Source organism: Caloenas nicobarica, chromosome 13, assembly GCF_036013445.1.
Source record: "Caloenas nicobarica isolate bCalNic1 chromosome 13, bCalNic1.hap1, whole genome shotgun sequence".
Lineage (NCBI taxonomy): Eukaryota > Metazoa > Chordata > Aves > Columbiformes > Columbidae > Caloenas > Caloenas nicobarica.
In genome coordinates this window covers 8,761,665-8,977,296 of record NC_088257.1, presented here as the reverse complement: position 1 = coordinate 8,977,296, position 215,632 = coordinate 8,761,665, and the positions used below count along the sequence as shown (strand labels likewise).

The 215,632-nt window shown below is 43.1% G+C and overlaps 6 protein-coding genes across 28 annotated transcripts; 4 read left to right on the top strand and 2 right to left on the bottom strand.

Annotated features, from left to right (window-relative positions):
• Positions 1-2,758: 2,758 nt before the first annotated feature.
• On the bottom strand, positions 2,759-122,491 carry KLHL3 (kelch like family member 3). Of its 16 annotated transcripts, none has more exons than XR_010606926.1 (16): positions 54,451-54,617; positions 41,937-42,053; positions 38,906-39,012; positions 33,476-33,597; positions 27,622-27,784; positions 24,572-24,681; positions 19,911-20,027; positions 18,744-18,893; positions 16,080-16,197; positions 15,164-15,361; positions 14,302-14,403; positions 11,604-11,732; positions 7,999-8,139; positions 7,657-7,800; positions 6,381-7,398; positions 2,759-5,900 (listed from the first exon to the last, which is right to left on the bottom strand). XR_010606926.1 is itself a non-coding variant. In XM_065644001.1 (16 exons), exons 1-16 carry the CDS (start codon positions 63,437-63,439, stop codon positions 7,370-7,372), a joined length of 2,577 nt encoding a protein of 858 aa, XP_065500073.1. In that variant the 5' UTR covers positions 63,440-63,739; the 3' UTR covers positions 2,759-7,369. The 16 variants fall into 16 exon arrangements, 3 of the variants coding, with proteins under 3 accessions (XP_065500073.1, XP_065500071.1, XP_065500072.1); XM_065644001.1 differs by lacking the exon at positions 54,451-54,617 and adding exons at positions 54,622-54,690; positions 62,679-63,739 and having other exon boundaries at positions 2,759-7,398; XM_065643999.1 differs by having other exon boundaries at positions 2,759-7,398.
• On the top strand, positions 77,345-78,469 carry LOC135993862 (neuropeptide Y receptor type 6-like). The gene has a single exon (XM_065644011.1). It carries the CDS (start codon positions 77,345-77,347, stop codon positions 78,467-78,469), a length of 1,125 nt encoding a protein of 374 aa, XP_065500083.1.
• On the top strand, positions 102,488-136,452 carry MYOT (myotilin). 6 transcript variants are annotated; one of them, XM_065644008.1, is made up of 16 exons: positions 102,488-102,558; positions 114,010-114,083; positions 114,708-114,770; positions 115,324-115,465; positions 116,085-116,108; positions 116,848-116,967; positions 117,571-117,829; positions 124,662-125,264; positions 127,368-127,518; positions 129,991-130,092; positions 132,101-132,150; positions 132,716-132,848; positions 133,956-134,163; positions 134,642-134,807; positions 135,314-135,447; positions 135,868-136,452. In XM_065644008.1, exons 3-16 carry the CDS (start codon positions 114,708-114,710, stop codon positions 136,038-136,040), a joined length of 2,328 nt encoding a protein of 775 aa, XP_065500080.1. In that variant the 5' UTR covers positions 102,488-102,558; positions 114,010-114,083; the 3' UTR covers positions 136,041-136,452. The 6 variants fall into 6 exon arrangements, with proteins under 6 accessions (XP_065500080.1, XP_065500074.1, XP_065500076.1 ...); XM_065644002.1 differs by lacking the exons at positions 102,488-102,558; positions 124,662-125,264 and having other exon boundaries at positions 129,967-130,092; XM_065644004.1 differs by lacking the exons at positions 102,488-102,558; positions 124,662-125,264 and having other exon boundaries at positions 114,011-114,083.
• A 1,156-nt stretch (positions 136,453-137,608) lies between these two features.
• On the top strand, positions 137,609-149,655 carry PKD2L2 (polycystin 2 like 2, transient receptor potential cation channel). Its single transcript, XM_065643998.1, has 14 exons — positions 137,609-137,811; positions 137,936-138,037; positions 138,737-138,870; positions 140,113-140,369; positions 141,112-141,336; positions 141,941-142,169; positions 142,703-142,873; positions 144,638-144,819; positions 145,811-145,931; positions 146,640-146,741; positions 147,886-147,965; positions 148,049-148,103; positions 148,915-149,018; positions 149,466-149,655. The coding sequence occupies exons 1-14, from the start codon at positions 137,754-137,756 to the stop codon at positions 149,581-149,583; spliced, it is 1,938 nt and encodes a 645-aa protein (XP_065500070.1). The 5' UTR covers positions 137,609-137,753; the 3' UTR covers positions 149,584-149,655.
• A 3,299-nt stretch (positions 149,656-152,954) lies between these two features.
• On the bottom strand, positions 152,955-201,918 carry FAM13B (family with sequence similarity 13 member B). 3 transcript variants are annotated; one of them, XM_065643994.1, is made up of 25 exons: positions 201,679-201,918; positions 190,831-190,997; positions 189,659-189,849; positions 189,004-189,216; positions 186,327-186,504; positions 185,564-185,708; positions 182,976-183,133; positions 176,797-176,838; positions 175,655-175,810; positions 173,529-173,664; positions 173,270-173,293; positions 169,398-169,465; positions 168,566-168,620; positions 168,019-168,166; positions 165,394-165,459; positions 164,106-164,316; positions 162,150-162,279; positions 161,616-161,697; positions 161,111-161,340; positions 160,669-160,752; positions 159,343-159,438; positions 157,003-157,086; positions 156,733-156,905; positions 156,212-156,313; positions 152,955-155,290 (listed from the first exon to the last, which is right to left on the bottom strand). In XM_065643994.1, exons 3-25 carry the CDS (start codon positions 189,813-189,815, stop codon positions 155,167-155,169), a joined length of 2,862 nt encoding a protein of 953 aa, XP_065500066.1. In that variant the 5' UTR covers positions 189,816-189,849; positions 190,831-190,997; positions 201,679-201,918; the 3' UTR covers positions 152,955-155,166. The 3 variants fall into 3 exon arrangements, with proteins under 3 accessions (XP_065500066.1, XP_065500069.1, XP_065500068.1); XM_065643997.1 differs by lacking the exon at positions 159,343-159,438; XM_065643996.1 differs by lacking the exon at positions 165,394-165,459.
• An 11,906-nt stretch (positions 201,919-213,824) lies between these two features.
• On the top strand, positions 213,825-215,044 carry LOC135993994 (thymosin beta-12-like). Its single transcript, XM_065644242.1, has 2 exons — positions 213,825-213,993; positions 214,989-215,044. The coding sequence occupies exons 1-2, from the start codon at positions 213,825-213,827 to the stop codon at positions 215,024-215,026; spliced, it is 207 nt and encodes a 68-aa protein (XP_065500314.1). The 3' UTR covers positions 215,027-215,044.
• The last annotated feature ends 588 nt before the right edge of the window (positions 215,045-215,632 follow it).

The window sequence follows — 215,632 nt, the reverse complement described above, 5'->3', positions numbered from 1 at the left end:
TTGTGAGTAAAGCATAAAGTAGAACAAAACTCTCTGTCCATGTGTGTCTCTGATCTGTGTGGCTTTTGCTGCTCCTCTGGCAGAATAACAGAGCCCAGGAATTTCTTCGGTGGATTCAGGAGAGCTGAGCTGTGTGGAACAAAATGCAGGGCAGAAAAAGATACCCCTTCCCAGAAAAAAAAATAAAAAGGAAAGAAGCAGCCAGTATATGTACCAGATTGCAATGCAATAAAAATATCTTACGAACAAGAGCGGTTTTTCTGATGTTGCCTGCACAGGTCTGGCAGCTGGTTCTCACCAGCAGAAATGGCTTGTGCTTCAAAGTCCTTAATAAACATCAAATAAAATCTTGGGGTACATCTCTGTCCCAACACAACTCCGAATTCACGAACATGATTTAAATTATATTTCAACATTTGTCCAGTGGGACAAACTCACTGGAGTAACTTTCTGTGAGATAACATTGTAGAAAAAGAATAACATAAAGGAGGACATTGAAAAAATAACATTTAAGCCTCTCATGCTTTATAGAACAGATCCTTTGGAACAAACACATTTTAAGACATTTTAAGACCTGTAATTTACTGAGCAATACGCTTAGCAGAGGCTGTGGAGGTTTGCAGTGAAAGAAAGAAAAGGCAGCTCATAATAATATATTTTGTAAATCGAGGTCAAATCAAATGCATTGAGCTTCAGCAGCTGTGCCAATCAATCTCACTTGATTTGCTGAACAAGAATGTTAACATTAATCGCTTTGGCAAATTTCTTAGAATATTTTGTGTCACTAAGTAGTTAACTGTTTTTTGTGCTTGTTCACAGTGCAGAATAACATTATATGAAGCAACGTCCTAAGTCATTGAGCGACTGCGGGGTACAGTATGAACCCCGGTGTGGATCCTGGCGATGTTTCTGTGATGGTCCTGTGCCTCCTACAGGCCATCTTTTTCAGAAGTATCCAACAGATTTTTTTTTTTTTTTAATTGCAATTATTTGTTGCCATCACACAGCACCCTCAGCACAGCCAAAGAACAAGCCGCCAGCCAGGGGAGAAACAATTCTGCCTTCTGAAGCCACCACATCCATGTCCCATCTCCAGGCCACACAGCTCTTGCTTGCAAAAAGTAGATCCTGTGCAAACTTCCCCCTGCAAACAGGGCAGAGGGATGCAGGGAATCCCTTTGTGGCCACGTTTAATCATTTGGCCCTACAGTTAGATAGGTTCATCTTTTATCAGGTGTTTGCAGTTCCCATAGCTGAGGTTGTTTTCTGCCCTACCTTTGACTGCATCCCGGGATGACTCATGCACCAAACTCCCCAGTACCGCTGTGGCAGAAGAGGCAGATCTCATCCTGGGTTATTTCAAAACACTTGCTACCCAGCAACAAAAAGGGGAGCCGCTTTCCTGAGCCTGGCAAAAGCAACCCAGGCTGGGGCACCAGCCTGAGAAACGTGTGGGTGCAAGAGAGGCTGCAGGAGAACAACAGAAGCCAGCACGACCTGCGAGAGTTCAGGCAATCTGCTCGCTTAGCAGAGAGAGCATTCCGGGGGAAACACAGCAAGTGTCTTTCAGCACGTAAAAGCCTCAACATCACCACGTTTCACAGTATCAGCGATGCTGCCTGGAAACAGCCTCTGTACCGGCAGAGACGAGGTGGGACCTGGATGGGCTGGGCTGGCACCTGCTGCCCGGTGCGCACCGTGGGAATGGAATGGGCCCAGGTCGGTCAGGGACCGGAGCTGCTCCACCCTGTAACCCCCCACGAGTTCTCATATTTCCTATTCCTTTCCTCACTGCAAAAGCATTTGCCCTTCTGAGATGGATGGGAGTGACCGCTCTATGGTCCTTGCCCTGCTAAGGGAGAAATTCAGGGTGCAACACATGACAATAGATTAAAAAGTAGGTTGTGAAAAGAGACAACAACAATAATAGAAAAACATTCAGGCAGCAAAATCAAGGCAGTGAGATTTTTTTTCCTGTACAGCAAAGGATTTTCTTTAGCCGCAGCTTCATAGACTTATAGGTTTATCAGTTTAAACATGAATAAAATCAGCCAACTGTGTGGGAGGTAAGTAATTTTGAAATCAAATAAGGAATATTTGCAAAGTCCCCCAGCTGCATAGAGCAACCCACAATACATCCCTACCTGTTCATCAGACAATTAAAGTTCAGCATCCCACGTGGTAAATTTGACCTCATACATTGTTATTAACAGAGGAGGCACGAGGAACATTTCTGGAAAACCAGAGAGTTCAGTGAGACATATCGTAAGCATAAAACATGATGAGTTGTGCTACTTGTTAAATGTGTCGATCTTCCCAGTGGTGTGGGAAATGTGACTTTACTGCGTTAAGAAATATTGAGCCCATGCGGGTAAACTCTCTTTTTTCATGTTTTCTCTCTTCCCAACTGCATTCACTAAAAGGTTCCACCTTCTGCCATCGATGCCCCTAACCAAGAGCTTTCCCACCTCCAGGGAGAAATGCTCCAATGCTCCTCTCCCGCACCCCAGCAGCCAAACAGCCCTAAACAACATCCCTTGGAAAAGGAGCAGCGCAGACCCCAGGACAGCATCAGTGCGGCATCTCCTCCCGCATCGGCACGTGTTGTGTCCTCCAAAGGACACAAACCCAGGGGTTGTATTTGCTGTAAAGACCAAAAAAAAACCAAAAAAAAAGGCCATGTGGTGTGATGAGATTGTTCCTCGCTGTCAGAAGCTGAGGAAATCAAAACAGACCCAGAAGAATTTCATTAGTCCAGTTTTTATTCAAATTAAAGGATGGGGAACTACAATGTGATTTTTTTTTTAATAATATAAATATGTCAGTGAAGAATGTTTGAGTCATTCATTGCACTGGACAAGACATCTGTCAAGAGAACTACTTCGCAAAGTCCGTGGTTCTTCACATTCATGCAAAAAAACTTTAATTGAAAAAAAAAAGAGCTTGAACAGTCCACCCACTCATGGGATACTTTCAGCTACCAAACCAACAAGGTCTCTTTTACAAAAACAAAGAATTTCACACCCAGGTAAATTATTTCACAATCATCCATTACTCTTAAAGGGTCTTTATACATAAAATATACAAGTTAAAATTCTATATATTCATTTGTCACTGTAGAGGAAAACAATTTATAAACCCATAGACAGAGACAAGGGCAGAGGAAAAAAGTGAATTGATTTCCAGGCTATAATGTCTAACACACTCCCAAACACTGTGGCTTTGAGCAACTAATTAATGCTCATGTGAATGTGACTTGTCAGCACAATATTAAGCCAAGGGGGCAACTGCTTTGATATTACATTTTATTAGTAATGAATCTCAAAGGTTAAAAATGAGCTGCATTTATCTGTTGAGCTATCATGTTTAGCTTGATAAACAGGCATCACACATCTCTGGATTTTAAGGATTTTGGTCTCCAAACACTGCAAACAAGAGAAAAGCATTAAGCTTTCGTGGTGGCGTCGTGCAAATGCTGCCAAGTATATTTATGGTAATTACAGTGCTGTACACATCTGTACCAAAAAAAAGTACTTGGATAAACTGAAAGAACTGAAAATTGGTTTTAATCACCCCCAAATTTATCTATTAAGCACGAATGGAAAAGATGGTCTTGATTCAAACTTGTTGAAACAACAGATTGCTTCAGGCAAACCCAGCCTGCTCTACACACACTCGCCTGTTCTGCAAACCCAGACATGACACAGCCGGGGTTTCGGGTGCGCGTCCCTGGGGACGCTTCATCTGCAAGAGCAAAGTCGCCTTTGGGAAACCCGCAGCCAGAATCCCGCAGGGGGTCGGCACACAGCGACCCCCAAAAAGAGCCGACAACAGAAGGGAGCTGAGGAAAGCCTTCATTTTCACAAAGGACCACTGCGAGGAAAGAGCCCCAGATGCGTTTGTAAAAGCTTTTACAAAACCTCCTGCGATACTTTCAGTGGTTTCGGCAGCCAGGGGGTCGCACACACACAGTTGTGTGCTCGGCGTCCTCCGCCTTCCAGCAGCACCACGCTCCGCAGGAGCCGAGAAGCAAAACCACTGAGAGACGGACAGCTGTCCATCAACTGACCAGGGAGTAAACACATGGCACAAAAAATTAAATCAAGGGTACTGGAATTGTTGTAAAATAACTAATAATCTAAGAGCGTACTGGTGACTGAGGTAATGGATTTTAATTTATCTCAATGTTAAGCCCAGCGCTGTCCTTCTAATATGTTAGAATCAACATAAGAGCCATCCCAGATCTTAGTTACATGTAATTCCTTGTGCAGAACACGTACAGATTCACGCCTACATCACAGCCAGCAAAAACTGCACTAGAGTGTAAGAATCAGATCCAGAATTTAACAGAAGTGTCATTGACGACCATAAAAAGCAATCCAAAAAATTATTTAAAATTGTCTTATAAAAATATTTACAGTAAAACTTGTTAGCGCTAATGCTATGTTTTCAGTCCTAGAAAAAGGCAACCTTTAAAGGATCTGGCTCAGGTGCTCAGAATTAACAATACAAACATGAGACCACAAGACAAAGATGGTCAAATTCGAAAAGCATTTCAAGGGGGGGATACAGCTGGTTCGTCATGTGTTACGGTTGTCCATATTGCATAGCTGGAAAACGAGGTCACTTGACTTGCATAACACTGCAACGTTTGAGAAGGAAAGAAAGAAAACACATCATTTGTCATCGAGAAGAACTGGCTGCAGCCAGGAACACCATCACTCCTCCCAGCAAGCCGCAGGTCTGGGCCAGCAGTGGGCAAAAATCCCATTTACAAAAGCAGAATAACACCAAGAACTGCCTTCCTTATAAGCAACGAAGGTTTATAAAGACATGTATAGCAGGGGAAACATCCAGCTTTCAGGCATAACCACCTTTCACAACATCTGACAAACATGGCAAACTCCAAACTTGCATCTCTCTGGCACTAACTACTAGTTTTTATCTCTAGCCCACATAAATTCTCAGTCTCTGGGCAATATTTGTCTTTGCTCCGGTGATGCTACAAGTGTGAGGAGGTTAGTTGACAACTGTTCCCAACATTGAGCTGTAGCTGGGCTATACAGTAGCTGTTTAGCTTTACATTCCCTGTGCCTATACCAGACTTAAGGAGGGTCACATGTCCTCAAACGCTTTTCCACCTTGTCACCTCAATCTAACAAGAGATGCTAACTCTGACCAAAAATGCCGACTCTGGCTAAAAAGCTTTGCCTGTCCCATTTTATCCTCTATTCCCACAGGCTGTGTGAAAGGGAAACACCTTTTGGCCTTTGCTTTCAGGCCAGTGAGCTGGAGTCAGTCTGAGCCAAGGCATCGTCTCACTTGTATCACTGTAAAGACGCATCTTGAGACGCCAACCTGAAGGCAGCTGCAGTCAGGGGACATGTTAAATAGCTTTTACAGTAAGCAACACCATGTATAATAAAAGAGCAGCATGTCATACTACTATTTTGGCACATTTCACTGCAGGTTGTAGAACCCAAAGCAAAATGTTTAAAGGGTATTAAAGCAAAAACTAATTTTTTTTTTATTATTATTTTCAAGACCTCTGAGTTGACATGCAATGGAAGGGTAGACATCAAAAATACTGTCATTTCTTTGGACAGTTTGCTTTTGCTTGTAAAAAGAACAACATCCAAAGAGGAATGGGTGCTACGTAACTTTCCCCATGAAGGTCAGTCCCGTCTGCGCAAGGTGATGCAGCAACGGTAGGTGCCGATTCCCCCAGAATGAGCATCCACATTACAAGGAACACTTCAACATTAAAATCTACTTATTTACAGAAGCAATCCACTCTACAAAAGCTGCACAAGGCAATGTAGCCTTAGATTCCTCTGAAATATTTAAGTATTTTTCTCTTCTGCTGTAGGAGGTCACATGGAGTCTTTTTCACAGGAGATCTATGGAGAAAGAAACCAGCAGAACAACAGTGATAAAGTGCTGGAGCTCAACAGTAACATGGGCAGATTCGGTCCTACAGACCTACAGAAAGCCTTAGCTGACCTACAGGGGGAAAACAAAACCCAACCAACACAAACAAAAAGAAGACAAAGTCTTTTTCTTCGCTAGTTCCCTTTAGCTGGGGAGTCTTTTGGGAGTCCACCCCTGCATGCAGAAGCATGGCAGAGCTCACAAGGAGACACAAAATGTATTTTAATGTCAAACATCTTCTTAAACAGAAAGCTTGAAGAATTTGGGATGTAAGCGAGACAGCTACCTTACAGCTGGATCTAGATTTGTCTGGTTGGAATAATCTTATGAATTCTTCATACTAACAGAGGAACGCCTTCAGTACACGCAAGATTAAAACAGCAATTACAGTGACAGTGATTAGTTAATCTGCATGCTCTGCAAGCATTAAAACACTGCAGGTATTTTACCTTGGCTCATTAATCACTGCTTGGGTGACAGAGGGTTCTCGCTGTATGTCATGTCTCTACATTAAATGTCACCATAAGGTATTTCTTTTTACACCTAAATGCTCTATTATGAAATGGCATTTAGATGCTGGACAGAGCTAGAACTGGGGCTTTCAGCACAGCTGAAATGCGTGAGTTGGGAATACTTTCTATTTAAGCAACATTTGTTTCACCAGAGCAATAAATCCCACAGGAGCAGCATGTGTTTGGTGGGGTTGCAAAGTTTAGCGTGGTTCAGGTGCTGAGACTTCAGCCCCAAGGCAGGCACTGCCCAGCAGGTCCCATCACGTACAGCAAACAGCATTCATGGCAAGTAGAAGGAAAAAAAAAGAAAAAAAAAAATCACACAGTATTTATTTCCACCATATGACAAGCATTCCAGGGATTCATACAGTAGTTCAATGGTATATACAAACGTACGACTGAGACAGCGTCACACTCAAGCCAGATCACCTGTTCCAGTCTGTTTCTGCTGACTGCTTTTCTCGGTTGCTACTCAGAAGTTTCCACTGCCAGTAGTAAAGTCCACCCTCCAGGCACAGTGAGTAAATAGTTCAACTGATAATGCGCATGGAGCATCAGTAGTGAAGAAACCCAAAGTGTCTGGTTTTACTCACATGCCCAAACATAGCAGTTTTGTTTCACACAAGAAATTCGGTGCCTGCAGTTCAAGCACAGTGTTTATCTCAGGACATTAGCCATTGAGAAGAACAGTTGATTGCACCACAGATAACAAGCAACACCTCGTGTCTAGCATGGAACATGTCCCCAGAGGGATTTTTGCTTTGCTATGTAATCCACTGCAAAGCAGACGAAGTTTGTAACGTATCACTTGTCATGCTGAGATGTGAACAGCAATGAGATGGGTCAAGTCAGAGGTCAGTCATCCTCCCAACACCACCTGGCTGGATCCACTTCACTTCTGCTCCTCACATTGGCTTGATCATGTGTCACAAGGGTTTGTGAATCACAGCCACACCTGTTGTAAGAATGGACAAATAGACACAGTTATCACAGGAGCAGCTCCTGGGCTGCAATGTGGCTGAGAACATCCTGCAAAGCCAAAGTCCAGCAACACGCTAGCAGAGAGAGAAAAGTATCTACTATTTCTATGAAGGTTGCCTCTACTGAAAGCAACATAAAACATACAAAAATGTAAGATTAAAGCTTCAGAAGGCACAGCCTTCAAGTTCATTAATGACTTCAACTGTTGCCAGCTATCCCACTGACTATTTACCTGCATAACTTCTCCCCGTGCTCATGCTGGTTGGTAGTAACGTCCACTTGTCCGTGCTGGGATTGTAGTATTCCACCGAGGCCAAATTGCAGGAGCCATCGTCTCCTCCCACCACGTAGAGGAGACCATTCACCGCACACACACCTCAAAAGCAGAGCACAGATGGTTAGACGTGGGCTAACTCATCCCTCACAACATGTCGCCTGCCACGTTCTGATTAATTCCCAAGCAGATACCTCATCTTCCATTTTTATCACTTTCTTACAATACTGAACATCAGTTGCGTTACAAACCACACAGACAACTGCAACTAATCACCACAAAAATGCCTCTTGTGGTTACCTGCATTTCTTCGACACATATTCATGTCTGCTACTTGCTTCCAGGTGTTTGTTCCTGGATCGTAGACTTCCACACTCTTCCTAACTAAGGGACCATCGTGTCCCCCAGTAGCGTACAGCAGCCCGCTGAGAACACCAACACCTGCCAAAGAGAGCTCAGCATGAGGCAAACATATCAGGGAAAGGGTTGCATATCCCTGGATCTTCTATTGGGTATGGCCTTGACCTCTCCAAGGCATTTCCAAAACATGGGCCAGTGTCTCAAGATACCTGGGACATGGTCAACTCTACAGCCAACTCCCATGGGGCAGACCTGCACAGTAATGCCTGGCAGATGTCCTTGGTCGGGGCTGTGCTCCTTCTCAGGTAGATCTTAGTCTATCCAAGATCAATAGTCTGGCCCCACGACATTCATCTGCCTTTGCTCAATCTCTTTGGACTGACTCATTCCCTCTTCCCTTTACCTCCCTGACCACCGCATCCCACCCCACCTTGTTTCCATCTGCTCAATATTTTCTGCCATGGGACCCTTTGCTATTCTAGCCTTGTTCCCAGTTCCAGGAGCTTTATTTTTTTATTTTCCTTCTGCCTTCATGCCACATGGCTTCATGCTTCGGATGCTCTTCTTCTTCCCAACAACTTACTGGCTCCCTTCTTGGAGGGTTCCTCTCCCCACACTCCTGCCCCAAAACACGGCAGCAGCACTTGGCACAGGCAAGGTGCCTCCAAGGCTGCCTTCCCAGCCACTTTCACAAGCCTCTAGCTGAATCTTTGGGACTGACAAAGGATCTGAAGGGTGCTTCTGCCTAATATTAAGTCAATTAATTAAAGTGTTCACCAATCCGTGAGAGTTAAAACTTCCAGCAACATATCTTCGTTAACAGGTTCAAAGGCCTCTATTAAAATTAACAAGGTGGGATGTTAGTAAAACAGAAGCACAGGTCTGAATTGCTTCATTTCAACCACAGGTATTCACCAGCAAGATGGATTTGTGCTGACGACTGAGGGGAAGGCACAGAGCTGGGAAGGCGCAAGTAGGGAGGAGAGGGGCCCTGTCAGTGCAAAACAAACAGATTTTCAAGTTGACCCCTGCAAATCTCTTCCCTGTTTGCCAGGTGTAGTACATGGAAAGGAGAGCACAGGAGCAGTGCTGTGCTGGCGAGCTGGAGAGCAGCCAGCACCCAGGCTTGGGAACTCTTGTACCATAGGAACATCTCCTGGCAGTGCGTCATATCCCAAAAATGCAATGTGTCACATTCCAAAAATGGGATGTGTCATATTGCTCAGAGTCTTGCCACAGCCAGCAGGAGCACGGCCCACAGCAGCTGCTGTGCTTCACCTGTGGGACAGCTACATGAGGCACAGAGTGAAACCATATGAGCATTATTGCTCCTCCCTCACCAAAAAACAGGCCAGAACCTGAGGCTGACTGACAAATTAAAGCTCCGGCTGGCACATCATTGCTTGGGGGACAGGAACACCACCACAGGTCTACCACCATCACGCCCATCTTCTCCAGATTTTCTGAACTTGCTTCTGCAGGGTTTGGCTTTGACCAGCCATCTCTCACTGCACCAAGAGGTGTTGAAATCCCAACACAACATTGATAATTAATCTCTAACTGCTGTAAATGACCACTTTACTGGGTGAAATTCTCAGTCTGGTTGACATAGTCCAACTTGCACCATCCAGGCAGAGCAGAGCACATCCCAGTGTACGTCCTGGCCCCAGGGCTGGTGCCATCCAGTTGACTGGGGAATGGGAACTCATTTAACTGCGAGGAAAGCCTACGGCGTCTGAGCCCAGCAGCCTGGGTTTACAGCACCTTAGCATTTGACCATATTCAGCTGTTAGCAAAAATTTTACACTTCTAAAAAATAATTTGCTAATTTAAGCAAGTAGGAGAGTAAGAGAGTCAGAAACGCTCCAAGACTTCTCCACTAAAACTGCTTCCCTGTGCAGCGAGACAGACAGACAGGCCGCACACAGATGGGATGTCCCTGCCAGGAGGGGAAAGGGACCCCCCCCGAGCTGGTCCGGCAGAGCCTGGCAGCACCCACATATCTGCACAGCATCACTGCCTGGATCGGGGTCACCCGTGGGACTCGGGGACACCCATCCTCACCCCCACTAGGTGTCAGCATCGGGATGGCAATGCCGGCAGCTGGAGCGTGGTTTCATTTCTGGAGCTGCACGTCTGTACGATAGATCATGCTGCAGCACCACTGGTGATGAGCGGCACAGGGCTGTCCCATCCCTGGTGCCTGCTGGATGGGCATCTGGGTGACGACTAGAACTTGAAGAGCTCAGCTTTCAGGTTGGGAAAGGAAAATTGCAAGGCTATGTGGCAGGCAAGCAAAAGCATTTGTAATACTGGACTCGTCATGTGGAGATGTACTTGCAAAGCAGTGGTCAGAGCAGAGCATTTCAAAGAAAGAAAATTCACTTAAGTCCATCTCACTACAGGCACAAACTGATTTGCTGTGTTTCAAGATGCTGAACATGCTGTCAACACCACAAAATACTCCTGTTCTCCTATAAGGTTGCACTGGGCTAGGTTTAAGCATCAAGCAGATGCTAAAAACCTCCTCAACTAAATTCAAGCCAACAGTAGGTGATCATATTTGCCTCACATTGAGTTACGGGAAAGGTACTAGAGGGAAGAAAGAAAGATGTGGTGTAGAAAGCAGCCTCCCAACTGCCCGGCTCTGAAGGAACTTTGCACCATAGCTTAACCTGCAGGGTTATTCCGACTCCCACACAATGTGCAGCCTCCGGGCTCAGCTGCCTCTCGGTAGCTGCCACTTCAGCTGTTGCAAAACAAGAACTGCACAATTTGACATCGGGGAGGACCCACTGCACACACAGAGCAATAGGATCAATACTGATAACATTTCCTTTCATCTGAGGATGATTTTAAATGCAATGGATAAGAGCTCTTATCCCTTTTGGAGAGGAACAGCCACAGAGAGGACAAGTGCCTAACATGACCTAATGCCACGTTATAAGTTAGAAACCACCAAGACCAGAACACAATTCTTTAACATGTCCCTTCCTCTAATCCTTCAGAACACCAACCCATGCCAGCAAAGGTACACTAGAAACTAGCTTAGCAGAGGCAATCTGAGATGAATTTTATACCTTGATTTGGTCTGCACATACCCAGTGCAGATGTGCTTTGCGCTGCAAAGCACCCACTGGATGCTTGCAGAGAAGATCCAAAGGGAAAATCCACCTGACAAGCCCCAAATGACAGGAGAGGAGGCAGCGCAGCTTGGCTTTCCAGTCTCCGGCTGAGCCTGCAGCTGGCAATTTGAAAAGATAACTCTGCTTATAAGCGAGATGCATCTGTTAGCAAGGCCTCTTGGAGACACTGAACATTATTTCATGAATCCAGAAATTAATTTCAACTTGGCAGATTTTAACAAAGTCAGGAGAGCTGCTGAGACCTTCCAAGCAATTATGGTTTTTCCCCTCATGGGAAGAGAAGGAAAGAAAAAGTTGCACCTGCCAGCCCAGCAATGCCAAAACACGCTCCTCCCTTCCCGTGAGCAGCGAAGAACCCGGCAATCACCTGCTCCTAAGAACTTATCTCGGAGCCAGTACCTGCGCCACTGCGTCGAGTGCTCATGTCAGCTACGTAGGTCCATTCGTTCGTGGCTGGGTTATACTGCTCGACGGTACTAAGGCACTGACGGGACGCTCCATCGTAACCTCCCACGGCATAGAGCTTACCTGGAAGAGACACACATTGGCATCGGCACGAGGGCTATGACAGATTCACATTACCATCACACCCAATGGCCCCAGGTGAGGACAGATCCCAGCTGAGGGAGGCCCTGGGAGACCTGCCTAAACCTGCTGGGATGTCTGGGGAAAATCTTAGTGAAAGGATCTGAAGTAGACTCACAGACAGGTGGGACTGTTTTTAAAGCTGTCAACTAGGACAAGGAAACAACACAGAGTAATTAGAAGCCAAAAGGCCAGAGGGTTTTCCAAATGACTTGTTGCCCCAGGAGAAGAGGTAACATCAAACACGTTCTGCTGATCGAGTGTTTCCTCCAGGTCAGTGCCACGAGGCAAGGTCTGCTGGCAAAGGTCAATACTGTACATTAATTACAGTATCACATGAGCAATAAGTATGCAATAGCCTCTTATGTTAATATAATAGCTGCATGGAAACCTAGAAGTGATTTTGAAGAATCTGGGCCAAATCAAACCCAAGCAATGCTGCCAACACAGCTGAGACCAGCCTGTTAACTCATGCCAAGTGGTCACAACACAGAAGATACCACAAGAGACCCTCACGGCATGGGATACCTGTTCCTATCTCAACTCAATGAAAGCTGGACAACATACACCAAGTGAGACCGGAAAAACGCAGTCAGAAGTCATGGGACTACATCACACACGGAACAGGGCTGATGGTCCACCGTGGCCCGACTGATACTGTCTCCTTGACTCCCTGTTTCATCTATCAGCTTGTTTTGCACTTAGTAAATTCTCTGGGCTGAAGAGGTTTCTTAGTGTTTCTTTACTAGAGCACCTACCACAAAGTTGTTCTGGTTCAAGACTGAGCCTCCTAGACACCACAAGAAACAACCATTAATAAAGTTCAACAAATATGCAGGAAAATTCTAACCCAAATTTTTGTACAAAACCCATGAATTAGACCAATTTTCAATCCATAACAGCAGAGCCTGGCCACAAATGAGCTACGCAATTCTTCAGCACATGAGACTCCCAACAGCAACTACCATTAACATTCTAATGTTTTTCCATCCTCCTGTTTCCATGATGTTTACAAGACTCCAAGAAGAGCTCAGCTCTTTTCTTTCTCAATGTCCTGCCTCTGTCCCCTCTTCTCCCCCAGTTCCCCTATGGCCTCCTTGGGCCCTGATCATCAGGACAGGTCTGCAGGGATCAGGTTTGCAACTGTGCTCCTTCTGCCTCTTCCTGTCTCTATAAACATTTCAAACTCGTTTGTGCTGTTGTTTCAACCCACCTGGTGTTAGTCAATGAACCGAGGCAAGAGTGCCAGGTAGAGCAAGACAAGATAAAGTTCCCTGGCTGGCATCAATTATTAGATATTTTCAGTGCCCGCCCAGATCAATCTTCACATTCAGATGAACACTGTGGATTAACAGCAGGCTGCAGCTTGTTCCCTGCACCAATATGATGAACCCTTCTTCCTAATGGAATGCCCTCATTTTTTTATCATGGACTCTTAACACATGCAAGACTTATTTGTGCTTTCAAATAAAGCAAAGGAAAAGGATTTCACATCTCCAATAGATAATCTGTCCACAGAAATGTACCTCCTGGGTATGTACTTAATATTTGTTGCACATTCAAATGACTGACCCATTTTAGCAAATCCCACTCACTATCAGCAGCCCAGCACTTCACAAGCATGGGCCAATTTTGAAGGAAATGCTTCTTAAATACGCAAATTTAGCACAACCACGGCTATTTATTCTGAATTTATCTCCCTCCTTCTCACACAAACACATTTCATGTACATAAACACATTTCACCAATTTCCCATTCAAACGGGTCAAACCAAGCCACTTCAAAGCACAGTTTATAACTCTGTGCTGTATTCATTGGGAACCGCTACGCCACGCTAAGGACAAGGTCAAATAAAATCTTTCGCTTGCTTCAGAATTGATTTTGCTAAAGGAAGAAAAGGTCCCTCCTTAAACCGCTCTTTCTCCTGTATCCAAACCAAGCTGCTCAGCCCCGGCTCACTCGAGTTTGGTGCTGACATGCAGGTGCCACCATCAGTCCCCACTCATTTACGAACCACAGCAGATCCTGCCGTGCACGCTGGCAAGCCTGATGTCAATAAATGCAGGTTTTAGTATTCCTGCCAAATCACCAGCTTGGAGCTGTGGGACGAACTATGTGCTCCTGTTTCTCTCGCTGAGCAGATTTTCTGTGACGGGTATTCCATCCACGCAGCATCTGCTGATAGCAACAGCATACACTGCACAATTCCATTTGCTTTCTCCAGCCAGAAGCAGCCCAGGAAGAATAAGGATTCAAAGAAACCCGCACACACTGGCATGGGCTGGTCTGATCTGGGTCTGAGGCTCTTGGAAAGCTGCACACAATTTTTTACTAAGATGAAGAAGAGAATGGAAAAAGCTGCAGTGATTACATCATATAAAATAAATCTTTACCAACTAAATGTAGTCTAGAGAATAGTTCCTGCAGTTCCCTCCTATTGCACTTAACCGTTCAGGCTTCTGTTTGACACAAGTAACATTTGCTGGATGGGAACGGCTGCTGATTTTCTTACCCTCCACAACTCCAACTCCAACACTGCTTCTTCTTGTGTTCATGGGAGCCACAAAAAACCACTCATTGGTTTTATAGCTATAGGCCTCAACTGATGCCAGACCTAGTTAAAAAGGGGATACACAGGTTTTCTAATTAAAAAAAAAGAGAAGAAAAAAAGATTGGTGTTGCACTTTCATCTGCCTTCCACCTCCTCCCAAGCCCATAATTCCCCCCATGTTCCTGCAACCCACTTTTCTAGTCCCTTGCCTTTCAGGCTGGCACCGGCATGTCAATGCCACTTCCTCAGTAGCTGGAAAAATTGTTACCCCATCATCCCTGCCCCTCTGATGTGCTGGGGACACCAAGATGAAGCAGAGTCCAGATTCCAAGCCCAGAAGTCCCACATCCTTCCACATATTATGTCTACACAAAAGTTTAAGAATTCCCCAAACCCTGTGGCATTGTACTTATCACCAGCTGAAAAAGTTACTTTAGGGCTTAACCAAGTAGCAAAGCTCTACAGCAGAAGCAGAGGGTGTGAATCTAAACATGCAGTTATGCCAAGATAAATTCCATACACATACCCCATAAGATGCCTTGCTGGCATTTTATTCATGTTGCTATGAAAAATTTAACTTAAAAAGGAAAAATCCCTTTTCAGTCTGTATCACTAAAGGAAAAAAAATACTCTGCAACTACTGATGGGTCACAATGTGCACATGGTTAGTTACAACACACAGTAAACCTAATCTCTGGCTCTTTCTCTACAAAATCATAGAGGAAGGGCGGAGGAACCTCACTAAAGCTTTGCAGTCTTTGCAGGGATCTCTGAAAACACTATTTCGGGCCAGGCACTGCCTGGTTTTTGCTCAGTCACCTACCAGTGCTGCCATCAAAGCCGCCCACTGCGTACAGGAGATCATTGAGCACCGCGGCACCTAAAGTGCTTCGTCGTTCCTGCATGCTGGCTATGGACGTCCACTGGTCCTTCACACCATCGTACACATCGACTGTCCGTACCCGTAAAGATCCATTAAAGCCCCCGACAGCATAAACATTGCCAGCCATGAATACCACACCTGAGAAAAGAGGAGAGAGATTTTACAGAGGTTTTACAAACAGCTTGGGAAGCGAGTATCATCAGGCGTCTGCTGAGGTGTGTAGCAAAGCAGGGAAGAGCAGAACGTGGGCAAGTCTTTTTCTGTAGGTTAGGAGCATTGGAGCCAAGTATGATAAAACATGCATGCACATATGGAAAATGAAATGCACAGAAATACACAGCAACATAAGGCACAGATGGATTTCACACCTGCATGAGTAATTTTCTGAGCCAGAGAAGACACGAAATGGTGATCCACATTCACAACCCTCTCAGATGTCTTCAGAAGAACACTCCCAATCTACAGATCTGCTCTCCATCACCCTTCAGCACCGAGAGGGCCTGGCTCAGCTCTGTTGATTTTCACTAGGAAACCAGCATGGAAATCTGGATCCCTATGGGCTGCCAGGCCAGTGGGATGGGAGAAGGGGAGACACTGATGGAGGAGCAGCCAGAAGAGAAAGGTGACGAAGGGGAGACAGTAGCTATGGAGGGCAGACAGGCAGGAGCAACCCCTCTAGAGAGCAGGGCAACCACCTGAATGAGAAGGGTACAGGTGCATAGGGAAAGAGGAGGAAGAAATGGCAAAAAGAAAGAGCAGGGGCACAGAGGAAGGTTGAAGGGACAACTGAGAACATCCATCCAGCCCTGAAAAACTGCACTGGGAAAACAAAGGTTGCAAGTAAAGTTCTTCTTACCTGCTCTGCATCTCCGGGAGGGAAGCTCAGCAACTTGATCCCACCGCTCCTCCTCAAAATCATAGCACTCCACACTGCGAATGGCTTTGGGTGCTTGCCCGCCCACCACGATCATCACCTGGATAGGGAAGATGAGAGCTAGAAAACCGCAGACACCAGCCCAGGCAGCTGCTCTCTGCAAAGAAACCATCAGCACAGCACGGTCAAGCGCAGCTGCCAAAAACATGCTGCAGGCCTACTAAAAGCCTCTGCAGGGGGCAAAAAAAAAAAAAAGTTGTTAAAAAGTAATCTCCAATTTAATGCATGCTAGATATGGCAGCATCGTCAACCATTCCTCACCATTTGGAGGTGGACAACCTGTTCCATTTCCCCATGAAGCCATTTTGCACCATGACATATGCAAGACTCAATGCAGAAGTATTTTTAAGTGAAGAAGATCCCAGGATAATTTCCAGAGCCAGCCCACTGTTTAGTCATTGTCTTCATAGTGGTGCTAAAAATAATCAATGCCACTTAGCAAATAAAACCTGACAGCTGTATTGCCACCTGCAGGGAAGATGACATTCAGGGAAATCACCCAGGCTATTAAGACCTGGGCTGCTGAAGGAAGTGATTTATCAGCTTCATTAAGGCTTTTGGCTGCAATATGTATTGATGCAAATCCAGTAATTAAACCCTAAATTCCTTACAGATAGGGAAGATCTATATGAAGGTGAGCAAGGGCAGTCTCAGGAGCTCAAGAACCACTCTGCTGGATCAGGCTAAAGGTCCATGCAGCCCCAGACTCCATTCCCAGCAACAGCAAGCAGTAGATGCTGGTGGAAGAGTGAGAAGAGCCATAATGGTGAGCAGTGTGGTCCTTCCCAAACCTGCCCTGGCTGCCACCCAGACAAACTCCTCATAGATTTGCTGACTTGCCCAGGGGTGGTGGTTCCAGAAACCAACAGCTCAGCACTCAAAGGCTGCCCATCACTCCTGAGCCCACCTGCAGCCACAAACAACTCGATCTGCACTTTGTTCCGAACACGTACCTACCCTCCGCAGCTATCAGAGGGAGGATTTCCTCCCCGTATCACAGCAAAGCAGCAGGAACAACCACTACCCAAGACAATCTGATTGTTACAAGGCCAAGGAGCTAGAAGCAAGATAATGGGGCTTCAAGTATAGTCAAAAAGTAGATGGGAGACTGTCTTCAGCCTCTGCAGGGCAGCTGTGAGTAGCTGAGGGGATAACATTGTCACTCGAGGTCACTTGGATAATGAGCTCAACTCAGGTACGGTTGCTTTAAAGGTAGGGAGCTATATAGCAATTTAAAGACTTTGAAGAGTATGAAAACAGTAGACTGTTTGATCTACAATGATGAGAATGTGACATTAGAAAGCAAATTGAGTCTAAATTAGCAGCCTGACTGCTGGTTGTGTAACAGTCTTCCATGGAAAGCTGCAGAGCTTCACACGATTACAGAATTAAGAGATTTCACAGCAGATGGTAATCCCTCCTCAGCGGGGCCTACAGACCCGATGAAAGTTCCTCAGTAACTGGATTGTTGGAAGATCATCACCTTCTCCTCTTTCTTTACAGTTAAAAAGAACGGAAGAGAGACCTGCAGAAGATGTGGGTTTATACTCATAGGTCATGCTATAGAAGATGTCAAGAACCTCTGAACTCAGTGATCCACCGTTCATTTTCATCCTTAACTACTTTAGTCCTTGAGCAAGGGTCACAACAGCCGCCCGTGATATCCCCAAAGCTGTCTTCTACCAAAATTCTCTCAGTGCCAGCAGGCAGAAGGGGCACGACACACCAACACGCTCCGCAGAACCACAGTTTCTTGATGGACAGTCCAGTATCTAAACATCTGAATAGTCCCTCATAGCACAGATCTCATACACCATCCCACAAACCAAGCTCCCTATGATTCGTGCTTAGAAAAACACACTGTGGTTTTCGATGTCCTACAATCTCCTAAATGCTTATTAATAACTGCAGTGACAGGCTGTTGACAGACATTGTACCGAACCACGTTTATCTCCGGGGCACAGGGAAAATAGTTCTGTTGTCATTTTTTTCTTCACTAATAAAGCGGTGGCCAGAGCATCACATGCCTGCAGGATAAATGCAGGGAGTCACAAGGGCTATTTATTCAGTAGCTGCTTTGAGTCTATTGAAATTTGCTTCAGACTTCCTGCTCACGGCTCTGGGTGCTGTTCTTTCGTGGCTTCCGACTATGGAGATGGGAAAAGACACCTACTGCACCCTCCTGGGCAGGGCTCCGAGGCAGCAGGAACCCCCACCAACCCGCCCAGCACTACGGGCAGCTGCCTGCAGCCACTCCACAGGTCAGCGATGCTCAAGCCACAGCTTCAGGAGTAACAGCCATTCACAAAACCACTTGTGGCTGACCAAAAAAATGTTTTGGGAGCAGAGCCTTGCCCCTGGGAGCAGAGATATTGCTTCTCCTAAGGGTTTATTTAAGTTTATCCAACTTAATTATGTATCCTTGGTGGGCACAGGCAATAGCAGAAGAGGGAGTAAAAACACTTCAAAGGACGATTATGGAGTTAGTGAGAAGTAATGAGGCAAGTACGCAAGCTCCTTTTAAGATAGAAAATGCCACCACAGTAATATGGTGTGAGGTGACATGAAGTGACAAACTGAGCTTACCTTTGGCAGGCTGACGGGAGTCCTCGGCTTTGTTCTGGGATTCTTTATCAGTTGCCTTTGATCCAGAGGAAGTAAATGGTATTTCATGGCCTCGATAAGGAAGTCTTTACAGGTGTTGTTATTCTTGATTAAAGCTTCTTCCTCAACTGTCTGAGAACGGGCACACACGTGAAAGATTTAAACTGATGTACTTGGTGTCACAGGTCACAAGCAGCTTTGTAGAAAAAACATGAAACCTGGAATTTCTCTTCCAAAGTACCAATATTAAAAAAAAAAAAAAAAATTCAGGGGGCAAACACAGACTCCCAGCTCTTCCCAAAGAAACACATGCAGTAACATCCAAGCTTTTCACTTTTTTCCAGTATCAATCATGAGTAGCTGTGCTCTCTCTCTTTTACCACCCTCTGCCAGACACTTAACTCAGCAGAGGAGAATTCACCAGCAGTCTGGGTACGAAATAAGTAAATTCTTTTATTTGAGTCAGAATTTTTAAGGACAGTCAATACCTTTTACTCAATCAGAAGATACAGTTGAGAGAAAAAAAAATACGTGGTGGGTGCATCTTGCGAATACCAGTCTTATTTCAATTGTATTGATTTTTTTAGACATACAATAAAAGCATAGCAGTCAAAGGGCCCATATGCCAAGCCCTTCTTCAAAGATTCTCAGCTCATTATCAAGGCCCAGATCCCAGGAATTAACTCTATCAAGAACAATGTCTCAGTCAGACTAAGAGAGCACCTCACCTGCCAGTCACACAGACCCGTCTCTATGTGCAGAACATGTCTTAAGCCAAAATTATCACACATTATCTGTTTTCACCAAGCTAAATTTACCTGTGCATTAGGGAAAAAAAACCGCACAGCTTGTAACGCTGCCACCCGGGTATTTTCTGAGTGAAAAAAGCAAGATATTAACTTCAAAATGCTTCCACCAAGGGGGGGCAGGAGCTCCATTCCAGGCACTGCCTGGCAGAGCACAGGTCACATGAAGGTTTCCGCACGCACACATTGATTTCAGAGTCCATCCAACTTTTCCTTTTATTTCTCTGTTTTCAGACTCCGTGACATGCCAAATTACCCATCTCAGACACAAACAGCCAAGCCATTGATTAAGGAGCTGCCAGCAACTTAAGTGAAAGTATTAATTACTTATTTGCAGACTAACCTGTACAAGATAATCTCTGGGCAAAAGGGGTAGGCGAACATGCTCCATCAGTTTAGCCATGTGCTCTAAGCGAGATTCCTTCTCATAATTTATCCAAGAAATAACCGCTTCAAAGACCTACACAGATAAAGCACAATTAAACGGAGAAGAAAGAACAAGCTTTCACAGTCCAAAATCGGAAGTGTTGTGATTTCATTATATGGAAGGAAGGATGCGCAAAATCTCTATCAAACGGATGAAAAAGTTGTGACTATGCACAGAGCACAAGCACCACGGCAGCAAAGAGGCGAGCTGACCATGCGCATTAATAAGCAACTTCACATCTAGATGTGCTGTATCACTCAAAGCTAAGCGTGTGTCCAGGACAATCATATGCCTCTTGGACATGAGTACGGGAAGGCAGCCAAGAAACTTAATTAGCCTGCTGACATTTGCACTGGACATTATTCATGAAATCAGCCACAACCGCTACTCCTGATAACACAGATCTCCCCTCTCGAAGGAGTCTGGCTACACACACAGTAAGTCACAATGTTTACCATCATATTTAATCACTGCACTAGTTCTTCCTCTTCCCAAAAAAACAAGAAGTATTCAAGACAAGTTCGCCACACGCACAGGAAAACCCCCATCTGCAGCCTCGCACGCGTTTCACCGCTAAAAATACCCAGGTACTTCTGCAGGGAAACAAGGGCATGCTGCACTTCTGGTCTGAACCAAAATCTAGTTTTACTCTCTCCCAGATCCAACCGGTTCAGATAAGCATCCAAACTTTGACTCCGTGACGAACCGGGCAAAAACAGCCCCATACAGCAGGAGCCACGCAGACCTGGTGCGATGAACAGATGCGTCCTGTGTGGGCTCCTGGCATGAATATGCATGTGCTTATGTAACTGGGAGCCTCACTCCTGCCAGAAAAAAAGCCTAAAAATGTCACCGGGAGAGGGCAAAGCTTCCTGAAACACCCAGCCAGGCCAGGAGACGGGCTGGGCCGGTCTCGGATGCTGCACAGCAGGGTCTGGATCCTTGCAGTGGAGTTTCCCCGCAGAGCCAGAATTAAAGTTGGACCCTTAACCTGCATCTACAGGCCAAATTCCCCAAGTGCTCTCGCTATCCGGTTACCCATGGGGGGCTGACAGAGCCCTCTCCCACAGACCCTGGCCGTCCTGTGCTTCCCCCAAAAAGCATCCCTAGCCCTACGCCCCAGCACGTGCCCTTGGTTTCAACTTCCCGCTGGGGTCACCAAATGGTCAGGCCAATTTGCACAGATATTTTTGCCTTTTTTTCCACCCCTCCCACCATTCCCCAAGAAACCATTTTGTTTGGTCCAAGGTCACTGATTTGAAAAAATTAACCAGGGCTGAGGGCACCATCTCTCAGTCTCCAATTGCTGCTGGCAAATGTATTTGCAGGAGGCGCTGGCAGATGTGTCCTCCCACAAAGGAGAGACAGAACGGAAAGGGGTTTCCTCCTCTTATGCTAAACTATATACTTTAAAAAAAAAATTAAAAAAAAGCAGTAAAGCACCAGCCTCATTTCCTCTGCCAACAAATACTCTTGCTGAACTGTTTGGAATTCAGGAGTTGAGATGAGAATTTAAATGCAACAGGGAGCCCTGTAAGAAAACCCCAGCAAACACAGAAGAAAATAACTACTGCAGAACCTTTTAAGTATTTTTAAATGAAAATAAATAAATGAACACTTTCACTTTGGCTACAAGGCGTTTAAAGTAGAAACTAGGTGGTTGTGAGATTTTTAATTGCAAATGAATGTGGAAAAAGCATAAAGCAAATGTTTAGCCAACATACATTCTTTTCATTAACCTCTTCTGCACAAATGCTGAGTTGCAGAACACGTCACAGGACTGGGGCACACTCAGCTACAGACCAAGATGACAGTGAACAAGTCTTAAAGGAAGGTAAAGCAAATATGCACGAGGAATAAACTGCTCCCTCAGTGCCAGAGATCACTCCCAAGCTAGGCATACACTGATGCTACCCTGCTGTGCCTACTCTAAAAATAATACATTAAAAAAAAAAAAAAATCAGATTCTGGCACCTTCCATTGGCTCCGATTCCTAATTTTATGGGGGAGGGAAGGAATCTTAATCCACGACAGCACTCTCTCTATCTAAAGGCCACATTTGTTTGCACTACGGCTGTGCCCTCCCTCGACTGCAGACCCCGCGCAGCTGCTGCCGCTCCCCCGGCAGACCGGGGGTTTTCCAGCCACACGGGACCCGCTGTCGGTGGGACGACCCGGAGCAGTTACCCCCCAGCTCTGTTCAGAGCAGAGACACAGGTCGGGTCAGCGGCTGGCACCCGCCTGGCCAGAGGAGCAGTCCCGAGCTTGGGAAAAGCAGATTTCCCACTCGATGGGGCAGGGTAAAAGCCTGGAATATTCCCTTTCTGCACACTGCGTCAGCAAAGAGCAAGCCCAGGTGTCTCCCAGTCTCTTCAGCCAAAAATCCAGTTGTTACAATATTCACAGGAGTGAGGGCCAAACTGTGCATCAGCTTCTACTGTACATTAGCAGCATGAGACAGCGAGTTGATTACTGGGCTCTGTGTAAAATCCCCAATCCAAAAATCCTAACCCGTTAAAAAAAACCCACAAACTTAATTCTTCACTGTTCTGAGCTGGCAGAACCCTTTTCACAAGAGCTAGAAGCCCCTCCATTTCACACATCATTAGTAAATAAAAATAAATATGGGGTTTTTTTTACAGTTTTTCCTTGCTTGCTTACACTGTTAGAATTAAAGAGCCAATTAGGTCAGGTACAGCAAGCATTGACAGAACTGTCTTCAAAGTACTATAGCAGAAAGAGCAGGCAGGGACCAAAATAACCCCTTGCCCTGGGCAAAAAGGGACTCTGCAACTGCAGAGGCTGGCAAAAGCATGGGGGAGAGGGAGAGAAAGGAACGTTATCTTTGAATAAAGGGGAAAACGTTGTCACCATTTTACAATTAAATTAGATTTCTGTGATAGCAGACTATTTTTTGCAGTCATGATAGCTTATGGATACAAGTATGCCAAAATTTGTGGAGTTAAAGAATATATTTTATTAGGCCAATTGGTATTAGTTAGGGGGTGGCAGGAAGGGTGGCTTAAAAATAGTTACTTATCCATCACATGTGCACATGCATACATATAGATATATACGTATAGACATACAGACACATATTTTTTTTTTTTTCATAATACATATCTCACACCTTAACAGATAGGAAGAATAAAGGACAGACAAGCAGCTTTCCTGACACAAAGCTAATAGAAAACAGCAGCCTAAGAGTCTGTCCTCAATTTTCAGCATTTCTTTTGACTCCAGCACGTGTCATGTTTATGCTCCAATCCCATTCTCTCCCTCTCTCCTGTTATTTGTACCTGTTGTTTTGAACATGCGGCTTATGCTCTCATTTCCTTCCACTGCCTTCCATTCTCAACTTTTACAGTCAGCTATAAGAAATACTGGTTTTGATTGTATAAATCTCAAATGAGGGAGAGAGCACTTTGATTTCGCTGGGCACAAGGCCAATAAAAGCTTTTTAACAATGCTGCACAAGAGTGGAAAAAATTGCAGGCTGCCTGTTTTTTCCCTTTTTAGTCCTGCCTGGTACCTCACCCCACCGAGATGTCCATTCGAGCCCCGCACCTGCAGAAATGCAAACCCAAAGCCTCCGAGTTTGCTGGCTCAGGATCTGGATGAGGCATCGCTGCATTCACATCTCGAGTGGGACAGGTTTTCTGGTAACCTTTATGGTCCATATGGGTCCAAGCAGCTGCCCATCTGCAGCCCAGAGGGGCTGAGCAGGATGGTGCACATCCCTGGACGTGCAGCCTGACCAGCAGCACCAGGTCCAGCCTCATCCCACCAAAACACAGACATTCAACAAGGGTCCTGAAGTTACGAGCCACATAATCCTCAGGCTCTCCTGTAGCCTCCCCACAAGGGCCCATCTCCCCCTAGGGACAATGCGGAGGTGGGCTAAAGGACTCGAGGCACACACCTCTCCCCAGAAACCTGCTGCACGTCATGCAAGAAGCCCACGTGAGAAACAGGAGCTGCATCTGGTGTTCACCAAGTGCCGTAACTAGTGGTGCTCCTCCTTCCCAAGAATACAGACCACACAAGATGAGCTGAACATTTCAACCACGAAACAACATCAACACCTCTTCCATTACAAACACTGATGATGCTAGAAAAATCATTCTTTTTGGTTTGATGCTAGAAAAATGTTTCCTTCCTTCTTTTTGGTTTCAGGCCTCCTTTACTTGTTCTGCCCAGTGTGCAACAGAAGGCAATACTCCTCCCTGGCTTAATGAAATTCACCTTTTTTGAGGTTTTTATAGCAGGTAATACCAGGTTTACACCAAGTGCAGACGGGAGGGTCCTAGTTTTCCAGAGAGGGAAGGCATTTGGTTCTGTCCCCCAGGGCTTTTGGAAGAGATATGGATCTGAGAATCATTACTTCCTACAAATACCAGCCAAGCGAAGGTGACTTTTACGTGGTTTTAGGATTAACATTATTTTTAATTTTCCTTTCCATATGTGCTCTGTTGGAAAATGGCCCCTAGAAAGCATAACATGAGAACAGTTCCCAATCAAGATCTAGAAACATTCCAGCATTCTTACATTCACTGTTGCTATACAATTTACTATACCTTTTCTTCAGAGGAGACTGTGAGCTTGTCACTTGATATTAAACTGCAAACCTGGTCCAGACTAAGGCTAAGAAATTCTTCTCCTAGCATCACTTCAGGAAAGTGCTGCTCTGTTCAACAAATGAAAAGGGGGAACAGAAAATTATAAAGAAATCCATGCTTTAAGTCAACAGGACTACAGCATTCAGAGAACTGCTATTGTTACAGCTCTGAGCACTTGAGGCAAACAACACGCTGCGACTGCATCGCAGAACAGAAAATAGCCTCGGAACACATTAAAGAAATTTGATGCTATTTCAAGTAACACAAGCCTCACGCAACACTTTCATAAATGACACTAAATGGGAACTTAACTTTCTGTAAAGCCACTAAGTACCATCCAGTGGCAAATATGATTAGAAGTGGCAATTGAGAAAAGTGCCAATAACCCGGCCACCTCAAGATTCAGTCCTTGCCTACTTTAACATGCTAGAGAACAGCAGATCTGCTCAACACTTGGATGAGACACTCCAGCAAGGGTCCTTGAGATTTGCAGGTATTCAAAGGAAAGCCCATCTTTAACATAAATTGGCCAAACAGCCAGTTTGGTGCATAACAGCAGCAAATAGTGAGGGATCCCAGGGCATCCAGCTGAATCCATACATGCAAGGAGGCACTTGGAGAGATGGGCAAGCGGGAGATCCTTGTCCCATGCATGCACATGGCAACAGCTCGCCTCCTCTCCTTCCACCTTTTGCTTCTTTCCCCAAAAACGTGTAAATTTAATCTTTCTCCTGCTCCAAAACCTCAGCACCCATCTTCCCCAGCAGCTTTGCCCCCTTCCACTTAAGTCTGCAACTGTACAAATTCCTTTTGCTCCCTTTTTGCCTCCAAATCCCTCCATGCTATAACTTTGGGAGCCGCTTGAACACAAAATACACATCATTGCTTATAATCCCAAACTGGAATAATTATGACTGATTGCAATACAGGTCCAAAAAGGATCATCAAATCTGTCAAGCTTTACGTCTAGCCAAAGGGCATTAGGAAAAATTACTTCCTAAAAAATAATTTCTAGGTCAAAACCATTGTCAGCCAGTTGCAGACAATTTTAGTTTTGCAAGCATTTGTAAGATATACATGCCAATTTAATCTTGCCTGCCATTTGCGGAGTCCCATTTATCTTTGGCTGAAATACGGAAACATGAATCTCACACACTTTATCTGAAGCAGCTTTTTTCAAGCCCTAATCCCTTTAGCTTTGAGAAGCTCCGACTCCTGTATTCAAAGAGCTCCCTCCGCAGCAACATCTGCCTCCAGTTTTCACCCCTGCAAAGTTCTCTGCTGCCAAAAAGCAGCAGCACAGTGACACAAGCTGGCTCAACTTCCAGAGAGGAGCTCCCTGGAGATCACAAAGGGCACTTGGGCTTCCCCAGCCACAGACCCTACTTGGTCTAATGGGAAAACAAAACACCGCAGCTAAGCCAAAAGCTCTGACTAAAAATAGCAGTATCTGGATAAAGTTTAATTCTATTTTATGCTGGAAATCATACAGAAGATCTAATGAACTCTTGTGGTCTTAAATACTTGAGAAGCAGGAAATGCTCCCCACACAGTAAGCTGGATGCACTCTGACTTCTGGATACAACCTCCTATTCATTCTTGACTGGCATCTGGCAGTAGAAAGTTATTTGATCTCTTGTTACTAATTCGAAGCAAGTAAAAATATTTACTGATTTTAATAAAGTAACTTGTTCCTCCATCAAGAAAGTTCCTCCACCTACTAAAGTTATCCATTGGCCAGAACTAAGCATTTTTCAAGTAACTGAGCTCATGCACACACAGACTCTTGAGCTTGGGGACTTCTGCCCTGGTTTAATGCTGTTACACAAACAACATAGTGAAAAGAATTTTAATGGCATTTTTATTAACGGAGTGCCATTAACATTACATGGGCTGTTGTACTAACTGGGACTTATGAAGGCCAATAAAACAACAAAGCAGAATTTCTAATTGCCAAACAACCAAATAAATATACAGTGAATGCACTGCTTGTTGGGTTAAAGATTAAACAGGGCCTGGAAGCAAGGATAATGAGATATTACAAGCAAGCCTTTATACAATTAACCATTCCTTCCAGGGTACCTTTTCCTCCAGGGGATAATATGGCCAGAGCAGCTGAAGAGGTTTTACTTTTATTTGCAGGAAAATAGAGGAGGATTTGGTGGGCACATTTTTATTCCACTAGGCCTACTTATGGTCTAATTAAGGACAAAATTGTAGCAAGGAAAGTGTTGCAGGACAGAGCAGGTGCTCTGGGAGACAGCAGGTGTATTTTTTCCTATACAAATAGACAGAAGAGCAGAGGAACAAACTGAGTAAACTACCAGCTTCTCCAAAGTAGAGATCAAGGGCAACGCTGCCAGAGAAGACTGGAAAGTGCTAGGGAATTAAGAGCATGGAGCCACTTGAAATAGCTTTACATTTATGGCCATAGAGAAGAAATGCTAAAAGACGTTGCCTGCGCCTACTTATTGCAACCAAACACATGCACTCGCAAGGAAACGAGTCTGTCCACCCTTGGGGTAAGTGGCCATTGCTCCACAGATCAAAGGCTCAAACTGCGCCACAATTTTAGCTGTGTTCCCACTCCCACCCACAAGATTTAGTTTTGCCTGGTGACATTTATTTCTAGAACGCACAAATGCCCAGCATTGCCTATTGCTCTCATGGGGCAGCGTACACAGGGACGACACCAGCATCTCAACACTGTGCTCTTGAGTAGGCAGCCAAAGAGCTTACTCGGAACATACTGAAGAACTATTTTGTGGGATGGGATCCAGATAATCAGTTTTTTTACCTCCTTAGGCGTTCCCCTGCGACCAAACCACGTTTCACAATTTGCAGCAACACAGAAAGTTACAAATCTACAACCCAATAAAGTAGTCCCTTCCCTGTTCTAATAGTAGAAGCATGAAGAGACCAACCAGGATGTGCTGATCCCGCTTGACCTAGGAGTTGCTGTCCCTGGAAGCAGGTTTAACTCCACAAACGGACGACCCTTCCCTCACCTGCGTAGGCGTTCGCCTGCTGCAGCAGTTCGGTGCACGCGTGCACGTCGGCAAAAGCTCGGATTCCAAGGCAGTTCGTGGGATGCAGCTGGGACTGAAGAAAGTCACAGCAGTTTTTTCTAACATCCATCAATTGCAATAAACTAGCAGCTGGCAACAAAACCTGCAAAGGCAAGAAAGGGGTATTAGAGTTAGCAACAAAGAAAGTTTGATTCACAGCTTGCACAGACTGGATGCAATTCCCGTTCGGAGAGGGACACATCCCTGCAGGGTACGAGAAGGAAGGTTCAAGTTTTAGCACTATCCTCACACAGAAGACCCCTGTCCATGCTCCGAGATGGAAACAGCTGTCCCCTGTTGGGCTAAAAGCAGAGCTCTTCTCCCCACAAGACCTCAAGGCAGGGAAAGAGAGGACAAAGCACAAGCAACCACAGATGCACCTGAACTTCTGGCTTTGCTGCAGGTAGGTCCTGCACACAGATTTCTCTTTTTCCCTGAAGACCTTTATATTATTTATATGCATTACCATCACATTCAAAGCCCATAGCAGCCCAGCAGTCCTCAAAACCTTGAATTCCTTTCCAACAAAACTGTACTGGCTTGTGAGCAGGGTGCCCAAACTGCTGTGTAAGGGACGGAGTTCACAGAAGCTCAAGCAGGTTTTGGTAAAAGCAAAGCTCTCGGGAAAGATGGGGCCAACTATTCAAATCAACAGCCCTCATTCGCACTCACAGAAAGCGCTGTGGACACTTGTGGTTCATGCCTGCATCTGAAAATGACATACTGCTTTGTACCTAGAAAACTTAGTGCAGAAAAGGAAGACAGAAGTGGATCAGGAATTTGACATCTGCTGGAAAAACCACCTCTGAGGCCAGTGAGTGAGGCAGGAAATCGAAAATAAAGTCGGTCGGGATCTTACAGCTCGTGACATCAGCTACTTCCTCTCTTATGTCGTACAGCAACTGCTGACGTGTCTTATCCCAGCTCTTCCACAGCTCTGGCTGCTTCACACATGTCCTTCCAACTGGGCATCTGTGCTCACCATCTGAGCACAGATTTCCAGAAAATTGTTATTATTTCCAACTCAAAGAAAAAATCCAACCAAACAAACAAAAAACCAAACCCACAACCACCACAAGTGGCTGTTAAACAAAACAAACAGGTCAACAGCATTCACCTCCCTGGATCTTGATGGCATGTAAGAGAAAAAGATGTTCCCTCCCTGTCCCTGCCCCCACAGACCATTCCACACCGGGGCAGGACACTCACAACCTGCCCCAGGTCATTTCTCGGCCCCCGAGCATTCCAGCTCCAGCCCAGCTATACCGTGTCCAAATGCTGCCAAGCAGCCACCCCAACAGGGAACAATAAAAAAAGGAAATCAATTAACCCAGGAGCCTGTTTTGGCCCAAGCCTCTTGATGCCAGGAGATTAGTTTGTGGTTTTGATTAAATTAAGATAGCAATGCTCTCGCATTTTTGAAACCTAGCTGTGAACCACTTTCTATCTAGCTGAACCATCTCCTTATATCAGCAGAAAGGCGAGCACCTGACCTGCGTAAAGTCTGTGGATAAAGAAGTCAGACTCTGCAAACCATCTCTGACCATTTTCCAGCCAGAGTTTCCTTCATGCGCTCCCCTTCCATCTGCAGACGTGCCTGCAAATCCAGGTGGGCTGCTCACCCTGAGCGTCTGGGGTTATTGCCTCTAAAACCAAGGCTACTCGCTGCCACCACTAATACTCACACGCCGCACGGACATCCTAGTCCTGCCCTCACAGCCTCGTGCTGCTTTGACAGGGCAGCACAGAAGGAGCCTGACACCACTGTGGTTATTGGGAAAGGGGCACTATCATATAAAGTTTTGCAGAAGTAGGATATAAATAGCCTGTTAAGACACAAGTGGATTTTTTCTTTCTTATTTCCCAGATGAACGTCTCACCACTCATCTTGTTTTTACCAGGGAAGGTGAAAAGCAAGCAAAGGATATCCGCTAGCACAAAGTCTGTTTCCTTTAGAAATAACAAGAGGAAATGCCCTGCCTAAACATGCAGCAGGACCAAACTACAACTCCATTAATATCCCGGCAAGTTACTCACTTGGGCCTGGATTTGGCTCTTAATATTTGAACTCCAAACGTTGTGCAAGATTTACAGAGAGCTGGCTTCTCTACCAGATCAGCCTTCATACCAAAACCCAATCGTTTTTTCAATCTATGTCAAAATTATCTGCTATTACTACTGAGACTGACTGCTGAATAAATTATGTCCAAAACCTCATCTATGGTTTGTGTATCTATATCTATACATATCTATATAGCTATAACCACCAAATTCACCAGCTGTGCTCTCTCGCTCCACAGACTCTGTACCAATCTCGAGTTTTACAGAAGGTTGCCTGTGCAATTAAATACTTTCATAAACCTTTGTCTCTGAATTAGAAACACCTTTCAGCCGAAAGTGCTCTGTGTTGCTATAAGGTTCATTCAATAGGCAGGGCTTAACACTGCGCTTCAGAGATTGGGGTAAGTTCCCTGCTCTGCCACAGCCTTCCAGGTAACCTTGGCCAAGAGTTAACCTGCCCTGTTCCTCCTCTGCAGAACTGAGAGAGGAGCATTTCCCCAACACAGGGGATGTGTTAAAGCTTTAAGCAGATTTGACAATTCAGTCAAACAAGAGTACTGGCTCTAATCCTCAGCAGCACATCCAGAGCCACAGCTGGGTCCTCACATCTGCCAAAACAGGGACACAGCTCCCAAGCACCTTCCCAGGGGCATCCATGACCAGTGAAACAAGCAGATCTTGCATTTGCAAGGCAGGTTAAATAGCCAGTTTTAACTGAACAGCTCTAAATTGCACAAGTAATGGAGATAAAACTACATCATTGTAATGTGACTTTTCAGTGCAAGGAAGACAATTAGGCTTTATCACTCCCCAGCTGCTACCAGGCAGTGCAGAGGATGAATAACCATGCTTCTACTTAAATACTCCACCTGGGGTGAAATAGCCCAGGCAAAGGTGTGTGTGGCAGGATCAGGAAGCACAAAACCTCTCCAGGAGCAGACATGAGAAGGATAAAGGATATAGAGGTGAGAGAGAGAACAGGGAAGCAGCTACCAACTTCCCCCCTGATCTACCTTCTTCAGCTTCACTGCACAAAGCAGACACCATCCCTTGGTTAAACAGAGAGAGAAAAATGTGGAGACATCCATCAGATACAGCATAGTCCTCTGGTATTACATCCACAAGTTTCTACTCACCTTTCTATTAGGCCAACCCAATTTAAAAGACTTTCCCTAGGCTTAGCAAGGGCCAACCCAACAGCTGTAAGACCCCAGAGAAGTCAGCCCTGCTGCTGACCAGGGCTCTCCAGCACTCCAGGAGGGCAATGCGAGGCACAGAGTTTTTGCTCCAGGGAGGAAAGATAGCCCTCATTTATGAGATCTCCTAAAGCTGAGTCAAAAGATTCTCTGCCTCACTCTGGGCTTGCACCCACCATAGTTGCAGCTTTTGGAGTGAACAGGGGGAAGGGAGATGAACTGACCCACTTATCATCCTTTATCATCACAACTCCATCTGCCACAGATACTCTCCTTCCTTTGTTTTGAAGTCCTCAGTCCCTAGGGAAAGCTGAGGTGCAGAAGAACACTTCTGAAAAGGAAATGCTACAGCTTCTAGCAAAGCTTTTTCTCCTTTCTCAAGCCATTTTTTATTACAATTAAGTCTGCAAAGCTGACAGTTTCAACACCTATTTCCTCCAGACAGCTGATCTGCAGACATCTCTTCACTCTCCTTTCTACAGGAGCCATATCTCAAACTGTGGCAGTATACAAGGACAGCAACACATGTGGTACGTTCCACCTCATTCATAGGAATTTAATTGTGAAATCAGGTTAATCACAACTTTTCCTGGGCACTCATTACAACCCTAATAGTAATGACTTTCTTAATTGGGAAGGTTATTCTCAGGCTGCCTGCAAGTAAATAAGTGCCATCAGTAAGGATGGGTAGGACACACTGAAGAGGGACTGAATTGACTGCCTACAGCCTCAGGTGTCTTCACAGGACCTCCTAGGAGAACGAGAGGCCTCCTCCCAAACCCCCTCTCCATCCAGCTCTGCTCAGGGAAGTTCTGTTGAGCCTCTTCTCCATCCCTGGACTCTGCTCCCATCGCCCTTCTTCAAACCAGCAAGTTTGAAAAGAGTGTTGGAAAGTAAGAGGCAATACAGTTAGTTCAGCTGCAAAATCAAGACCCAACTGAAAAATTCAAGGAATCGATACGTTAAAACAGCCAGCTACTCCTTCCAGATAGGGAACAGTAGGCCCTGTGCTCTGTTTGACACATGAATGTGGTTCCATTGAAGCCAGCCAGGGCTGCACGTGAGCATCTGTCAACTTCCAAGTCACCCACTTCAGTTTTCCTCACTTTTACAGAAACTGCACAGCACAACTTTCTTCCAAACAAATTTTTCAAGCTCCACCTTCAAATGAATGAAATCTTTTTGTCATGCATATGGCTCTTGACAACTAACCTCCATATGGGGTGCAACAGAAGAGGAGCAACAGAAGGCAGAGGGGACAGAAATCCCAAGATGGATTTTCCTGAGACTACAACATGACTGCAATGAAGACAGAAATCCCTCCTTGGCTCATGCCTTCCAAACAAGTGGGAGGTTAAATCCCAAATGCATGTTCAGAGGCAAAACACTGCTCAGCACAGGAGCCTCTCTATCATTCATCATCCCTGAGCCTTCCTATTACAGTGTCTATATTGCCTTGAAATCTCACCCTGAAAATAAGGTTCCAATGCATAAAGCAGAACTGCATTTGTCAGGGCAGTTCTCATTCACATACTTACAATGGAGTGAGAAAAGAGTACTCACTACCACATGGGCAATGACTGGAACTGACTGTATGGGTTTGGCCCCTTGTACACACATCCTTCCTTACTTAAAAAAAACAAACACACACACACACCACTACGTGCAATGAAACGACAATCAGCTACAAAAATACATGCCTAGAAAAACAGAGCCTCATTTCCTGAACACCAGAACAGGCCACTCTCTCCAGCATCACGGACACAGCCTTGTTACCCTGACCAGTGTCCCAGCCACACCGAGGAAGACAAGAGACTCAAACTGCCACTTGCAAACAAAAACGGAGACCAACCAAAAAGCACATCTACACACGAGCTCCCAGCGACCCTTCCAGAAGTCAGTGGCTAAGTGCACAGGCCTTTTCTTACCACAAAGACAAGGAGAGTCAAAGAAAAAGCTTTACCAGCAGCCACAGCCACGTGACACTGCAGAACGCTCTCTTCCTGAGTATCCTGCTTTATCTGTAGGCTGCTTTTCAATTACTCTTTCCACTTCTGGACAAGTGTTTACCTCAAAGAAATTCAAGACTGAGCGCACAAACGCACAAAAAAAAGAATGCCCTCGTTTGAAAAATATATTCTGCTCAAAGCTCTGCCAAACAACTCAAACTACCCAGAAGAATTTAAAAACTAACAGCCAGATTCCTCTGCCACGACCTTAAAACAACGTTTGACTCGCTGCTTGTTTGAGTCTATTTTGACCTTCGACAGACTGACCCACAAGTCAGCACAGCTTCTTGGAAGGTAAATGCCTGCTCTCATTATAAGAGCTCGACACAAAAGCTAAATGCAACATGACTTAAGCGCGGGGAAAGCAGCAAAGTGCCTCAAGACTAAACAGAGGCTGGAAGTAGCTCTTTTCAAGCTCAATCTTTTACTTTCTGCAGCCTGAAGAGATCACTCACCCCTGAAGGACCTGTGCCTTTGATTTCAAGATTTTTACTTGGGTCTCCACAGGAGCCACTGAACCAGACCTACCTGCACATTCTCTTCCGTGACCTCAATCTCGGCAGTGTAGATGTAATCAATCAGCTTCCTCAGGGTCTGCCCGTCAACGTCTTTTATCTCAATCTTCTTGGCTTTACTTTCAGACATGTCTCCTGAAATTCATTTCAAAAGGACAGTTACACTTTGCTTTTCAGGACCCTGTTCCCCACACATCCAGCACATCCTGCCATGGTTCAACTGTATTCAAACACATAGAAGAGCTAAAAAAAATAGCCAGTATGACCCTCAACCATGTCTCAGCACAGGGACAGACTCAAAGAGACTGTGGACAAAGTCTTAGGAGGCCTTTTTAAAAAAAAAAAATTGTATTTTATATATCAGGGGGTTTTTTATATATTAGTTTTTTTAAAAATCATATATCTGAGTACTTGGGTAAGTTACAACAGCCAAGTTAGGGTGCTTTGTGGTATACCCTACAATAAACGCAAGGCAGCATTACTCTCTCTCTTTAGGAAGAACCTGAAACCTGCTGAGGAAACCAAGCACACATGCCAGCGGTTACATCCAAGGCACTGCAAGATTCCCTCCCAAATTACCCCGCTGTAACCTCACCACATGGTTACACCTGATGCAAAGCATCTGTGCAAAAAGATGGATTTCTCTTCTCTCACCTTCCCAACCTTGCACCCTAGGGACAAGGCAGCATTTGGCTCCAAACTGTATCCTTTCTCCAAACACATTAAAAAAAAGTGCACAGAACTAGAGCAATAACTTCCCCTATGGATAGAGACGTGAAACCCGTACCTGTGTAAGAGCCTGTAGATGAACTGGTGCTTTACGTGCACCTTCCCCATCGCTATTATGGCCAATGCTGTGCAGGCGCCATACACACAGACCCCGTGCGTAACATGAGCACGTCACAGCAAGCAAAGCATCACGTGGGGAGGAGGAGAAAGGGCTCCCTGGGGCCCCTTCCAGTGTCCACACACACGGTGACCTCACCCAGGTTTTTATCACCAAGATCTTGGGGAACCACAGAAAAGAACGAACAAACTCCCAAGCAGAAAGGAAACAAAACAAAAACTACAAAGCTAAACAAAAGAGAGGGTGAAGAAATGCCAATTCTTAAACCTGGGCATGAATAATCACTACTCTAAGAAATGTGGTGACGCAGTACTGCTGGGGGATTAAGAGGAAAAACAGTTCCTGCAGCCTATGTGAGAAGCAATTACAGCCTACGCCTCTGTGCAGTGCACAGCAAGACGTGGCCGGGCACGTTAAATGTACAGCACAGAGTCAGATGCTAAAGGGCATCCAAGCTTGAGCAAAATCTGGATCCTGGAAATTGAACTTCATGGACTTCACTTATGCCAATAAGGAGGTAAATAACAGGAGTGGGGTCAAACCAAAAGTATTAGGAAAGCCAACAACATCCCAAGGGAAACGCAGACTGAAATAATATTTGCCTCAAATTCAATTTTTAAAATGAAATAATAAAATGTTACTCAGAGAAGCCCATGAATACAAATGTATAAGTACAAAGGGATAAATGACCTACATTTGGGAGGCCTTCAAAACACGTAAAACTTTTTAATTGACAAATAAACGTTGTCTCCTTCACACACTTCCTCCACACCTCCCCCAAAAAAACAAAAACAAACCCCACAACTCTCCAGAGGCGAGAGGGGGCTTCTGAGAACAGGCCAGACCCCATCAGCCCACATGGGGCTGGAGGTGCCGGTGAGGAGCACCCAGCTAAACCCCACCTGCCCAGGAGGGACAAGCGGAGCAGCCGGAGCCCTGCGGCACCCACGGGGCACAGGGGAGGCTCAGACACACACACCTGGAGATGGACGCAGAAACAGCTCAGAGCAACCGATTCGATAACATCATCCATCTTTGTGGTGTTCACGTGACACAGGCAACAAAAATAAAGGCTGTGTGGGCTTCCACACCCACCAGCAAGCTGCCAGCCTTGCACGCAAACGGCCTCCGCTGTCTCTGCTCTGGTAACAGCCCAGCACACGATGAGAAAGAAGAATCTCACGCTGTACCCCACGGTTAGATGGTATCCAACCCGTCCGGCCATGCTGGCATGGTGGATCATGCACCACTTGCCAGAGGGTGCTGCCCCAGATGCGTCTGTAAGACTTTGGAGCAAGGAAGAACCTGAAGACATCACAAGTGAACCAAGGCAGGGGCTGGTGCAGACCAGGAGCAGGCAATGAGCTGCTCCCTCCTCCAAGCACAGAGCCACGGCAAACGCAGCTCTAAGGCACGGCTGTGGGAAGCAGAATGGTGGGTCAGTTCAGGCATCTCACCCAACCTCCCCTCAGGAAAAAAACCAAACAAGCCACACACACAGAGCGCCACACTTTAAAGCCCACAAAAACCCACCTCCTAAGATGTCTTTCACAGGTCAGACTCCAGCCTTACCAGATACCTCAACTGCAGAACAACTCAAAGCACTAGCACCATCTCTCACACGCAAGAGCAGTGCTGAGAAAGGGGATACACTTTGCACATACCAGCCCTCGTGAAGGCAAGCTCTTCACGCGTCACGCTCAACACCCGACCGTGCTTCCTCCATTCCCATCTCCTCTGTTGCTTTGTCACAAGACAAACTACAGTCAAAACTGCAGCAGCTCACGACACCTTGTTTACCCAGCACGGCAGCTTGCGCTGCCTCCCACGTTCTGCGCTCCAGAGAGGTTCCCCAGCGCACAGCTACAGCTCCTGCTGCTTCCCAAGTCAGAGAGATGCACTGAAGGAGAACACACAAGTGCACTGGATAACAAAACCGCAGCCTCTCGTGCACGGGGTGAGTGCTTTGAAGCACTGCGCGAGACCTGGAGGGAGGTTTGTGCATTGCTGCTTCCTCCTTCAGCACTTCTGAAATTCCCTCGGGTATCTGGCAGGAACAGTCCCAGCAGCGCCACTGGAGTACCTGTTATCCTTTCTGAAACAATTGCCTTTTCTTCTAAACTGATGGCGATTACTGTCACCAATCATCCCCACAGAATGGTGCCGACAAGGACCAGCCACCATCCAAAATGCTCTAGAAAGCCAGTAAGGGACAAGACACTCAGTTAGGAAGTGCTGGGTCTGACCTGTCCTTCAGCAGTGGAAGATACAAATGGAATATGTGCCTGTTCATTTTAGGACTTCCCAAGGCTATTTCAAAGAGAAACGCCTAACCAGACGACACTAGATGCCTTAGGAAAGATCCCAGTGTCATCACAAGGTCAGTCAGGAGTCCAGTGTCAGGCCCAGCCTAGCAGGATGGCACCTGCAGCGCAAGCGTCAGGCGAAGGTGGATGAGCTGTGGGTCCCCGCTGGGTTCCCACTGTTCACAGCTTTACACTGAGTGTTCACTATTGCATGGCTGCCGGCAATGCCAGGGGACCCCTCCAGCTCCCTGCACCCCCAAAAAGCGGCTTCTCCAGCAGGGACTCAGCGTGCACAAGCAGCTCCTGCCCAGTCCTGCAAACACCTGAGCTAAAAAAAACAATACACACACCAAGCCACAACAACCAAATAATATTCAAGCTGTGATTTTAAAGTCTCCCCCTACAGAGAGTGAACCACCACAGAGCTGGAAGATGATCATGCACTCGGTCTTTGCAAGAGGGAGATGCAGATCTTAGTGATTTGGGACTAGCTGGATCGAAAGTGAAGGGAGAACTGGTCTTTGCCTGACCCAGTGCCCCTGGGATCTGTCAGGGGGAGGGGACCAAGGGCTGCCAAGGCTGTCACCCAGCCCAGGTGAGCTGCCAAGCCAGGCACATGACGGCGGTTAGCTGATTACTGTTTAACTCGCAGCGTGAGGGATTACACAGCCTGGAGAATTCCTGCATGGAAACATGAGCAGCCCCGCACCACCGCCTTCCCACTCAGGTGACCTCTAAGGATCAGATGGTTTTTCCAATAACTTTTCTTTTTTAAACTCCTCATCAGGAACGAGCATCACAAGCACTGGCAAGTCCTCCCCAGGGTGTCCTGTGCAAACAGGTGCCTCTGAGCAGGGTTTGCTCCTCTGCCTTGCCACCACGGCCAATACCCACCTCCACAGAGCAGTGCCAGTGCCCCGGAAAACACTAATTCCCTCCACCTTCTCTCACCGCACTGATAAAGCCACCACAGTAAACCTCACATCTTGTCTCACATTCAGATGTCTGTTTAGACCTGAGGTTTTCCCCCCCCGCTCCATTACAGAAGTGAAAAAGCTTCCAAAATAAGCTTTTTCCTGTGAAATGCTGTGTTCTACTTCCAGTAAAGCAAATAAAATGAGGTCTAACCACAAGGCTTTTAAAAGGAAGAAGCAGCCCCTAGACCATAGACAAAGAAACATGAAACAGGGGCAAAACCCCAAAATCTCATTTATGCTGAAGCTGAGGGATGGTAACAGCCATTCCCTAGAGCATACAAACCAGTCAGTTCCTATCCTGGAAAGCAGGACAAGGAAAAGGAAAGGAAGCTAAAGAGCTCCTGACCAGGTTAATTTTACTATTAAATAAGTTGGCTACTCCTCTGCCTTGGGATTTGCAGGGGTTTTTTTGCTGCCCCACCTGGGCACAGTCTCCAAAGGGCACCTGCTGTAAGGATCAGGAGATCAGAACAAGAATTTTGTCCCCTTCTTCCTTCACACCGAGTTTGCATCTGCCATTACCAAAATATACTGGACTGCAGCAATGCACCCTGCAAAAAGCCAGGGCTGCTAAAACACACTGGGATCAAGAAAACAACAGTGTTATTTTGGGCAATAGCAAAAAGCGCCATGGGAGATTAAACATCTGTGACTGCAAATCAGCACCGGCAGGGCTGAGCCTTGAAACTACCACTTCTGTGCCAGCAACTTCTTTGATGTGCACCATGAACATTTAGGGCACTGCACACGTGCTTGATGTTAACGATGTGTTTGCATGACCCAAGATCTTGTTAAGCGGGTAAAAAAAAAAAAAAAACCACAACCCAAAAAGCAATGAGCCCAATCTCATAGTAACCTGCCAGTGACACGTTAGCCACTCACCCCATACTTATACAACCACCCCAGACCCATATATTGTGCCTCAAGGAATTAGTCAAGGATGATCAACACCATCCATCAAGTGCAAAGTCCTGACCTAACCATATGTCTTAGAATCACAGAGTGGTTTGGGTTGGAAGGTACCTTTCAAAGCTCATCCAGTCCAACCCCCCTGCAACGAGCAGGGACATCTTCACCCAGCTCAGGTTGCTCCAGCCTGGCCTGGGATGTCTCCAGGGATGGGGCATCCACCACCTCCCTGGGCAACCTGGGCCACTGTTTTACCACCCATTCTTCTCTCAAGGAAGCCCTCTCCCCTGAGGCCAGGCCCACTGCCTCTGCTGCAGCTCCTGCCAGAGACACAGCCAGAAGATTCTGAGAGTTTGCAATGGCCCCTTCAACCCAAGTACAGTGTCTGGTGTCGAGAACAGTACCTGTAAACATTGCACAGAAATAAGGGCTGCAGGCTGCAAGGACCACACGGTGGGCTTCCATCTCCACACTTTCGGCCACAATCACCACATCACAGAGGAGCCGCTTGCTGGAGCAAACACCAGAAAAAACAAAGATCATTTCAGAACTCCTGGTCGGGCAAAAAAGCTATGTTGCTACAGCCTGAAAAAGTAAGCAGAAGACCCATCGTTGTAGACAAGGCACCTGAGCTTCTGCCAAATCCCAGTGGAAGGTTCCCTAATCTTTCAGCTTCCAGCTCCTATCAGTGTTTGCCTACAAAGCAAAGCCTGAATCCTTCTGATACTGCAGCCCTGCCTGTGGTTCTGCTTTCCCCAGGAAAAAAAAAAAAAACCTGGAAGCCAAACTAGACACAGATGCTGCCCAAGGAATGGATGGGTAAGGGATTCCTGCCACTTCTCAAACAAGTAGGGCTCGGAGAAGGTGCAGAAGAGTTGAAGAGTTTAGGCACTAGCTGGATCCAAGCTCTAGTAGATCTATAAGGCAAGAATGAGCCACACGGGGAACATCAGCAGCACTTTCATTTTTCCACAGGGGAAAAGGCAGAGTGGAAAAATTAAGTTCTCTTTACTTCCATGTTTGGCATGAATGTGACCACCAAAACATCTCCCAGTGCTGATCAGTGCAGAGGCTGCTCCAGCCAAGGAGACATCAGTCCCTGGAGTTTATCCCTGGGCCTGAAGACTTCACTTACCACATGAATTAGTCTGGGATTAAGAGTTGCTGAGATAAAGCCCACTGGTTTCCAAACAGAAACCAAAAAACTTCTGAGCTCCCCCACTGACTCATGGTACAGCTTTGGAAAAGTCATTTCATTAACTAGTGACCTTTCCTACCAGCCCCACGTACATCCTTTGAGGATTCATTAGTTAATGTTTGCAGAGGGCTTCGGAGATGCAGACGGCTAGGAGTGCTCAGCCTCCCAATGAGTTGGTTTAAGATGTTTGAGCATATAAATGCAAAATAAGGGTGTTCTTTTCAAATGTCAAGCCTGGGAAAGGATCAGTGTCTGTAAATCTAGATGTCGCCTTCTCTTCAGAAATGCTTATCACCACGCTGCACTTTGTCTTTAGGAAAATGCATAGCAAATAAACACACACAGAGCTCCTAATGGGCTAGGGATGGCTCCTCTTCTCCTCCATATATTGGAATACATCAACAAAACTCTTTGTGAAATGGAGGGTTGTGGCTGGAAAACAGGGTTCTACAGTAGGTAGGAACTGGCAGTCTGCGCTCTACATTCACCCCAGCTTGGAAGGGGTGATGGCAGTGAGAGGAGCTCTTTAACAAGTCACTTAGCTTATATGTAACGTCCCCTGTTCAATTCCTCTTTGACTATAGTTATCTAAAGTACCACTCATGAAATTATTTACATTTGAAAGCTAAAAATGTCAAGTGAGCAACATGTAGCAAATAGGCTAGAGGCTTCGCAAGATTTTTCTAGACCCTCTGTATGAGGATGCTGGATGCATTTGAATGGAGGCACTACTATTCAAGGTAGCTATTGACACTGCTTGTTGACAGCTTAACTGATGGCAAGCTCAATGCACACACAATAGACTGAGCACTGTATATGCCTGAACAGCAGCAGGAGCTGGACAAAAAGTAGTTCCCAGAGGAAGAAAACATCAAACAGGTGCTTAAGGGCAGCTTTCAGTCTCCTATGTTTTGCCACTTTAGTATTGCACAAGACCTGGCTAACTACAGGCACTAAGAAATATGGTCATTTCCAGCTAATCCCACTATGCTTCAATTAACAAAGGAATAATAGTAGTAAAACAGATTTCTGATTATAGCTGCACAAACCTCTATTTTCACATCCTTTGCTCTCAGTACAAAGAACAAACTAGAAGGATGCCAATTAAAACAAACAAACACACACACACCCCCCAAAAACCACAACACGTACTCTGCTTCATGTAGTTGTTACAAAGGAAGGATATTTCTGTTTTCTGTTCCTATACAACTGAGAATCACTGTCAGACATCTGTGGAAGGAGACATTTCTAATCCTTCTCTGCACTAAAGAATGTATATATTGGGAAGCTAGTTAATCCGTAGAAGAGAGTTGGCTCCTACAGCATCTTTTGAGTGCTTTGAGCATGCAGGGTGTTACGTGCTTTCATCATACCATCTGGATAGTGAGGGAGCACATACGTTCATGTGCATGACACATGCACTTTCCATATGAATTATTTTAAAAATTTGGCTTCTTTATTTGAATGCTTAAGGACTCAAGTGAACTTGAAGATACGCTGGCTGAACTTCTGTCTTGTTCATGGGATAACAACCACCAAGAAACGACTCTGGTTTAACCACTGCCAACACACTGCTGATGTGATAAAAGTGGTTCATGGATATTTTTTCAGCTTCCATTCTCCCTATACCCACGTAGCTGTGCATAGAGACCAAGGTGCTCTCTTTTAACCAATATCAGGATTTTTAAATTTGCAAGTAGAGAGCTGACATTCTTCCTGAGTTGGTGTTGGGTTTTTTTTCCCCATCTCCTACTTTAGAGTGCTAAGCCCAGACTGAGTGACACTCTGAGAATAAGAACAGTACATTAATAATCTTTGGTCTGTAATTACGTGTAGGTGTCTTAATGTCTGTAATGTTCTATTATTGGTTTTCAGACCATTAGCTGAGTTAAGAACATAGTTTACAGCTGAATTTGCTGTAAGTAATGGAAAAAGCTAAATGAATTATCATCTTTAAGTGAAGGCTATTGCTCAGATAGTGTTTTCGAGCCATAGCTGGCTTCCTTCTGCTGGCAAGATAGAGAGGTCTGAGACTGGGAAGAGCAACCCACCACAAAAGGGCTATGTTTTAGCTGTCTCTTCCTATTTGTTTATTAACACCCTATGCACAACCATTAGCTGTGATAAAAATGGCACTTCCTCCCCCCACCCCCTCCAAAGTCTCCCAGAGGCCTTTCTGTTCCAATTGGCACATTTCTGCCAAACCAGAGAGGGTGCCCATTAAGTCAAAAGTGTACCTCCGTAATTCATTCATGACCTTGAATGCCTTTCTCATGTGAGCGGGGTTGACAGTCACTGTGCGCTGGTCCTTTTCATCTTCAGCTGCCTCAGAGGATCGGGAACTCTGCTTAATGCTAAAAACAGGAAGAAGAAAGGAGAAGAAAGTTTGATTCGATGACACTTTAAAAAGAAGTATTCTAAAACTGCAGCACAGGGTATTACGCATGGAGTTACTTGCATGTTTGTTAGTCAGCTCAGGTTCACCATATGAAGCGCATCACAAAATGCAGCTACTTCTGCGTGGATGTTGAAAGCCAACCCAGCCCACATTTCAGTCCGCAGGGAAGAAAAGGAAAAAGTGCCAAACACTCGAGGACACAGCCCAGCCTTACAGGTTTCAGGCCAGGAAAGCAGTATAAGTTGAAATTCAAGCCAGAACATAATTGTTTCACTGAACAGAAATACACTTCAGCACTGGGAACTCCAACAGTGCCACAGATACTTTAACATCCATACAGAGAAAAAGAAGTTTAGTTTTCAGTGTCCCATGTGAAAAACACAAGCACATAATACGTGACTTGTATCTTCTTCTATAAAGGCAAGTAGAAAAGGACTATTAAAACTCTCTGCACAGCTTTCAAAGCATTAGTTTTACAGTGGTGACACCCCATTTCCATTTTAGAAAGATGTCTATTGAGTGCCACTGAAACGTATAGAAAGAAATAAACAGACCTTCCTACCAGACCCACCAGCTATGTAGGTAATGTCAAACCAGATGCACCCAGTTCCGTACTGTGTTTAACCAGGCCAACAGGTGCCTAAGGCACATACACGTCCTCATTATTTTGTTGGGAGCATTGGCTCTTTATACAGAATTGACACCAGGTCAATATCTCCACCTCCTGGATCTGGAAGCGTGTGAAATCACTGTGAGCTAAAGGTCTCCACCTATGAAAAAAGCAGCACTTGGAGCCAGGTCCCTGTTCTGCTCACACCCACAGCTCACCCCTCGAACCTGCCAGCAGGCAAAGGAGACAAATTGAAGAAGGCTGTCCGTGTCGAAAACCACCCCCAAGCAAACGGCAGAGCTCCAGGTAACCCCAACACCCCCATGCACCAGGCTGGAGACCTTCTCAGAGCTTTCCTTCCAAAGGACCATCTCTCTCAGCTTCACGTTTGTCCCTTCCTCCCTGCTACCTTTCTTAGTTGCACTCATATCACAATTAAAAAAAAAGGCTGAAACAGGTTAAACCGGTGGTCTGGGCAGCCCAGCATCCTGACTGTACCGGTGACCAGAAGATGATGTCTGAAGACGGGTACAAACCAGGGAAGTGTGGGGGGATCCCTCCCCAGAACATCTGCCAGCCTCTGCTAAGATGTGCACACGTGCACCTATCTATGCTCACACACCATGACTCTTCCTTCACAAAACACAATTATCCACAATTTACAACCCCTTGAAAGTGTGAAGCCCTTGCTGAACATTACACCCTGCCCATTGCTGCTCCTGACTGGTGGCCATTACCGGCGCTGTGTCTCTTGAGGTCACACGAAGCTCTTTGTCCCCCAGCTGTCCTCAGTGGGCTGCACTGTCCTTCTTCTAGAAACAAGATGCTGAACATCAGCCAAGCTGCCCACAGCTCGAATACACACCTGCATACTGAGCGGCCTCCAGCTTTGCGCCTGAGACAAAGGTTAATGCCAAAAACCAGGCAAGCCCAATTCCGTCACTTTGCTGAGCAAGTGAAATATTTTCAGTTGTAAGTGTAGCTGCGAGGCTGAGCACAGCATCACTCAGCACATGTCCCAAACAAGGGAGACAGCTTCCCCAACTGCGTTACACTCATCATCCAATTAACTTAGTATGGCTGAATTAAAAGGGAAAAAAATAAAATAAAATACCTTTTGTTAAGTGTTCTGTATTCAAGGGTCTGGTATGAGGCAAGCAGCTTTTCTGACCCCAAAGAGAGCTGGACTCATTCTGTGCCACACGTTCATGAGCAGTGGCGGCACTCGACCCTTCCCCAGTTCTGCACACCCCAGCAAGGGAACCTCCTTGCTCAGGGACATGGCCAAATTCAGCTAAGCCTCAATGGTGTATCCATCAAAAGCCCTGGTTGAAATATTTGGCCAAGTGAAGTTTGACCAGAGCTTTCAACACGCCAGGGCAAAGTCTTGCTTTTTAAACAGCTAAACCTGCCTTTGCAGAACGCCAGAGCCGAGGAGTGAAAAATGAGGCTCTGGGCATGCAAGTGACTTCACTGAACTTTCAGTCTCCAAAGATGAAACATGTACAGGAAGCAAAGAAAACAAACAAACAAGAAATAAAAGGAAAAAAATAAAGTGAAACCAAAAGGTGGCGGCAAGGACAGCTGCACCCATCGCCGCTGGGACAGGACAGCTGGACCACCACAGGACGCGGCTTCATTGGCAGAGACAGACCTCGCAGGATGCAAAATCAAGTGATGCGCACGAAAATCATGAGGCTTCTTTAATAAGAAAAAGCACACTGCTGAGATTTATTTATTAGAACTCCAGTGCCAGAGACCAAAGTTCCACCGTTTTCAAACTTTTCCGCCAGCAAAAGACACAGTTCAAAGGACACAGCAAGTTTCATTGAACACCAAACTAAATGTCAGATCAACAAGCCTTCATAAAGCCCCGACTCCACCAACATTTGTCTGTGTATTTTAAAAGCAAAAACCTTGCTTCAGAATTTCTGAAAAAGATCAATTTGTTCTTCCTAAAAACCATTAAAAGTAACTTTTTAAAAAGCATCCTAAAAGACATCCTCAGCTTTATTAGCAGGGGTGGATTTCACATTTTGCCGAGGCTCATCATAAGAAAATACTGCAGATTGGTTAAAAACTTGTTTCAAAAAAATCAAGATATGCTATTTAAAGTTTTTCCAAATGACTCATATAAAAAGCATATTTGAAAAATTAATGGCTAAGAGCCTTTAACTCATCTTGGAGACTGACTCAGCTTGCACAGAACTGTGTTCCAGTAATGCATGGAGGATGATTTTATCTGGGAGAAAGATTTCACACCCTCATGCACACACTCTTGGTGATCACTGACACATTTCCATCATAAAAATGCAAGAATCTAAACGCTTCAAGCAAATGCAACCTGCCACAAAGCAAAAACTACCCCTGAGAAGACCAAAGCAGTGCACTGCATAGTTCTTTACTTAGTTTTTTTCCCCACAACACTAAGAATGATTATACTTATTACACTGTTATTATATTAATGGAGCAAAGCAAAGGAGGAACAGAGTCCTCTGATCCAAGGCACTTGCTGAGACCACCCGGACATGCAGGAGCTCCTGCAACCCATGACCACAGAGACTTTCCCCCAGCACCTTCACATTGGCGTAGCTCGTCCTACCACACCAGCGGGACTCGCAAGCGGCTGCCAGGAGCAATTGGTTCTATTCCTGAGCTAGCCGAGGCCACACACCGAGCAAATGGACAGATGAGTTCATTTCCCTGGGCCAGATGAACATCCTCATTAGGGACAGCAGGATTCTGCTAAAACAGGCAAAGATGCTCTTACTTTCAGAGAGCGCCAACCCCACCACCACCTCCTGCATGGCCTTCCAACGCTGTCTCCAAGTAGAACAAATGATCCTTGAGAGTACCCAGTTAAGCCAGCAAAGCTAATTACAACCCTGTTCACACGTGTTCCTCCTCTCCAAGATGCACTAGCAGGGCTCGGCTCAAGCTACCCATGGGCTCCCAGCACAGCTCCTGCCCAAGCGTGGCCACATACCAACCAGCAAAAAGGTATTTTAAAAAGCCATAACCCGCAGCTCTGCTGCACACATGCATCAACTATAAAGTTGGGTTGCCTTAGTTACCAGCAGTAATTACAGATGTCTTCGTAGATTACTTGAAAGAATAAAAGCCTGCCTTACAGCTAAACTGTCCCCTGGCAAGATTATTGCTGTGCAGAGCTGGTAAACCCTAGGAACAAAAATCTCAGCTCTGCCAAAACCAGTTCTAGCACTGGCTTTACAGGAGCCAGGAGTTCACCCTAAAGGAGGGGCAGGTCTCACATGCTCTCTCCTTTGGAGCAGAGAAGGATGAGCTTCTGCGCGTGTTTCTGGGAGAACAGCCGCCGGGCTCAGCTCCCAGCCCACCTGTGGCCACCACAAAGGTCCCTCTCACATCAGAGAGATGATAGGACTCCAGATATGTCCCGTTCAGCCCAGTTTCATGTGCCTGTGCAGCACTGGAGGTGTCTCTGGGAGCTTCTTTCACCTCCTGCCCACACACCATGGTCTGCTCTCCTGGTTTGTCTCATAAGACCATGGAGCTTCAGCCCCTCCAAGGTTGGCCAAGGGGTCAGTGGGGCTTGGTGACCTGCCCTCCTGAGCACAGGCGATCCAACACCTTCGCTGGCACTTCACATCCTTATATTAAAAGTGACATGCTAACCATAAATTTTCAAAACCTATGGAGTTTTTGGTAGGATACGTTCAAATCATCACTGTAAAAAGTTAATTTTCAGTTTCTGAAGGGTTTGACATAGCTCTGATCTAAAAATTTCACAGATGCCCCACAGCAGTTACTAGTGTTCAAAACTTAAATGCCTCTACTAAGATAAACGGAGACCAAAATATTAATTTAGTCTTGGCAAAATGAAAAAAACATTTTACCTTAACTGGTGTAATTCTCTGTTTAGAATCAATGGCCAAAATCATGGCGCAAATACATCATGCCCAACAATTTTATTCCTTAGTCAGGCAGACACAGTAAGAAGATGTCAGTGTAATGGCATGTTTGTAAAAATCTCAGTTTCTGAATTTGTCTTTAGGTATATAAAAAGAAAGCTAAAAAAAAAAAAGTAACTGAAGAAATCCAAATAATGAGATGGATATTGAGAGGATTTCAGAGAAACATATCATTAAAATGATAGCATAATGGAAAGGATTATTTTTTTAATAGGAATATTATTTTCCTATTTTGTTGATTTTTTCAGTGCCTACATCAACATGGAGACATTAGCTTCAAAAAAACCCACACAACTGGTATACAATAGATCCTCAAAAGGATATTCATATCAAAGGAGACCTCGGGGGAAAAGCAGACTTCATGAACTACTGAAAAGTCTTTGATGACAGTAATGGAAACACCACAAAATAATTAAAATACGACAAAACCATTTGGTTTTTTAAGGCAAATATTGTACTTCTCAAACATATACTGTGAAGAGACCAGCCCCTTCTAAAGCTAAAGTTAAAATTACAGGGCTCTTAATTTTTCAACCAAAAAAATAAAATAGTATTCCAGGTTTTTTTCCCCTCAAACTCAAACACATCTTGCAAATTCAGAACCAGAGTATCATGCCCAATCCCTCAGCATTATGTAATTTCTCCATAAAATGCAAGCACCTATCAGCCCAGTAAAAGTGAATGAAGATTCCAAAATAATTTGTTGCCAGACGTGAATGTTTCTGGCTAAATCCCCCTTGCCTTTGGCTGCTTCTGCCCACGTGCAATGACATGGGCACATGATACCGCTGAACAACTCGGATGTGCAATTTATCAGGATATTTGAGTCCGGGCAGGCTGGGGACCAGAGTCAGAGGTGATGTGCGCACCAATAACGTGTTCCTCACTGACTACAAAAATGGAAAAAGCAATAACATTAAAAACCAGGGGGAATTCTGCTGTCATGAAAGCCACTGAGTGTACAATTTGAAGCCTAATCTGCATGACATAGATCTGAGTTGGAATGTGGGACAGAAGTACAAAAAAAGGGAACAGAACCAGCCCACGGTGCTCGTCCACCACGGTCATTTTTCAACACCTGCTCTCCAGGACTTGCTCAGGGCAGGTGAAGCAGCCTCAGCACAGTCCCACACAGTGTGCCCTTTTGAACCAGAAAGCAGGTGAATATTTCCAGCTTTCCTTGCCAAGAGCCAAACCCCACATCGCTACCGCCCGCGACCAGTTCAGGACCGCTTTCCTCTTCCTGAAAACTAGACATACAAGCAGCAATTTGGGTAATCATTCCTTACTTCCAGAGGCAGAGAACATGCTGATGGAGACAGCCCTTCATGGCCTAAAAACAGATGGTGTGGAAAAAAAGGATGAGGCAAAACAGTCCAGGTAGTTTCCCAGTAACTTTTTTACCACTGTACCCCCAGCAAAAGGCCTCCAGTCAAAATGAGACCATTGCTGGTAACCATAAAAAAAGGTAGTAAGTAATAGTGCCAAGGATGACCCCAGCCTGGGGAATCAAAACAGCTCCACTTCCTCAAACACTAAACTCATTTATGTTAAGAAAAAAAGAAGGAAAACCCGTTCCATGGGCTAGCATCTAGCATGACAATCTAAGATTTCAAGGCACTTGGAATTAATTAATATCTGGATTAATACCCAGAGGTGGCCATTCGCACCATTATGGGATACGGAAGCCCTACAATGTAATTTAGAAAGGTGTGGCAGGCTGAAAGTTCGTTTTGCACAAAAAATTGCAGCCCTTGAGTCACAAAAGGGTAGAAAGCTGCCCTTCAGAGCTTGGGAAGCAACTCTCACAGGGTGCTGTGAGTGTTTTCCCTCAGAGTAAAAATTTTCAGATTTTGGGGGTTGACTCCAGCTTAATTTTCCAATGTATCATATTTAAACAAAACTTGTGTCAAGCCCTGACGATTAGTCCTACAAGCAGGTCAGGCCCCCCTCTCTGTTCTCCCATCCCCTGGAAGGTCACCAGCACAAAAGGAAGCACTCAGCATATCCTGTTTTAAAGGGGAAAAAAAAAAACCCCACAGCTTAATGTTTAGTTTGAGGCAGTACAAGTGAGCTTCTGGTGTGCGAAGGGCACCCAGACAGTGGGGAGGAACAACGAAGTCAGCGCAGAAACACCGAACATCTCCCAGGCATCTGTGATGCTCCTGAGCAGCAATAACCTCTCTCATGCATTCAGGGGACATCAGGTCAACTCTGCAAGCACTTTTGCACACAGGTTTTGAAGCAAAATAGCTGCCTTGCAGGAAATAAAGCATATATGGCCCAGCTACCATGCGAGGGAGATACAGGATCTCCTCTTGCCCACCGTAACAGCCGTGCAGCGCATAGCTTCTACATACAGCTAAATGGACCCCTGAAGGCTTCACAGATGTTCCAGATTTTCATTCATTACTTTAAAAAGCACCAAATACCAGTGGGTATGTCTTCAACTGAATGACACAGTCAGCAGCCGGAGGTTCAAGATCCAAGCAAGGCAGACACACACAAGCCCAGCGTTCTGCAAGGCGCAGCTTGTCGAAGGAGTGACCCTGCCCCACACCTTCCGAGCTCCACAAGCGACTGTAAAAAACACCCACTCGCCCAGCCTCCCTATTCATGCCTACAACACGTCCTACTGAAAAAACACTCCGTTCCTTCGGTTTGGGTATGCGGGGCAAAGCAGCCTCTCACCATGACATTGCAACATCTAGTAATAACACGGCAGGCACCCATCGCTGAAGGTCTATCTGCAAGCAGGGAAGCACGAGGAGGAGGGAAGGGGAGGATCCCCGCAAGCCGCGTCCCGCATGCCTGCGCACAGCCCCGGCGAGCTCCCCGCGGCACGGCACCCCCAGCCCGCATCTCTCCGGGCAGGCACCGCGCACCCCGACGAGCCGCGGCGGACACAAAGGCTCGGCGGCCGTACCCACCTCTCCTCCTCCATTGTGCGGTGCGGCGCGGCGGGGGCCGGGGCGGGCGGCGGGGCCGGCTCAGCGCCCCAGGCCCCGCATGGCTGCGAGCGGCCGCCCCCGCCCCGGGCCGCTTCCTGCGGGAGCGGAGCGCTGCGTCCCCGGCGCGCCCGCCGCAGCGACTGCCGCCGCCGCAGCCCGCGCCGCCTCCCGCCTCCTCCTCCTCGCAGCCTCCTCCCCCGGCGAGCTTGCGATCGTCTCCGGGCAACGGCAGCTGTGGAGGGCGGCCCCACCGCCCGGCCCGGCCCCCCGCCCCGCTCGGGCGGGCCCCGCTCAGCGCCGCTGGCGCAACCCCCGAGTACGGCAGCGAGGGACAAAATAGGTCAGTGCACCGCCCCGAGGAGTCCGAACGGGGGGAGCGGCGGTGGCGAGCGGGAATGCAGCGGGACAGGAGAGAGCTGGCACCCCGCGGGGAGCAGCGCTTGTCTCCCCGACAGCCCTCCGTCCGCCGGCGGCGGGAGGTGGGTCCGGCCATCAGCGCCGCCACCTCCGCAGCCCCGGAGTTGGGCGCTGGGGAGGCGGGGGATGAGCTGAGTGCCCCATGAGTACTTTAATCCTTGCAATCTCTAAGACTAAAGAGAAGTTTTACCGGACTGAAAGCGCGCAGTGCCGACCAGGAGGTCAAGCCTGTGCACAGGGCAGCAGCGGCAGGGGACAGGGGATGCTCAGACCTGCTGAGGAGGCAGAGGGTCCCAGCCCCCCGAGGGCTCCCCAATTCCATCTGCAGACAGCAGCATCTAACCTCCAGTTCCTCACTTCATAAAAATCTTGCTGTCCTTCTGCACAATCTATCAGATAGGCCAAGTACATGCTGCCTAGGCAATATGGGTCTTTCTGAACTGCAGGTGCTATTTAGCCTGAAACACTAGACTAAATATTTGCCATTTTTGTTCAAATCAATAAAAATGCATGGACTTCTACATAAATATTTTCTTATTTTATTAGAAGATTTTCTCAATCTTATTCTGCAATGAGGACCTATATGCTAATTATACCAAAGACAAGAAACATTTGCTTTCTTCATTACTCTTCCATTCACAAAATGTTCTTGTGCAATTAAAAGAGATAAAAGTGTCTGAGATTTCTCTTGCAAAATGCCATTCCATTTCCTTTGTAAATAACATTACGTCACTCTTCTGCATTTCTCCTCAAACCACGTCCTCAGCCTAAGTTTCATACATCGTTTAAAATGTAGCAGCAATGACGACTGAACAGATGCTATTGCACCTTCCACATCAGAGTTTCAACAGCTTGTTGAGAATTTTAACTAGTCATCACCCCCACTCTTCAGACAAGAAAACTTAACACACCTGGAAGTTAAAGGACTTTATCAAAGTTGCATGGGGATGGGGAGTCAAGAGTCCTGCTCTTTAAGCACCATTTGGCAGCCTCCCCATAAACAGAAGAAATACAGATAAAGCCATGAAGTCAAACCTTAGTCAGGATTCAGGCAAAAGGAAATGATTCCTGCATTTTCCTTTGAGAATCCTATTAAACGCCTGGTTTAACACATCCAGATCCTCAAGTACTTCCCCAGTGTCCATTCAGTCTTAACACTCCTGATGCACAACACACAAAACTGCAAGACACAGGAGCTCAAACCAGAGAAAAGGTAACTATTAAAAATACTAGATTTTTATCTAGAAAACAAGGGCTGGAACTTGTTTCCTTTGAGTAAGGCCCTCAGAAACCATAAAAAGTCCACATATGAGAGTAGGTCCTGAAATTGCTGCCAAGTACCTGTGTATTTTTATTAACACATAGTTTGTAAATAACAAAATATTTGGCTTTCAACATTAAAACAACCAACACACAACTATATCTCACTTCAGTCAATCGAGGCACCAGGCACATAGTTTGAACCAAACCAGCAATACACTTCTTACACACCTTGCCCCACAAGCATGTGGGGCTGGACTCTACAAATACCTATGGCAATTCATGGAACGGTAAATCCCAGTGGCAGACAGGAGCAAACCAGTGAATAATCATTGCTGGGATGGAACAAAGGCATGTTCTAGTAATCAGAGTTTATCTTTATAGCAGCCTTGCAAAATAATCAGGACTGAGTAACAACCCCAAGATGAAAATTCCTGGCACGTTTTTAAGTGCAAAGATTTATATCTTGAAAAAGAAGCCAGTTAAAAATAATTCATAACACTTGATGGGTGGAATTTTCCCAGCTTCCTTCAAAAATTCCTAGTCCTGAATAGACCTATAATAAATTCCTCTTACATCTAATTTACCTTCAATCACTGACAACCATATAACTGATGTTCAGAGCAGAAGGCCCCACAGAACCAGTCAGTACCACATCCCTTCGCCACCAAAACCTTTCCAGATTCCTGTGACAGTCTTCAGATCTACAGGGAAAGACCAAACCCCCCAACTCTAACAAGCTGCAGGGAGAGGAGAGAGAAAAGCATTGCCTGTGTCCCTACGACAGCAAGGAATTTCTTCAATTAAAATGCCAGGAAGGGAGGGAATAAAAACAACTCCTGCCACTCTGATCCAAAACTCTCTCCTGGCCCAAACCTCAGGTTTGGTTTAACCCTGAGGTTGTAAGTAAAGCATACTGAGTGCTTCCAAGAATTTAATTGTGAAGAGCACCACTACACCCAGACAGCCCCTGTCAATCTCCACAGCTTCAGAAGCGAGGAAGAGCCCTCTCCCCAAAACCCAGCACAGCATCATACAGCTTACAGTGCAAGCAGCGAGCCAGGAACCCCTCAATCCTCTGGATATACCTGTTTCCAGAGATCCGTATCATAAACGATTTGCTATCTTTAGCAGTTCTCCTTTTTAGTTGTGTTATCCTCTCCACCAAATTATTAATCATCTTTCTTTAAAACTATGGCTTCCACATTGAAGAGCTGTGAAAGGTGTACATAAAGCTCTGCATTCATGGAGGCTTCCAAGGCTGCATCTTCTCAGCATAAGTTATTTTTCATTCTGTTTTTTAAAAGATATATATGTTTCAATCTTATAATCAAACATATTTGTGTGTGTATATCTGAGTGAACAACCTGATCTAACCCTGAAGCTGGTGCTGCTTTGAGGGATGTCGGAACTGGATCACCTCCAGATGTCCCTTCCAAGTAAAATTATTCTGTGAGTCTAATTAAGTAAATAATCATTTTGGTAGATCTGCATTTAGACCATAAATTTTCTGGGAAAAGGTCCACTAAGTAAACTAATATAAGATAACAGTGAAAGTTATCTACTGAAATAGCTGTCTTGGTATCTCAGTGGCTAACTGAAGTCACTGGGAGGTGACACTCGGGTACCACACTGACTTCCAGTGGACCCAGAGCACAAGGCTTCTTGGCAGAAAAGTCCTGCAGGTATCTGCTGCCTAACCACTGCTAATATTTGAAGCATGCCAAATTGCTTTCACATAACAAAACTAAAGCAGCAGCTGAAATTTAGCTATTAAAGCACCTTACAGGGATCCAAGTTACCACAAGGCTCAAAAGGAAGCTCTAGGAGACCTAGGTAGGGACCTCCCCAGAGCTAGAAGGAGTGATGTTTTGACAGCTGAAGCTTAAGAGATACAAGATTTCCACTGAAGCTCTGTTTTCTGAATAATGGGATTTGTAGAGAGGGGGCTGGAGCATCCACCTCAGCGCTCTCACCCCACCAGGATCAGGCTCCCCAAGCAGAGATGCTGTAGAAGCACCAGCATTCCCAGCCCCCGGGACTGTTGCCCTCTGCTGGTAAATGTCCCATTTTCGCATTCTGCCACAGGCCAGCAAAATCAGGGCTTACAAAATAAGTTTTCCTTAACAGATCAAGATTAACATATTCACCTGACCATAAATCACCATTCCTATGAAAACAGTCAGTTTACTCCAATAGTTTCATCATAATGTTACCACCTTTAGAATAACAACCCCCGGCCATCTTCACTCTCAGGCTGGGATTTCTAGGGCATAAGCCATTCTATTGCTCACCCTACAGAGCAGTAACAGATCAGCTGAAAATGTTCTTCCTACTACTCCTCTTACTCTTTCCTGTAGCATAAGCAACTGATGTCACCCGGGGCCAGCTGTGTCAGAAGCACAGATTTCCTGCCCTCTAGTCATACTGAGTGCTTTCCTATGTATTTATCAGAAACTTGCTGGAAGATTTTCAGGTAGATTTTATGGTTTAGAATGGAGTATCCAAAAGCAAAAATGAACATTCAGGAAGAAAGCTACAAAAACAACTGTTGTGGGGACTGGAACAAAGGCAAAGGCCAATATTCAGATGCCTAAATACTATCAAGTCCCTCTGCATCATAAGTCCTTATTTTTGACTCCAATTTCTGCCACCTACTGAAGAGTCCAGTTCTCACTACAGGTTGAACACACAGATTTGAGCAATGGTCCAAAATGTCCATTTTTTCCCCAAAATTTTTACCTGTTAAGATATCATTTTAATGTGATTCTTCTTGTTCATAACATATCCCTTAATGCTTTGACTATTACCTTCTGTAATAAGGGGGAACTATCGATATGCTTCGTAAAGACGTTGTATGGCTTAATTAATATTTGTATACTCTAACTCACAGAATAGCATAAACAAACCTACTCTCATTCAGGATCTGACCACCCCAACCCAGGTCTCTTTACTATTACTCCTTGTCCACTCATCGCCTTGCTCTGTACTTGACATTTTTTAAAAACATTTCATTTTTTGTTCTTTGCGAAAGCCAAGAAACACAGCCCACCACTCCGGTATAGTAACACAACATGCTGCAACATTAACACAAACGGGTAAATCGCACAGCTGCCACACATGAAAATATAGGCAAGATTGTTTCTGCAGGCACACTATTTTTACCTGAACAGAAAAAGCTGTCCAATGCAGCGTGTCTTCCTGGTAGATAACTGATTGTCCTTCATTATCCTGCTTGGTATTTTCTGGGCAAACACCTTTTTTGCTCCATCTCCATAGCATATCCAGAGTGAGAACTGTATGTCAAGGGCTCAGCTTGGGTTTCTCTTCACTTACTGCACTTTTGTGAGGTGCTTTTCGGGGCTCAGCTTTCCCATCCTCTCTCTCTCCATGCAGAAGTGAACCCTGCGAGGGAGAAAGAAAACACTTTGAGAAGGCATTAGAGAGCACGTTGCACGAGCTCATTGCAACACTTTTGGCCACCAGCAATAAAACAAGCCCAGCTTTTCCTTCCCAGCCTTCCTTCCAAAGATGATGTTTCTCAACTACCTCTCAGCTGACTCCCCTGTACATGGAAAGTAAGCTCTCCAATGCCACCAGATACACACAAACATTTCCAAAATGTGTGGTTGCCAATTCATCACCAAGCTCATGCTTCAAGGAGGCTTTAAAAGTAACATTGATACCACAGAGCAGAAGCCCAGATTCTAGTCGCTGCTGGGTGAGTAAAAGAAAACCTCGACAACTTCTAAGCGATACAATTACAGAACAAAAAGCTTTCCTACATTTAAAACGGCAGGAAATAACAGACAGGTGGGCCTAAAGAGGAAAAAGGCACAGCCATTCATACCGGCTTACTGACTGCAAAGGCTCGAAACCCCCTTGTGGTCCTGGGGATCTCTCCTTATCAGGAGGATACATCTTCATGAAAGTAACAGTAGAAAGCTAGCAGTACTTCTCTTGCAGGATGCACTTCGCTACATGTCCAATGCAAGAGGCATTAGCAATTACAACTACAACCACCCTCCAGTCCAGTAGTGATTTCAGGGGAGAAGTCCTGAACTTGCAATCAGAGAGGACTCAAAGGAGCTCTCTCCAGTAAACAGAGCATCAATATTCCAGCAGTGGTGGAAAGAAAACAATCAAACAAGCCCAAATGAAATCACGCAGTGAAGGACTTTGGCCAAATTTGTTAACCAGTAAGCTTAAAAGATAACTAAAGCTTGAAAAGGTACTAGGTAACAACACAGAGAGAAATTGGGAATATAGCATCAGAAATCTTTCACTCCTCTGCAACCCAGCCAGGGAGCAGTCAGAGAGCCCAAAAGCAGAGGGCATCCCTTTGGAGGAGGGAGGGGACCTGGAAGATGAAATAGGAGTAAACAATTTCAAAACTCAGCCAATAGTGCTATGCTTGTGTAAAATAGGGAGGTAAGCACAGCCTGCCCGCAGGGCCATGCCTGGCCCACATTGCCATTCATTCATCAGGGTGCGTGGTTGGGAGAGGGAGGTTTTCCACTGAAACAGTGTTAGCATGCAGTAAAGAAAACAAGATTATTGATCCACAGAGAACAAGTAAAAAGAGCACGAACCTCCAAGCCCAAATACTACTTGTGCATTTTATCCAGCATTGCTTTAATCCAAGCCTGCAGTGACTAGAGCCATGCTTCCTTCCTCCAGGATTTTGTGGAAAGCAAAATTTCTTACAAAATAGAAAAAGCCCATTGTAAAACCACAAAAAGTTACAGAAATGACAGAAGAGACTGAGATATTATTCATCTTTATATTGATTACAGACAGAATATTTTCAGATGTGTAACATTGCATGCCTTTCAATTCAAAACAGTATTCCCAGTGAGAACAAGGCTTCTGTGAAACCAACTGGTTGGCTGTTGCACCATATAAAGTAGCATTTGAGCAACCTCAGTATTTTCAGATACATCAGCTCATTCTGCTTCTATGGAATTTTTCTGCAATGTTCAGTGATTTGTACTATGATGATAGTGAGCAAATATGCATCTTGACACATTTCCAGCCAGAAACTTAATCCCTTTCTAAATTGGCATTGATTCCTTACTGCATTACAAATGAAAACTGGTGAGAGTTTAATGAATGTACTATATCAAAATTATATGTAGCTCTACATACTGTAGTTTCATTTTTATTTGAGGAAGAGTTGTTCTTTCCAAATCTGTATAGTTTTTATTTGCAAAAGCATTCATGAATGAAACTGTATGCATCAGAATAAGAGGGTTAATATCCAGATGTCTCAGACAGATGGCATTATTAGTCTGACTGGGCTTGACATCTAGTTTTCAAAGTTAAGGAGCTTTGGTTACTTGGATGGCTGACAATCTGAGAATAGTCAGTGCTTTAAGCTGGATGCTGTCTATAATAGCAATAGACAATACCACAGCTTTGCCTAACAGACTTCCAGAAAAAAAAAAAGGTTAAACCAAGATCAATCACACTGAGAAAGTACTTTAGAAAAAGCATCTTTTTGTTTAGGTGTCTTACTGGCAAAGGCTGAACCAAGAACACAAAACAACATTTGAATATTTATGCTTTTTTTTTTTTGCTACATTCTAGACCTGAAGTGTTCCATCTTTTTAACTATTCAGTAGATGGGAGAACTACAGGAAATAAAAGAATCCGAAGAACGCCTCTCTTCTCCAAACTACTTTACAGCTTATATATAAAGCTTTACAGCTTTATATATAAGCAGAAACTGAGGCGAGTTCTGGAAGCAGAGAAGGCAAAGACTAAGATTTGTCAAGGAACATCAAGGAAGAAAGCACCCAACTCCATCAGCCTCTGTACAAGTCCTAGGACACAGGAAAACTATAGAAAATTCCTACATAAAGATATATAGCAGAAAGCCTTTCATCTTCTTACAAGAAACACACATCTGACACCTGCCAATAGTGGTACTTACATTACAGTACAAATAAACACTCATTAAAGGCAAATAGAAGTCGATGTAATTTATCTGTGTGTGTATACACACACCCCAGAAATAATAGAGTAGTAATGCTTCAATAGCAGAGCAGAAAAAAAAGCCCATCAACAAAAGCAAACTGAGCTTTTTCAGGCTGGCTCAAAACTCCTGATGATGTGCTTGCATTCTGAAATACATTTTAAACTGAAGCAGGGATGTAACTGTCTTATTCATTTAAGAAATAAAAAAATAAACAGAAAACTCATCTTTAAGGGATGCATACACCAGACCTCAGAATTGGTTATGCAAAAAAATATTAAATAACACATTGTTTTGTAAACCATACCTTTGGCTAAGGTGAAAGACTGAAATTTTGGGGGTTACACTTTCAGTCACCTAGTATTGAGCCAAGATGATATATATAGACACGTAGTTTGAAAAACATATCAGAAATGCCTTCTCCCTATTAAATAGCTTAGAAAGCAGAGGTACATAACAACATACAACGTAAATGTGGTACAAACTGTTGATTACATGATAAACACTAATCCAGAATAGCTACTCCAGGACAAGCAATCCTTTTTAAAAGGCTTGGATAAGGTACCTTCTATTAGAAACCAAATCATCCCACAGACTGCAGGAGCAAAATCCCATTCTCACTAAATGCATCATGTTTGTTTACTACATGCATATTAGAAGCGTGTCCTTCGGTTTTATTTTTGAGAGATTCATTAACAATTTAAACCGAACTTTGGCATTTTAGAAAGAACACGCTTAAGTACGTAGAAAAAAGAACCTGCTCTGTTTTCAGACTTGAATGGGACGTTGGGGTCCTCAGCACCACTCCAGGTCAGACCCTTTTCAGCAGCAATAGCAATGCCATTAATGTGACAATAGTATCAGCTGACAGAGCAGGATAATAAACCAGTGTTCTGACCTTCACTGTCCACTTAGGTCTTTCGATGCTAAACAAAAGCAAAATTTTCTTTACAGAAGGGATCTAAGTTAGTGGGGGCAGGGAAAGAACACCATAAAGCATTTGAGAACTTTAAATTCCATTTTGAACCATCTTAAAATATTCCAGCTTCGCTGTTCGTCAGGTATCTATGCACAAAGTATCCGATTCCAGCGCATCTCATGCCAGCACCCCCACCGTGCACAGCACTGCCCTCCCAGCACATCTGCTCTCCTGGACACACAGCTGGGAGTCCAGGAGCTGGTACTGCAGCTGTGTCACTTGCAACTGCTTCCAGACACAACAGAAACCCCAAATCTTGCTCCATTCAGAGAGTAAAGATTGTTACCCTAAGTATACTACACAAGTATACTTGCAGGGCAAGGCATAGCTTTTATTTCACAAATGTGTCACAGTCAGTGACCCACAGAGATTTACTGTGATCAAAGCTGTTTCACCTGTTACTGCTGTTCTAAATTACCTTTTCATGACCCAATGTTAAAACAAACAAATCAGGTACTTCCATTGAATTGTGCAAGTATCAATTCATTATGCATACAGGTGGTTAGCATGTTTCTTTTTGATGCAGTAGCCATCAGTATTATAAAAGTGTACGTTAGACTGATTTTACTAGCCAAATAAAATTTACAAGTTACACAAGCTGCAAAAATCAAGAACAAATTATACTTTAGAGCAGACATGAATACCCACTGCTATTAAAAAACTGCACACATCACAACACACTGAGCTATACTGTAACACTGTGGTCTCTGAAAAGCTTTGTTTGGGAGAATTTATTTTCATACAGATTACAAAAATAAAAATAACGTCTTTGTTTTAAGAAAACTATTGTACTTTTACTATCATTATTTAATGCTGAAAGTAAACTAATTGCTCTCATTTCCTATTTCTCACAGGTGAAACCATTACAATCCAGCATTAATTCCTGAAGAAAAGGCCGCAACATTGCTGAGATAATTTCACACACATATACTTCAAAACTAAACTACAAACTAAGGAGCAGAAAACTAAAGTAACTTTCTTTTTATTTCCGTGACCATCCTAGAGCAACTGTGCAGTCACAAACTCCTTTATTTACACACCAGCTATATACTTCTTCCTATTCAACTCTACATGCACAAATCCACCAAGTGGTCAGAAAATCATTAAATACATAAGCAAAGCTTTAGCAACAAATCTCCTCTGTTTACTAGGAACTGTACTAGGAACATGTTCATATTCAAAGAGAGTCTTAAGTCCCTGTGTCTTTAATGCTATCCAGCACAGGTTTGCATCTCTTTCTGTATTCCATGGTACATCCAGGCATTATCGCCCCTTATTAAACAAACACACCAACCTCTCAAACGTTACCTGCGTGGTCACAAGGACATTCTTGCTCCCAAGAGATGAGAGGTCACAGTAGAGCAAGTCTGAGCTACTCAAGATGCTCACCACAGAACACGGTTAAACAGAAAACAATCTTTTAAGACAGAAATTAGGTAGCATGCTCCCTAATATAGGGGCAGTTCCTCAGATCTACTTTTTATTCTACAAGACACCAGTCCTACAAGAGGGCTATTACGTACAGATAATCAAACCACACGTTTCAGTACAACAATTCTCAAAATCAAGCTATAGCTCAGCAAAAACGTCAGATTTCACACATCAAGTCACTTTTTTTAAAAGCCTACTTGTTTCTATGGTATCAACACATTCCTTCATGGCACATAACATGAGAAAATACCACAGAGCTACATTTAGTGCACAAATCTTTACCTTTCCAAGTCAAATGACAAGTCACACCACAGAAATGGATTTAACTATTTCTTTCAAAAGCAGGCCATCCCTTGATAAAGTTAAGGCAATTCACCATTACAAGGGACTAAATCACGTACCCAAACTAAGACAAGACCTAGAACTCGGTAGTTAATTTCAGTTACAAAAAGGAAAGCTGTGCTTCAAGTGAAGTTCAAGGATGACTGTCCAACATAGTTCTAAAGTGCAAAGGTAAAGTAAAAAACTCCAAGTCCAGTGAACCAAAATAAAACCAACCACCTGAAGCCAGACACTGACCAGAGCTGGTACTTGCACAGTTTCATGAACTGCTCTGAAGAGACTTACGACTTTCAACAACGTATCAGTGATACTGGTTCACAACAAGCTTTTGAGATAAAATTACAATATAATTGCAAAGAACAAGTTACTTGGAGCCTATTTATAAAACTAAGCCAAAGAGAAGCAGTTTCACGATAAGAGACATAACTTATCACAATCAAGAGGAAACTCAGCTCTAGGTTTAAACCCTGATGATACCAAAAGGTTATTCTGTTTATTCAAGCTCACATAGGTAATTAAGTTCATGCTAGTTCTACTCCTAATAGCAACAAAAAGACTCATTTCAACTAAAATCAGCCTCGGGTTAGATTGACACCAAAGACCGCCAATACCTTGAAATTTCATGCGAAATCCTTCAGCCCTGAAGCACAAAGCCCTAGACCTTTAACTTTCTACTTGAATCAGTGCAATTATACGCCTCATATGTTGCATAACCAGAGCAAAGCAAAAAATCAGCTTTTAAGATGCAGGCCCACAAAACATCAGCATTAAAGACTAAGTGCTTAGAAACCTGAAGTCAAAATAACTTTGTACTTTTAAAATCCATGCCCCATATCATACATACTCTCACTCAAGTATATAAGGAATTCAAATCTTTATTTGATATCCATAAACGTTGCTATTCTATATTTCTATGCAGGAAGGCAGTTTTCCCCTAAAACATTATACTCTTTAATAAACAACAAACTTTAATTCTATTGCATGAAAGGGCTACAAATATACATTTGTTAATCAAGCAGACTACACAGATATTTTTGCTTTACAACTGGCACCTCTGTTACTAGTACACTTAGCTGGCTCATTTATTATAGCACTTTGCCCACATAGTTTAGATTATAACTTCTTGAAATATGGGCAACTGCAATTATTAAAAATAAAGAATGCATGCTGAGGCAAGTATTGCAAATACCTTTTTTTTTTTTTTGTCAGTACTCATGGAACCCATCTTTGTTGACATGCAGATGTCTTTGCATTCTACACCAGTCACCTAGTGGCATAAAATAACTTTCAAAAGTCTAGTACAACTGTTAGCCAACCAATTTTACTCCTGCTGTAATGAAGCCTGCAGCAAGGGGGCTGCCATCCTGTCGGCAGATGGTGCTGCGAGAGATTCTTGGGGAACTTTAACGAAGGACAATAGTTCAGAGTGAAAAGTCTGTTAACCCAGTACTATAAAAACAAGTTTGCGTTTAATAGACGAGATCAATGTCGACCCTTTCCTGGAAGGAATGATACACAGACAAACCAATAAGAGGACTTAAAACTAAGCAATCAGAAATTCTGAACATTTTATATGAATGAAGCACATGCTTAACACAAACTATTTCTTCAAAACTACACAGTACATGTTGATGGAAAAGTCCTACAGAAAAAATTGACCATGTCAGCACGTCAAACTGCCTAGTACAAGACAGTGGATGCACACAAACTCCAGAAGTGAGAACAAATATTTAAAAAACAGACCACATCCACGGATTAGTACTTCAAAAATTTCTCTGTCAAGTGTCTGAAAACCAGTAAGTCCACTCGAGGGGTAGCAAAAAAGTCAATTAGGACCTTTACTGGCAATAAAATATTTACTCTAAGTACATAGAGATTTTAAAGCAGAGGAACACTTGCTTCAAACCTAGAAAAGGCTTAAAACCGTACGGAATGGATCCTAGGAAAAAAAAAATTAGACATGTAAAGGTCAATGAACACAATGATTTATTTAAAAAATAAAAAACGTAAAAACGATTTTTCCTCCTTTACAGAAGTGTTAATTTCAGTCATGGGATCCGAGTAGATTTTGTAGAAAAAACGTAGTAGCCAGGTATCGAGTCCTTGCAACAAAGGAAATTCCCCCATAACCCTCCCCAGTGTTTACTCCAGATCAGCAAGACACTTCCCACCCCATACCCCCAAAAAAACAAATTAAAACAAGACATTTTTCGTTGCTAGTATAAAAACGACCAAGGTCCAAGTAATAATAAAAAAATAGAGTCCATCAATGACTGTAACACAAAGTATGTGTGTGTGAGGCCCAGTCCATCTTCAGAGAGAAAGAAGTGGCACCGGCAGCAGAGGCGACCCCCGGGGGGCATTTAGGAGCTGCTCCCACAGCGGGGAGACATTTAAAAGGAGCTGCCCTTCGGCGACTGAGGGAAGAAACCGTTTAGAAGCTGCCCTGTAGCAAAGGGAGGGCTCTCCACGCCACCCCCAACAGGTATGGGAACTCCAGCTCAGAAAGAGCCGCCCCCGTAGCCTCCCCCACCATAGCCTCCTCTGTACGGTCCACTGTTACTGCGGCCCCCCCAGTTGCCGCCCCCTCCTCCACCTCCTCCGCCACTCTTCATGGGGCCGTAGGAGGACTGGTGCTGGCTGTAGCTGCCGAACCCGCCGTACCCGTTGCCGTAGTCGCCGCCTCCCCCTCCGTAGGAGCCGCTGCCATAGGAGCCGTAACCGCCGCCGCCTCCTCCACCGTAGCCGCCGTAGCTGTTGTAACCGCCGCCTCCTTTGGAAAGCCCGTTGTGATCCCGGTTACTGGATCCACCGCCACCCCGACCCCTTCCGCCTCCTCTGCCTCCCCGGGAGGGCCGGGAGGAGCCGCCGCCTCCCCCGCCCGCCTGGATGTCCTCCTTGGGCACGGCCTTCTTGACCTCCACGCGGTGGCCCTGGATCGGGTGGAACTTGACCACGGCCGCCTTGTCGGCGGCGTCGTGGTTCTGGAAATAGACGAAGCCAAAGCCGCGTTTCTTCCCGCTCTGTTTGTCGGCGATGATCTCGGCCTTCTCCACGGGGCCGAACTGGCTGAAATGCTGCACCAGGTCCCCTTCGCCCACGTCCCCTTTGAGGCCGCCCACGAAGAGCTTCTTCACCTTAGCGTGGGCCCCCGGTTTGGCCGAGTCCTCCCGGGACACGGCCCGCTTGAGCTCCACCGCGTTCCCGTCCACGGCGTGAGGGGAAGCGGCCATGGCGGCGTCGGCCTCCTCCACCGCCGAGTAGGTGACGAAGCCGAAGCAGCGGGAGCGCTTGGTCTGCGGGTTGAGCACGACCACGCAGTCGGTGAGGGTCCCGTAGGCCGCGAAGTGCTCCCGCAGCCCGGCCTCCGTGGTCTGCACGTTCAGGCCGCCGATGAACAGCTTGCATAGCTGCGAGTTCTCCATGCTGCCGCCGGTGCCGCGCCTGGGCCTGGCGCCGAGACTCCTCCTCCTGTTGGGGGGCAGCTCTGAAGGTTTCCCCCCCCCCTTCTCCGTCTTGCCGCTTCTTCCCCCTCACTCGCTGCGAACAGCGCGACCTCACGGCTGCGGCAGCGGCCGGCGATGGCTCCCTCGACCTGGCCCAACGCCTTCGCTTCGCCTCACCTGACCAGCAGAAGAGACGGGGCGCCCCGGCTGCCGCCGCTCCCGCAGAGAGGGGGGCGGGAGGAAAACACAGGCACGCACAAAATGGCGACTGGTGCCCACACAAAGGGGACGCCGGGAGCCCCGCCCGCCCCGGCGCCGCCGCGCACGCCCCCTCCCCGCCCCATCATGCCGCCGCAACCAATGAGAAGGCGCCGCCGGGGCCGTCCGCGACTCACCTTTAGGGGCGGGGCTCCGGCCGCGATCGACGAGTGCGGCGACTAATCAGAGGGCGCGACCTCCGCCGCGCGTCACCAAAAGTCCCCGGGGTGTGGCGGCGACAGACGCGGCGGGCAGCCAATAGGGTTGAGCTGTAGCGGCCCGTGAGGTGGACACCTTCCGCGCGCGCCGAGAGGAGGGGCGGGAACAGGGCCCGGCGTGGGCTGCGCCAATGCGCCAAGCCCGCGGCCGTCAGCCAATGGGCTCCCTCCGGCGCGGCCGCGCGCTTTCTCCCCGGCGGCCCCGCCCCGCGGGCGGGTGCAGCGGGCGGGGGGGCCGCGGGGGGGCCGCGGGCGGCCCGCGCGGGAGCGTTTGAACCGCGGACCGTTAGGCGGCCGCGCCGCGCGCCCCCCGCCCCGCCGTTCCCCTCAGCGGCCCCCGAGCGGGGCCTCTGACCGTCCCGGTCCGCCCAGCCCCTGGCTGCTCCCCCTTGGCCATTCTCGCTTTTCCCACTGCAGGTTCCTCCTCCGTTTCCCACTCCTTGTTCCAACTCTATCACTACCTCCTCACCCTTAAATCTCTCCTTAGCTCTAAAAAGGAGGTATTTTCTTAGAGAAATAATTAGAGCTGTTCAAGGGTGTGCAAGCCCCGTGAAATGACAGTGACGTGTTCCTTTTTTTTTGTTTTTTACTTTAGTAGTATAAACATTGTCGGCTTGAAGACTACAGCACTATTTTCAACATATTGATTCTTTTTTTCCTCACTGGGGTTTATGTTGAAAATTATCTAGGAGCCAAGAACGATTTTTGTGATGAAATTGTCTTTCTTTGAAGGTGAAAAGCTCAGTTCACGTTTCTCTAGGCATGTTAGCACCTGCACCACACAGTGTCTGAAACTCGTTTTAATTTACTTAGTCTTCCTCATAGATAACTTGTCTAATCTGTTCCTAAAACCTTCAGTGAAAGCAAATCCACAACCTCTTCAGGTGCCTTCTTCCCTTGTTCATTATGTCCACAATGACATAAAAGTTGCAGTTTAGACATTGAGACAATCTTTGAAAAATAACCACGTGATCAAATATATTAAAGTGACTGCAAATCCCAAGAACTCGCAAAGTGTTAAAGCATCTGTATATAGAGCGCTCAGCCTGATCCTCTGTTAAATCAACGTATGTGCAGATACACTGTGGGCTCCACTTAGATTTCCTCTGTTGGGCACCTCTCCCTATTTGCTCTGTTCCTTGTGTTCTGTTGCTTTGCTTTTTCAGGCATGAGATCCCAAAAAAGCAAGTCTGTCTTGTCTCATCTATGATAGTCCCATAGATGTTTTCCGAAATGTTCCTCAAATTCCCCTATGTAACACCTGCTCTATATCCCAGTTCTCAGCTTTCAAAAGCCTATCTGTGCTGTTTCATTCTCCACGCCATCCAAGAACATCGGCACCAAACCTCTACAATCAGAAGTCACCTTACCCTCCGGAGTCACAGATGGGAAATCCAGATTAGTGCACAGTAAACTGGAGGTTTTGCGGATTGGACTAATTACAAGTGCCTGTCAGAGTACCTGGTTTCAAGCAAGAGCTTATCCAGGATCCCCTCCTTAACACGTTACTGGTCCCCTGCTCAGGGAGAAGAGTGCAAGTCTTCCTTCCAACACCAATCCTGGGAGCCTTTATAAAGGTGCGTACTGAATATTCCGCCTCTTCTGACCTGGCGGGTGTGGGTTTGTCTAAGGCACAGGATCAGGATCGCCTGAACTGATCTGTGCTGGGATTGCCGCTGCCCTGTGATCATCCCTTCTCCCATGTGCCAGCCCCGATGCTGGTGCACACACACAGCAACCCACTTCAGAGAACCGACACAACCAAAAATAACTTGAACATGAAAAAAGCTTAGCTTTTAGCAGCCTCAGCTTTCTGAAAGTTTTTGGTATGATCCCATGAGTGCTGGTGCTGACGGGAGGGAGGAAGCAGAACTGCAACATCCCCCAATTTAACTCAACTGCTGTGGAAATGCACCCTTGGAGACGCACGGATACAAGTGGAACATCAGCTGCGCTGGGAGGTCTGTTAACTGGTGGAGTCCAGAGAGGCTGAACATGTCAGCACAAAGTAAACACCAATTCTTCCTTATTCCTCTTCAGATAGTGTGTTCAGAGATGAACACTGCTAGTAAAATTCTGGCCTCATTTCTGTCAGCTGGGCAAGTTTTCTTACTTTGTTCTCAAAGGTTTTGATTATCATTAACCAGCAGAATTACTATTTGCAATATAGTAACCTGGTTTTTCTTAAACTGATTTTTTTTTTCCTGTTCTAGCCAAGTCTTTCAAGAGTAACAATTATTATGACAGTAATATTATACATCTGTGTTTGACAACCACTTCCAGGGAAAGATGTCACATGTTTACATCCATTTATCTCAATGCAAGAACGGACACAATCATTTTATCTTGTTTTAGAGAAGAGAATATGCCTATAATGTCACTGAAATATTTTTGGTTTTAAAATAAACAAGCTTATCCTACTCTATTAAAAAAAAAGCTTCTTCCCAGAGGCCATGTGCAAACTTCACACAATTACAGGAAATACAAAAATATGTTTTGCCTACCACTTATTGTAAAAACTGTGTGGCCCTTCCCAAGATAAATTCATATCTCTTTCATGTAGAAAATAACCCATGAGTGTTTTATAGACTCTGAATAATTGACAGCAAAAAGGAAGAAAAATTAAGAGGAGCTAATTATGGTCTCAATAGATAAAAAAGAAAACCAGAATTCTTGTTTACAGGTCACGTTCTCCCCCTGAAAGTGAGGCAGACAAGTAGGCCAAGGAAGAGATCAAAGGAAGAAGTCACTTCTTTCAGCAGGAGATAAGAGTTTTTAAGATGTGAGCAAATCAGTAGGCAAAATCAGTCACTGACACAACTCAAGTATAGCCCAACTGCTTCCTCTTCATTTGCACTTCCGACTGGTTGATTAATGAAAGAAAATCACCTTAAAAAAAAAAAAGTATACATATATATACACACACACATATATACCCATTTCTTGCAGATGGAAATGTCTCCTCTGATGCTACAGAATGGCCAAACTTCTCTTGAGCTGGTGTCCTCCTGTCCACCATCTTTTCCCACCTGCCATGTAAGTGACCTCACATACCTCATGTATTTGCTCAAAATCACATTCTCAGAGTTCAGTCTCCCCATTGAAAGGGCCAAGTGCATTGCGAATGTACCTGTGCCCTGACACGTACCACCAAGCTCTGCAGATACAGGGGTTCCTCAACAGCTAAACCTCAGTTTCTCCTGCGTATCCCGCAGACCTTCATACCTCCCAGGTCATCTGAGCCACCGTGGAGACTCCAACCTCTCCAGGTCCTGTGGGATTCACAGCTGGTGAGGCATCCAGTCACTAGACCAGTGCACCAGGTCACTTGTTACACATATTCCTATGAATTATGTACCTTTACGTGCTTCCAAAATGTGCCTTTTCCCTCTGGCCACGTGAGCCACTGCAAACGTGAGATGCGCAGGTACTGCAGCAGCATGAGCACAGAGCCACAGCACAGGCGTTACACTGTGCATGTGAGACATGACAAGTCTGCTAAAGCAGACAACACTCCAACTGTCCTACATATTTAAAAGGCCAACAGCATTCAAAACAAATACACACTTTTCCCTTCCTGACAGGGCAGTCGCAGCATTAAATTCTTTCAATTCTGGTAACAATCTAGAATAAAATTCATTGTATAAGCAGTTTAAGTGTTGAACACAGGTAAAAGCTCCACCTGCTATCCTCACCTAAATAAAATGTGTTTCTCAAAACAGGGGCACTGGCCAAATAAAGCACTGTGTTAAATGTCTTCATGGGATATTTTAATTAGTGTTAGAATATTAAAAGGAAGGAAAAACACTTTTCATGCATAAACCATTCCTGTTATTCCAGTAGAAAGCATATTACCTACAGTCCACAGGAGGGCAACACTGCTTAAGAGATCATAAAACAGAGGCACTGGAACAGTCCTTTCCAGCACTAAGCTTCCTGTGTCACTATATATTCTTAGTACAAGCTGAATCAAAATATATTATTAAGGAAGTCTTTATAGGACTTTTTGTCACTACAGAAACATACTTCTGTCATGCTGGTTAATGGGTCCAAACTTCTAAGATAGAAAAGGAATATTGAAGTTTTGGAAAAGAGCATCAGGGGCAATAGAAGGACATTAAGAAGTCAAAAGTAGGTCTTATAAGCTATAAATATTTTGATTATCTAAATTCTTATATAAACACAAATTTGTGTCCTTTTAACCTCTTTAATCAAGTTTTTATCAGCTTTGACCTCTTTAATCTAGTTCATATCAGCATGGTTGGCTTCCATAGTCAACAGGTGTTGATTCATTTTTTAAAACAATTTGAGAGTATCGACTGGATTTTTTTTATGAATTTAAGTATGTTTTGTTGGTATAGTGCAATCCTCTAGATTTAGGTCTGGTTTTACATTTCAGCAGACAGAAAGCATTTTAAAACCTACAGGATTCCTTCATGCAGACTGCTTGCTGAATTAGTTCTGCATTGATGTTCTGCTCCTTGGAGACTGTAATAACATCATCCTGCCTACAGACAGAGTTTATCCTGTTTTTTTTCTGAATGTGCATAGGTGGAAAGAGTGGGGAATAGACAGGATTCGACCGTACTCTCCCACATCACTCTGAGATCCACACACATTGAGGCGAGGACTTTTGATCTAATCATTTCAAAGAGATATTATTAGACTTTTAGAAGACTCACTCCTACCCAAATCAGCACCCCAGGGAGACAGTAATTTTGCAGTTCATAGGAAGACATTTTTGATAAAACATGCAGCAGCACCACAAGCTTCCCCATCCTGGCCCCTTGGTTCAGCTACCAGTGTGAAGAACTTAAAATAGATACGACTGTCCTTGAGAGACCTCTTGCTTTTTTGGCAAAAGATTTGTCTTTCACTCTGTTCTGCTGTTTGTACTTTAGTCTGCATAAACAACAAATCTGTGATCTTACTTTTGAGACTATCATGAGTTAGCACTGGTTGGGAGAGGCTTTTCATTGAAAATGATTGATTAAAATGCACTGAGAGGAAACTAGAGAGGCTCTTAACTGCCTGAAGTCTGAACGTGACGCTCTTCAGGATAAAAATTTCTACTCTGTGCCAGTTCAGATGGGGAATAAAACACTACCCCTCTCTTTTATTTGCTTAATGCAAAATAAGATATTCTACAGATAAAAAGGTAACTATAGAATAATCCACCAGAACTATATCTTTGGTAAGTAGTATCGGGAGTTCGTCTTACTGAACCAAATCTTCCCTGAGCCCTTTTTAAGGGGAGTGTGCTGAAAGAGAGAAACCCACCTTTGTGAAGCATGAAGCGGAAAGTCAGAGAACTGAATTTGTATCCTTTTCTTTGGACTTACATTACCATTTTTCCTTAAATCCTGCCCTCCCTCCTCATCCCTCTGAAGCTCAATTTCTCTTTTCCTCTTTCATCTTTTCACTCTTCTGTCATAATTGATGATTTCCTTTCTTCTCTCTCCTAAAAGTTTATGTAAGAGCTGGTCATGATTTGGAGTGATGGGATGAAAGTAAGACAGCAAAACAGAGTCTGGAAAGTCAAGGTTCTTGTCAAGGATCAAAGGATCTAGCAATGCTGCAACAGATGCGAGTTGGTAGATCTTTCACTTTATCTTCATCCAAGACAGACCAGGATCATAAGTTTTGCCAAAGGAAGACCTGGAGCCAGGAGCGGTGTCAGCCGTGCTCTGATCTTCTTCATCTATAAATTTTTCTTTATGTATTTTCCAGTTAAAATTAAAATCTGCTTGCTTTCTTCCCCTTACCTCTTCCTAGACCCCATCTATTTCTTGTTCCACAGAACCTCTGTGGGATGTTTTTTTGTGGCACTTCTGCATGACTGACATTTAGCTTTGTTTGAAAACAGCAGGAGTTATGCTATGAAGTTCAGTATGCGCCTGCCTGACATTAGCTGCAAGGCATCCACACTATCCAAGAAATTTTAAAATGAATTGGCATATAAAGGTGAAGCTTTCTAGACACGAAATAGCAATCTAGAATTCATATTCTTAATTCAGAAAATCAAAACTGCTATTAGAGTTTGAAACATGCAGGAAAATTGAAACAGACCAAGATTAACAGGAAAAACCTTTTGATTATTTAAGTACTTCTTAATTAACAATTAGGACAGTGAAGAATGCCATGGCATGAGAACAGTGGGGTTTGGTGCTCATAGCGTTGTTATAAAAAGACTGTAGAAAAAAAAAAAAAAAGAGAGATACAAATGATCGTATTCCGCCAAAATCTGTGAGCTACTGAAATAATTCATTCTTTGGCAGAGATCACTCTTGGAAAACATCAGCTGGAAACATTCTAGAAAGCTATAAAGGATTGAATCAGGGTTTAGAAAATGGAAACTATTATAAAATATGAATTAATGCAGTTAGACTCCTATTACAATTACTCACGTCTCTTATCTCTTTTTCTGTAGGAAAAGTAACTTGACTGACCCAAAAAATAGCGATGTAAACCTTCCCACCAGAGAGTATATCAACCTCCATCTCAATTGTAAGCCAGCTGAATAAGGTCCAGAAATCAGCTGAAAGTTCGTGGCACAATATAATTAAAAAAATGAGTTTGCTATTATAAGTATCTCATTTAAAGCAGGTTTTAGAACAGTTGACTTTTCATTCTAGGCACAACCTAAATGAGAGGTATGGACCAGAACGAAGCAACAAGGATATTGCAAAGCCATTCTCTAGAGCTATGCAACATAAAAGGAGTGAAACCTAAACTCCAGGTAGTGAACCTGAGTGATTTTTGTAATAATTTTTTCCAATTAGGAAAAAAATTCTGAATCATGGAACAGTGCTCCAACTTCCACATGTACATCAGTCCTTCTTTATCTGCATGATATTTGGAGAAAAATGTACAGTGCATATGTAGCTGGTGTTCAGATGTTGCAAGTTTGGTTAAATTATAACCTATTTGCTGAAGATGCCTTATTAGGGTGTTCTCTCCACAAACCAGAAAAATATGAAGAGACTGTGGTTTTCCTCCATCACAGCATATTATCTTACTTTACTGACATTAACCGGCACATCTGACACTAACCTAAGAGATTTCCAATTGTTCTTGCTTATTTCTCTGTACATCTTTAAAGTGCTATAAAGAATAACACTAATTAGAAAGAAATATTCCAGACGCCTCAGAGATGTTACAGGTGACCGAACCAGCTCATAGCCAAACTGCTATTGAAGAACTCTTTCACCTAGGAAGCTGAGAAATCGTATGTATGCATCTCTAGTAAATCTTGCTTTCTGAAGAAGGAGGCTCCACCAGGTAGGAACAAGGACTGCTGCAGAGCATGGGAGAAGCAACTAAGCAAAAGCACAAGCTCAGCAGGGTCAGCCACCAGCAAAAAAGTCCTGCTGGGCATGTAAATGTCAAAGCAAAGGGTGAGTTTTCCCTCAACTGACTTATATGCTAGAGAATTTTTCACCAACAGGCTGTTGCCAACACAAGAGACGTTATTACAAGCTGGACATGGATCCTGCTCAGCTCTGAGCTGGCTAATTCAGGTGACAGTGCCCCAAGCTCTGTGCTTGCAATGGTTAATTACTGCCTGGTTTAAAACCAGTTTGGGAACATTTATACACACTGAGGTCATGCCTCCAGCTGCTATATAACCAGATGCTTGGAAAAGATGTTCCTTCAATATGAATATCGTACCTGGAAAGCTTTTAGGATCAGGCTTTTATTGGAATGGTTGTGATGAGGTGATAACCAGAACAATGACTGGCATTCAGTATAGTGAGAATCAGCACACATTGTTTTGAGGTTTCCTGTTCATTTGTTTGTTTTGCAAGCTGAGGCAGAAATTCCTAATAAAACTCTTTAAAAATCATATCCAGACTCCTACCATTTCCTATGCTATAAAGCCATCTTTGAACTGCTGAAATCCCACAAAGGCAGAGCTACTAAATTTATACCTGACATGGGCAAGCCAATTGCAGTCTTATCCACAATATATTTTAAGGTTTTGTTATGAGGTTACATACAAAGTTTGCTTCTCACTACAGTTGCAGTCCAGCCTTCTAGTTAGTTATCAATGTCTACTGATAAAGGCTATTTTCCCATCGATTAATATTGAGCAATTTAGAAACAACATGATCATTAATATAAAGTACATATAATTCTGCTATCCATTAACCTTTTTTGCAAACAGACGCTACAGTATTTGACTGAAAACAATATACCATGATCCCTTCGTGCACAGCTGTAGATTCCACATAGTGTACACACCTTTGACGTCAGACACAAACAGACCAAGAGCAGGCACACTTCACAAGCCTCCGATGTTGGATGTGATCTAATTCACACCAGCTTACAACAAATCTAAGGAAGGCAGCAGATTGATGTGACTGTAAAACCGAGGGGATCACACAGTAAACACTTCAGTCTTTCCACAAATGGAGGAGTTGTATACAGTGCAATATCAGAAACAGAGGCTGATGTAAATAAGCAACCTGACCTTTGTTTGAAATTTATAAATAGAACCAGAACATCTTTTAATTTTACTGACTTCCTTTATAAACAGATATTGCATTTTTATGGCTTGTTCTGATGTATAACTAGCACATTTAATTTTTAGATGTTCATTTACTTCCTGGGTTACACTACAACCAGAAGCAGAAATTCTAAAATACTTTGGAAAAGCTTTGCTTTTATAGTATTTTTGGCATAATCAAAGCCAAGTACTAGAAATGCTTTAGAAATGTATATTCACATTGCTCAATTGTAGCATTTTGGTTAACATTTCAGAATTCACAGGCCACACCTAGAATAAAAAGCAATGGGCTAAACTAAAGTGAAGGAAATTTTAGGCGGGGTATCAAAGAAGTCTTCCTAGCAGTAGATTAGGCACTTGACTGCCTAATCTAGGATTACCACAGATGTTTAAAAAAACAGTTAGACAAATACATCATGAATAGATATAAATATACTAGAAGCAGTGGGTTTGTCTGGCTGATCTCAGTCTCCCTCCACCCCTATTTTCTACAAACACAATAGCATAACAACTAAGAATAGTTTCAGATAATTAGTTCTAACCTGCACTCCAGGTACAGCATCAGTCTTGCTCATCCCAAAAATCCTACTGATTTTCACAATCATTCCCTCCAAAAAAACCCCAGATACAGTCAGACAGACTCGAGCACTCTCTCAGATGTTTTGTCTGCAAGTTTCTACTTCTCTAATTTTGCAGGGATTCTCATCTAGTTTTCCTGAGTCCATCCCCACACAAACATGTTCTCACTCTGAACCGTTTTCTATTGCCTCTGCTTTTTCTGGTACTGGAGAGCTGCAGAATGGTTCAGTGTAAGAGACTGGGATACTGGGGGTTAAGTGGACCAAGGTATAAATTCAAGAGTTTAAAAAGCCGCTTTTTACCATGTGCTAGGGTAATGCACCACGCTTTGCTTTTCAGGAAGATTTTTGTAGCTCTGGAGTAAAAGCTAAAATAGCAATTTAAAATTAAAATATTATCATCTTAATAGGACATGCATGCTCTTTCTCAGCAGCTTACTGTATTTTCTTATCTCCCTCAGTCAAAAAAAAAAAGGCAATAAGCCATATGCAGTTGTTTATATATGAAATCCAACACAGAGAAAATATTTGCACTACAGAACAGATAAGATAATTGCAAATGAAAACGCAAGACAAGGTGTTTGACAGGGTGGAGGGAAGCCGCACAGCAGGGGAAAAACCATCCCCGTGACTACTGGTCCTTTCTCCTCCCTGCTCATTGCTGTTCGCCTCTCCTTGGATTCCAGAGCTTGTTTTATTCCTCAGCAGCCTTCCTACAGCCTGGTGGATTCAGTCACAGTTGGAAATTGTGGAACTGTGGTTTGTTTCAGAAAAAGAAAGGGGAGTTTAAGTATCACTTTAGAAGGAGATGGCTTCGCTTTGGATTCTTTTATACACAAAGGAGATGTGTTTGCTGGCTTTGTAATTCACTCAAAAAGCGAAAAGAAAAATTGTTGAAGGCAGCGTGGATATGACTTGAATTTTCATCAGGTAAGAAGTCAGAAAATCTATAAAATTGTGCCAAAAGTTTCCAAAATATACCTTTCCAACGATTGTTATATTCTGTACATCCTATATTTAAAATTGAGTGAAAAGTTTCCTCCAGATTTTATCCATGCAATACTTTGGAACTTAATAAACAGACAATATTTGCAACCAAAATATTTACTGGTCACTTTGAAGGGATGGGACTATACATCTAAGATAGGTAAGAAAATACTTCAGAAAGAAAGCCTTTTAAAAACTCATTTTACTTTAGAACATGCATTTAACTTTCTTTTGCTTATGCATGTTTCAATAATGTTTTTGCATCTAGAGGAATGAAAAAACTAGGTTAAGTGGGTTATCATTTCTTACAATGTTAAACTCTCACTATGGTAAAGAATCTTTTTCAAAATGCATGGATTAGAAATTGAAGTAATTACTTCTCTTGTTAAACACTTCAATTCTGACATCAGCTCTAGCTGCGGTTCAAGGATACTGACTGCTAATATTTATTAGCTTAAAAAATTCCATTATGTATTACAATATAGTTCAACATGCGGTAGTAAGTACTAGTGTGACATAGTTTTCTCATGCTATGAATATTCTAGATGTTTAAACAAGACAGGTGTAATTGTTTTATTGCCAGGGAAATGTTTAAATTGCCTTGCAGAATGACACATACTAATGACTACACTTTTTGACTCACAGCACAAACCAAACAGTGAAAAGAAATTAATCTTTTTCCTGAAAGAAGGACAGGGTAGATGATCAGTGTGCCTCAAGCTAATGTAGTGAATGAACTGATCAGAAGGTCGGTACAGAGACTTTTCCTTAGCTGTGGGAAGTGTCAAAGAAGCTCTACAACCCACACTGAATTCTTGGGAGAGGGCATTCAGCATTCTCTATCAAACTGTGTTGTGCAGCCATGGATAAATAACTGAGCATAGCAAATAGTGCATAAAATATGACAAACCTGGCTCAGCCCCATGTCCTTTGATTCCCCAGAACTTCTCCTGCTAACATAAAAAGCAGGGAAGAGCAGAGCTTGTCTTTGAAGGCATCCTGCTTCCAAGCCAGATCCCCTGCCAGCTCCTGATCTTTTCTCTAAGGGCAGGGCTGAGATCCGTGCAAGCTGGGTGAATACCACAGACAGGGCAAAGAGAAAGATCAGCCAGACTTTAGACCTTTACACATCTAAAGTGGCAGTAAAGGTCATCAGGGCAACATTTACCACCGCTTGCTCTCTTGTCCTTCTAGCACAAGCATCCTTCCGTGTGGTAAATCCAGCCAGGCAAATAGCGCTGCTCCAGGGAAAAGTAGTTTACAGTGCTTTCCAGGAAATACGTTGCCTGAAGGTGCTGTTGCCCAGCCACATCATCGGTTTATGCTGACTGTGCCAACTTTAGGATCCCTTCCATTTCTCCTGGACTCCTTAGGAGCAGAGTTTTTGCAGGATCCATAGCTCTTGTTCCTGTTCTCCAGGAGTAGGGACACCTGCGAGGGACTGCAAAGTCTGTCTGAGTCATCAGACCTCAGCAGCTTTGGCAGCGTGATTGTCCGAGGTTCTATGCCATTCCCTCAGTGAAGCTGTGCCCAAGCCAGCTAGGTTATTTAGGGAGACTAAAGGTCTTATGTTGACTCCTTATCACAAATTAAGGCACATTTGGAACATCAGGACTGCATATAGTCACATAAATCTCCGGCCACTTCTCACTCCAACATGACTACACTAGTTGAAAAGTATATTTAAATCAGAATGAGAGTGGTAATAGATCCATTTGTTTGGGTGCTTCAAATTAACAAATGTCATGCAGAACTATCGGGATAAAGCAGTCCAGGATATACCTCTAGCTGGAATATTCTTTGAGTGCCTGGGGGCAAACAGTCACAGAACCATAGTTCCCAGTTTAACCTTGGATTTGTCATTTAATCTCGTGCAAGCAACCAAACATTTTTTATTCCTTAGTGATTAAATAATGGTGATCATTTCTCTAAAAAGGTTGACAAATCTACACATAAAGAGGTTATTTCTAGTAGTAATAAAACATCCTTCTTCTTTTTGTGCATCCTCTTCAACTTTCCACCCTTTTTTGATCCTCCTCTCTCCACAGGCTTGCAACGCTATGGTATTTATTACTGGGTGTGAAGAATTATTGCCTTCCAGCTAGTATTCCAATAACTCCTATGTCAAAAAGGAATTAAGGTGAGTTAGAGTTGCTTTTTGAAAAGTATATGTATAGAACATACTCATCCATCTTTTGATTTTAAAAGTAACTCCTTACAGCCTTGTTTTTTCCTTTCCCAGGTTGGAAACAACCACTTTCTGGCCAGAAAGCTGGTGAGCCTTTGATTTAAGATTCACTTTTTAAACTTGGTGATAAATTCAAACCCATCAAGATACTCTGCGGAACCTGTTTCTTCCCATTAATATTAGTTTAATAACAACAGAATTGTACTACTATCAGATTTTTGCTTGACAACTGCTTAAGTTAGAACTGAAAGAAAAATCAACTCTGTGTCTCTTGAGTACCTGTTATATTTAATTACAGAACATTTTGGGGGTACCATCTGTCAAACTCGTACAACAGCGAACAGTGTGTAGGGAGATAACCTTTGACAAGTACAAATATTGGAATAATTGTGTGTATAACTAAGGTGTGATCTTTATTTGGTTTACATTTTTCTCAGATTAGATGGAGGAAAAAGGACGTGCTATCTGTGACCCATAAGCAGAACAGGAAACTTCCTTAAAGATGTCATTCATGGAGGTGTTGAATATCACTTAAACTGAAGCAAACATCATTTTGATTAAGCCAGAGGGATTTGGTGTATTATCTCACATTGCTTTATAGTTCTAGGGAAAAATGTAAGTGTGATGTCTAAGCTAGCAACGTGACAGCGGGGCCCAGTTATTCACTGTTCTGATTAAAAAAACCAAACCACCCACAAAACAAACAAAAAAAAATTATTCTTGTTGGAATTCCTTAACTTTGCTAAATCTTTGGCTGAAACAGATCTTCAAATATTTTCTTTTGAAAAGCAACACTTATCTGCAGTTGGTAACAGAGAATTTGTATGAAAATGTTCATACAAGTTTAATCAAAGAATCACTGCTATTTCTTATACATCACGGTCAGTTGCAGTTCTGTAACACTGTCAGTGCAGAACCTCAGAAAAGTAGCATCAACCTCAATTCATGTATATACAAACCCACTAATAACCACTGGCTTTTCCTTTCAGGATTTCTCAGTACTATAATTAATTATATATAGATTTGCTCAAAATTTCCAGGAACCAATGACAAACATAGACCTATAGTAATCATTGCCTTGGAAAGCTCCGTACAAAGTATCTTCTAAATAATACCAGGTTTTGTCCATAGGCTGCGAGATGCTTCATGATGGATAAAGCCATTCAGCATCCCAGTGAGATTCTGCCTAATCAAACTCTCTCTAACAGTAGCTATTCTCAGTTTTTGAACTTTGATACCTGCCAACCTTCCTTCCTTGCAGAATTCTTGCTTATTACAGCCTACATATTAGTTACAATAGTAGGGCTTTTCGGAAACCTTTGTCTGATTATTATAATAAAGAGACAGAAAGAAGCTCAAAATGTTACCAACATTTTGATTGCCAACCTCTCTTTATCAGATATCTTGATCTGTATCATGTGTATTCCTGTCACGGTTGCATATACCTTAATGGACTACTGGATATTTGGGGAAGCTATGTGTAAAATAAGTTCTTTCATACAAAGTATATCTATTACAGTCTCCATTTTCTCACTTGTACTGATTGCTATCGAGAGATATCAGTTAATTGTCAACCCACGTGGCTGGAAGCCCAATATTTCTCATGCTTACTGGGGAATTATTTTCATCTGGGGGTTTTCCCTCATAATATCCACTCCTTTTTTAATATTTCACCAATTAACTGATGAACCCTTCAAACATCTATCTTTCCATAGTGATTTCTACAAGAACAAGGTTGCTTGCATCGAAGCTTGGCCGTCAGTTACAGAACGACTGGTTTTTACCACTAGTCTGCTGGTTTTCCAGTACTGCTTCCCACTGGGGTTTATTTTTATTTGCTATCTCAGGATATTTGTATGTCTTCGAAGGAGACATGGTAAAATAGACAGGATGAGAGAGAATGAGAACAGACTGAGTGAAAACAAAAGGATTAATATGATGTTGATATCAATTGTTGTGACTTTTGCAGCCTGCTGGTTGCCTCTCAACATATTCAATGTGGTTTTTGACTGGAACTACGAGGCACTAATGAGCTGTAATCATAATTTAACATTTACGATATGCCACCTTGTGGCCATGATCTCCACATGTATTAATCCCATCTTTTATGGATTTCTCAACAAGAATTTTCAGAAGGATTTGATAGTATTAGTTCACCGATGCAGATGCTCAGCATCACAAGAGGAATATGAAAATATTGCCCTTTCAAATCTGCAAACTGATGCATCTAAGGGATCTCTCAAATTAAATAATTGCCCTGTAGATATCTAAAATAATCCCATAGCAGTTTCCATAATTTTGTATTTTGTTGCAGATTACCTATTTCTGTAGGTCTTGATCATGTTACCACCAAGTTTAGAGGAAATCTGTGCCATTTAGTTCAGCAAAACCAGGATTATGCTCCCATAGGTATATCTTAACAGGTTCTTTATGATGGTATGAGTGCTAATAAACCACTTCCAAGAGTCCTAAAGGTCAATAATAATGAATTACAAACAGTATTTGCTTCTTTTTTAATCCACAATTTCCAAATCACTGGCATATTACCTTAGCACCAATAAAAGTATTTCCATTTTAGCCACTGATGTGGTTGTCCTTCCTAAGCACCTGGCTTCATGCAAGTAAACCACAAATGCTACAGTATTCCTAACTTCATCAGCCTTTTCACAGACTCTTTTCTGGCCTTTTAATTTTCAAATCCTACCCTGTTCCCACCTCTGGTTAATCTACACAACAGGTAGTTCACACTGTAAGAAAAGCTCCCTAAGTTATCCTAAGCCTCCACCATCTTCAGTTCAGCCCCAGCATGCAGTTTACTGTGGTTTAGTGCCAGTTCAGCCTAGAAATTGGATCTTAACAAGGGAAAAGGCTAGAGTTGGATTCTTTTTCTTAATGAGCACTGATACAGGCCCCATTTGATGTACTGCAAATTCCACTCTGATGCTGTTCAAGATGGAATATGTACTTAGCATTTCTCCTAAAAACATTGTATTCTGCTCCAAACCACCTGTATAGATCATTGCTTTCTCTGTTACCACCATTACTGGTACTGACAACAGACCTTTTAGAATCTCCATTATCGAATGTACACACTGTGAATTCAAAATAAATTTTGGTTTAGCTACTTATCCAGATTATAGGTTTCTCTTCTAGTAGAAAATTACTTTTGCGTTTTAATTTCAAAAATATGTTTCTCCACATTTCTGCACTAGCAAGAAGCCACACTTAAGGCAGATGTGGTAATTTCTTCGGACTATGTTTGAAAACAGTCTCTGTAACACAGTGGATAGAAGTCCAAAGGTGTAATGCTGAACAGAACTTTCCTCAGACTAAAACACATTAAAAAGCACCATCCAGATTCTTCATCCATGGTACAATACCAACATAAATAATCAGTTAAAATTGGGCTGGTTAAATACGATACTTAGAACACTTTAGTTCAACAACTCACCACCTTAGAAGTAAACTTGACTTCTTTTGTTCAAGTTCAATATAATTAACTACCTGTATTGCTAAAGCTCCCCCCACTTTTATTTTTGAGTTCCAAAAACTAGCCTTGTTCTGACACTTGTACGTAAAATTCCTTGTGATTTATCCTCTAACTTTAGCAATTTAACGATGCCTCACTTAAGCGCAAAGAATTAATATTCTGATTACAATCAGGTCCTTGATGATTCAGCTATGATGAAACTTACCTTAAGGCCATAAAATTCTCTTGGATAAAGACCATCATTTTCTGCAATCATACTGTTCTTAAAGGATTCCGTCAGGTCACAGTTCCCTTGTTTGCTACACCATTAGTGCAAACTGCCTGCACTACTCTCCCCATCAGAGGAGCTCTGCGAGAGGAGCCTCACAAGCTCATGCAGATACTCTGGGTTGTTAAGTGCTTCCTGATTCACATCGAGCAAAAAGACTCATGGAAATCCATTAGGGTCTGATCCCATCAAAGTCATGAGGGCAGCACTACCCACAAGAGCAAGGATGGCAGAATTAGTGACATGGTAATCAAGTATGGATTAGTTTTGGCATAAATTAGTATATTTCTTTTCCTAATTAGATCAAACGTAATGCATGTAGAGTGCATAAATAACCACAACTTAAACACCTGCCTCATGAATCACAGAAGGAAAAACGGGAGACGGCTAAATACCTAGTAAAGGTTAATGATCAGACAGCTGAGTATTAATTACTTCCATTAACTCCCACCCTCAGTTACTGGGCTCCCTTTATTGCTGATACATACCATCTGCTTGTCCAGAGCAACAGGTAGAAAGCAGTAACTTATAGTCAGTGATACTGCTGACATATGGTGCATGGTCAGAGTAGCACATTACATTCATAATATACTCTAACTTATTAATATTAGACGCAATAGTTCAGGTTACTCTCAGTTCTCATCATGGCAAATATCTCAGGCAGTATTTAGTGTTTGAATCAGGCCCAGCTGAGATTTCCATGTGTGAATTCAGCCTAAGTAGCTCCCATACCAGTATTCCCATCCCATGGGCATGCCCAAGTGTGCTTAGTTTTACAGCGGAGGTGGTTTTAGTATCAGGCCCCAAAGTATCGGCCACAAAATGAACGCTAATCTAAATGATGTGGTCAGTGGGCCAGCAGAAACTCTTCTGACCTTATGAGAAGGCCAGGGATGCTGATGGGTGGTCTCCTTTTACTGTCCCTCTCTACAAGTGCCTGGGCAGTGCACTTCTGTGGTACTAAACAGCTAAAAAAAAAAAAAAACAAAAAAAACAAAAAAAAAGCTGTTGCTTTTTGTCATACCAATTGCACCAATTGTCTACTCCTGACATCCTGATCGGAGTTGAGCAATCAATTTTTCCAGTCTGAATCTTGGCATAAGAGGGTTCTTTGTTACCAGGTGGAAGCTCTCTGAGCAGTGAGACTGCTTCAGAATCTAATGTGAAGAATAATAATAATAATACTTGTGCCTTGATTTCTTCTTGTCATTTCTTCTCTACACTTTCATTTGACTCAAGTGCTGACATTCCATTTCTGTCCTGAGAATTCGGTTATCAAGCGCCTCTTTTCTTAATGCTGTACTTTTAGAAATCACCGCTAACTGAACAGAATATCATCACTGTCTTGAAGGCGTCACCCTTCACACTGCATGTTCTCTCGTTACATCTGCTGGTTTTATACATGGTCTGATATCTAATTTCCAGTCAAGTCAAGAGGAGTGAACGGACTTTGATAGGAATAGGAACAGGCAATACAAAAGTGTTATGGACTCCAGCGTGGTGTGCAATGGTGATGTATGTAACTGCAATATGTAATGTATAAAGATTGCTCAAGTCATAATATTAAACTGACAAGTGTTGCCCTGTGTTAGGTAATGCTGAAAACATTCTTTTCCCTTATTTTATTGGTATAGCAAGTAAATGAAATTCTAACAGCCTTGCTTGCCAGACTGTCCTTACTTCATGCAGCCTGATGGAGGACTGTGAGCGTTCTTGGGGGAGCAGAAACATGAAATGAATTATGGAAAGCTAAGGGAGGAACCTGAACACCGAAATGCTACCCAATGACAAAAAAAGTCTTAGTAGTGATGTCTTTTTTAAAAACCTGCAGAGCTTTGTTCAAGTTGTTCAGTCATGTAGACCAGACCGATATATTTATAAACATCCTTGTAAATGAATATATTCTTACATATATTTGTATTTTATGGTTGATTGCTTTAACTGTAAGAACGTCTAACTAGAGTTAGGTACTCGGAGAATGGCATTCATTGTGAAAATTATTCCACTCAACAGAGCTCAATTGATTATTGACTGTAATTATGTATGTGGACAAAAGCAGTGCCATTCCTGTATGTTCCTTCTGTGTAATGACAAATAAATATTACCCTGTATAAAACTGCTACATTGCTCAGCGCGTAAATTTTACCACCTATAAACTCAATAGGACAGTTCTCGTGCAAACAGTTCTGGAAAGTGGTTTAGCATTTCACATGTTCACTTATTAGATAAACACAGATGAGTGAAAAATTAGATATTTGCTGTTTCCAGAAGAGAAAAAGAACTTAAAAACAGCTAGAGAACCTTCTTGGGACTCATGGTGCTGGCATGGTTTTTGGTGGAGAAGGAGAGAGTCATAGAACAGGGAAGTTTCAAGTGAATTTATGCCTCAAGGGCAGAGCAATGTTTTACTATGGTACTTCATGGTTTGTACCCAAACATAATCAATGTGTTTGGAATACTGTTTTCTTAGACATTTTGCAGATACATGGAATAATCTGTGCAATTTCTCAGAGTGGAAGCTTCCCTTCAGCAGCTCAGGAAATTTTTATCTGCAGCCCAAATTCTGAAAAAGCTCCTAGTACTGCATTGCAGCCCAGTTGGTACATATGGGTTTATGGTTGGACTCCATGATCTTAAGGGTCTTTCCAACATAAATGATTCCATGATTCTATATTAATTTCCAAAGTAGCATCTACTACTGTGCTTTAATTCTTCAATATCTGAAGTAGGAGAAAAATACTTCTGATTTTTCTTGTTTAAGCTGAAATGTATACCACATTTGCCTGCATTATCAATATTTTATCACATATAATAAAAAAATCTTGGAATTTAATAATGACACATACTACTGGAATAGATTCCAGCCTTGAAAATGAGATACTTTTTTTACCCAACCCTGATCCACTACAAGTGGCAAATAATACCCAGGTTCTATTTCTTGCATTATATTTTGTAAAATTACTTCACAGCTACATCGATTGCAAGGCAAGAATATTTCACCTTGACAAAACTGTAAATGAACATTGCGCTAAACTGTACTGCAACAGGTAAAATTCTGAAAAACACCAGAGCTGACTTTCAGGGAGATAAATTTTGCACCTAAGAAGTGTCTGAATCTTACCCAGATTCTAGAAAGAAATAGAAATTTTGACGAGGCAGGTAACTATATACTTATAGAAATGTGGCCATATAAGGCAATTAAAATATGTTTATATCATGGCTCTTCTTTAACAAGCTCCACTCCACGTCTCTTGAAGAACATCTTGATTTTAGCCTACCTTCCTATAGAAACCAAATTTGTACCATTATCCTTCTGCTCAGAAGACGAACAGCTTCAGGCCAGCAAAAGCGCCTGCTGTCCCTTGCCCAGGAAGGGTATCAAAGCTTCAGAGGGATGACACACAAGTTTTGCGTCAGCTTTTGGGATGCTTTGAAGTTAAAAAACCAACCAAACAAAAGAGAACCCACATGCAAGTTGCCACACTATGTCCCCATTACACCGTTCTAGATGCATCAAAACCTTTGCGTGTGTGCAGCCATGAATGGCACTTAAAAACATTTATGATACTTTTTCCTGGTTTAAAACAAAGTTAAAACAAAGTAAAAAGAGGATGACAAAACATCACCACTGGTAGAGAGGTGTTTCAATCAAAATGTTACCTTGGGACTCACAAATTATCATGGTCTAACTATGGAAAGTCCTCTAAGCCATGCACCTCCTTTCCCAACTTCATCCTCCTGTTTCCCATGCACAGATTGTGTGGGGCAGGGGTTGTTTTACAGGATGCACAGAGTGGCCAACACAATATAGGCACCTTCGTACTTGCAGCTCTGGATGTTATCTAATAGAAATAAAATAGGATTTATCTTGCAGGAGAAAAATCATCCTTCCCAGACTTGCCCTTTTAAAATTTTCACCCAACTCCCCACTTCCCCTGGGCCCATCACAGTAGATGGGTGATAAACCAACCTATTAGATATGTATGAAGTCATACAAATATTTTTCCTCCTTATTGTTTTGAACAGTACTCTGCAAGGAGAGCAAATCTATAGCAAAGCTTTGAGTAAGCTTACAATAAAGGGTCAGACGGACTGCAGACATACATAGTGAAACTTCATAGATTCCCTAAATATAAACCAACACTGTCCCTTCGATTCTATGCTAATAAGACACTTTAAAATGTTCCACAATGACAACCTTAGAATTATCTTGTCTGCGATCACTCATTTTTAAACGAGGTTCTTTTGGCATATAGCTTGGTTTCCATGCAAATGCACTGACTGATGTCTTTTATTTCATTTCACTTCATAGGCTTCTCTGTTAGTCACAGGCTATTTACATAATGTGATGGAACTGGCACCTGTGTGGAGCTATTCTCTGTGCAGAATTCATTTCACCCTCACACCTAGTGAGGAAAACTTGTTAATTCATATAGATGATAGGGCTGTAAAAGCTACATGAATTAGTCCTTCCAGCCAAGAATGGCTACTACAGCCAGAAGAAGCTCTCAAAGTTTGGGGTCCCTCTAAAGAGACTCACTCATACCACCTCACCAGCTCCATTTTTAGGTTGGAGAGTTCTGCAGCACTTACTTCCACGAAGCCAAAACTGCAGTGTTGGAGGTGGCTCGGAGACACACAGATTTCCCAAGCACAAGCTTCTGCAGTAACCTCTCCACCGCCTGCACCTCCACCAACGCACAGGCCATGGTTACATGCCCCCACCACATTAAAATCTCTCTCATCCTCAATACAGGCCAACATATTTGTCTATTATTATAGCAAGCAACAAAATGACTGCTTTTGGGACTAAAATAATTTGGATGGTATAGTTGTGTCCGATGATCCCATGCTTTGATTTCTACCTGGAAGCCATCTCAGGATTTGCCATCTTTATCACTACAGAAAACCACCCCATGACTGTAATCTGGTCATATTCCATTATTTCCTCAAGCAGTTGGCCAATGGAAGCCATTCAATGCACAGTAGATTTATGGGGAGTTTTTGGGGGGAGGTGGTAGTTGGGTTTTGTTTGTTTTTCAAATAAATACAACCACTGTTTTCTTACACATGAGAAGTAAGCCTAGGCAAGAATAAAATTTAGGAAATTTTGCATGGACTGAAACAAGAAAGGAGATCCCAGAACAGTCCTCATAGTCCCTTTGGTCTCTCCAAGCCAACTGTCTCAATCTTCTGGAATTTTCCTCAACACAATTATCTACCTGCCATCCCATCCCATCCCCTTTTAACTAACTCTGCAGGAACTTAACAGCAACTATTGCCTTGCACTCCTTACCCATTCCCGTTGCCTCCTGGATGGATTCCACCACAGAAATGAATGGCAAACAGCCTGGATTGTTGGGAAGGGACTTGATTCTGAAGTGTCAGGGAAGAAGCTGAGCTTAATGGAGAAGAACAGAGCCAAGCCAAACACTCACAGGAGTTCAGATCCTGGAAGAGACTCAGGAAGATGGAGATATGGTTTACAAGGCTCGGAATAGATTGTAACAGCATGAAAATATCTGTATGTGTTTAAACTCAATACACTGTGGCTGTTTTTCAGGAAAAAAAAAATAATAATTTAAAAAAAAATCTATTTGAGCATCATATCTTCATAGGACATGTTTATAAAAATTAAAAAAGCACAGGAACCATTTCATATCTAACTCACGCAGGAAGGAAATATACACATACACACTGCAGTTATGCCTGGAGAGGTGGGAAATGTGGGCTCTCCTTGCAGGGACACAAAGCCATCAGGTGCCCAAGACGTCAGCGAGGGACCCCGAGCCTTCTCCTGTAAGACTTGGGTCTTACAGCAAAGGGCACGAAAGAGCCCAAGACTGTGGGTTGCTCTGAGAATGCAGCCGACCTGCAGCTTTGCAGCAGGACGGGCACTTCACGTCCATGCTGGGTGGCTGTAAGTTCATCCTCTTTTGAGGAATTCCAAAGGAAAGGTCAGAGGGTTCTCATTGCACCCACAGGATAAACTTTTGGGAGAATAATTAGCCAGCAAATAGTCTCTTTTAAGGTATTCAGGCCTACTATTACACTATTTGTAATGAATAGCTTTATCAGTCAACCTAGCGAGGCTGTCAGCATGACACGATGTCCTGTCCAGGACACATTTACATTTTTGCATTTCCGGTGGTTCTAAGTGTCTTATTGCTCCCAGGTTTTGATTCACAGACCCTCCTGACCATGTGTGCAGGTCAAGTTCTCACGTGCACCAAACGCGCCATGCTCTCTTGGCTGGAAATCAGACTGAAAGGTCTGCTCCTTGGGACGTGTCTCATTCAACCAGCACCAAATGTCTCTCTAAAACACAGCCTGCGCTTCCTCCTGCCGTCGGCTCTCAACAGGGCGACTCCCGCAGGCGCCGTCTGTCTCCAGCCCTTTGTCGGAGGGAAGCGCGGGGTCAGGACGCTCGGGCCGGAGCAGGGAGAGGCTGTGGAGAACGTCACACTCCAGTGGTTTTGAATGCCACCATCCGGGCTGGTGACCGTAAACGTGATCCCACCAGCATCTTCTTCAGGGACATCCGCGGCCTTTGGGCGCTGCAGAACCTCCTGCCAACCAGTGCCAGACCTCACGCTTGCAGAAAACCCCAAAACTAAGGCATATGAGGGTATAACTATATTTTGAAGTGCTCTTTATTAACTAAAACCAGCTAAAACTTTTGCCTGTGCCTAGGTGTGCATACAAAACCATGGACATACTGCTTTTAATCGTCAGCTGAAGTAACTGAAGTCCTGTGACTGACTGGGAACACAAGATTGCTGGCTTCTAATTAAAGATTAAGTTGAGACTGTTTTAAAAATTGGCCACAGAATTAGTATTGAATCCAAAAGCAAAATCTGAGTTGACTGAAAGGCCATCAAACACAAGGAGATAATTATCGCTTTCTGTTCCAGGAAACCCAAGCTCTGACACTAAATTTAAAAAAGGAAAAAAAAAAAAAAGAGGCATGCTGGAAGCCTTTGATGAACACTGACAAAAAGTTTCTTTCTTCCCATTCCCATCATGCAAACAGACCAGGCATGGAGATACTGAGGGCATTATGCCAGAAAACCCCCCAAAATCACATGAGCCTGAGCATCCTGCTAAACCTCACCTCCTTATTCATTGAAAAACAGGACAAATCAAATATTTCAAGTGAAAAGAAACTTTTTTTGTTGTTGTTACTATCATTTACTTTGCTGACTAATCAATTTACAGAGTTGATCAGCTTTTGCTTAAGCAGCTTTCAGTCCTTGCTTCTTTCCAAAAGGAAAATATACAGTGTACTAAGATTCTAGGAGTGCTCAAGTTGTGTTAAAAGGCAGCATGGGGTTACTGTTAAAAGAAAATACTTTCAGCACATTTTTGCATGGAGGGGATCTGCAGCAGCTGTACAAAAACCATATGAGAACAGCAAAAGTAAGTTATGAACAAAGAAAAATTATGAAGTCAAATTAATATAATCACAAGTTACTCTACATCTGCTGCTAAAAAGTAATAGCTGCTGCTTGAATTCTTGAAAAAGCTCAAAAATCAACTAATACTTTAATAATTAAGAAGGCTTTAAAAACACACAGAATGACTGAATCATTGAGGATGGGAAGGGACCTCTTGAGATCATGTAGTCTGCCCCTCTGTGCCCAGTCGGATATAAGGCTTTTTCTGAAGCATGATTATAAATTTACTTAATTAATACTTCGATAGAAAACTGCTTCTGGGAGAGGTGGCCATGCAGGAGCCACAGGCGGGTGCATGTCCAGCAGCACCCGGTTTGTGCCATGGCACATCACTTTGCCACCACTGATCTTGACGGGGAGCTTGGTGCCGGCTCCGGTTCAGTATCTCACAGAATCACAGAATGTCAGGGATTGGAAGGGACCTCGAAAGCTCATCCAGTCCAATCCCCCCGCCGGAGCAGGAACACCCAGATGAGGTTACACAGGAAGGCGTCCAGGCGGGTTTGAATGTCTGCAGAGAAGGAGATTCCACAACCTCCCTGGGCAGCCTGTTCCAGTGTTCCATCACCCTCACTGGGAAGAAGTTTCTTCTCAAATTTAAGTGGAACCTCTTGTGTTCCAGCTTGAACCCATTACCCTTTGTCCTATCATTGGTTGTCACCAAGAAGAGCCTGGCTCCATCCTTGTGACACCCACCCTTTATATATTTATAAACATTGATGAGGTCACCCCTCAGTCTCCTCTTCTCCAAGCTAAAGAGCCCCAGCTCCCTCAGCCTTCCCTCACACGGGAGATGCTCCACTCCCTTCAGCATCTTCGTTGCCCTGCGCTGGACTCTCTCCAGCAGTTCCCTGTCCTGCTGGAACTGAGGAGCCCAGAACTGGACACAATATTCCAGATGCGGTCTCACCAGGGCAGAGTAGAGGGGAAGCAGAACCTCTCTGACCTACTGACCACCCCCCTTCTAATCCACCCCAGGTCCCATTGGCCTTCTTGGCCACAAGGGCACAGTGCTGGCTCATGGTCATGTCTCCTGGAGGATTTTTTTTTTTCCCCTGTGTCCCAGTTCATGTTGCTGGGAGCTGAATTTTCTGAGAATAAAATAAATCTAAATTCCCCGGTGGAGGCTACTCCGGCCGCCAGCAGGAAGGCGGCTGTCGGGGGCCAGCGAGGAGCAGACGTGATGTGGAGCCGCTGATGAAGCCCGCAGGAGCCCGGTGTGTCTGGGCAGAGGCGCAAGGCAAAAAGTAATTTTTTTTTTTTTTTTTACCCTACAGACCCAACCAGGGCTGAAATCAATAAAAATGAGTTTCCTGCCCACTTCATCTGTGGAATGATGATGGATTTGGAAGCTGGTGTTTCAGTACACGGTACAGATATAGAAAGAGAGACCAGCAGAACTGCCTTGGATGATCAGAATGCAGAGATCCTTCAAATCACTGCCATTTACATTTCATATTAAATATGTCAAATTCACTTGTCAAATTCAATCCTCAGGAATATGTGTCAACCTTATATACTGACTTTATTTGTTTTACCTTGAGAGCCATCGGACTGCTCCCAAGGCAGGTATTACTCGCACGCCACCTTTAGCACAATCAGATTAGCGCCGTGTTCACTCCAAAAGCTGAAGCCTTGGTGCGGTGGCAAATCAAATGCTCAGCATTGAAACGAGATCACTTGGGCAGAGCACACAGCCCGTCCCCATTTCCAGCCCCATCTTGGAGAGGACCGTGCTCACCATATGCTGGTCCTGCTACGCCTGTGCTATTTCTAGCTTCAAACACTGGAACTGGAATGGACAGATTTAAAAATAAGGCTTTGATCCTGTCAAGACATCTGCTGACCACACCATAGACCTTTTTTCTGGTAGCCGAAGCAGGATTGTGCCAGGCAGCCTTCAGATATTCCCTGTTAGTCCCTTCATCATACAGGTTCACACACTTTGCTCTTCCTTACCCAATTCCTTAGACCTATTTTCACCCTCATTGCTTTCTCTCCTGCACTTCTCACAAACCCTCGCGCCTGGATTTGAACGGGCTGTGACTCTGACGTGACCTGTCCAGCTGGAGAGAAAGCAAACCTATACTCTAGGCAACTAGATGAGTCTTTCACTTCTTGAAAGCCTCGTTCCACCAGTTACCCAACATCCACCATCAGCACAAGGTGCCACTTCTGCAGCACAAACAGATCTCCCTGTCTTGCCCCCATCACCCTGTGCCCATCAGCCCACACCCGGCCCTCTGGGCACAGCTTCCAGCCGAATTCTGGTGGAAAACCAGATACTGACGACTCTCACACCCAAAGTTGCCCACATTCCAGTGTCAGCTTTAGGTAACACTAAAAATAAAACAACGGTTTACCTAAAAACATTAATTTCTACATAAATTGCTGGATTTCTAGTTAATAGACCTCTAAGGATTTTTTGGTAGACCAAACACTCTTTCCAAAGCGGATGGTTACGGCTGTATAAAAAACGTCCTGCTCATTCTACTCTTCAGCATTTAATCTACTAACTAGTTTTCACATTTCAGCAGCCATCCTCCTGCAAAAATGAACCTTTTACAGTTCTAGTCAAAAAGCCTTGAAAGGCTTCAGTATTCACAGGGGGCTGAGGGAGATGCAGAGGATCTCTCCTTTGCACAGCGACTGACCACCTCGAATCCCCGCAGCTGGGGCAGAGACGGAGAGCTGGCTTGTGTAGCACTCACTTCGGCACACTGAGTGAATGAACCACTTGATGTGCAGGATCAGAGGTAGGAAACGTGCCGTCATTTACAGAGAGAAAAAGGTTTTACCCAGGCTGAGTTTCCAAAATACACAGAGGAGATAGTTTACTCCTGTCTCAAATCTCATCACCCATTTCTAGCAGCACCAGGACAGAGAGCCCTCCAGCGCTCAGTTTGCCCTACCTGGATTTTCAGTTTCCCTTTCCCTCCTCTCTACCACTCCTTTACTTACTGGGAAAGAGCAAAGATGATGTTTCCCACAGTATTTAGCAAGAACACCTTCATGATGCAACTGCTTTCCAACTCCTTGGGCACCGTTAAGCAAGCCACGGGCTTTTTACCAGCAGAATCCCTGAGCACTGGGCTACCAAATACCAGACTCATGCTTTTCCTTCCCAGAGATTTTGGCAGTATTATGATTTCCACAGCACACCTGAGACACTCCATAAACAAGGATTTGTCAAATGTACAGAAGGATGTGGCTCCAGGAGCAGCAGTACCCCGGCTGGTGCACCAGCCATGACCGCATCCTCTCACAGGGGACATAACAAACTCAGACAAACAGATGCAGCACCTGCATTCATATTGTTCTGCAGCCAAATTCAGCGCTGCTTTTCCTTGTCTGCTGCACATAAGTGCCAAATGACATTAACGTGAAGGCTCACTGAAATTCCATCTCACCAGCATCTGAAAATACATTATTGACTGATGTCAGTCTTGTGTCGGGACTTGTCAGCAAGCTGCTGTGAAGGACCTGCGAATGGGGTGGGACGCTCTTCAGGGATGTTCTGCATCAGAGGGGAACGTTCAGAGTGCTCAGCACCTAACTGCAGTTCCCCAAGGGCTACGGACACTTTGGTTATTGAGATGATGCCAGTTTCCCAAGCCAGATGGCTGATTGATCTGGTATTATAGAGCACACGGCCAGACTAAAGTGGTTTGTCATGTTTCATTACATGGTCTACTTCCATGTCTAGATGAACATCTTCAGATCCTCTGGAGACAAAAAAATAATAAAAAAAAAAAAAGCTAGACAAATATACATTACTCCCAAAACTATCAGAAGATACAAGTACAGCAAACACCCTTGTGGAAAAACTAAGTCTTGAACCTTCTTAGGCAAATCAGTGTACTTCCAATGCAACAGACAACTTTTCCCAGGAAACTATCCTGAAATACTTCCAAAATGAGAAGTTGTTGGCTGTCACAAAAACAAAAAACCAAACCAAACAAACCCAAACAAAGAAATAAACAAAAACAACAACAAAAACCACACACACACACACATAAAAATACAAACAAAAAAGAACATTTGCAGGACAACTGCCTCATTTTAAGTAAAGTGAAAGATCAGGACAAACTCAGCTCTAAATCCCTGTCCAGGACTACTTACTCGGCTTTGATTCCCATGGAGCAGCACGTGCTTGTTTGGGCAAACGGGGAGGACCAGCAACCCCTTTCGGCGTGTTACTGGGACCACCTGCAGTGCTTCCTGCATGAGCCCTCTGTCAATTCTTCTTCTCAGGCAACCCACACCTCTCAGTTTGCCAGTTTACCCCACCTTACACTGGCACTGCGATAAAATACAGTGAAAGCATTCAGACACTGCATTATCAGTTCATTTAGACAGCTGGATTTAGGCAAAACCCTAAGAGAACCCAAACCTGCTGAGCTTTGTGCATCAACTGCCTGTCTGTCAACTTCCATTGTCGTGCTTGCCATTCTGCTACTAAATCTGCAATTTCCACATATTTTGCCCTGGTGGCCCCCATGTAAATATGCAGAGCTGGAATTTATTAATTTATTTGCTCTGTTTTGAAAAGAAGGAGGAAAAATAACCAAAATTCTTTCCCCATCTCACTCTTTTATTGTATTGACATTTTGCATTTTTATCTCTGGAGACCAGGGTTAAAGTTCCAACTTGGTCACAAGTCACAGGGCTTGATGAAATTGCTTCAGCCCTTAATAATTATTTGTCTGCATCATAAAACTACTAATGCACAATCTGTTATTATTAGCCATTACTGTTCGACCAAGGCAGAAGGTTGTATTGAGCACACCTGAAGTACAGGCTTGGTTGGGCAAGTTAGATAACACAGCAACGACCTGCATAAAGCATGCCTTTAGCTGGGAGAGTTTGATGCTTTTTTAAAAAGAAGAACCATATCAACACAAACTTTAAGAGGAGTGGTTATTTTATTGGCATATTTCCTGCTAGAGTTGTATGGTTACAAACTATTCTTTACACCAGAGAAAATCAAGGCCGTATTATGCTTGGATTGTATCTAATTAATTTTTCATACTAAAAACCTTTTGAATGCCAGATGGCTGATATGAGGCCATTTAGAAACCAGAAGGTATCAGTCAGGGAAAAAAAAAATATATATAAAAAATAAATAAATAAATAAATAAACCCCACACACCAAAACCAAAGCCCTCAATTTTGTTCACTGAGCCCCCTTTTTCCTGTGCCTTGCTAGTCAATCTGTACTATATACCTCTGAACTGGGAGGTCGTTTAAGAAAAGTATGTATCTTTATGATGTTAATGTATCTCCCTAGCCTTCAGAATTATTCTTTCCCACTGAAGTCATTACTCTCCAGGGTAAAGGACAGGAGCACAGAGCATTAACCTTCGAGTTACCTTTTGCTAGGTCAAAAGATCTTTGGGTCATCATCATCATCATCATCTAACTTGGGGCCACTGAGAAAGATGTCCAGGGAAATCTAGAGTCTGCGTCTGCTGTGGCTCCCGTTGTCACCTTCAAGGTGCAGTTTGGTGACAGGCAAAGGAAAAGCATCCCCACCAGGACAGCTGAGCCAGGGACGGCGAGCACTGCCGAGTCCAGCACAACCCAAACCAGACTCTGTGTTCGTCAGTGATGGTGCAGAGGAGCAAAGCCTCATCTCCCCCTGCACAGGTGACGCCTGGGCTTACACAAACAGCGCAAAGGCATTTCTGTCCTCTTCATGCCAGGCTACCCACTGGCTAACGTCTGCCAGGATGTCCCAGGGAAAGGAAAAAAGCTGCTCCTTAATTATAGTCCTCCTGTTGTTCGACTCAGGGGTTTTATTAAAAGGGAAAAAGCATAGAGAGCAGCTAATCAGCTGCTCCTAACAAACGAAGTCCTGGAGATTGATTTTTCAAGTGATTAGTGGTGCAAGCAGACACTTTCACAACTCAAAATCTTTGAATTTTTATCAAACAGCTATTTTGATAAACCAGGAAAGGATCAGAGAGAGACAGCCAACAGCCTATACTAGCCTCAAATACTAATGACTTTTTTACCACAGCACAGAGTTTTAAAAACCTATATTGCAGCTTTGATTCCATAGTCCCAATAGCTCCATAGGTTCCATACGCAGCTTTAATTAAAAGCAAGAACTATTGCTATACTACTGTTGCTGTTGCTGCTAGATGTGATTTTGGACTCCAAAGATGGATGGGAAAGTACCTACTGGACAGTGGGCCAGCAGGACCCCAGCCCACCCTGCAGCAGGACTTTCACAGGCTCCCAGGGGAGTTAAAGTGTCCCTAACTCATATTGGAAGAATAAATTTTTGACAAATCGAGGAAATACACTTAGACTGTGAATATCTTGGTTCCCAGCAGCTGGAGCGGGGAGGGGAAAGGGGAACCGATGCTCTTACTTCATTCTCACCAAAGTGACCTTAGTCTTGCTCAACTCTGAGACAGAGTTTACAGCAGGTTTTAGATTCTGTACCTTCAACCTCTTACAGCTTCCAAGATGCTGCTTTAATGCCCAGGGAAGGCAGGACTCTGAACTAAGGCATGGTCATCGTAGGAGTTGCTACAGCCCTCCTGCTTTCACTCACAGTGCTCTCATTGTAGAGCACCACGGGATATCCACTCACACTGGCAACGGAGCTTCACAGCATTCCTGCAAACAGAGTGATTTTTCCTCTAGTGAAATCCCACCATTTACAATTCGTGCAGTTGTGCAGGTCATTGTGACCAAGCCTGCAGTGAACAATTATAATTAATTGTTGGTGATAGAAGCAGCATGGATTAAAGCACTGTCTACACATCACACAGATACGTATAAACTATTCTTCGGCAAGACATTTCATGCTATATCTGCAAATCTCATCTTTTCATTGTGCTGCTTTTCATCCAGTCCTGTACAGTGACTAGAACAGGTCAGTGGGACTAGGACAGACTATGACCATATAAGTTTGTTCCTGCTCAAGATTTGGGGCTCTTAGATCATCTGCCCAGGCGTCCCGGATGAGCTGGTCTCATAGTGATCAGGGAATTACTTCCAGTCTCAATGCCAGATTTTTCTTCTCCAAACTGGATGCACAGGCAGCTGTTAGACCAAAATTTCACTCCCGAGAGAATTCTGCCTCAGTGCAGAGCAGCTAGAAAATCATCTTAGGACTTTCTTAGGACGGCCTAAGTTGCTTTCTAAGAATTGCTCCATTTAAGAGAAATCCACTGCCTCATTTAGGGCTGTCACAAAATCCTGCATGCCCAAACCTCTGCTTTCTGGCCCGTGGCACTGGCAATAGCCATGTGATAGTTTTCTGGACCCTGAATTACATGAGACGTTGGTGCAATGCATTCAGTCAGGGATGTCTCTCCTCTCCCTTCTGCAGCTTTAAAATGCTAAAAGTATAAATGAATACATACGGGACCTGAGAGTAAAGGTTGATTCCTCCTGCTTACACGGGCTCAGAGATAATCTCACTGCAGTTCTCAGTGGAATTAGTTTATGCACTGTGGGCCCATACTGTTGGCAAGATATGAGAAGGAATGCATTACATAAACACACATTTATCATAGGGAGTGGAACATCTGAGACCAACTTTCATTTTTGCTTCTGCACTTACATATGCTTTGCAGATACTTCCCTTCGGTCAATTATTCAATCCATTACAATTAAAGTAACACAATGTAATCTGTCTGTTGATGTAATTTTTCCCCTTCTGGCAGATATACAAGTTCAAAATACATTCAAAGTAATATTCAAAACAGAAAGATTATTTTTCAGAATCTCCTAATGGGTTCAGAATTACATGTTGGGAGTCTTGCAATGCATTGATTTTTGGTACTTAATTTTAAAAATATTTCCAAAGTATACCAGTGTGAATCTGATTTGATATTTCCCAGGAAACTCTAATGGACTTGGGTATTCAGATCCCTCAGAAGAGCAATTGGCTGCAAACACTCTCCTTCCCCCACGTGCCCAGGGCAGAGCTGCCCCTCTGGGGTCGGGACGGTGCCCGCAGCCCACGGGAGGAGCAAGTTCTGCCTCCTCACAAGGCAGCAGCCCGCAGCATCTTCCATGGCTCGGGAGCGAAGCCATAGGGAAGGTCAGAAACACAAGGTCAGAATGGAAAGACACCGAGCAGAAACTATTCTGGTCTGGTGAGACACCCACCTGGAGTCCTGTGTCCAGATTCAGAGCCCTCAGTGCAGGGCAGACATGGACTTGTTGGAGAGGGGCCAGAGGAGGCCACCAAGATGATCAGAGGTCTGGAACAGCTCTGCTGGGAGGACAGGCTGAGAGAGTTGGGGTTGCTCAGCCTGGAGAAGAAAAGGCTCTGGGGAGACCTTATTCCAGCCTTTCCGTACTTAAAGGAGCCCGTAAGAAGGGTGGGAACAGACTTTTTAAAGGGTGTTTTATGACAGTACAAGGGGTGATGGTTTTAAACTAGAAGAGCGGAGATTCAGGCCAGTCATGAGGAAGAAATTTTTTACAATGAGGATGGTGAGACACTGTCCCAGGTTGCCCGGAGAGGTGGTGGATGCCCCATCCCTGGAGACATCCCAGGCCAGGCTGGACGGGGCTCTGAGCAACCTGAGCTGGTGCAGATGTCCCTGCCCATGGCAGGGGGGGCACTGGGGGAGCTGGGAAGGGCCCTTCCAACACAAACCATTCTGTGATTCTATGATTCTATGAAACTCAGATGGTGTCCACCACTTTGACAAAGACACTCAGGGAGAGGCAGTGACAAAGCCAGGCCACGTGCCCCAGCACCTTTGCTCACTGCTGGCTTGGGCAGATTTGACCTGACAACTTAAAAGCTTTTACTAACAGTTCCACAAACTTGGCAAAGGTAAAGCATATGTACATACAGATACGATTGTTGAATAGCAAGCAAGAGCTACGTTCAGAGCTTTTGCACTCTCCTGTAACCAAGAAACAAGTGAAGAAGAGCAATTCAACATCACCTCAATTAACGAATGTGATTTTTTGTCCTTTCCTTACGTCTTCCTTCTGAACTCCCTTCCCTTGCTGTACCAACTGAATATTTAATTTCATGTCCAGGCTCTGCAATGGAGAAATGCCAGTGCTGATGCTTCCTAGGCGAAGAACTGAGGATTTCCTAGCATGGGGCAGACCAACACTCTCAACAGGGACACCAAGTGTTGGAGTGCGATGCACACACAAGTGCCCAGGGAGTCCAAAAGCAGCAACAGCAGGTTTCCTCCCCTTGCTGACCATGGCAACCTGCTCTGACACATTAGCTAAGGCTGGTGCACCACATTCTGGAAAGAAAATACGCCAAATTGTCAGTACTATATTACGAAACTATGACATGCCATCTTCACAAGTGTTAGTCTAATTGTGCTTTCAGAGAGTCTTGGCTCTCCAGACTGCAGAGCTACTGGCAATAATTTTAACAGAAATATCATACGCCATCATTGTAAGGATTTCATTTTTCATGAGCTGTTGAAGCAGGGTTTCATACAGCAGGAGCACTGTTTTTTCAGGAACCCTTCTTCAGCAAGTGATTCAAAGGAAACAATTATCCAGACCAAGCTGTAAGTGTCCACATCATGCTGAAGCACTTGCCCTTCCTCACCACAGCCAACCCAGAGCCCTCCAGCTACTTAGCGAGACAAAAGATGCTAAAATAATCAGCTCATTCAAACCCTTACTGTAGCAGATATGCAGCAGGACCTGAAAGGAAAACAGCCTTAGGGGAAAAAAACGCTGTAAAAGGGATAAAAATTCTGCACAGAACCACTCAATACAGTTATTTACAGCAGTGTTGCACGATCCAGACCCTTCGTATCCACATACAAGAGTTACTCCATGTAAAACAAAACACCCCACATCTCTGCTATAGCCTTAATTTTACAGCTTAAGTGCTCAGTAATGTTTCGCGTGCTGGGGTACAAGCTGCAAGAGGTCCTGCTGAAGTCGGTTGTGGTTTGCCTGAAAAGGCACAGAGTGCTGGTGCCATCTGCTGTTTGCTGGGTATTGTCAGGCAAGCACAGGCGAATCAAATAATAGCATAACAAAGTTACTTGGTAAATTAGTATCTGACATATGTGAAAATCCTTCAGATGCCTGGGAGTTTCCTGTGGCAGTTTAGGGATAAACAGGGGTTTAGACAAGATTTATTTGCATGGGAAATATCAGAAGAAAATCGTTGCTGACACAGTCCTTAATGCTGCATGAAATCAGAAATTGGACACAATGCCCTCCTAGAAGTAAAATGCAGGATAAAAACAGAGCAAGACACTTACTTTCAAGGGTGAAGTTACTTTCAGCTCTAGCTTAATTAGTTACTTCTAGCTCCTCACCAGGAGCATGACTCCTGGAGCTCAGAAACCCAGTAGTCCCGAGGAGAACGGCACGAAGTGCTTTTCCTGAAATCTTCTCTGCCTTTTAGGACACACAGAACCAGCTCCATCTGTAAACCCAGACAGAAACCCAGCCTACTCTCATCCAGCTCCTCCACCGAAGGCACCAGCGGGGCTCACAATCCCCCACCCTTCGCGCTGTTGAGAGCCACCTTCCCACACCACCTGCCCTGGAGCCTTCCTCAGCCACCCTCCTCCTCCTCAGATCCTCCAGCTGAGCCACTCCTGCGATCAGGACCCCCTCAGCTGGGCAGGAGGTGACAAATCCCCAGGGAAGCAGGTGACAGCAAGGCTGAGCGGTGGGACACACCTGCCCAGCATGGGGACAGGGGAGCTGGTCCCTCCCCACGCAAGGTGAGACCATTGCAGCCAGTGTCCTGAGGGAATAGAAATGCCACCACTTTCCCAAACACCTTTTCAAGATGCTCAGTCTGCACCCAGACCTGACACAAAGACAGAAGCTCCCAAGTTGGAGTTTTACAAGGGAGGATATTATTTTGCTGGGGCCCAATTCAACTGCTTTGTATAAGAATCATTCCCACTGTCCTTCCAAAAGTCATTTGTACTGACAATTGTGCTCTGCCTTAAGCACTTAACCCTGCTGTCCAGGCAAAAAACAGGTTTCACACCAGATACTGTGCCTCTTCCTACCCGTTCCAGTCACTAACTGCTGATATAAAAGGTGTCATGCCATACAGAGAAAGGCAAGTGGAATATTCCTGGCAGAGCACAGGTAATGTAATTTTTAAATGTCCTTGTTTATGGGCATCGAAACCTGCAAACTTGAGGGCCAGAGGTGCTTGGGTGGCCATCAAGAGAGCTGCAGCTGTTGGGATGGCATTCTGAATATGCAGAGGGAGCCTCTGCCAGAGCTAAAAACAGAAAGCCTGGGCGGCACGAGCAAAGTGCAGGCGATCAGTGTGCTGCATTTGTTCTGACCGTCTCGGACCGAGGCACGCCAAAAGGAAAAGTCTCCACTTTTAGCTGTTTTCTCTACCTCAAAAAATTGACTCCGCCTCCTAAGCACCAAAGAGAAAAGCCCATTGTAAGAACCACTCTTGTGTTGGGAAATGGAATGAGAGATCATGATGAATGCAACCTTTACTGCTCCAGTGAGTAGGAGGCTTATGGAAAGACTGGGATAAAACATCCCTCTCTGGAAATAGACACACATCCAGGGGGAAACTCACATAAAATTTTGACATATTTTGTGGAGCTGTAACACGATGCAGCTTGCAGAGATTTTTTTTTTTTTTTTTTAGGACCCAGCTTGGGGGCACATCAGTACACTGTCTCTAAAAAGTGCCCTACCCAGTGCTGGCAAACATCCAGCAATGTTCACCACTCCTCAAATTGCCTATAGATAAGTCTGTATAGCCCAGACTGGCACAGGTTTAAGTTACAGTGGAAAATATATTTAAGATGTCAAAATGCCTGAAGTTAAACCCAAGGGAATGCTGCCAGAAAGCAGAGCTGTAAGATCATCCAATAAGTGGATGCCTCAAGGCATCATATAATAATGTCTCTATTGCAGCACTGTGGGTGGACTTTAATTTGAGGGTAGTCAGACTCCCCATTAAAATGCTCCTCCTGGGATTCAACATGCAGAGAGCAAGCAGGCAGCTCTACTACGTTGCTTTCAGACGTTAATACTGACAGATGATTGAGGACATCTGCCAGCAATGCCACTTTTCTTACGCAATAACACAGTTCCAAATCACTCATGCTCATCTGCGATCCTTTTCCACCACACTTACTCAATCCCCTTGAAGTCTACAAACATGTGCCAGCATAATTTAGGAAGGTATTTGCCTAATGGTGACATCATCAGAGATAATCTGGATTTACACCAAGATACCTATGACAAGCATCTAGGCTAAAACTACTGATCTGTCTGGTTCGGTGACAACATCAGATCTTCAGTGGAACAACTAGTAACAGCAGAAGAAAGGTCGAACATGTCCTGTTGTCCAAACATAGGCTCACGTAAACCTGCATCACTCCTCTGAAGCCAGAGAAACCGCAGCAATCCAGCTCTGGGTTTGGAGCAGTGTACTATCGAAGATGGAGACATTGCAACAGTTGCTGGTCTCAGGTTTCATTAAGTTTAATTAGACAGACTTGGCTGAGTCTACTGGTGAGTCCAGTTTCAGACGGGTTTGACTAAGTGTAATCAGCCAAACTTGGCGGAGTCTGTCAGTGTTTACCACCCTCTTGGAGACCTCAGTGGTGAGAAGACGGGAGGGAGGCCTTGGGGAGCCCCCCAGCACACACCTGCAGCCCCTCCACCGCCTTTGGACCACAGGCCGGTCGTGACACCTCCTGGCAGTGACACCTCTGTGTGACGTAAACCTCCCAAAGTCTCTCCCTCACTGTTCACAAACGATTAATACTTCTAACGTGCCATCATGTTCATTGCACTTGGCTGAGGATCTCATAGAGGAAGAGCTCTGACTGTCACCAGCAATGGTCACCACCACCTTCGAACATGTACCACAGGCTGATGCAGAAGACTGTCCTCGCACACCTCTCTGCTCAGCACCCTCCCTTCCAGCAGCGTCAACCAGCCTCTGACTACCGGAGGTAAATCACTCTTTGGGAAAGACCAGCTGGGGCCTGCCAGGCTACCTGGAGCTCCTCTCTCTCTCGAAATTCATGGCGCTGCCAAGCTCCCTCCCTACCCCAACCTCCCCTGTGACATGAACACCAGCTTATGCTCCATTGCTTCAAGCAAGAGTGAGAAGATGTGCTGCATTTCCTCGCAGAAGTGAGAAGTTTCTGCCTGAACTCTGAATCCAACTGTAAGAATTAATACAATTCTTACTATCAACCCTATCCTAGGCGCCAAGTTGCCAGTGAAGATACCTACTTTCTCCACAGGGCAGATCCATTCATTTTCACACCAAGATCATCTGTTATCTGCATTCCTCCATTTAGAAATCCCTCTTGGAAAAATAAAAACAAATTTTAAAAAATAACTACTCGTCTGTCTCAGGTTTTGATGTGGTATAAATTGAAATGTCACTTCAGAGGCCCCTGACAAAGCTCTTCAGGAAGAAGGGCCCCAGCATTTGTTGCCTTTGCGCCAGCTGCTCTTCCATTTTGGGAAGGGTTTAAGATGGCTGGAATAGCCAGTCTCTTCCCACCACCCTTGCATTCAAGCCAGCGTCAAAAGTTCATCTGATGATTACGCCATCAAGAGGTGATTAATAGTTTAAATTCCTTGGGCTACATTGTCTAGCTAGAGGATCCAAGTAAATCCCATGGACTTGGGGCAGAGTTTCTTGTCCCCAGGACAGGGAGAGCAGCATCATGGAGTTCCAGACCCCTTCCTCAGAGGTCTTCAAGCACAGATGAGAACTGGGGAGGCAAGAGACAGCCAAAGGAAGCAGATGCAGCTCCCAGAGCATCCCTACACCATAGTCCCTGCTGGAGGGGAGGATTCGCCCAGCCTCAGGCCCAGATGGCCTTGATGCAATTTGCTGTGACACAAAAAAATGATGCAGCCATTAATAATAGTGCCAGGAGAGAAGCTTTAGCCAAAAGTAATTTACACCTTTTTGCACAGCTCCTGGAGATCAGCATGAAGGAAGCAAGCAGGTAACTGGAAAAATTTAGGAGCTTGTGCTTGCAGGAAACCCAACTGCAAGTCATATTTTTGAACTGTGAATCTGGGGAATATCTCCAGAATCCCACAAAAGGTAACTAATACAGCATACCTTAGACTGCTGGGAAGGGCTTCTCAAAGCAGCTGGGTTATTTTCATGGTCACGGAACTGGTGAAGGCTGACAATGCCCAGACTGAATGGTCTTCAGTTGTGGAAGTGCACTGCTGTGGTAGAAGACAAGATCCAGTTCATTTACAGACACTTTCACAGTGATGGGCAGCTTTGTCTGGACATGTCTCATCCTACCCTTTATGCATCTACGCAAAGCAATTCCTCCAAATGAGCTGCTAACCCGCGGTTTGGAGCACAGAAATTTCCAGGTAAACTTGCTGCACTAACACGGGCACAAACACAACCCTGCACTTCAGAAAATTCCATTCTCCAGCTCCTCGCCTGCATGGTACCTCACTGAATAATGCACCTGGCTTGAAACTTAAGCACATAATGGCTCTGTGCTTCTGCCATTGTCATGGCATCACTCCAGTTCCCATGAGCTTTACATGGGTCTTTTACCAAGTCTGGAGGATGCTGATGTGAAACCATTCAAGTCAGCAAGACATACACTGGCTTCACTGGACCCAAGCTATCCCCCTGCATTCCTCAGCATTTGGGGAGCAGGGAGTAGCTCAGATTTTCTTTATAACCCAAGTGAATAGGAAATTCTTTACATTCCAAATTTGTATAAGAGGGTCCTGCTTCTAATGAAGTTTTGCCTTACTTCTCTATCTCGGCCCTCTACCAGCACAGAGAGTCACAATCGACCTGAGCTGGCATCTTTCCATCACTCTGGACTACTCGCATGATAAATTATAAGCAACTACAGATCTGGCCACCATCGTGTCTCACAACAGTGGACCTATTTTGTTCCAGTTAATAGTGCTGCTCTATTGACTTTCAAGCCAGCTGGAGAGAATAAATTGCTGCAGTTTATTCCCATACAGCTGACATTCCCGCCATGCCATCACTCACAAGCAGGGATCTGAACATTAGAAATGTAACCCACCACCCCAGACAGCCTTCAGTCCTTGGAGCGGAGTTGGTGGAGACAAGACTTTCCACTTCAAGACTCAGCTCTGACTCAAGCTGCTGGCAGCAAGACCCCCAAAATCAAACTGATGCCTTAGAGAGGTGAGTAACACTTTAATTTCTAGCATATTAACGATGTTCTTGGGTTACATGAGGGCTTTTCAGACGGTGGGAAGGCGATGCAGGGTTATGATTTTTGATTTCAGAAAGCAGCGTTCCCCTTTCTGGCACACTGAGCTCTGCTCTTACCTGTAGGATCATCAAGGGTGGCCATTTGAGCAACCTGGCAAACCAGGAGCTCCAACCCCACAGCATACCTGGCTCAGTCCTCTTGCCTGCATTAGCATCTCTTACCCTCCCACCCAGGAAACCCAGGAAGACTGTGGTTTCCAAAGCAAGCGAGGACTCCACTGCAACTAAAAGGCATCCTGGCTCCACAGCACATGTGCAAGGGGTGAAGCCATGGTGAGCTCTGTCCCCTTGAACATCTCACTTCATTAGTGAGGTACTTTACAAGCAGAAAACGCACCAGTACCTCATTTAGTGTCTTGGGCTGAGAGAAGAGGCAAACGGTCCACAAGACACTCAGCTGGGATGCAGGCTCAGTTGTGCAGCAGAGCATCATCTGGGGTCCACAGCCTCTTCCTAAACATGGCTCATGGGCAGGTTAAAAAGAAAAGAGAAGGGATAGAGATGCTACAGGGAAGAAAGTGGCAAGAAAATATAATGCATCCTCTCAGTGAGAGTCTTTTTCATAGCACTGAGAACTATGAGTACATAATGAAGTTAACCAGAACCACAGGCATGGGATTTGGATTTAGTCTTTCACCCCCTGGTCCACCTTTCATCAGCAGCAGATTGATCCTCTACCACTACATCATTTGCAGCCACAAAAGTTCACTGCCTGGTGAACTAACCCAAAACCACCATCACATGCCAGGAAAATACATTACCTGGAAGTTCCTCTGCAGGAGCCAAGGAGGCAGGATACTGTGTTTGTGTCCCCTGCAACTGGGCAGCAGCAGAGGGTGACCCCAAGGAACAGGCAGCACAGGCAGCTGGGAGAGGAACCTCTTCTACCCCAGCAGTGTGGGACCCGCAACCTCAGCCCTGTGGCACAACAAACATCTTGCACATTATCCACAGGCTTAATCCAGAGCGTAGGAAAAGCAAGGGCCAGAGGCGGATGGGATTTTGGGGCCTCCCAGCTCCAAATGACAAGACAGTTGAGGATCAAGCATTTTCTTGGCAGAGCAGGGAGCGAGGCAAACCTGAGGGCAGGACCTGCCTCTTGAAAGGAACTTTATTCCCTCTGTTGCCTAGATATTAGCTCTTCCTTTTCATATTTTGCTTTTAATTAGCAGATTTGGAGTATTCAAGAGCTTTGCCCGTAACACTGTGTTATCTCCTAGAGAAATTTCCTAGCTGTTATTGCAAAACATAGCAAGAAAATTCAGTGGTGCATCTGCACTGCCTGAAAGAAGAAGTTTGTCTATTGACCACAAACACTATTAGCAAAACTGTAACTCGCCTCTACTTCTGTTGCTTATTTAACCTACAACATTTTAAATGCATTTACCGACCAGTTCTCTAAACAGATTTTTTTTTTTTTTTTTTTTGGCAGGGAGGGCAGGCAGAGACAAAGTCCTGACTCTCCTGTGCCTTGCACTGCACACATGCCTTTGTATTATCATTTCCTAATTTCCAAAGGCTGCGGCTGTCAGGGGACAACCCCTCGCTGCTGCTGGGGCTGCTGGCAGCTCTGGTTGCAGCACTGACTGGAGTTCATGGCCATTCGGATGCTGCTGCATTCAGTGCTGAGTGCTGGTGCAAGAAGAGTTTCCAGAGCAGCTGGGTACACACTAGACTTGGCATTTTTGTTTTCCTCAGAATTTCCAGTAATTAAGCATTATAGCTTGCTCATGGGACACTTGAGGAGGGGTTTAGTAGACATGTTATCTCTGTCACCCTCTAGCAGACAGAAAATTCAAGCCTTGCTGTATTTTTAGGGCTTTTCTACCTAGGAAGTTTGTGTCTCAGCTGCCAAAAAGACAGCAATCCGAGCACCAACTGAGATCACTGCCTAGATATACTCTTGAGCAATTAGCATGACATCTAGCAGATCAAGAGACTGCCAGCAGCTTGGGCTCAGGCCACCACTGGCTTTCATTACATAAACGTTTAACATTAGAAAACCTTTTCACAAGAGGGGAACAGAGCGAGCATGTCCAGAAAACATTTCCACCCACTGTAAACAGAAAGAGGAATGTGCTAGCATGAAGTGCAATACAGGGTGAGAAAAATAAGTCGTGCCTCACTTTTCTAATGAAATGGCATTAAAATTTAAGAGTTTGGGCACTGCACATCTATGGTTACAAAGCTACAGCTCTGATTTACATTGAGTCAAGTGCAAGCTAAAACCAGGCCTGGCTTTCTAGATTGCCTTTGAGTGGAAATGAACATATTCGCTTCAGCAATGCATTGGGGTTGCTTGACAGGCCCGCAGATTTGTATGACACCAGCTGCTTCCATATCAAATGCTGTCCATGTCGCTAAAATTAGACCGATCACATTTCCCCGGAGCGTTTGGGGCTGTACAGCCTGCATGTGGGCTCCCCAACAATGAAGAGTTCACTGCTCAGCATAAACCAGGCACAAGGTACTTTGTAGAAGCCCAAATGCCACGACTATGCATTTAAACTAACCTTTTCTCCTCCTTGGACACAGGATATGGCACATATCACTGTCACAAGAGGTGTTTGTGAGAGCTTAAACAGTCCAGTCTTGATGCTCCCTAGAGGGAAAAAATAACCATTAGACCAGGTGTGCATTTATTTTTCATTCAAGAAACATCTGTGCAAGTTATTTAATTTTATGCAGCACTTTTTGCCAGCTCAATTTTCAATGAAATTACTTGTGTTTTGTAAAATGCTTTCCCCATTAAAAGTTTAATTGGACTATACAGTAGCGGCTTAATTTAGGCAACATGAATAATGATGGGTTTGGGAACTGGCACTTTCAGCTGCTTCATAGTCCACACCTTAGTTCTACAAACATGCGAAACTACAGTGTTTGGCAATATTCTGATTATATGCACTCTGCATGCATGATTTATACTCTGTGTAGAAGCTCTGAGGCTGGAATAGCTTCTTTACAGTGCAACAAGTCCCTGTTTTGAGTTTCACAGCAATATCGCAGCAGGTACAACGGGATGACTACTGCAGGTCTTCCAGACTTGGTTATATGATGCAGTCTGAGTTCCAGCAGTTTTGGGTAAGCATCATGAGCCCTGCTGGTGGAACTGTAGAGCTGTTAGTGTGGACTCAGACTCTCTTCCAGATGTCAACAGCTGCTCCAGCTTCTCTAGAGAAGAGATCAGAGATGGGACCTGGCCTAGACTTGGAACTGAGAGCAAGTATTTAGGAGACTCCAGCTCTGCCTCACTACACAGTTGCCCTCCAGCCTTTGCAGGAAGGCCAAAATGACTGAAAATCCCCTCCTTGTGCTGCATCCCCAGCTCCTGACACACCCCACAGCCTAAGATCCTACTCTAGCATCATTGCCAAGTCACTTGAGATAACTGCTCCTCAGATGACAGCAGAGTGACAAGCCCTGCCCCAGTGAGACCAGGAGGCCAAAGAGGAGGTGGCCAAAGGCCCCATCCTTGGGGTGCTCTCCTCCCGGTTCCCAGGCATGGCACACAGCAGTGCGGAGGGACCCAGTGTCACCCAGCTCTGGTGACCACAGCTGGTCCCAGCAGTTCACGTGCCCACCGCAAACCCCACGGCTCCCAGGGGAACCACACAGCCCTGGCGTACTGCCCCGGGGAAGGTGCCTCTGGTCAGATCCACTGACACAGGGACACGGGACAGCTCGGACACTCCTCTGTCAGGAGGAAAGTGAGCTAAAACCATCTCCTGGCACATCAGGGAAACCTGAGATGAGAGAGCTTTAAATAACACTCCCCTCAAGCAAACAGTCTCCAGGGGGATCCTGGGTTTCTTGTTTAATTGTACAAGTTTAAATCTCACCCACTGACTTTGCTCCACTCGTGGAAGGTTGGCACTGCCCATCCTGGGTGTCGGTGGCTCAGCTGGCTGGAGTGGGGACAGACCGGGCAGCAGCGAGTCCCCAGCAGCAGCTCTGTACCCACATGTGCCCAGCACAAGCAGGGCTGGCAGGGCCGAACCAGGACAAGATTTTTAGGCCAGAATTCACTGTGGGTGCAGATGCAAGGTGATACAGTGCAGCAATGGGTAGACTGGAGGGTTACGTGCTGCTATTCCTGTGCACAAGCTCCCCTGCCTGGGGCACAGGCTGAAGCAGCTCTCGTGGCACTAGAAATCAGCCAAGGTGCACGAAACACCATCACTCACCTCTGTGGTCACTGCAGCTTTCTCCATTGCACAGCCAGGGCACAGGCAGCTCAGGGGCCTCACATGCAGTGGGACAAGAGGCCAGGAGGGCTCAGGAGCTCCAGATCATCTCTGGATTCATCGGCTTTGGTGATATCAGGGCTATACGGCAGAAGCACCAGACCACCCGTCAGGATGCGCTATGGGATGACCACCCAGGGCACACTTGGGTTACAAGAGACGGCAGAAGTTACAGCAGGCACATGCTGCTTTGTATAGCACTGGAGAAAACTATTATGCAGGCTCTGGGAAAGCTACCTCAGATTCCCATTTGCTTCTGATCACAACTTTACTGCTATCAGTCTACAAACACCTCATTTCAATGTGTTCCCACCTGAGGATATGCTTTCTCTTTACTCCTATTGAAAACAATTTAAATCAGCAAGAGGCTCTGGGACAGAAGATGCTTTTTTCCATTTTGGTAATTACTAGTATAGCTCGATGCTACAGCAGTCACAATTAATGGAGCGCTGCTCACAAAAATGCCTTCTTCACAAAGAAGATGAGACACATATAACAGGTCTGGTTTGGGGACAGAGGAGATCAGACCATGCTGCGTTCTCCAGAAAGTGCAAATATAGCAGTACAGCCATGGGCAGCAGAAACAGCAAGTCATGGCTGGAGCACTGGATAGCAAAGCCGTGAGTCATACACAGTTACATGCACTGACCACACGATTCCCATCTTCTCCTAAGCCTGCTGGAATGACACATCCACCTCCTTGGAAGGTGTGCCCCACATGAAGTAGTGAGCTTGCGAGACTGATCTCTCTCTTCTTTGGGCCCGTTAACTTAATTCTCCTTATGACTCACAGGAGGATCACTGTGGTATTCCAGGGTGGAAAGGTTAACTTACTTGCTGACTGAATAGCATACTGTGATATTTTCTACTTTAAAAAAAGATGGTGGGTTGTCTTACGTGTTAAGGCTGAGGCTCTGCTTCATTATTCACTGCAGGTATCGGTGGGAGGATGGGGAAGCATCCCCCAGCCGTCAGCAGTGAAAGGGAGAGCTGGAACTGGGTTCATCCCCCCCTCACCGCAGAGCAGGGCTGGAGCAGGCAGGAGGAGCCACTGGCGGGCTACAAGGAGGGGAACAGATGGGCCAGACAGCTCACAGATTTGTACCAGAGCAGCTCAGCACTGCCCCAGTGCAGCGGCTCTCGGTCCAAGCACTGACAACGCAGAGCTCTTTGGAAGGGGTAATCCATGAGACAGCAGGCCTGTGGGTGTTTACCCAGAGCTTTCAGGAAACAACTTGGCCAACCTTTCTTCATATACAGCATCCTAACTGCAGAAATAGCAGTTTCCAGGTTCTTGAAACGCCATTCTTTCCACAGCACTAAACACTTGTCCTTAGAGTCCACATAAAGGACCCCAAACCTCCACCAAACTACTGGGATGTGCCTGTGCAACGTGAACTTGCAGCACAGGTACTTGCAGCACAGGCAGCAGGGAGCAGGTGGCTGGATCAGGATGCCCAAGGACTCCACAAATATTATTGCCTTTACTCACATCTGCACATCCTCTGCAGGTTACAGCCACGGGCACCCAAGTCTTCGTGCATTTACACTCCTCGGGATCTGCAGTCCTCATGTTTCAGGCAGTCTGGACTCAAAATCCTTCCACATTCCTGTAATGCTCTGGCATGCAAAGAAGCAGGGCAGGGTTGGGAGCTTTTTTACAGGGAAGAAAGGAAGCAAATGACCAGGATCTCCATTTGACATGAATCTACTTACTTTAACAAGTATGGAGCCTTATAATTCCAAGTGGAAGCTTAACATCTCTTAAAATAAGCTCTAGGTATCTTTTCATGTCGGTGCTTAAAGAGGGATTTAGTCACTTAGTTCTAGGAACTCCAGTTTGACTCAAGTATCCAATATCTGTCGGCAGTTCAGCTGTTATCCAAATAAGGGGAGGGAAAGCCAGGATTTTCCAGCCCTGAGAAACAGCTGTGCTCAGAAGAGGCATGTAATATGAGGGATAAAATTAATTCGCTCTAGGCCCTAGTTTGCAAGCAGTCCCCAGCCGCTGGACAAAGAGTCCGGCTGTGACAGCGGGGCCCCCGGTCTGCACCCCGCTAGGCGGCCCCCAAGCCACGCCGGGAGGGACCTCCCTGTCCTCCAAGGGCTGGATCAGGGACCTGCAAGGCAATCAAAAGGTGATTTGATGAGAGAGATATTGAGTCCTCATCTGTTCATGCTGCACGTGGAGTGGGACGTGTACCACAAGCAGTAACACCCTGAGTACCTGCAGCCCTGCTCGCTGCCCGTGGACACCAACATCACCCAGACTTCATGTAAGCCATACACAGGGTGTGTTTGCAAACACCATCTCACCAGGGACATGCCTTAACTAATTCCAAGATTAAGCTTTCTACTGTGCTTTTTCCCATATTAAGGCTACTGTTGCCCAAATACCATTACATTCACATCGCTAATGTTCTTTTCCTTGTGACATTCTGCTCTGTACGATGGACAGACTCATCTTAAGCTTAGCGAAGACTTTCAAGCATGGAGCACAGTACATGCATTTCAGCAGCCGTGCTGCTCTCTGTGCTTGAAAGTCTTTGCTAATCCCAGAGGAAGCCTGTCCTTGAAAGCCAGTGCATCTTTCTGCCCTTCCTGAATAGCAGGTATGGAGATGCCCACAGGAGTGCCACACGCAGTTTTTGTGATGCAAATCTAATATCCTACTTGCTTGGCGGGAGGCATCAAAAACCCGATGCACAGAAAATGAGCCTTTGAAATGGTGCGCCTCAGTCTGACACGTTCTGAAAATATGCTACCAAAAAAATGGTCTTTGAAACGTACTCACTGTTCAGCTGCATTTCTACCATTTAGAAAGACACTCAGCAAGCTTCAAATCCAATCAAGATTCTGCAGCTTCTGTAAATACTTTATCAATGGCTACAATAACCTCTTCCAGCTACTTGCTTATTTTCAGGATATCTTATCTAATGCAAACCTGCCCTCCCCACTCATCATTTTAAGAAATTATTCCACAATTTGAAACTATCACAAATTTTCCTGCAATCTAACCGGCCATCTCAGGATAACCTTTGTGTGTGGGAAGAGAAACAAATAAAATCATTCTTTTCTCATTTCCTACAGAAGTCTTGTTATTCACCCCGCCAGGAGCAACAGAGAAGCTACTTTCGAATGACATATTCATGTTACCACGTAACTCACAACTACACAGCTCACTGCTCAAGTGGTGACAGTTTCCCCATTTAGCCATATGGCACAGAGGAAATACAGCTCCAGACAGAGGTTTCTCCACCCCAGTGCCTTCAGGAAAGCCTCATTCTTTGCAGTCCTATGTTCATAGCACAGTTAGGCCATATAGGATAGTGCTACAAGATCTCAAAGTGTCTAGCATATACTCCCAAAGCTCAAACACCTCTATAAAAATGAGTAACACCATCAGGTACATGCAGATGGCTTGCAAAATGTATCACTTTCAAATTGACTGAAGATTGTTATCCTATATACCTATTAGAGCCTGTTTTCTAAATAAAAGACATGCTGGTACATGACGATGCAGTCTAGGTCTGCCTTACTTTTAAGTATAAAACTTAAAATGTTCTCCTCCCCGCTACATACACTCTTTACAATGCAGTGTATTTTAGATCCAGCAGATGCTCATTTTATTCCTAAAACAGATTTAATGCATTTTCCATGATCTAAACACCTGGCAAAAGGGCTCCATGTAGCTTTAATACTTTCCTAACCCTATGTTAAATTTGTCCTAGTGTTGCATATAGCATAATTCTGCAGCCATGTCAACTATTTAGGTAATGCTAGAATGTCGTCATTATGGTTTGAGTCAACAGTGTGATCTGTATGTACCTTGTAATCATTCTGGTGTTGGGTTGCAAAGGTCCTTGGATTCTTCATTTGGCTGAGTCTAATTCTGTCCTCTTCACAAAGATCTAGAGTTACACTAAGTAAAGGCTGACATTTACATGAGACACTAGGACTGCTAGAATGACTCACCAAGGTAAAACCTTGGCTATATGTTCTTTCAAGGGCGTTAGCCGTACAGTCCCAGCGTTTCCGCTGACCTGATGCAGAAAATCTCCATGCGCAGCAAGGGAAACACGGACAGAGGGACGCATCACATGTAGAGCTCAGCAGGACTCAGGAACAGAATCTCAGGAGTCTGAAAACAGATAGTTAAGAAGTCTTGAGCAATCACTCAGAACTTAAAGAAAAGGGGACACGTCAGAGAGTAAACAGCTCAGAGTGACCTTACAGTGTTTGCCTGGAGGCTGAATGACCTGCTCTCGTTTTTACTGCTAAGTTGGACAGCACGTACACCCTCACACAGAGGACAGCTTTGCACTCGCACGAGCCACCGTTTCAGTCACGTGAAACCAATCAGTAGTAGGAGGGCTGGTCAGCGATGCAGCCAAACACTCTTTGTACATCTACTCTCCTACATTCACTCTGCACTTTAAAGCAGCACCTGCCACCCTGTTCGGCACACCTGAAAGCGTCCTGGTTTACTAAATAACCTAAGCCCCAATGTCATTAGGTTTCAAACAAAACCAGGCAATTCAGACTAAAACAGTGACTGTTCCAGTGATGAAGCTTATAAGCCTTTCATCTATTCCCATGAACTCTTCTTTATCCAAATCCAATATTAACAGTGAAAGCATCCAACACACTCACAAGAAGCAAACTGTGAAATGGAAGGACCACAGAACATGAGAGCAGAGCATCTAACATAAACCATGCACATGAAGGATGAGTTTGTTCACAAACCAGGGTGCGCAAGCAATGTGGGTTTCAAGGATGGCTTCTGCTTTAGACACCTACAGCAGCCAAGCACAAATAGACTTCCCAGTGATGGGGTCTCCTCTCAATTGAACTAGTGAGATCTGCTTTGGCAAGAGATTACCTTAGCCTTCCTCAAGCACTGGCAGCTACATCATGTATATAGCTTCTTGTGCAAACACTGACTGCTTGGCATGTTACATGGCATCAGTCCAGTCTTACTTGCAACTTAGACAGCCATCATCTTTGGCCATGGCCTCTGCCATGTCAGAAGGTCTAATCCTTGCATTGAGGAACTGATGCCACGCAACTAACTGTCTTAAGCACAAATCCATAAGCTACTGCAATTCCTATTTAGTGCTTAAGTTCACTGCCTGTTTTATTATGGCTGGAATTTCTGAAAAAAAAAAAAAAAAATCCTGAAAATGTCAGCAGCTCTTCCTATTCAGTTCAGTAGAACAACCTCTCTCCAAGTTCTTGTTTCTGGCTCAGATGACCACAGCCTACCACAGTCCCAGCTCCAACCACTTCACTCACTCTTGCTAAGGGGCATGTCTGTCTGTGCCTTCTGTTTCTGTGCATGTCTTGCCCAATTCCAGACCAACCATGGACTTGGAACTAGAGTGGAACAAGCAAGAGTGATGGCATCTCTACAGGAGAATTAAGTCTTTTATTGTACAGACAAAAGGGAGGCATACATTCTTCAGTGCAGTTTTGTTAATGCTGTTTCAGTCACGTGAGGTGATCTTTAAAGCAGATATGTCAGCCCAGGAACTCCTTTCACAATCTGCACATCTGATTGTTCACTGCCCTTTTTCTTTGTGAGAAAATCAGGGAGAAGAAAAAAAAAAAAAATAACCAGCCTATTTCACAGGTCCTCAAAACTAACTATATTGACCGTTACCTGACAGATGGCAAGGAGGCAATGCCAACAGCATCGCAGGGATCTGTGGTGGCGTACAGCCAGGATTGGTTTGCGGCGGGAACCTGGGGCAACTCAACAACATTGGCTTCCCAGGCCCTCCTCCCACATCCAAGGGCTTGGGATTATCCAGCAGACCTTGCATCATGGCACGGCGCTGCTGATGGCCACATGACACAGCCTTGGACGGGAGCCATCCTGGAGCTGCTTGAGAGATACTTATAACTCAAGAGCAACAGACAGAAGTATGAAGGCCACGGGTGGTCCAAGTCCATGTGTAACTGCTTTGCTGGATCGAGGCCAAGGGTAACACACTGCGGGTTTGGATGAGACACACAGCGACATGTTCTCGTCAGAGATGTCTGACTGCCTTACAGCAGCTCCTTGTCTCCCGTGGCTGCCTGCAGTTGTCTCATGCTACACCAGTCAAATCACACTAGACTGCAAAATATCCTTCACTGTAACCAGTTATAACTCTCTTGGAGAGTGACGAAAAGCAGGAGAGAGAAAGAACAGATCACAAATAAATTATTTGGACCAAACGGCTATGCAAAGCCTCTGAGGGGTATATACTGATTTTATTTGATGACATGGGTGCTTTTGTAGCCTACTGACCTGTTCAGGGTAACTAAATCCTAGTTTGTTGAGGTGCCTCCATATCTCCATTCCACATATCTATCTGCAACCATACAAATGTGACTCCAAGACAGGGTGACAGTCAGCTAGAAGACCCCGGATTTGAAGTTACTCTACCTATCATGTTACAAACACTGTAAGTACCAAAAAATACCGTATGGAACCAGGAGCATCAAGCGTAGGGTTCAGACCCTGAAGGAACACATACGTGTGTCTGACCTAGAGCTCTGTCAGGGTGCAGAGAAACAACTGTAACCTTAAGGAGAGACTTCTTACCTGCCAAGCCATGACCACTCATATCTGGTTCCTAGCAGGCTGCAAACACAAAGCAATACTGCCACAAAGGTAGTGGTTCAACAGGTGAGGAGCTCACAAGGGGACAGTGGCCTTAGCAACCAACCACTAAACAAGAAATAGCAGCTTTGTAACCATCTGCCAATACCTTAAGGTACTGTTTGCACGACCACAGACACATGCAGGCACAAACATAGGACTTGGCAGTACGTGACAACATCAGCTACTATACAATGTAAAATAAGGCTCTGAATTCAATGCCACAGGTGCTAAGAGCAGGAGAGAGTGAACAGTTGGCTTAATGGATGGGCAACACAAACCCCAGGGCACCCTTGTAGCACGTCAGCAGCTCAGGAGTGTTGCATCACACCAAACAGATCAGCAGAGGATATATATTGCTCCTACAGCCAGCCCAAAGTCAATTCCGTTATTTCCATGCCTTCTCCTGGCTGACAAACCAAGATCCAAACCAGGAACGTTCATTTACAATCGTGTTTGTCTTTCCAGGTTCACAGCGTAAATCCAAAGACTAAGCCTCTTTGCAAGTCTCAGCATTCTGGCAGGGCCAGAGGAATGTCACAGTAAGTGCAAACATTGTTGGGTCAAGAATACTCAGCCTCCTAAAGACTCTGTCTCCAGCTCCATAGCTCTGTCTCTCCTGCCCTGTTTATTCCTCTCCTCCCATGCTAGGAGAAAGTGGAAAGCCACCAGTGTTCTGTTCACCATTGGTTCCTCAGCCAATGAAGCCTTTAGCAGCCATTCAGTTCACCAGAGCTACATCACTTTAATTCAGCCGTAATCTGTAACCTACCCTCAAAGAGCAGGTTACACATATTTTAAATTATTATTTGTAGCATTCTAGAAATATTTTAAGAGGATTGGCTCAAGCACTTCTTCGGCAAGTGACTAAGAGGCAAGAGTCATCACAAATATCAAGATCTGGAGCCTAAGCTCTGGAAAAGGGCTTTCTTGCTTAATCAGAGGCCTCATTGTAACCCCTGCATCAGTTGAGCTTCAAAGGAGGATGTCAGGACAGAGTACCAATGTTTATGGAGACTGTCCACAGGGTATTTATCTGTTGTTCATGTGCCAGCCTAATAAAACACTCTGAATTCATCTTCTGTCTCAGAGTAAAGGGCCAGCAACAATCAGGTTTATGCATATGAGAAATTCAAGCTATAAAATCACTTTTCTTTGTTATATAGATGCAGAGTCCCTCAGCAAGCCTGACTGGGTCTGCCTACGGAAGCACACCTGTGTTCACAAAGGTAAAGAGCACAGGTTGTCCGAACAACATAGCTTGTTCTGAAACTACTAGCGTTAGATTTTGAGTTTTCTTGCTTCATCAGAAGGTATTTCAATGCTGGAACATCGGTTCATTTACAATTCAAAAAAGACAGTATGTTTCATTAGTGATGCTATCAAAATAACATCTTAATTGGTAAGTGATCCAAACAGATAGAACCACTTACATGAATTAATCTAATTTATTTCCTACAAATGAGGCTGAAGTGAAAACCTCTCATACTAACCTCCTTTATTATGTTGTATCCACTGGAATAGATGTTTCTTCCTGCATTTGTATCCTTATTTAAAAATGCATACACAAGCTGAAGGCTTTTAATAAGCACTGGTCTACAGGTGAAAAATCCTCCACTCACAACCCACTGCAAATACATTTAGAATTAAATCAACTATTGTAAGTAAAATAAAAATATGTGCATGAGATCATCTTCACTGAAGGGTGTATCATTCTGTAATAATTGCTTCAACAGGGAAATACTTATGTCAGCCATTTAACACCAATTTTTCCTCCTCCAGAGTCTACAAAACATAAGAGCTACGAAGGGTCAATTAGTGGTACTTGAATGTCGCATTCGTGCTACACCCACCTTACAGGTTCATTGGTACAGAGAATACGATCAGATAATAGATTCTGCCGATTTCCGAATACTACGAAAAAGTAGGTATTACTATGTTTGTTTGATGTACAGTAATCTTACCGTGACGGTGATAAGACAGGAACAAGAACTGCCATAAAAATGAGGAGGTTGTACATGTTCATGGAGGCAGAGTTAAGTTTACAAGTACCAAATGACCCAAAGTCACTGACGATACCAAGTCTGTGCATCCTCTGCAGCACGTGAGCAGATCAGGCACAGCGGAAGGAGATAGCCAGGCTGTTAGTAATGAAAGTACTACTGAGCCATGGAGGCATTGTCACTGTATATTGTAACTACTGATGAACTCAGAGAAGGAAAAAAAAAATTAAAAAGCAGACTTTAAACAATTTGTTATACCCCCAGGCACAAGGTCATAGCTCCAGCAGGCCAAATTCACAGCATCTAACTCCAAAGTCAGTAGAGTCTGTATCACCTCAGTGGAGAGGTGTTGAACCATCAGGTTCCAGCCAAACCTGAGCTTCCCCTGTCTAGATGGTATTTCTCTTGATGGACAGAAAAGGAGATGGTCTCACTGTAACCAGGGTGACAACTGAGGTGGGAAAAGGAGTGAGGGCTGAAAGTCTTTCTTCCAGTCTGGCATTATAACCATTTGATTTTTTTCTCTCTTATTTTGAGCAGAGGCTTGTTCATCAGCAGTTCCTGGTAAGTACCCTGTACCTTTTTTGTTAGACATCTCATCGGTTAAGTACCCCACACTTAGTTTTTTCCACCTCATCCAAGATAAAACAATAATGTTCAAATACACATTCAATAATGTGTCAGAAGATAGCATTTGGTGTCAGGCTAAGAGCTTTCAAGTTCTTAGTTTTGACACAAGCACCTGAAAGGCCCCATTTTTTTTCACAACACAATGAAAAAGGTATCGTCCCTTTTACATTCAGTCAATGAAGTCTACACCATGTCAAGGCAAAACATACCAACCATTCTGACCTATAATATTTTCTGGGGTTTAGACTTCACAGAATCACAGAATGGTTGGGTTGGAAAGGACCTCTGGAGATCATCCAGTCCAACCCACCTGCTAAAGCAGGTTCACCAGAGCAGATCGCACAGAATGTGTCCAGGTGGGTTTGAATGTCTCCAGAGAAGGAGACTCCACAACCTCTCTGGACAGCCTGTTCCAGTGCTTGTGCAAAAAAAAGAAGACAGAATTTAGCAAAAACATTGCGCCTTGTTTCATTAAGTTCACAGGAAGAAAGATTCTTCCTTCAACTTTGCTCCTTCTGAATCCCCTGACTTCCCACGCCCTTTACATCACTTTTTTGCACTTCATTGCTGCCAAGCCCCATCACTAAGTAACAATCCTTCTGCAAGGACCAGCTCCTGCAAGTTATCATTTGACTTTCATGACACAACAGCATGCCTGAATTTGTCATTTCAGAGGAAGTCTGCACCTTGGTTATTACAGAAGCTTTTCCAGAAGACTCTGGAATATTTAAATGTGTTGCTGAAAATGAATTTGGATCTGCAGCATCCAGTGCACATCTCTCTGTTTCCGCAGGTAAGCACATGGATTTCTGAGCTGAGCAACAAAGCACAAGAGAATTTGCTGCTGCTCAACATCAGGCAGAGTCACAGATATTTACCAAGCAGAAGCCAGACCCAAACACTTTTGTAGGTTTAAGAGCAGAGAAATGCCCCAAAAGTGTAGTTTGCATGGGCACCTCTCAAAGCTGGATGCAAGTTGTTCTGCATTTCTGCTTTTGGCCCCTCTTCCTCCCACATCAAGGATGACGAGGTGGAGATGATGTTCCCTCTCACAGAGGAATCTCATCCTTGAGCTTCATATCTTCAGGGTTTCCAGCTTAGCTCAACACATTGGCTGCACCTACACCTTATTGTAACACATGACTTGCCTGGTTTGTGCTGAAAGCCATCTCCAAACAGAACAGCACCTTACATGTAAACCAAAGCTCACCGTTCCCACTGAGAAGTCAGCTTTGGCTAATGCAGCTGTGCAGGTTTTGGTCTCTGCAAACCCCAGGCAAGTTGAACTCCCATCCATCTACACAGACACACCAGTTTCCCTTCCCCTGTTACTAGAGCATGCTGTACTGGTGAGCTTTCTGCTTTCTACCTGACTTGTGGACAATTCTACTTCCAGGAGCAAAAGAGCTGGAAAGCTTTGCAGGTGCTGCCCACAGGCCAGCTGTGCAAGTCACCATGAAGAAACCCACCTTCCCTAGGAACATCCAAACAGGAGCCAAGGATCGAGATGTGGCTGGCCTGCCATCCTATGGCACAGAGAGCCCAGGACTGGGCGGTCGAGCAGAAGCCACAAGCTTTGACCAGATGAACTCCGAGAGCGAAGCTGAAGATTTTCATGGAGCTTATGAGAATTCACCTCAGGCTTCATCTCTGCGGTAAGACAAAGAGAAAAATCACATCTCTGGGTTAGTTTTATGCAATACTTAGGGGATGAAATTTCTAGGGAGCCCAGCAATACAACAGCAAAACTCCTGTGCCCCAGACCCTAATGGGGAGAGACACACATTCAGTAACCTGAGCTGTTTGCCTAAATGACAATGGGAACATGTAACACCAGCCCAGCTACAGAACAGCACAGACTCGATTTGACAAAGTACGTGACTATCTAAAGGCTCAGGTAAGTGCCTAATGGCATTTTCAGAAGTGCCTATCTATAAGTAACTTTGAAGCATCATCCCAAATAATTAGTGTCTAGATGACCTTTGGCTCCTCAGCAGAGCACGAGGCAAAGATCACGGTACCTGGGAAATTTCAAGGTACAATTCTGTTGCCACCACCTTCCTCTGTAGCCTTGGCCAAGAGCCATCACCTCATGTTTCTCTTTCCCGTTGTGAAAGACAGCAATAGAACTCAAGATCCTGCAAGCGTGGTGCCGATAGTACCTGCAAAGCACTCTGTGGAGGAAAAGTACTGACCCAGTGTCCTGCTGGATAGAATGAAAACTGTCCCACGCCACAGTAGGGACATTCCCAGCTCAGGAAATAGAGATTAAAGTGTTCCATCTTATAACAAGACTCAACTCAATTTCTATCCCAAATGCAGCTCTCGAGTAGCTTTGTAGTTATTGCATTATTTAGTTATCCTCTTCAATTCTTCCAGAGAAACAAACCAAGTTAGAATGTACATCTTAGCAATTGCATCCCATATTTTTGTGGTGTTTCTCAGGTGCTCATGGGCAGAACAAAGACCTCAAGTGGTGACAGTTAAGAGGTCCAAGCTCAGCACTACAGAGGAGTTTCCTCAGTCCTGTTTGTGAGAGCTACAAGGCAGCTGAATGCCACGTTGTGTTGCAGCAATCTGGTTACATCATGTGTAAATGGCTGTCCACAACAGAAAGCATTCTCTGTGTTATAGAATATTTGGTTGTCCTCAGCCACTTTAATTAAACCAGCTATTTTAACCATTCTGAACACCCTTCTCCAAATTCACTGCAGGAGAGATCATGTTTCAATATAGGTTTCTCCATGCACAGGAATTTTTTTGCTAAATCACTGCATAAAAATGGGTTTGCTTCAAAAACTTGCAGGTTGCTAAGAGGAAGTTCTCTGTTTAGCTTCAAACTCTTCCACGAAATCCAGGCTTGCTCCAGGACAATCAGCTTGGACCCAAAGCAGACCCCAGTGCAGAATCAAAACCCTGGTTTAAGCTTTTTTTTTTTTACAGATTTTAGGAGACTGTAGCACTTCAAAGCTGCAGAGGGCTGGCTTGCAGCCTGCCAGGGAGCTGAGCATGTGCTGTCGTTGCCTTCAAACATCCCAAGCCAAGCATGGGAACCCAGCACCATCTTCAACTCATGCTCAACTGCCCCAGCTCCAAACCCCTAGAGATAAGGCTGCCTGCTTGAGAGTATCTAACGCAGATCAATGTTGCATTTCCTGTAATCTTTACTCGGTGATTGTTTTAAACAAGAGCAGACTGTTAATGGTCTGCCAAGCAAAAGTAAAAACAAGAGTCATAAAATCCTGGCATAATTACCTCTTGGAAGGAATGGGGGCAGCAGGAAACTTTTCCTAGCTGTTCTTTTAGAACAGGGCTAGTTCTCCAGCCTCACTCCAGATGTCTCAAAGGCAGCAGGAAAGCCTGTATTTTGGCATTTCCAACAAGCAACCTGTGAGGAAGCTCTTTCAGATGGTACTTGCTGCTTAGGATGACTACTTGTAAAGTTTATTGCTTGCAGCAGTTCCAGTGAAATGTGTTTGCATTTTTATTTTTAAAGTTCTGGTTAGTTTGAAATGCAGTACCTGATGTCCTGTATGAAGGGATATAACATACCACCAAAATTAGCTATGCAATAGCTTTCAAAAATTGAGGTTATATAAAGCATTAACTAGTATATAGTTGTAGAGTGCTTTTGATTGACAGCAATGCTGAACCAGATTTTGGAAGGCATTGTGTACATCTCAAGATAAAAAGAGAAAATTATTAAAATTTCTAGATATACCCATCTATGAGCATTTAAATATCTTCAAAGCCCACAGTCTTATTGCCACAAGCTTTGAAACATCATTATGAATGAGACTCAACATTGTGAATGTTGCTGTTACCTTAAACTAAGCAATTATCTCTCATGACTAGCTGTACAATAGCTGTCATGTTAGACAGATTTAGCCACATAACTCTCTCATGTAACGTATGTGGTTGCAACTGTAATTACCAAATACAAAAAGAAATACCAACAATGACAGCAATTACAGAACAAAGCTATTCCTGGGAATAGCTATAAAATGAACGAAGCCCTTGAGCTCATGCTTCTCCAAATTATTGCTTAGCAACAGCCGCTTTGCAAAAGTTAGAAAACACAACTCTAGAAGGGCGTCACTACCAGCTACTCCTTTCTGAGCCCTCTATATCTGCAGCTTACAGTGTCATTCTCAACAGCCTTAAAGAAGCAGAACAAAATCTGTACTTATTATTAACTTTATTAAAGGAACTTAAACCAAGCAAAAGAAGAGTCTTCATGCACTAAGTATACTGCCAGGTCTTTTAGGTAGCCTTTAAGATTCCTTAATAAATAAGCAAAAGATTCTTAACCTTTTTTCCTAGACAGTTTTTGCTATATGACTCAAGCAACTAGAACATGGTCAGACGCAATAGGTCACCATTCATAGAAAGTAAACTGAAGCAGTAGAGAAGAGCTGGTTTCTATCGCCTCACAGTGCTGGTCAGAGCACTATTAAGTTACCCCAGCAAAGACTATGAGATTTATTTCTCTGCCTTCACCAGCTCTAGTCCTTTCAATTTTTTCCCTACCTTCTAGATCTCGCGTTTTCTGTTCCTTCTTTCTCACACAAGTCGTCCTAGTTGTGTCCAGCCTTTTAAGTGCATAAAGCTGTCCTTGAACTGATGTCTTGCAGCCGACTTAAGTTCTGGAAAAAAGCATACTGCACCCTCATTTAAGTCGATGGAAAGCCAGGGAGCCTGTCTGAGCACAGACTCTGATCGTCAACATGCTCTCAGCTTCCTACGGGGTAAATGACCACACTACAGGGGTTTTTTGGTTGGTTGGTTGGGTTTTTTTAGTTTAGCTTTGTTTTTTATTTATTTTAAATACCCAACTCTGTGCAAACTACAGAATTTTTTTTTTTTTTTTTTTTACTTCACTTCAGGAGCAAATAACTTCTCCAGGAACTAGGGAAACACCTCCTCCCTTAATCACTTTCATCACGAGCAATTTAAATAAATTAGCGCTCAATTAGCACCTGCTCTATAGATTTAGTTCACAAACGATGGCCTGATGTTTAAATACAAACGCTAAACGTAGATTAACTCCTGAAGATCGCTGTGCTGAAAGACTCACCCAAGGGAAAGAAGAGGCAACTCGAAGACCACACGCAGCCGAGCACTGGGTTGTTTTGTTTGGATTTTTTAAACAATAGCGTACATGTTAGGCAAGAGTTGCCAAAGTATGCTTAAAACACTATAATGTTAATTTAAGATGTCATTAAGCATTGAAGCCATTGATTAAAGGGATACAAAGCGCCTAATTTGCCAGCAGGGTCTGTTGCTGCTCTGGTGAAAACAGCATAGCTGCATCCTTGCGTGCAAGTAAACATCTGTAATAATACACACAAACAGCAAAATATCAAATAATCATTTACCACCATGTATCTTCCGTGTTTAGGAAGAGTTTAGGACTCTGCAGACACACCCACAGCGCTGCCGATGCCCCTGACTGAGCTCCGTCCTAGAGCGAAGGTGCGGGCGGCACCGGGGATGCGGACACGGTGGCCCCGGCCACCGACGGGGTTCGGTGGGGATGTCCTGAGTGGTTATTTAAACAACATTTACATCTGGCTTTCAAGTATCTGTTGCCTTTAAGCACACAGCCTCTAAAAGCGGTAACGGTGTGTTATCACTACAGAGGCAATTAGCTACAGTCCATTAGTAAATTAGTACTTCTCCCAAGTACCAAGTGATAGGACGAGAGAAAATGGCCTCGAGTTGCACCAGGGGAGGTTCAGATTGGATATTAGGAAAAATTTATTCACGGAAAGGGTTGTGAAGCACTGGAACAGGCTGCCCAGGGCACTGGCGGAGTCACCATCCCTGGAGGGGTTTAAAAGACGCGTAGATGAGGTTCTTAGGGCCACGGTTAGTGCTAGAGTTAGGCTATGGTTGGAGTCGATGATCTGGAGGGTCTCTTCCAACCTAAATGATTCTATGATTCTACGAATTTAAAAAGGAATTTCCTTGAGATGGTGAAGTGGGATTTAGGGACGTTTAAGCATATTACAAGCAGTCCTTCCTCGCTGCTCCCTGACGGCTGTCACGGACAAAAACAACAACAACAAGCTTTTCTGTTCAATAGCTGTCGATTTCTTCCTTTCTTCCCCGTCTCCCGCCGAACATAGGGATGTACCCGGGAGCCTCAGCGGCTCCATCCCGGGCTGGGGAGAGCCGGAGCCGGCAGCTCTCTAACCTCCCCAGCCGGGCAGCGCTCCCGGGGCCGGAGCGGCGGCTCGGGGGAACCGCGGGGCTTGGGGGAGCCGGGGGGCTCCGGGAGCCGCGGGGCTTGGGGGAGCCGGGGGGCTCCGGGAGCCGCGGGGCTTGGGGGAGCCGGGGGGCTCCGGGAGCCGCGGGGCTTGGGGAACCGGGGGGCTCCGGGAGCCGCGGGGCCCCGGCGGCTCCTCCCGCGGGCCGGCCCGGCGGCGGGGCCAGGCTCCCGCTGCCCCCGCGGGTGATTCGCTGACCACGGGCACCTGCCCAAAACGCGGGCTCCGGCCCTTAAATGAAGTGTCCCCGCGGGGCCGGGGCTGGCGGAGACTCTTATTGTGACAGCGGTCGGGCAGGGGACAGGCAGGTCCCGCGGTGGCATCTGCCGGCAGCACATCGGAGTCCCCGGGCTTATAACGCTGCGCAGAGGGGCTGCTATGACAGTCCGGGGCAGTGAATGACGGTCCCTTCCCAAAATACTGGTTAAAGCCCAGGGGACAACTCCTAGGCTGTAGGTAAGGTGCTGTGTTTGGTCGGTTTTTTTGGTTTTTTATTTTGTTTGTTTGTTTTTCCACGTCACTTTCTACTTCAAAGCTGATCAGGGAGCTGGCGTGAGAAATTGCAACGCGGCGGGTAATGTGGAGATGAAAATGTACCTCTGAGGTACGGTGGTGTCAAAGGTAACGTGGGAGGCAACAAATAGGGGGAAAAAAAAATTTTTTAGAAAGCAAAAGTGTCTGTATTACTACTTACAGTTTTTATCTTGTAAGGTCAAAAGTCTCTATAGATTTTTTTTCCCCACCCAAATCAAGGTGGAATGATTTCAGGAAAATGTAACTTATCCATTACTATGACAAGTGATTCTGTGCATCGTATCACGTTTAAGTGCATATCCTAGAAAATAAAGTAAATGCTGACTTTTTTACATAGCCTGCAGGTAAAATGAATAAATCTGTACACATGCAGTGATATAAAAAATGTATTAAAACAAGATTCAACGAGTTTTCTGCACCAGTGAATGAGACATAGTGTGGACACGCTCCAAAAATTTGAGCCAGCTTCAAATTCCAAGAGCATAACAAGGGGAAAGCTAGGGATTTTTTACTAGAAAATCTTTGTTTGCTTACAGTTAATTTACAACTCCTATTGATAATGACCTTTAGGAAATGAAAGCTTTGGATCTTTAAAACGAGAGCGATGTCTGCAGTTGATCTCCCCCCACGGAAATTTATGACCTCGGGGAGCCCTTCTTCGGGCTCTCCGATGAGAGGAATACAATATACTGGGTATATATAGCAGCGAAACAGCTGATCTCAGTGGGGCAAGATTACAATTTTTTCCAGCACATGTAACTGTGTGGATTTATATTCTCATTTTTTATTAGTAGCTTTACATTTATTTTGGGCGGTTATTTATTTATCCTGGAGCTGAAGTTGTTTGTCAGTTTTAACAAACTTGCTCAGTTCACTCTAATGAAACTTTTCTGGGTTTTGAGTTGATGGAAAGCCCGAGTTTAGATATCAAGGAGCTGCAAAATAAATGCAGGACCTCTGAGCAGCTCCGCTTGCCCTGGTTTACCCTGCAGCTATGTCATTTGGGCAATTCTTAGCCCTAACAGCAAATCTCGGGAAATCACTTCAAATGGAGAAGGAGAGTCCTTGGCGTTCCAGTCCTAAATCTCAATTGGATATAGAAAGGTCTGATTCAAAAATCATTAGAGAAGAAATCAGGATACCTTGTTTCAAAGGTTTAGTTTTAGGCTTAAAAGAAAGTGGCACCTGTCTCATGCTTCCCTATGGTGTGAGGAATTTCTCAGCACAAATAACCAGTCATCTAAATAATAGTGCATTTAGTATTTTGACGTGGCACAAAACTGCAGGATCCAGAGATCTTTAGTTGAGAGGATACGTGGCAAATTGCCTTCTTTAGCAGTGGGATCTATGGTTATCTGTAGATTTATGCAGGTGGTGGGTCATCTCAATAAACCGATTGCTATTTGTTTTAGAATTTACTGAGCTCTCGCAGATAAGATAGCTGTGGTGAGCACTGCACCTGAGCCAGATAGAGCGCATGACTTGTTATTGTAATCCAAAATGTTCATACAGTTCTGGAACAGTTCTAATCAATCCTAAATCTTTTTATTTCAAGCTCAAGCTTTTATTTTCAGTTGCCTGAACTTCGTACTCTGGATTGCTAATGACTGCTCATGAAATAGTATTTTTGTGATTCAAATGGTGATGTACAATATCTTTTATCTGTATTGTCTTCCTTAAGGGAAAATCCACACCAAGAAAGCCTCTATTCTGCAAGGCAAGGGTTCCTTTCTATCCAGGAGCCCAGCCAAGAAAGCTTTTGTGGCCTACCACCTAGTTTTTACCAGTCACCTATCCAAAGTCAATTATCACCAACAAAAACCCAGGACAGCCGTGAAACCTCTCCTATGAGTGTCCCTAATTTACCATCCGTTTCCTCTATGTGCCAGCCAACCATGTTTAACTATGAACGTCCAAAACACTTTATCCAGTCTAAGAATGTCTGTCAAGGGCAACAGCAGCCTCCGGGACTCGCAGCCTCAACCGAGTCAAGCAGACAAATCAAACAGTCCTCCATCCTAATACAGCCTCGTAACCCAAGTGGGCAGAAATTCTCCTCCTCGTCATCACTGAGCTCTTCAATCACGCTCTCCTCGCCTTCCTGTAGTGCCCCTAAGGAATCCACATATCCCGTCACACCTGCATCTGCGCAGTCTCCTGCTAGCTCATCATCTGGGCAACGGCTTATATCCACGCCTAACCAACCCCCCGCAGCATTCCTGTGCTCAGTGCTACCCTCGCAGCCCGGCTATAACAGCCAAACTCCTTCTCCTATGGAACCTCAGTAAGTATATACAGGCTTCTAACCTCCCCTCGCTTTTCTCTGGCCTGGCCTCTCCCGTGCACTGACCATCCCAAATCCAACCGCCTGGTGAAACGCCAGCTCGGCCAAAGCCAATGGTCCAACTCCCATTGACTTGTGATGTTCGAGGCAGGACTTTGCATGGATCAGGTTCGGAGGCTGAGCGCTTGCCCTTGGTGCCTGGCGGGGAGAGAGGGGTATGCACCAGGAATTAAACTGCCCCATAGTCACGTCACAGGCTGCTGCGTGGGTTTTCTGGACTCAGTTTGAACAGTTTAGTTTGGTTTGATGGGAATCTCTACTTTAAGAGTATTCAGAAAAGAAGGTGGACACCCATCTCGAATGAATGTCTCTCAACAAGCATGGCTTATGAATGGGGAGGCAGGGGGGAAGGCAGTAGTATTTCGCACATACAAGCAATTTCAAGATTCCTAGTAAGTCTCAGCAGTATTTTCAGATTCCACATGATGATGGGACTCTACACTCACCTACAATACAGTTTTCATTAATGATACGTGCTAACAGAAAGGCAGCCACTTGTAAATCTTACCCCTTGGGACCAAAGACTAAATTCTTTCCTGAATATGTATTATATCATTTTGCCTTTGGGCTGCAATCCAAATATCTCCCAAGGTCAGCGAGATCTCAAAGGGAGCTAGGTCTTGCCTTCCCACCAACTTGTATTCCTGCCAGGATCAGCTGGAGGTCCTGGGGAAAGTCAGTGTAGAATATGCAAACACACACTCAGCTGAGGATATTAGAGAGGTGACAGGGGCAGGGGAGTCCTGCTGGCTTGGATATAAACTCAGGTTTAAGTGTCAGTTTGTATTCAGGATACCTGAATGTTTCTGGGGTTTTTTTGAATCGCGGCACTGTGGAAGTGGAAAGGTAAGACGGAGCGGGCAAGCTGGGGCACTCGGGAGTGCGTGGGGGTTAGGTACAAACCTGGAGTGACCACTGCGTTTTGTGTATGTAGTGTGGGGTGGTTTGTTTTCATAGCAAAGGGCTTTGGTGCCTCACTATGCTTTTCATATAAGCTGCTCTTAAATGCAACATCCTGTGAATTGAGGAATTATTTTCCTAATCGTGCTACAAATGGGCAAACAGGGACATAAGACATATTAAACTGTTGGGTAAATTACTAAAGTTTTAAGTTATAACTTGGGCAAGTTATTAAGCCCAAGCAGTGCTGGGAATATGTACCAGAATTATAACCCTTCTACCCTATTCTAATCAGCAAAACAAATTGCCAAGTGACAGGAGGAAGAGGATTTTGAATAGAAATAGTTGTTTAATGTAAATGCAGCGCATGAGGCCCCACTGTGTGTAATGAACTGGGTTAGATCCTGTCAGCACAGGGTGCTGTGACCTCTCATAGACCTTCTCAACCTGTTTTGAAGGATGCTCCTCTTTTTCTAGCGTGTTTCAGAATCAAGTCTACTACCCAACTCCAAGACTTGATGGCGTCTCTTGACTGTGGATTACAGGATCAGGCTGGGGGAGGGTTGCAGCAAGGGCTCCTAAAGTCCCAGCCTCGCTTGGGGTGTCGAACATCTGGGCAGAAATACTGTATGAAGTAACTTTCTGGGGCCAAGAAGAAGAGGACAACTAATAAGCTGTTTGTTCATACCTAACTGCCCAGTTTGTGACCTTGCTGTGGATTTGCAGCATCCAGGGTCTTCTTAACAACTGACATCATAAAGGAATGTAATTTTTGAGGGAGAACTTGCTCCCCGACGGACTCCCATTGCTCGGAGGAGTTAGTGGCTCCCTCCAAGCACCACTGGCCTCCCTGCACACATCTGGGTCAGGGCAGGACACAGGGATGCTGAACAGTGACCCACAAACTGCTGCGAGTGCTATGGAGGACACTCAATGACTGGGCTAGACCATGATGCTTCCCCTTAAGTTCTTGATAATTGAATACATGACCTGGCCTATCTATCTCCCAAATGCTTTACGGGTTCATTTGAACCACAGTTTCTAGGTAGCAGGTTCACGTTTTTGTGTGTACTCTATGAAGTTGTAGCAAACAGTCAAGCAGGCCTACAGGAATAACTTTGTTTTCTCTTCCTGCATGAGCAGTTACTCACAACCAATGTATAACAAACAAGCTAGCATCAACTCTATGCAGAAGACGTCAGACCAAGAAATTCGAGGAACAAAGGAGGCCCTCATTCAGGACTTGGAAAAGAAACTCCGATGCAAAGACAACCTTCTCCAGAATGGCAACCAGGTAAGGGAAACCTGCTGATTACAGAACCAGTTTGCTCTGACTCTCAGTAGTGCGAGCAGGGATGCAGAGACTAGTTCTAGTGCACCAGGGACTGGAGCCTCCAAACTGAGCTGAAAGCAGAAGGAAATGCAGGAGTGACATTGTCCAAGTACCTTCACTCAGAACCCCAACAGATCCTAGCAAGAGTCTTTTGAGCCATTTATGACTAGAATATTCTTTCAACGGGAAGTAGCTGAGTTTTTCCACTAGAAACGTAAAGAATCTCTTCCAACAGCAACTCCTTTTTTAATCATGGCTCAGGGCTGGTGTAAAAGGTGTGGTTCTGAAAGACACCCAAGATCTTCACTTCCCAACACCCTCTTCACAGCTATTTTTGCTATTAGAATGTAAACAGCTGTGCTGATGGGCCAGGTTCAGCTCAGCCCTTGGAAAGCCCTTCCCAGTAGAGGAGCAGCACACAGCTAGTGCACGGTGGAAGCTGCCCTGAATGTGTGGCAAGAGAGGCGGCTGCGGGAAGTCCGTCTGGAGGTATTTACTGTGGCGACTGAAAGTCTGCATCTCTTGTGACTTCAGAAAGGGATGCGTTGACTTCTGAAAGCCACCTGATGCAGCAAGGTGGCTTTGAGCTGCTATTGTTTTTTCCTCTTCTCCTGCCTTCTTGGCCAGCACACACCATTCAAGCTGTCTTTTAATTTGTGCAATCAAATTAGTAAGGCTAAGGTGGGGAGAAAGGTACATATTCAGAGCTGAGGCAAAAACCCGAGCTCCCTGCTGGGGATCCTTCTGAACATCACATCCACAGACAACTAGAAACCCAGGGAGGATCCCTCAGTTCTCCAGGCGCGATTTCAACCTCGCTTTCAACTCTGGCATTAATAAACCACCCCAAGTCGCTAGGAACTTGGAGAAGTACCAGTATTTGAAAGCTCATTCTAGAGACCACCACTACATGTGGTAAACCTCCTTGATTTCTTTTTATATGAACAACAATAACAAATCAAAGAAATTGAACGAGCTTTTGTCATAAAGGTTGTCTCCTGTAAGAAGGTCTCTTTGTTTCAGTACCTACTTTTTTATTCTGCAAAGGCAACCCCCTTCACCAAGAAATCCAAATCTAGGAGAAAAATTTTCTTACCAGTAGGGAAACACATCACAGCAAGGTAAAAAGAGCAGGTTTGTGATGTGGGAACCGGAACCTTCCTGGTGGCTGGAGGCAGCCTGGTAAAAGCCCAGTGTTTATAGTTTCCATCTTCTTTCTCCTCAAGTAGAAAGGATTTTTTTCCATTACCATCAGTGGGAACAGGTTTGTGTCATATATATAATTTCATAATATTGAAGGAAAAAAAATACATTAGGTCAATCTGACTTAATGTGTCCCTAACAGGAATGTCCTATCTGCTGTAAGAAAGCTTGCCATTTCCAGCCAGCTTTTCTTCCCATAGAAAGCCAGGCTAAAAATAAGGCTTATGCAATCACCACTCTGTGTCCTCCTCCCCTTGTCCTCCAACAACGTCTGAGCCAACTGGCCAATCTCAGCCACACTTGATACAGTCCTAGCGACCTCTGGGATATTAAGCTCTCACCGGTTTTGCAAAAGGTCTCTCTTGCTTTCTTCAAAAGAAAAGTCCCACAAGCCTCCCCAAACCCTTATCTACCCAGGAGTAGCCACATACACGTCCTGTACACGGTAGAAATTCAGTCAGAGGTCATCCTCACATCACAAAATCCAAGCCCAAGGTAAACTTCGTGGGAGGTGAAGTGTCAGGTGTTCTGGTGCCCAGGGGACTAACATACTCTTCTACAGGAACCCAACTGACAGGACTTGGATTTAACTCCGCTCATATTTATCCCTGTGTGCTGCATCCACATCGTAGGAACTTGCTGTTACGTGACTGAAACGCCTTCCTGCCTCCTCTCAAGACAGCACCCAGCGTTTCATGAGGCGGCTGTTGCGCTGGCATAAACTTCTCTTATGCTTTCGGGGTAGTGGTGCTGCTCTCTGGCTGTGCCTGCTGCTGGGGTGGCTCTTGGTTTTTTTGGGAGCAGGGGACAGCAGCATCCATCACTCCTCTAGCTCCTGAGCTAAATCCACAGCTGAATGACTCGGGAAGTTTTCCCAGTGCTAACAGAAAGGTACCCTGGGACTTACTCTGGCTTCTGAGATAATGCCATCAGTTACCCATAAATAAACCCAGCAGAGAAAGAGGAGGAGTGGAAGGCCACAGATGGCATTAGAGAGGCTTTGATGAACAGGCAGTTTAATCTTTTATGCATTTCAGCACTGTATATATTGAGGCTGACTTCAGTAGGCATCACGGACTGCAAACTCTCTGGAACAGACGTGGTGTTTCTATTCAGCCGCTGCTTTCATTGACAACACCCTGAATTTGTAGCATATTCATGTGCTCTTACAAGCTGATCTGAAATAGTAAATTGATTTCTGACTAGAATTCCTCTCCGCTCTGCTTTAAGCGACTGACTTATGAAGAAAGAATGGCTCGCAGGCTGCTCGGACCAGTAAATGCTGCATCTGTGTTGGAAGCACAAAGTGAAGACAACATGCAGAACGCGCAGGTAAACGGAGACCTGTCTCTAGAGCAATGATTTCCTGTGATTGTGCTGTGACCTACTTGTACCTGAACAAGCTAGAGAGATGGGGTTTATTTGGCACCAGTGCAGGGGAGGGAAGGGGCCAGCTCTCACTGCTAGGGCTGCGTAGAGTAAGGATTTGGGGTTTTTCTTGTGGGGCTGGTGGCAGAGTGGGGGAATTTAAGCACCATCCTCTTGCCGGGCCTGATCTGTAGGAATGACCTCTCCGGGCAGGAATTCCAACAGCTGCTGCACAGCACGTTCCACCCTGCCTGGGACGGGCAGGGAGCAGCACAGCCAGGGATACAGGTACCCGCTCGCAACAGCCCAGGCTTGGCCAGGACAGCCAGATTTACACCTGTCACCGTTTGGAATAAGTGACATTGACCACAAGAGGTCAGGGCTTTGGGGTGGGATGGGTTGGGTTTTAGCCCTTCCAGGGGCTTGCAACCATTAAGAGAAGACAAAGCAGTTATTTTAGCAGCCCGCATACTGATAGACTGGCATTTCCAAAAGCATTTTAGTCGGAGACTTGCGTCATTCGTTGGTTATTCAGGCCATTTAAAAGCTCTCTTTAGCACTTCTGCAATTAAAATAGTGAAAATGTCTGTGAGGTGGCACTGAGTACCTGTACAGCCAAAGAAAAGGTCCCTCCTGCTGCGCACGTACAGAGAGCAGCGCGCTGGCGTGCACCTTCCACAGCGCAGTCAGCAAAACTCCTCCGTGCAAGAGACACTTAAGGTCACATCAACGGAGGAATACGCAATCTGAGCTGTTTCTCCCTAACACACACCTGACAGCACCAGGCAAGAAGGGAACGTTATCAATGTCTGAGAGCAAGGGAAGCCTCGGCTTTTGCAGAGAAGAAGGAAATAGTCAAAACAGGATGACTGACAGCTTCTCGGGGTGTGTGAAATGCTGCATAAAAAGGAGTACTAGAAGGAGAGATTGGCTTGTGTTTGGGAGATCTTATTGCCTTTGTTCAGTCTTATTTTTAAATACTGTAGCCACTGATTTATTCAACCTCCTGATTCCTCAGGAACTTAACTACAGAGTCAGTCCATATAATAGAGCACTAGAATTATCAGCGACTTCATCACTACAGCATCATTGCACAAGACAAGTAATAATTGTGCAGAAATTGCGTAAATGAGCAGATACAAGCAATTGCCTTTGGACTCAACATTGAGCTCAGTCCAGCAATGTAATGCTTCCCCTGAACTTAAGACTGCTTCTGTGCTTGAAGTTTAAAGCTGAGCTTAAATGTTCCACAGGACTGAGCTACAGAGCACAGCATCAAGCATTGTATTGGCTCAGTGCAAATACTCCAGAAATTCCCATGCAGTGTTTCATCTATCTGACTCCACTGCTAAAACGAGTCACTTGTAATAAACTCTGCTTGCATTTTCCAAACATCCAAGTTCCCAGCAGGAATCAATCCTGGGTACTTTAGCAGATTTACTCATGTGATCGTGGAGTTGTCAGTGAGCTTTAGTTGGTGCTGTGATCTAGAAAGAAAAATATTTTCCAGCTCAGCATGTGTCCATTGCTATTGGTACCATATTTAAGTGGGCACAATACAGCATTCTTGCCAGCGATTCCACTTCTATTCCTGCTATAGGGAAGGACACTCTGTTCTTAGCTCTGATTTTAGATACTGCCAGTAGTACCACTCCCCTCAAACAAAGGTTATTGGCTGGCCAAAAGCCTCATGTGCCAAACAAAACTGCTGCACCTATCACCTGTGCGGAGAGATGAGAAGTTGTGCCATTCTATTAATAGTACTTGTTACTGTCAGGGCAAAGCCTGGGGTGAAAACAGCGTGTGTGAGCTCCTGGTGCAAGGTCCTTTACCTTTTGTCCCAGTGACTTCTGAAGTATTCAGTTTGCTTTTAAGCAGCAGCCAGTATATGAAATTCAAATGGCTCCTTGTCCAGTTTATAGATAAAACTTTGTCTCAAAGTTAACTCACCTCTCTTCTTTCTCTTTCCAAGCACCAGAACGCAGAAAACATCAGGCTGCAGGTTCCCACAACACATGTAAGGTAAACGCATAAACTTGTGTTGTGCTGCTCTTCAAGACCTTATTTCAAATGTTTCTAGACGTTAGTTTTACTTCACTACTTATTGCTTTTTCTAAAGTAGGAATTACTGAATTCATTTACTTCCTTTCGACTAAAACACTACCATTTGTGGATGGTTGATGATGCCTATGATCTTAATCCAGTCAATTCTAAGCATAACACTAAAGGTTTAAAGACTCCACTTACCTACAGCAAATATGCTTTGTATTTTAGAAGATCAATCTCTAGTCAAAGCAAGGTCCAACAATGTAAATGATGAAACACAGGATGATTAAACATGGCCTACATTGCTCTTGTAAGTTCTTTTGGATATTAGGCCAAAGATTAAGGTTTCACAAGTTATGCATCTGCAACTTGAGCAAGATAAGTGGTTGATCAAAACCCGCTTCTTACAGCTGAGAACCAAACCAGAACTGTAGTGTTGGATTCCTAAAAGTGTTGAGGGACCCTAGCTGCAATCAGTGCTTCAATGTCATTTGCACTATGGTAACTTTTACACAATTAACTGTTTCTGTCCACTTTTCAGGAGCAGGCCGTCCTCAAGAGGAGATGACCGTGGACATGACTCAATCCAGGAAAAGTTTTTTCAGCCACGTTTTACACAAGTGCCTGAAGATGTAATTATTGAGGAGGGGCGATTCTGCAGGCTCGACTTCAAAGTAATACCAGCCTTTCATTTTCTGTTCTATCCGCTCTGTGGGGTGTGTGGCACCAGGAGAGGTGTCTGAGCTGCAGGGCCTTTGCACCTTAATAAGCCAGAGCACTGATGGCAGACAGTGCAGGGTCTCTCCAGGCAATGTAAACCAAGAAATAGGAGGTGGCTAAACGTTTCAGCATTTTCCCTTGGGAAATGTAAGTGGAATTAGCTGCATAAAAATCTGCTTAAAGCTAAATAGTGCTAGATATGGATCACCACAGAACATCTTCTAGACCCTCATCAGGAACAAAGAATAGCAATGCCCTGCTGCAAGAAGGTGTTTTGGGAGGGAACCTTGTGCTTTGCACTAGGATTCAGTGGACACATGTCCAGCAAGACCCGTTTAGGACTAGTCTGCCTTTAATGAGTCTTCTCTGAGCTAACTGTGCCCTTGCTGGAGCAGACAATCTGTCAAGGAAATGCCACAATTACAAACAAAACACTAGAATGGCCTGAAACTGCATGGCAATTGTACCAGCCCCAGGGTAAGAAGGAACCTTGCACATGCAACTTCACTGCAAAGGGTGTTTGCTGGATTGTGGTTTGACTTGGTTTTTCCTAATCGCTTCTCATGTCTTTCCTTAAGGAAACTCTTCCCAGACTTAGGCATGACCTTAGGCCATTTTGCTGTAAATTGCTTTAATTTTGAATGCCATGGACAACCTGGAGCACCTCTGTAGGACAGTTTATTTACATACATTAACAAAACAGTATGGATGTCAGCGCTGCTGACAGTGCTAGCTGTGGGATTAAAAGGGTGAGTTCCTCCCCTCCATGAACCCACAACGAGTATCTTTGGACTAATCAAAAACACTTTACAAGATGGGAACAATAGGGGGTCGAAGGAACAGCATCAACTGTCTTGTAGCTAAGCTCATCTTTCCATGGCACTTGACAACACTTTCTCTCTGTGCAGCACCACATTAATATTCAAAACTAGGCAAGACTGTAAAATTCTGCAGTGGGATCGTGATTTGATCACTTATTGGCATCAAATTTCCTATAGCATTGAAGGGCTTTTATTAACTTAAAGCTGTTTAACCCTTTACTGCTTTCTTCTCCTTCACAGGTTAGCGGGCTGCCAACTCCAGATGTGATGTGGTATCAGAATGGAAGGATGGTTCATCAAGATCAGTTCCATAAAATGATAGTGTCAGAAAAGGGATTCCACTCGTTTATTTTTGAAGCAGTCAAATCATCTGATGCAGGGACATACGAATGTGTGGCTGTCAACCGCGCAGGAGAAGCATCTTTTGCAGTAAAAGTGGAAGTAATTGGTAAGACTGAGAGCACTGATAGTTACCTGGCCACACATGGAAAATCTCAGGCATCTAATACGCTTGTCCCTCCATGTGTTCAGGACATAAAACAATTAAGAAGCAGAAGAGATCTCCAGATATTCAAGCTCAAACAATAACAAACACCTTACCTTTTCCAAGACCATTTTAATACGTACATCTAGGATGCCACATATCTTCAAAGCACTTCCAATGGGATATTTAGATGTAGTGGGATGTCCAGAGTTTTGGAGTTATTAATCTCCCAGAATTGATAACATGTGCTGATCAACTCTCCTCCTGAAGTGAATTGTGTCTACTATACTTTTATGCTCATGGGAATTGCCTGTAGGCTAAGGAGTTGCAGTAAGGAACATGTGCCTTCCTGAATTTAACATTCTGAAATCTTAAAAAACAAGCCTGATATTAGCATTCAATACTTACAGTAACTCCTCTTTATCTTTCCTCTTTAATTCAGCAAAAGAACATCACACACCTCCAACTTTCATCTTCAAGCCACAAAGCAAAAAGGTTTTTGAAGGTGATACAGCCAGACTTGAATGCCAGATCTCTGCTATCCCAACGCCCCGGATTTACTGGAAAAGAAACAACGAAATGGTACAATATAATACAGACCGAATAAGGTATCCTACTAATGAGTTGGCCATCGGTGTGTTAGAAAACAATTACCAGTATTTGTGAAGTCAAATTTGAATTGGCTGGTTTCTAAAAGCAGCGAGCAGGAAAGCTATATCTGCCCCTCGTTTATGACACATGGCAAACCGGCAACATGCTTAATCTTGTTTTGAGGGCACAGAGAGAAAACTGTGACCTGGTGCCACTCTGGATTCCAGCAGCAGTTACAAGGCCCACGGAGAAGTTGTAGGACTGGAACACGCACGTTCCACATTCGTCGTGCTCCAAGGCTGTGGGGCTACAGAAGGGCCTTGATGCCACCTGAATGGTATCATGATGCGAATCGCTGGTGGCTCATAACACAAATGCAGTGTTTATGTCTAACTATTTTGCAGTGCCCTGCAAGAAATGTTCTAGGGCTCTCTCAGCTCCGCAGCATGTAAACGGACTGATTTCAATGTCTCCTCTCCTTCCCCCCTCCAAGCACTTACACACAAACACCTTTATTTTTCAGCTTGTTACATGACAATACCGGAAGGATTTGCCTCCTGATTCACAATGCAAACAAGAAAGACGCGGGCTGGTACACGGTCTCTGCTGTCAACGGAGCCGGTGTGGCCACGTGCCACGCCAGGCTGGAGGTCGCAAGTAAGTACCAGGTCGCAGTGCCACGGCCACTGCTCAGACTGCCACTGGCACTCGTATTCAGGACAATTCAAAATTAACCTCATGAAGTATAGGCTGCTGGGAGGATTTCTTCCCAAAGATACTGAATTATACAGAAAGCAACTATCCCAGGAAAAAAAAACATCTTTTGTTTAGTACCGAGACACAGCGGTGTGTCCTTTATACATTGTCTACATCTGGTATCTGCACTGTTAAAATACTACAATTTGATAGAAGGAAGGTGAATATAAATCTCTGGTGTCTGAGATATGGGCTTGTCTGTTAAATTCTTCCTAAGGGTTTGCTGATTTATGTTGCAGATAAAAAGCAATTTGGTTGCTTTACCGTGGGTCTTTCTGCAGTCTGGGAAGACACTGAAAGAGACTTTTTTCTTTCTTCCAGCACATGCAAACAAGCCAATTCCAGCCCCAAAGCAGTTACGGGTTCGACCGACTTTTAGCAAGTATTTGGCACTTAATGGAAGAGGACTGGATGTGAAACAAGCTTTCTCACCAGAAGGAGAGTTTCAGCGTTTGGCTGAGCAATCTGGACTGTACGAAAGCGATGAACTTTAACTGGAAATGAAGAGGAAAGCTCACATTCGAAAAAGACAATTACAACATAGATGCAGTTAACTGGTGATTGCTCTAATTAGCAAAATACCTATCTACATATTTTTACTTTGACTCTTGCACATTCAGCTGTTCCCATTTTACCATGTTAGATTTTATTTATATGGTTTGGTAACTATAACCATTTACCAAGTATTGTATTTTAACTATAAAGCCTAAGCAAGCAGGCTCATTAGTTCTTACAAGTGTGGGTGGTTTTAGTTCCACCTGTGCTTGGTTACATGCTAAAGTAGATTGGTTTGTACTGCTTCTCTAATATCACTAGATAATATCAGAAGTCTGTACTGTCAAATAGACTAGACTAGAGTGTTTTTATGAGAATAAACAAGAGGCAAATAAAATTTTAAATAACCAACATCAGCTGTGACACTTCCTTGACCTGTTAAAACCAGCTTGTGGATGTCTGGCATCAGCTGCATCCTGGCAAAGATGGATTTTTACCCTGCTAAGTCTGACACTGGTCCCCTCCCTTGTTTGCTTCCCCCATCATTTGTCATCTCATGGCTATAAAGCAGATGCTGGCACTCCCTTAACAATAAAACACATCAGTGAAGCAACGCCAATAGTTTCTCTCCTTGCACCCTTGACCCAAAAGCTGCCCTGTATAATACAAAGCGTCAAGGCTACCATGTTTTCCCTCCTTGCTCCTGTAATCAGAGTGGCTGTGACTTCTCTGCTTGTTGACTCTCAACAAGTTGTCGATTTGAATCATCCAAATGTTTTGCATGCTGCTATTCACAGCCACCTTGCTCAAAATAATAATAAATACCATGAAACCTGATTTTGCCAAACTCCAACAAACCTAATCTCTGAAGAGTTTTCAACTGTACGTGCTAAAGGGAAATTTGTGAGGGTGGAAGCAGCCTGAACTCCTGCTGCTGGTCAGCAAACCCCACGAGCACCTTCCAGAACAGAGAAAAGTGAGGCCGCTGCTTCACCCTACACTGCAGTACCGTTAAATAACAGCCCCACATCTGAACTGCACAGCACAGATTGGCAAACTCCCAACAAACTCCTGCAAGCTCTGCCACCACACTTGTCCTCTGGGCCGCCCGAGCACTGAAAAATACACTAAAATACCTCTCGCTGCTGTGCTCTTTGCCGGTTTGAGCTGATGGAACGCGGACTGGTTCCCAGTTTGCCCACAGGCTTCTCGTGAAGGTGCAGATGCTGTGATGCCCGGGAAGGGTGCGGCACCAGCACCGAGCAGCAGTTCTTGCGAGGGCTGGGAGCCCCAGCGGCACCTGAACTCACCCTGTTTGCATTAATATACATTTAAATGAGCATATCCTATGTCCCCTGCCGCTCTTCACAGCAGGGAGAGAACTTCCTAATTGCCCGAATTGAGCTTGGAAGCAATTTATCGTTTAATTTCCACCCCCTCCGAAGGAAGAGCTGCCAACAAGGGAGGCGGCTCTACCGGGCACCGCGGGGACACGGCGGCGCATCCCCGCTGAACGCCGTGAATAAAACCAGAACAACGGCGGTGCGCAGCTGCCGGGGCGGCAGCGGCAGCCCGTGGCCGCTCCGCTGCCCGGCCCGAGCCCTCCCGCAGGTGAAGGGAACCGGCCCGAGGCGGGACATCGGCCCCGCCGGCTCCGCTGCCGCCCGTTGGGATTCAAACCGGGGAGCGGCGGCAGCTGCCCCGGCCCGGCCATGGAGCCGGCGGCAGCGCAGCAGCAGCCCGGGGCGGACCGGAGGCTGAGCGGCCCCGGTGCGTGAGGCGGCCCCGCTCCCCGCCCGGGGCTCAGCCCACGGCCCCCGACAGAGGCCAGCGGGCCCCGGCGGGTCGGGGCGCTGCGTGCGCTGACCGCCCCCGCCCTCGTTTCCCCGAGCAGGTGCCGTGAAAGCCCGGGTCAGTCTGAGCGGGGAGCTGGAACTGAGAACCACCCTGCGGGAGCTGGTCGTGTACGTCGTGTTCCTGACGGACCTCTGTCTGTGTAAGTCACCGGGAGACTGTTCACACATAACGTGTACGCTGCCCCTCTTTTCGGTATTTGCGCACTGCACCTGTCTTCCACCCGAATGGGTCACGTCAGTCGGAATTGCGCTGACTTGCCTTTTTCTAGCGCTGTGACTTAATGCCTACCAACGCGGAGAAGCAGGGTTGGAAGCTGCTGTCGTCCTGAAACCAAAAAATGAACTTAACAGCAGAGCCAGTTATACCGTTAAGCAGCATTCTTTATTTTATCAGCGCTGGGGAACACTGGGAATCATCCTCCATAGGTGCTCCAAAGACTGGATGCTCTTACATTGCTTATAGTCACATAATTATTACACATGCATTACAATTTTTGAAAATTTTGACATACAATATATCTATACTAAGAAATAATTGATGATGTTAGTTAAAATTGTTTCGTTTCTTACTTACATCTATTAATTATTAGTTAAAATTAAACTAAGCACTCCGATTCTAAACAATGTATTACTTGATCCTCTTGTCATGCAGAAGGATCTAAAACTTGAAAAAATATGCCCTCATTTTGCAGGTGGTTAGAAAGCATTTATCTCATGTCAATTGGTTAATGATGGGTACATCTTTTATAATTTAGTCCCAGTATGCATTAATTTGGCAGCTTCTCTTCAATCCCCTAATTTCAGCCTGCCAGCATCCCCTCTTTGCCCCTTTTTTCCAGTGACGTTTGGCATGGTGAGCACAGACATGTACTACCTGAACAAGGTCATGTCCCACGTCTTCCTGGAGCCCTCCTTGTCCAACGGCCACATGAGCGGTTTCGAAAGCATCAGGAGCAGAGCTGATTTCTGGAGGGTAAGGCTTTCATTGCAAAGATGTTTTCTTGGAGAGGAAACAGGTAAAGAAGTTCCTAGTGTTAATTCGGAGCAATACAGCCTCACGGTTCTCCTAAAAAATGTGGGCTAGATGTTGTGCTTTGAGTTGAAGAAAGGGAAATAACTTCTTAAAACACATTTGGAGAAATTCTAGGTACAAAAAAAAAATAATACTGATATTTCTGAATAATCAGTCAAGGAAACAACAGGCAAATTAATTACTGCATCATATTCTCAGTCTTGATCTGAAAAGAGCTTCAATAAAAAGAGGTAGATTTGGGGTTTACTGTTCTTTCGACTTTCAGGTGTTTAAAAAAAGTATTTATGATTGCCACTGGGGCAGCCAGGAAAATGTACCACCTCGGTTCACCTGGTTTCCCGTTACATTACCTCATATTCCAGTGAGAGCTGCAAAACGCTTCTCTATTTCCACTGCTAGGTGAAGGACTTCCCAAAATTACCAACATTGCCCAGCTGACAGCAGAAGGCAAAGTCTCTCACCCTATGCTTTCTTAAAAATGGAAACGCCTGGTTCTAACAATTCATTTGGAAGAATTGTACCCTCTCTTATGTCTGTTATTGCTAGTCCGTAAAACAGTGAGCCCTTGCTATACAGTGTGTATGCTGATGTACTAGAGATGGTTGTAATACATGCTCAGATGGCACCAAACTGTGGGGACATGTTGTTTTGTACTCAGAATAAAGTTCTCCCCAAGTCTAATGTTCTTTATCTGCATCAAAGAAACACCCCGAAAAAGAGAGATTTTTTCCTGCCTTCAAAAATAAATCCTACTTCATTTAAATTCAGACAACGAAAAAAACTAGTCAGAAATATACCCCCAAATAGATCTTCATGGATTAAAATAACTAGCAGATTTTGTTAAAACAATATAAAATGTTTATGTTTAAACATATTTGTTTACAATTCAGCAGAATTTTTCAATGAACCTCCAAACAGATGTATGTTGTAGTCTTACCCTGAATAATCTTATTATATATTTCTGATAGAATTGCATAGGGAATAAAATTGACTCATAGCAAAAATATGTTAATGTACCATCCTTATAAGACAGTGCACAGGTGGGAACGGTTTGTATTCTACGTTAGACTCTATAGATGTAAGTAACCTGAGAGAACCCTGTAGAGATTTGTGTGCTAAAAAGCGGGGTAATAGCGGTAATTAAATCTTCTTTGGAGTCTTTAACCTCACTTGTACATATAGTTTGCAGAAGGACGGCTGTTGGATGGACTCTACTGGGACAAATGGTATAGCAACAGGACATTAACCCTCCAGAACAGCAACAGCCATATTTACTATGAGAATTTGCTGTTAGGAGTAGCCCAGATTCGCCAGCTGAAAGTACGCAACAACACTTGCTCCATATACCTGTATTTCCATAATTTATTAGAAGACTGTTACAGTAAATATCGTTATCAAGCTGAAGACAGGTCTGACTTTGGTCCAAGGAACGGGTCTGAGTAAGTCATCCTACTTCAGCATAGAAATGTTTTTGAAAACCTAACCAAATCCTTAATGCCACACTATTCTTCATTTAGTAACAACTGTGCACGCAATTAGCTGAGTTTTTCTCTTGTTTACATTGAGATAAACCCTGGATTTGTTTTCGTGCCAACATTACAGATGGGAATTTGGCATGGGAAGTCTATAGCAAGAGACAGGAAGAACTGGAAACAGCAGAAGCACATGTTAGTGGCTTGTTTCCACTAACATCTCTGGAGAAATGCTCAGTCATACGAGGCCTGAATTTAAATCACATGTTTATAAATTGGAATCATGCTAAAATGCTCTGAAACAGAGCCAAAGGGCCTGCTTCACACACTTCATTTAGGGCTGATTTAATGCAATGAAAGAGTATGTGAACATGCCACAGTAACAATGAACTATGTAAACCAGAGATTTCTGTTTCCCTGTAAAGGTTTTAAGGTAATAAACTGTCTGGCCCACGTTGGGTGGAATCCAGATTCATAAGCAATTGCTGGTTTGTAAAGGTATTGAGTAGTTAAATAAAAGAAATGGGAATATCTTGAGGCCGTACGTCTCATGCATACTTCACGTGAAGAAAAGTGTTAAATGTCTGTCTTAAATGGTCGGTTGTGGATGCAAAAGAACACAAGAACTAACAAGGATTGTATAAAAGTTAAAGCTTGCTGCAGTCCAGCTTCCATAAGCTGAGCTGCTTTGTTTTCCCGTTTCTGACAGATGGAAGTACACCTCAGCCGCCTCCTCGCTATCCCCGTGGTACTGGGGGTGTAGGGGCTTTTACAGCAGCGGAGGATATATATTCACCTTACCGAAATCGAAGCAGGAGAGCATCGAGAAGCTGATGTTTCTCAGGCAGAACAACTGGATCACTAGGGGAACCAGGGTTGTATTTATCGACTTCTCAACATATAATGCCAACATAAACCTCTTCTGTATAGTCAGGTGAGTTCTTACGTTTCCTACACGTGAAATCCAATTTACTGCGGCATGATGCTTCCGTAAGGACGCAAGGAAAGGCTGGTCACCTCAGGCATGTGTAGCCAATGTTTCTCAGGTAGCAGCTGGCAAAGCAGTAATTCATTGAAAATGTAGAAATTCAGTTAGTGCAGGGAACAGACAAGATCCTTTCTTTTTTTTTTTTTTAAATATTTGATGTCTGGTCTGTACAGCTGGTTGCTGCTGTCAGTTGGAATAGATTTCACAGCCTTTTGCAAGGTCAGAGATTGGATTGTTAGTCGGGTTATCAGCTAATGGAGCGAAAAGTCTCAGAGCAGGGTGAACGTCTCCTCTTCTGAGACAGCTTCTTTAGAGACTTTTAACCAAACACCATGGCTTGGATATCCCAAGAGCTTCTCATTTTCCTCTCAACCTTCCCTACCGTTTAATACTGTTCTCATGGAGGACTCAGCGTAACCTTTACAGGAAGGTCTTACAGATGTAGGAGTCCCAGTGAGGCATTATTAATGTAGTAATAATTAATATTAGAAAATTAAGGTGATTTAAAAGGGACGGTAACTAAGACGAGTCCCTGATTTGTTTTTTCCAGGTTGGTGGTGGAGTTCCCTGCCACCGGGGGTGCTTACACCTCCTCACACATCTACTCTGTGAAGCTCCTCAGATACGTCACGTATTATGATTACTTCCTGGCTTCTTGTGAAGTCGCCTTTTGCCTCTTCATCATTACATTCATAATCCAGGAAGCTATAAAAATGGTAAAACTGAAAAAGGAATATTTCCGAAGTGCCTGGAACTGCCTGGATTTGGTGCTGCTGGTGGTGAGCTACCCCTTGACTTTTACCTCTGTGCTCGCCAGCCTAGACTAGCGCTGGACAGCCAGCCAAGGAGCCAGAACAGCCCAAGCCTGGTCCTGCTTAAAACCAGTTCTACCCTGAAGAGGCCACACAGCCCACCATGGTTCAGCACACCTGAATTCTTTTCTAGCCCCTTGCTGTCAACTTGCTGTGGCTCCATGTCCTTTTTACTCGTCATCCACCTTGTTTGTTTTAGCCTTAACCTTTGCAGAGCAGCAAGCACTAGCGCATGACAGAGCTAACGCAGGAAAACCAGAATGTATGCAGCATGGTACATAGAACAAGTCCAGAATTATCACAGTACAATTACAAATAATTTGGCCAATGAAATCTCGTACATACATACACTTTATGACGAAATATCTAAGAAACTCAGGTTCTTCAACTCTAGCCAAGGGCCTTTTGAAATCAATACAGTCTTTCCTGTGCAAAATGACAAGTCTGAAGAGAGGGGATATAGCCAGACTTCAGTTTCATTGGCTTCTGCTTTCCCTCAGGTATCCATCCTTGCCATTGCCTTCAACATCTACCGCACTATAAAAGTGTCGATGCTAATGAAGAAGCTGCTCTCTGACGCCAAGGAGTATCCAGATTTCTATTTCCTTGCATACTGGCAAGTCCTTTACAACAACATGATCGCTATCAACGTCTTCTTTGCTTGGATAAAGGTATCAGTTCGTATTCCTATTCATGGTGTTTCTAAGCACAGCATAAATGTTCACTTTTACCTTCTCATGGGTGAACTGCAAAGGTGGGGCTAAAAGGGAGAATTTTGTTTATAAGATTCCAGAAGAGTTTAAAATTACCTCCTTCTCATTAACATGGGTCACACAAATTCCAAGCACATCTAAAAAAAAAATATTGCATGTCAGCAGCTGTCTCCATTGAAGCAGCTGGGAAATTACCATGGCCAAGCAGCCTCCTCAAACTCAGTTTTTTCCTAGACCCAATATTATCCAGGTCACAGCCTGACCTATACAGATGGCATGGCTGTAATAGGTGAAGCTATCCATAGCTTTTGTAGCCAAGACCTATGAAAACTGTAGCTACTTCTTAACTGCAGAAGAAGGCAAAATGCGTCAGAACTTGATTGAGAAGTGGCTTTGTGCCAGGACATCTTTAATTTAATTTTTACTTGCAAATAGATTTGTTGATCTCTGGACAGAGTAGCAAACTTCTCAAAGATTTAGGGGCTGCTTTTGTTCCTAATCAAGTGCTCTGGGGCCAAACCAGTCCTGCATGTTCGGATGCCACTGCCCCTAATCTACAAAAACCTGGTGTCCCCAACTGGGGTCTGCACCCCTTGCCCTGTACCCAGCAGGGACTTTGGTTTAGGTGGCTTCAGTGTTCCCAGTGACTGGATGAAACGTCCCGAAGTTTTGCCTGATCCCAGGCTGCTTTTACAGGACCCTCTGTCCTGTAAGGACCTGGTAAAACACTCAGCACGAAGCAGCTGCGGAACGGGCAGGGGAGATGTTCACAGCTACCAGAAGAGACGACGCTTTACAGTCATGCCCCAAGTGCTGAACATAAGCTATCCCGGAAGGTCACATCACTTCAAAATAAACGGGCTTCTGGCCTTCCCCCGCCTCCCAGGCCAAGGCTGCAGCAAGAGCTGTTTGGGAGCACCGGGGGTTAACCAGTTCTGCGGATGGTCTTCCTCGTTACACCCGATAAGTGATAGGATGAGAGGAAACAGCCTCAAGTTGTGCCAGGGAAGGTTCCGACTGGATATTAGGAAAAAATTTCTTCATGGAAAGGGATGTGAAGCACTGGAACAGGCTGCCCAGGGCAGTGGTGGAGTCACCATCCCTGGAGGGGTTTAAAAGATGCGTAGATGAGGTTCTTAGGGACATAGTTTAGTGCCAGAGTCAGGTTATGGTTGGACTTGATGATCTTAAGGGTCTCTTCCAACCCAAATAATTCCACGATTCTACTATTCTATCAATCCTGTAGGCCAGCCGCATGTTCCCCTACATTATCCTCACCTCAGACTCGTTACCGTTAACTTCATAGCACAACTATATAATTAGTGACTGTCACTGAACAAGGCTTTTGTTCAGGCCTTGTTTCACACCCAAGGTAAGAGCGAGCTCCTTACCAACTGTCAGGGAATCCTCAGATGCAGGGGGGTGACATGTCTTGCAGTCTCCTTGACCAGGGGTCCATACCTGCTAGAGCTGATGACACCCGGCAAAGACCTGTCCACACACTAGCAGCTTTACCACCTAAATGTATTTGCCCTGCATAATCATCATCATCTCCAGCAACACACCAAACCCTAGCTCTCCTTCCAGATACATACCATGCAACTTATTTCTAGGTGAGACTTAACCTGCAAATTATGATTACAGATAACATTCCAGAAATTCTGTTAACAAGTTGCAATATATTGTGATCCCCCAATAACAATACGTTCTGTTCTCTTGCAGATATTTAAATATATAAGCTTTAACAGAACCATGACGCAGCTGTCTTCCACTTTATCTCGCTGTGCCAAAGACATCATCGGATTTGCCGTCATGTTCTTCATTATTTTCTTTGCCTATGCCCAGTTCGGCTATCTGGTTTTCGGGTCGCAAGTTAAAGAGTTTTCCACTTTCCCAAACTGCATGTATGCTACTTTCGAACCTTTTTGATACAAACCCCCCAGCTATGGCAGGTGCAAACCCGTTTCTGCTAAGCAGAACTGAAGAGTACAGGTCTCCAACGCTTATTTCATAGAGTAAAACCCATGTTGTTGTCTGTACACTCTGTTTCCCACAGAACCACAGCAGAACTGTTTGAGACCCCAGCAGCTCAGAGCACAAGCTGAGCATGTTTGCAAATAAGAATTACTGCTCTTTTAAGAAAACATCCAGCTGCATAGCCAAGAGTCCCCAAATCCCATCTGCCGGCTCTGTTACTTTCTTTCCCAGATTTTTTTTCAGCCACTCACTGTAGCAACAACATCAGATCAGTTCCAGGTGCTGCCTGGAACTTTGGTTCTTTGGATGGTCCTTGCACCCTGTAGCAACCCTAACCTGTCACCCACCACGTGCCTTGCGGTTTAGCCCACGGCTATGTTTCTTACAACTTTAGAGAGAAATCTTCAATGTACCAGATTGTTTGAAAGCAGCTTTTCATGTAAAATTAAGGCACTTAAAATTAGCTCATTTTGGATCCATCTGGATGTGAGAGAGTTCTAAGATGCTGCAATACAGAGAAATATGTATTTATTTGTCTTAGCTAGGAATAAAATCCTCTATAGGGGGACAGAGTGACCTATACTGTTACCTTCTGTACTAACGAAAGGGATCATGAAGCTAGAACAGAAGGGAAATTTAAAAAAAAAAAAGCGAGTTATCAGAAATGAAAGTATTTTCTCATACAAGCCATTTAAAAATTCCTTTGTAGTTTCAAATTCTCAAATATACACTAAATGCCCCATTTACCATTGCTGCGTTATCCTGCCTTGTCTTTTGATTTTAGTGACTAGGATAACGGTGAATCAGTTGCAATTGTATCTATTGCATTTTTTTGAATAATGTTTAAAATACTTCCCTTTAAGAGACGCCAGTCAACTTCATTCTGTTTCGTTTTGTTTTTTTTTTTTTTACTCCCAGCTTTACGCAGTTTCGTATTGTGCTGGGAGATTTTAATTTTGAAACCACGGAAGCAGCAAACAGGATCCTTGGACCTATTTACTTCATCACATTTGTATTCTTTGTGTTCTTTGTATTGCTGGTAGGTATCGTCTTAAAAATTCTTATCCTTTTACATGAGCGGTAAAGAACTGTTATACAGGGCTCTCAGATGGTGTTTTCCACCCCAGGATATCGGGGGCTGCCCCTCGGAACTCCTGGGCAGAGACAATCCCAACTCTTTTCCAGGAGTTCCCAGCTGGCAAGACATTTCCCAGCTCCCCCTTCCTCCAAACAGCCACAAAAGAGGCTTTTCCACCCTGAAACAGGCACGTTGCACCTTTCACTCTCCTGCACCACCCACTTCTCAAGATTTTAATTTCTGAAAACTTAATTGGGTGCTCTTGAAAACCACATGATGTCAGCCCTGTCAGGTGGGAAGGTTAAAGAGAGACTTTAATGGGACTGTGTAGGTGCAGCTTTGCTTTATCAGTTAGATTGATTTTTTTCATTAATTACTTCAGACTGAAAGAGCATTTGGAAAAGCTACAAGCGTATGACAGGAAACCTGTTACCTCCACAGAACTGGGCCTTTTAGCTGACACTGCAGATGGGAAATAAGTGATTTGTCTCCCAAAAATAGTCCCCAAAACCTTAAGATTATCAGATCATCTAACTGCATTAGGAGCCCATCTGCACCCCCCAGAGCTCTTCAATTCCCTAGCATAGAACAGCCCCCAAAACAACAGCCCCAGCATAATACAAATGCACCTTTCAGAAACAAATATCTAACTGCATCCTTCTTGTGCAGAACATGTTTTTGGCTATTATAAATGAAACCTATTCGGAAGTCAAAGCAGACTTTGAAGTGATACCCAGTCAGGAATTTCAGCTCAAAGACCTCTTTAGAGAGGTAAGTAAGCACTTCTGTTAACTGCGTCATTTTATTCAAGGTAAGAGGAGGAATTCTGAGCTACATGACGAGCAAAGAGCTTTAAGCAGCTGGGCCATAACCATTTAAGAGCAGGCAATATTTGACCTTTCGCTTAAATAAATATTTGACAGGCAGAGAGCCATCCTTCCATCAAACCCACAGGAGCTCCTAATGTGAGAGCAGCATTAGGTTAGGGTGCAAGGAGCCTGCCTTTACTTCACCCTTTTAAAAGCAACATTTAAGAGCAGCCTGGTTGGTGCTATATCCCATCATCAGCTTTCTTCAGAGTTGCTGCTTTTCCAAACTGAGAAACTGAAGATCTTCTCTGCATGGGAAGACAAGAAGAAATCCGTACCTTTAAAACTCCACAAAGTTCAGACCATTTTTATGTGCCAGAAATGAGTACGAAAGCGGAACAAACCTTTCTGCAGCTTTTCAGTTTGACTTGAAATTACGACCTCCCGCTTTCCTGCCAAACACACGTGCTGAAGCCAAAGCAATCGCAGGCAGTTCTGCTGCTGGGACGAGTCGGTAGCTCTGCCTGGAAACCTGACTGTAACCGGGGAGTGCAGCATCACCAGCGAGATAAATCTGGGATGAGAGACCTGCAATTCAGACGGTGTCTCTCCAAGCTGGCCCTCGCTGACCGGGCTGCAGGGGAGGGCTGGGAATTTTCCTGTAGGATTTTAGGAGCGGCACAGACACAAGTTACATCGCTTACACAAAGCCGAGCTTTCACGAAGGAAAAGGAAGGGGGAATCCCTGGCCAGGACACAGCCAGTCCGGTCAGCAACAGCACAGCTCAGATTCCCCCACCCAAGCTCATTCCCCCACTTATCCCAGCCTACAGTAAGATTAAACTGAACATGCCTGAAAACAGAAACTCTTACTGGATTTGGTTGGCTCTTAACTTCAGGGATTTCATGATGAATTTGACGTATAGCAGGATAAGTTCTCTGAGCTGAGCTAAGAGAACAAAGAAAGCGACAGACTGGTGAGATTTCTGTTTAATTGCCAAGGCATTATACTGACATTTTGTTCTTGCATTCAAGTCCTTGTGCAAAAGCGTCTCTGGTTAAAGAGAAGCCAATTAACGTGCCTGACTTTCCCTGTCTGTGTTCAGAGTTACAATAAGGCCCTTGTCAAGCTCAGGCTGAAGAAACCAGAGATGGATATGCGTCCAGTAGCGAAGAGCTTGGAAAGGTAGGATCTCGGCATTTGCGGTTACCCCCTGCATGGAGCGCAGACCCGTTCTCACAGGACTTCTGTCTTTTCTCATTTATGAGAATGACAAGCAAGGACATTTCTCAGCTTCCCGATGGAGACAGTGCTAAGAAAGAGGTAGGCTTTATTCTTTCCTATATTCTTAGAAACTGCTGGTTCTATTCCAGAAGTTGAATAATGCAAAAGGAGTCACAGTGGTCCTCACTGTTACTTACAAAAGCTAGTTCTCCACAGGGTACTATTTTTACCATCATAGGAATGGCAAAAGCTAGACCCATAAATAAATCAAAATCACTAAGTATGCCCCAAACTTCAAATGAAAGCTTGTTCGGGCGAGGTCATACGCTACAACAGCAGAGCTGATAGAAGGGTGAGGTCAGTGCATCTTAGCAACGATACGAAGTTGTGAGCTGGGCTCAAATGTTAAACAAAAACATGTATGGGAAACAAACATTTTACAGCAATCTATTGGGTCATAGGCTGCATCTTCCACAAGAGGAAAGATTACTGTAGCTTCCTTTTGTTTCATGAAAGGTTTCCAGCAGCCTTTGGTAGTTCCATATCTGGGGCAAGCCTGTGCAAGTAACTTCCAAAACATATCTGTTTAAAAAGACACATTTCTACAAGAAGAAAGGGAAAAGCCCCTTGGCCGGCCCTAAACACCACCACACACAATGCTTGCAATCTCTCCCACCTCCAAGAAGAAATGTGCATTCCTATATCCCGTCTTTTTGGAAGGGCCAGAAGGAAGGAAAATCTACTTTCAGATGGAGAATATTTTTTTCCCCGGAGCTGTATGTATCTGTTCCAGCATGCAGCCTCCTCCCTGATGAGTGACAGTGTTCCAGGTGTTCCAGTGAGCCATGCTGGCTTTCTGATTTTTTATTCTTTTTAAAATCCCTCTGATGTTGAACGGAAATATGTGAAGGTATCAAAGCCACAGGAAGAAAAACCTCGTGAGCGGTATCCACCTGCTGCGGACACAGACGCAGTCACGGCTCAGAGCTACGTCTCCATGGAAGAATTTCAGAAGTAAGTGTGTGCGAGCCTGTCCCCGCAGGCTTATTCCCATCCCCTGGCAGCTGCAGCCGTAGCCGAAATCCTCACTGAGTGACAACCTGAGAGACAGAAGATAACACAAAGTCAGTGACTTTAAGGTATTTTAAGCGCTCTTATCCTGGCTGACAACAGCTGCCCCCAGGGAGGGAAGAAGAAAGTGAAAGAATTCAGTAGGGCAGCTTACAAGGACATTAGTCAAGAATGAGGTGGGACAAGAATTTAAAATATTGTCACTCTCCCAGAACATGTCCTTGTGGGTGCCCAGGGAGGGAGACAGAGACTGTAAGACCTTGTGCTGGTGAGGGGTATTTCAGGAGACAGACCCTCTGCAGCTGACACAAGCAAGCAGAGGAAGGTTGCAAATGCAAGACTGCGGCCAGCACTGTCTCAAGGATATGTGGCTGTATTTGTGTGTTCTAGGCTCTTCAGGTATACAGCTAAGTTGGGGAAGGAATTAAATAACATCAATGTGAAAATCAGAAGACTTACGAAAATCGTTCAAAAACTGCAGGACACTTCAGGCAAGACGGGACAGTAAAATGCAGGACAGGAGCTCATCTGGTCGCCACTGCCCCTTCCCCCCCCTTTATTTTTTTTCTATTTCTGGATAAGAGAAGCAGGAATGTTAATAAAGGTATATACCATTGTTGCTTCTGGGTTGTTCCTTTGAGAATATCAGGTGCTGCTTTAACTCTGAGAACCGGGTGGAATCTCTACAAGCGCCTAAACGACATGTATTCCTCTGCCTTGTTTTGGGGCTGCTGGGTGACATGGAGATGTAACCGAGAGCAGATCACGAGCAGCAGCAGCAGCACCCTGGGCCTGCTCCTCGCCCTGCTCTCCATCCACAGCCCGCGCTCTCCGAGCACGGGCCAGCACACGGGGTCCGCAGCCCTCACCTCCCCGACCGCTGCATCTGCTGCTGACGTTAATGCTTATTCCTCAGCAATTCTCGTTCCAGGCACTCATTGCTTCCAAAGCAGGTTACTGTTGCCTTCAGAGGAAAGAAAAACAAACAAAAAAAATTCTTCTAAGAAAAAAACCCCAAACTTTGATTGCGACCAGGCGTTCACAGCCAGAGCCACTGGAGGGAGCTTTGCTCCACCCTTGCACCAGCCACAATTCTGAGAACATCCTTTTATTCCTAAATCCGTTTATTCCCAGGTGTTACGTTCAAGCCAGAAGCTATCTACTCCTATGTAGTCGTTAATATTTATTCTTTGCTGGGCCTCGGGCACAGGAAGAAGTAAAACACGCGTCCAAATGCCATCTCAACATCACGGTAAAACGCGGGGCCAGCACCCGGCTGCGTCACCCCACCTGCACCTCGCAGGTTCTGCTGCTGGACACCTCGGCTCATGCATGATGTGCAGCCCTCAAAGTATCCCAAAACTTCTATAAATCCTGCAAGGATTTACAATACTTTAAAGCCATATGTCCTGCAGAGCACTATCGAGCTACTGCCTGGGCTCTGGTCTCTCTGCATCTCATCAGGCTGTGGAGTCATGGAGAAGAGAGCAGGGACCCAGAAAGAGACAGTTCAGCCCAGCAGCACGACGTACCCATGCTCTGGTTTGCGGGTTGGGTTCACTGATTTTGTATCTCTGTCTCCTGGCCAAGCCAAGACATCCTCTCTCTTCTAAAAGGGACCAGTTTACAATAAAACCGGCTCTTCTTCCCTTCCCAAGGGCTCCTGTTGCTATGCAGCAGCCCAGGACTCCTCTCCCTGGAAACACAGGTCACTGAATATCTGATTATCTCAATTTCTCAATAGCTGACACGCAAGGAAGCAAATGTATCGCACCTCTGGCAACTCCAACATTTCCTCCTCCTGGCGGCCCCTCTTGTACAAACACCTCTCAAAACCTTTAGCCAGTTACTCACCCAGAACTCCCCAGAAGAGCTTTCAAGCACTGCTCATCCTTCTCTGCTCCAGGGCACAGGAAACCCTCTTTATAGCCGGCCTCACAGGCTCCTCGTCACATAACAGCCCAAGCAAACCCGTGTCAAGAGGTAAAGCTTGGAATACTATAGATTTGTGTTATCTCAGAACTGGTTCTTCAGCAGGGAGGATTTTGTCACAGGATCACTGAGCTTTTTGCATCCTGAACAATCTGTTTCTCCCCCATTTTGGCTGTGTTTAACACAACGTTATTTTCCTTAAAATCTTAGTTCATTGCTTTGTAGCACATGGAGTTTAAACAGTTCACAACAAACAAGTATTTGAGGAACTTTTGTCTTCTGATTAGCATCTTGATCAGAGCAAGTTTTGTTGAGTTGTCCTGGTTTTGTTAAAAACAAGCTTCTCTTTTAGTGAATTTTTCTGTCAGCTAAAGTCTTCTTACAAACTGTGCTTTCCTGAAAGCTAGACACGTTTCGGTAGACATAGCAAGGGTATGCAAGGTCTGATAAGGATGGATGTACATCCCGTGAGAGAGGCAACGAGAAGTAGTGAACCGAAACCGACCAACTAAGTATTCAATCCCATTCACTTCATATAGAAGCGGGGGATCATGAGGGTGTCGTCCCTTTTCTTTATGGCTGACATTGGGAGAGGACCTTGCGAGTCGCCCCTGTGAACTGAGGCTTAGTGACAGACTGAATCCAGCTCCGGTTGGCTGCAGAGTCCAGTCCAGGACTTCGGGTGCCGGCCCCACATCTGCCGGAACTTTCAAGGTTGGTTTTGTATATTTTGTATTATTTTCTCTATTTTTAGTGGTAGCATTAGTAAAACATTTTTAATTTTTCCAACTCTCTTCTCTCTGTCCTTCTTTCCCTCCCAATCGCCTGTCCTTAGTGAGAAAGGGGGAAAGGGAGGGGCTGAAGGGGAAAGCAGGGGGAGAAGAGGTTAACAATACATCTGCCACGGTTTATTGTGACCCCGCAATCAAACCACGACATGAATAAATACTGCTGAGGAAAAAATGGAGGATGGAAGAATAGATCTGTAACAACCTTGTTCATGCTTCAAGCCAGTGTCCTAAGAATTTGTGCTTTCTTTCCCCCCCCCCATCTTCAGAGGAAAGACACGATCAGAGGGCAGGTTGTTTTGTCCCACCCTAGGGAAGGTAGCGCAGGCTGCCTGCTGCCTCCCCTCCCTCAGCTTCCCACTTGTTTTCCTTGTCCCCATTTACCTGCCTTGACATCCACACGCAGCCTTCACTGTCAGTTCTTCTGTCCCCTGCCAGGCCTTAAGCTGAAGAAAGGTGGATTTACACAAAATACAACAGAAGAGTTAGTTTGAAAGACCTCTAATCACTTTCCATATGAACTTACATCAACAGACTACGAAACAAAAAAAGAAAAAAAAACCCACAAAACTATTTGGTCCAGAAGAAGAGCACCCTCCTTGGTTTACAGAATTGCACGTAACAAGAGTGTATTCTGGCCACTAACACAGCAGTAACTGCTGTGATACTCATTTTAAGGCTGAGAAATCATCATGGATATAGAGACCCAATCAAACGCTGCTCATCAGCTGAAGGTGTATTCATCAGCAGTGAGTGATCAGCCCAGCAGCAGCTGGAGCAGCTCTGCCCCACGTACACCCAGAGCTGCTGCTGCTGGAGCAAGAACGAGCGAGACTCGGGGTTTGCTCCTGCGGCAGCACACAGAGCAGCAGCCCCGCAGGGCACGGAGCCCACATCACACCGCCAGCCAAGCCGTCAGCTCAGGAGCCGATTCCGTCGCTTTTCTGCTGTCAGACGGTCTGAACAGGTACGATAAGGCTCAAACTGCTGCAGCCTCCTCCAGGGCTCTCAGCACCTGCGGCTCTGCTGGCAGGCGGCGGAATTCCGACCTGTCTCAGCAACATCCTGAAACTGCAAATACGTACAGAACAGCGATGGACTCGGCCCTTGTTTTTAAGAGATGGTAGTGGAGGAGAAAGCACAATGAGAAACAAAGATATATGACAATAAAGGTTAAGGTACTTTTATTATAAAAGTCTATACAATGAGCACCAGACATAGCAATGCAATTATATCTGGTTCAGTTATATATATTTCATATCTATATATCCATATAGATATATAGGTTTTGCTTTTACCAAAGTAAAACTGTTATATCACAAAATGCCTAGTTCTACCATTTATTTATTGCTGAACAAGGATGGCACAAAACACACTCAGCATAACTGTTGCCATGCTTATCTACTATACTGAATAAACAGCCAAACACTGCATAACAAACACAAAGCAGCTGTTAATTCTGAATTGGAACCAGTCTGATCACTCACTCACTTATAAAAATATTGGAATCATATAGATTTAAGCATTATAAAGGAGGAATATATTATTTAAAACATTTAAATAGTGCATATTGACATTTTGCATGTGGTATATAAAACACGAACATTCATGTACAACACTATACACATTAGTTTCAATGTTTGGATACACCCGTGTCTGCAGACTGATAGAAAAGTAACTGAAGTGTACATTGCACAATGGAACTGAATATAATTGATAAATGGTCTCAAGACTAGTTTAACCTCATAATCATTTTGCAGTTTTAAAACAAAAAGGCATACCACCAGTGCTCAATAGTTTTAGTGCTTTTTTTTTTTTCTGAATTCCAAAATTGCATGCCTACAAGCAGAGTAAAACAAAACAAGAAGTATTCTACAGTACACAGATGAGATCTGAGCACTAAATATCCTACTTTCAACCTATTTCATATACTCCATGACAGAACAGCAAGTCTCTGAGGTTACATGGTGGCCATCTCTTCCATTGTGAGAAAGTTCATTTTTGGTCTTTTGTAAAGCAGTGTGAATAACAGCTATGTTGACATTAGCCAGTCATAAAAACATGCAGCGAGAGTAGGTGCATGCAAAACATGGCCACAATCAAACTGATACATTGAAGAAAAAAAAAACAAACTGAGAAAGCACCAGTTAAAATTAACACTCAGGTTTTGCCAGATCCAAACTAGCTGCTGACGGCTGTTGCAGAGCAGAAAGCTGGGAGCTAAATCATCATTCAGCACAGCAGCTGTGATACTTAAAATGTTATTTAGTTTCAACTCCGAAGCTAAATCATGCAAGGCCCATAAACCGTTTTGCTTACATCATAAGGGTTAGACAATTTATTTTTATTCTCCAACTGTAAAACAAAATCATGATAAACAGCAGTAATTCTTCACTCAAACCCAACAGTTCACCCTGTGGTGCATGTTAACTACATCGATTTTAGCCCTTGACACCGTACTTAGTGCAGGTACAGAGGAATTCTAACTGTCCTAAGCCAGCTCTTTGCTGCTGGAGCTACGTAAGTCTGAGCGCCGTCAGATTTCCCATACACTGAAATGTTCATTACGTTCCTCAAATCCTCCCAAAGTGGAGATGCAGTATCCAATTCAGACAAAACACTCTGTCACCACTAGTTGATAAACAATAACCAATAAAAAGATAACATGAACAACAGTAACGCAAGTCCTGTAGGCAGAATGTGATATAATTTTTCAGTTTTCCAAGTTTTAAAAGACACTAAGCAAGGTCACTTTCTGGTTTGTCCACCGTCATCTTTATCAAGGAGGAAACATGACCACTAATGAGCAAAATCCATAGATGTTAATTAATACTGTGTTATAGGTGCAATTTAGAATACCAAAAATTAAAGTTGTTCCACGGCAGTCCTTTGAAAGGAAATCCAGTCTGGGGGTTTTTTTTAATGTTCCAGGAAAAAGGGCTGTATTTTTAATTTGCTGACTTTTTTCCCCCATAAGAAAAAATAGGCAAGAGGAGTAGTTCAGTGTAGCATTATGGTATTAATAATTTCTTCAATAATGCAAAAACTTGGTAATAACAGAAGTCTCAAAGTTCTTGAATTCTAAAGAAAAAATCTATGGTTGTTTTGGAACAAGATGGATGTATCTGTAATACAAAACTCTGATGGAAACTGTGTTTGCTAAAGTTGGATAGAGCAGTCTCAAACTCAGAAATCTTATTTGCTCTCTAGACAGGACCTGTTTACCCTTCAAACATCTTATAGCGGCACCACAATAAAGTGCACAAACTGGATTCTTTCAATAGTGCATGACAAATGAACACAAGCACCCGATAAGTACAGCGGTAGTATACGGAAATATCACGTTATTCAGTGGTTTGGAGGAACAGGATTTAAATAGACTTCGAAGAATCTTGTTTGCTGATAAGGACCTCTAACAGCCTAAGTTTGGCTTTTATTTTCTTGTACTCCCTGTACTCATCAAGCATTGGAACCCGATCTTCTTTCTGTACGTTCCTGTAAAAAGAAGCACAACTAAGTTTCAAGAAAATCCTCCACACTGCAGCAAGCCAAACACGAAAGCAGCAATGTGCAGTTATCTTAGGGCAGATAAACACATTTTTAGAGCTTGCTCGCCGATAGTAGACATGTTATTATATTTTAGTTCATTGTAGTTAAAATTGCAATCACTTAAAAAAATGAATAGAAAACCCAGCAGAATTTATTCCGTATAAATATCGCAGCATTGTTTATAAATTGTTAAGTTCTTCTTAGAACTTCTGCTTCTTCAGTAGAAAATATAGTTAGGTGAGAATGTCTGCCAGTCAAGAAAGTGACTGACCTCTTAAGAGTGCTGTTGGTTTTGGTCATGAGGCGATACACCTCAAAAAAAACCCCCATTACACACAATGGGCAGCAGTTCCATCAAATTCGTAACAACACATATTCAAAGAAGCTGCCTAAAAGAACTGAACAATACAGAGAAGAATAAAAATTATCAACCCCTTTATGGGTAAAGCAAATATGCAGCATAAGGCCAGACCTACCGGAACAAAGGACAAATGGGGAAACTTTCCCTGCCTGATGTTAGAATAGAGACGGATAATTTGAGGTGGGGGGGGTGGTGGGTGGTGTTATATTAAAAACACTTTTTCTTAAAAAAATTAAACACACCCCACTTCTTCCATTTTCATTATTATACTTCACAGACTGTAACAGAAAAAACAAAACTCAGGAGCAGCCTTCTTCCACGATTAAAAATACACAACAATGCTATCTCCTTCAGAAAATTATTCATAGCAGAGATTAAAACAGGCCAGACTCCTTTTGGCAACATTCATATCGAAAGTTAAAAAAAAAAACAAACAAAAAAAACCCAAAAAACTTGGCTAGAAAATGAGGCTGCTGTCCAGCATCTGGTTTTTGTGCTAAACAAACCTTCCATTCTGCTGATAAAACTCCTCTTCAAATTCTCGTAGTGTCTTACGTAGCTTCTTTTTTTCAGCTCTGGCTTTCCACAGTTGCTCCAATAATTCAGGCCTAAAAATTTCAAGTGAAAGAAAGATACTATTTGCCATATAATAAAATTTAAGTTCTCCAAAGCATAATCAAAAACCACTCAGCTAGCTAGGCTAATAATAAATTTATCTTGCTTATAAGGAATATGCTAACTGATGGTGAAATGTTCAGAACAAACTAGTAGTTAATAAAAGGGTATAAATTTTCTGCTGCCTACACAGCTCAAGTAAAGCTGAAGAAGGTTTAAAAGATACTAAACAACTCAATGAATACAAAAAGATCTCAGACACGTCAAAGGAAAGAACGCTCATTCAAGCCAAACGCTTCCCGAGATGTGCTGAACGCGTCATTCCCTTCCACCCAACATCAATATTTAGTGTCGTGACTAAGTCCAATAATTGCAACTTCCATAAGAGAATCAGTCACTTATGTTCACATACATAGAAGCAGCGCGGGTGCTCGACAACCTCAGGTCACGGGTCAGTTTCTCTTGACCATCTTCAAGATCAGACTCAGAGTTTTCAACTGGGCTTAAAACAGGCTGTGTTTGGGCAGCAGTTTTTAAGATATCATTCAGGTCTGCAGACAAACCATCACTTTCCTCCTCTTCTTCCTGAAAGTCACAGCAGAAATTCAAAACAAATATGAAATATTTCAGTTCCCTATTACAAGTGCTGAGAAGTATTTTTTTAAAAAAGCACTGTACACACCTTAATTTCTTCAAAAAAATGGGCAGTTTCACCTTCAATAATGGGCTGTAACATCTGCCCCCGCCTCTTGGTTGATGGTGACCCCTGCAAAAATTTAAGTTTGTATCATTACGTGCAATTAGACACTAAATGCTGTGTGCAGTCAGAATTTTGTTGAAGTCACCTAATACCTAAAGGTATTTCTTCTTTCAGAAGAATAAAAGACTGCAAACATACTTACAGAGCATAGACAAAACTACCACATAACCCAAAAAGCTCAGATGCCCAAAGTATCATTGACATACAAGTAAAAATAAGTGAAATTCTAATATTCTTCTTCTGACTTAAAATAAAAAGCACTGTTTTGTAGAAAATTCATAAAGCGCAAAGATTTCTCTGAATTTCATATTTACTCTTATTCTTCCCAAATCACAGGGAGATTATAAAGTTACACAAGGCCAAAGTCATTTTTTATCTTCTGCCAGGTATACACTGGGAATAACGCTGCCAGTTTCTTTTTCTAGACCACTCCGAAACCCGGCACTACGAATGAATTACCTATTGCCACCTCAGAGCCCAAATCCTTTGAATTCAGCCTAAAAGAAGTGTCCCTGTGCTGTGCAGGTATCACTGCTGGCTGCCTGTTGCATGCCTGCGGTTCTGCCCTGCTCAGCCCTTACCCCTGGACAGCAGAAGCAATTCCAGCAGACGGGACTATTTGAACAGGAGGAAGGTGGAACACAAAAGCCACACAGACAATGACCTGTCAAAACAACTTTAGTTCATGAAAGGTAAATAGTTTCTCGCTTCTTTGGAAATTTCCATACAGGCTTCAGAGTCTGTAACTAGTACACTGTGATACCCTAAGAGATACCTCATGGAAGCAACTGTCATAAACCAAAACACAGTTCTTGAAATACCTGGCACTGAACACAGCCTACCTATAAGCTATCACCCAACAATCCTTGGTAATTAGAGAGCTCCACAGATCTGTCTTACAGGTTTTGAAAGCAGAGCCCTGTGAAAAATATTTTACAGATGTTGCCCACAGCACAGATTAGGAATTATGTTACCAAGCTCTCTTCTGAATTTGAAATCCTTTTGATTGGCTATCACCCATCCCTTTATTTCACAGAAAAAAAAAAATACGACTATGATATAGTCATAAGGCTACTGATAATATAAAATGCATCTCAGCTGAGGAGTCCGATTTTTGAGGTGAGAGATGGGATAAAACTCGATCAAGTCAAGGGCACCACCAATAACCTATGATTCACCAGTCATGGAGAAATGCTTAGGTGTTTAAGAGCAAACTGTGTTTATGAAGTTCAAAAAGTGATACTGATAGAAAAGCTCTTAAATTGAAATACGACTGCAACATGAATCACATTTTTCTATAAAAGTGGCTGCCCAAAAATACATGTGCAAGAAAGGATGATCTTGAACTGGTCCCTTTATCTCAACATACTTTGGTTTAAAGGCGATAGCTAAGAACAGTCAGTGTAAACAGCTGATTAAGCTCCTGCTGAGTAAGCACTGCTCAGCTATGTAAATCTGGTAAAGACCTGTCTGTACGTAAAGAGATTATCGCACATCAGCTGTGCAGTCCCTTCCTTCTAAAAGGGTCAAATCGCTGACATCAAAACAGTCTTGTTGCAAGTCTGGGTCAGCACGCAAGATTTTGAGTACAGCTCATGATGAACCAAGTCAGCCAGCTGGCTGCCATTCCCCATCTGTTTTACAGGTACTATAAACAAGGCTACATCAATCCTCACACAGTGCAAAAACTTTTCTTCCTCATTTCTTACAAGACCACAGAAAAAAGAAGATAATAGAAAGCACTGCAAGTTAGAAGGAAATGAAGTGAAAACACAATGAAAAAGCACAGATGTTGTACAGATGCTGCAGATGTTGGTAACACATCTCACAGTGGGGAAGCACGAAGGAATGAAATGGTTCTTATGGCCACCGTGTCACTCATGCCTCTAGGGACAGTAACCTGCAGTACAGAAGAGACACAAGCTTCCCTGCAACTGCTGTTACTATTTTCGGAAGGACGAGAAGTACAACATGTACTGTGGATCTGTAACTAGCACAGGGACTTGGGAAGGTCTCAGCCAAGGCAAGTCAGGACAGCTTATTTACTGAGAACCAGCTACTTCCCAAGAGCCACCAAGGTCACAAACAGCTTTGAACTGCTCTGCTCTCAATGCCTCAAGTAAAATAACAACATCTTAAATCTTCCACAAGAAAGATGTATTTTATGTAACAGTAGTACTAGCTCTTCCAAAGGCAGCCTAGCCGTTCGAAAGTAAAAAAAAAAAAAAAAAAAAAAATAGAAATAGCATTTGTTTTACTCACAAGAATAGGAGTAATGCTTGCTCTAGTTAACATTTGTTTTACAAGTCTGTATCTGTCATAAAGTGGCTTCACAATATGTCTTTCTTCTCTAGTAACCTGAAGGCAGAGAAACCACAGAATTAATTATACTAGTCACTCAATAATATCCAAGCAAACAAGGCGGTATGCTTCTCATGCCAGGCCACGTACATTCCAATTAGGAACATAAAACTAGTTTAAATTATGTGTATGAAATGGGGTTTATGCAAATAAAGGGGAATAAATGGGTGCTTTTTCCTCCTCTCTTTTCTCACTTTAACTCCCTTTTCGGACTTTTAAAGACTTCCTAGAAGTTAGGGGAGCTTCAGTAGAAGCAAACCCTCTATCTTTAAAGACCCATGGAAAAGAGGGAAAAAAAAAAAAAAAAGATCAAGAACTGGGGGAGAAGACTCTGTGCCTTGCAATGATGATGGTTCTATAGAAATGACAGGGGAAAAAAGGCAAAAGATGAAACCGTAGAGAGATTTTATGCGGTATCTGATTTACTCTCAATTCTTGGCCACTGTGTACACCAACATAATGGATCTGAAAGGCTATCCTGAACAGTTACTGGGGATCGCAGAACCAGTACCAATATGTCCAAGACCATTATTCTTCCTTGGCTTTTAGGCTGAAAGGCTTGATCAGATTTTTCCGCAGTGCTGGTTACACAGCCAGCGTGCCAAGTCCAGAAGGCTGAGAAAGAAGTAACTGGAAAGATCTTGTGATTGGACCAGCAATGCTGATCACTGTCCAAGATAAAACCCCAGAACTTTACGCACTAATTGCTAGCCACTGACTGTAACTTCCGTATCTCCAATGATATAAGAAACATGCCACATATTTGAAAAAAAAAAAAAAAAAACACAACACACAAAAACCCCCCATCAAAACACCACAAAATAACCTCCAAAAAACCTCAAAGTGTCTTTTCATTTCTATTTTTGTGAAATCCAGAACAACATCTCCAGTCTGTTCCCAGGAAATTCAATAGTGTTTATTTTTAAGATTTCTCTTTGTTTCCCAGACAAACAAGGCACCAAACGACACCAATCAATTTGCAAACTCCAACAACCTACTGATCTGTGGGAAAAGGGCCTATTAATACATACTTTTTTTTTTTTCTCAAGTCGATGTAATAACTTCCTCTGATGGTAACGCAGAAACTAATAGATAACTTCGTGCTTTGAAGAAATAAAAAAAAAAATCCACACATACCAGCATTAAAGTCTGGTATTACTACTGCACAAGAATTACTGTTGTCTACACACACATTAATATAGTCAGATGAAGCAAACCAAGTATTACCGGCCGTCCATGTTGACTTTCATAATACAGGAGGCTTTTCTGGAGAGATGTTTTTTCTTCTACCAAATGGTCCTTTGTCATTTTCTATCAGAAAATAATTCATATTTAATCAAACAAGTCACTTCAACAGTTTTTCCTACATTATCAGCTATACAGATGCCTTAGGCAAGCTCAGCTTAGTTAAGGCCATACATCCCACCTTCATCCATTTAAAACTGTCCAACACTGTCAGCAGATACTCGTAATATTTTAATAAAAAGTGAGCGAGGAAAATGTGGTTCACCTTGATCACTTCCACACAGAGTTTGAAATGCAAGGGACTGATAAAGGGCTGCTAGACAGAGGCATCATTTTGTTGATAAAGTGATACTGGAAGTGTCTGACAGTGCTGTTTCCCTCTGTTATTTTCTTAGAAACAGCCTAGCTATAACCTTATACTTACTTTTATATCTTCTGGCAAACATCTCTCAACTCGTTTTTCCTTTAATCTTTTCAAAATGAGTTCAAGTGTAGCTTCCTTGGTGGGTTTCTTCTCTTTCTGCACAACCCGCATCTCATCTCCATTCTCTTCATCCTCTTGGTCAAGAGATGAACCAAAGCTCTTTGGAAGAGTGTTACTTCGTGGACGTGTTTGAGGTATGAAATCTCCATCTGAGCTCCTCTGCTTTGCATCTGAAATGAGAAAAACTGCTCAATCCAAAGGTTGAAAAGAAATAATTCTCTCAGTTCAACTGCAAATAAAGGAACATAACAGTTTGCATAGGCAGTTTCTCTTCTGATAAACTAAAAACAAAGCCACAAGAATAATTTGGTCTTGATTTTTGAACAGTTCAGAATCTAGAAATGAAACATTTACTGTCCTGTGGAATTTTACTGAACAACTTAGCCTTTTCAGTCACATAGATAATTTGTGTTTGTAGAAAACCAGACACTGCAGCATTCCTTACCTTTTATTTGCTTTCTCAGTTTGGTAAGTTCAGTCATCCATTTTAAAACTTTCGGATTGGCCGCAATATCACTATAGGAGGGCTGAAAAGTAATAAAAACAAACTACATTTTATGAAAACAAACACACCAAAGGTTGTTTATAAATAGTTCTTTCAAGATTTGGTAATATTTATGACAGTGAACATGCCTAGTAACATGGATGCCACTGTTAGTACCAACAGAACAGGCATCACTTGTGAAAATAAACTCGAAACAAGCCATCAGAAGTTGAGCCAGAGATAAGTGGTAAGATGCTTTTTTCTCTCACCCCCCCAGGCTCGCTGCAGAAATGTCACTGTCTGCCCTTCCTGAGCTCACCCATTATGGCGTGTTTTCTAGTACAGTTGCTGTTCAGTTCACTTTTGTAAAAAACAGCACATAAAAAAAAATTATCTGTGATCCCACGGTTAGTTGCTCAGTGCTGAACTACAATAAGAAACGTAGCTCTACCATGCAGTCTTTTATCCCGAGTAAAAGCAGAAGTGGTAACTTACCTTTATGTTTTTCTCTTTTTCAAATTGTTCCTCAAATTGCTTTATTTTTTTCTGCAATTTCTTGACAAGCTGATAAGGTGTCTTGTCTTCCCTTTTGTCATCTTTTGAGCTAAAGGATGCTCTTCGTGTTCTGTATTAAAAACATTTTAAAATGTCATTTAAACAATTAAACGAGTGCAAACAACTTGTATATTTGAGTAATAGATGACTAATTTCAATTTTTTTCCCCAGTTCATAATCTGTTCTTTTCAGGTTTTCATTTAGAGACATTTACTTACTGAATCAAAACGCTTTGATGTGCTGCCTTCAAAATGAGATATGTTATTTTTTGCTCTCTAATTCTAGTAATACACCTAACAGAAATAGCTCTTTGGTGAAAGAAAGCATTTAAAATTCAAGTGTAATAAACTACTGTACTGTTAATTACGTTGTTATTAAAACAGTTCAGAACTTCCTGGTGGCTAAATTACTTATCTAAGTTACTAGATACTTGGTACTTCTTGAAATACCTGGCACAGAATATAGTCCAGGCTAGAAGCTAGCACCAAACAACCCTTAGTAATCACAGTTCCACTTAACTGTCCTACGTGAGGTATTAAATATTTATCTAAAAACCATCTACATAATTTAATCTGTTGGCCTAACTAACAGATTTCTAGAATATGTAATTCCAGTTTTGAATAATCTTTTGCATTTGTTCAGCTCCTTGATATTTGCTTCTCGTGAAAAACCATTTTTATTTCCAAGACTGATCATGAGAATTTTCTAGTACTTACTACACAAGGTGCCTGAAAGATCTTTCAGCACAGCACAGCTAGTGACATCTACGTAGCTTGAGATATTAGAAATACTAATCTGATAATCTACTAGTGTAGATCCTGATTAGTTTCAGAATGAGGAGAACAGCCTTTACAATCAGCACTTCTCTGCAGATCACTCTTCTGCATCATTTTAACAGTGCTTGTCAACTATCTGCGGGTAACTAGATAAAACTTGGGCAAGTATCTTTTATACTGTGTCAGACAGAATTAGATGCTGTAAACTTGGTCTTTCCTGTTTGAGATTTTGTAATTCTTATGGGATTATTTCTTCCCTAACAAGCATGGAAGTTCTTAAATTCCCTTTCATAGTAACAGCAGGACAGGTCACGGGTTATTTACAGTTTTGGAGGGTCACACTCCTCCTGCATCACACAAATAACTTGCAGTGTGCTTAGTTATGACTCTACTTTCATACACTGTGTTAAACAGGCTTGATCCTCGAAATCTGCAGGAGAAGACCTGCATTAAGAAGCCTCCCTCTTCGCTGTACTGCTGCCTCTCTAACAGCTGCTACTTTCCTACAACCCTTCTGAACGACAACTTTCCACAGCCCAAATGAAGAACCTGCCCAGACCACTACTGCACACTTTAGTTGCAACGGTTTGTAGAACCTGGCGCTCTTTCCTGGGAGCGCATAACACGGCACACAAAACAAATTCAAAATTATGCAACATGAAAACAGATATTCATGCTACTGAATTAAAAAAAAAGCCAAAACTTATATAAAAACATAGACCAGCAGTCCAGTAGAGACTGGTAAACAAAGGATATAAATACCACCTTCAGCCCAGGAAGTGCCGTTAGAGCAGGTTGTCAGAAGCCCTGACCAAATGCCAGGGAAATCTGTGCAAGTTTGCTCTATTTTTATACTCTTTCCCTCAGCATCTGCTAGTGGCCACTTTGAGAGACACGATACTGCCTCAGATGAACCTGTGGTCTGACTCACCACGGCAGTTCCTGAGCAGGCAGAACAGCCAAATGGTCACATAATGCTGCATTTGACCTTGGCAAATTAATTAATATCTGCAATTAATTCATATCATTAAAACCACGAGGTTCTTAGAACAGCTGTATTCTCCTTCTGGCAGTAGCATCTCCTGCCCCAACACTCATCAAATTGCATTAAAATACATACCTAACAAAAGAAAGTGCTTTGGATGAAGAATCTAACGTTTCTGGATCGTGTAAGAAACGTTGGCTTTGCCCAAAATCCAAACTACGATGTGACAAGATGGGGTGACAGTCCTCTTCCAACGGATGATTCGTCATCCTCCCAGCCTGCGGGGAAAGCTGAGCTTCTCCAGATTCACTGTCCTCCTGCCAAGATTTGAAGGCAGGAAACGGATCTAGAAGATAAAAAAGGGACACAAAATGGTACTTTTCTGTTAACAGAATTATAAACGAGAGTCAAAAGGAAACAAAAACACGTACCCAATGCTTACTCTCGTATGCTACAAAGCATATATGTGGTGTCATACACAAAGTGAATAAAAACATTGAAACACATTAGAAAGCTACAAATTCTGTCATGTATCAACTGAAAGAAAAAGGTACTGAAATGAAGTATGCACACTAGGATCCCTTTTTCAAAGTGTATCTTGGGAGTATGCATTTCTGAATAGTTAACAGTGTAAAAGAGCCTTATTTACTCATCAGAAATCTGAAGTTAGAAGAAAATATTTATTGTCTGTTGCAATGTTTTGCTGTGGAAATTAACTTTTATGCCTTACACATGTACTCTGAAAGATTGTCCTCTGGGTTTTGAAGAAGGTAAGCCCGAAAATAACTCTTTAGGTACAATACCCATTTGCTGAAGTCTTTTTAAAGGAGTGTTCTTAAGTTTAAATTCACCTTGACACCACTGAGAAAAAGAGATTTCTAATTTGTGGAAAGTGATTTCTTTTAAGCAGGGGATTCCAAAACAATCAGGTTTTTTTAAACGCCTATAAAAAGTTAGTTGCTAATATCCCTTATTATTCTCAGATATGGTTTTCTTGCTGTCTAACAAAAAGCTGATGTGGCCTTCCAAGCACTTTAATTTAAAATCCCACCCTCCTTTTTCCTTTCAGAGAGTTGCCTATATTTTCCAGTTCGAAGCAGAAATTTGAAAACTGGGTTCAAAGTGTGCAGAACAACAATAAAACCCACAAAGTAATCTTTAAAAAAAATAACCCTTGTACCTGCTTTCCATTGTACATTTACTAAGTATTATTGGGATTTTTTGTTTTGCTTTTAAGCTATAATCTTGGCTGTTCACACAGTACAAGATACAAGAAGGGGACCTTTTTGAAAAAAAGTAAACACAAAAACTGCAGATCAGAACATTCCCAAGATATAAGGGACAGCAGGTGAAGGGTTAGTTAGAAAGCAAACCATAAACTATCAAAAGGCAGATAACTGAACGTATGGCGAACCATACTTACCCTCCCCTTCTCTCTGCAGATGCATTGTTTTGAAATCAATGAGGGGAAAAGTGATAGGGCATGGCGCTAATAAAATGAAAAAAATGGCAAAAATACTAAAGTGAACACACAGCACAGTCAGAACAAACTATACATAACATGTAAAGCAGGAAGATACAGTACCAGGGAAAAACATCCCATCTTTTGGGCCAGGCCCTGAGCACTCTCAGCTTCCAGGCAATTTCAACACAGGTAAGAATGCTCAGTCCTCAGCGAATTTGAATTTTTTACTGAAAAGATTCACAAAGAACTGACACAGGAATAGTAAAGACTTATTGCAGTTTAATAAGAGTCTCATGCATCCTCACATTAACAAAAGACAAGTTCTAAATACGTTGTTGCTCACAGCTTACAAATAACAGAGATGGTGGTGGTTTCCAAAAAGCGGGACAAATGCAGAAAAAAATACTCTGAAATATAGATTAACTGATCTGCATTTTTGCCTTAAGCCAGCAAGCATTTGATGGTTCATTTTCAAGAACTCTGTTGGTTACAGGCCTTTAATTTTTTCTATTATGTAGGCTTTAATAACCCAAATCTTATAAGGAGATTTGGACTAGTATAGATTTCTGTACAAAGCCAACCTACTTCAACGGAACAACACAAGGACTTGCAGGGCCTTGGAAGGCTGAGATCCATTCTAAACAGGACTGAACAATAGCTAAAGCTAAAATACTTTGCAGTGAAATAACACCTCTTGCAAAATATCATGATTTTACTACCAAAAAGCTTAAAATATAAATTTATATACAGATATGTCACTTTCTTTTCAAATTAAGGGTCATAAAGCCATTTGGGTAAGTAAAACCAAAGGAACTTTTATGTGCAGATTCAAGGAAATAATGAAAATGGAAGTCACAAACCTTCTGCGAATACGTATTAAACCAGATTAACACAAATACAGAATGCAACAAAATTAAATGTGCAAGTAAGCAATTAATGTGAATAAAACACTTAGAACATAAACAGGATTTTTTTTTTTTAAACTTTAGATAGTTATTAACTTGGGCAACAAGAATGAAAATCTGGACGCAGTGTCTTTGGATGCCTGCAAATTGACTTCTATATGACACGACAAACTCTGAATGTACAGTTTGCTGGAGTAAAGAAGGCCAGCCAGCAAATATTTCAAAACCATAAGCAAACCAATCAGAAATTGTACACCTCAGCATTTGTAAATGGGTTAAAATGGAAGGATGGATTAATGCAGGCAATTAATTTGGAAAATAGCCAATACTGGTGACAAATTACCAGTAAGTTATCACCATTTGAGCTTCAGGACAAAGCCTGATGCGCTGACATGCTACAAGCATATGCTGCACAGTTAAACTACGCACATTGCGGGTATACTTCGCTCATTTTAATATTTACACCACAGCAAGCAGGGTGAAACGCAGTCATTCCTTGTCACCAGTGTCAGTGAGACATTCACCCTGACACTCAGAGGCATCTCAAAGAATTGCTGTCACTGGAGTGAAAACCTTGTCCCTGCAGAGTAAATCTGTACTGTATCTGCCAGGTTGTATTTACAAGTTTTTAAAATTGGAAACAAGTGGACTGTGGTCACTGTACTGTAGGTGACAGTTTACAGTATTTTAGCAAACTGTATCACTTGCATTTTTTAAAGTGTGATGATTCAGAATATCAACACTAGGCAGAGGGAACAGGATATAAGGAACACGTAAAAGGTAAGTACTTTGAAAAGAAGATACTGACAAGACTGTTTTCTCTGGTTACAAAGGGGTTACGTTTTTACACAAGTAAAACAACGTTCTAAACAGTTATTACCAGACATTCGAGCAACAAAGTTCAGTAAAGCCACAAGCTCAGGGGCTTGCTAAACATGGAAGGCCATGAAGAATAAGGTCACAAACATAAGGAATCCTGCCCGAGAGAAAACTGTTTCAAACATTTTGCTTTTCCTAAAATCCAAACATTGGAGGGAGAAGGGGCATAGAAATAATATCCATCTGCAACTTTAACTTTTATTTGAAAATTCAGAGCTGTTTCAAGTTGTCCCATGACATGGAAACCAATATCTAACATTCCTGGTGTTTAAAAGGAAACAATCAAGAGATTTTTCAGTACAAAAGAAATATGAATTGCTGTGTTCAGTGATTTTAAGTCAAATTCGGCTAGTGTTAGAACTTCAGTAGCTTACATTAAAAAAAAAGACACTGGGAATATTGACTATGAGACATAATCAGTGAAAGCATTTTTAAGGCCTTGGATGAGAGAATCCTAGGAACCATACGTTCCTTTTTAAAAAACAAAACAAAATAAACAAACCTCTAGTATGAAACTTGGGCTTTTTTGCTTTCTTTAGTTGCTCCTTTGACTATTTTTTCTTTACAGTTTTTTTAAGGTCCTTAATTAAGTTGCAGATAGTTCTGAAACAAGATGAGACCTATGCCATGACTTGGTCAATCATGCCATGACTTGGTCAATCTTACCATGTGTAAGAGAACATACTATTCAGATCGAAATAAAGGAAAAAAGGGTAAGTTGTCTGCTGCTTCTGCTTTGTCAAATGTTGTGTTCATCATTACTAGCTAATTGTACTGTGAGCTAGAGGGTCAAAATTACCTTCCCATTTGTCACCGTCAGATCCATTCTTCAGATCTAGACGTGGTACTTGGACACTCAGGGCCTCCTCAGAAACATTAATGTTGCCATCGCCCGACACTGCCGAATCAGGATTTGCATTAAGATCACAAGTCTTGCTACTTGAATCCTGTGTTTAAGTAACAAAATAGAACAATTTTATTATTATTTAACAACTGAAAATCAGGTACCTAATTAGTGCCAGTTCCAGCACTTCCAGAAATTTTCTGGGGAAAAAAAAAAAATTAACTCATGGAATTACAAACAAGCTTCCCTCCCACCCCCAACAGTAGTCAATTTTTTGCATTACAAAACATTCCTTTCACGAGATGTGTAAGTAGAAGCCTGGTCTGCTGCCCAAAGCTTCTGTGAAGCGAGATGATGAGATCTCTAACAGATTTTGCAAACTTTGCAGCAGGCCATCAACATCAGATGTTAAAAGCTAAATTAATTGGTTTTCTTCATATCTGTATTTATGTTTATGAATAAGATGCTATGTATCTGTATTTAAATGAAACCATAATCTTACCAGAAACATCTCTGAAGATCGTCTATCATTGCCACCAAGCAAAATACTATTTTGCCTAAAAAGAAGACGCAGACTTAGTTATCCTTTTAAATACAAGTTCTTTAACAAACAGTAAATAGTACACATTCCCTTTACATTTTATTCTTACATACCCTAGTCGAGCTTTAGCAGATATGCAATGTGCTTCCTTAAAGTGATAATTAAAATTCTGGGGAGCAAAATTTGTTGCTCCCCCGCTTCTCTTTTTTTTTTTTTTTAACACCACCCACTTTGTTCTTCACAGAGAATTTCACACTGAAGCGTGTAAACAACAACTGGACTTGAACCAAGTTGGAAATAAAAATAGCTTAGACCTTTATTTGCAAGCTAGGAGTAAATATTTTAAAACTCAATTGAACTCAAACTGAAATTTCAATCAGTGCTGAACTCAAACTGCAAATGAACTTAAAAGTCTTTTGGCTAGTCAATATTGTCAACATTAGTTCTTCAATCATTAAGAGCAATAAAATGTGCCAAAATATTTTAAAGAAAATAACTACTACTTCTTCTAGTTTTCTTGCCCAAAATATAGGGTTGTTCACTAATAAACAGTATATATATCATAGGCTTGTACTTATTTTCTCTTTTAAGTGCATAAAGTTCCATGCTTTTTATATCATCATCATAAAAATGTAACTCCATATCCCTGTTTTCACATGTGAGTTGTATGTTTAGTCTCACCTCCCCTGTTATACTGTGTTGTCACAAGTCACCAGTTGGGTACATCTATTCTTCAGAACTGAAGTTATACATTCTGCCATTTAGAATGAAAAAAAAAAAGAAAAATACATACCTTTCACTATTATTTTCTCCATCAACATCTGCATCTTCATCGCATGGTTTCAATAATACGTCCACAATCTGTTGGCAAAAAGTATGTTTAGAAAGATTTGGGAATGGCATTCTCAGCTGAAAACATTTCTGTGATCATCACTGACCACAGAAAACCCTCAAGAACTAAAAGCACAGCTTTTTGTGTGGGGGTGGAAATCATACTTTTCAACCATGCAACCAGTAACTGGCTATTTTAATCACTAAAGACAGACAATGACTTTCCATCTTCAGACAAATAATTTTTTATTATTTCTTTTAAATATTAACACCAACAGTTCTACTGCAAATTGTTAATCATAGCTTGAAGTTTGGGGTGAATAAAATCATGGCGGTAAGTATATCCCAGTCGTGAAAATAACTGAGTTGGATGCAGACTTGTGCTCAGCATATATGAAATGAAACAAGTCTGACAGACTTTCTAAAAGGAGCTACTAATCCCTGTTACTAAATAAAGCAGCAACAGAACTGGAAGGGGATGAAGAAATGTTGGCATTTCTATGACACCATCTCACAAAACAAGTTCAGATGAATACATGTCACCATTTTGTTCACTAAAAGTTGGCACAGGAAGATAACTACTTTAAGTATTTTTGCCAAAGCCCTGTACTAGATTTCTTCAAAAAGTGTCTTATTTGGAGGAACATAAGAAATTTAAATATAAAATATGTCATTTTAAAATAACAGATTACATTTGCTTTCAGACTTTAAGGAGTTCTCACAAATGATCTTTAAAATGTCTGAATATAAAATGAAGTTATCTGGAGAGTTCCGATATATCTAATGGCTGCCAGTTTTACACTGATGACAGTAATAGTCGCCCCTATCAGACAAAACTCCATTATTCTGTTTACATTACTCAGCCCTCAAGTCGAATTCCAATTCAGGGAAAGAATTTTTAATTATAGGGCGTCTGTCACACTCCAGCAGATAATTTCCACTCTGGAGATGAGCTGTGCAAGTCTTGCATAGTCACACTTATTGTAGTTGTGGGAAGAGCTGCTTCTGTTTCCATTTCAGACCAAAGAAGAACTCACAGGCACATCTTTTGTTTCCTACAACCCTACACACCCCCTCAAACTCCTTTCACAGAGAAGAATCAGTAGATTTCCCTTTAACATCTCACCTAAAGATACAACTCCCCAGTAACATTTGAACTAGCGTCTTAACTAACATTGAAAAAAACCAAAAGCTGACCCCAGAATTCCACCTTACCACTGATATCAATGGATAAAAGTCTATCAAAAAGCAAAAAAGGCCAAGAATGATATCAGGTGTGACAACAACAGTGCATCCATACACGACTCTGTGCTCCCAAGCATCACATTCACCTTTAGAGTCTTAGCACGGCAACGTAGTCGGAACTCTGACGTACACTTACTTTGTGAGAAGTGTAATTCACATTTCTCAGCTGTTCTTTGAAACCACCAAAACTGCATAAAATGCACTGAAAAGCCACCAGTTTGCAATTTTTGTTTGTCCATCTACACTTGTATTTTTTGCATTTTGACTTCTAAAGCTCAGCGCATATTTTAACTAGGAAGTCGGGAAGAAGGAAGGTGTTAGGCGTTAATATGAGAAACTCTCTATAGCTTTTGTAGGCTTTCGTTGTCAAAAGACAGAAAACCTAAAACAAGTACTACAAATAAAGAAAGGATTACGATAGCCAAAAAAAGACTGATGGCAGAAATATGCAACTCTGTACTTTCAAGAGAGTTCTTGCAAACAGCATTCACCTGAATCATAAAATATCACCTAAGAGCAACACCATGCTTTGGGTATTTTGCACTACTGGATAACAATCTAGTAATTTTTTTTATAACAAGATCTGGCACTAATGTATCAGGAAAGAACCTGGACAATCAATACATTCAGTGAAATTTTAATTTAACAGAATAGGAATCTAAACTAATATGGTAGTTTAGCCAGAACAACTGAAAAATTTGGCTTCTTCAGTAATTCAAAAAGTCTTCTGGGATCCATGAAAGCAAACAGAAGCCCAGCAGAAGAATACACTGCAATAGCGAAAAGCGCTACAGCGACATTTTGTTTTAATAAAAACAGATTCCAGACAAGACACACAGTTTCACTATGCTAAGGCATCCATTTCTATCTTTTCAAGTTCATAGACCTATTAAATTATTCTAGTTAATCTAAGTCTACTAGCAATACCTTTGCTTATCTAGTTATTTTTTAGGAAACCCTCAGAAGTATTTATGGAGTCACAGGCAAGAAGCTAAAAACCATTGTAGAAGCATCTGTACACATGTATAGCAAATCTCTCTACACAGAGAATTCACCATTTAGACTTAAGACAACTAAAATTTTGCCAAATAAGGAACTTTAGATTTGAATTTTTCCTTAGAAGTGCTTATTTGACAGCTGCATATGTGTTATTTCATACAGAGTAGCAGAAGTTATATTCTCTTGCATGTTACTGTTATATTTGACTTCATTGTTGTCAGCATGTATTTTACAGCATTGCTTGACTGCATAAAGATCCCCTGAATGAGAGACCGATGCTACAGTTCAGGCCATCATTACCAATTCAGGCCATACATATTACAAACCTTCACACTGGATTGTATGTGGAGATCTAATAATTTCCAGCTCAAAGCAAAGCTGAGGGATGTTTGTTGTATAGGGCAAACAATTATTTCAACATTTACAGTTGCTGCAATCCTGTGCTTCCATTCAAACCCTATACAATATTTGCTTTTTTTAGTGATGTGAAGCTGTTCAATTCAAGCATAATTGAAGCAAAGCCAAAATTAAATCTTCAACATCTGATACCCTATGGTCTGTTGCTTACATTCTTAGTTGGTTTCTGAACTTTAACACCAACTTCCAGTATCATAGAATGGTTTGGGTTGGAAAGGACCTTCAAGATCACCTGGTTCCAACCCCCTGCCATGGGCAGGGACACTTTCCACTAGACCAGGTTGCTCCAAGCCCCGTCCAACCTGCCCTTAAACACTCCCAGAGATGGGGCATCCACAGCTTCACCGGGCAGCCTGTCCCAGCCTCACCACCCTCACGGGGAAGAATTTCTTCCTTATATCTAATCTAAATCTCCCCTCTTTCAGTTTAAAGCCATTATCTCTTGTTTTATCACTACATGCCCTTGTGAAAAGTCCCCCTCCAAGAAAGCCGGAAAGTCCTATTTTCTCAGCAAACCCATTTTTAAAAAACAGAACTAAGTATTTTATTTTTACAAGCATGTTAGCATCACATCCAAATATGTGCTCATGCAGCACTCTAAATAGATTTTTCTGCTTTGGAATACAAACAGTCAATCTTGATACTTTTCAAGGTGACAATGTGTTGAACCTCTTCGGGAAGTCATAAGTCTGTTTTTCTTTCACTGAACACCTCAAGCGTAAGAATTCTACGTGAACACATCAGTATGGATGGACAAGAGCTATGAGCACAGCACAAGTCACATATCTAAGCAGAGAGGCTCAAGGAGAAGTAACAGAACCTCTTTCAACTAGACAGATGAAGACGTGTTGAAAAGCACAGGACATTTATGCCTACCATGGAAGAAATGGGAAACAGTGAGAAAAGGCTGAGAAACAATTTGCATCTGAAAGTTGTTGTTTTGTTTTGGTTTTTTCTTCTTAATAGGTCAATTACAAAAGCACACCTTCCTAGCACAAGCATAGGAAAGAAGCTGTAGAGTCTCAATGCAACTGTTACTTCTACCTTTGCTTAATACGGTCAAAGTTGTGACTGCGGGCTATGCTACAATCCACATCTCCTGCTCCTGGGGAAGCCATTACTAATACAGATGACATTCTAACCAGTGCTATTCTTGCTGATACAGTGACTTACCTGAGCAGAAGGAAGGGCTGGTACCTGTGAAAGACCAATAGAAACACATTAGTCAGGGTCCAAACAAGTTGCACTGGAACACACAAGAAGTCCTCTGTGCATATCTACAAAACGTGCATGGCAGAGAAGGTGATGAACTGCTCAGAGCAACAGCGCCATGTAAGGCAGCATCAGAGACACTGGGAAAGGTTGGATCTCTAAAGCACTTGGCTAAAGTCACAGCAATTTATGATTTTCATACACAGGAGGCTCTTCTCACCTGAATGCTTTCTTCTTCCTCAGTTAAAGTACCATGTTTCATAGCTTCACTGTCTGTATCAGTGCAAATCAATACTTCAGAGCAGTCTCCTGTGTTCTCATTGCTACCAGTGTCATTATCTTCAATAACATCATTCCTAAAGGGAAGAACAGAAAGACTTCAGCAACCTATTGTTCCACTTTTAAAAGAAACAAAACAAAACACTCCACTTTTTTTTCCTTAAACAGTATAAAAATTTTTTCTTGTAACGAAATTATGACCAAAGATACTGGCAATATCTACAATCTCAATCACCTGTAGGCAAATTTAGTTATTTATGTAATTTATATATATTTCTGAGGATACCTACAACAGTACACAGTAGATGTATTACATTTTTTGATTTGATTCTTGTAATAAGGGTCAGGCATACATCCCCCACTTACTATGTTTCCCTAAGGAATAAAAGTGCCAAGAGCCAGAAGCAATGACATATTGACACTGCTGTGACCACATAAAGTTGCTGTGGCTACACACCTCTCAATATTGAAGCTGCTATTTTATAGCTAGTACCACTACAGTCCCCTCCAATGAGAAATCCCATTATTTCTAACACTTAATCTTCCTAGAATTCAACTTAAGGCTTGTAACAGTACAACCAGATTAAAACTAACTTATACCATGTTTATGTTCTTATATCCTTTATATGCCGCCATCTGTTACCACACAATTCTGTAATTCATCAAAAGCCTTTGACTTCCTTGCCTTCCTTCTCCTCACTCACAAAGAATTCCAAACTACTTTTAAAAATCCTCCTCTAATCAGACAGAGATACTAAACAGGATGGTCTGGAATTTAACATTTTAACTCTCTTTTCTTTATTCCAGCAATTATTTTAAGTTGGTTGTAAGAAATTTGCACTGGATCACTGCAATTTTTAGTTATTCATTTAACTGAGTATTTGCCTTGTGCATAAGTCTGCTGGCAGTGCTACTTTAAAGGACGCAGACGACCTCTTTCAAGAACACTATCATGTATCCTCTATTACGGTTAATCCACAGTGGAACGACGATCAGAAGCTGCAATGGTTACTGTGCCAGAAGAGTATATTGGTTTCAGACCTGCAGTGACAGTACTTTCAGGCTCTGCTGCTGTGAAGTCAGCCAGTCTTTAGAGCACTTACCCTGTAACTGAGGGAATCCAGCTACAACAGGTCTTTCAGGCGATTACCCACTTATTTATAAATGACTTAAAGACATTCGATCTCTGTCACTAAAACTCAGTGTTAACTGATTATTGCCAGTAAGGATTATTACTTTTATGATCAACTGTTATCTCTAGTCTGACCTCTTGTCACAGATAAGATTCCTGAAAACAGTAAAGATTGAACAATTTAGAAAATAGCATTCGAGTCTCTGGATATCTCATGTATTTCAGGCTCTGAGCAAAGGAATTTAGGTACTGAAGTCCTACTTAACTACACGTTTTTGGAGTCTGGGTATTAATCATGGCTATTTATTTTTAGTAAAGCACCAAAATGTACCAGCTTCTCAATGCTGCCGTGGCAATCACTATACCCATAACACGGCAAGATTTATAACAAAAATAAAAGCTCATTAAATGAGGCTGAAACTCGAGGCAAACAAACCCACAGTGCTCATTCTATCCATTTTTAGCTGTTTCATTGACACTGGCAGCCAGAGCAGTAAAATAGCTATGTTGACATGGAAAGACAGGATAAAGAAACTGAAACGGCACCTACGCTAACTTTCATATGGTAAAATTGCATCATAAGTAACGTCACTGAGCTAAGAATGAAAGCACTGGGGTAAATTTAAGTTCTTGTGTTACTTGCACAGAATTCAGCAGTGAAACAGTTACACTTCACAACATTTTTAGCCACAAGGTCAATTTAAAATATTTGCTTCAAGAGCTGTTGATTATTGGCAACTGATGGAAGCTGATTTGGTTAAAAATATGATAAACTGAAGTTAATAGCAAAAGTCGTAACTTTTGCTTTGGGCTGAGCTGGGTGATTGGGGTAGTCTGTGTTAGAAGAGTTAATATATACAATCCTATGGAATGCATTACAGATACAAAAGAAACAAAAAGAAAGAAACAAACAAACAAAACTAAACTAAACTTACTGGTTGTTAGATCCTTCCTCATCCCCACTGGGATTTTTTGCTTCATTGGTACAGCCCAGTCTGTGTTGCTGTATATGTTTAAGATCATTATCTAAGCTGCTCTGCAGGTCGAAAAGGTGCTGTTCCACAGCTGCTCTAATTGTTCTTTCTAAAATGCTAGAAAGAAAAAAGACAGAAAATTCATATTAAGAGCTCTCCTTTTGCATTGATCAACTATGCAGAAAGGCAGAGATAACAAACTTTACACGAGAGGAATCTCTGATGCCAAGTACTTCAAGGCAGAGTCTAACTTTTCCAAAAAGGCAGTGGAAATTACTGCACCTATTATCTTTGATTTCATAAAATTTACATGAAGTATTATGAAATCTATTAACAGTATTTAAAGAGTAATCAACATATTACAATGACTAATTTATTTTTAATAACTATACACAAAAACTTATAACACATATTAATGTGACAGTAAAATCCAAGTCAGAGTCAATCCTGGAGCAGGTACTGTCCAGCACAGCTGGCTGCAACCCCCCCCCGAACGAGGCTGTAATCTCAAAAGGCAAGAGCCAACAAACTGCAGAGACAATAAGCAAGTACCTGATGAAGGGGACAGGCTACACCTAGAGATACATCAGAAAAGAACATTATTCTTCAAAAACAGACTACTCTGTTGACTGCTTCTTAGTCAGTGCATCCAAAATACACAATTAGAAATTATCCTATAAGAATCTTAAAATATTTTACCCCGTTTTTAACTCTGGAATCATGTGTTTATTTTTCCTCCACATTTGTATATGCAATTCCACTGAACCGTACTCAACATTAACAACTAGAAGTGGTGCTAAAAACACAATGTGAATGCTGTCATGTTAAAGTGAAACACCTGAGTATAAAATCAAAGCTGTTTGGAATCCAGGTTCTGCCACACTGTCCTCTCGTGCTATTGCAGTCAACAACACTGACACACATTAGGTTTTTCCCACATTAGTGTTAAATGCCATAAGTGAAATATTTCACACTAGAACACTTTCATTCAGAACTGTAAACATCAAACCTACTGCATTTCTTTTTCTTGAAAGAAGATATATCTTCTATGCATGTTCTAATAACAGTACGGTTCAAATGTTTTATATTTTCATCATACTTACTCTGCAGAGGCTGGCAAGATACTTATGGGAGAGATATGAGCACTGCAATAAAGAATAAATAAGTTAATGTAATGCAAAACTTATCACACTAAAAAAAGTCTTGAAGTCAACAGAAAGCAACCTAGAAAATACTTGAAGAGTGCATGTAATGTGGCTAATAAAAGTAGAATAAATATGTAAAGAAAGTACTGATTTGCAGGCCCCTTTATTATTTAGATGAAGAAAACTTAAAGAATGCCATCATAATACAGAAAGTTGCAGAAGTAGCAGTGCAGATTTCTGTCTCTCAAGAGCCAATAATCAGTGTCTTAGGCGACTATAAGCTCTCAGATGTATGGTCTTTCCCATGGGAAATACTAATCACACAGTCTCCAAAGATTTCCTGACACCTTGCTTAAGAATGCAGATTTTAACCTTGCTGCCTAAAGCAAATTCCAAATTACTCTGCTTTCCTCCACAGCTGCAACTTATAGAGATTCTTCCCTGCCTGTCAGATTGTTGCATGATTTTATTCCGCAACAGTCAAGAGACTTGCAGTGACATTCCAGGTGCAAGGAATGCAAAACCTTCCCCAGGTTTTGAGACACAAGCCGGACATTTGTAAAGCAGCTGGAAATCTCCCAGCACAGGCCACTGCAGCCCGGAATGTTAAACTCCTGCTGGAGTGGCAATCAGTGTAACTAACACAAGTAAGTTCCAGTAAGTTAACTCATGCATTTGCTCTCCTGCTTCAATTTTCCACTAACGTGATCCAAATGCTCTCATTATAAACAGAATACTCATGTTTTAGACAAAGCAACAGTAAAAATGTAAGAATGACAGAACACAACCCTATTGTAAATGGCAGTGAGTTGCAACTTTCGTGTCTTATTTAGAAAAGAAATAAATACTAAAACTTCACATCAACTAAGAGGTAAACAAATGCTTTTTCTCCCTGTTATATATAACTAAGCCCAAAAAGCTGAACAACAACTTCAGTCTACTCTTTATCATGCAACAACATTGTTGGTAGCCAAAGTTGATATTAAATATTATTTTCATGAATGCATAAAGCAAAACCTGAAACTAGAGGGAGTCTCCACTCCACTGGAGACCTGAGCAGGTCCTCCCTCTGCAAGAGACCTTTGACTGATTCATTTTTCTTACACTAAAGAATGTTTTCAATTTCTGGGTGTTTTTGTGAGTGTTTGTTGTTGGTGGTGGGTTTTTTTGTTTGTTTGCTTGTTTTTAATGGAAACTTGATTTTGAATCAAGTTCATTTTATGATTTGTGTGTTTGTTTGCTTAGGTGAAAAAACAAACCAGATCTATTCCAAATGCTCTGACAGAACAGGCAGCTCTAAACTACTATTTCAGAACAGACATTGCCAGCTTTGGAAAATTAAAACACCTGATGTAGAAGCCAGATCTTGCAGCCAATAATTTCAAAGCTGCTGGATCAAACAACTGATGGTAAACACGCTGGCATCTTGGGTTTTTTCTTTCAAACAAAGAAATGGTAAGAAAAAGTTCACAACTTCAGACATTTACATTTCATGGACAATTGTGTGCACAGTTCAGCACAGACATACTACTTGTACAAAGAGTTTTAAGTTCGCTGATAAACAATTTTTGTTTTGACAACACTTGAAATAAAAAAAATTAAGACATGAAGCTGTGAATAAGTTCAGCTCTATGAACAAGATAAAAGAGAGGAGGATCATAAGCAAGAACCTCAGGGGAAAAAAAATTCAAAACATGAAAAATGTTGTTTTAAGTATCCGATCTCAGTATTTTCAGTAAGTCCTACAAAAGCTGCATTATAAAAGGTATGCTTACTTTCTAAAAGCACTAATACATAGTGGTACACATTGAAATCAATTTACTGTTAAAACACAATCACGCCTAGGATACGTTGGGGGTGGGGGGGCAGGAAAGGTAACCGGAGCACAGAACACTGCAACACTCTAGTTACAAAAAGGGGGGGAAGGAGAGGAAAAAAAAAAAAAAAAAGATCAGTCAAGGACAGAAGTACAAATACTATTTATATGGAACTGTGAAAACCTGGAATCCTTTTATTCTACCACTTGAGACAATGAGGAACTCTGTGAAGCAGGGGGGGTAGTGGGTAGGAGAAATCAAACTAATCTCTGAAGAATCCAAGAGATTTCAGACATGGTTCACAACAAAATTTTCCATCTCACTGCGTAACCTTCAGCCCCCAGCACAGGATCGCTCACCAGCTTTTTCATTAAACACCTCTAGATGCATTAGAGGCACTCAGCAAGAGACGTGCACAAGTCAGCAGTATTGCAAACCTGAACAATCCTCTTACTACATAAAGAATATCTTACGTCTTCAACTAATCACTTTAGCAATTAAGCACTTTTTGAAAGTAATGTGTCAATTGCTCTTAGTTGAAAATACATTACAACTTCCCAACCCATGTACAGCAGTTCAAGGATACTTTTTAAAAGCTGTAATTTAGACTGCTACACAGAGTCTTAACGCAGCATGACACAGCAAGACACAGCAAGGTAAACATCTTTGTTTCCTAACGCTAATCCACTCCTGAATCCCTCCTGCACTGTCTCTCTACCCATAAAAAGTCCTGGTAAAAACATACCTTGATATAGAAAAATACATTAATTAGACATAAAACACTTCGCAGTTTTTCTTAGTAATTTACCGACTGTATACAAGTTCTTATTTCTCATTTAAAAAAAAAAAATCAATTGTGACATTATTTCATTTCACAATACCTTCAGAATGCATTTAAATCTCCCGTAATTTTAAAGTAAAAACCTTATTTGCAAGCATATCAAAGCAACGTTTCCTTGTCATCTAATTACCTGTGCAGCAGAACTTTACAGGCCATTCTGATGATTTTTGCCAGCCCGAACGAGCACTGGAGGTAGAACTGCTTGATGTGCATGGCCGGGCTGTGCGGGGCTGGCGGGGCCGCTGCGCCCAGCCCTGCAGTCTAAATAGAGCCCCACTGCAACATGAGGTCACTCCTGACAAGCAGCTGCCCAATCAACACAGGAAAAGCTTTTCCCCAACATGTTTTTCACCGATTTTCTAGGATGGAAGTAGGGACAAGTATTTGGATGTTAGGGAAAGCACTGAGCTAAAAGAATAATGTATTTTCTAGGAATTCAGGGAATTGTGGTGTTTGGTTAGCATTGCTCCTCTCAGTTGCTGTTAATATTATTGGCTCTCACTGTTCAGAGATAATTAAAACAAAAAAACGTTAACAAAAATATCACACAAGCAGTGATGAGCTCACCCTTGTCACTGCATTTAATACAGACAAAGCAAACTGTTTACAGAACTTAACTACTTGTCATAGCTCATATTTTATGCTTAAAATTTTGAAAAGCCCTAAGAACAAATCAAGAGATTTTTATATCGGGCTTTTGACTGACAACATTCGAGATTAAGTGCAAGAAGTAATGCAAATACTGCTTGGCAAAGCACAGCGATGAAAAATTTGGAGTTATGACAGAGCAAGATTCTGAAGTGATTATTTCAACAGCACGTCTTAAAAGTCAGCTGCAATGCTGAGTCAGAGTTTCTTTTCTCCGAAAGTCAGACAGCAAAATCGAAAGAGCTCTGGTGAAAAAGCTTCCAATAACCGACAATATGATGTTTCCTTTACATACTCAATGTCAGCTCCTGGGCAACAAATGCTCCCTGATTGGGTTAACGGGCTCAAAGATCAATCAACAGGTTCATTTTAAATACCATTTTCAAGCAATCACTGAATCACCTGCATTAATGATTATCCACATTCTCACCAGATTTCTCTCACACTCAGCCAAAAATTAACACCAGGCAGTACATGAAGGTCAGATGTTTCAGAGAACAAACAGAAATGATGAAGAAGAGAGGTAGCGAGCAAAATTATGAGCAAAGTACAGCCAAATAACTAGAAGAAAGGTCATATACCCCACTGTATGACTCAAGATAACCCATCTTTAACATGCAGAACATGCAACCGCAGCGTCCTTTTCCTTCTCTCCACAGAGACCAAAAATGTACAGACATTCAGTTCCCAGAAATCTGACAACAGCAGAGGCAAAAACACTACAGGTTAAGGAACAACAAGAATCATGTTTGATATCTACCTCTCCTCTTCTTCCCTTATTAAGCTGCTGCAGGCCCTATGTCAACACAAACCTCCCGATAAACCTGCACTAACATTTACTTTTCCTTTTTTTATTTTGACATCAAGAAACTATTCTTTTTTTTAAAAGCAACAATAAATGCATACTATGAAAGCCTTTAAGTTTTAGAAAAATATTTAAGTATTTATAGTGGTTAAAAGTTTAATAAAGCATACTTTATCACACTCTGTAATTTATTTTCTTTAAATGTTTCCTGCAGTTGTTCTGGTTTTACAATCAAAATTTTTTTCTTCTTCTACAGGATTCTGCCCTATCCTTCCCCACAAATTGTCTAAAATGTCAACCATAATTAACGCCTATTAGTTTTTAATTAACCCTAAACATTGAGTAAAAGTGGTTTTTCTCTTCAGGCTATCAAATTTAAACTCTCAAACATGTTGAGTTGTCACTACTGCTGTGCTTACACATTCCACAAGCAACTAAATACCTGTGAATAGTTAAATTGCTTTAAGACTTCAACTGGAAGAAGGAGCACTTTTATAGAAGTTCCAATTGCAGCAACTTTTTTTTTTTTTAAGTCAAACTAAAATTAACCAAGTATACTGCTGAATAGGATAATTAACAATTAAAATATAATTTAAATTACAAAACAGAATTATGTTTCATTATTTTATATTGTACAAATTCCTGCTACAAAGCAGAAGGAAGCGTGCAGCTAACCAGCTGAACAAATTTCAACCTGAAATCCACATTCTTGAGCCAGTCCTAGGCACAAAACTTATCCTGCATTTCTCTTGCCTTTAGTCACACTTTTATTATAGATTCTTCCTCACCCCTCCCTACAAGTTCTGACACGCAGTGCCCACACCTAACACATGCTGCAGAGCTATGTAAACTATCATACAAGTAAAGCAGCCTTAAAAATTAAAACTTGTGTACTACAAGCAAGTAAAACATAAATGTGTGTATTACCAGCAAGTGCAAATAATCTCTCAAATGGAAGCAGCATTTCCAGTTTGTGCATCTCCTCCTTCGAGGATTGGTTTTAATTAAAAGCTGACTCCCACTCCACCACTCCTGCTTGTACTACACTTTGCAACTTCCAAACTTGCTCAGAGCTCTCTACCAGCGAGCCTCTCCAAACAGATCCCTCTGCAATCCAGCCCTTACGCAGGTAACACAGGTCCCTCCAGCTTCAGCGGCATTATACCTGCTTGGACAATGCAAAACCTCAGCTTTCCATGCATTTTTCTAATAACTTTTTTTTTCTAAAAAGCATTTAAATTAAACTTCAAATGGTGCATAGGTGGCAGTCATGTAACTCCTGCATTGATGTAACAAAGAAACATCAGCCTCCAGAATACATTTAGTTGGCAGAGTTTAAATGAACGGAAGATCTTCAAGTGTTTTACAAATATACATTAGCAAGCCAACTTTCACAAAACAGGGTATCCAGAGCCTTCATTGCAACTCAAATTAAGGAGACTTTCTGGGCTCTCAAGTGTTTTTGCAAACAACTCATTCTATGAAGTCTCACATGTAACCTTACAAAACACCATCTTCAAAGCGCTCACAATTTCTTCCACATTGCTCCTACTAAAGGCCTTTCTAGAGTGTCTAAATTCCAGCCTCAAAATCATTCATGGTCAATATTATCCCAGTTGCTCTCCACTATACTTTTGGTCATATATAGTTCCTCGTCATCCCTGGTATTTTCTCTCACTAGCATATTTTCAGGAAGTAATCACATCTACAGAGTCTTCATTACAATTTCTCATGAAAAATATTCCACCATGATCTAGTGAAATGAGAAAGTACTCTCCTCAGCTAACACCTGACCAAACTGGGCATAAAAAATCCTGGACAAACAAATTCCCACAGGTTTAGAAAATAATTAGGGTCATGTAAGGACATGCCTCTGCTCACTAGCACGTGACAAGAAATAGTCCTAGGATATCCCACCTCTACAGCTTCAGTTTGTAGACACCTCCGCTTAGGCTGACAGCTTCTCCCAGACAGAACAGACTAGACTCCAAACTTAAATCCAAACTCCAAGGGAGAAACGAGTTACCTTGTTGATGCTGTAACGCTCCTGGAATCCGAGAGACCCCCTGTCATATCTAGATGCACCACAGCTGGCCTTTCAACAGGTTTCTCTGTGCCATCTTCTGGAAGTTCTTCAGACTGCTCAAGCTTTACATCTTCCTCCTCTTCCAAGAGATCGTTTATCTAATAAAAAGAATCATTCGCAGTCAATGTCTTGAAGAGTTATTTTAAGAGGTCCAAGGAATTAAAAGAGCATGAGAGCTATAGGAACAACATACTTGTAGTTTTTCAATTTTAGAAAAACAGGCACATTATACTTGCTTTTATGTAAAAATCACACACCCCACATCATAAGTAAGCTACATAATCCTTTTCAAACGTTGGACAAAAACTGAAAAGAGAAGCACCTTTGATGCAGTAAATTAACACAAGCAGAACCAAGAAACAATAAAATCCCAGCCAGAATAAAGTCACGAGGCACAAACCTTTCTTTCTCTACATATAAAACAGGGATAGATAATTCCATAAGTAGTCTTATTCATATATGAGAACCATTTTCAAACCCTTCTATGGAAGACAATGTAGAAATCTAAGAATCTCAATTTGAAAGTACAGAATGAACATTTATAATGGCAAATGTAAGAGCAAGAGTATTGAGGAGTTTTTGTGAAGCCCCTTGCCTATTTTTGTTTCTGTGTTTCCAAGCACAGAAAATGTTTTTACTGAAGCAGTAAAATATAGCCAATTTTAAAACAATATAGCCAACCGATGATTCAATACAGCCACCTTCATTTTTTTAAAAAGCAACTATGTCTAAAACATAAAAAGGTAAACACAACAAAGTTGTGATTTACAAAACTACTCGGATTGATTACTGATCTCTCAAACTTGCAAACCCAGGAGTTAAACTATCAGCAGGAACCTCAAAAAAGATAAAATTTGCCACACAAGTATAAAAGAAAACCACTCCGTGATGAGAAACTGAAACTTCAGAAGTTTGAGATAACACAGAAGGCAGACAGGAGGCATTTACTTATTTTTCACCCGGCACAGCCCGCTGCCAGTGGCGCCGGCAGCCCTTCGTACCCCACTGCTCCAGCGGGGAGGGAGCAGGACCCAGCACAAGTGCACTGTTGACATCTGGTGGAGACACCACGGAAGTAAAGGGACACCCCACCAGGCCTCAAACATCGTGGGGAAAAAAAAAATCCCAAAACACACTATTACGCTTACAAAATCCTTTTGCTAAAAGATGTAATGATCCACAGACAAGTCAGTCATTTCAAAGCAGGAGAGCACAGACTAACTACACTTCAGACAGCAACAGCCATCCCAACACGAGACGCTACTCCTCAGCCTCCAGCTGCACAAGTTAGAGCTCGGCTTTATTTCACGGCTCCCTGCAGGCAGGCTCCCTCAGCACTAGACTTATTCCTGAAGGAGCTGAGGAGACAGCAAACACAGCAAAGCTGCAGCATGGCGCTGGAAGAGCAGGCGGAGCAGAAGCTGCTCCATCCAGCCCGGGCTGCCCACGCCTGGCAGAGCAGACCAACGGGTGAGGTGTTACTGCCGTGGAGAGGAAACAACCAGCTGCCACAGTACTTGCCTTACCTGTCTTGCTAGAGGAGAGATCTGCGGGATAGTTGGGCTTTTAAAATTCAATATTTCTTGTTACTTTCCTTAGCAATTTCTAGTTATTTATACTTCTTCCTCTTTAAAGAAAATACATCATTTCTTAAGTCAACCAAACATGAGAAAATTCAGTTTATAGTTTTCCATATTTCTGAAGAAGGGTCTAAGCCAAGATTTTATTAATAATCCATGAACCTGGCTTCAATTGTACACAAGCACTTATTCCGTGCATTGTTAGAATTTAAAATATTTGCCAAGGGAAGAAGGCTGTACCACCATGCCATATTTTCATGCCCCTAACAACCCTCCACCTCTATTTATCCCAACATGACATAGTATTTTACTTCAGAGAGTTCAATTTGTCATGAGGAAAGGTAGAGTGATAATGGATCCCACCACTCACATGGACAGGTGAATCTGGCAATCCTGACAGCTGTGTACCAGGACCCAGAGTATTTCTATCCTACTCAACTTTGTTTCTCTCATTTTAACACTTTTCCACACTAATATAAAGATGGTATTTTGAAGTCTTAGAATCAGAAACACCATTCAAAAATTTTGGCATAGGGAAACACCACTGATAACATCACCAAGTGGAGTGCGAGACCCTACATGCTTCTGTAAGACACACCTAGAAATACTATTGACCAAGACCAACAACAGCATGGTTCTGCATTTGCTTAAAAACCAGTTCTCCACTCCTAAAAAGGTAATTAATAAGTTATACTGTTTAGATAGCGTAACAACACCTATGTTGGTTTAGTCCTTATGTATTTTTCTACATAGCATAGCTATACTTACTACAAAGCAACAGTTTCACAAGCATACAAATGCATTTGCAGAAATAACAGGTTCTCTCAGTTTACAAGAAACTACCAAAACGTATACTAAAGAAAATTATATTTCAACATATCTTTCATAAACATCTGTGTATAACAGATACTTAGAGTGATAATATATTGCCATTTAAAATATTTTTACCTGCTCAGTTATTGAGCTTAAATCATTAGTGGATGAAAAATCTTCCTCTTCATTTTCAAAGAATTCATAATAGTTCTCCAGAAGTCCCGCCATTATTCTGCTAACTATTTCTTGTTCTTTCAGATCCTCCACATCTGTGTAAATGCTAAAGATTTCAACATTGTTTTAGTTTCAAGATCTAAATCCAACTGTTTCCCCAAAGAACTCCTGTGTATGACTATGACTAGCGCCTTCAATTTACACCATTATCCCTAATCCGTTCTCAACACACAGAACTTTAAACGTACCTCCACACTCCTGCATTATGAAGCTTTATACTAGTTTATATTCAAAAGTGATGAAGTAACAACTATTTAGTTAACTTTTCATAAGGCCTACTTAAAATTCAAGTATTTTCCTGCAGAGAAGAAACCCCAGTATGCATTTGTACTTTAACAGCTTTCCCCAAAATTGCCTTCTTGCTACAAATAGTAATCTTACACACTATCTCTAAAAAAATTGGAACCTCAGTGTAATTACAGTAACACAAAAATCAAAGCAGTCCTTTCTAATGTCATAGCTCACAGACAAGCTGTTGTTTAGATATGAGCAAAAACTGTAAGACAAAACTGGGGTGAGGGAGTTGGGGGGAACAGAAAGATATTGCTCAAAACACATTGTGTGGTTGCTGCTGTTTCTCATGGAATAGCAAAGACTTTAGACTACAGATCTACATTGTCATAAAAACATAAAGACACTGCAAGAACTTTTATAACTAACTTACTGAAAAACATCTGGGCCAAAGACTGCAGCTAAAGAACTTGCCGACCAAATTTCTTCATGATGTGATGCTACATTAGCTAAAAATTTACACAGAAACTTTAACAAACTGTAATTAACAGGTGGAAGCTGCTGCAAGAGGAACCTCAACTTTCTTCCAAATTCATCTTCATTATTATAATCTGAAAAATGTAATAAAAAATATTTTAATAACAGAAATAAAATATCTGCTTTTTCACATTTTATATTTATCAACTTTTTGAAAGAGCATAAGAGAGAGAGGTGATAGTCAGACCACTTTGTACATAGACATTTAGATGTTTTGTCTAACCAATTTATCCTAAAATTTAGGTTCTAAATAAAAGTCAGAGACCTAGAAGTTCTTATCTGTAACTGAAGTCCTCGCATAGTAAACCGTGGATATACACCTCTGGGACACATGGCCTAGTGTGTTGGGGTTAAATTCACACTTCAGCTACTAAAATCACTTGCCTTTGAGGAACCAGCACTAGGCCTGCACGGAACAAGCCTCAAAAGTTGTATACAGTTATACAACCAGGTGTGGCCTACGTTGTCTTGAGAACTAAGCTTGACTCAATGATACGGAAGGCCTGCTAAACAGGGAAATACCAGAAGTAACATATGGATCCAAAATTACTACCACCTTCTGCACTTCTGTAAGCAATTCCTCTGCCTAAAATACAACTGATACTGTAATTCTGGAAACTACCCTAGATATGTCTATCAGACAGTCAAAATACCAAAAGCCAAAACCTGAACAGAGGAAACCGAAACTCTCATTTTAGTATCGGGAAATAACATTTAGAATTTTATGTGTCTTGATTTCCTTGGTACAGACAACTTTAAATCTTTCTGAACTCACTTTACACTTTAAAAAAAGACAGTAAGGACAATAAACTGCAAGTTTAAATGAAGTTTCTTTGCATATTTAACAAAAGGGAGCTAAATGGGGGCTCATATGCTGAAGAACAACTCTTTTCCCAAAACAATCTATCTGTAAATCTTCCCACAGTCATCTATTCAAAGATGGAAAAAAAAAATTCCAATTTTTACCTATATTTTACCAGTCATACAAGGGAATTACACTGTCACACCAAGCAAGTATACCTCAATCCCAGTTCCAGTCCTGATAGGTAACCTTGCAAACCAAGGTGCACAGCAGCATCAGCTGAGCAACCAGGGACATTCTGCATTACTGGCTTAACAATCCTTTTGTTATTTATCATCTTTTTCAGGAAGAAAAAAGACAAGTAACAGCTTACTAGCTACTTAGGTCCAACAAACCATGACATTAGCCAAGTCAAACCAAATAGAAGACACATCACTAAAGAAATTCCCTATCCACTTCAGTTTCTCATTACTGCACTGGACGGACAAACAGAACTTCAGCCTTAACAAGCTTCTCTGGTCAGCAGCTTCCAAAAATTGTTGCCAGCTCAAGACTATTTAGTGCCTCACAAATCAGTGAGCAGTCTGCTCACCAGCTATCCAGATAACCACTCTACATTCAAAGTTTCAGATATACAGGCTACCAAGAGAGGAAAATGAAGCAGCTTCACACTGCTGCAGATGACCCTCCAGTTCAGCACTTGGTAAATACAGCATAGCAGTATATGAAAACTACGCTATACTCACTCATCCTACAAACTAATTCCCACTGTGAACAAACAGGACTATCACAAGTGTTATCAAGTTCTTATTAGAAATGAACTCAACAACAGAAAATTAAATGAAACAAATATGTGCATCTTACAAAGCAAAACAGGCCCAGCACTTCAAGAAAAGTACGAACTTAAGTTGGAAAATGAGCAACACTCCTGCAGAGCGACAACCAGCAGAACCCTCTGGTATGTCACAGGGTGCAGAACTCCAAGACCAAGGCACCCTTTGAGGACATCACTAACATAGCGCTGCAAGACGAGGTTTTTACTGGTCCAGTTGTGACTCAACTCCAGCACCACTCAACACCGCAGAGGCCAAAAGACCCAGGAGAGGAGATACAGATAGACACGTTGGGAATTGGTAAAGAAAATACTGTGCCAGCATATGGGTGTCAATTTGAAAGGGCAAGGTTTTGCAGTATATGAAAAAACACACTTAGCAACAATATGTTGACAATAGGGGTTTTTTTTCTCCTACAAATGAATTTTAAGCTAACAAAAATCCACAGTGGGAGAGTAAATAAGACATGAGCATCTCTTCTCTAGCAAATAAAAGCTTTAAGTGCCATGGAATCATAGACAGAATAAGTGAAATTCAGAGGAAAAAAAGAGAAAAATAGACAAAAGCATTCACTGGCACTTTAAAGCACCAATGGTGGGAAACTGTTGAGCAACTTTGATTCCACTGGCTTTGACCGGTGTCCCAGTACTCCCACACAAGAACACGGAATATTCAGAACTAATCAGCATGATCTGTGGTAGCTTCACTATTTTCCTGCACGATGGATAAACTGTCTTTGAATCCAGACTGAGTTTCCTACAAAAGACCTATTTATTTGGATTTTGTGCTAAGAAGAGGTATATTTGAATGCCTTCTGATACACACATTATTCCATGGAACACCAAAGAAACCCTAGGGCCACTAAAAATTTCAATTTAATACTGGTTTTTACTCTTACAATAAAAAAATAAAAGCACTGAATCAAAAATTTTTTTTACCTTGAGAAAGTTGCATCAAATGTGTGTGCAAACTGCCTGGGATAACTGGCTCTGGAAGTTCTTGAAGAAAAAATCTAAGAAGGCTAATAGCTGAGGGTACATCTGCTTCTTTAACCAGGTCCACATCTTCTCCATTATCATATCGTTGCCGAAGCCACTCCACTGTCTCAGCATTCCCATTGACTTGAAAAAGTCCTTCTTGTTCCAGACCCCCTGAGTTAGAAAGACATTGCAGAAATACGCTTTTAGGTCTAGTATGTATAAATATATCAGAAAATACTGATAATCAGATACACACAGTTCACATACTCAATGAATGACTTTCTGGAGTTTTGCAAGACCTCCAGCAGTCTTTTTCTCAGCAAACACACTCTTATGACCAGCTAACAATTCAATAATAAGGTAAATGTTAGCAGTACCTAAAAATACATCATTTCCTACAAAGCGCCCTACTGAGCTGACTGCATTAGCTAGAAAGCAGTGGTAGTCAAACATAACAGAAGGAGAAAAGAAAGGAAGTATCACCAAAACAAATCATCACATCCAATTAAATATAACTAACTTAAGAAAACAAATATTCTTCAAAAAACCACAATCTAATCTGTAAGAATAACAGCTAAAAATGCTATTTAAAGTACAGCAAGACAATACATACCATGTTCCTCGATATAGTCCACGACATGGCGGACTATGAATGGAACCTCATTGTCTGGTTGCCCTTCTTGCTGCAGCTCATCAAGTGGAATTCCAAATATTTTGTTAGCAAGAACAGAGTTGCAGTTACTCAAGGAAGGGGAGGAGCTCTTCCTCATATCTTTTTGCAGCCAAAAATCAAAGCTGTCTTTTCTGTCAAATAAGAGGAATTAAAACCAAAAACCATACTTCAGCATACACTGTTGAATGTATTGATCTGTAACACAATGTGCTTTAATTATCTAACGCAAATATCCTTCACTCTCTCTCAATCGGTTCACTGACTTAATGAAAAGTTCTGTAGAAACTCTAAATTCAGCTAACTAGATAAATGACTATTACCAAGGTGTTCTGTTCAGTCCTCAATAGAGGACCAATAAGAGCATATAGCAGCAAAGGAAATTCAGAAAATTCTAGTTACAGTATCCTTACTTAAGTTCTAAGGTACTTTAGGAGGGCTAGATTCTTCAGTGTTTTCTGACGGGATATTTATCAGTCAGGCTTTTGAAAATCCAACACAAAAGCCTTTCCAGAGGAAGTGAAACTAGTAGATCACACCAAACCAAACCCCCAAGTTTTAGTTACATGAAATGATGAAGTATTTTGTGATACACAACTGCACTGCAATCAATTTCTGATATATTTGGCATTTTCTGGTCTACACAATAAAGCTTTCAACACCTGCATCAAATTGAAAATTTTACTGAAAATAAACTCCTCAAAACTAGTTTCTAGACGCTCAGTGATTCCATTTTTCCTATCAAGCAGAAGCTCAAGCTTTATTTGCAAGTCTTTGCTTGATACAGGATCTAGATAGGTAACAACATTATTACCAACGGCAGTGTCAGTTAAAACTGTTATCTTGTCAAAACCAAAATATTTCTGCTAGCAAAGAAAAAATTGTCGTTTCAAAACAAACTAAAACAAAGGAAAACATACTTACTTAAATGCAAGCAACCAATTTCATAGAGGATGGCACATAGAACACGAAGTCCATACTGTTAGTCAAAGTACTACAACCAAACTTAATTCTCTGTTTACTAATGGACTGATAAATTCTAATAGATTAGACATACTGAAATCTCTACTTTTAATTTTTTTTATAGCCTGAGTAAAGTAGTTTAAGAAACCTACCTTAGAGTACTTAAACAGCCGAGTTTAAAAAATGTTTTCTGCGCCAGCTGCCCTCACTGACCAAGCATTCTTTTGTCATTTATGGTTGTTTAAGATTATGGCAAAAGATCAGCCTGTAGTTCCTCATTGAAGAATAGCAGAACTCGATCAGTACTTCAGCAGTTAATCTAAAAATAAGGAAAATATTATTAGATCATTAAGTTTTCAACAGTTTTAAACTCAGCCACAAGTCTAAACATCACATTTGCAGAATTCTCCAGGTCAAATCATCACTTTCTTGTTCTGAACAAGAAAGCATAAGGACCACATTAACATGGCTCACAGGCAAGCACACAATAAAGCAAATCTCTTTTTTTGCTTAGGAGTTAACCACACAAAGTAGAAGTTAAAATGGGACATCTTAGCCTTATAGTTATGAAATAATTTTCAGACTTATCCTTTTTCCAAAGGATCACGAAGGGCTAAGTAGGTTAGATAGAAGCATTTTATAGTACCTACCATACTAAAACATTTAATGGCTATAAATTTTTAGAAGGATCTCAGGCACTGGTTGAACACATTATCTTTAAATGGTAAGAAGAAAAAAGTCCCAATTAAGGAACAACATCAAGAGTCAGTTGGTCTTCAGCAGTACCAATCATCTGTTCTAGAAAGTTGATTTGTGTCCTAACTGCCAGTTTAACACATACAAGTGATCATCAGATCTGGGTACAGGATGGAACTTCCCCCAATTAGATTCCCCAGAACCACCCACAGTTTTGCCACCTTTTAGACTCCAGATTATCTGGGCACTTTTCATGTTCTCAGCTCTCAAAATAGCTACAGACCACAGCAATAGACTTTTTGGTTTTCTGTATTACTAAAAATTTCAATTGCAGCTTCATGACACAGTGGAGCTGATTTAATGTCCAGATACAGCCAAAGGGTCGTCTCAGTCCCTTGATCTCACCCATGACCTGTGCTAATTAAACTCAAGCAACTGTAACTGGGCAAAACTAGCTTGCGACGTACACACACAAACACAACACACATCACCAAAACTAGACAATAAAAAGACTTTCCCTGGCTTTAAAGTATAGGTACTGAAACCTTCTGTTTCATAAATTGAGACTGATCTGAGAATTCGGCTGACGCACTTGAAAAAAGTACCTTCCCTTTGTTCCCCCACATTGGCTCTTGCTCCTATTTCACATCAGAACAAATCAAATTCATCCTGACTTTCAAAGTCCTGACAAACTACTACTCTCTTTTCAGTACCAAAATACTAGCCCATTCATTAGCCTATGACACCAGGAATACAAAGTTCTTCCAATAGTTTGAATAAATAACATTTTCCTGCTCCCAATCCTCCCCAAACTGCACCCCTGTGTTAAGGGAGCTGGCCATCAGCTGTACACGAGACTGCTTCATTCTCCTCAAAATTTTGTTGCATTGAGACTTAGAGGAAAAAATATTTCAGGCTTAATGAGCGTGTAAATCTTTGCCTACTGATGTCAGTAATACCAACCAATATTCTTTCCTGCCCTTTGTCATCTGTCTCTATTTATTGTCTTGTTTACACACTGGTTGTAAACCTGTTACACGTCTCATGCAAGTGGATTCTGGACTAAGATCAGGGCTCCAGGTGAGCTGCCAACAGAAAATAAAGGGTTATATTCCAGTCAACAGGCACAAATCTGTCATTCTTGGTTACTAAAAGATGCTGCCAGATTTCAGCAGTGAAGCAGTCACAATTCACGACTCTCCTGCAATTTATGAAGACACTGTCTAGCCATTTTTCTTATTATTTTGGTATATTGACTATCAACATAATCTTTGCATGCAAGTAATTTTAATCAACCCGAATATATCGCACCATTTTTAAAATATGAAGATGCACACAGCCTGTTTTTTCAAGCCCTACCAAAGTCAATCTATCCACAATGAACCAGACAGTCTCACATTAGCCAGCTGTAGAGTTCACAACAGCTGGGAAAAAAATCTTTGATGGATCTGCCACAATGCTCCAGGCTGCCTTGCTAAAACAAACAAATAAACGAAACATCAAAACAAACATAACCTGATAAAAAGAGCAAATTAGAAGCAACCACTTTATAATTCAGCACCAAACGAACAATCTTGAAGTCCAGCTTTCTTAGCAAAGATAACTTTGCACCAAGCTAGTTGACATAAAGCACAGCCATTTTTACCAGGTGCTGCAGACAAATAAGCTACCTGAATATTAATTTCATTCAGGAGACATGAATAAAAGACAAGACTTCTATTTTAACTAGCTTGACAACGTGAAATGAAGTTGAAACAGCCTGGTTGTCTCATTCTTAGAGAAAAACCAGATTTACAACCTAAGCTTGTACTTTAAACAAAGTTTTATATGCCTTATCAGCACCTAGAAGAATTAGTGAAAGCCCAATCTTCACCCTCTCAGATGCACACATCCTTACATACACACACTTCAAAAATATTATATACAACACTTTCTTTTCAGAGCATTTAAGTCTTTTGCCTTTTAGTGCAGGCTTTGGTGTGGCCTTCATAGGCTGTGATACAACGCATCTGATATCTACCAAGTCTAGAAAAAGCTAGAAACTTTTAAAAAGTTATCTGACTTCCAGCGAATTTTATTTCCTGTTATTTCCAACACTGTAAAACTGAAGGATAGGCTCAGAAACTGTTAATAATTAAATGTTATTATCTCTATTTTTTATATTGATCAACAGCTTTCCTGCTTGCCCTCCTTGACTCAGAAGTACACCACTTCAATGCAGACACGTATGAAAACCAGAACAAGATATACAACCTTCAGAATGATTTCTAGAGTCTTTTGCAAATACTAAGCAATACTTTGCCATAATCAAATGTTTCGGAAAACAGGAGCTGATCCATTCAATCACCTATCCTTACTTTTGTCCATATTATCCTGACCCTTTTGAACATGTGCTTTGCCCTTCCAATTTCAAAACCTACATGCTTCTCAAGTCCTATCAAGAGAAACACAATTAATTAAAGAAAAAAAAAAACACAACAAAAAACCACACACTCTAGTTTGTGCTTTATTATAAACATTCTGGTTGCATCTTTCTCAATCTACCTTGTTACTACAAACATCTGCAAAGACCCCCTAAGCTATGATAATGTTCTACAAAACTTAACTACAGAAAACTAAAAATACACCTTACTGTGACCACATATTATACTGCAATTTTACAAGAGGCTGAAAAAAATCATAGTATGTTCTATGCAACATCTTGAGTCCAAGCATCTTAAATGAGGGTAAAACAATAAGTTTCATTCTGTATTATGTAGTCCTTTGCTCTCACCTGTTATTTAAAAAAAAAAAAAAAAAAAACACGGTTTGGGAGGTTTTTTTGTGCCTTTTGTTTTTCATAAGGAGTCTGCTGGGAAAACAGCACCACGAGTTTCATTTTGCCATCATAATAGCATTCACTTATCTTGGCAACTACAGAAGTATTCACACCCACATATGAAATGCCACTAAAGGAAACACAGAATACATGGCTGTTAATATTTGAGGAATACATTAAAAAGTTTAGACTTAAATTCAGTTCAGCTTTTACATCACTGGCTGAACAACAAATCTATGTTGTCATTTAAAATTAAAGTCCTCAGGACTCCACCACCTTTCCTTAAAACAATGAAATGAAAGGACGAGTAAAAATAAACAAGTAAAAAGGCTACAAACTGAAACCACACCACAGGAATGAAAACATTAATTCTGCATGCAGAATTTCTGCCACAAGTCTCAACTATTTAAGCAATTACTTTATTAGCTTGTTTTATCTAGCAAATAATTCATATTGTCTGTGAAGCCAAAACTGAAGTTACCAGTGACTGTCATTCTGCTCTATTTTTAGTATATTATTTTGTGGAATAAGCAGACATCATCAGTGATTTTTCTGTAACATATGAACAGTAAAAGCTAAATGTAAGATCTTTACATATAAAAAAAAAAAGCGATACAGGGCAATAAAATCACTTGTCCCTACTTCTCAGGAAATACACCTCAAATATAGGCTTTGGCTTTTTTAGTCCACAGTGCTGTTGTCCTTTTGAGCCACCCATAGGGTCCTAAATGCTCGCTTTCTGCAATACAAGGAGGTTTATTTACAAATAAAATGCCATAAAAACATTAAGGTGTCTCAAAAATCAGGTTTTAATTTCTTACTCTGTATTTGATAAATAAAAAATAATGTATGTTGTTACTTATGTGACTTATAACTAGGCAAAATCTGTGATGTCCCTCTAGATGTACATAGTAACAAGCTTTTAAATCCAAATAAAGAATTAATTTTTTAGCTAAGTTTCAAATGTTCAAAGTTATAAGAGATTTTACGAATTTCAAAATGATGGCCCAAGCTTATGACACAGATTCCAACTTGGAACCACAGAAACTTTCCTCATGTAACGACATGATCCAGAGGCAGCTGCCAGGCGAAAGCACCAGAGAGGCTTCCCCAGGACACCCGTGTGCACTGGCCTGCGGGGAACACACAGCCCATTGGAAACGGCCGTGCTACACACTATTTAATTTATGGTTTTAAAAACATGGGAACCAGCGCTGTGCTCTTTGCTCTTGAGTTTTATCAAGATAAAAGGAAACGGATTTTTTAAACGCAATGTCATGATTATAACACCTGACACTAACGGATGACTTTTATGCCATTTGTGTACTCGAATTACTGTTAGCTTCTGAATGGATGAAATGCTTTTGGGCAGAAGAGCCTTTGCTCATCTGATTTTCAGCTTTTGTTCAGCTAAGTAAAAATAGATTGTTTTGCTCATTTTAATTAATCTAGTCAAAATTGAAAAGGTTGGGGCAGGGGACACAGCTTGGAGGCAAAAAAAAAGCAGCAAACTAAACCAAAAAAACCTGAAAAATACTCCACCACAAGCTTTAAGCAAACAAACAGAACACTGCCGCATAGTCAGGACACAGAAAAGGACAAACGATACTTGTCTCAAGAGCAAGGTTAAAAGCATGCAGAGCTCTGCGAGTACTTGAATATGAAGAGACACAGAATATCCTCCATGTAAGAATAATCAATTTAGAAACCACATTGAAGTACTCATTAATATATTTGAGTAGTCAAAACAAAAACTATTTAAAGTAAGAAGTTTTAAAATGAGCACGATTACCTTAAAATAGACTCTTAAAGCAATATTTCCCCTTTTTGACTGCCAGTGAAATCAGCTATTGAAAGGCATTTTAGTCAAAAGTCTGGATTGGCAAATCAGATAATTTGGCTCAGTCATTTTAATTTAACAAGCTGATCTTCTAAAGAATATATTCCCCATCAAGCCAAAATGTTTTAAAATAAGTATAACTACAGAATTTAACTTGTACTCTTGAAGGAAAGCCCATTAAAATAAACATCTTTTCAGACAGATGTGACTTTCCTGCTCCCTTTGTTTCTTAGTATGCTTATTAACTCACTGGCATGTCTGCGTATGGGTTAAATCAGAACCTAAAGAAACCAAGCTTGTTGCAGTTTTGCACACAATCACAAAAGGAGTCAGAAGAAGAATGCAACACCAGCTCCTTGATTAATAAGTTCACTACTTGCATGTATGTGCCTTCACATGTTTACTCTCTCACAAACACTCGAGCTCAACTCAATTAGCTGAAATTCTCCGTCATCTGCCACCAGCACTTCTGAAACAGCCTCAGAAAATACCCAATGGACATAATAGTGGTTATACTGATAAAACGAATAAAAGCACTCAAAAATACAGCATCAGATTTAGTGGAATGCAGTTGTAATGCAATTTTTGTTTCCTGGAAATGCAGTAGCAAGTCTTCTCATTTACAAATTAGAACTACTCAAATTAAACCTTATGTCATTACCATGGAAGAAAGCAACAGAACTACTCATGAAAGCTCTTCTGAAACAGATATTTTAAAAAACTGATAGAATTTTGGATTTTATTTTTAAAATTTACAAGCCAAGAAACCATAGTATGTACTAGTATTTTTTTTCCAGTTATTAAAAAGTTTAGTCTACAATTTAAGCTGGCAGAACCAGATTACACTTTCTCTGAAAAAGCTCATCATCAAATACGTATCTTCACAAGAGGCATATCCAACATCCAGAAAAGCGGATAGGCTTTAGTTAGAATAAATGCAAAATTTATCAAACACACCTACAAAACTTGAAATTTGAAAAAGCAAATTAAGCATTTAGCAACTGTATTGCAATAACATTAAGAAAGCCCCAAATACAGTGACTGATTTAAGCAACATTCCAAAACATTCATATTTTAAAAGAGCAAGCTACTACTACCAAAATCTGTTAACTGATTTTCAAGTGTTTGGATATGCAAAGGTAACATATTCACTTACTCGATAAAATCCAAAGGCTTTTTAACAGCATTACAGCAATTCATAATCCTTCTGCAACTATATTGTAATAAGAGGAATTAACTAAAAGCATCAGCCATAGCAGAAGAAAGTAGATGTTTGCTTGCTGGTTCACACCCACCACCGAATGCTGCCAGATCTGCTCTCAGCTGCCGCTGCCAATGCACATGTGCAGAATTATAAGGAAACTTCCTGCTCACACAGATCCCATCACATTCTTACCAACAGTGGTTAATAAATAAAAAGGCTTTTGTATCTTGTGCAACAGCTAATTATATTCATCCTACGTGCCTCCCCCAAAGTAAAGCAGTACTCCACCAACCACACACATATAATTGCCACTTCATCAGATAATACAGAAGTGCAATAGTATTATAAAAGTACAGTAAGGTAACAGACAGGAAGAAAATATCAGTAAAACTATGCAACTTGAGAGGTTCAAGTCATAAAACCAAGGCAGCTTAACAATTGCCACTGCTGTTAAAACAGACTTTGGAATAGAAGTCAAGCTACCTCACAGACATCAAAAAAGCAAACTATAAATATATAATGCACTTAATTTATTATACATAAGTTATCCTATTACATATATTTATCATCAGCTTGTTTCTCCTCCTCCCAAACAGCTAAGCAGACATATACAATGGAACTCAACATGACAAAATGTAATACAGAGCCCATTTGCAATAGAAACACGGCCTCTGTCAGAATGATGACCACGTGCCACCAAAATAGGAGACACTCTTAGCATCCCCATTGAAGGAGAAACTAACTTCAATGAAGAGTTCAGTTCTGTAGCAATGACTCTTTGAATTACAGTGGAAAGGGGGGAGGGGGGAAGAAAAATAGAAAATTTTTAAAAAAGAGAGGACTGCTAACGAGGTTTCCTCCACAAGCAATTCTTGTCACAACTCCATCATGACCAGTTTTGAAGATACCACCAGAAATCACAAGCTTAGCAAAGACGTTGCAGACTAAAATTAGGTAACCTGACTACAGTAAGAGAGCAACAAAACAACAAAAGATTTAATGAAATGTGAAGTTCAGCAAAAAGGGGAAAAAAACCTTTTAAATATACATGTTAAAAAAAATCATAAAGTAAGAAAGAACCACATTCATAAGATTCCAGCTCTCATCTTTCCAATTTTGCCCAAGTATTGTTATCCTACACAGCTGAGCACAAATTTTAATCACGAACACACTGCAGGGAATATTGAACCAAAGAGACATATGAAGAGAACAGCGAGACTGGAACCTGGACAATAGCTCAGGGTTCCCACCTGATCCCTCTTCTGACCAAGCAGCTGCCTCACCCAATGTCCTTACAAATGTCCAGAGAGTGAAGAAAATAAACCATTTAAACCTCTGAATAGAAAAGAGCCTCTGCAACCACAGTTGCAAGTTCGTTACAAGCTGTTTGAACCTGAACATAATGCAGTATCTTTATTTTAAGCTCAAATTAGTCATCTTTTTCTCCTTTTAAGACAAATATACCAGATAAAATTTCACACATTCACAGGTGATAAACCATAGGAGCAGAATTGTTTGTTACTATCACAACAGAACTATTTATTTCACTATAATCAGAAAAAGGTCCTAGATCCAGCTGCAAAATATTACCCATTTCTTGTAATGAATGACTTCACCCATATGTTGCAAACATAACAGGTTTTCAGCACCATAATCATCTTCTAAACTATGTTTTTTAAGACTTAAAAACAAATCAGCCCTTCAAAAAAAAAAAAAAAAGCTCAGTAAAAATATGTTATCTTTTAGGCTTTAGGAATACACAGAATTCTTTTGAATTGACTGAACTTTCACAAATCCCAACGGTTGAAGCCAGTACAAAACTAAAAAGCCAAATCTGAATTTACTGAAGCCTTGCAACAGCTAGTCATTATTTGCAAACAAAGTTTTTGCAGGTAAAATTTATAACTTACAGAAAATAATAGCCAGCAAGAGACTTAAAAATTAGTTGCCTGAATTTACTAGCTTTCCAGGGAGCAATGTGAAATTCTTCTATTCTTTGCCTCAATATAATTTTGACAAGAGACACAGAGTCTCTCTGATGAATAACTGATATATCACAGTCACTGTAAAAACTGCATGACAAGTAACAAAACTCCCTCTTTCAGACCCCTTCATAGAGGATTTCATATTCCTTCAATTCTGTACCTCCTCCTCAGGTGTTTTAGATAAAGTGGGGTTTTTTTTATTTCCTAAGTAACAGTCCTCACATCTGAAATCATTAATATGTATATAACTGGGTCTGCAATACAAAAAGTTAAAAAGTTTACCATCTTTCATCCTCACAGATCCCAATACTGAATTGCCCTGCAAGCTGTCAGTTCACACTCATCCCAAAGGCTACTAGATTTTTGTTTTGTGTGCTAACATGGCAGCAAAAAATTATCTGGTGTTGCCCGCAGAATAGAAGGACAACCTGAAGGCATTCTCTCACCGACATCACTTCCTCTTCCTTAGAGCTGCAGCTTCTTTTTTGGGGGGGGAAGGAAAAAAACAAACAACAAAAAAAAATCCAAACTAAATAATCAGACTTGGCAGGTTTTCCTCACTTTCTAATGAGCCTTCAAAGAGAGCATCACTGCTGAGCTATAAACATTTGAGCAGAGACCAAAAGGTTGAGAATTTGAAAAAGGCAAAAACCACAAAAAGCCTTCACACACAGAAATTCAGGGGTTTCACCAAACTTGACTAATGTCTGTTCCAAATGCATGGAATATTTCTTTGGCCTCACCTGCTTTTGCAAACATGCTGTTATGTACATTAGAAAGCAAAGCGTCACTGCTTGCACAGGTCTCCTATTATGAGCCACTCATGAAAAACGTCAAACTAAGTCTTTTAATGAGCTGTTAGAACGGCCTCCAATGTTACAAGCAGCGCATACAGCAAGAGCCCAAACTAACACTGAGCAGATAAAAACTATCACTTGCCAAACTCAGATGTTTTGACATGCTGTCCATGTCAAAATTTGCAAGCATTAGAAATTATCAGGAGCTCCTCCTAGTCAACTTCTTTAAATGTAACCATGAAACACTCTACTTGATTTTCTAAAATAATAGTGTAAATTTCCAGGTTGATGCTTTGAAAATATCGAGATATTTGACTTGTCATTATAATGTTGTCAAGACAAGGAAAGGATCCCTATGGTGCTAGACAACATGGAAAATACAGACAAAGCAGATTTAAAAAAAGAGATTCCAAATACCTTCAAATCTATCAAAAAAATTTACTAGCGATGAGCAGGAAAAAACAAACAAACAAACCAACCAACCCAAAAAACCCCAAAAAACTCCCCAAATAGACTAACAAAACGTTATAATATAGAACAAAGTAGCTTTTTTTTTTTTTAATGCTGGCAGATTAAACTGCACAAAGATTGAAAAACTTCCAACCTTAATGCTAATCCAGTTGAACAATTTATTCCAAAGTCACATACTAACTATTCCATGCCTGACGATACTCAGGAACATATGCCGGAAAAGAAACAAACAACTGTATAGGGTTTGGTATATTCAGTTTATTTTTTTAAAACGGGCAAGAGAGATTAGGTGATATTTACTTTCTTCATTCGTTATCTTCCCCCGCCCCTTCAGTCTGACAGCAGTAACAAATTTCGTAAAAATTTAAAAATGCAGCCAGACCAAGGAACTCAAGAGTAAGACAGCTGTGTATCAAAAGTTCAAGTTGCAGTGTTTGATTGCAGGGGTGGGTTGTTTCGTTTTGGCTTTTTTTCAAGATGGCATGAAATACCTTAACATTGGAGCATCTCACGTTAAAGCAAATTTTGGTAGCAAGGAGCATTTGCACTCAAATGTTTAAATCCCTCAGGGAGCTTCCAAGAACAATGGAAGCCCACACTGAGAGATTCCGCAGACGATACATTTAGTCACAGGCTGGAGCATTAAGTCCATGAGCTAGAGCTCTTAATGCCAGCGTTGCCTTCGTATTCACAGAAGATTTAGTGTCAACGCTTCTTTAACTTCTGGAAGCAACTTTGCTGGCAGGGAGCTGCCGGGCTGTCAGCGTGCCAAGCCCCATGGCAGGGGGGACAACGCTGATCCCCCGGGGGAGGAGGGCACGGGCTCGGCAGACAACTCCGCGGGAAGAGCCAAGAGATGCCTGCTGGCTGTCAGGGCTGCTCCGAGGTCCCACCGCCACCAGCGCAGCCTGGGGAACGCCCGCCCCGCTTGACAGCTCCCCCCGGGCGGCTCTAGCAACTTCTGCACCGCGCAGCCCCGCGGCGCGCCCGGCCCCGCCACCGCACGAGGAAGTTCCCGCGCCCCTCATCAGCGCAGCTCCCAGAAGGTTCCTGAAGCCTGCCGCGACGCCCTCCCTCCCCCACAAGCCGCCTCCAACGGGGGGAACCCGGCCCGGGCCGAGCCGCCGCCGCCCCCGCCGCAGAGGGGAGACCCCCGCCCCGGCCCGCGCATGCGCCCCGCTCCGCTCACCGTTGCCGGGTGACTCGCCCTCCCCGCCGTCCTCAGCACCAGCAGCAGGTTCCTCCGCCTCTTCCTACCCCGGGGGCCGGCGCGGGCCTCTCCTCGCCGCTCCGCTCTCCTCGCAGGCCTCCTCCTCCCTCGGCCGCCGCCGTCCCCGCCGTCCGCCGCGGCCTCCGCGCTGCCGACCCGCGCGCCGTCCGTCCCCGCAGCCGCTCCGTGGCTCGAGCGCGCCTGGGCGAGCGGGGGGTCCCCAACGGTAGCGGCGGCGACTGGCGGAAGTGACGCGCTGACTGACAGGTGCAGCGCGCGCGCCCCCCTCCCGCAGGGTCACGTGCTGCGGGGCGGGGAGGGGTCGCGGGCGGGGCCGGGGGAGCCGGTTCCCGCCGGTGGCGGCCGCTCCCTCAGGGCGTGGGAGGGGCGGGCGGCCCGGCCCGCTTTAGGGCCACCGTCCGTTATGGCCCCGGGCTGCCCAGAGCCTCAACCACAGCGCACCCGGGAACAACAAGCAGTGACACAGGGGTTCACTCTTTTTTTTTTTCCTAACCCTACAGTGATTCAGCCGTCTGCCTGCCTCGGGATCAGGGGTGCCCAGAGTGTCCCCACCACCATCGGGGCCGCCCCACAGGCTCCTGCTCAGTTCCGCGTTTCTCAAAACCACATCACAACACTCCCAGTGCCATTTCCAGAACTGGAGGCGCGAGGAGCGACGGCTCCCAAACATTTCCCAAGCGCGTGGCACAAGTGACCCGGCGCCCTTTGACAAAGAGCTAATGCGTTTTGAAATACAAAATTTAGCCCCCTTTAAACCGAGTTAGCACAAGCGAATGAAGAGACGCGCGCTCAGAGCAGAAGTGGCAGGGCCGAGCCGGGCCCTGCGGTGCCCACCTGCCACGCTGGAACCGCAGCCGCGGTTGCCGGCAGCTGCCAGCAGCCACGGGACAGGGGTTAATAAAGCGTTCACCACCTACATCCAAATTTCCTCAAAAACCCTCTCAGGAAAAGCTTTCCTTCCCATGAAAAACTGACAGAGAATATACAAAAGAAAACAAATATATATAAGCAGGATGGGATTAATTGAAAATTCTACATTGCCAATAGCCGGGAGGGTTTTGTTTCAGGTTTTCCAATATGGATTCTGCATTTTATCTAGAGGTAGGTTTCTAAGACTCATTAAGAGGTTTTACATTTGGAATCCAAAGAAGGGAGAGTCACAGTCCCACAGTAAATTAGCCTGGTTTTAATCAGATCTAAAATTATATTCTCCTGCTAGAAGATTTTGTGTCACTAGGAATACAATGAAGTATGTAGGGTCAGGGAAAACGACCTCTCAGGAGGTCTGTATTTGCTCTCATTCTGCTTCCACAGCAGATTTCTCGTCTTGAATAGTTAATAAAACTTCCTCTTCTCAGGATGAGGTTTCCAAATTTGTATTTTGTATACATAGCTGTGTTCTTCCTGATTCATTTAGCCTCATCAACAACAATAAAGATACTGAATCAGAACAAGCTGGCAATTTTGTTGATGAAACATGGGAGAGAGCGGACTCCAGCTGGCTCTTCAGCAAATATATTGGCCAGTTGACAGGAATAAAACTGCAAGAAACCTGACACAGAAAACACGGGTGGCAAGAGGAGACAGACAGCAGAGGCAGGTAAGCAGGCAGGGCCTGCACAGCACCTGTTTGCTGGTTTTTGAGTCCAAGACAGTGTCTTCCCTCCTCTGAACTGGCTCCAAGAACACCATTTTGTGCCAGTTTAACCCACCTCCTTTCATACGCTTCCAGCGTTCCTTGCAGGGGGCAGACATATGCAGTTCCAGGCTGCCATTTCAGTCTTTTCTGCTCACTTTGTGTTCTCGCTGCCTATTTCTGAAAGGTTGAAGAGAACCTGGGAGTCCTGGTGTTTCAGCCACTTTTTCAAAGATAGCAAATATAGAGGGAAGGGAGGATGCGTGGTTACACCCCCAAAATACAGCTATTGAAGGCGTCTGCCTCTCAGATCGCTGCTAAAAATTACCATGGAGCAATGCGGTAGCTGTCCCCATCCGTTTCAGGGCACAACTCAAATTTTACGGTAGCGTTTTGTAACTCTCCCTCTTACACGGTACACAGACTGCCGCACAGCTCGGACACCCGGCCCAGTTTCGGTGGTGTGGACAGGGCAGCGTGGAGCTCACACAGGCTCGTTGACGCCCTCCCGTTCCACAGACACACACAGAGCAGCCCCAGCACGAGCAGGGCTTGCGCAGGTGCATGGCTGCAGTGCCCTGGCGTGACATAGACTGTCACCCGCACGTCAGGACATGTGACGATGCACAGAGTTGGTGACAAGGCTGCAGCATGTGGCTCTGCACAAGAAGGACCCGTTCCCCAGCTGCTGCACAGCTCCAGGAGCTTGGCAGATGTGTCCGGTCAGCATCTGGCTCCTGACACTGAAGAGCCAGAGTGCCATGATAGCCCCCTCTCATCAGTAAATCCATGTCCAGGACCACACCACGAGGGACGGGCCACTTCTGTAGCTCCGTGTGTTATCTTTCAAGTCCAGTTAAGTTGCTCAGCCTAGCAGTTTTGCAGAGATTCCGCTACAAGGTGCTCACAAAGTAACTCAGTAGATCTGAAAAGATTACTAGCATAATTCTCTTGTTTTCAGGAAGAGCTATTAATGAGCACAAGTCATTATCAGCAGTATATGCCACAGAAGAACTGGAGCCATGCTTCCTTCGTGGGTACCCAATGTCAGTCCTGACCTAATATGACTTCAGAATAAATATTCTCCAAACACTTTAGTTTCCAATTAAGTCTAATTCCAGCAACAGCCCTGCGTTACTCCTCCTCAGAAATTGAAGCAAATGAAAGAATAATAGCTCTGTCCTAACTGTCCTCACTGTTGTACAAAGCTTAGTACAAACCGAGCTAGAATATTCCAGAACTTAAATCAGTTTTGCAATGCCATCAAATCCCTGGAAGGTTGATAGCCTGCTGTCCAACTCTTTACCCTCATACTGGGTCATTATCTTACTAGAAGGAAATGGAAATCTGATGCACAGCAAAGCAAGACACTGTCTGCTGTGATACCTGAATGTTATATGCCAACATTTTATACTTGGAGGGAACATTATCTATGCATCAGCAAAGTATTTCCTTTTGGTTTTAATTGTCCATCTACCAAAAAAAAAAAAAAACCAAACTATATTCTCCAGGGCTTGGAAGTACTTGATTTTTGTCTTGGATGTATCCTACTGATATCTTGCAAAAATATTGACAAACATGAGTCCTTTCAACACCAAGAAAGAATTAGCAAACTTTCCAGCTAGTTGCTCTGCAAAATGCTTTCCTTTACTGCATATTTCATCCAGAAACAGAGACATGTCCCCATACCAAGTCTTTACTTTGTTCCTCTTTTCCTGCATTCTAGAATTTTCTAACAAACATTTTGTTTCAGGGTGCCCAGCACAAGACACTTGGCCATGTTGGACATCCATGACTCTCCATGGAGGCTCTTGAATCAGCAGGTATCCAGTTCTGACTCACTGTCTAAAAGGGCACCTGACAATCAAAGTCCATTTTTAAGGCTTCACAATGCTCAAGCAAACAGGTGAAGGAATCTGTTCTAGAAACAGAAACTCCAGCACAGAGAAACACATTCACCTTTTCAAAGACTGTCTGCCATTAGTAGACACAGATGTAAGGATTTTTTTAAACTGAATTCAATATCAAAGGCACATGTTCTATGTGAATGTCAGACATTTTTACTTGTTTTTCTAGTAGATTACTCTGGTTAAAATAAACGTTTACAACATAAGATTTTTTCCTGCCTTTGAATACTTTTTGGATCTGAATCTTGGTTTTAGAAGATGTCTTTAAAGTAGAGATCTAGGAATATGGGGCAAATGTGGCTTTTCAGGCTTGTTCACATTTTAATTGCATGGTTGCAGACTTAGCAGGAAAGAATTCTTCCCTTCTTGAAATTCAAGACACTGAAAGGTTAATTCAATCTTCTCAGTTCCATTTCCTTCCTTCTGTTCCCCTTCCCACACTCCCTCCCCCCATCTGTAGACAGCAGAGTTATTTGAATTTTATGCAAGCTAGTATTCATCCAAAGGGAAAAATCATTCAACGTATGCATCAGACAAGAGAAAATTACAATATTGCACACTTTGGTATTTCACTTCTTGCTTGCTTTTCTCTGCATTCACCAGTTTGGGCTGTGGACAGACATGAACTCATGCCCTAGAGCTCGTTTCCACTGAAAAGTCAACTTAAACTAAAGCTTGAATGTCCCCATCCCTTTTGAATTCCCCTTCTTTGCACTCATAAGGGTCTATGCTTGAGCTGCTGTGGTGCTTTTACCCTGAGCTGGGGAGAGGCTGCAGTTCGTTCAAGTTAGCACAATTTGTCTGCTGCCAACACAATCACTCTCTGCTGCTCCCATGTTATTTCATGGTGTGGTCACTCATGCTCAAAGTACTGTGACCCCAGAGGAGTCAGTCTGGGTGTACAGAGCTCAGGTTAAGGCTATGTCTTCATAACAGGGTTAATAAGACTGCACCTGATTTCTGCACTTTATATATATTTGCAAGAAAAAAAGAGTCATTGAAATCAGTCATTGAAAACATTCCTTAATTCAGTCAGGTCCTAAAGAGATAGCTGTTCACTTCAGACATCATGAGAGGTGAAGTGTCTCATGGTTTTTTTTTTTTTTTTTACATTTGAAAGAAAAACAGCATTTAACATAATACACTTACATTTGAACAGGCAGAAGTTAACAAATATGGAACTTACTGATTACCACTTTCTTACATAGTTGTTGACCTTGTACACAGTGTATAATACCTATGGGTTTGGCTTACTCTGTATAACGAGCTTATGAAATTGGAAAATGATTTTTTGTAAAGATGATGTATGAATCCCTTCAAGTAGAAATACAAGTTTTTATTCTGGAATTGCTCACAGATATCAGCTAGAGAAGATCCTTGGCTGCCTGGTCTGTTACTCTGCTTCAGCAGCCTCATTTTCTTAAGCAGCTGAAAAACTTCAGGGTTTATCTTATTTTCCCCAAAACATAAAACATACTTAGGCTGTCAGGAGGTCCCAGGCTATTGGAAGTGGAAGGATTTGGCAACACAAAGAGAAGCGCTGGTTAGGCACCTGTGAAAACCACATCCACAGCTGTGTCCCAAAAGTCAAAGATACCACAGCTCCTTGTCTACCCCAGCACAACAGGGATTGTAATGACAGGCGCACCTATTGTCCTTTTTCCTCTGGACAAAAAGAAAATCTGAAGTTGATATCAAGTTAGTAGGTCTCTGCGTTTCATTATCTTTGATTATCTTATCTTGGATTATGTTGGTTATCTATTTGCTGCACACTGGGTGCCACCATTTGATCTTCATAAGGAACAGTGATTTTCGTTTTTGTTTAAAGCAAAGAGAGTGAGAAATCCAGCAGTGGATTGTTTAATTCCAGAGCAGCCAGCTGCACTAAGAGCCACATTTGAGCACACTCCCAACACTCATCCAAAACTTACTCTTTCCCTAAGAGCTGCTGCTGGCAAGAGATACTTCTGTCCAGAGACCCAGAGAGATAAAAAGACTGTTAGCAAAGACTCCAGGTCATGCCAAAGTAGCGTTTCTAGACCAGTATTTATCGCAAACTGTCATGTGCTCTATAGCATATTAACTAATGTGACTAATATATCACATGCTCCTTTCCCCACCCTGTCTCTGTGAGAGAAGCATGTGCATGGACATTTTGTATTTTTTTTTTTTTTTTGCTGTAATAATGCACGCATGTGTCCACATTTTGTTAGGAAAGGCCAGGCTGAAGCCGAGTACTTTATGCTGGAAGACACACTTTTGGGTCAGTTCTCAAGACAAGAATATCCATCTGGTTAAACTTTTAAAAATTCACCCCCATACTGAGTTTTATAATACCGAAAAAAGAGGGAGAGAGAAAATTTCCACTCCCACTAGCTTATGTTTTCTCTTTTTGCTCTTTGGTGCAGTGGGGCTCCTAGTATAGACTGTCTGAACTCCAGAGATATTTGGAAAACATGGGATTGGAAAAAATAACCCAAGCAGAAGGACTATCTACAGCTAGCTTCTCCTCTCCCCTCATCGTTTGTACACACCTACCCTTAAGGCTCAACAGTCTCAATAAGGGAAATGAAACACCTTCAGTAATGATAAAGCACACAGCAGAAGACAAGTATTGAGTATTTACACACCGGCAGCGCAGCGTTACAGCTGCCACCCTGCCAAAGAGGGATCACTGCCTTCCTCATACCCTCAGGATTCATTGTCTCTCAGCCTGGGAACCTGTCTCTGTTCCCAAACATGGATTTTTTTTTGGCAGCAAGATGGAACAAAAGGCACAAAGAGAGCTAAGAAAACCCTTTCAGTGAAGCTGTAGTCTTTTTTTTTTTTTTATTTGTTATTTCTTCCCCTAAGGATGGGAAACCTTCTAAGGATGGCTTATAGCATGCCCAATCCTGCCACCTTTCTGGAGGATGCTCAATGCTCACAGGGACCTAAAGGAATTAGGGTGCTTGCGGATTCCAGCCCAGCTTTTGACCTTGAAAAATTAATCCCTTACCTTTAGCACCAAAAATACCACAACATTTTGGAAATGAAACCACTGTTAAATTTGAGTGGGTGTGTTACTTCGAGCCAGCACTAATATGATTATGAAATCAGTTGTGTCAGCTTGTTGGCTCAGCTACAGACACTGATCTGCTCCAGCATCTGTTCCTCTAACCGGCTGCTCACATTAGGGTGCTTTGTCCCTCGTCCCTCCTCAGCTCCGTAGAGAAATAGATGCGATCTGATCCCCACTGATGCACCAAAAAGAAATAAATCCCTTTTCCTTGCAGCTGCCCACCTAGACTCCATGAAACTTGGCATTTCCAGAGCACCTCTTGTGCCAAACATGAGCACAAGATCCCCCAAGTCCATGAAGGCTATCCCCTTATATATATACACATATATATGTATATATGTATGTATAATATGTCCCTGCAGCCTCAGCAGGCTGGGCTTGCTACTTCCAAGTGACAACAGCCAAGGGAAAAGCTGAGTAGCAGCAGGCTCCAGACCTCCCAACCTCACTCTTCAGACTCCCCTCTGAATTTTCCTTTGAACTTGAGCTCTCTTTAAACATTTCCTCTCACCTATTACTGCATCCTGGTAGCAAGTATTTGTTTTCCTCGGTTTCTCTGTGGGTGTCTGACAGACGCTCGGTGTTTGCGCTGCCAGGCACACTTTAATGCTGTTGGTGACTCACTGGTATCCGAGGTGTCCGTCCTGGCAGGTTTGACTCAGCCCTTCATCCTTTGGCAGCAGACTGAAATAAAATTCAATTTCCATTGTATCCGAGGTAGCTTTTCAGGCACGGCTGTACCAATATTGGCTTTCCGTGCTTTAGGTGTATAGCATCTGTAAAGATCAAATAGTTTGCTCTGCTGGCTTGCTGGTTTTCCTCGTTCCCATATGCTGGATCATTCAGCTGCTGCTGTGCACCTCAAACACTGTTGGGGTTCATTGCTACCACAGTCATCCCAAGGCCGGGTAACTGCCATGCTCCTCTTACTGAAGGTGGTGACTGAAATCCTGCCCTTAAAAACCTGTCAGATAACTGCTTTGCAGCTCATAGAGCAAAAATATCTCAGTTCCCAGTGAAATCGAAAGGCATCTGAGTAAAATATCACTGACCCATCCTTCCGTCCCGTAAACAGTTCCAATGCGGTATGCAGTGCCCTCAGGCCACACTCCAAATATTCCATATGAAAACTGCTCATGGCTGTCTGTCCTGCACAGAGTGTAAACATGAGGCTTGAATCCAACGTGAGCTGCATTTGACCACGGTACCGTGTTTAGAAGATACAGAAGCTTAACTGACACTTTACGCAATGGTCAAATTGTTCGTTATGAATTGAGCATCTACTGACTTCAACTGAGAGAACACGTAATTTCTCATCATTATGTTATGTGGACTAACACTGTTACACCTTCCTCGGAAATCCAACCTCACATCAATTAAAGACCTGGTCATCTTCAGCCTAAAAACCCAAACAATCCATCCCAAACTGGTTTTAATGCTAGGTCTGTCAATAAATCAGACAATTAAAATGGTGGTGGTGAAAGAACAAGCATGCCCATCATGTCTTAGCGTGTTCAGAAAAGCCTGAGCTCTGTTGTGAATGCCAGGGGCCAAGCCCGTGACTGTACAGAGAAAGCAAGAAGAAAGATTCTTCTGCTTTGCTGCCCTGAACACTTCATTTGCCCTCTACATCTGAGAGAATTTGTGCCAGTCTAAAAGTTTAAGAGCATTTCCCCTTATAATCTCTCTTCATTATAAGAATTCTAATTGTTACTTGTGAAAATGGACATATATTTAACAAACAAACTCATGAACTGCCTGAATTCATTAATCATCCAGATAGCGTTTTAAAGTCTTTTCTGATCTTCTAAATCTGGTGTCCAGCCTAACAAGAAGAGGTTAATGCTTTCTTTTTAAACAGACACTAAGACTGTTCAGTGCCAAATCTCAGCTACAGCTTACACCAAATATTCACCCAGCAGCCACCTTCCTGCTTATTCCCAGGGGTTTTCAGTCAAGAGCCCAGCTTTCTATTTTTGACAATTGGTTGGAGTAAGGGGATGGAAGCAAGGAAACATTCCTGACGCTAAATATGACTGGTACACAAACTGATTTCGCATGGGCAGTCGGTGCAGATGCAGAGTTAACCAAGCCAGCCTGCACAAGTCAACTGAGCTTTTAACATAACAAAAATGCAGCTACATTAGTGCCAGGACAATTTTAGGTGCCGAAGCAGCACAGCCAGGTCTGCACAGAGCTAAGCTCAGTGGGACCCAGATGATCTCTTTGGAGCTCCAGCTGAGCAGCGTTGTGCAGGTTTTTCCACCTCTGCAGTATTCTATTCTCCTTTACCTCAAATACCACAGACATGGCTACATAAAAAAATGTTCTTGGAGTGTTGTTTGCCACAGTATGCAGCAACCCCTGCACTCTCTGAAGATACAGAGTATGGGATGGATAAAGGAAGGAATCACTGGGTGGAAAGGAACCACTGTTTCTGGATGCTGATGAGTAAAGATTTTTTTTTCCCCTGCATTGTGTTCATTATTTTAAACACACTTTGGAAGAAGTCCTTAAGATACCTCAGTTTTCTCCATGCACACACACACTCAAACCCACTCTACCTAAGACTGGATATTAGGAAAAAATTCTTCATGGAAAGGGTTGTAAAGCACTGGAACAGGCTGCCCAGGGAAGTGGTGGAGTCACCATCCCTGGAGGGATTTAGAAGATGAGGCTCTTAGGGACATGGTTTAGTGCTAGATTTAGGTTATGGTTGCGTTCGATTATCTTGAGGGTCCTCTTCCAACCAAAATGATTCTATGATTCTGCTATGCCAACAGAAATACCCACAGCACCTTCTCAGGGCTCTCAGTTAGCTGTGAGACATCTCCGTCTCCCTGAGCTCATCGGCCAGGCTCCATTTGTAGTCAGCAGAGAAACTCAGATGCTCTGAGGGCACAATTAATTTTATCCCAACTTAGTTGCCTCCCTATTGACTATCATGGGGTCTAGACAAGTAATTCAGATGCAGACATCCAAAGTTACACAAGAGGAAACCCACCACATCTAGGAGGATGCACACAGCCCTTCCCTCCCAAACCCAGGAGCTTTGAAAAATGGGTCCCCTGGTAGTTTTGTGCTGCACAACGGGAAGCGCAGCTGGGGCCATGTCACATCACAGGCATGTCCACAGCCATTGGGAGCAGCAGCTTCCAGGAGGTGGCTACAGGTAGTGCCCACATCTAATACGAAGTGTTTCTTGCAAATACATGCAAGAGCTATTAGTCATTTTAAAAGTTTTTACTGAAATTCATGGAATCATCAAATAATTTTGTTTGGAAAAGACCTTTAAGATCATCAAGTCCAACTGTTAACCTAACACAGCCAAGTCCACCTCTAACCCATGTCCCTAAACCTCATCTACACATCTTTTAAACCCCTCCAGGGATGGTGACTCCACCACTTCCCCGGGCAGCCTGTTCCAATGCCTGACAATCCTTTCCGTGAATAAATTTTTTCCCAATATCCAATCTGAACCTCCTCTGGCTCAGCTTGAGGCCATTTCCTCTTATCACTTGTTAGTTGGCAGAAGAGACCAACACCCTCCATGCTCAGGCAGTTCAGAGATCAGAAGGTCTCCCCTCAGCTCCTGTTCTCCAGCTGAACCCCCAGCTCCCTCAGCCGCTCCCATCACACTTGTGTTCCAGCCCCTTCCCCAGCTCCGTTCCCTTCTCTGAACTCGCTCCAGCACCTCAAGGGCTTTCTTGTCATGAGGGGCCCAAAACTGCCCCCAGGATTTGAGATGCGGCCTCACCAATGCCCAGTCCAGGGGATGGTCACTGCCCTGGTCCTGTTGGCCATGCTCTTTGTGCTAATTACATCGCTCAGCACCTACAACACATTCTCCCCTCACTGCGACTGCAGAGGTTCCCTGCGAGAAAGCCCAGTGTGGTGCACGCCATGGACGCGGGTGGAACACAGGAACGGGCAAACGCAGCTTTGGTGAAGCGCCAGCAGGAGGGTTGGCTGTGTGCAGCTGCTCCGGCCCACGAAGCCACACGCCACCGCGCCGAGGGACACACCAGTGAGCGTGTCTGTAGCTGCCAAAACGGGAGCAAATGAAGGATTTATTGTGGTTTCTTTCAGGACACGCTCCCAGATGCCAGCGTGATGCTCAGGCCAGGCTTATCTCGGATTTGGCCCTGGCCAGCGGCAATTGTTCCTGGGCTGGGCTCAGAGCCCTCCCGAGCCCCCAGCCCGTGTTCTGCCAGCCTGGGTGGGTGGGGGACGATCCCCAGGCACTTTGCTAAACGCACCAAAAATCTCCCCACAAACTGATCTGGCAGCAGCATCCCCTTGAATGAACTCCAAACCTCACCTTAACTTCAAACCTCAGCATTGTGAAAGAAGGGCAGGAATGGAAACTTAAACATTATTGTCTTGGTAGATGAGGAGGAGGAAAAAAACCCACAAACAACAAAACAGGATGTATTTTGGCAGTTTTCCACATCAGTTTTCCCATTTCCCTCCCTCATACACTTTCTGCAGCAGCGATCTCTCCTTTCCCTAAATGCTGAGCAATCTCAGTACTAAACTAATCAATATTAATAGCGATGGGCTGGGGCGGGGGGAGGAGAGGAGGGATTACCCTGACCTTTTTCAACTCACACTGCCTCAGACAGCCACCAAGCAGCTGAGGAGAGAGCAGCCAGACGGTAATGCCATGTGGTTTTAGTAGCTTTTCTTTTTAATATTTTTATTTTTTTTCCTGGGAATATTTACTTCTGTTGTCTCAGTGCAGATACCAATGAAATCTGATTCTCTTCAGGAAGGAAAAAAAAAATATAATTATATCAGCCATCTCTGGTCCAAACCTCGCCTTGACGGGAAACTCCACTGAAATAAGGGGAGTAACGCCCAGGCTGGATTTGAACTTGAATTTCTATTATAAACAGGAATTGGATTAGGGAATTTTTGACAGGTGAAGTGTTGAATGCCAGTGTGCTTTGTTGATTTCTCTTATAATAGAATATAATCAAACCCGTTGAGCCTGCGACTTGGATATCGAGTGCGAGAGCAAACAAAGGGCTGGGTGAACCAGTCCTCTATTGTTAAGCACAAGTGTCCACAGCAGCTCATCCAGATACAGGGGTATGTACGCACTCAGGATAGGGTGCTCGGAATTAAAGACAAATCCTATTAATTAAAACAAAATCATGATTCAAGCTCTTTGTTCATATTGATTTTGGGGTTTATTGTAGACGTTCTGGTTAGCAGCATTCCTGAAAATAGGGGCTTATTAGAGGATTATTGGCAATTAATGCATTGTCTGTTCTTTACTGAGAATATTATTGCTTCCATGTGCAAAATATGATTTTTAGAAATTGAGTCTGAAAAACCTAGATAAATTTCTATTTATGCCTTTCTTGTTCACTCTGAAAGATCCAAGCTTCAGGGAGAGGTCCCAGACTGAGGTGTTAGATTTGTGGTGGTTTTTTGAATAAACATTTTGATGGTATTTTCATATTTTTTCTTCCAAGCAGAAAATGCTTTGCAGATGGCTGAAATCACAGCACTAGCTGATGAAGCCATGGGTGTGTTTTTCCTTTCTTTGTCAGGACCCATCATGTCCGACAAACCAGATTTTGCAGAAATTGAAACATTTGACAAAACCAAGCTGAAGAAGACAGAAACCAGAGAGAAAAATCCATTGCCCACTAAAGAAAGTAAGTGCTTAGGAGGCTATTTCAACTAAATCTGTATTGCAGTTCATACGCCAAATGAATACTAATCATAGGATTACAGGCTCAAACTCATCCCTGACTTTAACTGGGGATAATACTAAGACTTGTACTCTATGCTGGGCTTCCAAGGATACGAGGAGTTCTAACCGATGGTGAGTTTTGTCTGAAGAATCCTTTCTGATGAGATTGCTCTTGCTTCTGCTAAAAGCAAGACCAGTTTTACTGCTGGCTGCAGGTGACGGGATCAAACTGTTTGTAATTACCACCTTACCGGCCTGTTCGGAGGCACAGACACACAGGGAACCCTGGCACATCCCTGGCAGCATCCCCAGAAGGTGCCTGGGCTTGGGATGCAACGTGTTATCAGGAAGATGAGCTGCTGCCCCCCTCTGGTACCTGCTGTCAGCCCTGGCCAGGAGAGCTCCAGGCACCTTCTCTGGGAACAAGGCTGCAAGAGAAACCCATCATCATCCTCACCTAACAGGCAATCTTCCTTAGCAAAGCACCCCTGGGCTTTTCTTGTGCAAGGTCATCTCCCATACACACACTGTGCACAGGCGGCCAGGTGAGGATTGTGATTCACATCCAAATTTGGATGTCAAAACGGCATCTCTCTGCATTTGGACCAGACATTGTGAGTGGTTTCCTTCAGAAGAGTCTCGCTAACCACTTTGGATGTGTCAGTACTAATAGCCGTGGACACACGCTGTCCCTCAGCATAAGATACTTGGTTTTTTCCCCGTTTTATTATCCCTACCAACACTAAAGCTATAAATACAAGAGGAGATTTGCACATTGTGAGCCGCACCCTACTAGCTATGCAGACCTGGGAACGGGTTGGCATTTTGAGGGTGGCCAAAGAAAGCACGTGGGGACTTACCCTCCCTGGCTTTAAGAATGGCTATAGAAATCTGTATCCTGCAGAATCATTATAATGTTTATTGATGATGTTTTTGTTTCCTCTGTTTCTCTGGCAGCTATCGAACAGGAAAAGCAAAGTGAAAGTACAGCCTGATCGTAAAATTGAAGATGTGGCTGCTGCTTCTTCAGTGGGGTTTTGGCTTCCAAGTTCGGTTGTTTTGTTTTGTCCCCCCCCATCCCATGTTGATGTCCCATTTATTTTAGCAAACATTTGCTCCTTTAATGTTCCACAGGGAAGAAGTTTGGTTTGTGTTTGTTGAACAAGATACTATGTATTTGTATTCTTAAAACTGTAATTCCAAGTTCTGTATCAACCCCATTACTTGCCAAAATAAGCAATTTGCAGAATAATTGTTTTTCTAAACCTCACAATAAACAGGTCTCTTCTGATCAGCTGTCTTTGAGCCTCGCAGAAATAGGGTTTACACCACAACTCTTACTGGCATCTTTCTCACTTTGCATTGCCGCAGCATCTAGAGATCGCAGCCAGGTTGGGAAGAGTTACCCCAGTTCCCCAGGGTGCCCCTGGCTGGCACACAGCCCCTCTCCATCAGCCCCCAGGTACCCCCTGACTGCCTTCGCAGCAGCTTGGAGAATTCACTCCCTTTCCCTGTCTCACTCGAAAGAGTGTTTCACAGGAACTCTGAGGGACAAATTTTGCATGCTAATAGCTCCCAAGCTTTTAAACCCCCAGCTTGAC

Excerpts from the sequence above, each read along its gene's own strand:
- LOC135993862 (XM_065644011.1), top strand. The coding sequence starts at position 77,345 with ATGATGGATAAAGCCATTCAGCATCCCAGTGAGATTCTGCCTAATCAA.
- PKD2L2 (XM_065643998.1), top strand. The coding sequence starts at position 137,754 with ATGGAGCCGGCGGCAGCGCAGCAGCAGCCCGGGGCGGACCGGAGGCTG. Across the intron at positions 142,874-144,637 it reads TCTTCTTTGCTTGGATAAAG|ATATTTAAATATATAAGCTT; the intron begins GTATCAGTTCGT and ends GTTCTCTTGCAG. Across the intron at positions 144,820-145,810 it reads TCCACTTTCCCAAACTGCAT|CTTTACGCAGTTTCGTATTG; the intron begins GTATGCTACTTT and ends TTTTACTCCCAG.
- KLHL3 (XM_065644001.1), bottom strand. The coding sequence starts at position 63,439 with ATGGAGAACTCGCAGCTATGCAAGCTGTTCATCGGCGGCCTGAACGTG. Across the intron at positions 15,362-16,079 it reads CTCCCGGAGATGCAGAGCAG|GTGTGGTATTCATGGCTGGC; the intron begins GTAAGAAGAACT and ends CTCTTTTCTCAG. Across the intron at positions 7,801-7,998 it reads TATGTGTCGAAGAAATGCAG|GTGTGTGTGCGGTGAATGGT; the intron begins GTAACCACAAGA and ends TCTGCTTTTGAG.
- LOC135993994 (XM_065644242.1), top strand. The coding sequence starts at position 213,825 with ATGGCTGAAATCACAGCACTAGCTGATGAAGCCATGGGTGTGTTTTTC. Across the intron at positions 213,994-214,988 it reads TCCATTGCCCACTAAAGAAA|CTATCGAACAGGAAAAGCAA; the intron begins GTAAGTGCTTAG and ends TTTCTCTGGCAG.
- MYOT (XM_065644008.1), top strand. The coding sequence starts at position 114,708 with ATGCAGAGTCCCTCAGCAAGCCTGACTGGGTCTGCCTACGGAAGCACA. Across the intron at positions 132,151-132,715 it reads GTTCCCACAACACATGTAAG|GAGCAGGCCGTCCTCAAGAG; the intron begins GTAAACGCATAA and ends TCCACTTTTCAG. Across the intron at positions 132,849-133,955 it reads TCTGCAGGCTCGACTTCAAA|GTTAGCGGGCTGCCAACTCC; the intron begins GTAATACCAGCC and ends TCTCCTTCACAG.
- FAM13B (XM_065643994.1), bottom strand. The coding sequence starts at position 189,815 with ATGAGGAAGAGCTCCTCCCCTTCCTTGAGTAACTGCAACTCTGTTCTT. Across the intron at positions 185,709-186,326 it reads TTTGGCCCAGATGTTTTTCA|CATTTACACAGATGTGGAGG; the intron begins GTAAGTTAGTTA and ends TGAAATCTTTAG. Across the intron at positions 156,314-156,732 it reads AGCACCCGCGCTGCTTCTAT|GCCTGAATTATTGGAGCAAC; the intron begins GTATGTGAACAT and ends TGAAATTTTTAG.